This window comes from Drosophila montana, unplaced genomic scaffold (genome assembly GCF_035044405.1).
Source record: "Drosophila montana isolate Dmon_TW-CO22-7 unplaced genomic scaffold, ASM3504440v1 contig_1624_1, whole genome shotgun sequence".
NCBI classification, from domain to species: domain Eukaryota; kingdom Metazoa; phylum Arthropoda; class Insecta; order Diptera; family Drosophilidae; genus Drosophila; species Drosophila montana.
Window position 1 is genome coordinate 2,441,367 of NW_026996559.1, and position 281,480 is coordinate 2,722,846.

At 40.6% G+C, this 281,480-nt stretch overlaps 34 protein-coding genes, 1 long non-coding RNA gene and 2 other non-coding genes across 61 annotated transcripts; 18 read left to right on the forward strand and 19 right to left on the reverse strand.

Moving 5' to 3' along the window:
- Positions 1–2,237: 2,237 nt before the first annotated feature.
- On the forward strand, positions 2,238–3,236 carry LOC135440473 (uncharacterized). The gene has a single exon (XM_064699663.1). It carries the CDS (start codon positions 2,354–2,356, stop codon positions 3,092–3,094), a length of 741 nt encoding a protein of 246 aa, XP_064555733.1. The 5' UTR covers positions 2,238–2,353; the 3' UTR covers positions 3,095–3,236.
- Positions 3,237–23,667: 20,431 nt separating this feature from the next.
- Positions 23,668–60,489, reverse strand: LOC135440646 (uncharacterized). 2 transcript variants are annotated; one of them, XR_010438328.1, is made up of 4 exons: positions 60,239–60,489; positions 57,183–57,678; positions 54,437–54,487; positions 23,668–23,782 (listed from the first exon to the last, which is right to left on the reverse strand). It is a non-coding gene; the product is annotated as an uncharacterized LOC135440646 (long non-coding RNA). The 2 variants fall into 2 exon arrangements; XR_010438327.1 differs by lacking the exon at positions 60,239–60,489 and having other exon boundaries at positions 57,183–57,860.
- Positions 60,490–65,702: 5,213 nt separating this feature from the next.
- On the forward strand, positions 65,703–89,505 carry LOC135440442 (uncharacterized). Of its 3 annotated transcripts, XM_064699607.1 has the most exons (9): positions 65,703–65,891; positions 65,973–67,840; positions 77,870–79,599; positions 80,611–80,967; positions 82,659–82,860; positions 83,591–83,754; positions 83,824–85,700; positions 87,068–87,822; positions 87,895–89,491. In XM_064699607.1, the coding sequence occupies exons 1-9, from the start codon at positions 65,718–65,720 to the stop codon at positions 88,913–88,915; spliced, it is 8,148 nt and encodes a 2,715-aa protein (XP_064555677.1). In that variant the 5' UTR covers positions 65,703–65,717; the 3' UTR covers positions 88,916–89,491. The 3 variants fall into 3 exon arrangements, with proteins under 3 accessions (XP_064555677.1, XP_064555675.1, XP_064555674.1); XM_064699605.1 differs by having other exon boundaries at positions 82,713–82,860; positions 83,591–85,700; positions 87,895–89,505; XM_064699604.1 differs by having other exon boundaries at positions 83,591–85,700; positions 87,895–89,504.
- Positions 89,506–91,956: 2,451 nt separating this feature from the next.
- Positions 91,957–95,646, forward strand: LOC135440446 (mitochondrial ornithine transporter 1). The gene is made up of 4 exons (XM_064699611.1): positions 91,957–92,883; positions 92,989–93,435; positions 95,087–95,192; positions 95,254–95,646. Exons 1-4 carry the CDS (start codon positions 92,388–92,390, stop codon positions 95,543–95,545), a joined length of 1,341 nt encoding a protein of 446 aa, XP_064555681.1. The 5' UTR covers positions 91,957–92,387; the 3' UTR covers positions 95,546–95,646.
- On the reverse strand, positions 95,495–98,733 carry LOC135440445 (FAST kinase domain-containing protein 5, mitochondrial). Its single transcript, XM_064699610.1, has 2 exons — positions 96,807–98,733; positions 95,495–95,850 (listed from the first exon to the last, which is right to left on the reverse strand). Exons 1-2 carry the CDS (start codon positions 98,640–98,642, stop codon positions 95,761–95,763), a joined length of 1,926 nt encoding a protein of 641 aa, XP_064555680.1. The 5' UTR covers positions 98,643–98,733; the 3' UTR covers positions 95,495–95,760.
- A 2,292-nt stretch (positions 98,734–101,025) lies between these two features.
- On the forward strand, positions 101,026–102,500 carry LOC135440525 (uncharacterized). The gene has a single exon (XM_064699741.1). The coding sequence runs from the start codon at positions 101,175–101,177 to the stop codon at positions 102,195–102,197; it is 1,023 nt and encodes a 340-aa protein (XP_064555811.1). The 5' UTR covers positions 101,026–101,174; the 3' UTR covers positions 102,198–102,500.
- A 1,615-nt stretch (positions 102,501–104,115) lies between these two features.
- On the forward strand, positions 104,116–105,726 carry Gr8a (Gustatory receptor 8a). Its single transcript, XM_064699672.1, is given in 3 exon segments — positions 104,116–105,133; positions 105,210–105,493; positions 105,555–105,726. Coding segments are annotated over 3 exon segments (1,191 nt in total). The 5' UTR covers positions 104,116–104,301; the 3' UTR covers positions 105,630–105,726.
- LOC135440480 (protein GPR107) lies at positions 105,663–109,051 on the reverse strand. The gene is made up of 7 exons (XM_064699671.1): positions 108,612–109,051; positions 108,369–108,479; positions 108,154–108,299; positions 107,265–108,093; positions 107,073–107,206; positions 106,746–107,013; positions 105,663–106,679 (listed from the first exon to the last, which is right to left on the reverse strand). The coding sequence occupies exons 1-7, from the start codon at positions 108,729–108,731 to the stop codon at positions 106,101–106,103; spliced, it is 2,187 nt and encodes a 728-aa protein (XP_064555741.1). The 5' UTR covers positions 108,732–109,051; the 3' UTR covers positions 105,663–106,100.
- A 455-nt stretch (positions 109,052–109,506) lies between these two features.
- On the reverse strand, positions 109,507–113,449 carry Ir8a (Ionotropic receptor 8a). Its single transcript, XM_064699925.1, has 6 exons — positions 112,942–113,449; positions 112,724–112,873; positions 112,285–112,667; positions 112,036–112,215; positions 110,195–111,700; positions 109,507–110,127 (listed from the first exon to the last, which is right to left on the reverse strand). Exons 1-6 carry the CDS (start codon positions 113,048–113,050, stop codon positions 109,609–109,611), a joined length of 2,847 nt encoding a protein of 948 aa, XP_064555995.1. The 5' UTR covers positions 113,051–113,449; the 3' UTR covers positions 109,507–109,608.
- A 1,027-nt stretch (positions 113,450–114,476) lies between these two features.
- Positions 114,477–115,673, forward strand: LOC135440437 (proteasome subunit alpha type-7-1B). The gene is made up of 3 exons (XM_064699596.1): positions 114,477–114,647; positions 114,823–115,052; positions 115,111–115,673. The coding sequence occupies exons 1-3, from the start codon at positions 114,549–114,551 to the stop codon at positions 115,535–115,537; spliced, it is 756 nt and encodes a 251-aa protein (XP_064555666.1). The 5' UTR covers positions 114,477–114,548; the 3' UTR covers positions 115,538–115,673.
- Positions 115,674–115,926: 253 nt separating this feature from the next.
- mxc (multi sex combs) lies at positions 115,927–123,241 on the reverse strand. The gene is made up of 7 exons (XM_064699595.1): positions 122,811–123,241; positions 122,581–122,748; positions 122,350–122,524; positions 121,991–122,285; positions 117,561–121,563; positions 116,888–117,506; positions 115,927–116,303 (listed from the first exon to the last, which is right to left on the reverse strand). The coding sequence occupies exons 1-7, from the start codon at positions 122,854–122,856 to the stop codon at positions 116,192–116,194; spliced, it is 5,418 nt and encodes a 1,805-aa protein (XP_064555665.1). The 5' UTR covers positions 122,857–123,241; the 3' UTR covers positions 115,927–116,191.
- Positions 123,242–123,525: 284 nt separating this feature from the next.
- Positions 123,526–125,595, forward strand: Larp7 (La related protein 7). The gene is made up of 2 exons (XM_064699526.1): positions 123,526–123,830; positions 123,897–125,595. The coding sequence occupies exons 1-2, from the start codon at positions 123,560–123,562 to the stop codon at positions 125,486–125,488; spliced, it is 1,863 nt and encodes a 620-aa protein (XP_064555596.1). The 5' UTR covers positions 123,526–123,559; the 3' UTR covers positions 125,489–125,595.
- Positions 125,596–126,152: 557 nt separating this feature from the next.
- On the reverse strand, positions 126,153–127,567 carry amx (almondex). The gene is made up of 2 exons (XM_064699529.1): positions 126,415–127,567; positions 126,153–126,358 (listed from the first exon to the last, which is right to left on the reverse strand). Exon 1 carries the CDS (start codon positions 127,551–127,553, stop codon positions 126,615–126,617), a length of 939 nt encoding a protein of 312 aa, XP_064555599.1. The 5' UTR covers positions 127,554–127,567; the 3' UTR covers positions 126,153–126,358; positions 126,415–126,614.
- Positions 127,568–127,705: 138 nt separating this feature from the next.
- Positions 127,706–129,111, forward strand: Rai1 (Rat1 Interacting Protein 1). Its single transcript, XM_064699527.1, has 2 exons — positions 127,706–128,519; positions 128,578–129,111. The coding sequence occupies exons 1-2, from the start codon at positions 127,819–127,821 to the stop codon at positions 129,023–129,025; spliced, it is 1,149 nt and encodes a 382-aa protein (XP_064555597.1). The 5' UTR covers positions 127,706–127,818; the 3' UTR covers positions 129,026–129,111.
- LOC135440407 (rab-like protein 3) lies at positions 129,038–130,173 on the reverse strand. Its single transcript, XM_064699530.1, has 3 exons — positions 130,016–130,173; positions 129,465–129,959; positions 129,038–129,409 (listed from the first exon to the last, which is right to left on the reverse strand). Exons 1-3 carry the CDS (start codon positions 130,053–130,055, stop codon positions 129,123–129,125), a joined length of 822 nt encoding a protein of 273 aa, XP_064555600.1. The 5' UTR covers positions 130,056–130,173; the 3' UTR covers positions 129,038–129,122.
- Positions 130,174–130,257: 84 nt separating this feature from the next.
- Positions 130,258–135,360, forward strand: AnxB11 (Annexin B11). 2 transcript variants are annotated; one of them, XM_064699700.1, is made up of 8 exons: positions 130,263–130,336; positions 131,657–131,720; positions 132,391–132,933; positions 133,680–134,061; positions 134,145–134,374; positions 134,440–134,649; positions 134,721–134,789; positions 134,868–135,360. In XM_064699700.1, the coding sequence occupies exons 2-8, from the start codon at positions 131,709–131,711 to the stop codon at positions 134,931–134,933; spliced, it is 1,512 nt and encodes a 503-aa protein (XP_064555770.1). In that variant the 5' UTR covers positions 130,263–130,336; positions 131,657–131,708; the 3' UTR covers positions 134,934–135,360. The 2 variants fall into 2 exon arrangements, with proteins under 2 accessions (XP_064555771.1, XP_064555770.1); XM_064699701.1 differs by lacking the exon at positions 132,391–132,933 and having other exon boundaries at positions 130,258–130,336.
- Traf-like (TNF-receptor-associated factor-like) lies at positions 134,814–138,175 on the reverse strand. The gene is made up of 7 exons (XM_064699702.1): positions 138,058–138,175; positions 137,551–137,772; positions 137,059–137,478; positions 136,828–136,976; positions 136,488–136,768; positions 136,021–136,136; positions 134,814–135,961 (listed from the first exon to the last, which is right to left on the reverse strand). Exons 2-7 carry the CDS (start codon positions 137,677–137,679, stop codon positions 135,653–135,655), a joined length of 1,404 nt encoding a protein of 467 aa, XP_064555772.1. The 5' UTR covers positions 137,680–137,772; positions 138,058–138,175; the 3' UTR covers positions 134,814–135,652.
- Positions 138,176–139,260: 1,085 nt separating this feature from the next.
- On the reverse strand, positions 139,261–155,921 carry LOC135440471 (phospholipid-transporting ATPase IF). 3 transcript variants are annotated; one of them, XM_064699661.1, is made up of 10 exons: positions 155,767–155,921; positions 146,022–146,229; positions 145,813–145,938; positions 145,189–145,735; positions 144,445–144,859; positions 142,827–143,575; positions 142,248–142,750; positions 141,377–142,190; positions 139,611–139,937; positions 139,261–139,550 (listed from the first exon to the last, which is right to left on the reverse strand). In XM_064699661.1, the coding sequence occupies exons 1-10, from the start codon at positions 155,767–155,769 to the stop codon at positions 139,337–139,339; spliced, it is 3,906 nt and encodes a 1,301-aa protein (XP_064555731.1). In that variant the 5' UTR covers positions 155,770–155,921; the 3' UTR covers positions 139,261–139,336. The 3 variants fall into 3 exon arrangements, with proteins under 3 accessions (XP_064555731.1, XP_064555730.1, XP_064555729.1); XM_064699660.1 differs by lacking the exon at positions 155,767–155,921 and adding an exon at positions 153,714–154,252; XM_064699659.1 differs by lacking the exon at positions 155,767–155,921 and adding an exon at positions 148,449–148,691.
- A 3,423-nt stretch (positions 155,922–159,344) lies between these two features.
- Positions 159,345–163,987, forward strand: LOC135440610 (phospholipid-transporting ATPase IF). The gene is made up of 8 exons (XM_064699877.1): positions 159,345–159,417; positions 159,501–159,837; positions 159,903–160,028; positions 160,097–160,658; positions 161,005–161,419; positions 161,481–162,072; positions 162,514–163,324; positions 163,388–163,987. The coding sequence occupies exons 2-8, from the start codon at positions 159,636–159,638 to the stop codon at positions 163,881–163,883; spliced, it is 3,204 nt and encodes a 1,067-aa protein (XP_064555947.1). The 5' UTR covers positions 159,345–159,417; positions 159,501–159,635; the 3' UTR covers positions 163,884–163,987.
- Positions 163,988–164,419: 432 nt separating this feature from the next.
- TH1 (negative elongation factor complex member TH1) lies at positions 164,420–166,648 on the forward strand. Its single transcript, XM_064699753.1, has 5 exons — positions 164,420–164,579; positions 164,675–165,387; positions 165,471–165,917; positions 165,981–166,462; positions 166,529–166,648. The coding sequence occupies exons 1-5, from the start codon at positions 164,517–164,519 to the stop codon at positions 166,558–166,560; spliced, it is 1,737 nt and encodes a 578-aa protein (XP_064555823.1). The 5' UTR covers positions 164,420–164,516; the 3' UTR covers positions 166,561–166,648.
- A 127-nt stretch (positions 166,649–166,775) lies between these two features.
- Positions 166,776–169,742, reverse strand: LOC135440534 (trimeric intracellular cation channel type 1B.1). Of its 3 annotated transcripts, none has more exons than XM_064699762.1 (4): positions 169,491–169,742; positions 168,165–168,483; positions 167,826–168,098; positions 166,776–167,763 (listed from the first exon to the last, which is right to left on the reverse strand). In XM_064699762.1, exons 2-4 carry the CDS (start codon positions 168,440–168,442, stop codon positions 167,484–167,486), a joined length of 831 nt encoding a protein of 276 aa, XP_064555832.1. In that variant the 5' UTR covers positions 168,443–168,483; positions 169,491–169,742; the 3' UTR covers positions 166,776–167,483. The 3 variants fall into 3 exon arrangements, with proteins under 3 accessions (XP_064555832.1, XP_064555829.1, XP_064555831.1); XM_064699759.1 differs by having other exon boundaries at positions 169,487–169,741; XM_064699761.1 differs by lacking the exon at positions 169,491–169,742 and adding an exon at positions 168,914–169,057.
- A 304-nt stretch (positions 169,743–170,046) lies between these two features.
- On the forward strand, positions 170,047–172,480 carry LOC135440533 (integrator complex subunit 6 homolog). 5 transcript variants are annotated; one of them, XM_064699754.1, is made up of 6 exons: positions 170,047–170,325; positions 170,567–170,942; positions 170,997–171,184; positions 171,504–171,786; positions 171,842–172,057; positions 172,121–172,480. In XM_064699754.1, the coding sequence occupies exons 2-6, from the start codon at positions 170,913–170,915 to the stop codon at positions 172,403–172,405; spliced, it is 1,002 nt and encodes a 333-aa protein (XP_064555824.1). In that variant the 5' UTR covers positions 170,047–170,325; positions 170,567–170,912; the 3' UTR covers positions 172,406–172,480. The 5 variants fall into 5 exon arrangements, with proteins under 5 accessions (XP_064555824.1, XP_064555825.1, XP_064555826.1 ...); XM_064699755.1 differs by having other exon boundaries at positions 170,574–170,942; XM_064699756.1 differs by having other exon boundaries at positions 170,567–171,184.
- A 550-nt stretch (positions 172,481–173,030) lies between these two features.
- Fur2 (furin-like protease 2) lies at positions 173,031–184,061 on the reverse strand. Of its 5 annotated transcripts, none has more exons than XM_064699750.1 (17): positions 183,495–183,653; positions 180,876–181,877; positions 180,237–180,341; positions 180,066–180,141; positions 179,875–179,987; positions 178,523–178,657; positions 178,307–178,466; positions 177,418–177,721; positions 176,173–177,348; positions 175,597–175,784; positions 175,368–175,524; positions 175,023–175,297; positions 174,669–174,951; positions 174,403–174,602; positions 174,050–174,340; positions 173,768–173,985; positions 173,031–173,690 (listed from the first exon to the last, which is right to left on the reverse strand). In XM_064699750.1, exons 2-17 carry the CDS (start codon positions 181,719–181,721, stop codon positions 173,289–173,291), a joined length of 4,929 nt encoding a protein of 1,642 aa, XP_064555820.1. In that variant the 5' UTR covers positions 181,722–181,877; positions 183,495–183,653; the 3' UTR covers positions 173,031–173,288. The 5 variants fall into 5 exon arrangements, with proteins under 5 accessions (XP_064555820.1, XP_064555819.1, XP_064555817.1 ...); XM_064699749.1 differs by having other exon boundaries at positions 179,866–179,987; XM_064699747.1 differs by lacking the exon at positions 183,495–183,653 and adding an exon at positions 183,948–184,061 and having other exon boundaries at positions 179,866–180,141.
- Positions 184,062–185,007: 946 nt separating this feature from the next.
- Positions 185,008–196,859, reverse strand: nonA (no on or off transient A). Of its 2 annotated transcripts, XR_010438312.1 has the most exons (6): positions 196,423–196,859; positions 192,677–193,883; positions 190,356–190,709; positions 190,229–190,290; positions 186,960–189,461; positions 185,008–185,190 (listed from the first exon to the last, which is right to left on the reverse strand). XR_010438312.1 is itself a non-coding variant. In XM_064699752.1 (5 exons), the coding sequence occupies exons 1-5, from the start codon at positions 196,780–196,782 to the stop codon at positions 189,354–189,356; spliced, it is 2,091 nt and encodes a 696-aa protein (XP_064555822.1). In that variant the 5' UTR covers positions 196,783–196,859; the 3' UTR covers positions 185,008–189,353. The 2 variants fall into 2 exon arrangements, 1 of the variants encoding a protein (XP_064555822.1); XM_064699752.1 differs by having other exon boundaries at positions 185,008–189,461.
- A 366-nt stretch (positions 196,860–197,225) lies between these two features.
- PIG-Q (phosphatidylinositol glycan anchor biosynthesis class Q) lies at positions 197,226–199,168 on the reverse strand. 2 transcript variants are annotated; one of them, XM_064700088.1, is made up of 8 exons: positions 198,491–199,168; positions 198,315–198,423; positions 198,116–198,251; positions 197,906–198,050; positions 197,763–197,839; positions 197,583–197,698; positions 197,413–197,527; positions 197,226–197,350 (listed from the first exon to the last, which is right to left on the reverse strand). In XM_064700088.1, exons 1-8 carry the CDS (start codon positions 199,114–199,116, stop codon positions 197,253–197,255), a joined length of 1,422 nt encoding a protein of 473 aa, XP_064556158.1. In that variant the 5' UTR covers positions 199,117–199,168; the 3' UTR covers positions 197,226–197,252. The 2 variants fall into 2 exon arrangements, 1 of the variants encoding a protein (XP_064556158.1); XR_010438355.1 differs by lacking the exon at positions 197,226–197,350 and having other exon boundaries at positions 197,583–197,694.
- A 138-nt stretch (positions 199,169–199,306) lies between these two features.
- U2af50 (U2 small nuclear riboprotein auxiliary factor 50) lies at positions 199,307–205,129 on the forward strand. Its single transcript, XM_064700090.1, has 5 exons — positions 199,307–199,464; positions 200,935–201,498; positions 201,574–201,662; positions 204,375–204,497; positions 204,564–205,129. The coding sequence occupies exons 1-5, from the start codon at positions 199,452–199,454 to the stop codon at positions 205,023–205,025; spliced, it is 1,251 nt and encodes a 416-aa protein (XP_064556160.1). The 5' UTR covers positions 199,307–199,451; the 3' UTR covers positions 205,026–205,129.
- Positions 205,130–205,292: 163 nt separating this feature from the next.
- sl (small wing phospholipase C gamma 1) lies at positions 205,293–211,819 on the reverse strand. Of its 2 annotated transcripts, none has more exons than XM_064700086.1 (4): positions 210,262–211,819; positions 209,714–210,200; positions 208,386–209,242; positions 205,293–208,286 (listed from the first exon to the last, which is right to left on the reverse strand). In XM_064700086.1, exons 1-4 carry the CDS (start codon positions 211,540–211,542, stop codon positions 207,216–207,218), a joined length of 3,696 nt encoding a protein of 1,231 aa, XP_064556156.1. In that variant the 5' UTR covers positions 211,543–211,819; the 3' UTR covers positions 205,293–207,215. The 2 variants fall into 2 exon arrangements, with proteins under 2 accessions (XP_064556156.1, XP_064556157.1); XM_064700087.1 differs by lacking the exon at positions 210,262–211,819 and having other exon boundaries at positions 209,714–210,018; positions 210,078–210,200.
- Positions 211,820–212,446: 627 nt separating this feature from the next.
- On the forward strand, positions 212,447–218,514 carry LOC135440725 (post-GPI attachment to proteins factor 2-like). The gene is made up of 5 exons (XM_064700055.1): positions 212,447–212,787; positions 215,728–215,958; positions 216,029–216,293; positions 216,368–216,586; positions 216,897–218,514. The coding sequence occupies exons 1-5, from the start codon at positions 212,626–212,628 to the stop codon at positions 217,055–217,057; spliced, it is 1,038 nt and encodes a 345-aa protein (XP_064556125.1). The 5' UTR covers positions 212,447–212,625; the 3' UTR covers positions 217,058–218,514.
- Positions 218,515–219,788: 1,274 nt separating this feature from the next.
- LOC135440722 (transmembrane protein 185B) lies at positions 219,789–222,006 on the reverse strand. Of its 2 annotated transcripts, XR_010438351.1 has the most exons (5): positions 221,679–222,006; positions 221,539–221,609; positions 220,913–221,487; positions 220,319–220,854; positions 219,789–220,257 (listed from the first exon to the last, which is right to left on the reverse strand). XR_010438351.1 is itself a non-coding variant. In XM_064700053.1 (4 exons), the coding sequence occupies exons 1-4, from the start codon at positions 221,714–221,716 to the stop codon at positions 220,462–220,464; spliced, it is 1,077 nt and encodes a 358-aa protein (XP_064556123.1). In that variant the 5' UTR covers positions 221,717–222,006; the 3' UTR covers positions 219,789–220,461. The 2 variants fall into 2 exon arrangements, 1 of the variants encoding a protein (XP_064556123.1); XM_064700053.1 differs by having other exon boundaries at positions 219,789–220,854.
- Positions 222,007–222,189: 183 nt separating this feature from the next.
- LOC135440726 (NADH-cytochrome b5 reductase-like) lies at positions 222,190–223,465 on the forward strand. Its single transcript, XM_064700056.1, has 2 exons — positions 222,190–222,345; positions 222,411–223,465. The coding sequence occupies exon 2, from the start codon at positions 222,497–222,499 to the stop codon at positions 223,418–223,420; it is 924 nt and encodes a 307-aa protein (XP_064556126.1). The 5' UTR covers positions 222,190–222,345; positions 222,411–222,496; the 3' UTR covers positions 223,421–223,465.
- A 1,167-nt stretch (positions 223,466–224,632) lies between these two features.
- Mec2 lies at positions 224,633–226,998 on the forward strand. Its single transcript, XM_064700054.1, has 4 exons — positions 224,633–224,875; positions 225,963–226,476; positions 226,540–226,705; positions 226,770–226,998. Exons 1-4 carry the CDS (start codon positions 224,692–224,694, stop codon positions 226,959–226,961), a joined length of 1,056 nt encoding a protein of 351 aa, XP_064556124.1. The 5' UTR covers positions 224,633–224,691; the 3' UTR covers positions 226,962–226,998.
- A 3,133-nt stretch (positions 226,999–230,131) lies between these two features.
- Ir21a (Ionotropic receptor 21a) lies at positions 230,132–234,380 on the forward strand. The gene is given in 6 exon segments (XM_064699876.1): positions 230,132–230,589; positions 230,650–230,931; positions 231,556–231,751; positions 231,754–232,434; positions 232,500–232,692; positions 233,449–234,380. Coding segments are annotated over 6 exon segments (2,553 nt in total). The 5' UTR covers positions 230,132–230,208; the 3' UTR covers positions 234,269–234,380.
- Positions 234,381–235,127: 747 nt separating this feature from the next.
- Stt3A (catalytic subunit 3A of the oligosaccharyltransferase complex) lies at positions 235,128–238,848 on the reverse strand. Its single transcript, XM_064700057.1, has 6 exons — positions 238,479–238,848; positions 237,892–238,220; positions 237,431–237,820; positions 236,943–237,230; positions 236,286–236,762; positions 235,128–236,079 (listed from the first exon to the last, which is right to left on the reverse strand). Exons 1-6 carry the CDS (start codon positions 238,597–238,599, stop codon positions 235,525–235,527), a joined length of 2,160 nt encoding a protein of 719 aa, XP_064556127.1. The 5' UTR covers positions 238,600–238,848; the 3' UTR covers positions 235,128–235,524.
- LOC135440759 (small nucleolar RNA Me28S-U3344) lies at positions 236,148–236,234 on the reverse strand. The gene has a single exon (XR_010438358.1). It is a non-coding gene; the product is annotated as a small nucleolar RNA Me28S-U3344 (small nucleolar RNA).
- Positions 237,310–237,393, reverse strand: LOC135440758 (small nucleolar RNA Me28S-U3344). The gene has a single exon (XR_010438357.1). It is a non-coding gene; the product is annotated as a small nucleolar RNA Me28S-U3344 (small nucleolar RNA).
- Positions 238,849–240,809: 1,961 nt separating the features above from the next.
- Positions 240,810–277,975, forward strand: bves. 4 transcript variants are annotated; one of them, XM_064699559.1, is made up of 10 exons: positions 240,810–240,941; positions 241,366–241,424; positions 253,702–254,610; positions 269,718–269,875; positions 269,952–270,054; positions 270,131–270,280; positions 270,357–270,498; positions 275,501–275,533; positions 276,258–276,348; positions 276,398–277,975. In XM_064699559.1, the coding sequence occupies exons 3-9, from the start codon at positions 254,062–254,064 to the stop codon at positions 276,320–276,322; spliced, it is 1,200 nt and encodes a 399-aa protein (XP_064555629.1). In that variant the 5' UTR covers positions 240,810–240,941; positions 241,366–241,424; positions 253,702–254,061; the 3' UTR covers positions 276,323–276,348; positions 276,398–277,975. The 4 variants fall into 4 exon arrangements, with proteins under 4 accessions (XP_064555629.1, XP_064555630.1, XP_064555627.1 ...); XM_064699560.1 differs by lacking the exon at positions 275,501–275,533 and having other exon boundaries at positions 240,817–240,941; XM_064699557.1 differs by lacking the exons at positions 275,501–275,533; positions 276,258–276,348; positions 276,398–277,975 and adding an exon at positions 270,999–272,047 and having other exon boundaries at positions 240,819–240,941.
- LOC135440414 (uncharacterized) lies at positions 255,952–260,321 on the reverse strand. 2 transcript variants are annotated; one of them, XM_064699554.1, is made up of 3 exons: positions 259,273–260,316; positions 256,992–257,272; positions 255,952–256,748 (listed from the first exon to the last, which is right to left on the reverse strand). In XM_064699554.1, exons 1-3 carry the CDS (start codon positions 259,944–259,946, stop codon positions 256,300–256,302), a joined length of 1,404 nt encoding a protein of 467 aa, XP_064555624.1. In that variant the 5' UTR covers positions 259,947–260,316; the 3' UTR covers positions 255,952–256,299. The 2 variants fall into 2 exon arrangements, with proteins under 2 accessions (XP_064555624.1, XP_064555625.1); XM_064699555.1 differs by lacking the exon at positions 256,992–257,272 and having other exon boundaries at positions 256,352–256,748; positions 259,273–260,321.
- Positions 277,976–281,480: the final 3,505 nt, after the last annotated feature.

The window sequence follows — 281,480 nt, forward strand, 5'->3', positions numbered from 1 at the left end:
AATGTGAGGGATAAGCTCAGCGGACTTGGAACAGACCCATTCACACGACAGACAGCAAGTCCTTTGGCAGTGCAATCAGCGAATTGCCCAGTGGACCTGAATACTTGGAATTGAGTCCTGGCAGTCGGTTATGCGTCAACCAGCAGCTTAATATAAATGAACTTCAATCAAAGGAATTAAAAGAAAACTTTGAAGTTGTTGATCAAAAAATAAAAAAAATTACCATGAACAAATAAGAGTTCGTCTGTGAAAAGGATTAGATTTGCATTTGGACGGTATTCAGATTTTAAATCTAGCTTACAAAGAGTTTCTAAAATAAGCTTCATTTACACTATTGCGTTAAATGAAATTCGCATTTACTCTGGCTGAAATCAGAAATTATGGGCAACATGTACTGGATACAAGAAAAGCAATTGTATTGCAAATCCAACTGCTGGCAGTGCGAACCTGGTTTCTCCATTATTAAATCAATTGAATGTTAAGAAATATGTTTTACTGCAATTTCAATGCATGTCACATGATTGGAGCAAAAAGACAATGGAAAACAACAACAAGATGGGGGACAACTGGCGATTGGCGCCAACATATGCCCAGCTGCTGGAGGAACCAGAGTGAGACGCATGTGGCATATGAATGACGGGCAGACCGACTGGCAGCAGCCACGAGCTCAAGTCAACTGGAGTTGCACTAACCGATACAAGTAGTTGTTTTTGTTGTTCTTGTTGCTGGCGAGCAAGTGAGAATGCATCGTTAGTGCAGGAAGCTGTCAGCCAGCAACGCGACACTGGGATAACCAACTGCAAAATGGGAATGGCAGTCAGCCTGGGGATAGCCCAAGCAGCCGGTAGATGAAGCGGGAGTGATAGAGGAAGAGATGAGGGAGTCAACCACAAGAGCCAGACGCATACATGTATAGAGAATTACAGCAAGCAGCATGTTGCAAGCTGCAAGCGGCAGCTCAGCCGGCAGCTAAGCCGCAACGCAACGCAAGCGTAACCATGTGGCAAATGGGGCTAAAACAGAAGTGTCGCCATCATCGCCATCGTCGAGTGGCAGTGATGGATAAACCCAAGCCGACTGCCAGCCAGCCAGCCAGCCGGCAAGCCAGAGGAGTGCCCCATCATATAAATGTCCAATGCAATTGATATTAACGCTTTGAAAAGTCCTCGACTTAACCCACAATGCATTTCATTCAGGATCGATAGAGTTCATGCGGTTTTTGTCGAGTTGATTAAATATAGCGATGTTATATATATTTTATACATATTTATTTTACATAATTTTATACCCTGCACCCATTTGAAATGAGTAAAGAGAGTATACGATAAGAGACTGTAAGTATACTTATAAGAGTCTAAAAGTTTAATGGTTTTGCATTTATCAGACAGAAGGAAGCATCTCCGACTCAGTTGATCTAGCCATGTCCGTGGGTCAGTTTGTGCTTTCATCCGTATAAGAGCTAAAGACTTGAAATATCATAGTACCTGCGCAGTACAAGATTGTTTCAAATCATCGATAACTTGGCCCGATTCTATTTACTAATAAACACCTTTGCTTGTTTTACAATCCATAACGTTTCAGCTTCAGCGCTAAGGAATTTATACAATTTTGTAGAAGTTGTAACTTGTCGTATGCTCTGTCTCTCTAGAAATATTGTCGTATCATAGATTTGTCTTCAGTTATGCTGTCCTTAGTTAGGTTTTGTGTTTACACTTATTAAGTACATAGGTTTTTTGTTTTGTGTTTTTTTTTTTTCAGTTTTGTGTATTTATGTAAAAGACAACGTATACTCGATGACATATCTTTCTTATCGCAGGCTTGTTTAATGATATTATGCATATCTGTCTAGTTTGTCAAGCCCGAATACTGTTCTTAGTTGGCACCAAGAGCGGTGGATTTTGCGAAAAGTGTGTAATGACTTTTCACGAAGATCTTTGACAATAAGTTTGAAGCTGATCGAACGAAATTTAAAACTTAATCAAACCCTAAAAGCTGAGAAGTCCATATTCCGTCCAGGTGGGGTGTATTTGGTGGAAATGAGTTTTCATAAAGTTCCTTAAATATAGGTTTTATCCTTTAAATTCAATTAGTTCAGTTTTTTGTATATATATGCAAATTTTATAGATTTATTCCCTTTCTGGAGCATCTCTATTAAGAAATTTATGTGTAACTTCGAAATTGAAGATTTTTTTTATGGTTAGACCAAATAAGACCTAACTGTATATAATTTGCTTTAAACTTCATATATATTCGAAACATAAAACAATTTTCTGTTGTTGTCCCTAACACAAAACACAGCAAAATCTCAGTTGAAAGTCGAGAATACTTTTTTCCATCACATCTACAGTTAGCTATGGCTAGAGTACCATATACCTGGCGCCAGCCGCCGTATCCTGGCGATGAGAGCGACAAGCGCTGGATAGATCCCAGCATGATCATTTTGTGCCAGGATGGGGATATTGATACCGCAATTGGACCACTTTTGCGTACACTGTATGAGCCAATCGGCAAGGGACTAATTGGCGCCGTCTTTGTGCACGAGACAATGCGGGAGCAGTTGATAGACAAGGTGCGCGAGAGGATGACTGTGATGCATCGTCAGGTGAAGAGCCACGCTCTCTATGCCAGGGCGCTGCGACGCGCAAAATGCCTGGGTGCCGAGCTGGTGTCCATGATGCAGCCGGACGACATTGGCTTCCAATACAGTATGGTCGAGGGCTCACCGATACTCGTGTGCGACTTTAATCAAAGCTTCTTCAGCGTTAACCATCCCAGCACCGTGGTTACCCTGCATACATTTCGCCACAGCCAGGAGCTGGGCGAACTGGCTGCCAAGGAGCAGCTGCCATTTGTCAGCGCTGCCATCTGGTGCCCCAAAATGGCGGCCGCCTACGAGGTGGCCCTGTTTATGAACGTGCCCACCGTCTACATCAACTGCGAGGGCGTCAGTCTGATTCCCATAGCTGAAAAGCATCAGGCCCAGCAGCCATATGCGCTGCTCATTGCCAATCATCATTATGAGGTGGTGGTGCAACAAAGTCACGCCAAGACCATTGTGTTTCCGGCGCCGGTTGACCTGCACCCAAAATCGTAGCAGATCAGCCCAACGAAAGGCTCATCGGACCCATCAGCCAGGATGCTCTACATCAGTGACTTTCTTTTTGATCTGTCCCGTCTTATATATCTTAAGGGTTCTTTATAAGCATATGAATGCAATACACTCATTGACAAAACAACACGTTGAACTCTTTATTTTCCTTCTAGGTGCTCCTCAAGCTACATTATCTAAGCAGGCTAATGGAATTGGACGCCCTAAGTGACTTTTTATTTGAATTGTCTTCATATGATATGATAGAATTTTCACAGTTTCAAGCAATCGCAGAATTGTTCTCTTTTGAACCTCTCTCGGTGCTTCTCAAGAAGCTTTCTCTCTGAAGACTCATGAAACCAAACGACCAGGATTACCTATAGAAAGTGACTTTCTCTGTGTTATCGTTATATAATACGATTTTCAAAGCACATCTCAAGTTTTTCTCTTAAGAGCCTCTCTCGGTGCTTCTCAGGTGGCTTGTAAAGTACCAACGCAAGTGTATTCAGCAGCGCTTTGAATGGGTGCCCTCCGCCTGTACCTTATTCACCTCCGGCTGCATTTTCACCACTTTCTTCTCCTGGCTTAGCATTAGTCACGAATCGTAACTGCCAAGCTGTCATCCATGGCTGCGATTTTCACAATGAGTTTTACTTAACTTTCGCGTCACTTAAATGTAATTTGCAAACTTTTCGGGGTAGCCTGTGTGAGAGTGTGTGCGTGCGTGCGTGTGTGTGTGTGTGTGTGTGTGTAGGTGCTTGTTGTTGCTGCTTGTTCGATTGCATTTACTGTTGTGGCGTTCGCCAGCCGAGCTCCTCTTGTTTTGCCACTTTTGAAGTGCATTTTGCTGTAATCAAGCGCCTACTTGAATGCGCCCGTCTCCCTCCAACGCCACGCCCAGCTGCAGAAGCCTTTTGGCGCTTATTTGTTGTTGTAATGCTTATTGTGCTTTCATGCTTTTTAGCATTTCATCATTTGTTGCAACTTTAACCACGCCCCGGACCTCTGACCTGGCTCCCCGCCCTCTGTTTGAACGTCAAACTTTATGCATTTCGATTAGTGTGTGTGTGTGGGTGTGTGTGCACAGTTAGTATGCTGTTGTTTTGGCCTCTTGTTGCAATGGCATGTGGCAGCTTTTGTTTTTGGCTGGCAGCTACCTCTCAACCCGCTCGACCCGCTTAGCCAGCAGCACAGCAACCCAACCACCCAGGCGCCTTGTTTGCCATCCCGTTGTTGAGTGGCCTTTTAATGCAGCCGCTTAGCGCGTGTTGCACTTGCCTCGAGTTGAGTTCAGTTGTTGTTGCAACTGCTGCTGCTGCTGCTGCTGCTGCTGGCAACAGTATATATTATTTATTTAGGGTCTGTTGCGCCGATGTTGACCCAGTTGACGCTTCGCCCGTGTACTGACCCAATTTTTAGGCACTCCCCTTCTGACTTTGTTTTGGTATGTAAGGAAAAGTTATGCGAAAATGCCAGCTGAGTTGAGATTAGATTGTAACACCCAGCCAATTTCAAATGGATGCAGGCAAATATATGAAGAGTTTGGTATTTTGGCATTATCTAAGCACCTATAAATCTCCAGCTAACAAATATTTAAGGCAGTCAGAAAATTATATTTCCTGGCTAAAAAGATATCTGTACTCATGATCCATATCTTTCCAGTCACATACCTTTCCTGATACAACTGAAGACGGATTCAATGATTGACTGACTGATTGATTGACTGAGGGATTAAATGGGAGAATGGTTGACAGATTGGCGAACTCAATGTCTGAAGGAATAAAGCCTGACGACCTACCCAGGCTTGGCGAAATATCAGCTAAGCCAACTGTGTTGTAATAAAAATGTATGCTATTTTTGATTCAATACAATAAATATTTAAAAAAAAAACAAAAAATGTCTGAAGAACTATATAGCTGACTGAGTTACTGAATGACTGTCTAATTGATTGAGCGACTGGCTGACTGGTGAACTGCGCTCAGCCCGAACAACAAGAGATAGAAGGCTATATTTATTTATTTAGGAAAGTGCACGATAAGACAGGAATAATATTGGATACATTTTTTGGTATATATTCACCCGGAAGTGTAAAAAGTTGATGAAAAACTTTTGTTTGAAACAATTTCGCTTACTTTTTCAAAGATCATCGTAAAAATTCAATGGAGAGATTGCTTTTATGTGGAAAAAGGTTATGTGGACCAACATTTAAGTTTTTTGTGATAGGTTTCAAACTTTATTGCAATGCTCCACACTTAAAATTAAGGAACAGGTGCTTTACCGACTTCGTTAAATAAATCCGAAAGTCGTAAATTGCGAAGAGAACTTTCAAAGATATATATAAAAATACAATCACGATGTTTCACAATTTAGGGAAATCCAGTCCTTCTGTATAATTTATTTTCTAGATGATTTTCCTTAAAAAAAACTCGTTATACACTTTTTTTATTTTCCTATACATTTTTTTTCAGACTGTGTTTATTGTCTTTCACATCCGCTGTCGATTTAAAAACATTTTTTGCTGTTACATTCTATCAGATATTATTAGACTGTTTTTAAAAGATTTTTTCCACCCGTAATAAACAAATTGAACTCAGATAAATGTTAGTTCTAACATGTTTTTTTTTGCGAGGGTATGCATAATTAATAAAAATACCAATGTAATTTAAATATGCAATTATTGAGTGCTAAAAAAATTAGCTTTCATAAATTATGTAATATTTGAAAAAAAAAGTATATTTATATATTTGCTTTATAAAAAAGCAATAGGTGGCTTGATTAATTGTTTGCATTACCAACTAAATATCCGTTTCCAGTGGCCACAAAGTTTGCGTTGAATCAGGCGCTCAGCTCCCGAAAGCCCTTAGGCAAAGCTTCTATGGCAATTACAAAAACTCAGATAATGCTTTTTGTCAGTGCCATACAAAAGGCAAGCCAGGAGAGAGGCGTGGGCGCACGGGGCGGGCGGATCACTGATTGAGGGGGAAACAACACCAACAAGTTGTCCGCATCTGAAGGTGGCCAACTGGCAGCTGCTAGTCGAGCTGAGCTGAGCTTTGCTTCAATTATGCTTCATTGTGCTAGTTCTGACAAAAGACTGAAAAGGGACAGTAACGAAGCCAAAGAAGAATGCGGCCAGGAGATGGTCTCATCCTGCGCCTGAACCTATGCAACGAAATTTTTATTCGCGACCATGTTGAATTGTGTGGCGGTGTTTAAATTCTCCCCTCTGGCAGCTGCCTTCATTTCAAGCGGAAGTTTGCACAATTTTGCCTATGAAGCTGCGGCGAGTGAATGCACCGCACAACCAGCCCCCCCCCCCCACACATTGCCAATGGAGCTGAGCCGGGCTAAACTGAGCCAAGCTGAGATGGAGGCAGCTCCTGGGGAAAACACAAAAAAACAACGCTGGACAAACAGACCAGCAGCCCGTTAAGACTGCCGCGCTCCTCTTCCTCGACACTTGCATTTCAATAGCTTTTCACTTGGCTTGAAGGTGCCGCAGGCAGGCTGAGGGGCAGCGGGCAGGCTGCCAGCAGGTGTTGTTGTCGCTGTTGTAGGGAAACACTACAAATATAATGGCAACAACAATGAGTAGCTGTTGCTGCCACCGTTGACTTGGCTGCCATGTTGCAAAAGTAATTCAATTTGACTTTTTGTTTTGATGCTGCCGCAGCAATAGCAACAACTTGCAGCAACAGATCACGCAACAGCCGTTGCCAAGCCAACTTTTGGGTTAAATGTGGGCGTGGCTAAGGACGATACCACGAAATGCCAGCGGCCAGCAGAGCCCAGCGCGTCAATTGATTTAGTTCTTGACTTATTACCCAGCATCAAGCGAATTGACTAGTGAGGATTCATTTTGCCACATTTTCATTAACGTTCTGTTTCTTTTTTTTTTAACTGAGCTCCAGCAAGAACCCACCGAGAAGGACACCCAAATGACTTTGGCTATTTGTCGGGGGGAACGTAGGGCAATGACAAGAATTCTTTGACTGCTGTGCGATAGAGTTGCCAGGCTTGTTCAATAGATATATCATGCAATGCACAAGTGCCTATGAAACCATCGTTAAAACTGTTCTACTCCGCATATAAGCAGAATATAACAGTTGCCAAACGTGTTTAAGCTATTTACCTATAGATATGTGCGCGCGTATCTTGCAACTGTTATAATTTAAGATCAATACTCGTTTACAAGAACTTCTGGTATATCTGTTTAGTCAGCCTTAAATTATTGCAAGCCGCAAACGAACTCTTGTACTTATGTAGTTGAAATGAAAATAAAGAAGAATACATTTAATAAGTTTAAATAATATAGTTATATACAAGTGTTATACAACATTCATACATGTCAGCTGTTATACCAAGTAAATTGCAAATTTTACACATTTATTTTTCAGGGCTCCAGAACAAAACCATTTAAAATGCAAGTATTTATGATGGACAATTTTTATAATAATCTTTCTTACAAGTGTTATACTGCACCGAATACCGAATTGGATTGTTTTGTAATTACCTGAGGGTAATTTGGAAACCGCAGCCGCATAATGGTTTCATTAGATCCCAGCTCTGGGGACGTCGGCCCAGACGGGCCAGTGCCAATAATAATTGAATAATAATTTGAGCAATTTGATTTCATTACATTTACTGGCACCCACAAAAGGACTGCAGCAAACACGTTGCGGCAAAGGCCAATATGATTTGCGGTCAAGGGAGGCAACAGCAGCAGCAGCAACAGCAGCCGCAGCAAGAAGGAGGCGACAATGAAAAAGCCATAAGCCAAATTAACAATTAAAGCATGCCAGAGACGAGGCGTGAACGAGCAGAGGGCTGCCTTGCCAAGGCTTCTCCCGAGAAACCCAAAGTCAAATAAACAAACAAACTTGGCGCTGGCTGAACTTGGCCAAAAGACGCACCAACATTAACAACAGCAACAGCAACAACAATGCGTTACTTATAGTGGTTGGTAAACAAACAGAGCACAAAGGGAAGCCGTCAAAGATGTAGACTATATGACCAGAACAATAAGGCAGCGGCAGCGGCAGCTGTGACAACAGGCAACACTTCAGCCAAATCAACATATTGCTGACCACTTGTGCCACAACATTTTTAATACCCTTCTGCCCTAAGGAGTCCAACACATAGAAGAGGACGCCTTCGACCCAATAAAGTCCATATATTCTTGAGCAGTCTCAACAGACGAGTCGATGTAGCCAGGTCTGTCTGTCCGGCTGTGTGTTTTATGCAGATTAGTCTCTCAGTCTTAGGATCCGCCTTCTGTTGCAGGCAGAACGTAGTTATGTTTGAATCTGCCGAGTCGAACCACTATATTAAAATTCGTACGTGTCATTCCGATCTTTTTATATATGAACAGAATCTTATCAACAGCTGACTATTATATCATATAGTTCCATTCGAAGAACCGTTCAAAAGATGAGTTGGTTGTAGATAACTTTTGTGCTTTTCAGTTTATCTTGATGACATTCCGCAACTAAGATATTTACTACTCTCGTAACATATCTGTAAAAACGTATCAAATCGGATTTCTATACTATGGCTCCAACTGGAACAATCAATCATAAATTATGCTTTCTCATACGAGGATTTCTCGATGCATGTGTACCAGGGTATTTCATTTTCGGCTCGCCATAGTTGGCCGCTCTTCAAGTTTTTTGGCCATGGGAAATAGCGGAATAAAGAGTTTTTTTTGGTGTTTTGCTAGGACGTGGTCTATGCTCATCCTGCTCGCAACTGCCCTGGCGATGGCTGTAAATTGTTGTTAAAATGCCATAAATTATAAAACAACAACACACGATAGCGATGGCAAGTCTGGCTTTGCGTTCACAACTTTTGCTGGCTATTAAAATGCATTAAAAATTGTTTTAAATGCCAGTGACATCAACGAGTGGAACACACACACGCACACATTCCGCTGTAAGTGACACCGAGCAGAGGTCACACACGCATCCACACACACACACACAGAGAGTGTATTATAATCAAGCGCATTTAAGTGCACTGGTAAATTTATGCATTTATGTGTGTTAATACCTCACATAAAGAAATGAAAGCATCGCATAAAAGTCGCCCACTTACTTACTCTCACGATCCCTCTCGCTTTCTCTCTCTCTCTCGCCGTCTCTCTCCTCCGCACTCTATGTATGGCTTTGCGTGGCGCATTAATCCAATTTGTCATAATTAAATTATTTTAAGCCACTTGCTAAACTATTTGCGAGGACTTTTCCGCAAAAGCGAATCGTTCCGAGGCCACACTTAGCCTGTTCATAAACCGTAATTACAGGTACTCGTTACACGTGCAAAAAAATGAATGGAAAGCAGAAAATATTATAATGCTCGCTTTGACTGGGCTCCCATTGAAGCTGCCCTCCAGCCAGTTCTCCTGTTTTTTAAGGATTTTCCCTCTCTATGCATGAGATGTAAATAAGAATTCTTAAATATTTGCTAGCCATCAGAGTGAGACAGGGTATCTCCACGCAGGGAATGCGCGACACAAACGCTTTATTTTAGTATATTCTTTTTGTTTATTTTCAATTCAAAATGAATTAATTAATCAAAAAGCTTACTTTAAAACATTTTTTTTTGGCTTTTTTTTTTATATTTGATCTTTGAGAAAAAATACATTTTAATTAACAACTGAATAATATAGGTAAATATGTATACACTCACACATATACATAGAAACTTATTCAACAAAAATGTAAATCGCTTGACCAGCAATTTACGTTTTGCTTAACACAATTTTGATGACAGGCAGAATAATATATAAACTCTTACACTGAAACAAACAAACATTTAAAGGCAGCTCAGTCATTGCCAAATTTGTGTATCTCAGATACCTATAGAAACTTCCAGATACTATAAACTGTAAACTGAATAATACACACAGAAAATGGACTTTGGTGTTGCTTGCTGTAATTTTCCCGTTGCGTGACACTTGCAGTTCCCAACAAGTTAAAGCTGCGGCAAAGATGACAAGGTGTTTCCAATCCTTGGGGCGATTCTTGAAATAGCTATAAAAGCCACCTTGTTGCTTATTTATATTAAAATAATCAACATAGTCCTTGAGCCGGTCAACTAAATTTTAGTGTTGATATAACTATACAGTCGGAAAAATGTCTTTTTCTGTGATACTTAATGTAAGGTAAATTAAACCGTCGATAATGTAAATAAAATTGTCAGTTTGTAGATAATTAATTAGATTAATTTCCAATTAATTTCCTATTTTTTAATATTTCGGAGAGCGGGTTTTATGATCGAATGATAAATACTGACAAACGCATGCATTTATATTTTGCAGTGTACTGCAAAGGAAACCAATGGCCGAATTTGGCGCGCTTGAGTGGAACACGAAATAAACAACGTGTAAATTAATAAATATTTACATTTTGCAATATCTTTGGGGAAAAGCTTGGTTACAGTTGGCTGGCTTTTGAGTGCGTGAGAGTGAGAGAGAGAGAGAGAGAGAGAGAGAGAGAGAGAGAGAGAGAGAGAGAGAGAGAGAGGGAGTTGGACGACGATATAAAAGGCAAACAACTTCTGAGCCATTACACAACAAAATGGCATTAACAGCAGAAGAGCTGAATCTGAAAAAAATAACAACAGCAACTCATATGCAAATTGAAATAATATTTTTGCAATTCATGCAAAGGCAAATGGCAAAGGGGACAGCTTACAGAGCAAAAAAAAAAATTGTCGCCATAAGTGGAAAACAAAAATAGCAACCACAACAGTGACAACAACATGGAAGCACTTTGCCAGAGAGACAACAGCAGCAGTAGCAGTAGCAGTAACGACCAGTTGGTAGAAATATCCTGTGATAATCAGTTAAGCAAACAGTGAAAAAATGCTTCAAAGGATGCGAAGGGCAGGCAAATGTTGTCAGCGTTGCCTGGTAGGCGGCTCGTCTGTTTGACAGTCAATCAATGCCCAATCACATATATATATATATACATATATACAAGTTAACATAAGTAACTAAATTGGGCACTGACACTACAATGCAATGTAGTAGTGCCGACCAGGCTGCCTTTGGCTTTGGGCTAATTAGTAATATTCATATTCATATATTAGTCTTTAACATACCTCGAGAATGAATAAAGTTAACTCAATAAAATAACCAGCGCATTATTATTTTGGCGAGTCAAGCTGACTGCCATCAATCAATTACTTACATACAGAAGCCAACCAACCAGATACTTGCCAAGGGGTTTAATTTATATATTTCAACTTGAAAGCAGCCTGGCAGTTGGTACAAGGCTTTCGGCTTGTGAATTGTCATGAATTAATTGAAAAATTATTGTTTTTCGTTTTGTCTATCAGACCAACTGCCATATAAATAATATATGTATATATACAATTTATACCATCAGCAGTTTCCTTGCATACAATACACATTCACATTTCCCCCCTTTCTAAATTTAGAGTTTTTCTTGTGAAAATTGTGAATATCTGCAATTTATTCATGTCTCTGCCAGAAGCTTGTCTTTTACGCACGCACCGTAACAATGCTTACAGACTATTAAAATATTTATTATGCAACACGTATTTTTCAATTATTTAATGATAGCATCAATTCGAAATACATTTTCTTCTTTATTACATTTAATACGCGTTACAGGCATATTGAATAATCATTCGGTATTATCTTGGCATATTTTGATAATGAAAGTCAGCAACCTTATTTATGACATCGAATTAATAACCATTTGTTAATTTTCATTATGAAAACCAGATAAATAATTTTTTTCACAACTTTTTTACCATGGATCCCCTTGGCGTAATTTAACTGTGAAAATTGAGCTTCGAATTCATAAATAAAAATATTTTTGTTCAGCCTTACGAGCTGGTCGTGCCTGTTAGAGACACATCCATGTGATAATCCATGACTCGGATTATTTGTTATTTAAATTTTGTAGGCATTAAGTTTCTATTTAGACATATGCAGTCAATATCTGACTATAAAGAGCGGGGTTGTTAACGAACAATGCATTTTCGGCTCTTCAGATCAGAGAGAGAGAGAGAGAGTTATTTATCATTTAATATTTAACTTGTCGTTAGACTACAGCTTAAGTTGACAGCTCTTCTGCTTATAAATTTGACATATTTAAATCGAGGCGTTGCCACCTTGTACGCACATATGGCAGCGCTGCACAAAAAAAGCCATATTCATTTTGCAATGTGCAACACGCATTGCCAGCTCTTCAAAAAGTCGCTGCCCACAATTAAATTGACATTGTCACAATTGGCAACTCAGTCCTGGGGTCAATGAGTTGGCTTAGTGGGGCAGTCAGTTGGGCAATATTTACCTGCTCTTTTTGAATGTTTTTATATGTATATGGGTCTCAACACAAACTTAAGAATATGCGTGTGTCCACACTCTGTTCTACAAATGTACTTAATGTTTTAAAGTTTATTTCTTTGCTTTCCTTGAGTTTAAGCTTAACCTCTTGGCATTCTTGCATTTTAATTTACTTGAGTCACTTTATTCTGCACGACAAGTTGTTTATGCAGTTTTTGGTACAAGTTGCCAACATACATACATGTGTATTTTCAATTACAGAAACATTGCCAACAAATTCAGTGAATTAGAGGCAGACGGGAGAAACTCGAGTTGCAGTTGAGTGGAAGAGAGGTAGATGGCAGCGGGGGCTTTTTGTGTAATTAATACGTTGGTTAGATCCGTATTCAGGGTCTAGTCGGAGATTGGCTGGCTTCTGGGCAAGGCGCTGGATTAGGCGCCGAGCATTTGACATATCGAATATCCAGGCATAGGGAATAAGCCAAGCAAAGCCCATGACCAGGACGATTAAGAGGATGAGAACAAAAGAAGGAGGCAGCCAGGCAAATAGTTACTCATATGACAAATGCAAAGCCTAAAAAAGAGAGGCCACAAAGCAGGGATTGGAATGGAATGCGGCCAAATTGCATTTAAATAATGAAAATGCTTAACAAAAGCACAACAAACAAAGCCAAGCAGCGGAAGGGAGTGCAAGAGGGGGCGGCAAGGAGTGCGGCACTGGCCGGAAGGAAAATCCAACCAGCCAAGCAAGGAAGGAAGTCACTTAAACTCAACAACATGTAAATACCAAGGCTACGTTTGACGCTTCGATGCAGCTCATCCGCATTGCCATGGCCTAAGCCCTGAAGCCCCATCAGCTCCCGTCCTTCAATTTTTCCCCGTTTTCGCCATGAAGTAACTATGGCCCACGTATTGTTTGGCATTGCGGTCAGCATTGTTGTCATTGACTTTGGCTAAGATCTGTTGGCGACTTTGGCAACTTGGACAACAATGTCAAATGCCAAGTCGAGTTGAAGTCGAATGCATCCCTTGATTCATGAATAAGTAATTATAGTTGCCCAGCAAAAGAGCATTCCATATCAGGTTTGCATGAATAGGTCAATATTGAGGAAAATTAGATTTAGTTGACTTCTAAGAACGGGTATGGGCGTGGTAGGAATAAGCGCGATCCTTAAAAATCATCAGAAATCAACGGGATGGACACAAATTTATATTTAAATATTGGAGTTGTAAGCTTTAAAATTGGATAATTGGAGCGACAACAATACAGACATTGCTATTAACAAATATACTCTTAATCTTTCGTTTATAGAGTAAAAAAAATAATAGAACAATAGAATATAGAATATTTACCTAAATGTAAGTGTCGACTTAGGGTTCTAATCAGTCAATCAACTACTCAATAAAAAATTCAATAAAATCAATAAAAAAAATTTTTTTTTAACGAATCTGTCCCTTCTTGCTTCTTAAACAGAGTATACATATAAAGCAAGTATGTACTTATATGTAAATCTTGAGCCAAGATTGAAATCAGTCAATCATTCCATCAATCAGGTTACAAAAGTCAAGTTAGAAACAGTCAGTCAATCAGCTGCGCAGTCAATCATTCACTCAATCAGGAACAAAGGACAGATTTCTCAATGAATAAACTTTTCTTAATACGCAAACAGAGTATAAAATTATACAGGTATGTACATATGTGAAAGCCCCGAGTAAAGGTTGAAACCAGTCAATCAGCTGAGCAGTCAATCATTCAATCAATTAGGTTACAAAAGTTACAAATGCAGTCAATCATTTACTCAATCAGGAACAAAGGACAGATTTCTCAATGAATAAACTCTTCTTAATACGCAAACAGAGTATAAAATTATACAGGTATGTACATATGTGAAAGCCCCGAGTCAAGGTTGAAACCAGTCAATCAGCTGAGCAGTCAATCATTCAATCAATTAGGTTACAAAAGTTACAAATGCAGTCAATCATTCACTTAATCAGGAACAAAGGACAGATTTCTCAATGAATAAACTCTTCTTAATACGTAAACAGAGTATAAAATAATACAGGTATGTACATATGTGAAAGCCCCGAGTCAAGGTTGGAATCAGTCAATCAGCTGAGCAGTCAATCATTCAGTCAATCAAGCCATGGAAAACGTAACTCAAACAATGCCAGTCATTTGCATTGCTTGTTTTATTTGATCAAACAATAGGTACGCTGAAATTTACACACACACACGCACTCGCATTTTTCATGCTTATCCCTACCTTTTGCAGTGAAAGACTTTTAACGGTACGCGCAGCACACAGTTATGATAACCACGCCCACAGCGTCCGAATGTTACATGAACAACAATTGCAGTATATGCACACACATACACACAGGCAAACACAGACACAGGCACACACGCCAGGCGGAGGCAATTATGCAGTAGCAAATGTGATTGATGCTCAAAATCGCGCACAAATAGTACGCCCCTCCATTTCAAAGGGCAGATCCTGCCCTTTCTTCGCGCATGTTATGCAAGCAACGCATTATACATGCACACACCCACCCACCAACACACACACGCGCATCTATCGACACCCTAATGCATACTAACGAAATTGTGTTACATTTTAATAAGTTTGGCCCTCATGTTCGCAGTTGCAAATTTTCGGTTCTGCGTTGCAGCCCAATAAGCGCCTTAAATAACAGCTCTCTCAGCCTTAAGTCCAGAGCCCACAGTCCACAGTCGACAGTCGACAGTCCTCGACTCGTCGGCTGTCAAATGTCAATTGTCAGTTGTCACTTGGCTGCTTCGTGTGGCCTGCTAATGCGCATTTGCACTGATGCGCATTTGAATGATGCAACTGGCAGCTGACAACTGCCAGCAGCCAACTGCTTGATAGGCGCCCACTAATTGCTGCAAAACGCCAGGCGAGGTCACATTCAATGCTCAGCGCAGGGCTTCAACAATGGCCATAGCTGTATTTGGGCAAGTTAGTTCATTCAACGTGCTCGACTAGCACTTCTCTTCGGAATAATCATCTTTTTGAAACTAAACAATCTATTAATATCTAATCTAGTTAGAAAAAGAATGCTCTTCTATCTTAACTTTAAGTTAAATATGAGATCTACTCTAAGATCTATGCAAGATTTTACCAAATAGCCCTAAATTAAATAGACTAGAAACTAACTTGGTACTTCATTGTGATCTTATGTGCAGTATGTACTTTACTTTACAGTTCGTAGACAATGATAGTCCCTTTCGGGTTCCAATCTTATATTCAATAGAAGTTTGATAGATCGCAGACTAATTTTGTGCATGATAAAAAGGTATACTAATGTGAGAACCTGTGCCTAAGGCTAAGTGCATAATATAGAAAATGTGGGTCCCTGCTCGGGCGCCATATTGAATTGCATAGGGAGATGATGCTGCAGGTATTAATTATTATAATGGTTTAGTATTTGTATACTTTGAGTTTCCCCTATTATTTTAAGACTTCAGCAACTGTTTCACAAGAACATTTTAATTTATTTGAAAGCATTCATGCATCAGTTAATTATAACATGTAAATATATATAGTTATATAAATTATATTTAAATAAACCCTAAAGTAAACCAAAATCTTTAAAAGGAACCTCTTCTAAGATCATGTAATATATATTTATATAACATTTCCAACGAAACATAATGCAAATATGGTAAGTGAGCGGGGCGCCATACAGCTTAGATGGATAGCATGATAATGCATTTTTTTGTGTGTTTTTGGGGCAGCTGCTTAAAAATTGCCTTTGGTTTAATTTTAATTCAGATTATTCAGGCATGTAATCGCTTAATGAGCCCGCGGCAAACGTGGCGAACATGGGTTCGCCTGTTCGGGCGCTCGCAGCCAGTCATTGTTTAGGCTCATTAAAGCTCTTGCGGTGCACATTTCACAAATTTATTGAGACACTTAAAGCGACTATGATATCGGGCCGCACTATCGGGCCACAGAATTCAAAATATTCGTTTTAGCCGCGCAGCTGAGAAAACCGCAACGCAATGTCATTAGCGTAGACTCGTAATTGTCTCTCTTTCTCTCCCTCTCTGTCTCTATGTCGCTGTCTCTCTGTTGTTGACTCTTTCTCTGCCGCTCGCACAGCGCAGCAATAAATTACGAATTTTCGTGCAAATTTTCGCAGTCAAAGCACCAATTGCATTAGGTGAGGGGGTAGCTGGGCCGGAGGCGTGTGGGCGAGGACGAGGGCGAGTGTCAGCCTGCCACACTCATAAATACATTGACCAATAACATAATTTTGTTTGGCCGTATGTCATTTTCTGTGTATGCGTGTGTGTGTTGCCAAATGACCTCGTTACCAGACAGCACACACACTTTTACTCACGCAGACTTACACACGCCAACAAACATGGCAAAATCACAGCGCACAAAAAAACAGGCGACAAAGACGCCTGCAAAACGTGAGCATATGTTGCTGGCAGGGAATCGGGCAATGTGATGGGTGTAGTGAGTAGTTGGGGATTGGGGAGTGAGGAGTGGGGCGGAGGATTGGAACAAGTGCTGTGCACCATTGGCTGTTATTGTGGAGGGGCAGCGTAAGTTATGTGTGGACCTCACAGTGCGGCAGTATAATTAATGGGCGTATTGGGGCATGCGGCAGTCGCAGTGGCAGTGGCATCAGCGGGGGGCATCCGGGGCAACAACCAAACATTGGGCCATGCATTGCGATTTGGGATATTAAATATTACGCTGCAAGCCCGAGTCTGCTCGGCTAGCAAGGAGCTCCAATCCTGTTGCTTATGAATATGCCATGAGTCCAGTGACGAGCCAACCAAATGTTTGCTATAAGTGTGACTGCACACGTATATATGTATGTGTGTGTGTGTGTGTGTGTGGATGATGATCACATGCCATTAAACCGCAATACAATAGCAATTTTCATATAAATGATTTATGGCTCTGCACATGCAGAGCTGCCGGCTGGCATCGATTGCCGCAGACTGAATATAGCATAGAGTATACCCAGGCAGACAGAGAAGGAAGCAGACTGAGTGAGAGAGAGAGGGAGAACAGCCTGTTTGGTATCAATAAAATACGGAAAACAAAATGGAGAAAATGCCAGTGAGAAATATATGGGATAAAGTTCAAAATGTGGCCAACAAGTTTATTTCTTGCATGCATTCATTCATTGCCTCAATATTTTGTAATTTGAAGTTCAACTCCTTCATAGAATAATGTATGGGTATGTGTGTGTGAATGGCCAAATTTAGGGGAAATTTTTTAGTAAGTGCAAAAACTGATTTGATCCAAAACCAAATATAGGAAGGGCCCTGGGGACAGTTAGAAATTTAAATGGATGCTATAAGATACTCTGCACACGGCTACGCATCTATTTATACACACTCATACATACACACACAGATACGCACACTCACACGCAAGCCAGAGCCTCTTTGTCTTGGTTGTGACCACAATCAGCTCCGTTGATTTGTCCATTCGCCCGAGCATGGCTCACAGTTGGACGAGCTATGCGGTTTCGCTGCTGCCCGATTTGCCTCAGCGGGTACCCTTGGTACCGCGTTTGGCATTTAATTGGCCAGCATAAGCGCCAAAATGTATGGAAAAAAAATGGGTGCTCTGCCAATTGATAAAAGGTGCGGGAGGACACAGTGATGGAGGCGGGTTGAACTGTCATTGCCAATGCTCAGGGTTCTTTCACCTTTAGCCAGCACGCACAGCAACAGCGACACACACACTAACACACACACATACACCCAGGTCGATGTCTTCATTTTGTGTGCGTTTTCCTTTTTTATTGTTATTTTTCTCCTTTTTGTTGATTTTTTTTGTTGCTTTTTGTTTGTCGTTGTAAATTTTAATGCAACAACAACGGCGACACAGTCATTCGCAGCTCAGGCATTTGCGTGACAGCCAACATTCCCTGCCGCAAGCAGAACACCCCCCCCCCCCCCCCCATCCTCTGGAGGAGTTGGGACTCCCCCTTTGCAGATGAGGGCAACTAGCCCCGACATCGTCGCACTCATTGGCGGCTGCCATTTTGACAGATGCCAAACGCGAAACGAGTGGCAAAACGCAAAGTTTTTATTTGTCTTTCATGGCATGGCATGGCATAATGCTGTCAGAAACACGCTTCAAATCAAGTGGCATGTGACTTGAGAAATACCCTTTCCGGGGCATTGGACTTTTGAAATGTCTTGAATATTTTGCAGTATTTGTCAACTTAGAAAAAAGTTGAGATAAGAAGCTCTTACGAGATACGTATACTTGATATGATATACGTATACTTAATATGTATATTTTTTTATGAGTATTTTCTAAAATTTAGAAACCAATTTTGATTAGATCTCTCAATTCTTTTTAATATAAACGGAATATTTAGTAAGGTGCGCACAGAGATGCAACTGGCGCCACATTAAGGCCAATTCATAAGCACCCTAGTTGCGTAGGGCGTAGGGTATATAATGAGAGTAGGGAAGACTAGAGAGCATGGCCCAGGGAGCGCATCAAGTGAGTTTATGCGCCTGCCGGACCGTCGTTAGTTAGTTTTTACGATTTGCCTGTCATAAAAATTAATATTTTGCTGCCGCCGGGCGATACCGGGTACCAGTTGGGAATTCAAATAGTCTGTCTATCCCGCTCACTTCACTTGCCTTCCTCGTCTATCACGCTCAAGTCCTCGCACACAGTGCGCCTTGGACATTGTCTTTCAGTTCAGCATATTTCATGTATTTATTTTACCCTAGCAAAGGGTATTACCATTTTCACTATGAACTGGTTTGGTTATCATTTATACATACACATATAAAAGGGGCATAGAGACAATCGTTCAGTTAATTTACTACTCATTTAACATTCAATAGAAAAGGTACTCGGAAATCATGGTTTTACTTACAAACACATAAATATATCATATGCTTAGCTGCTGCTGGCGTAAGGGTATTTAATGTTTGCCCACGCCAATAAAGTTTTATTTTTCCTTTATATTTTTACGGATTGTTTCCTTTGTGGGTCGTTTAGGAATACGACTCGATTGCTGGCGCGTCCCGGGCTCGCGAATTCCATTAGGCTACCCAGAAATGTAGCTAATTAACGTCAACTAACAAATAATTGCTGCAATTGCGGTAAACGAGCCCGCGGTGAGGGGTAGAGCGGGCGGTGCACAGCGGTTTCCACGCATTTAATTGCAATTGTAATGATTTATAATTTATGAAATTAAGCAATGGCAGCAAATGAAACGAAATGCCTGCATGCAGCAATATGGCCATTTACCCCAGCTCCTCTCCTCTGATAACCGCCCTCCAGCCAACATTGTCCAGAAATTCCGAGCATTGTTCAGAAGGGAGGGCCTTCGAGAAAACTGGCGAAATTGACTTTAACATTTGTCATGCCACGCGGCCTGTGTTAAGCGGCTGTTCAATTAGCCACCCGCTGGCGCAACCGCTCAGCCACTCAACCGCTCAACCACTCATCGACTGTGTCACAAAACGTGCAACATTTATGAATGGAGCCCCCGTGACTTCAACTGTGGCAACGCGAAAAGTGCATCACAAGCGCTGATGTTGGATGCGGGCAAGTGCTTTGTAGTTTCCGTATATGGCATCGAGCTGGACCCGAAGCCGGGGCCATGCTGGGCCAGTTGCTGCCTCAAAGTCCCGAAAAACTCATAAAACTTTGCAATTGTTTAAACGTGCCGCATGGGCCGCATCATAAAGCAGCAAAAGTTTACAGCCCCAAAGGGTTCGGATGCGGTTGGGTGTTGGAGGAGGGTGGGCAGCAGAGTGAAAGGGGGGGGGGGGGGGGGGGTTGGATAGTGACTTCTGAGTATCCTCTGCTTGGTTAGGCCTTAAAATGCCAAACACTTTAACTGGCCGCACTTCAAGTTGCATTTGCGGCCAGAGTGGCAAACAACAACAATTTGTTGCCTACTTTTATGGGCGCACTCTACAGCGCATTCGGTAAGAATTGGATGGGGCGTACGGTGAAACATAGTGAGGGGTCGACGGAATGTCGGCCATTTTGCTCAGCTTAATAACTTGCCACAGCAACAGCGGCAGCAGCAGCAGCAGCAGCAGCAGCGGCAGAGGCAGCAACGTTGCTGCATTGCTTTAGAATTGTTGCCATTGCCCAAGTAGTGAAGGCGCTGAAATATGGCTGCAGCAACACGGCCAACCACATACGTGCACACACACACACACACACATGGCTACTGCTTAGTCTGCATGCAGTGCATGTGTGGCCCATCTAGCACCCTTTCCCCTTTGCTTATGCAAATAAGCAAAAAGAGCGACTGCTTGGCATAGAATTTCAAATGATCTAATAAAACAACAAGCCAACAACAACAGCAGCAACAATAAACAGCAGCAAACCTAAAACTGTCATACGCAAAGCAGTATGTGTGAGTGTATGTGTGTGTGTCTGTAGCAATCAGAAGGGAGTATCTTCGACCCCATACATACATTCTGGCTCAGGACGACGAGCTGAGTCGATGTAGCCATGTCCGTCTGTGTGAACGCTTCGATCTCAGAAGCTAAAAAAGCTTAGAACTTGAAATTTCATATATATTTATATATTTTCGTTTATCATAGGCAGAACGCATTTTTTTCTTTGATATCTCCTCCTATTTTCATATTTTCGCTCTTGAGATAAGTCATGATATGATCTAGATATGTAGGTTCTTGTGTAAAGTATACAGATTAAAACTAATTTACATTTTGGATATTTCTACCCATTCCCGATTGGAAGTCTTGTGCTTTGGTAAACTGAAAATATGTGTAAAGAACGGACTATTAGCACCGAATGGATTTCATTGAAGAAGAAGCAAAGTTATGTATAGAAGAAAGCAGGAATGTTTGGCAGGTTCAGGGTATCTCCCAGTCGCGCACTCCCGAGCGGAGCACTCTTACTTGTATTTCTTATTTTGTTTCTCTTCTGTTATTTTCCGTTTTCTTATGATCCTTTCAATGGGGCTAATTATAGTCCACACTGATAATCAGTGCGAGTCGGAAAATGTGTAGAAAATCAAGTTTCAATTGTTTTTCCGCCTTGATTTCCAATGCATAGTGCATAGTGCATTGATACCAACGTTCGATTTCAAGTCAATGCCAGAAAATGTATGCCAGGATATATCAATGTAGCTAGCCAACGCTACTGGTCGCTGCCACGCCCACCAGTACAGTTCAGGAACTGAAGTGGTTTCTGCTTGCCGTGCATGTTGCCTTGTGGTTGTTCCACCGCAACCGCAATGCCTGCAGCTGCCATACTGCTGCAGCCACACACGAATAGCCACTCATACAAGTTTATACAGAATATTTGGTGCAGCTTTTGCAATTTGTGTAAATACGCATTTGAAAATCACTTTTTATGGCTGCCTCATTGTCTCGAAAGTGGGCGCACGAAAAGGTGGGCGGGCTAGCCATAGCTGAAGGACTCCGCTTTACTCTCCTGGCCTCTAATTGACTCACTAATTTACACAATTTCCCGCGTCCGCAGCCCCGGCCCCCCCTTTTGGCCACTTAATTAACGCATTGAAAGCCCGTTGCCTAATTTTTCGTTTGTTTTTGAGCAGCGAATGTGGGTGGGGGACGGTGGGGTTTCAATGTCCTTTAAATTATGTTTAATAAGCTTTCAAGTCACGAACCACCTTCAGCATGCACGTAACTAGAGCAGAAATTGGCACACTAAACAACAACTACAACAACAACAACAACAAGACCAAGAACAACAACAGCAGCGAAAATGGGAACGCTGCAAAATTGACAAAAAATAAATACGACATTCATTTTTATGCCCCCTTAGCTGCCACAAAGGACGCGAAATTCACGAGTTTCCTGCAACGTGAAAACAGCCGGAAAATTTTATGGTATAAGTGTGTGCGAGTGTGTGTGCATAATGCAGCTGCAAGCGCTGCTCTTCCGGACGACGTCCACCGGTCGGGGCCAATTGCCACTGACCGAAAAAATCGAAAAAGCGGAGCGCAAACTGAAAATGGAGCCAAAAGACAAATTGCACTGTGGGGAGCCGAAGAGCACACGAGAGCGAAAGAGGTGCAAAAAAAAAGGAGGGAAAGAAGAAGAGAAATAATATTGGTTTAACTTCTGCAGTCACAGGTCGAGTAGCAAGGGGCGGGGAGGGAGAGAGAGTGGCGAGGGGGGCTGCCTGGGGCAAGTGGTGGCCCTGGTGTGGCACATAAATTTGGCCAGGCACGCGCTGGCAACAAAGCAACAGAGTCTATGGGCCAAGCCGAAGCTGACAGGCCCTGCCACAACGACTGCAGCTCTAGCTGCTGTTGCTACTGCTACTGCCACTGCTACTGCTACTGCTGCTACACTCATATGCAACACGGTAGTCGCCGCGTAGCACGAAAGTTTTAGTTACTTATAGCCGGATTGGAAATGGCACAGGCATCGCGACTGCCACTGCGACTGCGAATGAGACTGCGATTGCAGGCAACTCTGGCAGTAAATGAGGAACGAATCCTTGGGCAATACGGCCAATGTGACGATGCACATATGGCAGCAGCGTTGAAGGCGCATTGGGGTGCCACAAAGCGCCAAGAGTCATAAAGACATTGAACATGGAGATGGCCGCACGACGCACAGTGGAACGAAAGCACGATTTCAGGGATTAGACAAATTGATTGACCCTTTCACTTATTTTATCGCCAAGACAAGTATTAAAAGTTAACTTAAAATATGCGTCTGCAAACAATTAATTCTTTGTTAATTCAGAACCAATATATTTCTGGCAAAAATAATATTGAGTCTTGGCCGGAATGCTTGCAGAACCCTGCAGGTAACTCAAATGGAGTTAGGCTTCATTTTAAGGCATAAACAAGAGATAATCAATCATTAAAATTCAAAACTCTAACTAACTTCAAAACTCGATGTTATAATTTATTGGAGTCAGACTTAATTCCTTTCAATAAACTAAGTTCGCATGGGTGTCATGTATCCACATAAAGATTGAGACTCGTTTAGAAATCTGTTTTAACAATTAATGGGAACTTTTTAACTTTTGTGCAAACTCCAATATGCATAAGAGCAATAACCACCCCTTTAATTTGTATTTATATAAACTCAACTTATTTATGCAAGCAATATTTTTCCGTGCAGCAGCCTTAACAATCGAGGTACTTGATATCTTCTCCAGTTTTAATCAGTCTTTGTATATATATTATTATTATCTCCAGCAAAGTATCAAATGTTGACTTTTGCCTTACTAGGTAGAGCTCAACTTTCTGCATTTATTTTAATGAGCAACGAGCACTTTTATATTTTTACCTTCATTCATATAATCCAATCTTAAAATTACGCAATGCGCTTACCCCAAAGCAATTCAGGTCAAGAAAAAGCTGTCGCAGGTCGTTTGGAAACTTACCTGAAAAGAGAAATTGAGTAAAAATTGCATTTAATAAATTGAATACGAGAATAATGCATTTGTTATGGCAATGAACAAAAACGTGTAGCAATTAAAATGACATAAAAAATGACAGCATACTTACGGGCGTCATAAGAGCAAGGAAGATAAATAGACTGAGAGAAAGAGAGAGAGAGAGAGTGAGAGCGAGATATAACTGACAGTAACTGGAAAAACTAGAGACAACATTCACAAGATGCCATTCAAATGAATATGAACATGAAATGGAAATAAATAAATGGCCAGCAAGAGAAATGCTAAATAACTGCAAATTGCTACAAAAAGCATGGCCACGCACACATACACACACACACACAACAGGACACACAGATACAGACACAACTTTTAACTCTGTCTTTGCATTAGAAATATTTTTAATTATTTTGCATATTCAAGCAAAAGGATTACAAGCCGAGGAGAGAATAAAGCAAAAACTGAGGCTGTAAATGCAAACTGCAGGAAATTAAAAAGATAGAAAATACAATTTTCAAATAATAAAACAAATTCAGAGTGTTTTTACGCTCGACTAAAAGATACCCTTGGTTGAAATTGAGTGTAAGTAAAAAACTTTAAATACTGTTTTTTATTTTCAGCCTATTTTCATGTAACCAGCTCGACCGGCCCACTTTTAAATAGACTCTTAAAACATGCCCCACAACTTTATGTTTTTGATTTAATATAATGGCTGACAATTATTTTCTAAGAGCTTCACAAATTTTCCATGACCTGCTTTTAAATATTATTTATTTATTTATGATTTTTGCTGAATTTCAAATGCTAATTATTTATTTACCTATTTATATTTTATGCCTATGTTACACTTTGCACGTAACCGATAACCTGGGAAAACCGACAGAAAATTAAAATATTAAATCTGTAAATATGTCGCTTTTTTTTGTAATAAATAGAGTTTATCTAGCTAAGCCTATCTCTAACTTTATCTTCTCAAATCTTTTTGTTTAACAACAAATAATTTGCTATAATTCTGTAATTATATAATGAATTATTTTATGTCTATAGATATAGTATTTTCAAGGACTGATTCTGATTAGCACACAAATTTGTATTCATCTTTTTAGTTAAGTAAGTAGTTTCTGAATTCTCTGTGAAGTAAGTAAATAGTCTAGAGATTATAATTAAAAAAAAATGTACTATAGTACGGTCAGAAGCACATGTCGAAATTATCAAGTGGTACTTTTAACAAAAGTTTTCCCAACCCAATCATGCACCAAATCTACTTCAAAAGAAGTTATTTCTTATATTTAGATCAAGGCTACCCAAGTTGTTATAATAACAGGGTATTTATGTATGTAGAGAGATGCAAGTGAGTGGAAATGCTTTTGGTGGATCTATTAAATATATCTAAATGGAGGACGCAGAGTCCAAAAACGAGCAAGGACATTGTGAAATATGAGAGTGCGATACACACACATATGCATTCACTAAATGTCACTCGGTGTCTCTTTCTTCCGCACACACACACAAACGCTTAGAGCGAACGTGCCATTTGTGCGCTTTCTATGCGTTATGATTATATCTTAATGAATGTTATGAAACACATAAATCAAATTGCGAAAACGCCACAAGCAGTTGGACAAAGGCCCAGGACGTGGCCCCGCTGGCGTCCACAAATAAACAAGACAACAAAAACACTCCTAGCGCCAACAAGGGGGACGGTAGAAGATATACAGAAAGAGAGGTGTGTGTGTGGGGGGGGACCAAAGATTTTGGAGAATGTCCGCACTAATGTTCATGTTGACGAATGCAAATTCATAATAAAAAGGACAAAGTTGGAAAATGGTAATGCGAAGATGGGTCAACAGCAAGTCATGTGGGCTGTTATTTGGCCGCTCTCCAAGCTCCGCTGCCCGCCCTCCGGCCATTCGCCCACCACTCGACAATTTTAACGCACTAAGTAACACGACAGCTTGGCAAATGTTTGGCTTTGCTTTGATTTTAATGTTAATGCCCGCCACCCCGTCAGGGCGTGAGGATAATCTCATTTGGGCCTGGCCAAGAATCGTGCCCGGCCAAATGACAGGCAAACAAACAAAGTTGCCCTGAAAGCATAGCAAGAATTTCCGTAAAATGATTTACTTTCCACCGAAAGTGACAGATGGAGAGAGAGAGAGACAGAGAGAGGGAGAGAGCGAGTGGGAGTATTGTATTAGGTTGGCGGGCGCTGCTCGTGAATTGCAGTTTTTGTAAAAACAGTGCCTTGAAAATCCTTTTATTCCAGATGGCTCCAGAGCCCACCTTGTTAAACAAGCTGGAACATTCTGATGACCTCCTCCAAAGCTCGATCAATATTGCAGACTTGTCAACTTCGGCCTTTAGAAATGGCGAAAGCCAAAATCCCTAAGTCAAAGCGAAAAAGTCAATAGCAGAGCAAATATCAAAATAAATTTGAATAACCTGTAACCATTGCAAATGGGCGATGAAGGGTATTCTGATTATTTAAGTTTAAATAATTAACTACTTAGATATTAGACGGAAAGAAGCACGAAACGTGTCTAAATCAAGTGAAGATCCTCGAGTCAATGTCAAGCCTAAATATAGTTTAGTCGAAACAGATCACAAAATTGTCAAAAATAATTCTAATTAAATAGATAATAAGGTTAAGATACGACTTCATTGATAACTTAAAATAATTTCATATATACGACTCGTACTTTTCTAGATCATGAATCTTCAGTTCAATCTTGAAATCGCAATGAAATGGTTTGGGTTAAACCTACTTGGAGAAGGAAAAATGAGTCAAGACGGGATTCGAACCTGGTTTCCTGTCCCTAGTTTCACATATGTGAACACAGGTGTTGTTTCGAGCTTTGCTTCTCACATTTTTGATAAGTTTTCAATTTAATTTGTATTGTTGTAAATCTAGGGGTTTGAACCACTGACTTCGTGATCAGTCTGCCGATGCTTAGCCCACCCCACGCTAAAAGTAATAAAAAAAATCAATTTATTGATACCTAAATATTTTATTTTAATTTCAATTAACACAATAAAAACAAACTTGTTTGAAGCAAACTGTCTTCTGAAAAATATGGTTCGTTTAAGTGTTAGTTTCCGTTTTTCATTAATCCACTAATTCGTCCTCAGGTTCGGTTTATGTTAAATTAAAAGCAAGAGTTTTGAATGCGAAGCGATTCGGCTCAAAGCAAGCTTGCAGCCTTGTGAGGGACATCCACTAAAACTCTTTAGCGGAAACTCTCTAATTTACTTTGAATCTCGATAATCTGTTGCAAACGTTGAGAATCACGAGTGATTGCAACACTCTTGAGTGCCCAACCAAGCTTATATGTAAAAGCATTCGATGAGTGAAAGCTATTTACTTGTTATTTGAATCTTTATCTGTATATTACTTTGTATTCCGCATTTATTTCTCCATTGTATTGTCTTATTTAAGAACAGCTGCCTTGTCCCAACAGGCGAATTTCAAAGCAATTTTTTTTCATATATTTTTTTTCTTTATTTACTTTGTGCAGCCAAAATGGGAACACAGCCAGCTGCTGCGGGGAATGATATCAGGGGTGGAGGGGGGTTTGAGGGGGCGTTTTAAGTAGAGAGCATTGCAACTTCAACTGAGCTACACACAAATACACATGCATCTGAAAGTTATTTAAGGGCGAAAAACATACTCAGCCCGTGTCTAGTTGAGTTGAGTTGACTTGGCAGGCAGCGTTGCGTATACGCAATGTTGCCTCTAGTCATTCGCTGGGTTACAGCTCGAAATAGAAACAAATGTCGCGCAGTACATCTATACGCCTGTGTATGCGAGTGTGTGTGCGTGTGTGTGATAGATAAAACTCTGTCGTTGTTGTTGTGTGCAAATGACGACAGTCGCACCAACAGCAAGAGATTGCAACGCAGCAAAAGCTGGCGAAACTTGCTGAAAAAGTGTATAAATGAAATAAAATTAAATAAAAAGCGTCTGCCCCAGTTGGTGGCTTGAGGGGCATTAGGACTACGCCGAGAGCGGGGCTTGGGCATAGCAAAAAACGGCAACAACTTTTAAAACTCATTAAAATTAATGAAAGCCACGCACTTCAGCTCAACCGAGTCTCGGGAAGGGCGATCCCCTCCGCCAAGTGCGGGGCTAAAAGTGCAGAACATGGCCTGCAGGGCTGCCGGGCTGCCTCGGGGAGGGCCAGAGCCAGAGCCAATGCAATGGTGCCTGTAATTATACAAGGGAGCGAGCATATTGCAACAGAGGCAGCACCCGAATAAAATCACATGAAAGTTCATTAAAACAAATTAAAAGCAAAGAGCAACTGCCGGCAAATGGCCAAATGGCAAAATGGCCAGGCAAACGAGTCGAAAGCATGGCAACGGCTTTGTCGCCAGCGGACACAATCCTTTGTATATTAACACGGATCAGATCATGGCAACAACAGCGACAATGATACACAGCTTACGATAAAGAGATTTGCAAGTTAAGGTTTAGCTTGAAGTGTGAACAATAACCTTCGGCATGCCGACGATTAACTACCCTTGCAGACGTCTGACAGATGTGAGCTATGCTTTAATACAGACATATTATACCGATGGGGTCTGAATGTAGTTGAGTAGTCATTTTGATTTTGCTCAGGAGCGCTTGAGGCTTTCTGTCACTATTGCGACCGGAATGTCCAATAATATTTCTCATTAACTATGTGGACTAATTAGGCTTTCCTAAATAACCCTTTATATTTAAATATATACATTTGCATTAATGACATTTTTATAAATGCATTGCAAATGCCAAAGCAAAGTTAAAATACCCTAGGCAAGAGAGCGTAGAGAATAGAGAACTAAGCAGATATCTGTTGCCGCATAAGCTGATGAGAGCTATGTGAATAGATATATGCACATGCATATACTAAACGCGAATGCCACGTACTCTTCAGTGCGAATACTGAAGCACTTCACATTCAAGTGGCGCATACGCCACGTGGCACAACAAATACAAAATGTGGACGAGGAGCTCGCACATAATCGAAATACAATCCAAGGTCGGCCACACATAGACAAGAAAGTACACGGGCACAATGCGATATAGAAAATCAAGAGGCAGAAGCTGTTGAACAGGGCGACGCAGGCAGGGGCGAGGGCCATTAGTTGTTGGGCTTGTAAAAGCTGGTTGAGAACAGGATGAGTTGAACAACAACAATTAAACAGGCGAAGAAAGCTATGCAGGAATTGGCAGCAGTTCGTCCAACTGGCTGCCGTTTCGGGCACCACAATTACAAGCCAAGTGCAGTTGGAGCTTTTGACGGAACTCGAAGCCTCCCTTCTCCTTTCTCCTGCCCCTCTCACGGACACACACACAACTAACAGGCAAAGCCACCACCTTCAGCTCTTCCGCCGCATTTTCCAGCTGCGGGGCAAAGTCAACAAAGCGCGTAATTTACATTTAAGAACTGCTGCAACAAAGAACGGGAAACGGCAACAAAAACAACAACCACAATAACAACAACTGCAGCTGCAACAGCAACAGCAGCAGCAACTTGCAACTGGCAACGACAGCAACAATAAATGCATTTGGGTCGCCTGCTGCTGGCAAAGTGCAACAAATGGCAGACAACACTTGAAAGAAAATTGTTTAATTATGATAATCGAGAGACACGTCGGCAAAAAGCAACGAATACAAGTGCAAAGGGGAATAATAAAAGGAGCAACAAAAACAAAGAATTTATAATAATAGGCAGGATGACAGCGAAAAATCGGAAAAGTCAGAGATTAAAAACACATTTGCTAGGACTTGGGCCAAGGGTGGTTGGCATATATTAAAACTTCAAAAGCTGCGACACAATCTATTGATAGTTGAGAGTGCCCGACTAGAAGATACACTATACGCGCACTTCCAACCTATGTTAACAAATACACACAAGCAAGCTGGCCGCTCCTTGCATAACTTCGGATTATAGTGTCCGATCTTTACACTTATATGTACTTAAAAAGTGCGATTTTCTGTTTTCAATTTTGTGGAGAAGGAAGTATAAATATAAAAGTAAAATATTCTGAATTTGTGTATACGAGAACCCGTATGCCAAGTTTTGGCGACTCTTGCTTTTTAAATGACAGCTCTTAAACGAGATATGCTTATGAAATAGCGAATTGAATCTATTTTTGTCGATTCCTTTGGAAATCCTGATATTCTAATGCAAACTTCATCGTCCTAATCAAAAATATGTGTACTTTACAGTTCCGACCCAGCTTTTTCTGCCTGTTTTGCCCATAGCTTACATACCATTTTTAATTAATTAAATTATTTTTACCCAAAGGTTTCGCTGTTTCCCTGATATAATAAAGCTGGCATTAGACGAATACTTTTATCGATAGCTAACAAAAAGAAAAAGTTATCATAAGCCTATTTGTTTGTTCTCAAGAGGAGCTTCACAACATAGAATCTATATTTCATTAAATTAAATAAACCAACTTAATTCCTGAAATCATCTTTATAAGAAGCTAAAAAGACACAGATTGTTATTAGAGATAAGAGTAAATAAGCCAGGTCAAGTGTGGGAAATAAACGTAGTACCGAAATTATTAGTGTAATTTGGCAAAACTTCAGGATGACACAAGACCTCTTAAATAACAACAAATAATAAATAAGTTTCGCCCACACGGGGACTCGATCCATAAACTTCATGTTGAGTATGTCGCTCTGCTATAGCGACTTTTTTGGGCCTACCAGGGAATATGTCACGAAGAGGATGCCCATCGAAGAGTAGAAGAAACAAGGTTCGATCCCATGGAAATATAGAGCCAAAACATTAAGTGCGAACCATTTGAAAAGCATGTTCAAGTCCTATTTTAGGAGCTACCCGGTAATGAAGAAGGAGTCAAATCATCCGCATACACGAGAGTGCACACAGTGCTCAAACATGAGATCGAAAGAGCTCCAAACAAGTTGCTTTTTACTTAGTTGCACGTTAGGAGCGTACTTAATGATGGGATTAATTAGTGAGCAATAAGCAGGCTGTGCGTCCATGTGCTTGCCTTGATCTCATAAAAGGGCCGACAGTGTACATTGTGTTACGTTGCAACACACGGCAGTATATTGGCTCTGGGTGTTAATCAGGCTCGGCTCTATATAGGTATTATTTCTTTTGCCTTTTCGGCATTGCAGGCGACTCTTGCGGCAGTCACTTTGAATGCTCCGAATGCAGAAGGCAATTTTTAAAGCATGCTTTTGAGCGCAATAAGCATGGAGTCTCACACACACACACACTCGCAAATTCATGCGCGCACACTTTTATGTGTGTGCATGCGTCTGTGTGTGTGTGTGTGTGCGTATATAACGCTGCAGCAAGCGTGGATTTTAGCACAGTAATTAAAGCGTAATGGTTAACTGAAGCCGCAGCAGAACAAGCTGCAGCACCTGCCTCACAGACTTTAAAGATACCCTATACGCAGAGGTAGGAACTTGACCCATCGAAAAATATAATTAATATGCGACCTGTATTTAATTGATTTACTGTTTTTTACGATTTCTCTCACGCTAATTGAAAACCAAGCATATATGCGAGCAACAAAAATCTCTCGTGTGTCATTTGGCATCTGAATAACAGGGTATTAACCAGTGTGGGTAGCACGTCGCGTTGTCAGGCCGCACACGAGGCACCAACAGATGGCAGTTGCATGCAACGTTGCGCTTTAATTAATGTCAATGCTTGTTGACAACAACAATAATAACAACAGCAACAGCAGCAGCAACAACAACAACTGCAGCAAAGTTTCAGTTTTTGTTGCCATTAAAAAAAAAAAGAAAGAAAAGAAAAACCACAAAAAACATGCACACGCCTGCAAAAGTCTACAGGCAAGCGCTCTTTTCAATTTTAGGCTGCCTTTACTTTAAGAATCTTTTATTATTTATACGATCCTGGTCATGCTCCATATCTGAGTAGACAACCAATTGATGGCTAAATACATGAACAAACTAATCGTCTGGGGGTCTTAATATTTTCTTCATTCCCTTCCTTTTTAACCCATTTAACATTCCAATCTATATAATACATAGTACTAGAAGAAATTACTTCGGTTAATTAATAATAGTCCGATGGCAATTCCACTCATTCCCTCGTTTACTTTCACGAATCTATGAATTCACCCTACTCTCGTCCTCACGGAGTTTCTATCCCTAAACTTCCTACGCCGTATACCTACGCTGAGCCTGTTCTAATCACACGACTAACTGAGATCTGCCAAAGAGTACATTTGACAACATTATAGTTGACAAAACAAAAATAAAGTAATTATACTATGTCACAGAAAAAAAATGTTAAGCCCGCAACCTCACTTTTTTGGTAAACTGTGGACCCAGAGCGAAGCAAATATTTTTTTATTTCTATGGTACATTTTTTTGAATGATTTTCAAAGTTCTTCTTGTTTAAGCTTTTTCAGGGTATGTTCTCACATGTAAGCAGAATTTTTTTTATAAATCTTTACTGATTTTAATCATCGATATGAAAGCAAAGCTATTTATATAAAGAGATTTATTAAATTCGTTATTACAAATATGTTGGTTTTTGCTCGGTTTAATACTATAGCAGTATAAATAAAAAGTCAAATTTTAGTTGTAAGACTACACATGCTAAAAGAGCGTTTTATATATAAGTCTATCGATACGCAATAAAGGGAAACACGAGCTTGAAAGTAAGATCTTGAGGTATCGGCGAACAAGCTGAATTGAAAAAATAAAATGAATTCTCTGTGAAATAAAGAAACCAATTCAAAGATCTAAATACAGCCTACAATACAACATGTTTTACCTTAACAATTTTCGACTTTAAAGCCATCACCAAACACCGATTAATAGATGAATTTAAAATCTGTTCAATAGTTTTAACGGCAGCTATATGATATGGTGGTTTGATATTTTGTAAATATTCAGGTAGGGCATAATTAAAATAGTGCATGTCAAATTTGGTTAAAATATCTTGAAAACCAAACAGTTACTCAAGAACAAGAACTTAATTTGAGACGGAAAAGATATCCTGTGGCAACTATTTGATAAAGTGAGCTGATGCCGACAAGATTTGTATTATATAAAAGGACAATATTGAAACTAATAAATGCGAAATTTAATCAAGATATCTTGGCACCAAAAACGTATGTTATACCTCACTTTTTATTTTCGATGCGTGCGCTTTGCGACGGTATGGAAAAATCGAAAATAAGTCGATAGATTTCAGATTTGACGCGAAATAAATTTATTTTTATGATTACGGTGCTAAACTGTAAATCGCCATTTTTGGACTTTAGTTAAAATTAATATTTAAAAAAATGTATCTAAGAAATACATTTTTTTTTTTTGTACAAATTTCATAGCTTTTTATTCATACTTAGGTATATGATACGTCTGATACGTTCATGGGCATAGCCAATCTTTAAAATCGGCTTAGATTTGTGAAAGTTATAGTTAAATATGCAAGATCAGCATATGCAAGATCATGCAAAACACTAGACTCAAAAAATCTTTAAAAATAAGTTTGCTGAGCTTGCAAATCTACTAGAAAATCCAGGCTGCAGCCTTAACGCAGAAGAGAGCTTGATTGCATAGTTATATTAATATTAAAACCTAATAATAATTTTTTATTATTTTTTTATTTTGTAACTGCATTATTATTACTTGTGAATAATATAACGAATTTGACCTGACGTTTCTGAGTCGAGAGCTAGACACCTAAGCCCAGGCAGACTCATGACGTAAAGATTTCAAAGGACATTGTTATTGACGTTTTTCCTACAAACTTTGATTACCGTTTTGCCCAAATCGAGGTAAAGTTTTCCAAAAACGTTCGATCCAAAAGGAAGCTTCATTAAATATTTGAGCATCAAAGCTCTTAAGGTTTCGTGTCATTCAGTCAGGGCAAACTCTTTTATTCATATAGATTGTATGCTATACGATATTATGTGAAATATTCTTATAAAACCTGCGCTGGCAATAAGCATTTATCGACAATTTGAAGCAAACTCAACCTACGTGAAGTATATGAGAAATTAAATGCCAAAATGTGTGCCCTTTGCCTTCAATATTGGCTTGTTTATTCGGATGGACGCACGGACAGACCGACAGAGGGCGGACACCAACCCGCCCGCTGATGAAGAGAATTGAAAACAATTATCAGATAGCAGCTCTGGAGATAAATGTTTTGTCTGTCCAAATTTGATTAAAGTCCCTGTTTGACACACAACTTGCCGCTCCGCCCTTCGCGGATTCCAACATCAAGCTAAATTTGCGCTTAGTAGTTGCGAAAAGAAAAGTATGCAAGAGTTTGTAGTTTGTTTTGGTATGGGGTATGTGTTTGTGGCGTCGCATTGCCAACTATGCGCGTTGCACAGCGCTGCTATTCCGCGGTTAAGTAACTATTCCCACATTCCAACAGCTTAAACAGCGCCCAACTTTGGCAACAGCCACAGCAAACGCACTCAAAGAGCCAACTCGCATTCTTGTCAAAATTAATTGTCTCACAACTTTGCAATTACTCGAAAAACTGGGCTTTGTCGATAGATATCGATGAATATGCAACTTGGCGAATGACAAGCACGTCGAAGAGCCCAATTATGGCCGGGATCAGTCAACTAAAAAGAACCTGAGTTGTGTGGGAATTCGTTCTTCAACATTTAAAAGTCAACTAAGGATTAGGTACTACTTATATTTAGGTACCGACTATGTGAACAGCAAAAAATATCCCAAAATAATAAGCCAATTATGACTTGGCTCTCAGCTATAGCTTAGCCAATCAAAAAGCACTTGAATTCTGCTGGAATTCATTCAGTTTCAATTTCGCATCATTATGCTCGCTGCTCGCTGCAGTTGGAGCTGGGCCGGGCCGGGCCGAGCAGGGAATGCCGCCGCTCATTAACAATGTCAGTAGTTGCTTGTTTATGCAGGCAGCAACTGCGTCTGCTGGCTGGTGGCTGGCGGGTAAGTTACTGTGCCTTTAGTGTAGGTTACTGTGATTTATGCGCCAGCACGAAGCCAGGTGGGCGCGCAGCTTGGAGGCAGGAGACTGGAGACTGGAGGCTGGAGCCTGGAGGGTTAGCACTTGGAGTGTAGCTCGTGTAATCAGGCGTTCCACAACATGAATGACGGTGGGTGCTTGAGCCTGTTGTCGACTTGGCTAGGCGCGACATAGCTTCAAGCGAGTTAAGCAAAGAAGCTGCCATGGCAACAACAACAATAGCTCATTAATGAGCCGACAGCTGTGCCCAGATTTGGCCCAGAAACCTGACGAACGATGGATGCAAATGATGTAAGGCTGGAAAACAGTTGCAGTCTAATGAACACATTTTCAAAATCTAAAACGCAAACTAAATCCTCACTTACAGAAATAGAGACCACACAGCTAGGGAAAAACCAACACACACACGTATACACACACACACACACACACATAGACAGTAGCATCAATTAGCACCAATTAAGCATGTTTAGTAATTGTCATTTGCTTTCAAGCAACTGGGCCATGCAGCTGTAGATCAGTTTATTGGCATAAATAGGTGTGCTCTAATCGCAAATGGCCAGCCAGAATATACCCTGTGCCTAGCTGCGAGTTACCAAAACTCAAATTTTACGAGTTTATTCATTTTGGACACCTATTTACTTCTCAACTGTGCCTTTGCTTTGTTTAATTCAATGTTTTTTTTAAAACATAATAAGCAAACGTTGGGCTCAACTAAAATAAATCTTTAAACCTTACAAATAAGCAATTGGTCCGTTGACAGCTACTGGTATAATGGCTAATTGAGTAATTGTACTCTACAAAGATTTGTACATCCCAAATCAGAACTGCAATATCCAAGTTCAGCAAGAAAGAGAGAGAGAGAAGGGGATTTCAAAAAGTATAGATATTTGCTTTTTTGAATGGAATATAATCTTTGGTACGCCTAAAATTTATAGGAAATGCTTTTATACGAAAGCTGTATTTTTGATTGTTTTCATGGGAGGGTGCCATATAATATAGTATACCGATATGCTGAGTTTGTTCAAAATTGTACATACAATAGTCTATGATATATAGAAAACAGTGTAAAACTCACAAATGCTTGACGATCATTCCTATGGCAGCTATTTGATAGGTTAGTATAGCTTTCAAACTGAGAGAATAATACAAACGAACGAGAAACAGACATAACGACTCGGTTGCTGATACAGATCAAGAGCTATACTCTTTATGGGGTCTCCTACTATAATAACCTCTGCAAGTTAATAAAAGTAAATAATGATCAAGGACAATTTCTTGAGAAGCCGCAGCTTAAGCGACTCCGGAAATTTCCGCAAAGTACAAAAGACACCTAGTTGGGTTAGTTGAAAATCGTATTGTTTATGAACTAAGAAACAGCCATAATGTCACCTGAGTCTTCGTGTGACTATACAGGTCATCTAATTAACACGCTTGGCTTAGCGTATACACAAATAACATTACGTATACGCCTCGGTTTCGACTTCGACTTCGCCTTGGGCGTCGACTGGCCACGTCGTTGTCATATGGCCTAGAGGCAAGGTTTATGGTTACAGAGTAACACCTCCTACGATCTCCAGTTAGCCGCCCACTACGGCCCCTTTACTCTCCGCCTGCTGTACGCAAATTCAGATTCATGTCGACGGCCGCCAGGTGGCGCTGCATGTGTCAAACACTGTGCGGCTCATTTCAACGCCAGTTGTGTGTGTGTGTGTGGGGGGGGGGGGGCTGCTTTGGGCGTGGCACGGTTTCAAAACAACTTGCAACACAACTTGAGCAAAAGTTTCGTCCTTCGCTTTTAGCCGCTGTCGTTGTCGGCACAAGTTGCGATTCTTTTTTTTGCTGCATACTTTTGGTATTACTTTAGCAACCGACCACGCCCCCTGTTGGCCCCCCTAGGCAGGACCGCCCCCATCATCAAGTGCCACGCAAATAAATTCAAATATGCGCTGTGTGGCCGCAGGTTAAATAAATTTGTGTCGCCGTGTCCTTTGCCAGGCTAACTCCGCACAGCGCGCATTGGCATGGCATGTGGCTTAGGTCAGGTCCAAGTCCCTCACTTGGGGCCTTGAAATTAATATAAAATAAAATTTAATTTACACTCGCCGCGTCTCGACGGAGGCGCTACACAAATGAAGCTATTTAAACTGGCGCACTTTATGGCCAATGGCAAAGTCAGAGTTTTATTTTGGGTGTCAGGTGTCGCAAAGGAGCTGCTAAAAGCCCAGCTGCAACTGCCAGCAATTCAAGCCCTTCCAGCACACAGTTAAAGCAGCTGCAGCATTTGAGGAGGATGACTGAAGACAATAATTAGACTGGAACTCGACCACAAGAATGTTATCTCTAGCATTATGAGATCTAGTATGTTTTCGAAAGCCAGAAATATTCATTTTTGGCTCATGAGAATGAAATCAAAAATTAAATAAGAGCCGGCCAACAAATTTCTCATAAAGACGTTCGTAAAGTATACATTGATTAGAAATATTTCACTTTTTGAACACATCTGTCATCATCTCCAATCCTACCAAAATTGTACAATCCCATTGCCTTATCCTAACCCTGGAAGCCCTTTGAATTGTATACAGATCGGAGCATAAACACCGATTTAATTGCATTTCGTTGTGAGTCCTGCTTTTCTTCTTTTTTTTTATTATTTTTTTTTTTTTTTGCTCACACAGAAACGAATAATACCTAATTTTGTCGCAGGCATACGTGGGGTGAGTGCGGCGCACGACACGAGCCCATCTCTAATTCGATTGCCATTTTTAAATTGGGTTTCTTGAAAATTTGGTTTCAGTTGCGTTGCTTTGGGCAACAACTGACGCCGCTCTGGATGAAGGTAAATGTAATTTATGGCAGCAGTCGATGCTCGGCGCTGGGTGGTCGGCCCTAAGAGCAAACAGCTCACCTGTCAGCCAGATCTACGAAATTTGCATATAAACTGGCTAACAAGTGCGTGCACACTATGCCAAACAATGTACAATATACATAATAAACATCTCATCAACTTGACGATGTCATGGCAGCAACAACAACAGCAACAACAACAGCAACCCCCATGGCAACAACTTTACATCAAGCTTAACTTGGGCTGCTGCCACTCAAAAGCCTTTTGGGCCCGTTGGCAGAAGCAAATGAAGCGCCCGGAATTAGGCAAATATTATATTTGAGGAATGAACACTGATAAACATTGAACAGTACGCAATGCGGTACACATACGCGCGCAAGGACTTGCAGGGTGCTTGTACATGCGTACACTGAACAAAATTCAAGTTTGAATTCACAACCTATGTATCTCAAACTGTGCATCATGGCTGATTTGACTGAATGACTGTCTGACTTTTCTTTAAACTCATTTTTTTTAATCCCTGTAAATATTCACATATGACGTGTTGCACACGTTTCGGCAAATCCACTTAACTGGGTGGAAATGCTCAAAGGCTGTGTGAATGAAGCTTCAAGTTATGTCTGTTCGACTTCAGAGTTATTTTTAATGCTCTACATAAGATATAAGTAAATACATGTGTGGATAATCCATAGCTATCGATCTTATATGAAATTATTACGCCTTTTATCCAAATAACGTAACAACTAATTTTTCAAAGTTTAACGGACAAAGTCACTGAGGACGTGCAACAACCTCTGCGGAAAAGAAAAAATCTCTGATGTTAGCATTACAACAACAAAAATAAAAGGCTTGGCCTGAGGAAGGTCAAAAAATACCCGGAAGTACCTATTATAACTTTATTATAAATAAAACGATATAAGATTAATTCCAAAACAAAACTAATCTTACTTTTATTTACAATATATAGTTGTAGCTTAATCCCAAAATTCTGAGATAGTTATCTATATCAAATATGTATTTATCTTGATTTAAGCCGAGCCTTAAGTACGTATCGTATTTGAAATGTTAAATAAATGTTTGCCAAAAATTAAGTACAAAATGAACAAATCTCGTCTATAATTACATGTATTTCTGATATTATTTGATTGTAACCGACTTTAATATTAATATACACTTGAGATTTGGCATTTGCAGAGACCAGGCGAAGTTCAATAATAACTTTTGTAAAAGTATAAAGAATTCACATTTTGGCATCGTAATACTATCGTTGTATTTTTTTTTTTCGGTGTAACACTTGAATGTAATAAGCATTGCCTCTGCAGCAATTGCGCTTCATTCAATCAAATTCCAATTATTGAAGAGGGAGTGGAATTATGTTTATTTCATTTTATATTGCATTTTTCACTGTGGCATCAATAATGCCAAACATGATTTAATCATGCATTTGCAGCTTAAAAGCAAATTGCGAAGCCAAAAAGCTGTCAAAATGTCTATACGTATTTGTAGTCAAATAATTATTTATAATCGCATTAATTCAATTTGCGCTAAATCTCTAAAGCCAACAATTTTCAATAAATTAATCGATTGGAAAAGTCAGCCTACGAATTAAATAATCATCTTTTATCAATCTAACTTCAATGAAATCAAATAAAAGAGCTATTTTAAGATATAATATGGTCATTGTGAAATCAATTATAATAATACTAGAGGCTATTAGCCGCACTTTGCCCGGGCAAAGTTTTATACTTCAAATACAGAGTTTTCCATCCATTTTTTCGGCCGTGGCATAATTTATTTATCTCGTACAGATTTTTTGCACTGGCTTAATGACTTTTTCATAAATCCTGAAAAATGTGTTTAAAGCAAAACGGATGAAAAACACAAAAGATTCATTGATAAAGTTCTATGGAGCTGAGTAGACGATAAAGTCAAGCGTTTTCCACCAATTTTTCACATTTCAGTCAGTTAGTCAGTCAGACAGTTAGTCTCATTGACTGTCAGGATAAGCCGTCTTATTTTTATAGATTTATAAAATATCACTCAGCATTTCGACTATTTTTTGCTCACATTGTTCTTAGTAGCCGCACTTTAACCAAGTGTGTTGCAGTGTGCGAGGATAGAAATGAAATACACCTAATTGCGGTTCACACAGGCTCTGCATATTATTGACTGATGGGTGGGAAAAGCAACACATAATTAATTAAATGATTCTCTGCCCATTAATCAAAATAATTAGCGTGTTTAAGGAGCGTGTTTAAGGAGGCTCATATTACGGCTATTGAATACGTGCTAATCATAGAATGAGCAGCCAATCAAGGACACATATTTCATTTCTAGCCTACAATTCGTATGCACAAAACGTATTTCATTTACGTTTTCGATGGGAAGCTGCAAATTAACGAAAAGCTGCACAAACGCAAAATTTTAAACAACAAAAATGTTGGCTCGAGATGGACCGCTTGCCAGTGAGGGTCAACCAGAGTTTTGGCAGAAATGTTTGCATTTGATGGGCATGCCGCAGGGCAGGCTACGTCGCCATTCGATTATTTGAACATTTATTTGTCCGCTTCACTCTTTGGCCTTCTGCATTCCACTGTGCAGCTGATATTTTCCAATTTTGAAATTGAGTCTCTTATCATTATCCTTTTTCGCTGCGTGGCCCACTTGAACAATTAAACACATGGGAAAATGGGAAAAAGTGGACAAATTGAGTGAACGTAAACAAGTGCGTGTCGGGCAGGGGAGGGCGGGGGCGGGGAGAAAGAGGGGCCTGCAGCTCAAAATTGGAATTCGTTGTGGAATTTGCCACCCGTGCCGACTCACTTATCAATGTTTCAGACAGCACATTTCAAATATGCCAAAAATATGCCTGGGCAATGCAATTAAATTTGAGTTCCCTCGTCCTCAGAGCTGACCACCAGCCCAAGGTCCACTGACACAGATTCGCACGTTTAGCTGCAGCTCACAAACACACACAGAGTCTCCCTATAAGCTGCATCTGTAAATTTCCTTTGGCATATCAATCATATCCTGTCCACTGAAGTAGACACCGTATATGCTGGTCAGACTGATTATTGCCTAGGGTGTTGCGGTTATTAAGGACATGCTACGGCTATTTCCATCTGAGAGGTTGACCGGAAGGATCTGGACTAACCTAAAATGCATGTAAATTGCGTATAATACATTTAAGAGAGTATTTAATAGAAACAGGGTGAAGTAAAGCTTCTCAATATAGATGTAGTAAAAAATGGAACATAGTTTAAAGTTTATAGATCGACTGGACTGATTATGCCGATCAGGTGTATAAATATATACTCTATAAGATCGAAGGGGCCTCATACATTTGACGAAAACCATTTAACTTTCCAATGGGTTCAGGAACAAGGAAATTCGTAAGAGCTGACAAGAAGACAACATTTCAAGATGTTTGTTGAAGTTTAATGCTGAGTTCATTTATATACCCTGAACCCATTGAAAATGGGTAAAAGGGGTATTATGTATTTGTGCAAATGTATGTAACAGGCAGAAGGAAGCATCTCCGACCCTATAAGGTATATATATTCTTGATCAGCATCAATAGCCGAGTCGATCTAGCCATGTCCGTCTGTCTGTCCGTCCGTCCGTATGTATGAACGCAAGGCTCTCAGAACCTATAAGAGCTAGAGACTTGAAATTTAAGCTGTAGGTCCTCCTAGTCCCCGCGCAGATCGAGTTTCCGATATTCGATAACTTTCCCCGTTTCCAAGTTATCGATAAAAATCGATATCGAAATCCTGTTTTGCGCAATTTTGGTAAATAATAACGGCTAGAGTCACCAAACTTGACATGTAACTTCTAGAATAGTATATATATATGAAGTATCTTTCATTTTATAGCTATACCCACCACCCCGCTACCACCTAAAAGCTATAAATCATGTTAGTAAACCAACTTGTATTGTCTACCTAATTAAGCCACAATTTAAATGCAATTGTCATTTTGAGAATACACAAATATTTTATGGTATTATAAGATATACTACTGAAAATTGCATCAAGATCGGTTAAGAAACACGAAAGAAAATGTCTTTTGGCCTGCAATCTCTTACTTGTTTTGCTTTGCTTTTCATAAGTGTATTTTCGGGCGATATATATTATCAAGTATCTATATTAACCCCCTAATAATATGCATTTCTATCTTTCTTGATAAATAATGGTTTTGATTATTTACAAATAAATCTTAGTACATACATATATATAGATAATATAAACAAAAGAGTTTAAGTTTCTGAATTTTTGAATTCAGGTATTGAAATCCTTGTGCAAGCGCCATCTAGTGTTTGCAGCTTTCTAATGAGTTTTCGGGGAGAACACTTTGTGGTCTCAAGGCAGTTACAGGGAAAGGGCATATGCGGTTAGCTGGGCTGGTGCTGGACCATTTGATTTGTCAGTTGCAGCTCATCATTGCCGAACAAATGATAACAATGGACACGGAGAGGCACAGAAGGGACGGAAGGAACGGGGCAAACAGCTTGGGGAATGTCTGCTTAGCATTTGCCGTCCTTGTCTTGGTTATTAAGCTTGACGCTGTGGTTACGGTTTTGTCAATAAGGCGCACTGGCGATGATGATGACAGAGACAGCACATAAGCAATTTAAAAACCACAATGTCAGAGCCAAACTGCCAACTGCCAACTGCCAGGCAAATGCCACAAGAAGCTGGCAAATTTCAAGCTAAACTCAGCCATTCGGCGGTTTCCTTATTGACTAAACTCAACAAACTAAATGAAAGCGAGTGAAAGCGACTGTAGCACAAGAAAACTTGCTCTAACTCATTTGTATTCTCTATCTAAGTATTCTAGCTTTGTATCATAACATTTCAAACGAAATATTAAATCGAATTCAGACCAGAGAGCATTTACACCAAATCAGCATTCACAAGGAGAGCATATACCAGGCAAAGTTACCCTGTAATGAACTTGCAAAATGAGTATATAAAAGAGTTTTTCTCAACTAATTGTCTGACTGACTGATTGAGTGTTTGCTGATTAACGCACAATCTAAACAATAAGACTTCCCTTTCGATCGAAAGAGTCCTCAAAGACGGGGTTTTAATAAATTCGACCTGCAAGTGGAAGAAAACAGAGGTCAGCATTAATGTGAATCACGTGACACATAACCCTGCGAGGCTTAGGTGACTAAGCGCCGCACTTACAAGCGAGAAGCTGCCGGCTCGAATTCAATTATAATATTAAATTCACCTTATTTAATTTGTTATTATTTACGAAGAAAAAAGAAATAGTAATAAATTACAGGTCAGAATGTTCTAGTCGGGAGTGCCCGAATAGGAAATACCCTAAACCATCTGCTACCGAGCATTAAAAATATTTTTAAAAAACCGGGGACTCGAACTGGCAACTCCATTCAACCTTGCCACCGCCTCATACTTTACAGCCATACCAAAAAAAAAACAAAATTAAAACAGCAGCACATACACTTAGCACGGTTTAGGATACAATCGCAATTACACTTCTATTTGTGTGTATGTATGTGCATGTGTGCACATGAATACAGAAATTCTTGCGCTTGCAGCCACGTGGCCTGCTAATATAACCACACGTTTTCTATCTATAATAACTTCTGTGCTTCTTATTCGATCTTGATGAAATTATCAGTAGTATATCTTATTGTGCTATAGAATATTCTAAAATTCTCAAAAACACATTAGAATTAAAATTGTAGCTTAAATTGGTGAGTAGTTCAAACTGGTTTATTTATTTGATCGGAGGCGGAGGTGGCGATAGCTACTATATTCTATAAGCTACATGTCAAATTAGGTGACGCTAGCTCGTAAAATCAAAGAGATTTTCTAAAAAAAAAAATAACAGGATTCTTATAATGATTTATTTTTGATTGCTTAAAAACGGGGTAAGTTATTGATTATCGTAAACAAACTCGTACTGCGCGGGCACTAGGAAGATCTAAGTTTAAATATTTTAAGTCTTTAGGTCTTAAAAGTTATAAGATCGACGCGTTCATACATACGGACAGTCGGACAGACAGACAGTCGAACATTTATTTACATGTGGAACCAATCGACTATTACTAAGCACAAGCGATTCGATTGGGGTTTACTAGACTATGTCAATGCTGATTTGTACAAATGTAAAGGAAATGGAAACGCATAAATATTAAAGGGAAATTGACAGGCGCAGCTCATTAAATGGCGGCAGCAGGACGTCCTTTTTTTTAAAATGGCGACAACAGCAGCGACTTTTCATAATTTAAATGACACAGTCGGAGGCGGAGACGGAGACGGAGACCTTGGCGTTTGCCTTGCGGGGTGTGGCTGGGTGAGCAACTTTGGCTTTTTGTTTTGAGCCGTTTCACGTAATTCGGCTTTTTTATGGCCAGCTTGCAGCTGGCATTGACGCTGGCTGCGACGCAGGCGCCAATGCTGCGCAAATGAAGATAGCTGACGGGAAATACAGAAACAGGAGGCGCACAGGACACAAAATCCTGGCCTAGGCCAGGCCAGGGCAGGCCAGACCCCATAAAGCGCTCAAAGTTTTCCTTTATTGTTTCTAAAATGTGCCAAAGAGAAATAAACAACAACAAACAGAGGCGCCAAGCGACAGCCGTGAGAAAGGGGCCCGCAGAGGATGGGCTGTTATCTCGGCTTACGAGGGAGTTGTGTAGGCGTGGCACTCCTGGGCATTTTCTATAGGCCCAGCTAAAGTTGGTCCGCAGCAGCCGGGCAAGAAATGAAAACATAAGCGACCGAAAGTCAAGCCCCGTACAAGCCAGCCCCTCCAGCTGCATCCCCCAATCCCCCAACCCCCCTGGCAAACACCATTACTCTTTTTTCACTAAGTAATTTCTGTGTGTGTGTGTGTGTGTGTATGTGTGTGTTTGGTGTGTGTTGTGTGTGTCTGCGTTGTGCGGCTGCTTTTTATTTCAGCGCTCTTGACTTTTTCTTTATTTCTGCCGTAGGATTCTGTTTACCTTTTGTTGTTGTTATCGTTTGTTGTTTTTTATTTGTGTTAGGGGTGGGGTGCGGTGGGTTATTCTAATGAAAACATTGCGTGAAAGTGAGAACTAAACATTAGGCAAACAAAAAACCAACACACACACACACACCCACATCCTCGTACTGCAAAAAAGGGTTAAACTTTCGTCGGCAGCGGCTCAAAGGCAAACAGAACAGAAGCCACAGAAGCCGCCAACTGGACAGGACAATGGCAGGACAACAACAGCAGCAGCAGCAACAAAAGCAACAACAAGAACAAGAAGAAGAACAACAACAGAATAAAAAGGGGATAGCGCACAAATATGTGTTGTTATATGCAATATTGGCATCTGCAAGGACTGGGAAAATGGGCCTAAACTCAAATTGCTGTACAAACGTTTGTTTAAAAAAACTGCAAATTTAAAATGCCCAGCATGCTCGACTACAAGATATCCTAGGAAATAATGCTTAATTAAAGTGCATATTTACTTTTTTTTTCTATTACGAAATATATTTTGCAAATCCTTGCCATAAATTGAGTTTTCTGATGAGTGAGTGCTGCAAAACTATCGAGACTATTGATAAATGATAGTTGAAATCTTCGATATCACAGCTTAAACAATCACAATATTAACAGAGACTGTGATGAACCGGAACTTGCCTGCACTATTCGGCAACATTCATCAATGGGTATAAGAAGTCAAAAATAAAAGGCCAAATAGGAAATCTGACATTTTCAAACAAGCTATAAACTAATTTAAGAGTCGCCCTGGATCAAATAAAAGTGAGTTTAGATGTTGGATATAGGAGAGGTTGTCGTATGGCACGCGCAGATCAAGTTTATTATCGATTATTATTATCGATAACTTGCCCCATTTCCAACCGTGCTTTAAGCTTATAAAGCTAGAGATTTTAAACTTAGTCTGTAGTATTAAACATACACAGATTCAGAATATTTCACTTTTAAATACCTTTCCTCGTTCGCCACAAAATCGTAAAAATTCAATTTGTGGAGTTATGGCCTTGGGCTTTGGTATTTACACACATCCGGGTGCCGCATTTATGCCTTGGAAATTTCATAAGCCTCGGACAATAAGCTCTAAAGTTAATCAAGAACGCAATTCAAATAGCGCGTGGCTGGGGAAGAAGAAGCACGGCCGCAGCGTAAACTACGCAGTAAGCAATGCTCGCCCGCGCGCGCGTGTGTGTGTGTGTGTGTGCGTGTGTTTATGTGAATGTGTGTATAGAAGGAAGGTAAAGTGCACGTAGCAGCAGCTTTGCATTGGGTTCAGGGTATCAATCAGTCGAGCACTTTCGATTCGGTCACCTTTAGATCTTGAGCTTCAGATACGAAGGACTAAGACAGAGTGTCCTTGCAAGGAGCTTTTTGTGTGTATTTCCGATATAAAGCATACTTTCTGGAGCATACTTCAATGACAGGTCTTTAGTTGGTTGTTGCGCTCAGCATTTCTTTAATTTGATTACAACGTGAAAATCAGATTGGTAATATCTTTAAGCTCTCACGTGTCCTTAGATAAGTTTCATAGTTTCATCAAAGAGTTGTTGCTTGAGCTGCTGCTTGTGACTTCGCAAGCAGCTGTGAGTTGTGGCAAGCAGCTTCATCAGCAGCCGCATCAAGATCATAAAGGTGGGCCACACGCTGCGCGAAAATCATATGTGGCTTTGTGCATTGAAGGCATGTCGCAGCCAACTTCCTGCTGCAAATACTAAAAATCCAGGAGACGACCAGTCTGGTGGCTGCTGCCACCTGACACATGCCACCTGCCACACTGCCACACTGCCACCTGCCACCTGCCTCCTGCCAAGACGACAGCAATCCGGTTTCGCTTTCAAGAGAGCCAAGTGAGTCAGCAGAAGGCAAAAGCAATAAAGCAAGTTCAAGCAATGCTCCGGACCAGTATCCACCTGACTATTTCAAATGCGGTGGCACGCCTTCAACCACCAATTGCACCACCAGCCCCTGCTGCTGCCGCAGTGCGCGCTCAATGTTCACTTTGTGCTGTCATGTGTGACGCGTGGTTAAAAATTTGATATCCTTGAGCGCATTGACGAAAACAAAGGACGAAAGTAACAGCAACAGCAGCAACAACAACAACAACAACAACAACAACAATGGCCTTAAATGAGAGTAATTTGTACGTGCGGCCAAGCCAGTCGCCCGGACAGGCAGGTCACCAAGGACCCTAAACAGGACAAAAGGAGGCCTCAAGTCGTTTCAGCTCCTTACTTGGTTGCCAGTCAATTGACGAGTCGAGGCCATTCCCAGAAATCAATGAGGTGTGCATGTGTGTGTGTGTGCGAGTGTGCATGTGTGCCTCTATATGTAGTATAGCCTTTGCCTAAAAGAGACCCATTTGAGTGGGCTTTTGGCATTTAGTATGTAAATTAATAGATTTTGTTATTAAATCTGAATCTGACTAAGATATAGCCATAATATATAATATGTATATCAACAGCCCCACGCTGATTCGGTCAAGCGTTTAACGTTTGGCAGCAATTTTTTATAATTTGTGAAGAATATCGCAATAAAAATGGAAAATCTCTTAAGGAAAATCTCTGAAAACAAAATAATGAAATAAATATTATAGTACAGCGCACGACGAGTGAGTTTATCGTTTTTTTGCTAAATCTCCCATTTCTTGATTTTGGATGGATTTTCGTTTATGTACCTTCCCGACCCGCCCAACTCAAACCTAATTTAAGCTCTGGAAATAAATCAAGAATCGATATTCTGCTCTCTAAATGTTGGCAACATTTCAACAAAAGCCCACGTTTATCCAATTGTTGCCTTGGAATTCTAATTGTTTTTAAAATGCGCTACGTCGAATATGTTTAATTCAACAATACACAGTTGGAGCTCAGGGCTTTTATTTACCTGCATGGCAATTCATTCGGCAAACCGTAGATAGCTGTGGTTTTATATAAGCTGACGGGTAGATTCGTTTACGTTCATGTGCTGACAGATGTGTTTAAATAATTCCAGCTTTTTTTTTTTTTTAACCAAAAAATTCCATTCAATGCAAGAGATAAAATTAAATATTGACATTATTGTATTGGTTGCCCCCTTCCTCTTAACTGTGTAAACATTTTTTGCATATCTCTCGTGCATTTATTAATTTTATGAAATAATGTTTCATTGGCATTTTTATGAGCTTGTTGCGGGAAATTCACTGATTTTCACGCGCATATTAATTTCAATTATCAGATATTGCCACTCACACTCTTGCCTCCACGCCTGCCTTGCCCCTGCATCTGCCACACGGTGGCGGTGGCAATCATGTGCAAATGATATGTGGGCTTTGCCAATTTCCGCAACTACCTCTCGCAATTTCTGTGTCTAATTTCGGAAGCTGTAAAGTAGCACAAAAGCATCTTCCAAAAACCTTTATTATACACTGAACCCATGGAAAACAAGTAAAGGGTATATCAATTTCATGCAAATGTATGTAACAGGCAGAGGGGAACATTCCCAGTCTCATGAAGTATATAGTATATATTCTTGCTCAGCCATGTCCGTCTCTAAAAACTCGTCGAGCTCTGGGATTATAAGAGCTAGAGTAGATCCTCCTAGTCACCGCGCAGATAAAATGTTCTTCAAATAATCGATTACTTGCTTCTTTACTATGCAATCGATAACAATCGATATCGAAATTCTGTTCTTAGAGCATATCTCGGAGCTTATAAGTATTGAATTCACCAAATTGGCTACATACTCATGCTCTCGTATATTATAATAATTTCCTGGATATTTCACTTCCTTGATAACCCCTCCCCGTCCCGCAGCGAAGTGGAGAAAAACGCTGCGGTCAGGATATCTCTAAATCGTGCACTCCAAACTAAATCACACTTACTTTTTTTTTGTCGGCTTGGACACAAATTTGCGGGACAGAGACAGACGGAGAAAGAGTGAGTGAGAATCAGAGAGAGACAGAGCGAGCTATTTGGGGCTGGGTCTGCGAATTTAAGCGTTTTATATGCGTTGCACGGCGAACGAGCGCCGCCAAACGAAATGGCCAAAAATGGGCAACCAAATGGCCAAAATTGCAACCAAAAACTGGCAACACTGTTGTGCGCCGTCGAGTGAGCGGGCATGGGCGAAAGAAAAGGTGGGCTTACATAAAGGCCAGCGTATACAGGTAGCAAGTCCCAGCCTCGGCTACGGCTACGGCTACGTAGCTAAGGCCACAGCAAATAAATAATATTCGTTGCGCTTGGCTGAGAAACTTTTGTGAGCAGCCAGGCGACATTGCTGCCAGAATGCTGAGGATGTTGCCAGCCTGAGCCTTGGGCGGCTGCTCCTCATTTGTAGTTGTTGTTCTTGTTTTTTTGTTGTATTCTTTTTTTGGATTGCTATTTGTTAAGCTTTGGCCGAGCGTGGGGCACACGTTTTTATGGCCAAATGCAGTGGCATGTTTCGCATAGCGTGTGCAACATAAATTCACCTGCCTGTCACACACACACACATACAACTGCAGGTGTGCGACACATGCGGCTTAAGCGGCCGCAGTTTTTTTTTTTTTTATTAAATTGGCAATTTCAGACGATTTTACTCGGCATTACGACAAGCTAACAATGCAAGCTACAAAACAAAGACCCAAAAGGTACAGATATTTCTATATTAAAGACCTTATCGGTATTATAAATATGCATTTGTTGGCTCAAAAAACTTTATCGATTGTAACGATAGCTCAATATCTACAATATTAATGCCAATATCGATACTATTGACAACAATATCAGTCACCTATCGATAGGTTCGGTAAGTTTTATCTCTCGATGTCATCAATAATAACTGTTCTTGTCAATACAACAAATAAATAGTTTGATGGGTCAGTAATCATTTTTGAATCATGTTAAAGAGTTCTAAAGTTCTTGATCTGCATTTTAGATTTTGTTTCTATTAGCCAAAGTCTAAGGAAAAACTCTCTTTCAAGCTTTGACAAAAATCGATATATTTTTAATTTCTCATCCAAGTTACAGAATTATCCTTTTATTTTCTTAATTAATATCGCAGATCAAGTTTGCTTAAAATGTTTGTTAAAATGTTGTTTCGATGCAATCGATAAGAATCGATATTTTGATAAGGTTAAAGCATATCTCAGAGCTTACAAGACCTCAAAGCTCAATGTTTAGTACTGTAGCTCTGGTATGGTATACTACTGTATAGTAGTAGATCAAGAATATTTTCCGTTTTGAATAACCTATTTGGACATATTAACGAAATATTGCATTGTGCTTTGATCGCCAGCTGCCGGCTTAGGTAATTTACTTGTTTTTTCACGACCCCAGCAGCAGAAACTGTAGGGAAAGTAAGAGGAAGGGCCGAACAGGTGGCACGGATGACAAGAGCCGGAGTATTACCATACATGGTGGCACATTAATTAATCAATAAATGACAAATAAATGAAAAAATCCATGAAGGTCTCAAATAATTGCCTATATTTGTATTAACAAGCCAATAACTGAGAACCTACTAGTTGGTCAATCGAACCAGAAGGAAATGTTGGTATGAGGTCTGTCATAATAGATTATAATTAATTTGTTTACCTAGTTGAACAGCTAACTACTGCAATTGAAATGTCAAAAAAATAAAATAAAATAAATATATAATTTTCGGTAGCAGAGAGGGCGATAAACTGGATAGTTTTGAAAAAAGTCGCTATAATTAAAATTGTCTAGTTTAAATAATCTGCTAGCAGTTATCCTAAGTAGCTAACATCAGCTCATGCCTAGCTTTAGCTCCATTTCCAGCTAAACACCTCCATTGACACATAAGCTTGGCATCTTAGGCTTAGAGAATGCGTCAATGAATGTTATTCCTGCTGTCACATCGATTCGCTGCTCATTCACGATTCAATTCACCTTCAATGTCACATGCATGTGCACACGCCCACTTTGTGTCAATTTATGTCGCGATTATTTTTATACAGCATTTGACTTAAATGCTAAAATGCAATAAAACCTTCCATGCGTATACAATAATTGTCTGTTGTGGCAGGGCATTAAGAGCGTCTGTCTGTCGTGGGGTTTTTTCTTTCTCGTTTATTTCCCCTTTGCCAACACTTTTCTATTTGCCCACAACAAACATTTATTGCAGCGGATGGTAAAAAAGGAAACACAATACGAAAGTTGTAGGAACAACCAGAAAAAGAAACAAAACAGGGAAAAAAAACATGCGCCAAACAACAATTGCAACGTGCCAAAGCGACGTACGTAGCATATTAGTTAAGTACATACACAAAAAGAAACTCACACACAGACATACTCACACACACACACACACACACACAGACACGCACATGCACTATGGTAACGTGTGTGTCCGCAACACGCGGCGTATGCGCAACGTTTGGCAGCACACAAATGCGTCGAGCAATATGACAATATCCGGTTTTCACACGCGCCGTCCAAACAAAACACATAAGCTCGTGCGCCGAGCCTACCTGGAGGAGGCGCACAGGATACATCAAATAGTGTGCTGTACAGGGTTGGGGCAGGGGGTGTTGGACGACGGGTTAAGTCTAAGGCAAACGATTCGGACTCGGTTAAATGGACACCAACAGTTCACGTCAGGCCTCAACTCACTTTGCATGGTGTCAGCCTATTGAAGTATCAGACATGAATCGCTTATATTTGTGTTATAAATCCCTCAAACACAGACACGTTCGCCCACTATGCATTAGTTGTTATTGTGAACAGTTAATGGAAATTAATTTTATCTAAAGTGATGTCTTAGCCTCCTAAGGGGACTGCCAACCATCAAAGAGCGAGACAGGTAACAGCAGACATTCGTATGCATATTAAACGCAGTCATTAATAAGCCATTCAGCCATTCAGTTACTCAGTCAGTCAGTCAATCATTGAGTCAGTCAGCCATTTAGTCAGTGAGTCAATCAATCAATCAGTCAGTCATTCATTCAGTCTATTTAGTTACTTAGTCACCAAATGAGTCAGTCAGTTAATAAATCAGTCAGTCAATCAGTCAGCCATTTAACCATTCAATCCCTCTTACAGCTAGTCAGCAATTGAGTCAGCCAGTCAGTCAATCAGGCAGTCAATCTGTCAGCGATTCACCCAATTAATCCTTCAGTCAGTCAATCAATCCGTCTGTGAGCCATTCATTCAGTCAATAATTCAGTCAGATTCAGTCAGTCAACCAGTATGTCATTTAATCAGTCAGTCATTCAGCCAATGAGTCAGTCATTCAATTAGTCAGTCAATCTGTCAGCTATTCACGTAATCAATTCCTGTGCCAGTCAACTAGTCACTCAATCTGTCAGTCATTCACCCATTCAATCCCTCAGTCAGTCAATCTGTTAGCAATTCACTCATTTAACCCCCATCCAGCCATTTACGCAGTCCATCAGTTAGTTATATTTTTAGATGCTTCCCCAATTTGTAGAATACGTCATTTTAACATGACCATATTTAAAGATCCATGACTTTGATTGCAAATACTTGGTCAAGTTAAATATTCGGTAATACAACTCTATGGTTGGCAACTAGGTGGAAAGCCCGTAATTAAGATTCAGAAAAAGGCTTTCGCTGTAATTTGTGTTAGATGGATTATCTTAAATGCTAGCGATTCCAAGCATTTTGAAGCTGAAATAGGTTTATACGAGCGGGTTTAAATAATATCAATGGCATGCAATTTTAATTTTGAAATATGATAGTTTGATAGGGGCTGAGCATAATATGTCATAATCAGCATGACAATTAATTTAAACAATTAATGAAAAAATGTGTCACTCTGACTATTTGGACAACGAATTTTGCCAAACGTATCCTGCTTAAGTGCGGACTCGCTCAATTTTTGTGGCTTCAAAAACTTATTAGGAACAAGTCGCGTGAGCAGCAGAGAATAGAGAAAATGAGAGAGAGAAAGAGAGAGAGAGAGAGAGAGAGCGAGAGAGACAGAGAAAGAGAGAGCATCTGTAAATACAGTTCGCTTAGCGGCAAATTAGGCGCAATCTGCAGGCACTGCAACAAAAGCCACAACTAAAGCAGCCACAGCCAGTGGCAAAGTCGATGATGACGAGGACGCCAACGCCAACGTTTGGTTTGAGGATTGCTCCATGTGGGCCATGATAGGGCATGCCCGGGGTGTGGAGGGAGGAGAGCATGGTCCTGTGGTGGCACTTATCTGGCTGATGCAGTTGCTGTTGCTGTGGCCAAAGCGGCCAATATGCATTTGGCGATGAATCACAACACAAAAGATGCAGCCCAGTCGGCGACGTCACAGACTGGGGCAGGGTGCGGGGTGCGGGGTCTGTGTGGTGCGATGAGTAACAAAAATTGTGGGTAGCCAGCGATAAATGGATGTATATGGCACTGTCTCTTTCGCACTCTCCAACTTAATTTCTCTCTCTTCCCCACTCGCTGGCTCTTTGCCTCTGTGTGCTCTCTGTGTCTAGCTAGCTGACAAAACAAGTCCCTGACCCCAAAAAGTAGGCAACAAAAGGCGATTGCTGCTTTGTCAGCAATTCAACATCCCTACCCCTAAACCCCCAACCCTTCCCGCTTTTAGCTAAACGCCTGCCCCCACCCTTCGCGTCCCATGCCAACCATCTGCTATGCTAATAACCAATATTTTAGAGCTAAATCGCCGTCTGCCTTCGAAATTGTGACCAACAAAGAGCAATAAAAAAAAACTTTACATTTGGCTGAATCATGACGCTGTAGAAGAGGAAAAGGCACAAATGGAATAATCTTAGTTTTGTGTAGTGATCAAATAGTGGTGACAGTGAAAAACATTCACTCATTCATTCACTCGGCAGTTGAACTAATTCGGAATGTCTGGGAATAACCAGAATTCCCCTACGAAAGGGGAAACCTTATCTAAACATCTAAGGATATCTATATTTATCCATATTTATTCCATATTAAGCTGAGCCCATGCTCTGTTCTCTTACGAAATATTTTACTTTTTCAAGAACTTTACTTGGCACTTAAGAGCTTCATTATGCTTTATATATATGAGTAAAATCCTTTCTACATCAGACAATTATTTCAGATAGCTCAATAGAAAGAATCGGCCGAAAAATGCATTTTGATTTCGGAAACTTTTCTGTTTCTTAAGATTTTTCGATCAAACTCAGGAATCACGAACCATACATTTACTCTTAATACATCTGAATTCCTTTCAATTCGGTTTACGATTTCACATAGATCTAATAGGAACAATCTGTTGGAAATTAAGCTCTGATCTAAGCCCACTCTTATGTCACATAATTGTCGAGTTGATTGCCAAAACTTTTGAATGCCTTTTCAATTTTATTTAAGTCTTTAACATTGTAACAAAATGTCAGCTAATGAAAAAAAATGATATTCACATTTTAGAAATATGTGTGTTTTGAGTATTCAAGGAAATCTGACGTAACATGTACAGCATATGACGCATATCATATCGCAATCGATAAATATCGATTTCCAGCACCGATAATTATTTGTATCTCAAAGATTATAGTAGATATATACAACATTAAGAAAGACCTCTTTGAAAATGATTTGGAAAACGATTGATTGATAAAGAAGATTTCGCCTACGCATCATCAAGTGAAATACAACTTAAGATATGGAGATCAAGATAGTTCGGATGGATTTAAATGTACCACGTGGGTCACAATAATTTGTACTGGGCGAGGCCTGGAAGTGCCAGCTGGTATATGCATATATGGTATGGTTTACTGACACTTGTTACGGCTCGACTAGATGGCTATTAATTGATAAATTATAGTTTCATCCATCAGGATGAGTACGCATTATATAAGAGAATAGATAGTATAGATATTAGTGGCTTATTACTTACCTTCTGCTAAAAGCTCGTACGCTTTGGTCTTAATCAAATGCGCACTTTGGGCTGCGTTTATTGAATGGATGATTGTTAAATTTGGTTTTTGTTTTTGTGTGCGTATTGTGTGTTATGTTTATTTAAGAGAGAATTTGAAGAACTTGTGATTAGAAACACTTTAGGAATTTATATGTTTGTTGTTGTTTGTTTTTTTCATAATTGGTTTCCCAGTTTCTTATTTTATATTCGTCTTTGCTTGGCGCCTTAGTGAAGTTCTCTTCTGGCTATTTAAGCTCTTTATACAATAAAATTGAACTGGTTAAAATAACGAACGAACGAACGAGCGAACGCATTGAACGTAGAAACTATGGAAACAAATGCGAATGTGTTTTAGAATAGCTAGTATAGAAATGTTGACTAAATTGCAAAGTGTACTTGTTAACATTCAATTTGGAATTTGAATTTTGTGCAAATGTTTAAAGAACTTTTCACTATGATTCGGATTAAGATGTTCAACACGCAAGCATTCGCAATTATTTAATAAAGAATATAATAGATTAATATCTTATACTCTGTTCAAAAAGTTTGTTTGCTTGCCCTTCATTAATGCAAACAATTTGCATTGCTTGACACGTTAAAATTCGCAACAAGTTATAACATCGAACTACTGAAGTCGACACGGAGCTTTTTGAAATAGCTATACAAGTATATTAGTTGGACACTATATAAGAATCTGGAGCCATTAAAATAAGTTAGTTTTATACTAAAAAAGGTCACCACTTGTTACACTTGTTAGGACAATATTTTCAGTACTGTGAAAATGTATTTTTATCTGAATTTCGATAAATAGATTCACGCATAAAACTCTACTTTTACATTTAAAGTTAAATGAAGGTTAAATTCCAACCATTTGCAGCTGTTTTAACATCTTGAACCGAGTATTAGGCAGTCGGAATATTCCGACCTCAAAGTAATTTTGAATGTGATTTGGTGTTAAGCCTGTACCAGGGAAGGTGGGAGCATGCTTTTAGTGTTGTCTTTGCTGTAGGAGTTTCTATGGAACGGCCGGTAGTTGGGTGCAAGCAGGGCTGAGAGTTATTTACAAGTTGCCGCCCAAAACAGGCCAATATTAAGCCAATTCGAGACTTTTGAAAGTAACTTTTTGACTACAGATTATGGTACGGGTGGTATATGGTAATAGGTGGTTAAATTTCTGTACAGATACCATCGCATAACTGTGCCCAACTTATAGCAATTTTTTAAGGCTTCGACTTTGCATAATTGCCAAAGCATTTTCAATTTTCCAACAGTTGACCAAAGTTTTGTAATGGAAGAAGTGAATAAACAAGTTGAAGAAGTGTTCGTAATGCATACAAGGAAGACAATTTGAGCGCGGGCGGAACAACAAAAAAAAAAAAAAACAGAAAAAAAACAAGTGAACATGAAAAGTGGTTAGCTCAATTGTTGCTGTTGTTGTTGCAGGAAAGGTATGCAAAACAAAATGTTGTTCAACAAAATTTGAAAAAACGAGAATTTTGTTTGTCAGTCAACTAACTAAAGTGGCAAACATGTAACTTGGAATATGACACAAAATAATGCCACTAGTTGGCCAACAACTTTGGGAGCAAAATTCGTTATCGGGGTGAATGTTTCGGGGGTAGCTACGTGGAGTAGGGTGTGTGCGAATGGGTCACTACGCTAGTAGTTAACAGCATTTATTGATAGTGAGAACGAGAACAAGAACGAGAACGAGAACTAGGATTACGCAGATGGGCATTTCCACAGACAAGTCCAACATGAATGGAATAAAAAAAAATAAAAAAAATATACTCAAACGTATTTTCACAAATTGATTGATTTTCAATTATAAACTAAAATGAAACTAGAAAATTCTTTACGAATCACAGTACTCTAAGTGAAACGACTTGAATGAAAGGAGGAATTTAGGCTGCACAATTTTTAAAATAAGTTAAATTATTGCAATCAATTTATTACTTATTAAGTTCTTCACACCTTGTTGCCCTGCATTTTATAAAGTAAAAGAAGGAAACCATAAAAATAAAATCCAATTTTGCTTTTTCATAAATACGAGCTAAGAACTCCTCTTTAGCTTGATTTTAGAGTTACCTACATAATTAGAACCAGCGACCTCTCGCTTGTTAGTTCGACTTTCCTTAATTTATTACTTATTAAGTTCTTAACTCCTTGTTGCCCTGCTCATTTTATAAAGTAAAAGAAATAATTGTCTGTTTGGCTGGCTCGAGGTCCGGGGTTTTTTATTCACAACATTAAGTAAAAGAAAGAATCAATGAAAATAAATTTCAATTTTGCTCTTTTATAACAAAGAACTGAAAACACCTCCTTAGCTTGATTTTAGAGCTACCTACATAATTAGAACCAGCAACCTTTCGCTTTCTAGTTAGACGCACCTAAATTCATTACTAATTAAGTTCTTAAAACTTTCTTGTAAGCACTGCTCATTTTATAAAGTAAAATAAAGAAACCATAAAAAAATAAAGTTCAATTTAGCGTTTCTATAAATACGAACTGAAAACTCCTCCTTGGCTTGATTTTAGAGCAGCCAACAGTTTATATACAAGACAATTTAACCAATGTATAAAATATGTAGAACATGACGCTGTGTTTTTTTTTCGCAATAAACTCGTGTGAGTGCCACGTGCGTGACATCCAGGAAATGCCCATATGCATGTATGTATCTATGTATCTAGATATGTACTAGGTATAACTGTAAAGAGTCGCTCACATTTTGCAAATGAAAACGTTGAAGACATTTTGAGAAGCGTCATCAAATAACGCGCTGTCTCCGTTGCAACTGCTTCAAGTTGAGTTGAGGCGAGGCGAGGCTCAAGCCAGAGTTGAGTGCCGTGCTTGCTTGCTTGCTTGGTGGTTCTTATTGCTAGCTAGCTAGTTGTTGGTTGGTATTGGTGATGGTGGTGATGGTGGTGGTGGTTGTGGTGGTGGTAACAGTGGTGTTGGTGTTGGTGATGAGCGGTAAGCGGTTGCGTTAGCGGTGTGCGGTGAACGGTGGTGGGTGCAACATTAGCGACTCATATACATTTGCAACTATATATGGTTTATTGTTTATTATGACGCGTTATCATTAGTAGTAGTTCAGTAGTTCATTTGTGCATTTGATGTTTTCTTGATTATTCGCTTGCTTTCGTTGCGACAGCTATTGCAAAGCCCACGCCAAAGAGCACCAATTTCAGTCATGTGCATGTCATGCAAATCGTTGCGTACTAGAAGCCTAGCAATTATCAAATTCGTTTGCATTGCAGATTGATGCCAATTGTGGGACTAGCACTAAGTGTTCCGTTAGCGATTCCCTTTAATCAATTGATTTTCCATGCGTTTCCAAACTCTTTAGCTTAACTTTATGTTCGTCGAGCACGCGATGCCCAGGTCGAAGCAAAAGTTTAAATAAAAAAAAATAAATAAAGGAGAGAAGCAAAAAAAAACGAGAGAGTGCCAATGACACCAAGTTTTGGTTTGTTGTTGTATGGCTGCCCCTGCAGCCCCTGTAGCTGGGTCGGATTGGAGGGCGCGTGCGATGACGTCGACAGCGGCAAGTGGTTGAAGTTGAAGGCGCAACGTGGCGAAAAATATAAATAAATGAGAAAAACGAGAAACGAAAGCACAAAAAGAAAAAAAAAAAAAACAACCCTCCGCATGACACCGGACGATTTGGGGGCGGCAGGAACAAGCGCTGACTCAGAGACTGCGACTGCGACTTCGGCAGCGACTGAGGCTGAGACTGAGACTGAGACTGACTCTGAGACTGCGAATGAGACTTGGAACGCCGGGGCAATAAACGGTGCCTTGCCAACTGCACAAATAAATTAACCAATAGCAATAATGAACCATAAGCAGTTAGCGGTAAACGAAGCGACCAAAACGGATAACACAAAATCTGCGCCCCACAGTGGCTCAAGATTGACCATTTGCTGGCAAGGAAATGGAAGTGACTTTCTCATTGTCTTTGTTCAGTTTCTTTGTCTTTGGCCCAGTGTGCACGCCATGTCGGCCCATTCATGATATTATTTCGGCGCCTTGGGATGCTGTCACTCGATCGAATGGCGAAAATACAACAACAAAAACAACAAATACAACAACAACATCAGCAGCATGGCCATCGACATTACGCCTGCTTGTTGTGTCTTTGGCTTGAATCACAGCTTTTGTCCTTGTCTTTGCTTGGCTCAACTTTATCTTTACTTTTGCTTTTGAGGGCGGGAGTGTTTGTGTGTGTGTGCGTGTTCTTCTTTTTCTTCTTTTTTTTTTCTTTTTACCATGCGCTTTATTGTTCAGCTTGAGTTTGTAAATTTACACCGTGCTGGCTGTTATTGTTGTTGTTGTTGTTGCAGCGCGCGCTCCACACAACACACACACACACACATGCACTCGCAACACACATAGATACGCACATACACAGAGAGACAAAACACTGAAAAAAATAATTTTTATTTGCGCACTCTTAGAAGGCAATTTAAGGACTTTTCAGCTACGCGTACGAGTCAGGACTAAACCTGCAGGCGACATGCCAATTGGATTTCGATTTCTTCCGCTGCTGCCGATTACGACGCGAGAGTGCGAGAGAGCACTGCCACAATATTACGAGAGAGCGTGCGAGAGCGACGCTGCCAGCTGTGCATTTTCGCTCTTCTTGTGTTTCTTGTTGTTGCTGCGCAGAGCAAGGCGCTAAAATTGAAATGGGTTGCTGGAAAATTAAGCGCCAGCTGGGCGGCAGTGAAATTTCATGAAGGTGACTTGAAATTTGTATTTAATTGTTTTACTAATTGACTGAAGAACATTATGCTTAAACTTGCTAAACATATTATGGCATATTAAATGCTGAGTGGTTAGTAGCACGACAACTGCGCAGCTGCTTTCATTTGCATTGGAAAGCTTGAAAACATGTGACGAAAACAATTTGAGGCTGGCAACGTCGTTCAGCGAAACTGAGAGCGAGTCAACAAATTTTATTTTCGCAATATTTTGACATTTCGAAGGGCAAAAGAGCGAGAGCGTGAATGAGAGATAGAGAGAGAGAGAGAGCCGACGAGCAGAGCGCTAACGATTCAGTCAAAATAATAAATTTTTAAATGCGAATACGCGCTCGTATCTGTGTGTGTGTGCGTGTGTGAGTTGGCGTGCGTACGTGTTAATCTGTAAGTACTAGGCAGAAAGTACGAGTTCGAGTCCGAGTATCTCGTATCTGAGTCAAAGACATGTTGCTACGACGCGTCGCGACGTCGCCCCCACTGACAACGACTGTGTTTAGCGTGAAGCGTGCGAGCGTGCGTGCGTGCGTGTGCTTATGTGTGTGTGCGTAACATTGGCCCGTGTGGGTCCAAGATATTGAAGCATACTTATGGGCCTGCATTTGTTTAATTAAATTGACTCTGCCTTACTTAAGTGGCAACACCAAAGGGCCTGGCAAGCGGCATGGAAATCAAAGCTACAGTAAACTGTCAATTGACAATAAGCAAGCACTTTATATAATAAGTACGCTCCACACTGTCAATACATTAACACACACTCCCAACAACTCACACACACACAACCACACATTCACGCTGGTGAACACGCGCGCGTTTCTAAACAGAACATAGCGGGGAAATTTGATTTGATGTCAAGAATGTTAACACGATTTACACAAAAATGAACAAAAACAAAAAAAAAACAAAAAAAATAACAATAAATCAGATAAATACGCGATATTTAATCTGGCTAAGCAAACACGTTTTTATAGTTTCTGTTCAAATATTTTGAAAATACTTTGTCGTGTTTGAGAAATACCGTTTTAGGGGTTTGTGTACGCTGTGAAGTGCTCCAAATGCAGAGTACGCACTGAAACTGAAATTGAAACTGAAGTCATGCCTTTGACATTTGCAGCGCTTAACCTCAAAACGACGAACACACGATGACAATATCAGAGAGCTCCAGAGACCGAGAGAGAGCCGAAGAGAGCCTCAGCGCTAACGCATGCGCCAAAGATGACATTGCCAACCCTCATTGCAGGCTTCGCGCATTCAGAGTTATGTAGCGGAAATGCAAAATGCGCCCACCAGGGGGCGCAAGATTTTACTGAACTTCGCTGAACTTTTTAAGCTGCAAGAGCTTTCATCAAATAGTTCTTGTCCTAGTGCAGCTTTGGATGAGAATACAACTTGAAGGCGAAAAGCTCGTCGTGCGAAATAAACACAAAGCTTGCTGCTTTTCGATCGAGCCTGCCTATGCACCAATCCGCTGAACTGTTAACTTTTAAGCTTTCAGCAAAGAAATACTTGCCTGAATATAATAATATTAAGGACTAGAATAATTTTTTAAACTAAACAAGTAAGCATCGTACGTGACCGACTGTGCAATACTCTGTTCGAGGTGTAAAAGTAGTCGAAAAAAGTTTTCTGGACTATTAATATAAGGCTAAAACTTCAAGTCAGTGAGCAAACTTTATGAAATATTGGTTTTACGATATGTTTGGGAGAGAAAGGGCATAGATAAATGCAGGCATATATATATATATACATATATATATACCAAGTCTTAAGTCTCATGACGATCAAGTATCAAGGATCAACAACGCATAGTTTTCTAATAATAATAAAAACTTAATTTTCATAGAAATGTGAGAGAGGAAGATGACTTCAACAAATATTATTAGTATAACCATAAATCTACATTTATTTTATTTTCTGTGTATTTATAAAATGCATAATGTCTTATGTGAGATAATGCAGTACATTAAATTTACACATATAACTATTGAAGTTTACTGATTATATTTCGTAATAAACACTTTCCAATTTAAATATATATTTTATTTGAATATATATTTACACGTTCATTTACGTATTTGGGACATTTTTTCAGTATTTCCAAAAATACTGAAACATATCTTCTAAATATATATATATACTTTTTCATATGCTGACAAATTATCCCAAATATATAACTAGACGTGTTCGGTGACCTTTTCGAAACATTGCTTATAATAGGATATTGTCACAATTCAATAAATTAATCTATCGCACAAAAATTGTTCGATTTATCTGACTATGTTTTGTTTACCAATAATTGTACTATCAAAGGAATTCTCCATTTAAATATTAATTAGGTTAGTTATCGATTATCTAATATTCTCACATTCCGATATATATATTTATCGATTATAAATGATATTGTTTATCTGGCTTTGTTTTATACCTAATACTTGTACTATCAAAGAATTTCTCCTTGGAAATATGTATTAGGTAAGTCAATGTTAATTATAGTAATCTATATTATAATAATTTGATACTCTTTGACTTCGCCTTTTAAAGCTTAACCGTAAACTTGCAAATGCAACGAGTAGATTTCAACGAGTGTTATAGGCGAGTACCCAAACACGCACACGCACACGCATACACACACACAGACACACATACTGGCTCTCGCACATTTTGTTTTCACAACATTTTCCCACACTCACGCACGCACACACACACACGCACACACACACACCAACACTTTTAGGTACGCGTGGCACAAGGAATTTTAATTTTCCAACCCCCAGCGCATAGAGAAAAAAAATATTGCATACGTTCTGGGGCGCCAAAAGTAACGAGCGGCCGTAAGAGATGCGAATTGCGAGCAGGAGCAGGCGCAAAAGAGCGAAGTAGCCGCCCAACCACCCCACCGCCTACAGGCGAGGACAACGAAGACGACAGAGCGCTGCCTGCTGCCTGCTGCCCGCTGCCCACACAGACGCCGGCAGAACAACCACCCGCACACACACTTGCACGCACACGGCGTGTCCCAACGACGCTAGCGACAGCATCGACCCACCCAGCGACAGGGAAGGTATCGCAAAGCACAACAAACCGTAAAGCATTCGCGCCGCCTCGCAGTCGCAGTCGCTGCCGACGGCGTCGCTGACGCCGACGCCGACGCCAAAGCCAACGTCAGCAGTCCGTGTGCTTTGGTATGACAGGATGCGGACTGTGGGCCGTGGGCCGTGGGCTGTGCGCCGCGGCAGCGGAATGCCGACGCGCGGGGGGCCAGCGGGACGCAGCGCGGGCGCATCGGCAACTGCTTCGCTTCCCAGCAGCTTTACCACTACATAAACAAAAATTCGATTTATGACCAGTGTGGACGGGGTGGACACGACTGCGTCTCCGGCTGGCTCTGGCAACGGCTATGAGCCGTGTGCCTTGTTTTCGGCATAGACCTTTTGGGGGTGGCGCCATCGGGTTGTCCCTGCCTCACACACCACCCCCACCTCCTCCACACTCAGTGTGCCTGTGCCTTGCTGCTAACTGCGACAGCAACGGCGGCCGTCGTGGCAATAACGTCAACGATAACGTGGATACGGTGGCGGAGGCGCTGGTAGGGGCGGGGGCGGGGGCGGGGCGGGGACGGGGACGGGGATGAGCACGAAGGCGGCAACATAGTACATGGCGCAGATGACGATGTGTGGCGATGTCAGGCGGCAAAATGCATGCACTGAGCGAAATATCACAATGCAATTTCCTTCACAATAATCACAACTAGAACTTTTTTCGCCAACCCTCACCATATCACAACTGAGACTGCAAAACGTTTTTAGACCAATTTATAATTTCTTATTTACAGTGAAACGGACTTAAAAGCAGACCAGGAGCAGCTGAATCCAAGCCTGAACCGAATCATATTTTTATACAAATTAGACAGCTTTTATTTATTTTCTGTACTCAAAATGTAAAATATGAACTTATTTTAATACAAAAAATTACGTTAATGTAATTGATTTCATTTATATTTTTTCGAATTGCTCTATTGAAAATTGTACAAAATATGAAGAAAAATCGGATGGAAAACTTGATTCTCAAACCTCGAGCCACACCACTTTAAAAAAAAGGAAACATAGTTTCAGCAATTCCATTCCACACATTCAATTCTCTGGCAGTCCTTTGCCTAGACAACATTAAAAATCATTTTTATAGATTGATCGAATAAAATAACACAATTTTTATTTTTAAACTAGATAAAAATGAGAATAGAAAAAATGCTGAGGAATTATGATACAATATTTGATTGAGAAAGACTCTTTTGCTTAAATCCAATCCAATCTTTCTGTCAAGTTTGGCGAGTTTATCTTTAAAACTGTGAATGATATAGATATCCCTAAGTTTAAAAATCTAGCATACAAGTATTTAAAAAATGTGCACGGGGCATAAAAACTTTCAACCTGAGTGCTATCGATATCGTAGATTCGATAGTTTTTGCGTGTTGCCCAACTGCTTTTTGTTTTGATCTCGCAACCTTTTTGTCGCGGTGTAATCAACAATGTCCTCGTCCTCGCAGTCAGCGTTCATGTCGTTGTCGTCGTCATCTCAATTCGCGTGTATAAGCAACCCCCCCCCCTCCCTACTTGCTGCCCAACACACACACAGGCATACAGGCGTACAAGGGCTTTCGGTCGCACTGTGCACGGGCTCTCCACATAGACGACGGAATGGCGCGACTTGGCTGAGCTTTTGGTTTGCGAGAGTCTGCTTGCATGCGTGTGTGTGTATTTGTGTGTGTGTATGTATTTGTGTGTGTGTGTGTGTCTGTGTGTGTGTGTCTTTGTGGCGTTTTGGCGGCGTCGCTCGCAGAAACTTTTTCGCACTCCAACACAGGCTCACTCTCACACACGCAGGCACACACACACACACGCACACAGAGACACACAGACACAGCCAAGCGCGCGCAGGCACACACATAGATATGGTGAAATGGCTGGCGCTGCGACAGCGACGCGGCGGCGACGGCGACGACGACGATAGCTGCGACGAGGACATACACATAAATAAAAAGTCCTTCATTCCGACGCGACCAGCGAGTAACGGCATATGAACGCTGCGGAGAAAACGCTCGAAACAGGCAAAAACGGCGGATTACCAAACAACAGAAAGAGCCTAAAAATAAATAAAAATAATAACAACTACAACAACAGTTCAACAATTACAAGAACAGCTAAAATTTTTAACTATTATTTATTTTTTGATAAATTCTTTTGGAGTGCGTGCAAAATAAAGTGAACAGTGAGAAAAAAAATCAAAGCGAAGCGAAGAAAACGCAGTAAGCAAATGACAAAAAGTGCAGCGGCGGCGAAGGCGAAACGTCTAGCACCCGCCCCCCACGCAGCACAGGCCCGCAGCCCCTGCCCCGCTCAATGAGCGAACACACTGGCAAGCACTGGGTGGGTGTCACACTCCCACACACGCACATATGCACACATGCACAGAGCGTGGGACGGCAAATAAAAAAGATAAAATAATTCTTGAACAGCAGACAACAACAAATAACAAAGCCGCTGCACGCCCTCCTCAACAGCAAGGCGCAACAAATTCATGCAAATTTTTTTCTTTTCCCGTTTCTTGTTGTTCTTGTAAAGAGTGTTCCCTTTTTTATTTTTATTTTTTTTTTTCAACAATAGTTTTTTTGTGGCTGCTTTCCAATCGTCCTGTGTGAGTGGGGCGTAGGCATAACAGCTGCAATCGGAAAACGATTGCGCTGCCAGGAAAAATTACGATATTGGCCAGGAATTCGGCAATGCAGGCAAAAACCATACAAGAAAAATAATAATAATTGCAATAGGAAAAGGACGACTCCAAGAAAGAACAACAAAAACGAGTCTAAAATGAACGCAAAAAAAGTGGTCGAAAGGAACGTCGGCGCACAGCGTTGCCACTCGGCGCTGTGAAACGCACGCAGGCAACGCCAAAGCTACAGCGAGTAACGGGACCTAACGAGCTTTTCGTTTTTTTTTCCTTTCCTTTTTTTTGCACTTTCGCGCTCGCTAATTTTAGCTCCCGCTGCTTCTCGCTCGCTCACGTTGCGCTGCATGCGTCGGCGTCGACGTCACAGCTCGGTGTGTGAGTGTGCGTGTGTGTCTGTAGGTGTATAGGTGTGTAGTTGCTGTACGTGGGTGTAGATAAAACGACGCTTCGTATTCCATTTCAAAATTTTTTCTTTGCATCTCACCAAAAAGCTACAATTGCAAAAACAGGAAAACAACAACAATAACAAAAACAAACACACAACAATAATATCAAATTAAAAAAAAAACAACAACAACAACAGCAACAGCAACATTAGAAAGCAGAGCAACTAAAAACGCAAGCAATGCAACAGCAGCATAAGCAGCAGCAACAACAACGAGTGTAGTGTGTGAGACTGTGTACGTCTGTTTGCGTCTGTGTGTGTGTGTGTGTGTGTGTGTGTGTGCGTGTACGTGTGTGTGCAGCTCGCACGCGGCGTGTGTGCGTGAATAATGAAGAAGAAGCAGAAGCAAAAACAGCAGCAGAGGCTAAGAGAGGCGCCAAGAGAAGCATCGCCAGCGGCGGCGTCAGCGTCAGCGACAGCAACAGCGACGGTAGCAGAGGCCGAGAGAGGCGTCGTCAGCAGCAGCAGCAGCAGCAATTCGCGACGCAGCAGCAGCAGCAGCCACAACAACAAATAGCAAAAACTGAGCAGCGTTCGGCAAAGCGCAACCCAGACAACAATAACAACAACACAGGCTATAACAACAACAACAACAACAACTAAGCGCTGCCAAGCCGTTCATCAGCACCGTGCAACGACGCCAATAAGCGGCGGCAGCAGCAGTCGCAGCAGCAGCACCAGCAGCACCTGCAGCAGCAGCATCGCCAGCAGCAGCAACAACAACCACATACACAGCAGCAGCAACAACAACAACCGAAATAGCAGCAAGACAAGCGCAGATGCAAACATGTCAAAAGCAAGAACAGCAAGTGCGTCAGCAACATCAACGTCATCAGCAGCAGCAGCAGCGGCAGCAAGCAGTAACGCGGCCGACTTTAGCGCATTCGATTTTAATGACAGCTCCGATAATTCCGATACGCCATTAGTGCCACGCGCGCCATTCCTCAGTCGCGCCGCAGCTGCTGCAGCAGCGGCAGCAGCAGCCGCATTGAGCGCCAGCAGCGGCAGCAACAGCAGCAGCAGCGCCAATGTGGGCAACAACAATGCTAACAGCAACAACAACAATGGCAACTCGCTGAGCAACAACAGTTTGCACAGCAGCAGTCAGCACAACAACAACAACAACAACAACAACAGCAGCAGCAGAAGTAGCAGCAGCAGCTCGCATAGCAGCGACGACAGCAACAGCAGCGCAACAGCGGCTCAAGCAGCAGCAGCAGCTGCGGCCACGGCGGTTGTGGCTGCAGCGGTCAGCGCATTGCACAATGGCAAACAACAACAGCAGCAACAGCAGCATCAAGAGCAACATCATTACAATAACAACAACAACAACAACAACAACAATGGCAACAACAAAGGCGAAATTGATGAGGAGGACGAGGAGCAGCTGGATGAGGACGACGACGACTATGACGATGAAGACGACGAAGATGACGATGTCATGGATCAGCACATTGGTAGCAGCAGCAACAACAACATGAACAACAACAACAGCAACAACAACAACATAAATAACGTGCACGCCCTGGCGCCGCCCGCATTGCCCGCCGATTTGCGGCACGGAATTAGCTCGCACGATCACAGCCAGGAGCCGCCAGACTACGATGACGAGGATGACGACGAGGACGACGATGATGAGGATGAGGATGCGGATGCGGATGGGGACGCGGCCAGCAGTCATCTGGACAGCCGCACGGCGCTGACATCGACGCATCTGAGCAGCACCGCCGCCGCCGAGAGCAGCGGCTTGCACATGAGCGCAGTGGCCGCGGCGGCAGCAGCAGCAGCAGCAGCCGCAGCAGCAGCGGCTGCCAAGCTGAACGCAGCAAATGTGACGGCCGCACAACTGGAGCATCACAGCCAGAATGCCAGCTCGGTGCTGGATATGGTTAGCAATGTCGGCGGCAGCATTGGCCTCGGCATTGGCAGCGGCATTGGCGGCGGCATTGGCGGATGCAGCAACAGCATTGCTGCGCCGAGCAGCCTCATGGGCGGCAACAGCAACACCAGCTTTTCAACGAACAACAACAGCAACCATGCGCTCAGTTCGACCCTGGGTAGCGGCATCAACTGTGGCAGCGGCGAGCAGCAGCCCTCACGCCACGGCAGCAGCTCGCTCCAGCAGCACCACCAGCAGCAGCACCAGCAGCAGCAGCACCCACAGCAGCTCCAGCAGCAGCACCAACAGCAGCAGCAGCAACAGCTGCACCAGCAACAGCAGCAGCCGCAACAGTCTAGCAGCGCTGGTAGCGGCAGCGGCAGCGGCAGTGGCAGCGCAGCCAGCGAACGACGCAAATATCGCCATCAGAACTACAGCAAGAACATCTACATTGGCACCAAGAACGCCGAGAAATGGGAGCACATGCGCACCCGGCTGCAGTTCAAGAACGACGTCGAGTTCGTCGCCTACCTCCTGAACCTGGCCGACAACGACACGGATCGCCTTAACAAGTGAGTACATACGAAATCGTAATGTGAAAGTCGATTCCATTTAACACAGAATCGAATTCAACTAAAGATCCAGTTCCATCCTCGTGGATAGAAATAATGCTGGAAAGTGACTTATTGACTGACTGATTGAACGACTGTTTGACTGACTGATTGACGTACTGACCGGGTGGTAATCAACGCACAAAGCTGCATTTTACGCTGCAGTTCCTTTTAATTTCCCTTTCCCTTTCCTTTTAATTCCACTCGCAACTGTGGAAAATGAATGGAAAATCATTAAATGCATCTTATTTGCTTACAATCCGATTGACTTTGAATTCACTTTCAAAGTTCCTTGGGAAAATCTATAAAATAAGTTCTTCACACTCAACCTTGAGTTGCCTGAACGACCGTTGGATTTTTGACCCTAGACTCATTTTCAAAACTCCATATTAAGTGTGATTGAATACATTTTGTAAAAGGGGCTCACATAATTGCAAAGATTTGTTTGGCATACAAACGACTTCATAGATAAGACTTTCTCTTTAACGTTTTGTATAAAATATATTTTGAGACGTACAATGAAAAAAACAAAAAAACCGACGGGAAAATCATATTGGCCAATTAAAAAGTTCATATTTTCCACATGACCCCCCATAAATATGGTTAATGCTGCCAAAAATATCTAAATCTAAGACTATATTATTAAAGCCGCGACATCTTATACAAATAACAAGTAAAAGAGGGCTTAACTATGTCAATAAGGGTAAAAAGGCAAAATGGTTTGGTGCAAAGTACGTAACAGGCAGACGGAGACATCTCTGATCTAATGAAGTATATATATATTTTGGGCAGAGTCAGTAGCCGACTCGATCTCAAGACTATAAGAGAAACTTTAAACCTAGCTTCTTCTTTTGCCAAGTCGTTGCAATCTTTCCCGTTCCCCGTTTCCATGAAATCGAACAAAATCGATATCGGAATCTGGTTTTTGATCATATTTCAAAGCTTATAAGGGCTTAAGATGCCAAATTTGATCTGAAGACTCTCCGTTAACATACACAGATCAAGAATATCTCATATTTCCCGATGCCATCAAATTTATTCAGAAAAATTGTGGACGTATGGCCTTGGGGGCTCCATATTGATGCCTTAGAAATCTCATAAAAATCGGGCAATATACGACAAAGTAGATCAAGAATGATCTTCACTCAGTTTGGATCTAAGGGAAGAAGCAGGTAGACGCGAGGTTCATGAAATCTCCTAGTCGGGGTATTCCGACTAAAACCCTCTTACTTGTAAAAAATGCCGCCTTTTTCATATTGGTCGGAGCGGGAGAAGGTATTCAATAGGTGAAATAATCCTACTCCTTGTATACTATACGAGAGCCCATGTACCAATTTTTGTGTATCTAGCTCGTTCAATCCCTGGGCTATGCTTTAGGAACCTTGTTTCAAAATCGATATTTATCGACATCGTTGAAAAGGGGGAAAATATCGCAGTTAAAAACTAGCTCGTTCGAATTTATGTATTTCTTATTTCAAGTCTCGAACTTATAGTTTTCGAGATCGTCATGCCGGCAGAGAGACGGGCATAGCCAGATCAGACTCAGCTCGTCGTCCTGATCACGAAACTATACATAGCTATTGGTTATATATTATTTATATGGTTAAAAAGAAAAAAGAGATGAGCAGATCAACTTTATAGCTATTCCAAGAACATTCGATTTCTATCATTATAGACTTTGCTATTGACTGCAGGTTGGCACTCGCTTTGTCAGTCTCTGGAAGCTTAAACTCGTTGCGAATTTTATCGCGTCCTACGACAAGCGAGAACGGAAAAGCGAGCAACGCCGCTGGCTGAGGCTTTGGTTTACAGCTGTGTTGCTGTAGTAGACCTTATTAATTAAAACAGAAAAGCGCAGGAACCGATATATATATTTGAAAAATGGGCTCAGCAAGTTCCCTATCTGTGCTTTAAAGCCGCCTTTGAAATATTTAAATGAAAGTTTGTTATGCCATGTGCTACCCCAATTCATATATTAATATTGTGTCGTCTTTAGTTAAGTCTGTAGCCCTCATTGCCTATAGCACTGATGAAATGACAACCCTTACGTCAGTAATAATGGAAAATCCTAAATCACTAAAGGGTTGATCTTAAATATTGTTTAAGGTATCCCACAGAATTCGACTACAAACTGGTTAGCTTCAGATACCCCTTGCTAAACCAACTGCAAATGAGGTTGCCTTTAAAACTAGAAGAGTATTGATTTGTATTATTTTATTTAATTAGTAGAGCCAATGGTTTTAGCCATAATCAAAGCCACCCTTAATGGAACGATTATTGATCCAACGCATCCAGCTCCATTAGCTCCAATATAGGTTCGTCAATAGAAACTCACTTGTCGGTTTCTTTGGCTAGCATTTAAATATCACCCATGTAAAACATTTTAATCGAAAGCTCTAACAGAAAAATAACTAACATGCTCTTTAAGCTGACATCAATTGTCCTGGCTACATTCTTCGATACAGGATGTTCGCGAGCTCGTCTTATCAATCGTCCTCTCCGGACTAGTTGTAAAGGTTTCGGCCATTGAGCTCGATAACTTACTCCAATTGTCGGACGTGCGGACGAGCACGCGCACCCTGTCCATGATCCTCCTATAGAGCTCAACGGGTACCACGGTTTGTAATTTGCACAGCAGGATATGTGGATCCGCACAGATCATAATCGCATTGGCAAAGTAGTGGACGGCCCTCTCCCAGTCATTGCGCCGCACATATGTTTCACCCAGATACACGTGCCGCAAAAAGTATTCGACCACTTCGGCATTGAGCGGGGACTTACAGTAGGTGGCGGGTTGCGCTATTTCCAGTTGCCGTCGCTCGTGCACTTTCCGTCTGTATTGAGGATCTTTGCAGCGTTTGTGGTCAAAGTAAATGCAATAGCTAACGAATGCCAGTGCTGCCAGACCAAACAATATTACCTTGTGGCCACTAAATTCGGGCATTGTTTTCTGAATATGCTACCTCACACCTTAAATTTGGCCGGACGAAAATATTTGATATTCAGATATTCAGAAGTTAAAATACTAAGATACTGATTACATTTTGAATGACAGCTCTAGACGTAATTTACTCAAACCGTGCCGATTTAAAGCCGATTAAAATGTTATATGTATTTTCTCGTATCTCACAAGCAGAACCATATTTTTTGGTATATCCCTCCATTTCCAAAACATCGATAATGGGCGCAGTTTTGTCAGCATAACCACCCAAAACTTGATATGCGTATCTCTCATAGGCTACGATATACGCAAAGCCTTGACAGACAATCGATATCTACCGATTTAATAGAAACGGGCTCTCTTTGAAATATAGTTGATTTGCGTTTAGAACAAGATCACAAGAACATACACTCTACACTTGAGTCTCTAGTTCTCTCTGAACTCATTCACTTATACAGATTGCCGGACGGACAAGATCGACTTGATTATTGTATGCTGACCAATAGCAGGCATATGGGCACAGCGATACCTCCTCCAATTTCAATGGATTATACGAAAGACATATTGTCTTAAGATGAGTAACGCCCATACATTTGAATGCGACGCAAAATTTCTAGCCTGGCTTCTCATCTGGCTTTTCCCACTCTACGCGACATGGCAGCCGACTGGCTGTTCGCTCTCTAAAGGCAGACGAAGTCGCGGCTTGTTGATGCTGACACGAGCATCGAAGTTAGTCGCCAGCTTGTCTTCAGCAAGCTGGTGCTCAGCGTCGATTCTTTCGGCAATCATAGAGCCGAAGCTGAGAGTACATTCTATTTTTAGCTTTTTCGCTCCTTCAGTTGAGAGGGCGCAATGATACTGATTTCGTTTTCGTTTTCAGTTTTCAAAAAATCAAGCTGCATAGTAGCATTTTGTTGTATAGCGTTACTCATCTTAGTGTTTATATTGTCTTTGTTTATACCCACAGCTGAGTTAAGTCGCAGGGTTGCCATCCTATTTGGATGTAGAAGCACTCGCAATTGCATTTTATTTAACAGTTAGTTAAAGTGACAAGTAAAGTAACCAAGACTTTTAGCCGGCACCTTAGCGAGCCCTTAACTGGATGTGACATTTAATTAAACGCCATCTTAACTGGACATTGACCGCCATTTTGAATAAGCACCTGCCTGGCAGCTCCCTGCAGGCCGTCAAAAGCTTAACGTGTCTTGTTTGCGATCGCTTTCAAAAAGCTTTATCGCATTTTTGCTGCTGACCCTTGCACAGCTAATTATTTGCTTTGATTGCATTTCAAACGGAAGTCAGCAAAGCTTTGTGAGAGGAGAGCACATTACATTGTGACGCTCTCTCGCTCGCTGCTCAAAAGCGAATGCCCGCACAAAAGCACAAAGCATGAACTGTGGCGTGGCTAGGCGCAACGGCAAGACGAGGCAAGGCAAGACGAGGCGAGGCGAGGCGGGGCGAGCTGAGTTAAGTTGAGTTAAGGCGAATTAAGTTGAATGAAGAACAAGAACAAAAGCCGCAAAAGGCAGCCAAAGATATGGGAACGCTCCGTTGCCCAAGATTGTTGATAGTTGAAACGATGTCGACGCAAGCACACGCACACACAGAAGAAGCAGAGAGAGAGTGAGCGAGCGAGAGAGAGAGAGAGAGAGAGAGAGCGAGAGCGCAAGAGACAACTTTTGGGCAACACACGCCGTGGTGCCATGTCTGCCGCGAACTGCGAACTGTGTTGATGGGGGCAGCGCCAACCAAACGGGGTGGCTAAGTGGTGAGGAGGCGGCGGCGCGGCACAAAAGCGAGCCATGTTAAAGCGATTTATGCCCGAGTGCATCAGCGAGCCACCCAGCCCTCCCAGCCCCCGTTCCCGCTGAAATCTACAATCGACTGAACTGCACCGCACTGCACCCTGTGCCAGCTACAAAGGCACAAATGCGGCATTCGTGCGGTTGCATGCAACGGCGCTTTCATGTTGCCTGTGTCGCAGCCTGAGCCCGAGCCTCAGTCAGAGCTGGAGCTGGAGCTGGAGCTGGAGACGGCGCCCGCTGTGTGCAACGTCGTTGCAGCCGCCATGTCAGCGGAAGCGGAAAAAGCAACACACATGCATACAACAAACAGAGAAACACACACACACACACACATACACAGTTACACACGCTGGCACATACTTAAGCAACATTGAACAGCATGCGGCTGCGTCTGTTGTTGTTGCAACAGCATTTTGCATGCATTTGTATGCCATGCTGCCAATTCGCTTTATAGCGAATGTGTGTGTGTGTGTATGTATGTGTGTGTGTATGTATGTGTGTGTGTCTGTATTTCATGGCGTTGCCTGCGAGTCGCAACCAAATCAGAAACCCCCAACCCAAACATCCATCGAAAATGCGCGGCGTGTTTTCTGGAGTTACTGTTGCCCTGCCACGCCTTGTACGAAATGTTGTTGTGGTTGTTGTTGTGGCTGTTGTTGTTGTTGTTGTTGCAACGTGCCCACCATTTGGCGCTTTGTGCGTTTTTTCGTACACTGCATACCCCGGACCAAAACTGATTTTCAGCATTCGTTTTCCAGATGCAGATGCCAATGCAACTTAAGTTGATTTATTTTGCCTTTGACTGTGCTCCATGGACTTGTTCGAGCCATCGAAAAGCTATACCAAATTATCTGCTTTGAGATGTTAAGAAAGTACCTGATATTGTTGGGAGATGATAAGCGGGATAACTGAGCGTGTTGAGCTGTAGCGAGAGGATATTTTATACTGAAATAATAAATATCGCTTATTCCTTTTTCCTCTAAACTACTAAAAATGTACAAGCTTTTCCCCTGGCCTGAAAGCTTAAGCCCAAGAGATCAGCAAAGCTCTAAGAGGTTCAAGGCAATGAGTACTCGAGTACTAGTGAGGAATTCTTCCCCTTCTTCGAGCTTTAGCTACCTACCCAAAACAAAAACTTAAACTGAAAATGCTTTGATCGTAATTCTAATTTGTCCGAGATCTATACAGAATCTTAGCTTTCAGGCTGCCCCAGTTTTAGCATAGCTGTGACTATCCTTAATGTGAATGCGAAAAGCTTGTCAGCTGAGTTGCAATTTTTGTCCCGTGTCCCCGGGGCTCCATTGCACATTTCCCATAGCTAATATAAACGGCTGCAGCACACACACACACACACAGAGACACCCACGCAGCAGAGAATCGGAGAACAGAAACCACTGTGCACGAATGTCGCCTATCGCGTTGCCTTAGCTTTTCGTTCATTTCGTGTTTATTTCGTTTCTCGCATTTCGCCCATGTCGCCAATTTCTGCGCATTTACGACATCTCGCCCAAAAGCACAAACACCAGTCATGAGTGGGAATGCGGGTGCAGGGGGCCACTGCACGTGTATTGCGTATGTGTGTGTGCGTGTGTATGTGTGTGTGTATGTGCACAAGGATGAGTGTACTTAATGCGCCAACGAGTAACGCACACGAAACGAGCACCACAAACTGAATCAGATTCCGAATCAGCCCCCATTGAAACTCATCAGCCCAAAGCCCAGAGCAACCCCCGCGACGCCCTCAAGCAGCACATTAATGGCAAGGCAACAGCAACAGCAACACACACGCACACACACACACACACACATAGAGAAAGAGCCGAGCACAGCAGAAACAGAAACAGAAGCAGAAACACAAACAGCCAACTGTAAATTCAGAACAGAACAGAACACTGAAAGCCGAGGCCGAGGCAGAGGCAGAGGCAGCTGGCGGCGAATCGAAAGAGTGTGCGGTGTGTGTGTGTGTGGGGGGGGGGGGGGGGCTGTTTGGTGTGTGAGCCACAAAGTGGAGCAGGATAAGTGGTGCGAGTGAGGCGGGGGAGAATGGGAGTGGGAGTGGGACTGACTGACTGCCTGCCGGTTGTTTCTCTGGCGCTGGCGCTGTTTTCGATATTGTTGTTAAGGTCCTAAGGTGGAGGATTTAATGAAGGATAACACAAATACACACACATACTCACAGGCACGGAGACATATACACGCACACAAAGTGACGCACAACGTGCGCGTTGCTGCGGACCATGTGCAATTTTCAGCGATAGCGACAACAACAACAGCAATGGCAAAAACAACGACAACAGCGACAAGGACAACAACAACGTGGCCGTATTACACTTACGGTTCGGCGGTGCGCTGATGAATTTCCTGTGCACGAAACACAGCTGAGAATAGGTTAATGTATGTGTGGGGTAAGAGGGTAACGGACGGGCAGGGGGAGGCGGGCAGGCAGTGGGCGTAGCAGCAGTGCTTGCTTGGGAGATATTACATGCAAGTGCATATCATGCTGCCGCCTTGGAGCTGGCAATTAAAGGCGGCCCACCGACAACTAGCATCCATATGGCATATTATTATGCACGGGCGAACTCAACGCAGGATTCAAAGAATACAATAAACAAACAGCTTAGGGATGGAGACGAGTAGGAGTGGGAGTGGCAGGTAAGGCTGCTTGCGTGCAGCCCGCAACAGCAACCAGTTGCACCTAATTGAAGAACTGATCTGCAGTTGGATTATAAATGTCTGGCCAGCTGTAAGTTAAGTGCAATCGGGCCAATGATGGGCAGGGAAATGATGGCATGCATGGAGGCCTGGCAATGGAATGATTTTCCGCTTGGTTGTGGCCAACAAGGCCAAGAACTAGGCAGCTCAGCTGGGCAAATCCATCATAGTTCGATCAACAAAGGGAACTGCGGGAAAGCAAAGTGCCGAAAATTGGATACCCTTACAAACATTTTTATCCATACTTTTAAGTAAAATGAGCTATTTTTATTGCTTTTATTATTATTATTGTTAATTGTAAATAATATTTTTATAATTATTGTTATTTACTTTAACTATAATTATACGAAAGTTATTCAATAGAAAGGGATTTAAAGCCAGTTCCAATTTCTAGATTCCATTCTCGAAATTAGAGGTTAATTTTTCATTTTTAAACGATTCTTCTTGATTTGCTCTTTAAAATTAAGAATTGATATATTCTTGTCTTAGGCGGGCAAGCTCATTAGTGAAACATTTTAGCTTTAAGCCAAAAGTGTCTGTAGGATCATCATAAAACATATAACGTACGTGCTGAGTTTGGGGATGATTATTCATACATACTTTACTATGATAGCATATATGATATTATGATCCGATGCGGCCGACCTCCATATATGTGCATCTTAAATATGTGTTCAAGTTGGGAGCGTCAAAGTAAAATATACCCTGTACCCTGCTCCGAACTATTATAATGTAATAATGTAATATTAAAATAATTTTGTGACCATTTTTGTAGGGCATTAAGTGAATTTTATGCCTTTTAAATAACTAAGGTATTCTAAAAAATTGTATAATTTCTTTTAGCTGAATGTGAAAAAGTATATAAATATATTTTTTTTCAATGGATGCAAATTTATAAAAAAAAGTATGGTTCCCAAAAGTGCAGCTAAAGAGCTTAGATATTCGATTTTCGAATTATGATTACAATCAAAATAGTCTAAGACCGATAAAAGCAATCCTAATCCTCTATAGACCTATCTACTAGGCAGTAAATGTTGAGTTCTTCAAGGAGATGTACGATAATGAATTTAGCATAGCTGAAAAGAGATAATTCGCTCGAACATTATAACTTTTAGAAATAAGAATTATTCAGAAATTAAAGAAGTCTTTTTCATGTCAAGTCCTAGTCTAGAATTGGCATAAACAAAGTATTATTGTTTCAACTCTTCAAACAATGTTTTTAAGCACAAACAGATACATAGATAATTTAGAGAGTTTTAGAAATACTTCTATTTCGCTCGCCATTATTGCCCCAAGTCAAGTTCAAACTAACATTCATTATTTAAAAACTAAGAAATATTTTACAAGTAAGAAAAAAATTGAGGATTTACGAAAGTGAAAAATAGTAATTGAAGTCAACTCAACTCGGAATAGCCTTAATTGCCTCTTAAATACCTCCACGTATATAAATGTTATTCTGTACACATTTAGACACGTTATCATAAAGTCTGAATGGACTTTACGATATTCTTTTCTGCATTTACTGCATAAATACATTTAGGAAATGGACGCTATTCTTTTTAATCCGCATTGAACAAGTAAAACTAAAGTCCTACGTCCATCAATTGGATATTTACGATATTGAAAATAGTTTTCGATTCCTTTGGATAATTGAACTCAACTCAACTCGGAATAGCCTTAAATGCCCTTTGAGGGCTAATCATGTACATATAAGTTATTCTGTACCCATTTCAAAATATTATGATAGGTCCACGATATTCTATTCTGCATTCACTCTTCAAATCCCTTTTAAATTTGCATTGAACAAGTATGTCTGAAGTCCGGCAGATACAGGATTGACGATAATAAAAACGTGTTTTCGTTCATTTGGAAAATTGAAGTCAATTCAACTCAAATCGGAATAGCCTTAAATACCTCTTGAGGGTTTATCCACGTACATATATGTTATACTGCACCCTTTTGGACAAATTATGATAGCTCCGCGATGTTGTCTTCTGCATTCACTCTATAAATCCCAATTGGAAATGGACTCAATCCTTTTAAATCCGCATTGAACAAGTATTAGTGAAGTCCTACAGCTGCTGCTGCTGCCGCTGCTGCTGTTGCTGTCCTTGCTTAACCAGCGCCTGGCAGCGGTCCAGCTTATATTTGGGCGCAGAATAGCGAGAAGAGCGTTAGAGAAATTAATTAAACGCAGGATAGCGAGAAATGAGAAGGACAATGGGGACGATGGCAATGGGGACGATGGCAATGGGGACGAGGGCCGTGGGACAAGGGTGGGGACGATGTGCTGGGGTGTGGACTAAAGGACGACGTCTGCTGGCTTTGGCAGTGGGCGTCCCTGAGTGAGCGTGGGCGTGGGCGTCGGCGTGGGCATGGGCATGGAGTCAGCAGGCGTGAACGTGACGCCATGCATGGAAATAACGCATTTTGTCGACCCACTTTTGGTTGCGCACCATCATAATCAACATATTCCCCCTCTCTTTTGTCACTCTTTGTTTCTATTTTTGTCCGTCTCTTATTCTCTTGCAGCCTGCCGCCACCATCACCGGAACACACGCCCACCAAGGGATTCGATGGAAACTTCAAGCTGGAACCGAATCTGAGCGTGAAAGACTTTGCCCCACCGCCGGAGAATGGCAACGGCAATGGCAGCCTGGAGTCCGGCGGCCCGTCCGTTGCCATGGCCACGCCCACGCCGCCGCAGCGCAAGCGCTACAAGAAGCGCGTGCAGTTCACCACCGACGCCCTCAATGGCTATGCGGGCGCCAAGGCCAAGGGTGGCGCTGGCGCTGGCGTTGGCGTTGCAGCTGCTGGCGCTGCCACAGCCGGCGGCTACAACAATAACAACAACAACAGCTTTGGCACAACAGTCAAGTCGAAGAAGCAAGAGGCCAAAGCAGCCGCGGCTGCCCTGAAGGCAAGCGCTACGGCAGCGGCAGCAGCAGCAGCAGCGGCGGCAGCCTCGTCGGCACTGCCCGAGGTGCTCGACTGTCGCATCGCGGAAAAGATCAAGAGCGAACTGGAGGCATGCAGCAAGGAGTCCCTGCCAAGTGCACTGTGCCTCAAAAAGGCTGCTGCTGCTGCCGCAGCCGCTGCAGCGGCGGCGCGTCACAGTGACGAGGACGAGGACGAAGAGGACGACCATCATCAGCAACAGCAACAGCACCAGCACCAGCAGCTGGCGGCGCCGACATCAACGGGCGCGAGTCACGCCTCCACGGCACCGGCAACGCTGCTGGGCACTGGCTGCGGCGGTGCAGACATGGTGGATGCCAGCAGTGCCAGCAACGGGCAGCTGGGCAACTTCCATGTGCGATCCAAGAGCCAGGCGGGCAACAAGAAGTCGCAAGCCGCGAAAGCAGCTGCTGCCGCAGCGGCGGCGGCAGCAGCAGCTGCTGCAGCGGCGGCCATGATGCCGCCCAACAGCTATGATGAGCCGGAAGATGATTCGGCTGTTGGGCCGGGCGATGATGATGAAGAGGACGATGAGGAACTGGACGAGGAGGCACTGGCGCGTGAGATGAAAATGGAGCAGAACTTTGTAGAGGAGGAGGATGAGCACGATATCGCGTTCCGGTCGCAACAGTCCTGCCGCGAGTGCTCCATCTCGCACGACCACAAGCTGTGCCCGCTGCGCAATGCCTGCGGCAATGTAACGGACGCAGTGGATCTGGCTGAGTGGATCGAGCGCCGAAATCTGGAGGCGTTGGCCAAGCTAAAGGCGGACGCACAGCGCCAGGCCAAGGTGGGCAGGCCGCGACACGATGACGACGAGGACGACATGGAGGACATGGACATGGACGAGTCATCGCAATTGTCCGAGCTGGAGACAAAGCCGCTGATTACCTTCGCCGAGGCCTCGGTGCCCGCCGAATTCGAGCTGCACAACGTGGAGCCCAATGTCACCGGCGTCTTTGCCCGCACCGAGGTCCGTGCCTACACCAAACTGGGCCCACTCATCGGCCAGCCGGTGCAGAGCGGTGAGGTGCGCGAGGGCAGCGACATGAAGTGGATATTCGAGATGTGCGAGGCCGGCGCCGACAAATCCTATCTGCTCTGCTGCGATAATCCCAACGCCTCCAACTGGCTGCGCTTTATCCGGCCCGCGCCCAGCTACGAGGAGCGCAATGTCAATCTCGTTTCCATCGATCGCCAGGCCTACTTCGTCAGCTGTCGCGATCTCCGCAACGGCATGGAGCTGCTCTACTGGAGTGATGACTGCAACACCATGTGGCGCAAGAAGCACACTGAGAAAACAAGTAAGTCGCACAGTAGGCACCCACTAAACCGGCCAGCATATGGCCCGTTGTCATTAAGATTTATGTTTGCCCAACTAATTGGTTGACTGGATGTTAGTCATCAACTCATGCAATGATTACTTATCGGTCTGGAAATCTTAACAAGCTGACTAGTTTATGGTTCAATAACATTTGCTGAGACTATCGGACATCTTCCTAGCAAAGTTATCAGGCGCTTTAACTTGTTGTCGAATAGAGTCTCAATCAAACTGCTGAGCTGCCTAATCAGCAGTCTATTTATCTTCCTGCTAAGTTATAAACAATTCGTGGCGTTGCCACATTTTCATATCCTTTTCTGTAAAACTGACTCGTTTCCTAATTATCACCCTAGCAAAGTTATCAGGCGCTTTAACTTGTTGTCAAATAGAGTTTCAATCAAACTGCTGAGCTGCCTACTAAAATCAGCAGTCTATTTAAACAGTGTTGCCACTTAGTTATTATTAGCACATATGGCAGTATCAAACAAATACCTGCCAATCCAGCTGGTAAATACTTAACAAGAAGATATAAACTTAGTATAGCCCCTTTGCTTTGCATTGCATGGATATGAACAATTCGTGGTGCTGCCACATTTTCATATAATTTTCTGTAACACTAAACTTCAGACTCCTAAGTCCGATAATTTTGACAAGCTGATTCGATTCCTGAAACTATCACTCTAAACAAGTTGATATGGGCTTTAACTTGTTGTGTAATTAGTTTTCAGTGATATCTATCAACCTCGCTGGTAAATACTTAACGCGAAGTTATAATCCTTAATATAAGATTAGACATGTCATCAGATTTATCTTCTTGTCAAATTTGTCACTTAAAGCCCCTTCATTCTCCCATGCCACATGGCTGTCTTTTAAGCCAAAACTTAAGTGCATCTTCAGCAAATGTCATTTTGGATTGTTATTAATTGCATTGAGTCAACACTTACTCATCGTTTTCTCTGTTATTCTCCGAAAAAAAAATAATAAAAATAAACAGACTGCGGCGGCTGCAATTTAAAGTTCGAGCATCCGCTTTACTACCGCACGCACTGCTCAGTTTTTCACGATCCATCGATGAGCCTAACCATACGGAAGTACCACTGCAAGGTGTGCGGCGAGGCGGTGCTGGGGAAGGACAACATCATGAAGCATGCGGCCGAGAAGCACGACGGCAAGGGCGCCTATCAGTGCCAGTTCTGCAACAAGTTTTTCCTACGCCTCAACTATCTGGAGATGCATCGCACCTACGGCTGTGCCTCGAACCCGAACCGATCGCGGCCGGTCTGCGATTTCTGTGGTCGTAAATTCTGTCAGCCACAAAAGCTGAAGGCGCACATTAAGCGCGTCCACAGTGGTAAGTTGGGAATATGCCACGCCTTCCACATAGAACGTAAATACTTGCGTAAATACGTAGAAGTCTGTATATCGTAAGCGTATGCAACAATAGCGGAGAATATTGTAAGCTCGTTTATCGCATATCGTATATCGCATATCATAAATCGCATATCGTAAATCGCATATCGTAAATCGCATATCGTAAATCATATCGTATTATATATCGTAAATCGTGTATCGTTAATATAAACTCCACCGACGCTATACCGCTTCTCAATAGTAATGTACTAAACACTCTTCATCACACCCAAAAAAATCAAACACACATTAACCAATATCGTATGTACTAATATCGTAAAATAACGCAACCTGCTTAGCCGTAACTACTAACCAACCATTTAAGCACACAATCACCATCAGTCACCACAAGAACACACACACACACATACTCACACACACTTAAAACACCCATTTGTGATCGCTCATCCTCATGCCTCTTCAGTTGTATGCCTAATTGGTCGATACCATTTTTATATGCTTGGTTCATTTCTTAACGAGTTTAGTTGATACACATCACATAGATCAAATACACACAAACATCTTAGTCCGGCAGACACAACGGGAATTTGGAAAACTCATTCAGGCCTGAACAGAATTATTTGGTGCACAAATTAGCAAAGGAACTTTACTTAAATAAATAATAATGATTTTCCCTTGAATTAAAATATTTCTGAAAGATGAGGGATGAGCCACATGGGTACGATATATCTTTCAGAATTTTTTAAATATTTCATGGAGTTTTAAATAGCTTTCTAATAAGGAACTAAGGAACTGGCCAAACAATAAGCACATCCTTAGAATCTTTCAACTTGATATACGTAGAGTTATTTGTGTCATGATAGATTGGATAAGATTAGTTGTTGACAATGTTCATGTTCAGTTCAAGGGTGATTTCGTAGGATGGATTAGTTAACTACGCTGTCATATTCAATTATGATAAAAAACAAAATATTTTCGAAATATGAGTTTTGAAAACATATTTTTAAAAAATAGTTCGACTCAAGCTTTAGTTCATATTCAAAAATAAATGCAAATCCGCGTTCGAACTGATTCGAAAAAAATATTTTACTTTGGAGTTGAGAAACTTGGAAATTTGCTTTATCCCAAAGCAAAGGAATTAAGATTCAGGGTGTAGAAGTTCAATTTGGAAAACCCTTAACCTTACGATAGATCTATAATCGATTAATTTAAATACTTATTGAGATCGATCACTTTATAGCATTCGATTAAAGATTTTCACGCCGTTTATAGAATTAACTATTTATACGAACCACTACACCGAGCCACTGATCCACTGAGCCACTGAGCCACTAAATAAACCACAAACAAAGCAGCATACGTAAACAGCATCATTGTAAAATCGCTTTTAGTGAATGATTTGCTTTGTATTTGATTTGTGTTTGGTATTTGATCTTGAGTTTTTGGTGCTGAGCGGATCAGCATTATGTAAAAACTATATTGATATGGTTTATTTGTTCGATCTAGTGACTTATGCTTTCTGTGTGTTTTGGCTTACGTTCTTGTGATTTGTGTTCGTACGTTCGTTTGTTGTTGGGTTCGATTTACCTATGAATTTTCTGTATTCACTAATTTTCTTTCAAAATCACCACAATCCGAAAATTTCATTTTCTTCATACAATTTCATTTTAGATATGGCTGAAGTTTTACGAGATTTTCAGTGTAAATTATGTTCAAAACTTCTAGGATCGCGTGCGGCATTGCAGCGCCACTCGAAGGAGGTGCACAGCCGCAACTCAACAGTGGTGAGTTGTCCGCGCTGCCAGAAACTCTTCCAGAATCGCAGCAATCTGAAGATCCACATGCTCACGCATTCGGGCGTGCGTCCCTTCAAGTAAGTGCCCCCAACCCGTTCCGACAATCCCACTTGCAATCGGCCCTTGCCGCACTAACAACCACACGAGAGAAAAAATCAAATACGAAAGTACTTAAATTAAGTAAGACGAGTCTTAAAAGTACGCAAATATCGCTAATAGTTCCTTTTTCTTGTATGAACTAACTTAAATCAAGTTATGAAGTCTTCATTTCTTAATTCTGGTATGACTCTCAAGTATAAAACTCTTTTTTCAAGTATAACTTTTAAAATTCGAAAAAAAACTTAAATTATGTATTTTATATGCTTGACTCAAAGAAGAAATTCTTATTTCAAATGTTAATTTTAAGTACGAAAAAAAATTAAATCAACATATTTTTCAAGTATGAGTCAAGCTTAAAATTCGTATTTCAAGTATGAGCTCTTATGAATGTACTTAAATCAAGTTCAGCTGCTCTTAAAACAATCCCAGTTTGAACTTGAAACAAGTTTTGGTTAGTCTTTATCAGGCCCTTTGCTTTGCAACTTCAAGAAATTGTAAACTTGAACTTGAGCACAACTTTGATGCATCTTGATTTTTTAAAGCTTGATTTAAATACAAATATTAATTTAAATGACTTTTACTTGATTCAAGAAGTTCTAGTTAATGTTACTGCAATAACTTTTAGCTTCAGTTAGGATTTTCGTTTTTTCTCTCTGTGCATATTTGATTTACACACACGCACACACATACTCATGCGGTCATTCGCAGGTGCGCGGAACCAGAGTGCAATGCCGCCTTCACCACGAAGCAGTGCCTACAGTTCCATTACAAGAAGGTGCACAATTATACCCAGGAGCAAATGCCGAAGATAGAGCGCAGCGTGGCCTACACTTTCGATGCCTACTCGGGCGGCATGAAGGTGGACTTTTTGGGTAAGCCAGTAGGGCAGGCGCAGTTGGGTGTACTAGCGCCACGCCCTAACGCTGCCCTCTCCTTCACAGAGCAAGCACCGCGTCGGCGACGGAAGAGCCTCGAGGATCAGAACCAAAACTCGATGCTCAGCAGCTCGATGCAAAGCGACACCGAGTACAGCGACGACAATATATTCGAGGCCATTAAGAAGAGCGGCAAATCCATTAAGGATCTGTGCCGCAACGAGCCGAATCTCTCACTGCTCAGCTCCAAGATCTCCAGCATATTTGGCGAGAAGGTGCCACCTGTGCAACAGGTGTCGAGCCAGGTAAGCGCCGTTGTCTCCGCCACCGCAGCTGGCACCGGACGCAAGCGCAAGCGGAAGAAGGAACCGGCGCTCCCATCCCTCACCGCCCAGCAGCAGCAGCAGCAGCAGCAACAACAACAGCAACAACAACAGCAACAGCTACAGCAGCAGCAACATGCCCAGCAGTGCCACCAGCAGCAGCAGCAGCAGCAGCAACAGCAGCAACAGCAGCAACAGCAACAGCAGCAGCAGCTCCACGGCGGACATCTAGATCAGTCGCCCTCGCATCTGTCACATCAGCAGCTCCAGCAGCAGCCACAGTATCATGCGCACAGCCACGCCCACGCTCATGTGCATGCACACGCCCACCAGCAGCAACAGCAGCAGCAGCAGCAACAGCAACAGCAGGCGGCCGCGCACCACCAGCAGCAACTGCACGATGCCGACGAGGAGGAGGAGAGCGCACGCCTGGAGCAGGTGCGTCGCAAGCAGAACGCCCAGCTCAGCCTAGTCGAGTCCTTTCTGACCACCACGGCACAGCGGCTCAGCGCCCAACAACAGGTGCAGCAAGTGGTCGCTGCCGCGGCCGCTGTCTCCGCCATGGCCGGCGCTGGCGAGGATCCCGCCAAGCTGGGCCACATGATGGGCCACATGGGCGGCGTGGGCGTCGGCGTTGGCGTAGGCCTCGACGATGATGACGATGACGACGAGGACGATGAGGATGCCACAGCGCACCACCTGCATCACCAGCAGCAACAGCACCAGCAGCAACAGCATCAGCAGCACCACTCGCACCAAGCGCATCCACATCATGCCCACACGCATCCCCACCAGCACGGACAGCAGGCGGGGCAGCAGCCGCACGATGCTGGCTATCGGCATGCGGCCGCCATGAACGCGGCCCTCGGCCAGAACCTGGTCGTCAGCAAGGGCAGCAAGAAGTGGATCGGCGCCGACGATCGGCATTTGAGCGATGGCGGCGACGTGGCCAATGATGCAGCAGTCGGCGGTGCGGGCAGCGGCGGCGGCGGTGGTGTTGTTGTCGGATGCGGTCAGCTGTCAGGTGGTGCCAGTGCTGGCCAGGACCTCGGCTTCGCAGTGCCACCCAGCGCCGTGGACGAGCACAGCAAGCTGCTGGGCCAGAATCGGGACTTCCTGGCACGGCTCATGAGCAGCGCCAGCGCCAGCCATGCCAGCCATCAGCATCAGCATCAGCACAGCGCGCACAGCCGCGAGGAGGACGAGAACAGCTCCTTCCTGGATGTCGTCGAGTCCAACAACAATGCGGCCGCTGCTGCAGCCGCCGCCGCCGCGGCCATGTCCCAATACCATCACAGTGCGGCAGCCAATGGCGGTGCGGGCGCTGCTGGCGGCGCCGGCGGCGGCAACGGTGGCGGTGGCGGAGGCGGTGGTGCTGGCGGGCACACGCCCACCGGTCACACGCCCACAGCGCCCAGCAGCGTGGAGCCGCCCCAAATGCAAATGAACTCGCTCAGCCACTCGCAGTCGTTCATGAGCTCCTTCTACAACAACGCCAACGCAAGACTGAGCGGCGCAGGCGCTGGCGTTGGCGCCAACTCCTCCTCGGCCAGCATGCTGGTGGAGGCGGCCCTCAACTCCGTTGGCAATATGATTGACAGCGAGAGCAGCGATCTTAAGGTGCGTCCAAGTATTTCATGCCCCCCGCCCATTCGGCTAATATCATTTCAAAAATTGTAGCGACCATTGTAAAGAAATACAAATCTTTTTATTATGGAGGGGATTACGATAAATCTTATATATATATATATATATAAATATTTGTCCAGACTGACTGAAAGACTGATTGACTGATTGATGATCAATGCACAGCCAAATCGTCAGAGCTAGGAGGCAGAAACTAATGTTATGTCTGTAAATTCCACCCGAAACTGTGGGAAATTGGTGAAAAGCAAACTTTTAAAGATCTATGAGAAAATTCAGCTAAATATTGAGGTCAAAGGTTCTGTGGGCGATAGTTTACCTTGCGGCTTCAAGTTTATTTCAAAGATCTACATAACAAGCGAATGAATACGGATTTCAGCGCATTTCGTAGTCCATCCCAGGAAAGTAAAATTCGATTTGTTTTTTTGTTTTGTTTTTAATCAAAACAACTTCAAACTAATTTTATTACGGAATGATTTCAAACGTAGAAACGGCTGCAACTGCAAAGATCTTGAGCGAATCAACGGCAAATTCCACAATTTAACAATAAAAGTCCTGAAGATGCAAGTGTCCGATTACGAGATACCCTCTACACAGTACCCGTACTATTGGAAGTGCGTTCTTGAATAACTTCGGTTTATATAGTCCGATCTTTTTCAAAAATATTTAGAGTTTTAAAATGGCACCCAATTGTATGTATATGACAAAGTCCTAGTCTCTTGCGGACGAGCTATTCATAAAGTGAAATATTCTTAATCTGTGTATATTGTGTAGATTGATTGAGAACATATAGTAATGACCCCCTATATGAGAGTGTACAAGTACAAGTAGCTTAAGTGCAACAAACCATTATGTAGGGTATCTTCTAATCGAGAACACTTAATTATTCAATTCTAACTAGACATACTTTTTGTTCTTATTGCATTTCAAGAGCTTCCTAAATAAAACTTATTGGCAATTACCTATCAAGTTGGCTAAATGAAAAGTTAAGGTAGAGCAATGACAGGTCGAATAATCATGATGGCATAATCGGCTCGTTATCTTTTTTTTTGTTTTTTTATCAAAATATATATATATATATATATATAGGTTAGATTCCAGACGTTAATCTTTGCAAAAGGTCGAATTTCTGACATTTAAAATAATTGATATATAATTTTTTTAATTGAATGCGTTCTCAAAAACTTTTCTAAAGGAATATATTTTTTAAGTTAAAAAATTACTTTCTTTATATTTAAGTTTAAATTGAAAAAGGCATTGAAAATGATTTTGTTATATATTCTAAAATGAATAATTAAGTGAAATCTTAGTGAATTTATATATCTAATCCGATTCTGGTTTAGGTACCCACCGATAACCACATAAATAGCGATAGTCCGATGAGTGCGCACGTGGATGCGGAGTCGCAACGCTTTGGCAGCGCCGGCGGCGGTGGGGGCAGCGGGCCGAACGGCGCGGGCATTGGGGCCACCATGGACAACCTGGAGAATGAGCTGAAGATGATGAAGAACCTGGGCAGCTTTCCCATGCAGATACCGCCATTGCCTATGTTCCAGGGCGCTTGCAACATATCGCCGAGCGCCTCGACGCCCACCAATCCGCAGAGTAATCAGAACCAGAACGATGTGGATGTGGATGCCGGCAGCACGCCGCGGCCGCAACATCCGGATTCCGATGGTTTCTCTTCGTCGCACCACCGCACACCGCCCTCGCCGCCGCCCATTTCGCCGGGACGCGACTACGGCGGAATGTTTGGCGCCGGCAATGGTGCCGGCGGCCCCGGCTCCAACAGCACTCCAGCGGGCAGCTCCAGCGGCGGCGGTGGCCCAACGGTGGGCAACAATTTGTCCGCATCGTCGCCGCTGCCGGCGCTGCAGCCGCAGCGGCGCAATGCCTCCAGCGTGGGCAGCACATATCCCGAGCATGAGCTCATCTCGCCCGCCTCCTCGCCGAGCATACCACGCTACAACTTCAACGGCGACATGATGCGCCACAAGCGCGCCGTCCAGGAGCAGGAGCAGCAGGAGCGACGCCACAACATCTCGCGGCACAATCACATGTCCAGCGACGAGGAGAACAGCATCATGCCACAGAACAGGTGAGTCGCCAGCCCACAATGAGCTTGCACTGACTGCGCCAACTCTAATCCTTTTATTTTTTCTGTGAGCAGCGCCGGACAGGATATGCGCATGAAGTTCCCGCAATCGCAGATCGATCTCATGTACTCCAAGTACGAGAGCATGGCCAGCAATCTGAAGTACAACAGCCAGGAGCTGGACTCCCCGGTCGAGTACCGGCAGAGCAGCAACAGCAATGCAGCAAGCGCTGCAGCTGCTGCCGCCGCGGCAGCCAGCGCCGCCAATGACATGTCCGATCTGCAGGGACTGGACATGAGCTCGCGGTCGAATGCGTCGAGCAATTATCATCACAACTTCCAGCTGCCAAGCAGTCGTTACCATCACCACATCTACGATATATTGTCGGATCGAGAGCAGAACCAGCAGGCGCAGGCGCAGCAGCAGACCCCAGCTTCGGTGGTGCATCAGCAGGAGCATGGCAGCCATGGCGGTCACAGTAGCCAGCTGGCGATGCAGCAGCACCAGTCGGCGGCGATGCACAACATGCTGAGCGAGCAGCTGGGCGAGCAGGAGCACGATCAGACCACATCGGTGGATCTGAGCCGTACCGCCAACTATGTGGTGTCGTCTCCGCCGCAGCTGCCATACAACCATCCGCACCACGATATGCTGCGCATGGCCTCGCTGGATCTGACACCAAATACGGCCAATATGGCAGTGGGCAACAATCGATCGTTTCTGTCCTCGCAGATGCAGCACCAGAGCCGCGAGAGTCTCGAGCACCATCGGCTGCTCTCGACGGTGGAGCAGCATCGCATATTGGCCGCCTCGAATGCGGCGGCGGATCAGCATCGACTGCTGGTCGATCCCACCGCCCATTTGCTGATGGAGCAAAACAATCGGCTACTGGGCACCGCGGATCAGTCCCGTCTCCTGGGCGAATCGGCGGCGGCAGCTGCCCAGAATCGACACATGGCCAGAAGCTTTGGTGCCTACCATCAGGTGGCTTCGAGCAATTATCATCCGGGCGTACGGCCACCGCCGGTGCTGCCATCGGCCAACCATCATGCTTCCAATCCGTCGAATTATCATCCATTTCCCGCCTACTACTAGGTGGCGCCATCTGTCGGCCAGCACAGTTGATTTTCGCAAATCCCAAACTAAAAAGCGGCCACCCCCCAGTTTCTATCCCACTATTTCAAGCTATATATAGATCTGATAGATCTGACATATACATGATATATACATATATGTGTGTGTACTCTGAATATACGCTAGATATACGATCATTTAAATATTTATTACCAGCTGCCAGATGACATGCGTGAGGCTAAGTGGACATCTATATACTTAGCTGAAAGAGCTACACATCTAGCCATATAGCTAACCGGGACTGTGTGCAATTCAAATATCAGATATATGTATTTTATATAACCCTGTACATTCGCCTGGCAGCTATCTACATACATACATATGTACGATTACTATCCACGAATCCTCGATTCTATAGTTCAATTTCAAGCGCAAATATATGTTTCAAACGTAACAATTTTTGGTTCCTCGGTTTTATTCGCATGTAACTCTTAACTAACAAGCCACAAATAACTCATTATAAACTATTATTATTATAAAAGCCCCAATTAATGTGTGTCGCATTATGTTCAGTGTCTCAACTACTATTTGAATTATGTGTGAAAAATTATTTTTAAAAATTAACAACAAAAAAATGAATAAAAACTAAAAAAAAATATGGAAAATATGAAAATGAAAAACAACCATAAAGTGTGCCAATATGTGTAAGTGTACATTGAGTTTTTTTTTCGCTACAGCTGGCAAACTACATATAGAAATATATGATTTTGTAACAATAATAATAACAATATGTATAGTTGTATATGTAAAAAATAAAGATTAAAATAAACAGATAATATATACAAATAAAGTTTGAAGAAAACTAAAATTATAAATAAAATACAACACATAAAATTGTAATTTTAAACAATTCGCCGCTGAGTTTGTATAAAATAGAAATTGTATAAAAACAAAATGCGATATTGTATCTCGTATACAAAAAAAAAAAAAACAAAAACAAAACAAAAAAAAATGCATTGCTATTTTTACACCACGAACAAAACAAACAAACAAACAAGAAGTAAAAATTATAAACGAGTACAAACTGTTGAGCAAAGGTTGAGTGAAAGGGCAAGAAAATAATAATAATAATACAAATTGTAATAATAAAAGATTCATTTGGCTAAAAAACACAGCACCAGATCCGAACACGCCCCGGACAAACTCAGCGATAGCAAAGATCAGTAAATATATAATGAATACCAAGTTATAATATTACTAGCTAAAACACTTATTATAACAATTGACAGACACACACATACATACATGTAATAAAATATATATATCTACATATATATATATATATATATATATATATATATACATACATATATGGAACAGTTTGACAGATCAGGAACTTAGCTCAAGCGACTTTTATATTTAGTCCTTATCATTTTTTTTTTGTTTATGCCAAATTGAAAAATGCAAGTGAAACGCAAAGATTTGGCATAGCATATATATATATATATATATATATATATATATATATATATATATATATATATATATATATACATACACATATATACATATATATATATATATGTATATATATATATAGAAACATATACATGAATGTACTAAAAGATATATAAATATAGAAAGTAAATGAATTAATGCATATAATTTCATGTAAATTATTAAATTAACAAATAAAGGCAGGCAAAAGTAACAGGAACTCTATATATATATATATATATATATATATATATATATATATATATATATATATATATTAACATCCCAATGATAATAATAGTGTGCGGGATGCTATATAACATAAATAATGCTGATGTGCTAATTTGCCAATAAGAACATTGAAAATGCTGATAAAAATGATATTTACATGTGGAGTAATCAAATTATCGATTATAAATAAAATGGAAATTATTTGAATGAAAGCAGTTACAATTTGTTATCGATAACAGAGCAAAGGCAACGGGTAGGGACAGTGTTGCTAAATGTTGCGCCACAGTAAAAAATAGCTTAAAATAGCTGAATTTGGCTTTCTGCGCACAAATTGACAATAAACAGGATACCAAGAACTTGCCATTGAGATGTCAAAATACAGCTAAATCAGTTGAAAATTTCAACTGATTCCGGCTAATGACCATTGGATATAGCCGATTCTAGACAAATAAGCTAATAGTTATCAAAGGATCACTCACATAGTTCGTTAATTCTTGCAATGGCTGCATTTTGGGATATTTTAGTAACACAAATATCACCAAACGGATCAAATCTTTGAATGAATTTTCCTACTATATAATCTGAAAGAATGTTATTTTTAATAATCTGTCTCTTTTATCTTATTATTACCTGTATATTCAAACCTGTTTGTTATGACTAACTGACCGGATGACTGAGTGACTGACCTACTGATTGAGAGCATACTAAAGAGCTAGAATCAGCAACAGTGGAAAACGGATGGAAAACTCTATTATGAAACTCTTTTTTAAATATTCAATGAAAATGAGGGTCCAACTGCAACTGAAGGTTGTGTTCGGTCAGCTTTGTATCTGCTAGTAAGGAAGTAAATACTGAATAAATCGTTTTAAAATCATTATTTAAAACCGAGAAAATACGTCAAGGCACATTTAAGCCGACTCAATCAATTTTTTGAAAATGTTTAAAAAGATTTTTATTGTGGAGGTATATTTTGGATCGTTAAAAAATACCAAATTGCAATTGCATTTCCTGTTTATCTATCAAGCCGCATACTTTTCTGACATAACGTTGACATTTTATGACTGAAAATCAATCATTTTTGAATGGAAAAGTTTTAATTCGAATTTTTAAAGTTTTTGGTGTGTAATTTCAGGTTGTTCTGGATTTTTTAATTGTTGTGACATTTAATTTTATATTTGTTTTATTTTTAAGATCTACATTGTTGCCTTTTCATGAAAAGTGATTGAACCAGCCATGTTACTGAGATACGTTTCGAACGGACGTCCTTATCGAAATCTAGGTACGTGCTCATAGAGAAATATATACTTATAAAATATATATTTAGATACCTTCATACATAAATAGCACATAGAGTAAATAAAATGTATATAGTTTCATAACTTTGGCATTTCCTTCCAAATTCTTGTTGAACAAAATGCACAACGAGTTTTGTTTTCATATGCAATACAGAGTTAACGGCAAGGCAACAGGGCGGATAAGCAAAAGCATAAGCAGCAATATTAGCGGCCAGAGGAAGCAACAGTTACACGAGAAGAGCGATAAGAGTAGCAGTAAAACGCGATTGCGATAAGAAAGAGAGGTAGGCAGCAGAACGGACGGCATTATCGAGAGCAAGCGTAAGTCAGAGAGACGGAGCGATTATTTGGAGAATTCGAGGCGAGAAGTTGCGAGAGAGCGCGTGCGAGCGCTATCATGACGCAATAGCCAATCCAATGAATGAAATAGCAACAAACACAATAGTTGGGAGCACAGCAAGTACATACATATGTCGCCGACGCCTGCGGAGATTGTAGTAGCGACATCAGCGCCGCTAAGAGAGCACAATGGCAATGGCTACAAGACGGCCAGAGCGGCGACGGCGGCAGCGACGCCATCAACAGCGTCAGCACTAACCAAAGGCAGTGGCACTGGCGAGGTTTCGCTTTCTGCTGCTGAAGCAGCGCAGCCGTCGTCGCTGCCACCAGATATCGGCTCCACGAGAGTGGGCAGCGAAGTGCTGATAATGACGCCAGAGCAAATAGCCGAAGCTTACGAAAACGCAGTGCGAGAAGAAGAGCATAAGAGAGGCAAAACCGAAGAGAGTAAAGTGCGATCCACTCAGCCCGGAATACGAAATAAGGCCGTAGCCTTTCGTGACGGACTCTTGCTGATAGTCGGCAAATTTTTGAAATTCATTTTGCATTTAGACATGCATGGGGGCAACACCGGCAACAATATCAACTTCGTGGAGGGGCTGATAGACTTTATCGCCGGCTCGCTGGGTGAGTCCAGACTCAGCGACAATGCGTGTTTACGCTTTGTACATGTATGTGTATAGGTCTGTATGTATTTAATTCGCACGTGTTTCTCGCCCTTCACACACGCAGGCGGCGCCGCTCAAGTCTATGTTTCCCAGCCGTTGGACACCGTCAAAGTGAAGCTACAAACATTTCCCGAAACCTACAAGGGCATGTTTGATTGCTTTTTTAGCACCTACCGCAGGGATGGCGTCATGCGGGGCCTGTATGCAGGCTCCGTGCCGGCGGTCTTTGCGAATGTGGCCGAAAATTCAGTTCTCTTTGCCGCCTACGGTGGCTGCCAGAAGTTTGTCTCCTATGTGGTTGGCAAGGAGCTGGCTAGCGAGCTGACCACCACGCAGAACGCATGCGCCGGCTCTCTGGCCGCCTGCTTCTCCACATTGACCCTCTGTCCCACTGAGCTGATCAAGTGCAAGCTGCAGGCCCTGCGCGAGATGAAACACTTTGTGGAGCCTACCCAAACGGCCGACCTTCGCACGCCATGGACGCTAACACGTTACATCTGGCGCACCGAAGGTGAGTTCATTTTTTTTTTTTTTTATTATTTTGGAAGCTTCTTGATTAGATTATGTGCATATCTCGATGTTATTACTCTCCGTTTCTTCATAATTCATATTTAATCGCGAACGCTGTAGATACGCTGTAGATACGCTGTAGATACGCTGCACAAAAGCAATCAGCTGCGTGTTTACTTGATCGCTGTTGGCGTTGCCAGACCAATTCAAAAGTTGCAAATAGCTCGGATTCTTTTACTAGTTTGGCTTTCGATTGATTAAATTTGAAATAGCAAAAATTTGCCACAAAATATATGTCCAGGTTATTGTGTCTTTGATGTGCGCTCTTTTTTGTAGAAGCCAAATCCCAAAATTGTAATCTCCTCTGCCCATGCTCTCAGAAATTAGATCTGCTTGGTAAGGTGGTAAATTGCATTTAAATCCAGTTCATTTTGAATAGAAATAGCTCCTTGTAACTGAAGTTCATAATTTTATAATTATTCATAATATAGAATTTTAAAACTGCCATCAAATTTAAATAAAAATAATAACACTTGCAAAAATTAGAATATTCCCAATTTTAATCAGCTCCGAACTAGTGTATTTGGTACTGAGTACTTCGAATATGTTGTTAAAACTGATCTGTTTTTAAAGATCTGTCAATTTGTTGATACCCATGAATCATACATTCGTATAGAGCATATACATACATTTTCATTGAAGCAAATTTCCTATAAATTTATTCACTTGATTTGATTAATGAAATGATTCGACAGCATGCTGAATCGGCTCAAGTGAAGACCTTACTTATATGTATGCCACATCTGTTTGCCCATATATGTTATGAACTTTATTACGTAAAGAGTATAAAAATTCCCAGAATTTGTTGCGTTTTCTGTCTTCACATAATTATTGCTATATTTTACAAATCACATTTGTTCACATTTCTTTTTTCATAGTTTTTAGCTGTAGAGTTCTTGAGATTTAATCATAAATACGCACATAAATATGACGATCATGAATTAAAACGAAGCGTCGTAACAGGACTGATTATAATCTTAAACAAGTACAAATTTGTGCAACTGATAAAAACAATTTTTTTTTAACTTTAAATTAAAAACTTTAAATACACTCAATATATTATAATAGCATATTGATATATTGTGTTTAAGCATGGATAAATGGAGCTTTTGAAAATGTTTTGCATCTTTTATGGATAGTGATAGTTTCTATATACAAGTGATGTTTGGCCCTTATCAGTCAAGTGGAAATTTTACAGAATCTTTTTTGATTGATTGACAACAGAATGGAGCACAGTATACGCTGGCGGGTTAACAAAATCTTGTTGTGGTGCATTTGCGACGGCCTCGCACATTGCCAAGGGGATCGGTTTTCAAAATTGTTGTGATTGTTCGCTTTCATTCGCGCCTGGCACTCCAGCTACTGATAAGCAGCGTCACGACCAGGGTTACTCCACATAGGGGTTACTTGTAGTGTAGTGTAGTGTAGTCTATTAATAGAGCACTGGCCTCACGTGCGACTCGCTGTTATTTTCCATGCACCGTCACGTACTTGGGAATCACATCATATAAATCAGTATATGCCCACGTTCTCACTCTATCTCTTTCTAAGCATGGTTTTGATGTCCCTATCTCTCTCCCTCTTTCTTACAGGTATACGCGGGTTTTATCGTGGATTGGGCTCCACATTTATACGCGAGATGCCCGGCTATTTCTTCTTTTTTGGCAGCTACGAGGGTACACGCGAGATGTTGCGCGGGTGAGTACAAATTGTCGTATGCGTGAATGCGTAAATTAAAATTTACATTTATACATGACAGTAAGGATCAGACAAAGGACGAAATTGGACCGTTTAGAACGATGGTTGCCGGGGCCATTGGCGGTGTCTGTCTGTGGACATCAACATTCCCAGCAGATGTCATAAAGAGTCGCATTCAGGTGAAGAACCTCAATGAGGGCATGTTCAGTGTCGGTGCGGAAATTGTTCGACGAGAGGGCGTATTGGCCCTTTATCGTGGACTGTTGCCATCAGTTCTACGCACCATTCCGGCCACGGCCACCCTGTTCGTTGTCTACGAGTATACCAAGAAGGCTCTCCATGGGGCGATGTGACTGTGACCTGTGACAGTTGAGACAGGCGTGGGCGTGACCGCGGGCGGTTACAACAAATAAGCTCACGTTGCCAGTGCTCCATTATAAACGATTTCTGATTATGTTGCCTTTGTTATTATTATTATTATTATTATCGCTATAATTACTACTATGATTAGTATGGTATTGCTGAGCTCATCCACATCCTGCCCAGCTCCATTCGTCGCTGCTCTCATTCAGATACTGGCCGCCTGGCGGAGACGACGCTTTAAAAAGTCCTGCCGGTCCGCGGCCGTTTCCAGTTCGCGCCACTCATGCCAATAGATCTGCAGTTAGATGTACAAAATAGTTGAAAATAGTTTGGCATTCGATATGTTGATGGGAGGCAACTGCCCTGAAGCGTATATACGTAAACAATTTTTTTTGTATGACAATAAAAATGATTCAAGAAAAGTCGTACGCTTGAAAACTGATTAAAAATAATTTAATTTAATGTATTCTACTGCAACCAGAAAAACAAGGATTATTATTTGCCTAACCTATAGCATTTTATCTGATATCTGGCCTTTTTACCCATTTACCATTTACCTCCTTTCATAAACATTCGATCAGTGTAGTATCATTTTATTTGTTTGAATTTTCAAAACATTGTCCCCTAATACCCAACCAGGTAATAATTTTCTACACAGTTCTTCAACCAATTGTACGAGTTTATTTAAGGTGTTTAAAATAGAAAATCCCACATTGTTCATTCAATAATTTCACGAATCTTTCTTGAGACCGAAGGACTTGTTAGCATTGAATCAGTCATGGTCGGATATGGTTCGAAATCGGAATATTAATTTATCTTTTGCACTGCGCCGGACCTACAACTAGCCGCACTGAAACCTGAACCCAAGCAGTTTTAAATAAATATCAAATTTAGCCCGCACCCTCTATATGAAGTTGTGAAAGTTGGTCTGAATCATTAACTGGCCCAGCGACTTTTTTTTGTAGTTTGAATTTCAATATCGATTTTTCTCGATCATGGAAACAAGACCTGAGCGGGAACTAGAACGACCAACGTTTAAGTGTCTTGCTCTTATATAGTTTTGAGTTCGAAGCGTTCATACATATGGACAGGCAGGCGAGCATGGCTATATAAACTTGCCTGTTGATACTGATCAAAATTATATACATATACTCTATGATGTTCGAAATGTATCCTTGAATGTGTTACACACTTAACGAGTCGAGGATATAATTTAAACGAAAATTAAATACATTTCAACAAACCACTTACCACGACAGGCTTGTGTCCCAGCTGCTGCAGTTGTCGCAGCTTCATGGCAAACTGCCCCGTGTAGCGATCCTTCCCGCGTATGACATTATTCCAGCCGGCAACTGTAATGATCAGCGTGTCCATGTGTGCTGCTTCCCTGGGGCCGAGCAGGTGCTGCCGCGTAAGCAGGACGCCGCTGTAGTCCTCCGGACAGCTGGCATCTAGGGACACAGCGCGCTGCTGTTGACGATCGTAGCATACAACCAGATCGCAGCGATCGTAGTGGGGCAGTATATGCTTCAGGCCGACTGTGGTGCGCAGCAGACTGCCCACAGCATCGCGAATCTCCAGGAGAATGCGATCTGTGCTGTTGAGCTTGAATTGGATTTTCGCGCGATCCGGTATATACTGAGTGTACAGTTTGCCCATCTGCTGACGTTGCCGATCGGTGAGCCGTGGCCCTTCGTAGCCAGAGCCCAGCAGCTGAGCAAAGCTGTCCAGGTGGAAGTATTCGCGGCCGGGCAGGCCGCTTCGATAGGCATGGCGCAGGAAGCGCGGCTCCAGGGCAACGCTCAGCTGTTCGACATCGTAAATGTCGCGCATACTGAGAAACTGCAAGCAGTTGGAGTAGCAACGTGGATAGCGCACTATCTCGTCGATGCGGCTGCGCAGCATGTCCGGAAAACGCTTCACCAGGCGTTCCTCGACGCCGCTGGCGGTTCTCAGATTGAACAGTGCTATGACCAGACAAATGCGCTCCAAATCCTTGAGTCGTGTTGCATCAAGTTCGCGCTCAAAGCGCAGCAGAATGCGTTCCACAAGTTCATCATTGCAGGTCTGCAGCTCGCAGCCAAGCAGCGCCATGTGCAGGCAGGACATCAGCGAGACGCGCTCCACCTGCGGCTGGAGCGCCACCAGAAGCTTACTCAGTGCTTCCACCTGCGGCAACTTGCTGCTGTAGCGCAACACTTTGAGTAGCGCGACCAGTGTAATGTCCTCGACGCTGTCCAGCTGCGCTTCCAGGCGCGTGTAGAGCTGCTGCAGCAGCTCGGGATTGCGTATGGGCGTTTGTGTTTTGAAGAAGCCCATGGCCATGATACCTAGCTCCTGAAGCGTCATTTGGTGTACGCACTGCGCCAGATTTTGTTCAAAGTCGAACATCTCGAACACCGGCCGACGCAGCAGGTTGCACAGAAACATGGACTGCACCAGCTGAGCTGGAGGCATTTTTCGTATCTTGCGACCAAGCTTGCGCAGAGCTTGCCACACAAATTCACCAATCCGCGCCAGCCCTAGCTGGTACCAGGCATCGCTGACCAGCAGCAACTGTGCGCTGGACCAGCGCTCGATGCGGCGGCAGCACTCGATGTCCAAGGTATTCCACAGCTCCATGTAGTTGGCCACCTTCGTGGAGGCCGGCGTCGGCAACTGTTGCAGGCCGCGCAGCACACCCATCAGCTGCTCGTCGCTAAATTTATGTAGCTCGTCGCATAAAACGCCTATGAAATCTGTAAATCCTTTCTCACTGATCTGTGTGCCCGTGTGCGCGCAGTGCTGTATCAGCGCCAGCAAATTCGCGTACAATTCATCCGGTTGCGCATTCTTTTCAGGTTCCAGCACATGCTTGGGCGCGGCAAAATCAGCTGTGCTTGTTTTTGGACTATCACTGGAGCGCACAAGCTGATACGGTTTCAAGGATTCGGAGAGAATAGTGTGTGCGTACTGATTCTCAAAATCGACAAAAATTTTAGCAGGCAGCGCTGGCAAGGTGCGTATGTGACGATGCAACAACAGGCGGGGCGGACTCCGTGCCATGACCAAGCCACGCAGCATACATCTTGTTGTTGTCGATATCATTTCAGTTACAGTTTAATTCATAAATTCCGGATTTTTAAAAATTTCGGCGATATGTCAGGACAGTAACCAAAACCAACACGCAACAGAGACATCAGCTGTTATCAGAGTTGCCATACAATCATGTTGCTTGAGGTTGCAATACTATCGTCTTTTATATTTTCTCCTTATCGATACTTTTACGACGCTTACTATCGGTGGCGCATTTTCGATAATTTCAAAATGTACTCAATAATTATCCTATTAAACTTAAAAATCTAAAATAATATAATATAATAATAATAATAATAAAATATAATGAACATTAATAATAAATTCTCTCACATTTATATTTATTTATTTTAAACAAAAAGTATACCAATGGCGACCAACCTTAAATATGACGAAAGTAGACGGATATCTTATAAAGTTTTCCCCAATTCGAATTCTTGCAACTTACCAATCTACCGGAACCTTAAGAAAGATATCTTAATTTTTGGTAATAATATTTAACAAGTCAATTTCAGTATCGTAAACCGTAAAAAGTTTGACGCCGCAAATTTTAAAGATATTTTCTTTTGAAGCAATCTCGCTTTTGTTGCTTATAATCCATACAAATGTAAATGCTTATCAATATTATTTTTTAAAACTTTATATATAAGAAGGAATAATTATTTGTTGTTTTTGTTCTTTTCGTTATTGATGTATACGTAATACGCCGTTATACATAAATTTAATAGCTGACCATGAATAATATCTTTGTTATGTGTTGATGCTTTCCATGGAAACCAGTTTTTCGTTGATAATTTCTTTTTGAATTATTTATCTGGGCCGGGTTTCATGCATATGTATAAATGACGTATACGCCAGATAAGCCCAATTATCAAATACAGGCAATGATACAAATATGTTAAACATAAAGAAAATAACAAGAATTTATAATAATGCCCAAAGAGTAATTGGATCGTTCAGCAGATGAAATATAATAAAAGTTGCAAAACTGCAAATGTTTTTTTTTTTTGTAATTTCCGTTTACATATATATAAAACAAAAACTAATTGGTGCACTAATTTGAAATGTTTATGTATTGATGTATAAGATAAAATATTAATGGATATACCAAAAATATACTTGTAAATTACGTAAAATATATTATAATATACATTTTCATCTGACATAACCTTTAACGCCTTTTATTCATGATTGCGTGGAATTACTTAAAAAAATATTGTATGCCTACAATTGCATTGTGTTTCAAAAGAATGTTTTAAGAAATTGCACAAAATTTACATATGTATATACATGCCCATGTATACTACATACATATGTATATATGTATACATATGTATAGAGAGTGTTTAATAAGATGGCATAATGTTAATGATGATGATGATATCTTGGCAACTTTCTCAGTGCTCGTATTTTTCCATTTGCATAACAATTAAATGTTTTGTTTTAATAAAATATTGAATGAAGCTCAGCAAAATTGAAATACTCTAGAAATGATCCCAGCTTGGTTATACAAAGGAATGTGTCCAATTAGAATACATGTATTTCCCAACCAGAAATAACACTGCCTCAAACGAGACCCCATTGATGCTTCTAAGGTTTCGATATCGAATTCGTATCCAAAGACACTTTCATCTTGAACTTTCGTTTAACAAAATGCATGGCACCAAATGTTTTTGTTGCTGCTGCCGCTTTTTGCTGGCGGCTAGAAAAAATCGGTATGCGGCCGGCTGCGGCACATTTCATTTCAATAATAATGAAAACAAAAGTTTAAAAACAAACGAAGAAAAAATAAAAACAAAATAAAAAATCAACCGCTAGCTGCGCGCAAACGAGATCGTGGGGCAGAGGCAAAGGCAAAGGCAAAGGCAAAGACGCAGCGCACGCATCAAAAATGTGAGCGGGGGGGTCAGATGTTTGGGAGAGTGAGACGATGACGAAAATATGCTGCCCCAACTCCCCGCGCCGCTATGCTCGTAATGACATCGACAGTTTACAGTTGCTTGCCAATACCCTAACCTATTATGACATGCGGATCTTAAGGTTATGTTAGCACCTCACCTCAAACACATTCCTAACAAATATTATTATATTATAAATTTTTATATAAAAGAAAGTTCTTTTTAATATTTAGATTAACATAAATATGATATAAAATAAATAAAAAATATTTATCGTAATTAATTATGTAATAATGTCTAATTAAGTCCATTGTTTTAAAAATCTCTATTCGAACGTGCTTATTTGGTAAATGCATTTTTTTTTGACGAAAATTAATTCGACTTGATATTTTGATGTGTTTTAACACAAGTTAGGGTAGCACAAGGGCGACCCGCCGAAATTGTTATCAATTTTCCCGTTTGAGCTGCGCAGTCGATGATGGTATATAAATTATGACAAAAGAAAGACTTCGGTTTAAACCAATTTTGGCAATGCGCGCGGCCATCAGGTGACGGCGCGAGATCTGAGCAGAAGAACCAGAAACCAATATCGAGCCAAGCATACCACACCGAAAGCAGATACCCAAGCGCAGTCGTGTATTCCGTGATGGTACCGAAGGTGATTCCAGCTGTGCTGCTGGCGCTGCTGCTGCCGGCGATCGCGACGGCCTTTGGCAACGAATATGTGCACATTAAGGTGCATGTGCCCAAGGATCAGGCGCCGAGTATTGCCATTGATGCGGAGCAGGGACCGCAGCACAAGGTCATCCATCACTTTCACCACCATGCGGCGCCGCATCAAAGATTGCGCGCACGCCCACCGCCGAAGCCCAAGACAAGCCCGCTGCTGGAGAGCGTCATCTTGTCCGATCTGGACAAGCCGCTGCACATGAGCGAGCACGCGGACTATCTGAACCATGCGAAGGAGCTGGCCGAGCATCTCAGCGAAACATATGTGATTAAGAAGCCACCACTGCCGCCGAAGAAGAAGGTGAACACCTACACGATCATCGAGGAGAAGCACCGGCCGAACAGTTACGACTACGAGTCTCAACCAGAGCACGGCGTGGACACGTACCGGGTGCAGCATCATCATCACAAGCACCAGCACCAGCATCATCAGCTCGCCGACGACAATGACGACGATGTGGGCTATCACTATCCCGGCCCAGTGCACCACCATCGCCACAAAGGCTCCTCCTCATTGTACCATGGCGGCGGCTACGCGGAGCCAGCGCCGGTGGAAGAGCCCATGGATTTAGATCAGGGCTATAGCTATTCGCCGCCCCCCTATGTCCACGCCCGACCGCCTGCCCATACGCTGGAAGTGCCCGAAGAGTCATCTCTGGACAGCCCGTATCCATATGACTTTGGAAGCAGAAGCGCCACCAGCAGCAGCAGCAGCAGCTTCCGTCCATCACCGCAGCTGAGCACACAGCCAGATGCCTACGAAGACGAGATTGATTCTTATGCTGCACCGATCCAGTCACGTCGCCGTCGTCCCAGCCCCGTCGAGTGGCCCAGCCACGGCGGATTTAACAGCGCTGCCGCCGAAACATTTGGCGCCGCGGACAGCTACAATGCTGGACCCGGCAGCACCGGATATCAGTATACCGGGCCCTATCTGTAGTCGTGATTCTTTAATCTTGCTTTAAGGTTTATTTATTGGTTTTTTTTTCATAGTCTTAGTCTAAGATTAAAACTCAAAGTTCCACAAAATCAGAAAGTGTGCTTATACTCTCTTCACGAAGTGTAAGGTGTATATTGATTGGTGAAGTTCAATATGATCAATACAAAGTGCCACGCCCCATTGGGGGGAAGGTTACTACCCATGAGTTCCTCTAAAGATCAAACCAAAATATAATGCAGGCTCGCCCATTTGCAAAAATATTCTTTATAACTCATTTTACAGGTAATTAACATAAACCATAACCACAATGGTACCCACTAGCATGTACAACATTTTTCTATATATATATATATATATATATATATATATATATGTATATAGACTGTAATCGGGAAGCACGCCTGTGCTTCTTTACTTTGGCACACACTGTGTAAAAGTTATTCTTAAAAAGCATCGGTGATTATTGTCCGCTTTTTAAGCAATTTTCAGGGCTTGAAGTTTTTCCAATTTTGCTGGCGATGTATGAGGTATAAATATCTGTTTTCACCATAAGTAGACCTACAACCAAGATTGATATATCAGGCTCTTCTAATTTGTACCTTGTCCCAAATAAACTCGTTTGCGTATTGTATAGAAGAGCATAATATATTTTGTAGTTCTAAAATTGACGCATTCACATAGACAAGGCTAGGTCGACGCAGCTCGAATTGCCTTGGTCTGCAAGTATTTGAATTATTTGGAGCAGAGTATAGCTTATCTATCAGTCGGCCATACTCGAACCGAACTGTTCTTCTTAATTATGAATAATTTATTTATTATATATATTATATTATTATATTATATGTTATATTTGATATATTATATATGATGTAGAATCCAAATACATTTTTAATTGTTAGCCTTTGTCTTTCTATTGACTTTCTTATGAGCATGTTGGATATATGACTTTTTATATTCGCTAAGTTGATCAACTTTGTCGACAAATGAAATAGTAAGTTAACAATTTTTCCTCGAGTGCAGAATTCGATCTAGATTTTCATTTGAATTTAGTTGAGCGAGTCTCCAATTGTAGTCCGATCTTCGAATGCTTCTCAGTGAATATAGCATTAGGAATTGGAATAGCATTAATTTGGAACCCGTTCCCTTTCCACCTTAATATGCGACGTATACTTAGCAGGATTTATCTCGTCGAACTTGCTCTTTGATAGACGCAAAGCAATATGTTTTCACTTCAATTCTAAAAATAAGATTATGAGAGTAAAATAATAGGATAAAATATTTTGAGCCGCTTAAGCTAGGTTGATGGAAAAAGAAAAAAACACTAATGAAGCAAGATCGGGTAACACCATACCTCTGTGTACTTTCCTTTCAGATGTGTTTCACTCTTTCAGTCAAATCAACGCCTTCTGGGTGGAAAATTTGTTTGTTTCTATTTTTATTTACGATCTATCTCATCGATAATAAGTAATTTATGTGGTGTAGATATTTGCATGTGGTTTTTGTGTGTATTGGCACTGGTATTTTAAACGGTCTCACCACTCTTTGGGCGGTCTAAAAGGCAGGTCGAGTGGGTGGTGTCTTTTAAGGCGTCGGGGGTGCAGGTTGTTGTCGAGAAGGTCTTTTGCAAGGCGGTTGCAGTGGTTGTGCAGTCGGTCTGCGTGCTTCAGGCTTATTCGTTTCTCTTCTTCGGTGACGGATGGGACTTTGAGGTCATTGTGTATTACACTGTTCTGGGTGGAAAATGAGGGGAATTTGTTCAAGTTTCGAGCAATCGGCAAACGGTTCCGACTCTTGGTTCTTCATGCGATTAATTTCAAACTTTATTTATTCACTTGTACATTTTTGTTTGAGGCGAGAAATTCTGTGTGGAGTAACTAAAATTTAAAGCAAACAAAAACTTAACTATAAAATTAGCGATACCCATACCCATAAATAAGCAATGTTGCAATGGCATTAATTTTAGTGGAATCGACGCCCATCATCAAAGTGCAGTGAAGCATGGGGTCATTTTGTCCTTGTGCGCCACGTTCCGTTGCAGATGGGCAACTGCGATAGGATCGTCGATGGGGACTGAATTCTGATGGCGGATTGAGGTCAAACGACGATGGGCTACCATATTGACAGGGTGCTGCAGTTTCACCTGCGCTTTTATCAGCTGCTTGGACTGCACGGGCTGCCGCTGCCCGGCGACGTGCATCCGAGCCGGAAGGCGAAGCTATTGCAACTCTGGGCCGGCTGCCTGCTGACAGGATTTAGTACAATTGTATTCGTGTGCGTGACGAGCGACGATGCCTATCTTTACAATGGCGACGCCTTTAGCTGCTTCAACGACGGCATGAAGTACGGATTTGCCGAAATGGCCGTAATGAGTATCTACGGGGAGTCACTGCCCTGACATCGGGTCCATCTGGCGCGCTTCTGGCAACTGTATGGATCGCGAACGCCGCCAGCTGGCACGCTGCGGCAGCAGCTGGTGCAGCATCGGCGCTACCTCATCTTGTTGTACGGCCCACTATTGTTGGAGCTGGTGCTGCTGAGCCTGTTCGTTGCCGCACAGGATATCTCCCATCACATTCTGCTCTTTTGGAGCACCTTTCAGCCGTTTGTGTTTGTGGTGCATCTGCGCAACACGCAGTTTTTGCTGCACCTGGAGCTGATGCGCCAACAGCTGGTGCAATTGGAATGCGAGCTGGGGCTGCTAGTCGAGTACTCGACCTTTGCCAGCGGTGCAGCCAGCTTCACTGGATTCGAAGACTACCTAAGGCGGCGAATGCGCGAGAAGCAGCTAATGTACGAGCGCATCTACGAGCTGTGCGTCAGCTTTAGCAGGGCCTTCAGCTATTCCGTGCTCGCCGTGCTGCTCATGATCTATATACGCATCACAGTTGATTGTTATTTCTTGTACTACACCATCTACATGAACATCGACAATATTGGTAAGTTGTCCACCTCTCTCTGTCGCTCGTTCTATCTCTTTCTCTGTCTTATCCGCTCTTACTTGAGATTTCACAGACTATTATATGCTGGTGCCCGCTGTCATGCAGATACCCGCCTTCGTCTACGCCTCACAGAGCTGCATGCAAATGGTGCCCCGGATCGCCTACCAGCTCCACAATATTCTGACCACCTCCTCGGCACTTTCCCTTCAGGTGCGCAACTAGTGCAAGTATTGGAGATCGCATCTCAATTGTCATTTGCTCTTACAGATCCAAAACTTTTCGCTACAAATTCTACACGAACCTGTGCGCATTGATTGTCTGGGCATAATTGTTTTGGACTGTCATCTGCTAACACGGGTAAGTGGAACACCAGCAGAAGCTAGCGACTAGTACGACTAATCTCAATGTAACCCATTAGATTGCGTGCGCCGTTTGCACTTATATGATCTTTACCGTACAACTGATGCCCAAGTTGAGTGGATCCTATATATAGTCAGGCGATTAAAGAATAGGAGTAGAGCAAGAGTGGCATTGTCCAATGTATGTTATATTAAAGCTTTATGTATGTATAGTATATTCAATAAAATTATTTCATTAATGCCTTAAAACGAGTCGGTCAAGCATCGATCTGGTTGTTGGCTATGTGGGGGAGTGTGGGATTGCGCGAAGCAACGTTTTTTATTTACACGTGCGTTTAGGTTGGACGGGCACTTTTTTTTTATCGAGGAGCGGGGCGGACTACTAACTAAACATCATTCAACCCATCCCAACCAAATACCCGTCTTGCAACAGCTGGCGGGAGTTGGAATTCGTCTTGCTTAAAGTACGATTGCAGTTAAGTGCGTATCTTATACATATGTATATATAAATACCAATATACCATATATATATATATATAAATCCCAATCGTAGATATATATACATATATATGTATGTATGGGTCTGTGTAGCGCTACTAAGCGATCTAATCGTATTCATGGCTTGATTCCCGTTTTGCAATCAGATTCTCGCGCTCATCATCGTTGCCCTCGATAATGGTGATGGTGTTGGAATGGGCCGAGCGATTTAGCGGCTTAACGCGATGCACCGACGCGGTTAGGCCAGATTCGGTGACAACCTCCACCTCGTCGTCCTCATCGTCATCGGGCACTGTGAAGTATGGATGCGATGAGACTGGGCGGAACTTGTAGCCCGTGAGCACAAAGAAAACATATGTGGCCATTTCGCGGAACATCTCGTCCAGCCAGGCATATTGAAAGACGACCGTCATCTGTAGCAAGTCCACAATGATGCGCGTAAAGTAAATGTAGCAGACGATCATAATATAAAACTGGCGGAAAAGCTTCAGCTTGCGAAGATTAATTGCCGCCTTTCCGTCTGTCGCGGACGCCTCGTGCAGATGGCGAATGGACCACACAATTGGCAACAGTATGGCGCCGCAGCATAGCATGTCCACACAGAAGAAAATGTTGTGCCAGGTGCGGAACTCGGCGTCGCTTTGATCCGATTCGTCCGTTATAATTTGCGCCACATTGGCCAGAACCTAAGCACAGATTAGAAACAGTATATATTCATCGAATGTTTTAAGACAACACAATTGATCGCCAACCTGCAGCGGAATGACAATCATGAAGATCTTCTTGTCCTTGTCGGAGAGTATATGTTTGATAAATGTCCAGCCAGTGCCAATGAGCACAATAGTTATAAACAGCACGGCACCCTTCAGTAGATGCGCTATGTAGTAGAGTATCGCCCAGGTTTCCACATGCTCACCACGTTTCTCAATGAAATGATAATTGATTGAATGAAACATAAGAGACAGCGACTTAAGGAAAACGAGAACGGCCATAAGGTAATGTATCTTGTAGACAGTGTGCCTGTAAAATAATTTAACAGCATGAATACTATGAAGTCCGTTTGTCCAATGCGCACCCACTTGCTCTTCTTCAGGATGAACACCCAGAATAATCCGGACAAAAAGAATAACAGACTCATCATAAAGTACAAGGCGGGCAACGGCATTTCACCGGCCGACAAGTAATTGCCATTGTTGTTTTCCTCAATGTCCACCTGAAATTGCAAAAATTAGCTACTTATTTTGGACTGCCCTGTCACAAACTCAACTTACATTAAAAGACAGCATCTTGGGGTTAAAATAGTTGGGACAGGCGTGAAAGTATAAATTGTACAATCCCTCATCGTGCTGCGTGGCCACAAACATTGAAAACGTAAAGTTGTAGTAGTTGGTGCCCTCGACTGTATGCTTGATGAGCGGCAGCGTGAAATTCTTGCACAGCTCTTCCTGCGATTGCCTGTAGGAGTTGAATTCATAAAAGTTAGACCCAGAGCCCCGAGAACTGTCCACCGGAAGCGCTGGTTCCAGTTCGGCATCATCGAGCTTCTTGTTGTTGTTGCTGCTAGACGAGGTAGATGATGCGGCGACACCTGCACCATCGTCGCCAATAGCTTTGGCACCGGCCTCAACTTCTGCTTCATTGCTGACACTGAGCACACCACTCGCCTTGGCGGCATTGAGGGCAGCTGGTGGAGCTGCTACAACTGATGGAGCACTTGCTATGTCCACTTTTGGTTGCACAGGTACCTTTTTTGGTTCCTCAAGTACTGAAGACTCATTCGGCTCCTTTACGGCAGGTTCTACCTTTGGCGCTGCGTTAATTTTTCCAGCCACAATGGGCGACGATAGCTTCGGCTGTTCGGCATTCGGCTTCGCTTCAGCTGCATCCAACTCTGGTTGCATAGGTTCCTCAACCGAATGATCATCCATGTCATCGACTGCTTCGTCCGAATCAACGGGCATCACAGCGCGACGGCGACGCTGCTGCATGAACAGCGCAGTGTCGCTGACCTTTGCGACATGCGAGTTGCGCTTGCGACGGTACATCACATCCTTGTAGATATGCTTGTTTTCCCATTCCGGTGAGCACTGCACACGTACTCTGGGAAAAAAAAAAGCTAATTATAGGCGCCCACTCGACAGTCGATGAGAAGAACCTTACTTGAGCTCCTTCAGATCCAGCACAAAAAACAGAATTGGGCCACTTTTTTGGTTGGACGGCAGCTCCTCTAGTATGCACTTATTTTGATGCGAGTCCAAGTACGGATTAAGCTGATCAATGCTCGTCTTGTCCAACGACAGGCCAAACTGCAATGACCAATAACATATAAATACTTATTATAACTATGCGAAAGCAAGCAATTTCATTGTGCGCACCAAATCGGTCGACTGCTCATCGTCAACTGTTAGCTGACTCAGCTGCACGTCCAAATGTCCGTTTGTGTAGAAGCCAAAGGTGCTCAACGCAATATAGGGGCGCATATCATTCTGGAAGAACACAAAGACATCTATATATTTAACTACACTTACATGCATACATACTTATGTATGTGCACACGTAAATGGGAGCCCGGATCGGGATCGGAATCACCAAACGCGATGCCGGCTCCAATTACTTACGCGAACTTCCAAGTGATGTTTGCGCGAAAAAACGGCATTTGGTGCAATGAGCAGTGCTGCGATTATTGTGACAAATATTGATTTAATATTTAATATGTGCGCTGGCGTTAGCGCACGCATTTTTCCTGCTCTTGTTTATTTTGCCTGTCGCCTGTGTGGCACTTTTTGCATGTATCGAAATCGATATGGATATGCCAACGCAGTTGGAAACTAATGTGACTACGATTTTAATTAATTAAAGTTCGATTTGCTGCGCTTGCGTTGCTGTTGCAATTACAATTGTTCACACTTAAACGATATCTTTTGCTTTTTGTTTGTCGTCTTGTTGCACGCAATAAAATTCGTAGTTAGTACATCAGTGCTGCTAGCGATGGGTAAAAAATAGATATCGATTCATCGATTTTACTTTTGGAGGGCCATTTTTCCAAATTCAAATTTGAATTTATCCAATACGATGTATCGTTTATTAATTGTAGAAATTTTCTCAAAGAAAGTATAAATTTAACACAATTTGAAATAAACGTGATATTTCAAATTCAAACGAAATTTTTCAAATTTGAATGTCAAATCGATCAACTGACAATACGATTATAAATTGTAGGTCTAATTTTAAATTAAAACTGACTGCGTTTGTAAGAGTTTTTCATATTAGGAACCTTTCACTCATCAGTAATCAGAATCAAACCATTGGAAAAAATGGCAAATCCAATTAGATTAAATATTGGTAAGCGTCCGACAGATAGAAAACAAGCAAGATAAGGTGTAATTAGCCACAAACACTTTATATACTTTATCACTTATATCCAAACACTTTATATACTTTATCACTTATATCTTCCCCACAAATAAAAACTTTTTATATTGAGGTGCAATGCATATATGTATGTATTTCATTTTTGTTGAATTTAAAAAGGCTACGCGATAGAGACAAACACAGAAAAGCACGATTTTCGATTCAGCTAAAAATAATTGAGATAATTCAGTTAAATATGCAACTTTATTCCATATAACCAATGTGAGGCTCCGTTGAGGATGTGGCGAGCTCACGGCGCGAGTGCAGGCCATGTTCACGGAGTCGGGGCTTGAACTTGCCAACACCCAGCGTAATAGTTGCTGGAGTCTTTTTGCCTCGAAATGTGGCTGCCTCAAATGAGGGCGGTGGCGTCAGTTTAGACGGCTTTTTAGATTTCATTACCATATCCTCAGTATTACGCTGGGCATCGAGCCAGGCAATTTTAGTGGGCTCATTGACGTCCATCGGCTTGACCTGCGTAACCAATGCCAAGGAATTTTGCTTTTTTTGATAGTACATCACCTCAAAAGCCAGCGTAATCATAGCCATAATGAGGCCAAGCAAGGTGGCTATGAAAACGCCACCCAAACTCTCCAGGGTAATACCCTCCTGATCCTCGGAAAGGGGACAGTTGCGTACATTCGATATATTCCAGTACTTTGCCTTGAGCTGTTCAAAGAAGCGTTCCTTCTGTAGCTCCAAAATCGCATAGCTTAGCTCATCCTGCCACCAAATGTGGAAAAAAAAGGTATTATCAACAAACAAAAAAAGCAAGAACAATAATACTCACGCCCAAATGGCTACCCTGCTGGGTGGCGACGGCATAGGGTTGCTCGGCGAACACTTCGCCAACCTCCGTTAGATTGCAGTTCCTGGTGACCTCGTACTTGATCTCCGCGGAGTCGTGTATGAACGCATAGTCCGCATTGATGTGCGCGTCCACTATTTCAAAACCTTCGGTCGCATTCTGAACCGGCTTCGAGCTATTAATGGCCAGCAGTATGTGCCCATACTGTTCCTTAATGGGATAGTCCCAAATTCGAAACTTTCGAAAGTCGCGGGATGCATTCAGGGCCAGCTCTTTCCACAGACGATATAAGGTATCTTCGGCGAATTTCATGTTCATGAAAAAGTGATGCGTGTCCGAATCCTTGACAACGGTGTAATTAATGCGTGATTGTCGCGCCAGCTGCTCGAGCGACTGCACCGGCGTCTGCATGCGCTCGACAGTAAGAAACGCAGCCAAGTTTGCCGTAAACGTGGCCAGCATGAGCACCACAAATAGCCAATAGGCGGCAACCAGGAGGCGTCCGGAGATCGCCTTGGGCGCCTCGCCGCCACCTTGCGGCGTGAACGAGGTCAGGGCAAACCAAAAGCTCTCGCGAAGCGTAAACTCCCGACACTCGTACGGATAGGCATCGCGATTGTTGCGCGAACTGTACGGCGAGAACTTGTCCATGAACCAGATCATCAGTGCCGTGCCCACCAGGGCGGCAACAATGCTCAGCCAGACCTCCAGGCGCAGCACCGTCATGAACTTGAAGAGCGAGGTGCGTCGCATCGGCTTGCGCATTACAATGGAGATGCCAGTCTGCTCGTAGTAGGGCGGCAAAAAGTCAACCACTTCCTCGCGCTCCGAGTACATCTTGAGTGCAGCGATGGCAAAGTCTGTCTCGCCGCTGACCAAGTCGCCTATGACGCCATCCCACTCGCCCAGCTCATTGCGTTCGCCCATGTGTCCCTGCTTGGGTGCCACAATTTCGAAGCCAAAGTTCAGCTTATCTGCTAGCCGCTCCATAAAATCGATGCAATAGCCCTCCCAGATAGGATCACCGTTCCTGGTTCGCAGCAGCTCGCCGGTGTCCGGGTTGCGGCGATAATAACTCCAGGGCAGGCTCTCGGCGGTGCCAATTCGAAAGAAGCGCCGGCTTGGGCTAATTGTCTCGTTGAGCAGTCGCAGCTCGCCAGCTCCCCAAACGGCCAGGTCCGTCTTGGCCTCATGTTCGCTGGAATAGTAGCCAATCGAAATATTGGCCACAAAGCTCAAATTGGGCACTGGCTCCTCTTCGGCCACCTCTGCCAGGGTCTCGCTCTTATATGGCTCCTCGCTGCTCGGCATATAGCCCACAAAGTTGCTCCAGTGCACATTCTCCATCCAAAGGCTGTTGGCGGTCTCCGCACTGGTTACCTCGGCGCTGGCATTGCAATCCAGGTAAACAGGCTGTGGAAACGACTGGCTCACCTGCGCTGCATAGATAAGACTCCGCAGCACATCCAGCAACAGACCGCGGTGCAGCTGGAAAGATTTCTTAGATATATATCCAACATGTCTAAGCTTCGAAGCGCAAATGGATATAAAGGTAAATTGGTTATGTGCAAATGTGTTTAACAGACAGAAGGAAGCCTCTCTGATCCCTCGACAAACTAGATCTAGATCGGCTAGACATCTCAGTCGCGTCTCTGGAACATTAAGAGCTTCCATGCAAGTCAAAGGTTGTAGGAGCGAGCTTCGTCCGATCGGCTTCCGAGATCTACATTCAATTTGGAAACCGACTAGAGAAAAGGGACCTGAGCGCTCCAGGCAAAGCAAGGTAGGTCCTCTCAGATCATGCAGTCACATCTCGGGCTTACCGTAAATCCGCTTCCACAGTAAAGATCTCGCATCTGCATTGAACGGCAGATGGCGCGTGCGTTCAAAGTAAACCGTGTCGCAAACTCCACCTGTCGCTTGTACTTGAAAACGCGATCCCTGGTGTCCAGAAAAACCAAGTGCCACTCGGTGGGTCGTTGGAATAGCTTGCCCATATCCACCTGCAACGATATGCAGCACACTCTCAAACTGATTTCAACAGGATTACGGTCCGGGCCAACAATACTTACGCGCTCGAAGAGACCATTCATGGCGGCGCCACGGGCGAACATTGCATAGTAGGTGGGAGGAGGTCGCAGCGAATGGATACGCGTGACAAAATCCTCCGACTGCGTGTCGCTGGCATCCAGGATGAGAGTGCGAAAGGGATAGCCAGCCATTAGCTGTTTCATGGCCTCCATCGAGTCGCGAGCACTTTGAAAGATCATGGCCACATTATTCGCATGCTTCTGCCGCATAAAATCGCCAAACATGTCCAAAAAGGGACGCATTACCCGCTCCAGGCGCACATACGCAATGCCATTCAAGCGCGCCAGCTCGTAGCCCTCTGACCAGCGGCTGTAGCTAAGATCCACGATCACCGAGCTGCCCACACTGCTCAGAATCTCACAAACTGTGCGGGCCCAAGAAATTGAATTTAGCTTGTCTTGGCAAATGCCGGCTACTTACAGCTGTCCATGTCCTGCTGCTCGTCGGTGCGCGTGAGCTGCACCACCGAATCGGTAACGGTCACATCCAGCTGCAGTGCATCCAGTTCCTTCAGGACAATCGCAATATCTGCTTCAAACTCTGCTCGCTGCACTGGCTCGATCCAAAAGGCTGACAAGAGATGTAAACGCAGAGAATTGAAATTCCTACCGCATGACCTCCCATACAATCGCACATACTTATCTTAAGCTCCCCAGCGCTGGCCAGGCTTAGGCTTCGGCTTAGGCTCATGCCAATGCCCAGGCACAGCCAGAGCCTAAGTATGTCCAACCGATCCATTCTGACCATTAGCTGCGAGTGCTGCCCGTAAATTGGTCACAGACTGCGTCAGAGTCCACGCCAATTGACATGTAGCCCGTCCTGCCTCATTTAATTGCGCCTAATTTGTGGCCATCGATTGGACGTCCGTCAAGGCATTATGCATTTTAAAGCAGCTCCTACATACATAGCTGTTGTCCCAGTTGTCAATTCAAAAATCGCATTAAATTTGAATGCTGTCACCGACGGATGACCCCACAAGGACCTGCTCACTGGGCGTATTATGCAATATACAAGTCAGAAATTGCAATTCGCTAATCTATTCAAGGCAAGGATTGCCGACTTGGCGATACTCTGTATCTACCCACAACTTTTTTATTTTCGATCCTGAGTTTTTCTTATTTTTCAATTTTGAAGGAAGATGGAAAAGTAATAGGTATATAAGTTTTTTTTTTTATCAATGCTGTATTTCTTTTTAATGTATTTTTGGCAGCTTCAAAATACTGAGCACGAAGCTTCGAAGTTTTTAATGCATCAAAACGTAAGCATTTTATATTGTGCCCTTCGGCCGAAATAATTGATGTGTGGGAAAAGCAATATGTGCAATTAGAGCAGTTTTGAGTTTCCTAGCTAACGTTTAGTTCCTTAATTGGGCCTTAACAGGGACAACGGGGCCGTTGAATGCGTAAGGACCGCCCGATGCGAAGAACCGGCATTTAATTTCATTGCATCAAAATTGCAAATGCTAGTATTTAAATATACTATGAGATCATTAATATTGGTTTTTGTAAATGAAGCGTTGCTTTAAATATTGTCCATGCATTTGGCAATACTCTAAAATTGCTGGCGAACAAGGAAACATTTTTTTTATTATATGTAAATGTCTTAAGAACAAAACACGCTTGCTTGTTTTTATTTAAATCCTATACTTTATAGTACATTCATTACAAAACTTCTTTAAGCCCGTGATGTTGCAGCTGGAGTAAAGGATCTTTTAGGAGATAATGGGGGATGCAAGTTTTAGACGGGCTTACAGGCGCGGCTAGAAACAAATATATATCCGATATTTAAATTTCCGGAGTTTCAAACACAAAAACCAATACCTGGTTAGCCAGACGTAATATACATAGATATATTAACCAAATAGTACTATGCACAATGTTTCCGCCTCCTTCACAGTCTCCTGCTTAATGACCTCCACCATATAGCGATAAGCAAGCCTATAAAACGTTTGACCCCTATTTTGCACACACTGCACAACAAATTTCAGATTCCCAACAAATGGTTTGGGCTGTGCGTGGATCAGCTGCCTGATTGATCAGGGCAGTTTTAAATATATAACTATTTTAACTACACAGCATTCAGTTTTCTGCCTGGAATTAAGGACCTGAATCATAATAATAACATAGTAAACGGGGCTTGTTTTCCATTATAGAATTATTACTTGACCCCGCACTACATTGTAAGACTGACAAATCAACGAAAAGAACACAATCTCCACATATAATTTAAATGATTCATTTATACAATGTCTCGCTTTGATGAATCTGTAAATATATATTCGCCCGACGGGCATTTGTTGCAAGTCGAATACGCTCAAGAGGCGGTGCGCAAAGGCTCCACAGTGGTAGGTGCACCTTTCTGCGGCATATACATATATTCTAGATCAGTATCGGCCGAGTCGATATAGCCGTGTCCGTCTGCTCCAATTGAAATATACCTTAAGCCCGCATTATGTCTGCAAGGCCTCCTTGTTGCTTTTTATCGCTCATTCTATTGCTTTCTACCGCTGTGCCGCACAGGTGGGACTTCGGACCAAGGAATGCGTTGTGCTGGGCGTGGAGAAGAGAGCCATTGATTCCCTGCAGATCGAGCGTACGTCGCGTAAGATTAAAAAAATAGATCAACATATGGCAATGACCTTTGCGGGTCTCACGGCCGATGCTCGCGTATTGGTGAGTCGCGCCCAGGTCGAGGCCCAGAGCCACCGATTGAACTTCGATCGGCCAGCATCTGTGGAGTATATTACACGGTGGGTGGGTTTAACCAAGGTTAACCAAGGCTGATCCTCGAAACTAATGTACCCGCAGATATCTGGCCAGACTGAAACAGACGTATACGCAGAGCGTTGCACGACGTCCGTTTGGCGTCTCCTGTCTGATAGGTGGCTTCGATGAAGATGGCAGGCCGCGTCTATTCCAGACCGATCCCTCGGGCATCTACTACGAATGGTCGGCCAATACGACGGGCCGCCTGGGGCAAACGGTGAACGAGTACTTGGAGAAGAACACAGCTGTCATTTCCAGGGCCCCTGACGCAGCCTCAGCCATGAAGCACGTGGTGCGTGCCTTGTTCACGGCCACATCGCTGGATGCCAGCTTCTATGAACTGGCTGTGCTCAGATACCGGCAGCCAATGGAGATGGTCAAACCGGAAACGTTGGAATATCTGGTGGGGGTCATTAAACAGGAGACTGTGGAGGAGGCGGTTAAGCAAAGGCGCCGTAACGCGCTTTGACGTGCAACTACGTGCATAGTACTATTTGGTTATATATATTTCGTCTGGCTAACCAGGTACATTTGCACACTTATTGATTGTTTTTGCGTTTGAAACTTTATATACATATTAAAATTTCGGATATATTTGTGTATAACAGCGAGCTTATCATCTAAAACGTGGCAGGTAGATTTCTCATTATCTCCTAAAAGGTTCTATATTTATTACATAACTAACGGTGCATTAGTGTTTAATTCATCTCTTTCGTATAAATAAAAATACTCAATCATGTATTGTTTTTAGGAAATTTATAATACAAAAAACTGTTTCCTTATTCGCCACCAATTTCGAATATTGCCAAATGCATGGACAACATTTAAAGCGTGGCTTTATATACAAAAAAAAATATGTTAATGATTTCATAATATATTTATATATCAGAGCTGCTTAACAAGTATAGCTGATAATTTATTAACCTTAAACTTTAACCAACATACGTACCGCACAATACGTGTTAACTACATACATCTAAGTAATTATTAATCAAGATCGTTTACATTTTTCTGAGTTTTAACGTAAATGAATAAATGAAAACAAATAAAATTATATTTATATATGCAAGTGTATAAAGAAAACCAATGGGGGTCTGTAATTCCACGTAGAAACTTATGTTACTCAAGTGCCATGCAAATGCGAGAGTATCGATTCAATATCCTCGATCTGGACGCCGGCATCGTGCCCCTCCAATTGCTGCTCCTCGCTAGTGTTTCCCTTTAATGGTGTATTGCTGCGTTAAGAATTGGAAAGAACATAAGAAAAGTAAAGTAAAACAGTCCAGATATAGAAACCTTACGGCAAATCGTATTCGTTAGAACGAGAAAGTAAAGCGTGCGACTTCTGTGTGGCACACTTGCCATCTCGCTTTACTCAATGATACGAATTAACATTATGAGAAACTACTTCTAAGCGCAGTGAAATCTTACAAAAATGGTATTTTAGAGAAAAACTAGGAAAAATGGAGTATCATGGGATACAAATAATGTAAAATAAATACATCAATGCGAGCCTTTTGGCCTGAATAGCTGGTAGCGTTGTTTTAAGACGGGTTAAAATTGGTTGGGTTAAGGCTTTGTCCTACTCTTTTATAAATTGATATATGTATAATTTAGATTTTTGGGTGCAAACTATAAACTGCGTTTTTCTAGCAAGTAAAAATAATAGAGTGAATAATTTAAAACGTAGCTGTTATTTTTGACATGAACCAAAACAGAAGGTGGCATTGTACATGTATATAGTATACAAAATGGCAATGGATTTAAATCCGGTATCGATTATCGATTGGATATAAATTCAGGTTATCCTTTAACTTACATGGAGGCCACTTCGGAATCGTTATCATCGCGCTCTTCACTCTGTGCGTTTCTGGCCAGCGGCGTTGATGCCGCCATCGGCTTTTCTTGGGCCACGGCCTGGTCCTGGTTTGTGCCGCTCGTGAAGCGTATGATCCGTTTTTTAGGTATGTTGCGTATGCATGTGGCATTCGCATTGTCCTCTGTGCTGGGCTGTGCCTGGTGGAGCAGCTGTGGACTCGTAATGCGCACAGTATGCATTTCGCTGTCCACCATGATGCGCATTTGAAAATTTGTAAAGTAGGCGGGCGGCTGGCGGGGCACGGGCTGGGCCGGCTTGCTGCCGCTGTCGGCAAAAGCGAAACAGAATGTGTTGGCCACATGACTGGCGCTCGTGCACATGTCCAATTCGTACTCGCCACTGGCAACTGGGGCTGGCGACTGCGCCTGCGGCGGCAGCTGTTCCGGCGATAGCTGCGTTGTCTGCGCCTCGGCCAGCGTGGCCAATGTAAGCGCTACAGTCTCCATGCGCGCCTCTGCACGCTTCTTGGCCGGTTTCTTGGCTACCTTGGTACTGGTCGACGCCTTGGCTGGTTTGGTTGCCTCGCTGCTGCCAGGCTGTGGCTCTTCAGGCGCGGGCGCTGCAGGAAAGAGAATATTTAGTCGCCTTTGCCAAATGAGGATCAGCTACTTACTCTTATTGTCAATGAGACGCGAGGAGCGTCGCATGCTGCAGCGCGACGGCTCCGTATTGGGAGGCTTCTTGGGTCGGCCGCGTCGCTGGCCAGTGCTTGTGGAAGGCGCCGGCTTAGCCGCTATTTGAACTGTGGCACGTGCAGTCTTTGGCTGTTGCTGCTGTTTCTTGGCGCTTAGATTCAGTGCAATGAGCAGCGCCGGATCGAGATTGCTGCTGGACGGCTCTTGCGGCTCCGAGATGGCTTTAACTGGTTCACTGGAGGCTGCCTTGGCCTTGACTGGTTTACATGGTGCTGGTTCATTCTTAACTGATTCAGTTGCTGTCGCTGAAACTTTTGCTTTTTTCTCAGGCTTCGTTGTTTGTGATTCCTTTTTAGGCGATTTATTTGCATGAATGGGATTGGGATTCGTCAGCTTGGCTGTATCGCGCATGGTTGTTAGCTTCTTGTTCGGTTTCTTGGGACGCCCCTTTGGCGCCGTCTGCTGCTTAACCTTCGCCTTGACGCGTTCACGCACCTTGGCTAGATCCAACATACGCTGCTCGATGGATTCAACTTGCTGGCTGACCTCGTTAGCGATCTTGGGAGTCGGCGTGGCCTTCTTGACGGCTGGCACAGCTGCTGGCGGAGCTGGCGGAGCAGGCGGGGCCATTTCCCCACTAGTGTCCGCATCCGCAGCGGCAGCGGCAGTTGCAGCAGCATCTTTACTGGGCGTCAGCCAATTGCGCAACGGATAACGCACCTCACCATCCTGGCTAACTAGCTGCGCTGCCTCGCTGTCAATGGCCAAGGGTGGTGCATTAAGTGAGCCAGCGGCAGCAGCTGCTTTTACCCATTCCTCATCCTCGGTGCTGCTTATATCAGAGAGATTTTCCAATTCCAACAGCTTTATGGTGCACGCAGGCAGCACTGCGTTCGTCACCTGAGTGGTGTGTGCTGATCCGGCGGTTGTGTTGCTGCTGCTGTGGCTGCAGCTGCCGCTGCTGGATGAGCTGGAGCTGCTTGAGGAGGTTGAGCTGCCGCTGGAGCTGCTGCTGGAGTGATCCACGACCGCATCGGGCAGACCGCCCACCAACTTGTAGTGTGGCGTCTCCACCAACTGCAGTTCCGCATTGCCAGACAGGGCTGCAGCGTCGGCGCTATCCACTGCCTCGCTGCCAAAAGAGCGCACGCGACGCAACACCATGGGCTCGACGGGCACCCGCTCAGCGTATAGCTCAATGCACGTGGTGCTTTGCTTGGCAACCTGCTCTACGTGATCCCTTTTCGGCGTTGGCTGCAGTGCGCACTGCGCGTTTGTGTCGGTATGCTCGGCCTCATCTGGGCGGTAATAGGAACTCCCAGAGGAGTAGTCCGTTTTGGCCGCGCTGCTGTGTGGCGTGCTTAGCGCATGGCCAAAGGGAGTGGTCAGGCGCATGCCTGGCGTAATGGCCGTCAACATGGGCGTGTCTAGTATGCTCTTTGTATCGCTGCCAAACAGAAATGACGCAGATGGCAGCAATTTTGCGTAGGGCGTATTCAATGTCGACATTAGCGCTGGGCCGGGTGTTGGCGGCACGTCGTTCGCTTCCGACAACGTGACCTTGAACGGCGTCTCTAGAAGAACTTCTATATTGCCTATGCGCTCCGCTGGCTTATCTTTGGTCTCCGCCTTGACGGGCGCTGGATCAGGCTGTTGCATCTGCTGCCGGACCTGCTCCTCCCGCTGCTGCTGTTCCGGCTGCTGTTGCTGCACATGCTCAGGCTGCTCAGGCTTCATAATTTTCTTAGTTTCCTCAGCTTCCATGATCTTCTTTGACTCCTTGGCTACCTTGTGTTTCTTGGACTCTTTCAGCTTCTGGCTGACAGCCTTGGGCCTTTTTGGTGCTTTTTGCGGCGTTGTTATCTTTATAATAAAATCACCCTCGGCGCTGTTCATCTGCTGCTGCTTCAGCTTTTGTTTCTTCTTCTTCGTGCTGAGCGGCGGTGACTTCAGTTTCTTTTGTTTTGGCGCTAGGGGCGTCGCTGGCGCCAGTGTTTTCTTCTTTTTGGCCACGGGCCGATTGCGCCGCACTTTGTTCTGGAACACGTCCAGGCGCTTGGCATTGATTTCACGTAAACGTTGCTCCAAATCAGTGCTAGAGCTATTCATCTGGCGCTGCCAGGCGGCCAGCAAATCCTCTTTCTCGCTGCTCACCTTGGGCTTTTCTGCACCGGGAACAACTGCCTCCTCTGTTGGCGTCGTTTGATTCTCCTTGCTGTCATCCAATGAGACTGATGCACTCTTCTTCGCCTGCTGTTGCTTGTTGCCGCTTTCAGCGTTACCCTCGTCCTGTGACTGCGCCTCCGGAATGATGCGCTTACAGGCTGCTTTGGCCGCTGTTCGACGCTTTTGCTTGCGCTTGGGCGTCGCCACCGTAGACGGCGCCACGGCTGCCACTGGGGTAGCCGACTTGGCCGTCTGTTTTGGTTGCTTGGATGCAGTGACTGCCTTGATCACCGTCTGATTGCTGGTCTCCTCCATGGCAAAGAGTGGCGGCACGCAGCCGTTACTCTCATTGCCGCTGACATCGGCAGCTGTAGCTACTGCTGCCGCTGCTGCTGATGTTGTTACTGCAGCGGCAGCGGCTGCGGCTGCTGCTGCAGCTGAAGATGAAGAGGAAGCCGTGACTGCAGCTGCTGGGACGCAGGAACTGCTGCCGAAATTTGGCAGAATCTCGACATTCTTTATAATGACTGGCTTCTCCGGCTGTAAGTCTGTTTGTTTCTCTGGCTCTTTGGCCTGTTTTTCTTTGCGTGTCTTTAGCTCCGCCCGCCGCTGCGCCTGCTGTGACTGCGTCTGCTGCCTTTGTTGGAGACGGCGGGTGGATAGAGGCGTGCTCTGGCTATGTGTGACCCCCTTAGGCGAGAAATTGAGAGTGCGCACGTGTGAGGTGCGTTTGCGGGGCGTGGATAGACTACGAAAGGCCTTCACATTCACAATGCCCGACGTGGAAGGGGTAACGCGCTCCAGCACCAGACGCGATGAGTCCAGCGAAGCAGGCACAGCACTGGCGTTCAACACTTTGCTGGCAGAACGCTCGACCAGCACCGTACTCGCAGTCACTGGCTTTGGCTGCTCCGCAATAAGCTGAGCCGGTGGCTCCACCGAAGGCGACTCCACTGGCGTCGGCGGCTGCTTCACGGCGCTGTTTATGATTATCGAATTGGGCGGCAGCTGATTGGCGGTAACTGTAATGGGCTCTGGCAGCGGTATCTCAATGTGGGAGACATCCGTGTTGGCAAACGCATCGGAGCGCAGCTGCTGCGCCAGCCACTCGTTGTTCACCAGAAACGGCAAATGCGAGATCAGCCCTTCGTTGGACAGAAACATGGGAAATGTTAGCTGGCCATTAATGGCATCCACGCACACCTGACCGCCGGCAACAGCAGCGACACCGGCAACTGCATCAGCATCCGATAGAGCTGAACCGCCGTCGGCGTAATTAATGAGATTCTCACTGCAAAAGCTCAGGTTAGCCGATGGCTGTTGCTGCTTCTGCGCGCTCTCGTTCGAGTTAAGCACTATGAGCTTGGATATACTGAAATTGGGATCAATTAGGGTGCCAATTGAATTGTTCGCATTGAGCTGTATGATGGCATTGCCATTGTTGCCATTCACCACATTAACTTCTCCGTTGGCGTTAACAGCCGCCGCCGAATTCGCGGAGGAGACGGCTGCGCGAATTATAAGCGGCGTCTGTGGTGGCGCTGGCTCCGTTGCTGCTGCTGCCGTTGCAAGTGTTCCTGTCATGGGCTCCTCCGATTGCGCCTCCATGCTAACCACCTCCTGAATGATGCGATCAAATGATGGATCTTTCTCGGTTGCCTCCAGTATATTCCTGACCAGACCATCTAGCACCGCCTCCGAGTTCACCGACTCTGCCGAAGGGGCATGCACCGTCAGCGACTGCAGCGCCACGTTGATATTGGTCAGTAGCTTTGCCTGAAATTCGCTGTTGGTCATGATGGCGTTCGTTAATGCCTGTAAATATACAGATGCTTGTGTGATTACCAGCACAATTCATTTTAGCTCACTCAAAATAGTGATTATCAACACAAAATATTTCGAATAGAAATCATACCATTGTGCAATTTACTACATAGAAATCTATACGGGCTCTTGCCAGTTCCTTTACCTTTGTAGTTGTCAGCCAATTAGTCCAATTAGGAACGATCGGATAACTGTATCATATGGCTAACAGGAGAACGATTGGTCAATAATAACGTTCATACATGTATATTTGTTTTTTTTTTTTTTTAATATTTAGACAATTATGAGTGTTATCTTGCTCTCGATATCCAAGCCGAATTTTTTAAGCATGGAATAACATTATAGGAATTTTTGTAGGATTGTGAAACCAGTTATTTTCAATAATCACAAAACGCACTATATTCTATCACATGCTTACCGGCATAGTCTGCGGCGTTGGCATCACTCGTTCTGCCTCGACACTGGTGCTCGTACGAGGGGTAGAATTGTTTTTGGGCCCATGTCCATGAAAATGCAGCGCATCGTCCGAATGCTCGCTAGTGAAATCGGTGCCAGTGCTGCTGTCCAGCGAATCTTTTTCCTCTGTATGGTCGCTCACGTTACGAGAGCTCCGCCCGACACTGCAGTACAAGTGCGGATCCAGCAGACGCCGACGCTTGCGGGCGGCATGCTTCGATGGCGATGGTGAAGCCGAGTTCGCGTGTTCCTCATCCCTGTCGAAACAATCAATAAATACTTGTTGGAAAAACGTACCCTGGGCGGTGATAGATTACTTACATGCGTCGCCTCTTGCGTTGCTTATTTGAACTCGCATTTTGCATAGTGGCGCTGTCTTTACTGCAGGAGAAAGTTGACTTGTCCACCTTTAGTAGCTCACCTACGCGCTCGGACAGCTTGAGCTGCTGCAGGCGCTGGCGCGCGTCGTTTGGCAACTTCTGCACCGCAGTGGCCACTGAAAAAGGAACTCAGATTAGTGGCGTCTGGATTATTGTGTCTAAGGCTGCTTACCCATGCTCGTGATTTTGACGTGCTCGCGTATGATCTCTTCCAGACCGTCATTGAGAAAGTTGTGCGGCTGCAGGCCCTGTCGTAATGCAACAAACTCCTGATGTAGATGCGGCGATGTGCGGCACAGCGTTAACGCCGCCCGTTTTAGATTGTTATTTACGAAATAGCCTGCAAACGCAGAAATTGTAAAGCATTAAAGGGACCGAACGACATGGGACTACCAGACTCACCCAAAATTAAACGCGCGATGTCAGAATGCAGCACAATTGATTCCATTTTTCTTGATTAATGAATACTTTATTTAGTTGTTTGTCCAATTAAAGTTGCTGCTACTATTATCGCACATATTAACAAAACAAAATAAACAACAAGAAAAAATGCTTGTTTGCGTTGCTTTGCGTTTTGCTGCCGCTCTTGTTGTCTGTTGCCAGTTTTTTGTCTTCGCCGATCCCAATTTCGATGCCGATAATGTTGATAAACTATGTTGGGTATTGCTTCGTCGCCTTGAGTCCACTCTTTCACTCTCTACTAAATCGCATTGTTGTTTGCACGCTAACCAAGTTTAATCGGGTATTTATATATAAGGCGGTTTATTTTTATTTTTATTTTGCAATTATCGTCGCGCACTGTACAACATACCTAAACAATAGCATCTGTTTACCGCCAAAATGTTAAGCTGCAGAGCTGCAACATACAATATCGATTATTGCTTTGCAACTATCGATACGGGAACCAGTATTTTGATAGCATTATGGATCGAATATAACATAGCCATGATATTATTTTGCTTAAAAGTTACTTACATCTTGATTTACCCTCAAGAATAACCAATTTCTATGACAAGTTACATTGTACGATATAGGGGTTTACGGTCAATCAGCTTATCGATGTATGCACAGCTTACGAATTGAAGAATTAATTGATCTGGCAACGCTCTTATTATATTTAACTCTGCCTAAAAGGATTTTAATTAGTACAAATGGCAGCTAAAACAGTTGTCTCCGAAAAAAGTGATGGACAAGAACCTGACAAACCTAAATCTTCTGATGCGGAAATCAATCAGCCGGAAACGGCTGCCGCCAGCATAGAAGTCGGAACGGCTCCACCGCCGGCAAAAAGTGATAGAGGTGGAGGACGTAAGCGTAAGCGCCACCTTTTTAATGCCATTCGCACTCAAATGGAGTTTTACTTTGGTGATGCGAATCTCAGCAAGGATCGCTTTCTGCGTCGCTACGTGGAGCAGGATCCATGTAAGAGAATATATGTATATCCAAACCTCTTTTAACTATTACATCTATTGTTGTTACTGTTTTTAGACGTCCCGCTGGACATATTTCTAACATTCAACAAAATCAAGACGCTCACACAAGATGTGCAGCAAATATCCACGTCACTGTCCAATTCGCAGATGCTTGAATTGGACGAGACCGGTCTAAAAGTCCGTCGCAAGACTGCGCTGCCAGAGCATAGGGACGTCAACGATAAGACCCTATACGTGGAGGCGCTGCCGTCGACTGCAACACACGATTGGCTCAAAGAGGTCTTCAGTCGCTATGGTCCGGTCACGTACGTGTCGCTGCCACATTACCCGGGCACGCGAAAGATTAAGGAATTTGCATTCATCGAATTTGAAAAGAGCAGTTCCGTGGAAAAGGCTCTTAAAGCATTTGCTCAAGTCCAGGGCGTTCTGTCGGCAGAGCACACAGAACCTGGCGACTTGGCCAGCATACGATCGTTTCAGCAGCAACAACAGCAAAAGGCAAACAGTGGCGCGGACGGGCATGAGGGTACAACAGAAACAAATGCTGGAGCCAAGCAGACAAAAAAGCGCGAAGGCGATAAAGAGGGTGTGCAGGAGGCCGTGGTAGCCAAGCGGGCCAAACTTGAGTCGCTGCAGGAGCAAAGTGAAGCATCTGCCGCCGAGACCACCGACGCAGACGAAGACAACACGCAGCCAAGTGACAGTGACAATAACAATGAGGACAAGGAGGTTTCCAGAAAACAAAAGCGTCGCCGAAAGCAAAAAAAGAAGATGGTCGCGGACAAGCTCAAGCCGAACATTGAACCCAGCGCCTTGGAGCTGAAGATACTGCCCAAGAGCAGCTGGTGCAGCCTGCGCAACAAGTACCTTAATCTGCAGCGTCGCCTAATCAGCGAGGCCAAGAGCAAGCTCTGGCGCAGCTCTCAGGCTCAGCATCCGTCCGACAAGTGCACATCCATGCAATTGCAGTTGCAGGCGCAGCAACAGCAACTGGTCGAGTCAAAGGGCAGCTGTAACAGCGGCGCTAGTAGCGGCCACGAGGAAACTGAGCCCCTCGGTGATGCCGGGGACGTGGCGGAAGTGCCAGTGCCACCCAAGCGTCGGAAGCGCAACAAAAACGCTGGCGTACATAAAATGAATATGAATTTCTACGGTGCTGGCGGCAACGAGGCGGACGATACCAAACCGGCAGTGAAGGCGGAAGATGCGGCACAGGAGCGCTCACCGCTCTTCAAATACGAGCCAGGTCTGATTGTAGAGTGCGCGCTCCACGAGCCCTGCGTCAACGTGAAAGACTTTAAGGCGGACATGCGCCAGTACACGGACATTAAGTACGTGGACATCAAAGAGGGCGATCAGGTGGCGCATCTGCGCATGGTCACGCCTAGTGCCGCCGAGGAGCTGGCTCGTAAACTCACCTGCGCCGAAATGCAGTTCAAAGTACTGCGTGGCCAGCCAGAGACTCAATACTGGCGCAAAATCGAACAGGATCGCGAGGCCAAACTGTCCAAAAAGGTACGTGTGCAACAGAAACGCGGGCGCGAAAAGGTTGCCAAGCTCTTGGCCAAGCACATTAAGTTTGACGATGCAGATGATGAAGTGATCAACGACCCGGCCTCCAGCATCAGCATCCCATCCGATATCTAATTTTGATTTTAACACAAACAATGTACAAAGAACTGAAATAACCTATCTACATATGTCTGTATGCATATTAAAATTAAAAGAAATATATGTACTTTATTAAATTACAACTGAATGCTTGTCGATTAAAAGTTTTTCCAAATATGTACAAGACGGATGCTTAAAACATCCAATTTTCCAAAGGCCATACTATACAGAAATTTGTTATTGAGTGCGTTTTTCGATGTCGCAGTATCCTAATCCAACTCCCGTTAGTTCACTTAGCTCCAAGCCGAGGCCCTGATGGTTGTAATGTGTCATTGTACAAGTACACGGAATCTATCTTTGCATAAAGTTAGACAGGCGCAGAACAGAAGCGAAATTTCCCGCGTCTTCCGCAGAAGTCGTTATAATGGGCTAAGCAAAAGTCCAGTAACGGCTCGGACTACTGATGCACAGCTGGGACTATCTAGCCATCATAGCTTTGTGGAGCATTTCCTACAGCGAAGCGGACAAGCGCGTCGGGCGACCCTGCATGCAGTATCTGTGAGTACCCGCAGCTCTTATTGTCTTCGGATTTAGAGATTGCAACTGGATCATTGCAGAGGAGGGAATCGGTAGTTCCCTCTCTTGCCAGTTCATCTGCTCTCGCTACCACCGATGTCCCTGTGGTCTGAGATGTAGAATGTAGGTTATATGTAGATATATTTATTTACATTTACTCATAGACAGTCTCCTCTTATATATAACATGCTTTTGAACAATGCTTTGTACTTATCCTAATTGGCTATTTAAAATGTTGAGCACATTTAATCTTACCTAGATGCGTTGTTCACATATATACATAAATAGCTTAACTAGACCGTATTTCGTAAATTAGCATAAAATATTTATCTAAATAACAACTCAAAGTTAGTTTAAAGCTTAAAATTATTTTTTATAAAGTTTACCTTTACTTTTTATCTTATTTAGCTAGGTTTTTCGTCAGTTGTCTTCTTCTCTGTATTAAGAATATACAATCTTTTCTTCATTCCTTGCAAAAATGACAAAAGTTGTACTTATATGATACGCATCATAGGTAATCAAATGCAGAACCCATTCCGACTGTCCACTGCATATAAGCAATGACAAAACGGGCTCTCTAGCCGGATTAAATGTAGAGCGAACCGTCGGCGGGGCCTAAATAGTGCATGGATATGAGCAGAACATCTATAATTGTCCAGACGCCGAGGCCACCAAAACTGAACAGTTTGCCAATGCCTTCCTGCCAGTGGCCCAGATAGAAGCGGTCGGCACCAAAGCCACCCAGTGTAAGGCTGATAATCAGCGCGGTGCTCCAGCGATAACCCTGTGTCCAGTTGCAGCGTAAATTGCGGGTAAACGAACGACTGCCCAGGCAGAGTACATCCTGGTGCACAGTGCAGTTGGTGCGATAGTATCTATCTGCTGCAGAATTGCAATTGGCGTGCTGCTCGCAGTTCTGCTGCCACATCTCCGTTTGGTAGCAATAGCGACAGTTCATTGTACGCTGAAACGAACGCTCCCCCTGGCACTGCACATTGCTGGCCGCCTCGCAGGTGATGTTAATATCACGGCCGTACAGGCAGTTGAAATTATAGCTGCAGCGTATGCATGGGAATTGCAGCCGTTCGCAAGGCATCTCCTTGTCCAGCGGGCACAGCATATTCGTGGTGCTATTGCCGTTAGTGTTGTCCCCAGCCGATGATGATTTGCTACCCATGTTGCCCAGTGCAGGCACAAATACCTCATTGTCGTTGTTATTATTGATGCCCGCATTGCTGTTGTCCTTGCGCTGATCACTCTTAACATCCGTTAGATCCATTTGGTTGCCTCCGCTGGCGGTTTCGCTATTTTTTATGCCGGTCAGCACAAATATGATGATCAGTACTATTGCCGAACGCATATTGACAACGATGCATTCTCGCTGTTGTCTCATTGTTGCGAAATGGATACTACAATGGAATATCTCTAGGGCGAAGTTTCTCGGCGGATGCAGTTGTTTTGTTTGTGATAGCGATAGCAGCCATCCACCGATAGGCAGCATAATCGATGGCACATGAAAATGCATCGATACATTGTGGGCGACATACGATAAATAAAGCATATTTGTTTATTTTGCAATACAATTTTTTTATATTTGTAGATCAGTATAGTTTGAAAATATCGGCACTTTTTCAAAGGAACACATATATCATTTGTCACGTTGCCGCACTACTATCGCTATTCAAAACTATATATATCGATATATCGATAAGACATAAACAGCCCAAATTTCTTTTAAAAAACGGGTAATTGTCCCATGTTTTGGTTGTATATTTACAATTACTTTCAAAATGTCTTATCCCGGCAAGAAAGACAAGCACTCTTTTCATGTGGACGTGCGTCTGCATAGGTTCGGTGGAACCTTCTCCGGTGCTTTTCCAGAGTTTAGCCGCCCTGAGCCTATTGGATTCTACAGCGTCAACGAGGCACGGGAGTTCCAGGACAACGCCAACAATTCGTGCTTCTTGCGCCTGCCGCACCCCGGTGATATGCCGCTGGATCTCAATGCTGGCATTGAGAATGTGCAACGCAAGGGCGTTGACCCCGATTACCATGATATTTACCAGATCTGCCAGTACATCTATAACCATCAGGAGCTCTTGCGTACGTCGTCTACTGGGCGTCTTGAGCTGCCTGCTGATTTCGTTACGTTACGCGGCATTCTGCGCCAGATAATGAGCACGCCATACGAAAGAAATCGCGACTATCGCCTTGTGGCAACGCGTTTTAACGGCACCATTTACATATCCAAAGTCGAGACCGAGGAGCAGCGCATCGAACGCGAACAAATGACACGAAATCAACTGGACTTGTGCTCGTGGGGCTTCAAGTTCGAGCAGTACTGCACAACACAGATACCAAACACTGCCCCTATTACAAACGAGCCAGTAAATGAGTCCAAAGAGTTTGCCTGCATCTATCGCAGCAAACTAAATGGACTTCGCCTCATCTACGGCGCCGAGATGGACTGCATTAAGAGCAACGTTTCTATGTATGTTTAAACAGTAGTAATATTTCAAATCCGAAAATTATTTGCTTATCTCTTATAGAGATTTGAACGACCCAGCTCAGCTGCGTTTAGCTGAGTTTGTGGAGCTTAAGACTACCGCCCACAACATGACAAAGAAACAGCAGCGCAGCTTTGACAATTACAAGAGCCTCAACTGGTGGAGCCAGTCGTTTTTGGTTGGCATTGGCACTATTGTAGCGGGCTTGCGCGACAATAATGGGCTGGTTCATGAAATTAAAGAATATAGCGTGCGCGAACTACACCGCCACAAGCCTTGGAGCCCAGCTGCCATGGCCACATTCCTGTCAGACTTTCTGCACGAGCTCAGATCAATAATGCAGCGAATTAACGACTCGCACGCAATTGTGATGATTGACTATAGCGCGGATCGAAATAAGATTTTGTACTCTGTGCTGCGGGACGCGGATGTAAAGCCAGTATTACCCGAGTGGTATCGGCGAATGATGCGCGGCAGCGCCCAATCCTAAACGGCAGCCAGATTAGTGTTTAGTTTTTAGTGTAAAAGTATATAAGTTGTTATATATTTACTTAAATTTTAACTTTTAAACCTTAATTATTGATGGTTTATTTTAGGTCGCTAGTTTCCAGCAGCGGTACAAAACTGTTGACGTCTGCTGACGTTTTGCCTGCATGCATCGGAAACTCTGGGCTGGTGGGCTGTGAGTTAGCGGCTCGGCGTCTGTCGGTGGCATTGGGGCCGACCATATGCGCGCCAGAACAACCGTTGCTTTCGCGCTTCTCGATGACACAGTCGAAGAAGCGCGACAGCTTTACCGCATCGGTAGTGCCGGCAGCTAAACTGCGTGTGTCCCGACAGTTAAGCCAAATTTCTTCGGCTCCGCATTTGTCCGCTGCAAGGCGAAACACAGTTACACAGATTAAAAGTGGCCAACTGTCAATACTGACCTATACCGCCGGCTTTCTTTACAGCTGTTTTAGGTTGACGCTTCTCATCGATCAGATCCAGCTTGGTGCCCATTACCAGTATTGGTATTTGTGTGGAGCCTAAGAACTCCTCCAAATCAAAACGCATATGGGCATCGGTGCCATAGACGGGCGATGGCGATGGCGGCAACGAGGCACTGCGACATTTGTACGTATCCTTTCCCTCTTTGTTGACAATCTCGTAGAGCCAGTCGAGCAGCTGCTCCTGCGATTTGCCATTCGTCAGATCGTGTACCAATATAACGCCGTGTATGCCACTGTAGAAGACGCTGCGCGTATTTTTGTGACTGAGTGAGCCACCAATGTCAAACAACTCAATAAAATAGGGGCACTGACGTGCAGTTCCCTCCTTGAACTCGTGAATTTTGACCTGTATGTTGCAGCCGACCGTCCAGCCTGGTCGTATCAACGACTCATTGTGTGCAATTAAATGCGTTAAGCAGGTTTTGCCTACACCTAAAAGAAATTTAATCATGAAATATTCAAAAAGCTGCGTCATATTCAACAGTTACCCGAATCACCAACTACGACAATGCGCACGCGATTATTCATTATCAAGTTGTCGTGGCATCAGCTTAACACAGTCAAATTATTGTTGCTTTGCGGTTTGTTTTGGCTGTGCCTAGAGACGTACGTGCAATCGACTAAATCGATATAAATGTCATATGAAATGTCGACAATCTCGACAATTATCGATAATTTATATATATTTCGATATATTATAGCAACAGGTTGTTGTGCCGCCCTGTCAAATGCTCGCTCAGTTCATAATATCATTTTGACGCTGTATATACTACGCGGTAGACGTACATACGTACGAGTTGATACTTAAAGTAATTATAAATACATACGCCTATTTAAGTCCGACAATAGACACTTGTTTCGGTTTTCTTTTTACGTTGCCAGCTAATTTAAAAGTGCCTGCTAATGAACGATGTGCTGTTATTTGAAAAGACGAGCTATAAAACTCGTAGATTTTTTATCTCGAGCATAAAGATACACATAGATACATATGTATCTGTATTTACACATGTATATACATAATACATTCTTATGTATACTGAAAATAAGACATACATATGTGTAAGACGTTTTGCGACAATTGAAACTTTCATTTATTTAGTGTACTTTTAATTATATGCGGGCATCCATAGATGATGATGCACGTGTGTGTGTGTGAATGAATGCGATAATGTGCAACATGCACCCATCTGTTGATTTCGTGCCCTTGCATTAAGGAAATAAATTCTCCAAAGTGAATATTAGAGAAGGAACTGCAGTTGCATTGGCCACTTGACAAACTTCGGCTTTGCATGTACTCGTTACTCAGATATCCGAATGTGATGCGTATGTATCTTTGAAACATGTAGGTGGGCTGTAAGATGAATCATCAGAGGGGAGTACACAATATATGTACATATATAAGTAAACTATAACTTGACATTACCATCACATTACCATCACAAATTCCAAGTATTCAAGTCTTGGATTCTTTGCTCATATCCGTTCTGGCTGTTTTTTTGCAATGCGCAATTAAGCGAATTGATAACCTGATAACCTGACACGACCTTATATGCTTCCTACGCATGTCAGCGTATGACGCAAATGCAGAAGTGAACCAGCAAAAAGGGACCCTCTTAGTTTCAGACAACGTGGCTACGCAACGTGACTCATTATAAGCTAGACTCGTAGGGTTCCGGTTCTTGGGAAATAGCAGTCGTTGTGAAATTAAGATAGATACGCATGCAGATACATATGTATGTATGTAACTTCGCGTATGTACATATGTACATATATGGCATGGTAGTTGCTATGCTGTCCGAATCGGAGCTAATTACATTAATATGTATAGTTAATAGTAATGGTTGCCTTACACGAATGACTGCGAATATTATGGACTATTTATTAACTGTGACCTTAAATTTATATTTGCTTGTATGCATAGGTGTCACACCTAAATAATAATAATAAAATAAACAAATTCAGATAAACAAAAACAATCAATGTGCTCAACTATGGCATACCCTACAACTACTAAGATATCTTTCACCTTACCTGCATATACAGTGACGTAGCTTAGAATGTTAAATTTATTATTAATTAAAATTAATTATTTACTTTAAAATATTTCCTTCGCTTCTTCCTTTTTACAGTATTGAATCTCACAGGAATATCCTAACCCAGTAATCTCATTAAAAAACGAATATGTATCCATACGTAAGTAGAATTTTCTTAAACTTTATTTTACACCAGCATTATGGGCTATTCCAGCAACGACGCACATTCTTTTTTAGTATCACAATTTTTATTTAAATAGTTGTCGAACGTACGCTTCTTAGATACATACATACATACATATGTACATATTAACAAACAAACATTGTTTTTGACGTCGCTCTTTTTTTTTTTCTTTTCTTAAAATCCAATCTATTTTTTTTGTAGCCGAGCATAAATTTATTTCATTTTGTTACCACTTCCTTATATGTTATTACAAGAATTATTTACTATTCACTTTTATGTGTAAATAATCTGATTAGCTTTCAATGCGTTAAAATAAAATCAGTGAGTTTACGGTAAATATATATCAGATTAAGGTCACGGTGGACCTATTCTGGGAAATGTTCATATACAGATACATAAAAGACCCTTCCATTTCGCTGTAAATATATTACACGTTTTCCATGTAAAAAAAAACTATGATTCATAAGAAATTTTCGCATGATTTATGATTTTCAATTATAAATTATTATGTCCAAATTGTGATAGCTTGGACACATGACTATTGTGGCCATGTTTTTGTTAGGAGGACACTTTGATTACTTCGCTGAATGTTGACGCATGTTCAGTCTAACCGACGCACAATGAATGTGTATTTTGACTTTTATAGGGTTCCGGAATGCCACAATCATCACATCCTTCTACTAATGAGCAACCTAATGTGCCGTTTGGAGTTGGTTGGGTCACTGCACCAGTGCAGCAGAACGTCACGCATTCCTCACCATACCCACCGCCCACCGCACAACCTTATCAGCAGCAAGAGTTCCAACAATATCCAAATCAGCATGGCGGTGGCGCAACCTATCCAATGCATGCGTCTTATCCATCCACATCAACATCATACCCTCTTAATGTAAATGTATCTTCGCCACCATATCCAACCAATAGAGTTGACAATGTGGCGCCCCATCAGGGCCTACAATATCAGCAGTATAGCCAAAGCCATTTTAATCAGCATCCAAATGCATCCTATCCAGTTGACCGTGGATACACACCAGCCATGACAGCATCCTATGGATATGAGTCTCCTAGCCACCATGTTCAGGGGCATGGTTATGGCTATGGTCATGACCAAATTTATGGGTATGGGCATGGGTATGGTCATGAGCACGTGCAGAACTCTCTCAATCAACACTGTACGGCCTACGAAGAGGTTTGTCTATAACTCTATGTTCCTTCATGTCCCAATTCTCAGAAAATATCATTAAAAGTTTCGGATTAATTAAATATGGATTATTGTTCTGATATCCTTCTAAAAAAAAAGTGCACTAAATCTACTCAAATGATATTAATTAACTGATTTGTAGTTTTGGGCAAAATTTATAACCTGTTGTTACCAAGGCTGCAAACTCAACAAAAATGTTCGGTGGTTCCGTTCACGGCTCGAACCAATGCTTCGCCTTGTGGTTCGGATCGTGAAACAGATTCAGATTATGAATCCAGATATTAGGGGCTCTAACTCGGCTCTCATTTTTCTTTTTTACAATTTACAAAAGAGTAATTCAATTTATTATAAATTAAATTTGTATATCTACATTACATTCACAGAACTGATAACCGAACAAAATTATCAAAAACATTTTCGAGCATACAAAAAAAAAAGTTTTGAACCAAAACATCTTTATAATCAGGTTCAACGTTCCGTTCATGATAAATATGGATCTAGCAATCCGAGTCCGATCCGGTTTGGCGCAAAACCGGTTTGCAGTCTTTGTTGTTACACAGTGCTTCCGATTGCAAAGCTTTTACTTGCTTCGTTCATGTCACGTGCCGTCATGTGCGTAGCCCAGGAAATGCCCACATCTAGAATGATGAATTATACATATTTATATAGCAACGCACTTGTACATAAACACGTAAGGTATAAGAATGACTTTTGTCTTTGTGCTTTTTTTTCAGGGTACTCCCACATTGTTCCCGGCTCAAGGGTTTGACCCGGTTAAGGATGCTCACGATTTGCGCAAAGCGATGAAAGGCTTCGGCACAGATGAAGATAAACTTATTGAGATCATTTGCCGTCGCAGCAACGAGCAGCGCCAGGAAATCCAACGTCAGTACAAAACTCACTTCGGCAAGGATCTAATTGAAGATATCAAGTCGGAGACAAGTGCCAACTTTCAAAAGCTGTTGGTTGGTCTCTTGCGTCCAATTGTCGATTACTACTGTGCCGAGCTTAATGATGCCATGGCCGGGTTGGGCACCGACGAAGAGGTGCTCATTGAAATTCTATGCACGCTATCCAATTTAGAAATTCATACCATCAAAAATCAGTACTTGCGCTGTAAGTCTCACATGATTCAACAGATATACTTATCTACATGCATGCTTATATAAACTTACACTTGTACTCTATTTATATTTTAGTATACGGCGCACATTTGGAGTCGGAGCTAAAGTCGGAGACCTCCGGCAATTTTAAGCGTCTGCTTATTTCACTATGCACCGCGGCGCGGGATGAAAGTGGTCGTGTCGATCCCAACAAGGCCAAAGAGGATGCCAGGGAGCTGCTTAAGGCTGGTGAGCTGCGCGTCGGCACCGATGAGAGCATGTTTAATATGATACTGTGCCAAAGAAACTATCAGCAACTTAAACTTGTGGGTTATGACAACAACATCCCGGCTTAATCAATATTATTTACAAATGCATTTGAACTTTTCAGATATTCCAAGAGTACGAGAACATGACTGGTCACTCGTTCGAGAAGGCGCTCAAAAAGGAGTTCTCTGGCGATATTATGGAGGGTCTAATTGCCATCTACAAGTGTGTCACTAACAAGGCCGACTACTTTGCCTCGCGCTTGCATAAATCCATGGCTGGCATTGGCACCAACGACAAACAATTGATTCGCGTCATCATAACACGCTGTGAGGTAAATAGGGAGTACAATATATAGATATTTTTGCATATTGTAAAGCAAATTTATTTAAATTCATCTTGCAGATTGATTTGGCGGACATTAAGGTGGCTTTCGAGCGTTTGTATGGCAAATCGTTAAAGAGCTGGATAAAGGTTAGCATATACGCATAATATATATTCAGCTTGTGTATCAAAACATTATACCTTTTTTTATTTATTTATCATTTTTAGGGCGACACTTCTGGGCATTACAAACACGCTCTGTATGCTTTGGTCGGGGAACAGCGCTCATCTTAAACTTATGCATAATTCAAAATAACTGTTTAACATGTTGTGTATTCTACTTTTTATGTATTATGTATGTACGTTGACTATGAAGTAACTATTTTTATTTAAATAAGTAAAAATTCAATTCTACAACGCTTGGAATTGTGTATTCAAACATCCCAACGCTAAAATTTCTGTCTAAAGTGTGCCTCGACAAAAAAACAAAACCCTAGAGCTTATGCATTTACATTTACATTGAAGGCGCAATTATTTATTTCAAAGATGTTGTCTATGATTATATATTGAAACTTGTTCAATTTTTGCTCTTTATATATTATCAATGTAATGGATTTGAATATGGTCTCGACTCCCTACGTCTGACCTAGTTGACACTGTTCGAATTTTAAATATACCTATATGTATTGATGTATTTTATTAAAGGTTCAATGCCTTTAAATGACTGCTGCTTTCAATTTTTGGGATGGGGGCAGGTGTTTTGCCTGAACTTTGGCTTTAATTCGACAACAGGTTAATAATTGAAAAAATGAAAACAGACGCATATTGGATTTTATCTATACGCTAAGTAATTAGAATGCTTCATTAAGCAAACTGGAATAACGTATGCACGATCTGCAAACATTTATCAATAGTTCTTAGCATCCGGCCGAGGCTTTTTAAAACAAGCTATTGCTTAGCTGCTCATGAGTTGTTTGGCTTGAGTCTTGGTATATACACAACAGCCAAGGACATCATTTCAGGACTCGCACCTCGACAAAGAGTGAGTCGTTGCGTAGATAGTTGCGACTGGTTATAACCTTGTGCGGAATATGGAAGTACTGGTTGCTCTGTATATAATCATCGCTCTTCTTTCGCACATTGATGGTCTTTACATAGTCCTGTGCCTCCAGCGTAATTCCACTTTGGTCCCGTATGATAATCTCGGCCTGCAAACGACATGGCCAGGTGAGAAGTGGATCATATTCGCCAGATAGCACATTCAGACAGGCGATCAAGTTGCGCCCCTTCCAAGTGCCTTTGCCATTTAAATATATGTCCAGCTGCAAGCATTATATTAATGTGAATTACCTTTGTTAATCTGTTTGTTTTTAATACTTACACGCAAGGCGTATCCAAATGCCTTGTTGGAGAACATGGCGCTGTGCAAGATTGTATCATACTGCTTGGCCTCCTCCAATTTCTTGGAATAGTCCTTGATGCGCCAAATCAAATGGCCTGTAATCGAACAATATTGTTATATCTATACATTTTGTTATTTAAAATTTATATTCGCATCTTTATCTATATTGAGTTTTTCGGCGTATTTATCTATAGGTTGAGTAAAAGGATAAGGCTTTAGAAAACTCCATCCAGTGCAAAAAAGTCCTATAAAACTGTTGCCATTATTTAATTTAGAAGAGTGTCCACGGATGTAAGAGCGAAGGTCAATTTCTTGTCGGTCCCAAAAAATCTTTTTTAATGCAGGGGGCCGACTAGGATTAACTCTATACTGCCGAGTTTTTCTCACCCATTTTCCACCCCCTTGATCGAATATGCAGGAATGTCTGAAAGTTGTATGTAGCTTACCTCTTATATTCTGAACACTGGCGATGCGTTGCTGCATTGCCAGCTGGTTCTCGATATCCGCGATGCTCTGCATTGTTTGGTGGAGCGCCTTGTCCAGATCTTGGACCAGGTTCTGCAGCCTATCGCAGCGCTCTTCAGTTTCACACACGATGCTCTTCACATTTTTGACTTCGCAGTCCAAAGTGGCTTGCTTCGAAGTGGAAAAATCACTGGTTCCCAATTTCGTTTTGATGTCCTCATTGATCTCCTGCAGAAACTGCTCAATCTGCACAAACTTATCTCTAACGTGTGCACAATTAAAAAAATACTTTTTATGCTTATTCAAAAGTTCATTGCTTACCGATTTAATCTTTCATTTTCGAAAACAATTTCCTCCAGTTTCATAATATTATCATTCAGCTGATTCTGATGGAAACTCACCTCCGAAGACAGTTGATTAATATGCTGTTGCAAATCGTTCATTTTCATTTCCACCTGCTCCTTTAGGGACTATATAAGAAATATACATACATATGTATGTTATATGCGATATGCTCCAAGAACGTAAATTTGATTTGAATTCTGGCTATACCTGCGTTATGTTGCAGCAATATTGAAAGTCCGCTTGATTTTGTTCGGCGGTAAAGGCACGCTGCGCCCTCTCCTCCTCGAGCTGTTGGCGCAGCTCGGTGAGGCTGTCGTCCGTATCTTTGGTCCAATCCTCGACCACTTGATTGTGTTTGCGTATGTTGCCAACGTCCGTGATGAGATGCAAACGCTGTCGTATTTCCTCATTCAGCACGGAACGTATTGTGGTAATGTCCTGCTCCAGTACCTGAACACGATGATCGGCATGCTGATCCAAACGCTCCATGCTGGCGCTCATGCGCTGCAGCTGCTGCTTGCTGCGCGGACACTCCTTCAGATGCGAGCGCATGCGGATTCGTGGTATGAAGACATTGCAGCTGTTCGGGCACTCCTCGAGCACCTGTCCACAGTGTATGAGGTGTTCCTGCATAGTCATGAGTTAAGAGCTATTGAAAACCCGCTTTTAACAATTTGATCAGCACAAAAAACCACACACCGTAAAAGTTTGGGCGTCGAACCACTCATTGCAAAACAGGCATGATGATTTCTCATACTTGATTATAGTTGTCGATTTGGGGTTCTGCTGGATCGATGGGTCGCCAGCAGGCTTATTAAGTGACATCATCTAAAAGATTTGCCCACAACCAATTTGTCAACTATCCGCGCTCTTTACACAAAAAACCCAAATTTGCCGTTACGTGAACCGTCTCTAAACATACTAAATTCAGCAAAAAAGAAAAACATGATATATATGTATATGTATATAAATAGGAGATTAAGAATTGCCGTCGACACAGTCATACACACACACACACACAGCACAATATCTAACCGAGCGTTCCAATACGCAGATAAAGATACGAGTTTACACATGTGTTGCATGCATGCATGACTGTGCTGTGGAAGGCTCCCTGATAAAGCCCAACTGGCTGGAGCTTAAACACACTCAAAATAACTTAATTCAATGAAAGCCACTAAACCGATGTGCCTTTGCACCGCTCACCATTTACTGTGCTCCAGTTGGATCCAAAGCCGAACGATTTGTCTCCGACTCGAATGAACTAGGAACAGGTCCCACACTGTAATACTCACACACACACACACTTGTACACCGGGAGTACGAGATATCATTATCAATGGAAATAGCTGTACAATCAAATATTTTGGCATTGCAACAGTTAGCAGTATCACAACAAAGGCAGCACCATAAAGATAACATTAAAACCGGCTGGGTCAATGCGAAACACAATCACCCTGCATAAGTTGGGGTACCTAAATTGTAATGCAACCAAAACATGTATGTTCCAATTGACTTAAATCTTAGTCCAGAAACCAATTGTCATTTTGTACAGTTTCAATTTGATTGCTGACGTTATTGTTACGTTTACCAGGCGGCTTATCCTGCAGTTAATTTTTAGAAATGTATGTACGCGTATGGCAGCACACCATCGGGTTTTGTTATCAGACCCCTTACCACCTTATTTCCCTTGCGGTGTTATCAATTGTGTTTTGTGGTGATGTTGTCACAGTTGCAGGCACAGTTGACAAGAGGCAAAACAGAAAGTTTTTGTAAACTGACATGAGCTTTGACAGCAACTTGGAAAACAAAGTTCACTCCCACAACACTTTTGAACCATCCAACGAAAGCAATTAGAGATTTTGATGCACAAACACTTTTTTGACAAACGCTTTTTTACATTAATGTTAAATTCAACACTTTGTCAACTAAAAAATCGTTGTCTCAATGAATCATCATCAAATTGAAATAAGCTAAAAAGCTACCTGTTCAGAATTGTAAGCCTCCCAGTACTTTTTTCAAAAATGATTTGACTAAACTCTCTACACTCTATACTCTATATAGTATGTATAAGTTATTTCTGATCGACAAAGATATGCCGTATAAGGGTGCCTGTTCATATGCTTCTGAGTTGAAACCACAATTACTAGTGCCAGCGTATTACAGGGCGTTCTTATCGTGACTATGAACCGCATAAGTAAATATGTGCATAAAAATATAGACTATTCATGTATCTAAATTAATTTCTAGTACCGCCCCTGATTGGCTTAAAGAGATTCTCATTATCTTTTTTATATATGTGTTGGCTAGCTGGTCGAATTTTTCTGTGTGAAAAATAGTTCTAGATGAATAATAAAACAGCATAGCGCCTATTTTAACAAACAATCGATTTTACTTAAATGCAAAAAAAAAAAAATATATGTACATAGGTATAAGACAAAATAAATAAATAAACCGTATAAAAATTATGGTCTAATACTAAGTATTATAAATAGGTCGACTCGAACTTCTTGCGCATTTCACGTTTTCGCTGTTTACCGGGAAAAATGCTGAAGCCCTTGATTTTCAAAGCTCTCTTCAGCATTCGCAATGTGAAATCAGGCAATAGACAGGCCACAATCGTCAATAGGATGTACAGCCAGACTGGCAGGGAGGCCAAGAGATTGTTGTATGCCCAGTAAATATCCGTATCGTAGTCCCTGTGTATTAAGATCTAGATATAGATTTCAGCACCAGAATAAATGAGCATGAAAACTTACAAATTGATGACGTTGTAGATGACGGTCGTAACCATAAATGCAAGTATCGATATTACTATCGTCGCAATATACCAATAGGAAAGATACATGGACTCCAGCCAGAGCTTAAGGTTCACTATGATCACCACGCCCCAGATGAGCAGCGTGCCAAAGCAGGAAAAGGCCGCCGTCTGGCCCCCATTCAGTATGACATTGTTGAAGGAGAAGACGCAGTACGCGAAATAGAAGATTATCAACGCATGGTAAACCGCAAATAGTGTCCACAATAGGAAGTAGGGCCAGTGGAGTTGCTTATTATCCGTGTTTTTCCTATACAGTTTCGGAGTTCTGAGTGAGCGAAAAGAGATTAATTGGTTTGATGAAAAGAAAAAGAAACAACCTGGAATTTTGTAGTCTTTAGCCCTGCAACCCACCGCCCAGCTGCGTTTGATATATCCAGCACCATTCTATCCCTACTTCCCTTATTCTTCTTGTTCCCTAAGTCCTACTCAATTTATGGGTAAGCCATTTGAGGGCTCGAAAATGGCATACGAGATCGAAGGGTTCTAAATTTAGAAGTTTTTAAGGGGAATGGAACGCATTCAAAAAGTTAAATATATTTAATCTAAAAGTTAAATATATTTTTAATCTGTATATGCTATACGAGAAACTTCATACATAGTTTGGTGTATGTAGCTCTTTTTTAAATTTTTGAGGTTTCCTTAAGTTTATTATGTTTACGAACTACTAACCGGTATTACCCGGCCATGCTTGGGCAAAGTGTTTATCTTAAAGCTTGTGCATTGCTTTTTCAGCCATTTTCCGACCGTGGAAATATTAAGATATTGCTATAACACCCTTCACCCTCAGTTTTCACCTAGCAGGGTGGATTTTCCGAAATGGACTATCACGATGCCTTTTATAACTTACATAAATATTTTAAAATGAGTTTTATGTGAATTGGTCGCAGTTTCCCGATTTAAATTAGTTAGTTTTTTGAAAATCGCTTTAGCACATATTGTCAGTATTTTCCACGTAGAGCTTCAAAAACCTTCATATTTCTTCAAGCTAATCGACCGGGAATTAAACGGACTGGATTTTTAAAAGTTTAAACTTTTAAAAACACGTTAAATTAAGTTTTTAATCGAGTCAGGCCAACTTAACTTTCCAACGATAGTTTTAAGGAAAAGCTATTATATAGCCCTTACCAATTGGCGGAAAGGAAACTATGATTTTTGAGGCTCGTGATAAATATGCTAAATAAGTAAGAGGCTCTAGTGGGAGCTCCCGACTAAGGATCTCCTGAACCCTCTTCTACCAACACAAAATGAACCTCGTGTAACAATTCGTTTGCTTAAGCAGCAGTTATAAAAGAAGGGATATTTATATATATATACTACTCAAGAAGCTACTTTCCGATTTTGGTGTCTCCAGCTCGTATAATTTACGAGATTTGCTCAATCAATCACAATCTCGTACTGCGCGGACACGAGGAGGACCTACGTTCCAAATATCATGTCTATAGCTCTTATCGGTTCTAAGATCCTTGCGTTCATACATACGGACAGACGGGCAGACGGACGGACAGACAGACGGTATGGCTAGATCGACTCGGCTATTGATGCTGATCAAGAATATATACACTTTATGGGGTCGGAGATGCTTCCTTCTGCCTGTTACATATATTTGCACAAATTAATTGTACCCCTTTTACACATTTTTAATGGGTTCAGGGTATAAAAAGGTTTTAGTGCGAGAAAAGTTCCAGGATAACTATATCAACTTACTGCATTAGGGTCTCTTCGGTGTAGGGTTTCTCGGTTAGAGATATGAAGAGAATGGGCAGCGACGTGTAGATCACATTGTAGAGGGTCAGGAACAGAGAATCGTAGACAGAGGATGAGGAGAAGAGCGTGTGGAATTGGAATAGAAACATGATGCCCATGAACACGATGTTTTTGTAGAAGAAGTAGAGCACCAGGAACGATAGACGCACGCTGTGGTAATGGCCATGGACCAGGAGCAAACGCTTCAGCATGCAAAATTTGGCAAAGGCAAAGTCGGCACAGCGCGCCGCCTGACGGCCCTCGCGTCCCATAATACCGATGCCGACATGTGCCTCCTGGATCATGGACACATCGTTGGCACCATCACCAATGGAGGCTGTGTTATAGTTCTCATTGGACGACTTGATGAGCGCCACCACCTCGCTCTTCTGCAGCGGACTGAGCCGACAGCAGAGCACGGCCGTGCACTTAACGGCAACATCGCGAAATTCCTTGGGTGCTTCGGCGAGGGCGACGGCCAGGCTCTTGCCATCGATGAGCAGCGCGCATTCCTGACCGATCCCAAACACAATTTCGCGCTCGAGCACATTCAAGTGGATGAGCAGATCGTCGCGGCTCTTGCACTCGAGTATAATATACTTCTTGGCATCGGGTGGTATGTGGCCACAGGACAGAGCAATGTTCAGTGCCGTTTCCACCTTGTCACCAGTGAGCACCCAAATCTTGATGCCAGCTGCTTGCAGGGATACGAGTGTGTCGGCCACATCATCCTGTAGCGCATCCTCCACAGCTGTGGCGCCCAGCAAATCCAGATCTGGAAAGGAATGGCGAATAGAGTGATTGGCATTGCAAAAGGATATCGTCCACTCACCGCTTTCAATCTTTGAATAGCATTCCTCGCAAAGTTGCTTTCGATTTTCCAGTGAGCTGTTCGCCTGGGCCAAGGAACTGATGAATTCCTGATACTCCGTTTCAGAGATCTCCCGCCTGGCTATGGCCAGGGTGCGGAGACCCAAGCGAGCAAAGTCGCTGATGTGGTTATCCGTTTTGGAGACCATCATCGCCGAGCTGTTTGCGCATAGTGGAAATACATAACTCTCGGCGCCTTTGGTGTAGATCCACTTCCTGCCAGCCTCATCGCGAACAATCACGCTCATACGCTTGCGATCGGAGGTAAACTCCAGGACGTGCAGGCGATAGAAGCAATCCTCCTTGGGCTTGTTGCTGTTGATGGGTCGTTTGTAGTCCAGATGCGGCGGCACAATGCGCACTCGCAGCACTTCACCATCATCGCCAATATAGACAAAGCCCAAATTGGCGCACGCCTCCACAAGCGCATTCTCGTCCGGGCTGGAGGCCTGGTAGTCCAGTGAACTGAGGGATAAGCAAATGGACATCATGTCATGTCATGCACACGCAACTGGGGCCAGCGGGAGCAGCTAATAGTTACCACAATGTTTGCTGGATTTCATTCTTTCGACGCTGTGATTCGGCACGTATGAGTATCGTTGGCTGGCGTGTGAATGTGGGCGCTGCATAGGACTCACGCGATGTGGTGCTGGCGGTGCGAAAGAGTCCACCCACTGGTGGCGTCATATTCCCAACGGGATTGGACAGATACGCATTGGGCGCGCCATATGAGTGGGCACGTCTGTGGCCCAAGGCGGCCGCACTGTTCGCCTCACCAAACTGGGGCAGATCCCGCTCCGAGGTAGAACGTTGGAATTGCAGCGATATGGGCCGCACCATGTGTGGACTTTGCATCGGACTGCCGACCATCGAGTGGCCATTCTGCTCAGTCGTGTTGCCCGCCGTCGCCTCACCGACGCCCGCACTGTGCACCTTATTGGATCTGGCAAAGTTGGGGCTACGCTTGACCACCTGCGGCCGCTTGCGTCGCTCCACCTGGTAGCTGTCATCGCCAATCAGCAGGGGATTCACATCAGAAGAGCTCACCGGGGCGTTAACACCATTCGGATGCACCGAAATGGACGTGTCAATCGTGTGGCTCACATTGAGCTCGCTGTGCTGACTAGAATTGTGACTCTCCTCGGTGATGTCCGTAATGGAGTACATTTCAGGTGGTCCCGACTTGTTGCTTTCATTCTTATTGGTCACCTGCTCATCTGCAGGCGTGCTCGATGCCACCTGCACCGTATGGCAAATGGCCAGCGCTTGGAAGAACACCTTCTGGTCAATCTGTTGGCGAAATTCGAGTTAAATAACATATCAAACATTCTCGATTCTAAAGAAACACCCAAATTGAGCAGAATTTTCCGATATTCGATCATTTTCAATTTTCTGCATTTGATTTATTTCCTAAATTTTGGGAAATTTTCAGATTCAAATTGTAGAAAATACTCTTTGCATAATTAATTAATTGGTAATTTAAAGAATGCGCGTATTAAGGTAAGGTAAGCCATATATCAAATATTGTATCGATTATTTATGTATATGTTTAAAACAAAATTTAGATTCGCATTTCTTTTCAGATGGATCGATTCCAATCATATAACCCCGAAGCAAACATCTTCGACACCTTAATATACTTTATATACTTAATCAGTATGAATAGTCGAGTCGATACAGCTTTGTCCGTCTATCCGTCTGTCTGTTTCTATGCAAATCAATTCCTCAGTTTTAGGGATATCAGGTTGTCAAGAACCGACCTGGTGATATCCCTATATCCTATAGCTGCCATAGTGGTCGGTCAAAAATGAAGCATTCGTAAGAACAACATTTGTGGTTCTTGGTCTATATGAATCAAATTTGGCCTTTACTATATTCACTATATGATCAGCATTTGAGTACTACATTATATAGTTCTAGAGACACAATCGGTTGAAAATTGAGATTTGTAAACGAAAACTTTTCCGATTCACGAGATATCTTAACGAAAATTGGCAAGTGGAAGCTTGACAATTCTTTTCACTCAACTGCAAGGTCATAGGTCACACGTGTACAAGGGTATTTAATTTTTGGCATGCCGCAGATGTTCGTCATTCTTGTTAAAGGGTAATTTGTAATTTCTCCACAATTTTAATAAAACAATATGAATGTTGGCTTACGCTGAATTTGTTGATGTCAATCAGTGCTTTGGTCTCCTCATCTTCCAGCCGAGTCTTCTTATAGGTATACTTGTGGCCAGCAATCGAGCACTGCTGGAAGTTCATTTCGTTCTTGGTGAGTGTGCCCGTCTTGTCTGAGAAGAGTATGTTGATCTGTCCGAGCTCCTCGTTCAAGTTCGATGTGTTCACAATGCACTGTTGATCGGTCTCCTTCTCATAGAGCTCCGTATCCCATTCCATGAAGAAGCCGCCAATGACGCGCTGCAGCTCAATGGTCACATACAGCGAGATGGGTATCAAGTAGTTGAACAGTATTAGAAAGGACAGATAGTCCTGCAGAAACTGTTTCACACTATAGCCATCCGCTGCGGGTCCCAGATAGGTCAGCTTTGGTATCACAAACAGCTCATTGTAACTGCACGAGAAGTCATTATAAGGCAGCGATTAGGTTTGCAATCAGATTAACATTTACATATAAGGTTTCAAGTTTCTTTTATTTCCTAAATAATCGTGGTATTGTGGCTTTATCAAAAGAAAGTCTACTGAATCCAAGATTTCTCTTATAAGCTCGATATTCTACTATAATTATTTTAACTTCTCTTAACTCTGTATCACAATTTTAGATTCGAGATACTATATACTTTTATGCCCACTGAGAATCGTTAAAATACTATTATATTATTCCTAAATTGCATTAAAGTAAATACGTTTATGACTTTTAGTTTGGGCTGGATGCGTACTCACCGTTTTAGGAAATAGAGCAAGGTAACTATGGCTATTAAAGCTATAAGTATAAATATTAAAAATCTGTTCACATAGGTTTCACTAGAGGCGCTCTTGTTGCGGGTCAGTCGACTGTTCAGCTGCAGCTTAGTGGTCATTCCGGTGTAGATGGCACATCCGATGACACACTCCGTGTTCTTGACACGCGATCCACGAAGAAGCACATTCTCGGCAGAGAGGGGCAGGACGCGTCCCTCGCCGCCCGACAGCTCGATTTTGCCATTAAAACTATATAGATCGGTGCCGGCACTTTCGCACTCGATAACGCCCAGCTTATGCATCTCCTCGATCGGCACAGTCGGCAGCTCTCTGGGCACCATCAAGGTCTTCAGATTCGACTCGCCATCCAAATTGGCCGTTGTGATAAAGCATTTGCCATGCGGATCGGTTGAGCGCAGCAATAGCAAATCGCAGGGCACATCGCAGTCGCGCTCCACAACGATCAGATCACCCGGTGCCACATTCTGTGACTGTATTATAGCCTCAGCGCCATCCTTTATGATGGTAACTGCAGGGCATGTGGTAAGAAGGTCAGTCTCGGGTCTCGAATATGGACACACACCTGCCCCAATTTTGAATACCTACCCGGTGAGCGGTTAACCACATTATCAGTTCTAAAGCGCAGGATGTCTTCATAGCCTTGTTTCGCGGCTGTAACAGCGATTACGAATACTAGAGGCAACAGTGACGTCATCGGCGAAACAGGACTGTCTGTAGGTAATGTGCATAATGAGTACAATATTACATACAATATATATTACGCATATGTTGCCAATTCTGCGATTCGGTCTTACCAATTAATAGCGATATTATAGTCATAACTAGGAAATAAAAATTAGCTATGCGGCGAAACTGTTCCAATAGATTCTGCGGCAGAAATGTGAGCAATGTGTATTTCGTGGACTTAATGCGATTTTGATTCGATGGCTTTTTCTTTTTAACATCCTCAGAGCCGCCAATTTGTATTTGTAGCCAGTCATTTATTGTACTAACTCTGGAACCCTAAAACAACAAGAAATAGTATCAAATATGGAAAATATTTATAGATACATATGCAATTTATTATTATTAACTGTAGAGCACAATAAGGAAATAAGTATATACATTTAAATTGTTTTTTTATAGCTTGAGTAGTTACATATATTAAGTATATCGTGTTATTAGCATTCAATTAATCGTATTGTTCCCTTCAAGGCTGCAAGTCGCGCTTAAACCGAACCGGCTCGATGGTTCAATGACATTTGTATGCATGTTGACATGCTGCTATCCAATTAAATGTATAGTTGATGTACACGCTGTCACATCTACTACTACATACATAAGTATAGTACATACATAGGAACATTCTCCATTTCTCCCGCAGTATTGTTCTGCGAATTTTACTCCTAGATGAAAGCCAAAAAGGTTTTGAGGCGAATTCATGTTGTTATATGTACATTATTGTATGTATTTAGAAAGTGAAGAGTCAATTTGTTTTCAGTTTTAGGGCTAGAGTCACAAAAAATATTTGGGAAAATCGAAACTACATATGGAATATATGTATATATCTCAAAATATATTATACTTGGACTGTAAACGAACTTTGGCAATCTTTAGTTTTCATTCATTCCAAAACCTTTGATGAGATTTGTACATCTAAGGAGGGTTTCTCAAGCTGGATAGAGGATAGCCTACAGCGAAAAAATTATCAACATAAATATTATAAATTTCACTGGTTAATATGGACATAGACAAGACTGCATCCATCTACTAATATCCTGGCCTTTAATCCAAATCCTCGTTGTTCAACTGCCAATTGTCTGGGTCACTCGGACAACTCATCTACCTTGGACTGCACTAAATAAAATTATTTACTATAATTTAAATGTAAAACAAAAAAAACAAAACAAAAACAATATTGATTTCACAGGCTCTGGCCGAGAGATTTCGACAATAAAAGAAATAGATATTTTACAAAAAATTATTTTCTATAAACTGAAGTTTATATTTCATGCTTTATAGATTCTCTCGACTTGAATAGCAAAATGTATTTTATATCAGAGTTAATTAACATTCGTATTGTTATTGCAAGAAATGTATCTGATTTGTTGTGGATATCAGCCGGAACCGTTGGTCGTTCGAAAATGTATTTCTTTTATTGAAAGTTTTGTTTTTCGGCAAAATCGGACAACTATATTATATAGCTTTTCAGAAAGAGTCCGTCAAAAGCGTAGAAACTTTTGTTGCTTTTAAGCCGTATTCCGTAATATGTACTGCCTGCAACAGACAGCCGGACCCATGCAAACTTTCATGACGATAGTTTGAAAACTGAGAAAAAGTAATTATACAGCTTTGTCTCGAGTATGTTTTTCAACAAACTGTGCCTTGCTTGAACTATTCCGGTTTCTCCGGACTCAACTCCGGACCCAACTCTGTTGGGAGTCTTTCTCATATTGAGTCTTCCATCGTAAGCTATTCCGCAAGTAGAGAGTCTTAGCCCGTAGTCTAAGTTTATATTTGCTTTTGTATTTTGCGAGTTCGTGCCGTACGTTATACGACTGCGCCCCTCGTCCGGTTGGGCGGGAACTCGAGTGCAATGCGATGCATTGGGATTCGCGCGAAAAAACTATTTAGCATAGAAACAAACAGACGTACTTGGCTCTATCTTTATAGATATATATATATGTATATATATATATACTTTATTCAGTCGAAGATGCCTTCGTCTATTCCGATCACAAAACTATGATATATGTATATATGTATAAAAAATAATTTAACAAGTTGCATTTGTGACTTCTTCTCCTGTTAAATAATTGCTTAAGGCTAAGTTTGATGAAATATACTATCCAAATTTGCGCAAATAATCAGTTTCTGTCTATAATATAGGATTGGCTTGCCATAACTTTTGCCAATGTATTTCTATACTGATATACTAAGTATATAGCTCGAAATTCTATAGGAATTGTTATAAGTTACAAGTTTGGACGATTATATTAGTTCTACAGACATTCTTTGGGTATTTGTTTAAAGTAAAGCACTGCCTGACAACCTTTTAATTTCAACAGCATTGCGCTTGCTTGAAGGTTAATAGGGTTAATCAATACACATAAATATGTACATATACATGTGTGTACAAGTTTCCATGGTCTTTTACTCGATTTTAATTTGTAAACGTGTTGTGTGGTGAACTGTGTTAGTTTTGGGATAGATATGTAAATATGTATGTATATGTGACGCACCTTGCGCTGCTTCCAAACAAATGTTTCCTTCAGATAATTCTGCGGCTCCTGGTCAGCCCAATTTGGTGTATGATACGTAACCGTATGATTAATGCGTCGAAATCCGCTTAGATAGTCATGGCCAAAGAAATTCATTGTCTAACACCTGGCTGACATTCATTAACAGATCAACCGTCTTTATCATATACAAGTTGTGCATGTGCATCTTCTCTATAGGGGCTCTGTACTCAGTGGCGAGAGAGAGAGAGAGTGATAGAGAGAGAGAGAGAGAGAGAGAGAGAGAGAGAGAGAACCGATTGCTAAATAAGATCAGATTTGATCAAAATCTGTACGATCTTAACATTTTTCTTTTTATCCGAGCGATTCATATTTTTGGACGAACACCTGCTGATTTTTCCTTAACTTAATTGTTTATTTTCTTTTTAGTTATTATTACACTTGTTGTTGTTGTTTTTAATGGGCTTTGTTATAGATTTCTTACATCTGCATACAAGGCACGTGTGACCGTAGGCTTGTATGACTGTATCTGTTTTTTTCTGTTTTTTTTCTGTTTTTTCTCCACACATTAAAAGCTATAACCTTAAAACGATGTTAAGTGGGTAATTTTAACACTTCAATTGAACAGTTCAGTACGTATGCACATGTGTTTATCTTTATCTATAGCTATATAGATATATATATATATATATATATATGTATGTATATATATATTGTTGTTATTATGTGTGTATGTGAGTGCGTGGTATTTGTTTTTCACATTTACATGACTTTTAGCTAGATATCCAAGATTTCAATATGTATTTTTACACGGGCATGACGTCGGCATCACGTTATGACACGGAAGAACTCAAGAAACTCATATGTTGTTTGTGTCCAATGTATTTTGAATGCTTCTCCACTTGATATATATGTATATACACCGAAATACACATCATAGATTTCATTGTACATCTCGTTTGCCCTCAACTGACTCTGTCACGATAAATCAGTCAAAATTGTTGCAGCACATCGATCGGCAATCATCAGGCTGTTGTAGTCGCAGCGCGCTTCTGAGGTTCCCATGTTTCGGAAAAGAATACACAAGTGCATATACTATATACATATAGATTTGGTACATGTACATAAGTATATTAAATGGAAACGAAATATAATTGATAGCTGCCCTGCCCGCCGCGATGTGCGCAACTTAAAAGCCGTTCTCACACTGACAATTAGATCTGCATTGGCACTGGCATTCGCATACCCCGGCCGATACCCATACCCGATACCCATACCCATACCCACACACTCATATCACATCCATACCCGTGCCCGTGCCCATAGCCATAGCCATTGCCATTCCCAGCTTCCAGCTCGCACAGCTCGTACAGCTCACGAGCCAATATTCGTAAAAAGCTCAAACTTATTGGCGAGCTACCGAGTATTCGGGACGCCAAAGACCTAGTGCTTGTGTTCTCTAGTTATGAGTTCAAAGTGCATGCTTAATTTACTAGTTCGTCAAATTCGTCGATATTTGATTGAATTTGAATTGAAATATTTAAATATATGCGCGACTACGGGCAAGTGTACAATTTTGTGCGTGCGTTTTGGAGAAACTATGTCCAAAGAACACGTTAAAGAAATGATTATGACAAATGTTTAATTGCAATTTAACAATTATTGCAAGTTTTAAGCAAACCTAACAGATAAGAATTATTCAATAAGATAGAATTATACTAAGAGGCTGAAGTTCTTACTTTAGTTACCTTATATGACAGGCTCTTGGAAAATTCCACCCACAAGTGTGAAAAATCGCGGAAACGTTTCTATGCAACTTTATTGCTTACGCATTGTTCGGCCTAGAATTCATTTTAAAAGATCTTTGTTCAAATTCATTTGAGACGTGTTTCACTCTTATCACAAATTTCATCCCTTCTTGGTGGAAAGTGACGAATAGGTGGACCAAGTTTTTGGTTCAAGCTCATTTTCAAGAAGCTTTATAAAAAAGTACTCTAAGCCGCCCTTCCTGGATAAAATGTGGGGGTTCAAGATTTTCAGAGCGAACTTTTCATCTTTGCCGTGTCGTCTTCGAGCATATTTTTTTATTTAAAAAATATATTTATTTATTTAAAGAAGAAAACAGTAATTAATTTTTTATTAGGTTTCAAGAACATATGGAATATGGGCTGATTAATGCACAGAGCGAAGCTTCCTTTATTCACTAAAGCTTCATTTTGGGACGAAAGTGAGCACTAAGTCGGGGTTTGGGCAAATTCGGTCCCCATATCGACGTAACCTGTGGTCAACATTTTTACTAAAAGCATAAAAAATATATTAAACAAGGCAGCAATACAATTGTGTATTGTTAACGCGACGTCCTGAGACTGACAGTACATAGAAATGTATGTCGAAACCGGCCGGATCGGACCATTATATCAAAGAAACGATCAATCGAAGAATTTTTCGAAAAAATGAGTGTTTGTATGTCAAAATATTGTTTTTTGAAGATATTTTTAAAAACTCAGTATATATCGACAAGGCCAAGGCAGAAAATATATATCTGCCTTTACTAGATACCAGCTGAAATTATTTCTTAAAATTCAAACTATTAGTTTTTACACATTTTTCAGTTACTTAGATACAATTTTCACAAGTAAGTGAAATACGTTCATAGTTAAAAAAAAAAGTCAGACTTAAATGAAGTACAAATGAGCTAAATTTAAGTGTTCACGATTCCTAGAAACCTTAACTGATATATATATCGAATTTCAGAAAATAAGCATAAGAAACCTTTAACCAAGTACAAAAAACCATCTAAATTAACTATTAAATAGGAATGAGTACGTAAAATCTTTATATAAGTTTGTAACATGGGTTCGAACCCCATTGAACAATGGAATGAAAACATTTTGTTTGCGTATAACTTTTTATTTTCATGTTTTGCGATGATATTTCTATATGTTATTCCAATCATCGAAAATGTTTATAAAAACTTTAATCAAGATAAAAACTTTTAAGCTGTACCACCCACTTATTTTGCATATACATATGTACATATCGCTTATTTACATAAGTTTAGAAATATCATTTGAGTCAATTATTCAGTTACATTCGTTATGACATGCTATATTTTGTGAAAAAATGCATTCTTTTATACTCTTCAAATTAAATTTCACTTCCATTATGGCAGTCTTCAAGTAAATTAACGATATATATGTGTATATAATATATACATATATATATTAGGAATATTTATTAATTGGTTTGATTTGTTTTATGTTTGACCAACTAAAATAAACTGTAAAACTAGTAAAAGTGTACTGTTGTATTGTATAGTATACTAGTGCTATATCGGATAGTATAGTTCAGTATAGAATAATATAGTTAGATGTACAGATTTATATATGTATATATAAATATATATCTCTATATATAAAACTGTTTGTCCTGACTGACTGACTGACTGATTGGTGATCAACGCACAGCCCAAACCGTAAGAGCTAGGAAGCTGAAATTTTCACTGTAGCTACCTTATGTGATGTAGGTGCACGTTAAGACGGGGTTTCGGGAAATTCCACCCGCAAGTGTGGAAAAATCGCGAAAAACGTTTGTATGTAACTTTTTTGTTTACCATCCGATCGGCCTCAAACTTATTTTCAAAGATCTTTCGCACTTTTCGGAAAATCCATTCCTCCTTGGTGGAAATGGAGGTCAAAGATTTGGTGGGTGACGTTTCGCGCTCAAATTCATTTCCAGAGATCTATAAGCAAAATCATTTGAGACGTGTTTCACACTTTTCGCAGAATTCAAACTTGTTCGGGAGGAATGCGACTCAAAGATTTTTTGTGCGAAGTTTTAAGTTGTGCCCGATTTGCTTCAAACTTATTTTCAAAGCTCTACATAAGAATATAATGAATACGTGTTTCAGCGATTTCGCAACATTGGTAAATTGGCGGAAAACGTTTCTATGAAAATTATTTGTTTACCGTCCGATAAGTTTCAAAATCATTTTCAAAGCTTTTTGAGAACGTTGATTTTTAACATACGTTCCACGGGCAAGGCCGGGCTATAACCGCTAGTATATATATATATATATATAACTATACAGACTTTTATTGCTATCATTGCCCACACTAAAAGCCCAATAAATCATATTTTTTGTTTTATTTATCTTCAATTGTTACTTATTTTAAATCTGGCAACCTGTAGTTTGATTATGACGTTCTTTTAAAAAATATATATGTATGTTGTAATAGTTTTAATTGAATCTCATGCTGAAGTCGTCCAGCATAGTTAAGCCCAAGAACTTAGAGTGCTCTAATCGCGAATGCTCGACTAGCAAGCATTTTAGCTTCCTTCTATACACACACACACGCACACACACGCACACACGCACACACACACACACACATATACACACACACACAAACACACACACACACACACACACACACTCACACACACACACACGTGTAAATACCAATGCTCACATTTAAAAAAAAGCTTTTCCCTATTTTTGGGGGAATAAGGGAAGGTATCTGAAAAGCATCTAGTTCTATAATGTTTGAGCTATGCTTAAAAACCACGTCTCAAAATCGATTTGAATCGATATTATGCAAATGATAAACTCATTTTGCATGTGCTTTCAAGTCTGAATCTTTCGTTCCGATCAAGAATCTATATAATTTGTAGGATCGGAGGTGTTTCCTTCGGCTTGTCACATATTATGCACATTAACATTATACACTTTTAACCATATTTAATGGGTATAAAATTAATAAGCAAACACTTTATAATAGAAATAATGTAAGTATAACCAATTTCAAATTTTGTTGGCGGGCTAGGTCAAACCCTAACGGGCCATAGTGATAACAAGTACATAAGATATGTCAAATCCATTAGTAAGAGCTTATGTTAAGCACGTTCCAAAAAAGTACACAAATTTAAGAGGGCGAATGTATTTAAGTACATACATAGGTATTTGGATGTGTCATAGTCATATCAACGCGCACTTTTAGTGGGAGATAATACGCAGATAATAACTATGGAGCTAGATAGAGATTTCACACCTCCTGATATCGCAACTTTTCACCTACTTTTGACGTCAGCACGGAAATCAAATACAAATCAAATATAAACAGGATAATAAGGAGCAGAGCTCATGAAGTAGGCACAAGAATTAGTTTACTTTAAATTAAGTTTAAATTAGAAAGAAAAAGAACACTTAATTCTTTGATTGTTATCGTTGTCATGATAAAAAAAAATACATATGTATATAGAACTCACCCGCTTGGCAAGAATTTTGGAAAACATCTTATCCATATTTTCCAAGTCCAGTCAAAGTCTAATATAATTGGTGGTATTTGCTCTTATTGTTTAAGTACAATGTGGCTCGGAGTCGCAACAATCGCATACTACCGAACCAGCTTGTATATAAGTATCTCCAAAAAGCTGCGTCTACCTCGAATTGGTCCGAGTGCTTATCGGTAGTGCCTTTAGAAACCAATACCCGAATACAGCCGGTCACCGTTAATATCAACTGCCAATCGATCTAGTGGGTACGAGGCAGGTGCCTATATGCGATTATAGGAGTATGTATTCTATAAAGAGCACATACATTCCGGTTAAGAGCGCCGCCGACTTGATTCCGGTACGATTGAGCGAAACACACGAAGGGGAAGCGATTGATACCAATGATAACAGGGTGTGCGTTTTTCATCAGTCTAAACTAAAAGTGACAGTTATTTGTTTTATTTTCTTTTATTTGTGGCGTTTCCCGAGCTCACTCTGGAAGCACTTCAAGATAAAATTGAAACTGTGCAACTTTTGGCGACTTGTAACAGGTAATAGACCAGTACGCACCCTACTACGAATCCGCACTAATCTAGCATAGTCGATTGTGGCCTGCTCCACAACTGTTTGCGCTCTGCGCAACAGTTGTTCTCTTTTGGGTCAGTCGGGGCGCTCTTGACAAGAGGCTTTCCCATATCAGCAGCACACACACAAACGCCGTCAAGCCTGATAAGATTATAACAGTATTTTACTGCCTCAGCTGACTAATACAGTTGAAGGCACTTGCACAAGAACGTTAGTTCCACGAATTGATCAACAAATATGCCCAATCATATGCCGCATTCCGATATATGCTCTAGACCCTCCCTCCTCCAATAATCATTAATGATGTAGCTTGAAATGCCCGGGATAGGTTAGTGCACGCCATGGTGTCAATATGTAAATGGGTACAGCAGCACCTTCTATTGTACCTTTAAATAGGTGCATTAGAACCGAAATGTTCTCTTAAGTTCGTATAGTCTGAATTTCACAACTGGAAGAGCTCATGACGAGAGTTTAACGGGAATATCTGTTTGCAAAAAAGTCTTTTATGATGCTCATTAACGTTCAAGGCGTTAACCTTAAGTTAAGCATAGCATACTTTATGGAGAAAAAAAAAACACATCTTGAGGGCCAGGGAAATAGTACAATAAGTGTTATAGATTTAATCGGGGAACAAGCAAAATGTAATCTAATCAGGAACCATACAACTTTGTTAATTCTGCTACTGGATATCGGGTTAATTCATTTATCAATTGATCATAATTGCATTTATCAATTTTTATTCTATATTTATTTTTCGAAAAGTTAATGATTCATTTGCACAAACTGGGAAAATGCACAGGTATAGCTATTTACGTGTAAAGCCGTGTATGATTGATTAGTATGGACAAAAAGGCGGTGACATGGGCCATGCATATGATAGTTATCCGATTCTCTAAAAAATATATGGTACATACATATATACATATGTCATATTGTTGAAATGCCGATATCCCATCAAGACTAAATCTATATATTCTTGATACCACGAGTTGAGTTGTGTTTACGTTTTAATATATATATTAATGGAACTTTGCATAGACCTTGCATATCCACCAATGATTGAAGTAATTCCGAACAACACGTATTTTATAAATGTGTTTGCCAAAATAACAAAGCATTATGCAGTTTTTTTTTTTTATAAATTATCAATTAAAATGTATTATAAAATGAATTCAAGTAAACAAATAAAATTTTTCACATTCTATTTTTCACCGAACAAAAAAGAAAACGTTGTTTTCAATTTTTCACTTGTCAGTCTCCGTCGTAATCGCCATAAAATAAGCTTTATAAAGATTTCACAACAAATGCCTTTTAGTCCGCACTCACTCTGCATACTCGGATATATCACAATAAACGGCTGAATTGCGAATTTGCATGTATGTATATACGCATAAATACCCTTTACATACATACCCTTTACATATGTACTACACTCGTAATTGTTAGCAATATGTAAACATACCATTTTTGATGTTGACAATGCGGTTTATAGACCCGAATTGTATTGTCTAATTGGGAGTGAACTAAGTATGTCGCACTCCGTTCCTTAAAGTGTATGCAAATTAAAGACGAGTATTAAAAACAAACAAAATATATATTCAAATGCACGAGTATAGACAGGAAGGAGAAGCCTTCTACGCGCAAACTGATCTATCGGCAAACTGTCGAAGAATCGTTGATAGCGATAGTACTCACAATGATATGTGCCTTACACATATGCCTGAACGAACATACGAATGGGCTTTCCAAAACCCACACACACACACATATATATATATATTTATTCCTATAGTATATATATAATTATATATATGTATGTGTATATGCATTAACAAATGTTTGCAAATAAATTGCTGTACACAAATTTATTGTGTCGAGGCAACTTCATTCTCTGGATCATCAATCTAAGAGAGCGCAGACAAACTAACATACGCATTAACATATGCATGCATGTCGAAGAAACTTTTATAGATAACATTTGAGATTCAGGGAGTAACCTCACCCGCCCCCAACCCCCGCTCCCTCCTCCACGCCCTTCCAGGGAGGCACTCCCAAATAGCGTACACTTTTATTCCTAACGGTCTTCTCTTTTAACCAGCGACTGTCGCCAGCTTTTTTTTCGAACCAAACCGAAGAGATAAAGTCGATAACAGTATCTTATCTTAAAGCATTGAATCATACACAGGCATACACACACACACATACATACATGCGAACACACCAAAGCCCGTACACCCCATAGACTTGACTCACGGCCATGAGTACACTGGTCTGATACTTTTGTGAGCCCGGCCGACGGGTTAAAAAATTTCTGTTAGCTCACACGTAACCCGCGCATTGACTGACGCTCCAAGAATCGCAATATATAACAAAGTATTCATATATGTATATGTACATATATATACATACATATTACAGCAACACCCATTGCGTTAGTCCAGGGCCTTATCTGACCAATTAGTTTGCGTAAAATATCGGGCTATACTCTGTTTGAGATGCGACTAAATCAAAATAAATAAAGTTTGCAGTGCATTATATTCTTGTTAATATTGTTTCTTACAAAAAACCTAAATATACACATAACTAAGTGTTTTATTAGTGCAAACAATCCACATAATTGCCTAATTTTATCCACATATGTGACAAAAAAAAATCAAATACACATTACTTACAAAAAGATAGATCAAGTCAGACCTAAAATTGTTCTATACGTTTCCCTAACGCATTACAAGAAAAGATAATACATCCATTTTGTATTTTAAACCTTTAAAGAACTTTGATAAATGCAAATTTGATGTACTTCACATTTTATGCCCTGTTCCCTTTGAAAATGGGTAGAAAAGCGTCCAATAGTTTTATGAATAGCTTTGTAACAGGCAGAAGAAAACATCTCCGACCCCGTAAAATGTATATATATTCCTGATCAACACTAACAACGCGTCGATCCACGAGCTAGAGAAGGAAATTTGGAACGTAACTGTTCCTTTTCCACGCGTAGACCATATTTGTTTTGGGTTACACAAGATCGATAGAAATCGATCTCTTTATAAGGTTTTATGATCTACCCCTATTTAGATCATAACAGCTGAAAATACCAAATGTGTTATAATCACAGACAGATCTATAATATTTCACTCATATCTTCGATTTCACTTAATGAATAAATTATAAAAACCTTTGCCCACAGATTTGTAATAACATTGCTCGAAATCAACATTTTTAGAGCTTAATAAAAAAAAAAATAATGCAATACGTTTTTACCTGAACTGACAAATTGAAAGTATTTCTGAATGAAACTCGCAAAGAAATTCATCTTTGGATAGAACTACAGCATTTTATACCCTGAACCCATTGAAAATGGGTAAAAAGGGTATAATGTATTTGTGTAAATGTATGTTACAGGCAGAAGGAAGCGTCTCCGACCCCATAAAGTATATATATATTCTTGATCAGCATCACAAGCCAAGTCGATCTGGCCATGTCCGTTTGTATGAACGTAAGGATCTCAGAACCTATAGGACCTAGAGACTTGAAATTTCGAACATAGAGTTGGTTTCCGATATCCTGATTTTTGAGCAAATTGGGTAAATAATAAGAGCTAGAGTCATCAAACTTGACATGTAGCTTCTAGTTTAAACTCATTTCATATTCTTTCTAATTCGTCGAGCTAATGATCAGATTTTAACAATTAGTTTGAAGTTCTAAAGCTGCGCAAGACTCTGTTCCCAGCATGATTTAGAATCTGGCTACTTTTAAAACTATAGCATATAGATTTTAAAAGACGATCTATGAGAATACAACAAATAAAATTAGATGGGAGCTGTCTTTGGTACATAGGACAGACAGCCTTGCCTTAAGAAAAAAAGATCCATTTTAATTAGCAGACAGTTAAATATTATGTAAATTTACTTGCCATGAATTAATATACAATATTAAATATATGTTTAAGGTGAACGACCAGTTGAAAAATCCAGCCGGATGAGTCAGCGATATTATCAAATGTTGGGCACTTAGTCAGCGCCGCCGTCAAAGGTTGTGTATCTTACCAATGCATAAGTCAGCTCATTAGAGGCTTAATATATCAGTCGAGCATGGAACCCATTGACAAAGCTTGCAAACTAGCTTTTATAGATGATATGGGCTTTACCTATATCGCATTGACATGGCGCTGAAGATGGATTGCGGAGCGAACAAAAGCTCCGAAATAAAAGGATTGGCCGCAAATAAAAGAAACAATGTTAAAATTTAATCTTGAATTGCTCAAGTTTAAGTCAATGACCACTTGGGTGCTTAAGTTTATACACATGGATGTACTTATATGGGTAAGTACTTGCTATACCCTTCTACAGGGTATTATAATTTTCTAACAAAGTGTGTAACGCATATATTCTTGATCTGTTTCTATGCGAAATATTTTTTTGTTGGCCAGATCGAACGGATCGGCACACTATATCATAAAGCTGAAACAATCGGCCAATAATAAAGTTCTTCTAAGTATTAAAAACTTTTTTTGTCATGATATCTTAACCAAATTTGGAATAAGCATATTGCTTCTCAAATATGGGCAAAATCTTATTCGAACTCTACCTGTATAGAAAACTTTATAGAAAGGTAAAAAAATGCGACAGGTGTGTTTATTAAAATTTTTTGAGCAAGCTTGGAATTTCATATTATATCATATGGTTCGTATACGAATCGGTCGTAAGCAAAAACCTTTAAAGGGTATTTAATTATCGGCGCGCCGAAGATTGCCGCTCTCTCTCTAGTTCTAAGACAAATAGTATCACATTATACTACTAAACAAGTGTATAAATGTATTTACCTATAAATGGGAAACAGCCCAAACAGAGTTAATAAATTTACCTTGAGTATGCCTATTGACAAGCTTTAATCTAATCTATGGCTAATGTTAATCTACAAAAGCGACAACGGGTACGTTGTTATAATGCAAGTATTCGCATGTAAATGCTATAATTGTTGTATTATGAATCTATACTATAATATTTCTTGTGTCTCTTAAAAACTTAAAAGCAACGCATCTTTTTTGTCCAACAGGCTGTCCGACTGTCTGATTACACGATTGTCCGACGCGAACTAGCTGAATGGCTAGCAGGTAATTGTTCCAAGTGGGAGTTCGTATCACAAAGAAACGAAAATAAAAAAAAAAAGAAAACGTTATGGATTTCGTTTAAATAGGAAAATGTATGCCGAATTTCAGTCGGTATTTAGCATGGAAAGATAACGCTCGTGTTCTGCCTATAATCCATAAAAGTAAAAAGTCGAACGTATGGAATTCAGGAAAGTGCCAGCTAAACACTTTCACATCTCACAATGAAGAGCTTCAGTGCTAAAGAAAAAGAACCCCTACGCATATCGATTGGTAATGGCGATCTGCGAAAGAACCCGCCGCTCAACCGGGTCACAACGACCAAGTACACCTGGCTGACCTTTATCCCACTGAACTTTTACGAGCAGTTTCGACGGGCCGTATACTTTTACTTCCTGCTGATCACGATTGTATCATTTTTCGTTAGTATGTCAGACCAATCGTGCATCTGGGAAATGATCATAAAAATATATATTTTAATTAACACGCAGATGATACTATATCTCCCTTAACATCACTGCTGCCCCTGCTCTTCGTCATGATTGTGACCGCACTGAAGGAGGGTCTGGAGGATTATTCCCGGTCGAAAAATGATAAAATTGTGAACACAACTAAAGGTTTGCCAATTTAATCCCCCAATTTCTAAAGGATTTACATTTAACTACGATTTCTTCTCATTCATCAGTTTCCGTTATGCGCAATGGCAAGGAACATCGAATCGATTCGGAATTCATAGTGCCGGGAGATCTTGTGGTAGCAACTAGTGCCAGCTATGTGCCATGCGACATGATATTACTTCACTCGTCGGGATCAGAGAACATGTGCTTTGTGAACACGGCCAACTTGGACGGCGAGACCAATCTGAAACCGATATTCGGACCACCCAACTACACTTACGATCTGGCCGAGCACAGTAGGCGCTTCGGTTGCATCGTTTGCGAACCATCGACGCCCGACCTCTACAGCTTCAATGGACGCCTCGAAGTGGAAGTCACAGCCGAGGCAGAGGTCAGCCCGGAGCCAATACCACTGGGAATCGAGAACCTGTTATTGCGTGGTGTGCGCATCAGGGGCCAGGAGCGAGTGGTGGGCTGTGCCATTTACACGGGCATGACCACAAAACTCCAGCTAAACAGCCGGTATACGGGCAACAAATCGGCGTCCAGCGAAAAATACATAAACAAATTCATCATTGCGCTCATTGTGGGAATGGTAGTTGTTGTCTTTATACTCTACCTGATCGAACGGTAAGTATACACAGAGATTCAGAAACTAAACTAAGATCCGTTTTATCATGTTCTTTGCAAAGCTCATGTTAATTGATCCTCCTGTCAAAAAACTATAAACCTATAGGCGGACGGAATGTCAACTTTGTGGCAGCCCCGAGAGTAAATTTTGACAGAAATATGGTCCAACTATTATTTTAATTATCAGACCTAGATTTGACAACATGTGAAAGTAGATGATAACTTTGACAAGTTACATTTTAGCTAAAAACGTATTTTCAATGCTTTATATTATGTGAAGTTAGCCCGGGCATACCCGGGTAATATCAGCTATGTTTCATTTTTTCCGTCTTTGCATTACTTTCAGGCAAAAGGCGGCCAACGTTTATCCGGCTATACACTACTTGGGACCGCCCCCAGACTACAATGCGATTTTACAAATCTTTGAGGACTTTTTATCATTTCTGATTTTGTTTAACTACATGGTGCCGATTTCAATGTATATGAATATTGAATTGTATCGTGTTTTTGGTGCTCTATTTATGAGATCCGATCTGAGTTTGTACGATGAAGAGACCGATGAACCCTGTGGAGTAAATGCATCGAACTTGAATGAAGACTTAGGCCAAATCAACATTCTGTTTTCGGACAAAACTGGAACACTAACCAAAAATCAAATGATCTTCCTTAAATGCTACGTTGGGGGACGCAACTACCATTTACAAAACACCCAATTGTACAGCCCCGATACAGATGAAAGCCACGAGCTGGGCACAATGGATGTAAGTAGTCTTGAATCCTGATCCTATGTCCAATCTAATGCCGATCTGTTGCAATTCGCAGGCCGAGGTGATGAACTTTTTTGAGGCCTTGTCCTTGTGCCATACAGTGGAGGTTATGGCAAGCTGTGATGAAAAATCCGCCGAAGCTCAATCGGAGTACGATAATCTGATAGCGACTGACATTTGTGACAGATACCAGGCATCCAGTCCAGATGAAAAGGCCATACTTGAGGGCTGCGCCAAATTGGGTCTCATTTTTAAAGGTACTGACAATAATAGGATGCACCTCAGCCGTATCTTTGGAGGCCGAATTGCTGGCGACTTACAATACGAACGCCTGCATGTACTCGAGTTTAGCTCGGAGAGAAAACGCATGAGCGTTATCGTTCGGGATGAGAGCGGTCAGATCTGGCTTTATAGCAAGGGCGCTGAAGCTGCTATTCTGCCACGCTGCAAGCAAACATCTCCGACTGCTGAGACGGATGTGCAAATAACGGAATATGCCAAGGAGGGTCTACGTACCCTTGCTGTTGCAAGCCGAACCCTAACTGAAGAGGAATATGCCACATTTCTCGCATCATGCAAAAATGCCAATATTCAACTCAGCGATCGAAAGGAGCTCATCGAAGAGTGTTACGAGAGCATTGAAGTTGGTAAGATTCTAATAATCTACAAAATTTTTGAAATTTTGGTATAAATTCTGCTCAGTGAAATATATACAAAATATAATTATTTGCTATGAAATTCCGGTGCAGCATAAATTAAGTTCAGATTTAGATATATTTTCAAATGAAGTTCAATACATCGAATATTATTTTAAAGTATATTAAAGTACAGACAAATATAATAAATTCAGAGTTTTAATTTGATTTATAATAAACTCAATCAAAATATAATTACATATATTAATTCTTTGGAAAGATGTTGAATCGATTATTAAATATTTAGACAACATTTCTAAACAGTGATTCATAATTTCAATAAATCCTTAAGTTTATGAGAAATATCTTAAACAAATAATAATACATATTCAACTGATAGTTATTAAAACGTAGTGTGAGATTTCTAAGAATTCTAATGGATTGTCATTCCAGAGCTTGACCTGCTGGGTGCTACGGCTTTGGAGGACGCACTCCAGGACGATGTGGACAAAACGCTTATTGCATTACAGGAAGCTGGCCTAAAGATATGGATACTAACGGGCGACAAGGTGGAAACTGCATTATCCATTGGCATGGCCTGCAAGCACATACCGCAAGTAGCTGAGGTACATTTTCTTATCAACATTACCGAACCGGAAGAGCTTCGAAAGCGCTTGAATCAGCTCGAACTGGGCATCGCATCAAATACATCGACTCCCACTTGCCTGGTAATCGATGGTATTACTGTGTCCGCGCTTTTAAGCCATCTGCCCGACCAATTTGCTGAAGTGGCACTCAAATGCAAGGCTGTGCTCTGCTGTCGCCTGAGTCCACTTCAAAAGAGCGAAATAGTTATGCTTATCAAGAAGTCGGGCAAACATATCACAGCAGCCATCGGTGATGGTGCCAATGATGTGTCCATGATCCAGGAGGCGCACATTGGCATTGGCATTTCCGGTGTGGAGGGCAAACAGGCAGCCCGTAGCGCTGATTATTCCATTGCCAAATTTAATATGCTGCAACGCCTGTTGCTGGTCCATGGCCATTATAATACCGAGCGACTGGCATTTATGGTGCTCTTCTATTGCTATAAAAACATTATTATCACTGGATGCATGGCGCTCTTTCAAGTATATGACTTATATTCGGCTACATCCGTCTATAACGAGCTGTACCTATGGCTGTTCGATATTATTTACATATCTTTCAGTTTCACGTATCTGGCCATGTCCGACAAGCATTATAGTGAGAACACCTTGTTAAGGTGAGCTTAGACAACTTAATAAGGATAACATATATTTTTAAATCAATATAATTCTGATTTCAGATTCCCAACCCTATACAAAGCAATTTCGCACAATAAGCTAAGCTCATGGAAAACATTTACGATATGGATTTTAAATGGTATCGTTCAGACTTTCATTATATTTTATTTTGCGTACGCCGTGCTCAATGAAAATAATGTCGTCTTCAATGAGGGACAAACTGCAGATTTTTCAACATTTGGAACTATGCTCATAATGGTACTCGTGATTGTGGGAAACCTGAAGGTACTCTTAGTTTCACACTACATGAGTTATCTCAACTTTGCCTTTATTATTGCATCAATATTTGCATTTATGTTAAGCACTTACCTTTACAATTTGGACAGTAGCAGTACTCTCTATCACGTCTACAATATGTTCTTGAGCTCGCTTCCCATGTGGCTCTATATTATTATATGTACAGTGGCATGTTTGCTTCCCGACTTTGTAATGAAAGCTGTTAACGATATGTTTTTAGACCCACCAGAGCCGAAAGAAATCATTAATCCTAGATCGTAACTGTCTGAAAAGAAAACTCCCCTGATATTTTTATTATTCTTCATATATTATTGCACAATAAATATATTATTTTAGTCTTTAATAAAACAAATCGTTTATGCTAATATACCATGAGTAAAATTAATGGAAATAATTTGTATTTCACTTTTAAATCAAACCGACTGTTATCTGTTAACAAATATTTCGATCAATCGAAGCAACTGCTTTTCGATACTCCTCGATAGCCAAGTGCCAGGGCTGCACACATTTCAATAAGTACAGCTGTGCAATGAAAAATAAATGCCAATTATTAGCTTGCTTGGTTGGCAGTCCGCTAAGGGATGCAAACGCTTATCGATTATTCAGAATTGGCCACATCGTATCGAATGTTTTATTAAGATATTATTTGTTATATAAAAGCTCAAAATTCAGCTGATTGATTGTATGTATTTTTGTTCTTGCTTTTTTCTCTAAGTTTAGAAACAGAAAAACTCAGCGTATACCCTAAGAAAGCAGTTGCTTGGAAATTATCGAATATTTCCCCGTGGTTATCGATAATGACGATGCATCGATATTTTTGTTAACATGCCTAATGCAAATAAAATACAATAATAATAAGATAAAAAGTTTTTAATTAGTGAATATAGTGTAAAAATGGAAGTGGAATACGATGATTCCGGCTGGCAGGGCCGTACAAAACAACAGTCGACTACCGAGGTAAACATCAAATTTGACGTTTATGTCAACGCCAAGCCAACCACGAATCAAAACAAAAAACTTGTTTATTCTTATACACTTGTTTCTAAATAAAGGAACTTCACGAAGATAATCCACAAAAAACGATACAAGAATGTTTAGAAAAATTTCTAACGCCCGACTACATAATGGAGCCTGGGATTTTTACACAGCTCAAACGCTACTTCCAATCCGGCGGGTCTCCAGAAGAAGTGATTTCAATGTTATCTGAAAACTATAAAGCGGTGGCCCAGATGGCAAATCTGCTGGCCGAGTGGTTAATTCTAGCTGGTGTGAAGGTAACAGAGGTCCAGGCGATGGTAGAGAACCATTTAAAGGAAATGATTCTAAAGTCGTTTGATCCGAAAAAAGCGGATACAATATTCACCGAGGAGGGTGAGACACCGGACTGGCTAACAGAAATGATCGATCATTATACGTGGCGATCTTTAATATATCGACTAGCTGAAGAATATCCGGATTGTCTGATGCTCAACTTTACAATTAAGTTGATATCAGATGCCGGATTCCAAAGTGAAATCACGTCTATCTCTACGGCCGCCCAACAAATTGAAGTGTTTTCCCGCGTTCTCAAAACATCAATTGTTAAATTTCTGAATAATCCCGATGATGTGCACGGCGCCATTCAGGAGTGTGCCCGGATGGTGTGCCACGGCCAGCACACGTACGTCTACTCGCAGGTGTTGATACAAGTGCTCAGTCAGGAACAGAAAGGTGGCTTCAATATGAAGCGGTTATCCCAGGAAATCATTAAATACGCCTTACAAAAGTACATTTGATTCACTTATACTTGCCACCTTCCTGGTTACTACTACTAATTTTGTTCTCTTTGTTTCCTTTAATTTGATTCAGCAATCAGAATGTGACGCCTATAACAATGGCTCTGAATGGCTCGGCGGTATATCCGCAGGCGTGTCAGGCGCTTACCTCGATGTTAACCCGCAATACCCTAAATCCAGCGGATATAACCGTTCTGTTTCGTAACTATTCGGGCTCTGATCCGCCACCGATAGACCTTATACGGAATCCACAGTTTTTGGAGCTATTGGTTGATGCGCTTTTTCGTTCTGGTGTCAAAATCAATCCGGAACATAAGCCCAAATACGTTTTCCTGCTGGCCTATGCGTCGTCTGTTATTGACCACCCCGCAAAGAAGAGGCCCTTGACAGAAAGAACACTAAATAAAGACGAACTGAAGAGCACCATCCAGGCTATTGAAAAGGCGCACGCTATTTGCAATGTAGACCAGGGCTCCACTGAGCTTATAGCCGAGCTGCAGACTCTCTACAATTGCATAAAGTAAGTATTTTAATCGTAATACTGACCATATGTAGCTTATTCTCGCGCTTTTTGTCCGTATAGGTATCCAGTTGTCGGTGTTGGGGTAATCCGATGGATAGAAAATGTTGTAATGGAACCATCCTACTTTAAACTATCTACGGACAGCTGTCCCACACATTTGGCAGTGCTCGATGAAGTAGCTGGGGTGCATCCAACATTGCAGCAGCAAATACTTTTTTTACTTATCCGTTTATTCGAATCCAAGCAGGATGAATTGGAGATACTTGTGCAACTTGAAATGAAAAAGATGATTCTAGATCGTATGGTTAATCTGCTGACACGCGGCTGCGTTGTTCCAGTGCTGCGATACATCAAGCAATGCTGTGCAATCGAGGACACGGACATTTCGTTGATTCGGTACTTTGTTACCGAAGTGCTTGAAACAATAACACATCCCTACTCGGCAGAATTTGTGCAACTCTTTCTGCCGATGGTTGAAAATGAGGAGATCACTGGCACAATGCGCGGCGAGGGCGACAATGATCCCGTCTCGGAATTCATTGGTATGCCTCCAAGATACAAAGTCGCATTTTTGATTAATCTTAACCACATTTTACCTCTTGTTTCAGTTCACTGTAAGGCGCATTATACCACTGTATAGAAGACAATTTTTTATCGATTTAAGTACAAAATTTTTTTACTATAAGCCCACATTCATGTATGTAAATCAGTAAAAGTCCAGTTTTCAATTTTCATATTTTTATTATACAGATGATATTTGTTGTTGTCTTACTCTTCGCACTTCCCTCGATTTCGTCCCCTCTCACTCGGATCGATATTTGTATATATGTAAAAGGGTAAAAAACGTTTGACAAATTCAAATCACATAGATTTATTTCAACCAATGATCATTAGTATCTCATACAAAGGCGTTCAATTGTATGAAAGCGTGTTTACATATAAATATACACTAAATAGTCCGATTATTGTATATATACTCGTCTGTGATGAACTCTTTAAAAGTATGACTTCCAGAGATATACTCCCAAACAAATGTAATATTTAACAAAATTTCATTTTTCAAAAAATGACTTAAATATTTACATCTAGCGGGTTTGAAAAAAAAATAGAACATGCCACGCCTATGACTTTTAGATACTTTGTTTACAAATATGAATTAGCTTCGACATGCCGAAGACTGTGCTACAAACCCTCAGCAATTGCCCAGATATCATTATACTGCAGACACAAATCGTACATTTATTAGTCGTCGTCCTACTCTGAGTTTTTCAGTCGTCATTAGAAACAAAAAAAAATTAGGTTTACGTAGTTTGATAGTCCCTAAATATACTACAAATTTAAAAACAGAACTAAAAATATAAATGGAAAATCAGAGTCAAAGATGAGCAGACACACCCACTTGTTGCTTATCATTGAATTTGATTTTGTACATCGAATCTTGTATAAATACAGATATCAGTACATATTTTACTTATGGGTCAATTTAATAATGTTCGTTCGATATTAATAAATTGTAGCTTTGGTTGGCAGCGTTTAAAAATTTTGAGCTAATTTACAAATGGTTCAATTGCTTTTCTTAACGTCTTTACTATCGCCATCCTTGGCCTGGCCACGTCCCAAAATCTTGGCCAAACTATCCCAAATACCACCAAAGAAGATTGCACAGCACAGATTTTCCAATGGAAGGAAGGGATCATGAATGCCCAACAAGATGGATGACAACTTAAAGTACACCAAGAATATAACAATGCCAAAGTAAACTAAGGCGTGTGGCGCTGAGATCCAATCGGTCTTTTTGTCCAGCACGAAGATAATGGAGGCTAGCAACGATGCTTTCGTATAGCTGAAACAAACCAAAGTATTCTATCATAAAAACGGGGAGAGAGAGATAAATTATTAGCTTACAATGATGGCTGCATGAATTCCATTGCCGTCGGTGTCCATGCGCCTCTAATGAGGCGCTCGATCAACTTAGTGAAACCAGCGCCATTGCCCTTTAGAGTGCCGATTATGATCATGATTATCCACGCGTTTGGATACAATTTGGCAGCATGTCCGACGCCATCATACACTTTCTTTGCACGGTATATTTCCTTCATGGCACTGGCGACAATTTTCACTGGCAGAAATTTAGCCACCTTGTATCCAATATCAAAGGGTGTATAAAATACTATATACCTGCAAAAGCAATTTTCCAATGCTAGTTTATGCATTCACACCATATATAATAGTGTTGAGACTAACCACACAGCTGTGCCCACAAGGAGCTGTCCGGTGTTCTTCAATGGAGCCAATATGGGCTCCCCCAGTAATCCATTGGCCACCATGCCACCCGCGAATATCACCAGCATTGTGGATAGCCAACAAGCCAGTGGATGCTTCCTGGAGAAGGCCTGAGCGTTGGCGCCTAAATCCTCGCGCACGGCCAGCGCGGCAAGTAAACTGTGCGCGATATCAAAGAACGGAAACATTTTTAGCTTGATGACCTGATTGGCCACATCCAAAAACGCTTCCGGGTCCATGATCACAGCTGATCTTGTATCCTGCCTTCACGGATGATATTCTGAAAGTGCAAATTGTGCAATAATATAATAGCAGTTGAGGTTTTGAGTGAAATCTTAATGCATATGGCCTAAGTGTACATAGCTCGTGGAGTACACAAATTCCTAAAATGGGGACATTCTCTAAAAAATGCAAATATAATTACATAGACACGAATAATAGTATTTATTATTTGTTGGCTTTCAAATGGTATTTTTTTTTTTTGACTCACAACTGCAATAATTATTCAACTTTTTGGTTTTACAAACGTTATATAATTATAGACAAATTTAAGCAATAACTTGCAAAATTTGTACAAAAATAATTTTTGAATTGGTATGAAACATTTGCGGTAAAAATGATGCCTATGTAAGCAGATATAGAACCATATGTATATTATCTAAATATGTGTACATACACATATCTCAAATGCACTTGTTCTGATTTCTTACACTTTTTTATTGCAGATTCAATTGAAGCTCTTTGAACCCGCAGTCGTACCGAGATGTAGAAGTTGTCGAATTGTATGTTAATGTCGAAAAACATAAAAACAAATTCTAAGTCTAAATAAAAATGTCGCTGCTTTGCCAGAGCTCCAAAAATAAATTTCGCTGATGAATCGGCGAGGGCTGTAAGAGGCGCGCGCACCGGGTCCGTGCCTGCCCGTGCGTCCGTCCACCCATCCTCCCGCTCATCCGTTTCAACGTATTTTCTTGTTTGTGTGCACATGTACACACCGCTAGCTGGCGCCGACTATTTTTGAGCGGCGAAAGTTTGGAGCGATGTGTATATACATATACATATAATTATCTTCGTAACTACAGGAAGCATAAAATATTTCCTTCTACTGTCCACTCGCTTTTCCGGTTGTATCTCCTTTGGCAGATAATTGTATAAACAATTTGGTATTTACCAAAACTTGCAGGCAATATTCGCACTATGTATATATATATATGTGTATATATATATATATATGCAAAAGATACATATACAGCAAGAATAATATAAATAATCTAACAAATTACCTACGTCTACACGCGAACAACGGATTGCTGAGTGCAGCACGAGCACGGGGAGACTGGGCTCGAAGCTGGCCCGTATATTACATGCTCATGTCGTTTCGATAATTCTACGTTGCTCTCAGGAATATGTTATATATTTAGAATCCGTGAGTTTTTGTTCAGAGAAACAAACCACATATTCACATGCATGTGTGCGTAAGTGGCTGATTAGACGGCTAAGAGGACTGCGTCTCATAATTGGAAGTTTTGGTCTACAACTCTTAATGAATGCGTATGTACGTGTATGTATGTAAGCAAAAAGGTGCATGCAAAAATATATATTGATACATATGAATGCATTTCTTTTTTGCATACATATACTTCTTGTGACACGCTAAGGAGATGCTTTCGCCCGGCTCACTCAATAATTACTTATGTATATTATTTTTTAAATCGCAGACAGTGGTCACATTGTTTCTTAGCTACTTTTTATGCTTATCATAAGGCCGATAAGAATTCGAGAAATCGATAGGTTTGCGCTGGACTTAATCGATACATCGATGTCTTAAATATCAAAATTGTTAATGTTTTTTGACATCACTAACTTACTGTATTTTTTGTGTTTTTACAAATTCTAATTAAAACTTTCAATACTTCAGCGAACTCCTTTTTACCAAATCCGTCCAAACAAGACAGAATCTCGGCTTAATTTGTAAACAAATCCACAAACGCTTCACAGAACAATTTTAAATAACCAATATATTTACATATATATATGCATACATATGCATATTGTTTGCACAAAAACTGGTGCACATATAACATTGCCTTTAACAATAATATAAAGGCCCCACGACGAAGAGGTAAGTGCAATATACAGTTCATTTGCCATCGCTACTCGTGTTTACAAAAAAGTATCAAAAGCAAGTTTTGCTTCATTATATTGTTAATTTGCACCAAACAAACATATGTATGTGCGTATGTTTGCATAAAAAGCCATTGACCATGCACGCTCACACACCCCACACGCACGCACGCACAGACACATACGCACTTTTTGTGAATCTTGGCTTATTTGGTAAAACTGATTTGCACAATTTAAAGGTCGCAGCATTTACAAGGGAATTTAGGTGAAGGATAACGTAACGTAATACGGTTCTAATCTGGGATAAAACCCGCAAATTCTGGTATTAAGTAATTTATGCACATAAAGCACATTCAAGCTATCGTATTTGTCAATAACTAAACGTCAACAGTGGCAGATATCGTATCACGCACATGCATGTATGTATGTGTGTGCTTGCACCAACAATATCAACAATTGCAAAAATAGAGAGTTGTAATCACATTACAAAAGCTAAGTGGGAACTGTATCGTACAAAAATATCTAATTGCTTGGATCGTCGGCTTTCAAGTTGCCAAAGGAGCAAGGAGCACGGGCCTAATTTGAATGTACACGCGTGCATGTGAATATTCATTTGTCTGTGTGCTGTTTCTATGTGTGTAATGTTTGAAACGGGGCGTTGATTTTCAGATGGCTTCCAATTCATCTAAGAAAAACAAAACGTCTGGTTTGCGCATATTGTGGATACCAGGACGAAAAAGCCATCCGAAAGGTCGATTGAGTTCTACAAACAAACACATCTCGTATTCGCCCACCCAAAAGAAAAGCGAGGTGTGGAGCTTGGGCGGCAGCAGGGCCCAAAGTGAACTAATTGACTTGTGAGTATATTGCAAATACATATTAAAAACAGCTAACATACCAGATACTTACTATGTAAATAAAAAATATGAGCGACCGCAACATTAAGCACATTCTGTTGACAATCATATATGTAAGCTAACATATAAAAAACATCAGCAGGCCAAGCCAAACTTCAATATTTTAACTGTGTTTTTGTTGTTGTTCTTTTTTTTTTTTGTAGTATATACCAAAAGAAAAGATATATAATATTTAAAAACATTCAAAGCTTCGATGCTGGGGTGAATTGATCATTTATATATAGATATTTGTTATGATTATCACATTGTATTCTTTTAGGCCCTCACCGGAAATCAACGGTGCTTCGACATCATCATTGGCTCTATTGGGCGCCATGTCCTCAACGCTTGTGAAGAGTGTAAAAGGCGATTCCCTGAATCGTAATAACATAACACCAGATGATGCTACGGCTGTCTCAGAATGCGCCACACTGCCAACAACTCCAGTTGCCGCAATATCTCCAAATTTAAATAGTCCACTCTCGGAGCTGGCTCCGTCGACACCCTCAACAACAGCAATGGCATCCCCAATTGTTGTGACAACAGTTGAAATTCTTGATTTAGTAAGTCTGAGAGACATACATATTAGCTAATTCTGAACTCTGATCCTAACAACAGCACAATATTTTAAACCCTGATGATTTGCCGAAGGTGCCATCAATCGGCGAAACAGATTTGTCCACATCGGCTGTCGTATTAAATAGCTCAGCAGGAACAACAGCTTCGATAACCACTAACTCATCTCCATTAGCAAACCGCAAAGCCCACAACCAGGCAGCGGCCAACAACAGTTCGCCACATAAGAGCAGATACAGGAACCACAACAACAATCAGGTCCATGGAATTAAGATCGCGGTGTAACAATAAGACTATAACTTTTGTTCTTTCTTTAAGCAGGATGACATAAACTCCATCGAAAGTATTTCCAGTTTCAATAGAAACCAGGTAAACACAAATTTCGAATGGATAGATGAAATGGTGCAGCAGCGCAACTGTAGTGAACTGATGCACAAAAACAAACGTAAAAAATCAAAAAAAATGATAGATGCCAAGGAATCGGATCAATTGGATGGCCGCAAAATCAAGGAAAAGCAAGGAATGGCACCTTACGAGGACAATGACGAAAAGGTGGTTAAATGTCTCTATTATTCTCTCATGTGCTGCGACTGTACAATATCATAGATATAGATATAGTAATAAAGATTAAAACAAAAAGCGCATATGCACGTACATATGCCAGTGTATGTAGCTTATAAATGTATGCATTTAAAAACAACCTGCTCAAATATTTTGTATGTATGTATGAACTTGTACATTTATACAGAACAGATGATAATTTGCTTAAAAGTCTGTGCATACGTACAAATGCATTGTTCGAAATAACCGTGACCAAGTATTCCATTTAATATTAATATTCAACATTTGAAAATGCAACGAATTTATGCAGCGCACACATTTTGAACATAGCCAATATCGAAATATACTTATAAAATTGAAGTTTTTGAATAGATTTACCCAGACATGCAACAGATATGTATTATATGGCTATTTGATATTTTTATATACACATGTATATTTTCCTGTAAATAAAGTGAAAGAATGTTTTTTCTATTGATACTTTAAATTAATATTCAAAATAAAGTGAATATCATAAGGAATTGTCGCTCATTTGCATTTGCATTTACATACTCTAACATCATACTCTACATACTTATACATATGTACATGCATATACACATACCAAGTTCCTTTCAAAACGGCTCCTGTTGCACAGGATAAGTACAAAAAAAAGAGAAAAAAAAACATATTTTTGTTCAACTTGACATAACATTTTTCATAAAAATTTAATACAAACATTAAATTTACAAATATATATATATAAAAACAATTCACAATCACATATAAATTTTTATCATTTCGGATGTTAAATATTTCGATTGGCTATATTCCTCAAGTAAGGTTAAAATTTACTAGTCCAGAGCAAGAAATTCAGGATCAAAGTTGTTGGTGTTGCTGTTGTTGAAATTGTTGCTATTGGTGCATTCACATTCAATTTATCAATGAATCAGCTTTGAACAATCTTACTATTCATTCGGCTAGTGTTTGCCTGATTCATATACGTGGGACTTCTACATTCGGTGTTTGTGTTTGCATTGCGTTGGGTATCGAATTTTGATTTATTCACACCAGCACCTTTACAATGAAACTCGACCGCATCAATATCATTTGTACTTTTAATAAAAAATTCGTTTCCATTCATTGGACCATTGGGTTCGTAGACGACCTTCTTAATAGCCCTAGCGTGGACATCCAAATCATCATCCGTATTATCTTCCGTATCGTCACCGTCGTCACCCACATTGAATATAAATCTAGCTTCATTGCTCGGATCGCTCTTCCGACCACCTGATCTGCTTATTATTTTCCTGTAGCGAACCGAATTCCTCGATACATGATTACTATTGCGCTGCAAGTGAGTAAAGAACATGGTAAGAGTCAGGTTTGGTTGTACAGAGAGAGGTAGAGGAAATGAAAATTGTTTACCTGTAGAACGGCAAATATTATGGAGAATATCGTTATGATTAACAAACAGATGGCAACCGCAATTGCTGTGATTGCAGTCAGTGGTGAGTCGAGACGCAAGGCAAATGAGCCACTGTTGCCCTCGTCGGTAATTGCTGCTCGATCCATGTTTCTAAAAATACTGTCGGATCCCACCACGGTGCGGCGCTTGCCAGCTGTTGAGACAGTCTTACATTCACCTGAAATGCAAATGTAAGTCCATCTGTTAAAGCAACTGAAACACATTTTATTAATAATGTTTACCTGTGTCCTTGTCGCAATGACAACAGTTCTCAGATCCAGTTTCATTGTCGCCAGAGCTTTTATTCTGACAGCAGGGCACGCATTGGCTATTCAATTGATCCAAATGAAGCGGAGGAGCGCATGCCTTACACGAGTACTGACCGGGGCCAAAGCACGACCGGCACGAATCGTGGCAGCTCTTGCACGTCTGTGTTGTTGTATCATAGTACTGAGAGCTCAGGCATTCCATGCAAAGGCCGCCATCGAGCATAAAGTGTGTGGGGCACGATGAGCATGCCAGTGGGCCAGCACCTAAAATATACATGCATTTTCAATTATAATTCGTTCTTATACATGAACATGGCACAACCAACCGTTGCAGGTCTTGCAATAGTGATGACATTTCTGACAGCCGAAATCCGATTTGTAAAATCCCTCGGGGCATTCCGGATGGCATTCGCCTGCTGCCAACTGCCAGCCAGCCGGACAATGCACGCACTGATTACGACGCGGTCCGCTGCACGTGTGGCAACTGAGATAACACTTGGCACAGATACCGCGATCGCTGTAGTAGCTGCATTTAAGATGGATTACATTTGGTAAATGTTTCACTCATTCTGTTGTAAATTATGCCAGTTACCCATCGGCACACGTTGTGCGACACTCGCCGTTCTGTAGTTCGAGACCCTTGGAACAGTTGCTGCAATTGGTGCGGGATACGCACTGAGTACAAGTATGTAAACATGGCGTACATACGCCTGTTTCCATGTAGAAACCATCTTGGCAGCCACTCACGCAGCTGCTCTGCTCTAGCAAGCGATTCTGATGACAAGACAGACAATTGGAAGACATTGGTCCGTTGCAGGTCTCGCAGGAGTCATGACATGGCTTGCATTTGACCTCACTTTGGCTATAGTACTCCGCTGCATTTAAGAAGGAATAAAAACGGGGTAAGTAACAACTTTACATACTAGTCGAAAAACATTAAACCTACATTCAAAGCAGCTTTCACTGCCGGTTACAATGCATTTGTCCTTCTTGTTGAGCGTCCAGTTGGGTAGACATTCCGTGCAAATGCCATTGCTACTGCACGACTTGCAGCCCTCATGGCAAGGCAGGCACTCCAAGCGCTTTTTATCGGCATAGAAACCATCGGGGCAGTTGTTTAGGCATTTGTTCTGCCAGGCATAGCGGCTGGGGCGGCAAGTAATGCAATTATTTTCGGTAGCTCCGTTGCATGTGGCGCACGAGGAGTGACAGTAGGTGCATCTGCAAGTGATGCAAGAACAAAACAAAATATATATCATAATGCCCAACAGTCGAGACGTGTAGATCTTACTTGTTCTCCTCCGTTTCGTATGTGTCCAAGGGACAAGCTGAATAGCATTTGTTCTCATGCATAACGAGATGATGATCACAGCTAGTGCAGTACTCGGGACGGTCCTGACACGATGCACAGTTCGGCTCACATGGCACACAAGTCCTATTCTTCACATCTATAAAGGAAGCAACAATATTAGCAACTGTCAGCCGTATTCAATGCAGCAGTTGCTGCCGCTCACACCCACCTTCAAAGTAACCGTCGGGACAAACTTGCAGACAAACGGCGAGATCAGTAACATGCAAGTGTGCTGGCGCGCATGTGAGGCAGCTGTCTGGTCCAGCTCCTGCGCACGTTTCGCAGGAATCATGGCATGGCCAGCATATGCCCACTTGATTTGGAAAAGATCGCGGCGGACAACGACTAACGCAGGTGCTGCACATGCAAATTTTAAACGATATCAAGCAATAAGTGGGGGATAAGAAAAAGCTAAATTTTGTAAGCCGAAAATGCAATACCCTATCAGACTTTTTGTGCTGGTGGATAGCCTGGTTAAGAGCTAGGATGCTAAGCATTTGCAAATATCCAAAAATATATAACATTGATGGAAAAGTAAGTATAAATCTTTTTTGAATTTCACAAGTTTAAATCTACACTGACGAGCACCCTCTGCGACCTTCATACAGTCAGACGGAGATGATTAGATCAACTTTGGGCTGATCAAGAATATATATGTATATAGGTCTATAACTTTAAATGTTAATCAATACAATTAAAAAGAGATCTGCAATGGCATTAAGGCTAGGCTGAAAATTTTACTTACTTATCCAAACGATAATGGCTGCATGCCACACACTGTGTGGGCCCACGGCCGTAGCAGCCAAGCGAATCGCACTCGGCATCACAAGAATATAGTATGAGCTTGTTATCTCCATTGGGCAGTGCGTTCGATAGCTGAGCAGCTGTTGCGGTCGACACATTGTGTCCGTCTAACGTTGCCGTTGCCACCTCTGGACTGGAACCGGCGCTACTGAATATGTTTTGGTAGTTGAGATAGCTGGCAAAATTGTCCGTGTTGAAGTTGCCACCTTCGTTGGCCGGCTGGCCGATATTGGAGGCCGATGAGAATATAAATGGATTGTTCGCAATTGGACTGTTGCGTAGTTGCGTATTCAGCAGCTCTGATTTGAGTCGCATAGGTTGCGTCGAGGTGCCATAGAATATCAGCTGCCATTTGGATAGAATGCCTGGCTGATTGACGCGACGACGACCGCCGTTGATCACCTGCAGTGTCCAACGACCCTCGGCCTTTTCGCCCCAGTAGTGTACACTGAGGAACGGCCAGTCATCAAAGTTGGATTTAACAATGTCACGCGGCCGCTCGAAAAGCAACGTACTCGTTGTGCCCATGGGCGAGGTGAGCAAAATACGCAGATTGCCGCGCGGAAAGAAACGTAATGTGATACGGCACTGGACATGTTCCAAATAGCGCACCTCATTAATGGTGCCAGCGCAGCCATTTACGTCCATATGCGTCGCTAGAGTGTAGCCGTAGGCACCCTCGATTTTACGATCCTCGTTGTTCTCCCGTGATTTGCATATGTGCTGCGGCGGCACCGAATTCCACTGTTCCGCAAGGGCAACCATAGCACCCGCATCCATCAAACCGTAACCAAACTTGTGGCTATATTTGCGCTTTACACCGTTTAGCGTCCAGCCGCTCTCCTTTTCGAGTGGCCCCGGTCGCGATGTGTACACCACCAGATATTGCATATCGCGCCATGTTATACCCGGATTGGCCTCAAGCGCCAGGGCGCATATACCGGCCGCTAGCGGCGCTGATGCCGATGTGCCAGTGTGCTCCACCGTGCAAATGTGGTCGGGTCGCAGGCGTCCGTCCATGTCTACCGTGGCCACGCTCTTGTCATGTCCCGGCGTTCCCGAGCTGTACGTTGTGGCCAGCGTAGAGGAACATTCTTCCAAATACCAGGGCTTGAAGCTGAAATATGAAATGTGAATAAGTCAATTATATGCATAGCCATTCCAGCTCGTATGATGAACCCCTTACCCAGCTTGCGTGGCGCTCGATATGGAAAGCGTGAATATGGAATTGGTGTAGCCATCGCAGTTGCACGAGTCGGTATAACGGCCACCGTTGCCCGAGGCCCACACAAAAATTGAGCCCTTGCCTTGACGGCCACTGGTTACGCCATAGATAAAGGCACGACGTGCTAATGGACCGGGCCCATCGACCGTGGAGCCGTCATCCTCTGGGCCCCAAGATGCACTATATATGTCGATATGCGATGGATTCAAACTCAAAGCCTGTGCCTCCACCACATCATTGACTTTACCATCCAACATGCGAACACCTGCAAACCAAGATATTACTGTATCCATATACATACTTATTACATCGACGATGTGCGATTCAGAATGTAAAATTACTTATGTACAAGAACTCTGCCAGTTCTCTTACGACAAAGAACATAGAAGTACACAACTATAACTTAACTATACCCATTATAATATGGTACGAAATATGTTCCCGGTCAGCCGAGTCGATAAAGCGATGTCCGCCTGTTGGTTTCTATGCGAACTAGTCTTTCAGCTTTAAAGACATCTTCACGAAACTTTGCTTTCGACCGTATTTTCTAGCAGGCATCATATGTGTATGTCAGAGCTGGCCTCATCGGACCACTCTTTATCGATTGGTACAAATAAGGCTCATGTTAAGGAACCTTTTTTGCTTTTAAAGATATTTTAGCCATTTAACATTTAGGTGTTCACCATGCTTCCTACATGTGAGCACAAGCTAATTCACAATTCACAATTTGATCACATTTGAGGTTCTACATAAGCCAATCCCAGCCACCTATACATAGACTATATTCCCCATATTCCTGACTGTACTCGTGCTGTCTGTGGTAATGCCAATTGTTGCTAACTATGCTTACCACCAATGCTGGCATTATATGCCACACCCACTCCGCAGTAGTTGTTAAAGGCAACCGCAGCCACTTCTCCAGCGCATCTTGTGCCGTGCTTATTGTCACCGTTGTCCTGCGGCGTTGGATCTGAATCGTTGCCATTAATATCAAAGGAAGCATCTGGATCCTAAGAGATTGATTTAAATTATAAAATAAATTATAATTGTTTAAGTTGGCACATACATAATTTTGAGCTAGGTCAGGATGGTTGGTTTGAATTCCGTCATCTAGAATGGACACGACGACACCTTTGCCAGTATAGCCCTTCTGCCAGGCAGGACCAATATTCATGTCAAGGCCATCCTTAGCTCCGCCATTCTATAAAAGAATTCATCATTAATACATATATAGTTACTTTTAGCTTATTGTTTTCAAAGTGGTTTTCAAGTGGTCAAGTGAAGGACTCAATGATCAATGGATGCGTTTCCTGATTGATCTCGCTTTGGAAAAGACAATGTGTGTATGTGTGTGTAATGCATATGTTCACATCGACTCCCATGCGCTAAATATATTGCATTTGATCAACATTTTAGTTGGACGAAGATTTTCTTTATAAAGTAGTGAAAGTGTCATTAAGTTTCAAGCAAATGACATTGCATTTTTGCATTGGCACATTGACTACTATTCCAAAATGATTCACTTGCAGTCGAGGTTGCCACACCTGGTACAAATGTACCAAACTGGTTCTTCATTTATTTTACAGTACACTGGACCTTTTTCCTCACAAAATGGTACATTTTATGCCCTGAATCCATTGGGATTAAAAGGGTTATAATGATTTTGCGATGTAGGCAGAACGGGACATTTCTGACTCTTCTTCTTGCTCAACACCAAAAGCCGTCCATCTATCCGTAAATATGAACTTTTCGTTCTCGGAGACCATAACAACTGGAGATAAATATTTTCAATGCAAGTCCTCCTTCTGCCCGCGCAGATCTAGTTTGCTTTTACTCATCGATAAATTTCCGCGTTTTCATGAAATCGGTATCAAACTTTGTTTTTTGAGCAAATCTCGGATCTTATAAGAGTTAACGACACAAATTTGGTGCGTAGTCTCTCGTATATACATTTCTGGAATATTTTACTATTTGGATGCTTTATTGCACACATTGGGAACTTGTTTTGTAGTTTTGAACACTTTATAAAGATCGGACAACGTTTGTAGAGAAACAAGCTAGAAATAAGTTCGTAAATGTAACTTGGCGCGGGTTTATTTTTCTCTGGTTTTCAGGAAAGTTTAATGCAAGCATTTTATAGAATTTACTTAGATTTTAAATAAATTGTTATGCAAATATGTATAGTATGGTATACATATAGCAGGGCGTTTTAAGTTTTTGCCAAATGCTTTTTCTAAAATAAGAATTATTTTGCTTTTTGTTTCTTTGATCGAATTTGTTACATTTTCTGGAAATCTTTTGTACAAGACATGTTTGAATTTTTATCAAGTGCAAACAGTACTGGGTAGCCTCACATAGGATATCGATGATGCACATACAGATAAGATGAAAGACGGCATGATTACATACTTTACTCACCAAATACCACTGTTCCTTAAACAACGGATCGGAGAATATGAGGTGCGAGGTGACGTCGCGGTACTCGAGGCGCGGCGAATGGGTTCCCACCAGCGATGATGTTAGCACAGGGTCTGGGGAATATGAAAAATGCGTATTCGTATGCGGATCGATAAGGTAGTCATTAGTCTGGCGCAAAATATTGTACGGACTGTAGGTGGGTATGTCTTGATAGGGGCCATCCCGTTTTCGGCGGATCTTCTCGTGTTGCTGCTGCAGCCATTTAACCTGAAAAGCAAAGCAAACGTCAATCAAGAGGGTCATTAACCAAACATTGAAGGTCAGACACCATAAATCAAGGTGGCCGCTGGCTATCCACTCACCTCGAACTCCGACTTTAAGGCACTGTGATGTTTGCGACTCGAACGAAGCGAACGCTTTGACACACGATGATGCTGAAACAGATAATAGTCGTCAAGGGCGCCAATCTGTGAAAGATAATGTTAACAATGATGAGTGCAAATGCATGTACAACAACTTCATACCAATTAATTATATTGATGTGAATGTTCAAATATTCTTTTTTTTTTTCTTTTAACCCTTGCAGAGGATATTATAATATTGCCACGAAACAACTAAAATGAACTGTCTGCAAAGTAGTCTCCCACTATTAGGACTATCTAGACGACTAAGTATAAACGTACTTGAGTCTGAGTCGGACAGATATATCAAACAGTTGGTTGGGATTTTGTTGGATTTTCAAAATAAGTGGGCCAAACTCACATATAACTCCCCATATGATTAACAACGGACTTCTAAAACATATAGCTTCGATAGGAACTGTCCCCAAATGGTAAAGTCTTCGCATGTTAACTAAAATACACTGTTGTGGGTCTTTGTCAAGAAATATTTCGCACATTGCATGTGTCTGCAAGGGTATTTAATCTTCGGCTTACCGAATTGAACGGTTTCATTCTTTTTTATTTATTATTATTTTGTTGTTTTTGTTATTGTTCATGTACCTGTCCCTTATTGGTGAAGCCGTACTTGCCAGCTATGCTATCTGCCACATATTTGCCAGCAGGTATATGCACGGCAAACTCATTTGTATAGATGGGATCGTCGGGTATGCTATACGCACCAAATATTTCAATATCGTCTAAATGATGCTTCTCAGTCTGTTCAACGTTCTTCTCCGTTTGCTTCTTCGCACTGGCTTTAGTGTTGTTTTTGTTGTTGTTCGAGTTGTTGTTGGTGTTGTTGTTGTGAGTATTACTAGCCTCGGAGTCAGTCTCAGCGATGATCAGGGCTGGGTGTTTACTTTTACGATTCCCAGTTAGTTCTGTTTTACTGTATTGTTGATATTTCGAGTAGTTGTTGATTGGGGAGAATTCACTGGCGCTCTCGTTAATACGGAGTATTCCAGCAGAATGTTGAGTTTTGCTTACGCTTTCGATATTGTTATTATTATAATAATTATTATTAGAATTATTTGTAATATTATTATGAAAAGCAGCACTAGTATTTCTTAGACTTAAAATCGCTAAAACTAATACAAAATATATACAGCTTGTTGCCATTCGATTACATTTGCATAAGTAGATTCTTCTATTGAGTTTTGCATATGGATGGCATCTGCTGGCCGTCCCTTTGCCCGGCTTAACTGTTGGCGTTGACAATTTGCAGCAGGTGATGATAGACGATAGATTTGGGAATGTTGATCTCGATGTTACTGATGATGTATCTGCTTCTGTTTCTGTTTCTGTTTCTGGCAGCAGGTTGTTGTTGTCGTTGGCGCAATCAGTACACGTACGTTCCACAATAAATGGTAATTCGACGGTTCCTTTGCCAATGCCTATATCAAGCATATTTAACTCTGTTCGGCTCTGCTTTTATTTGTATTTGTATGGAGACAGCTCCTCGAATCTCCTGCAGGGCCTTCTTATTCTGTGTGTAGGTGTGTGTGTGTGTCTGTCCTCCAGATATCATGTATCTTCATAGGTATAACTGCGTTTTTGGATTATCTGCATTAATCAATAGAAATATTATTAGTCATCATGTGGTCTGCTTGTTGCATTTTCCATTTAAAGTTAAACGAGCGCACCTTCAACTGACCCCCACCCCCTGATTGAAGATCTTTTTACCGCTTTTAGTTGTTAAAAAAAAATTAAATAAACAACAAAACCAATATCAGTCGCCGGAAACGTGATTCACGCTCCAACACACACAAGCAAACAGTTTTACATAGAGTATCATGGCTTTTGGCCTCTTAGATTTGATTTGTCGAGAACACTTTTTATTTATGTATTTAATTCATCTTAAAGCAGCATTCGTAAACGATTTTGTGTCAATCAATTTAGAATATAATTACAACCAACAATGTATATTAAGAACATATTCAATTCCATTAAGTGATTCCCCAGCTCGTGATCTGTAAATGCATACAGATAAATAACACATACATATGTACGTATACACATATACATGATATGCACATATGATACATACGTACATACATATAAGTGGTGCTTCCCAATTGAAAGCCGTATGTAAACAAGATAAAAAATATTCGAATACGACTTTAACTATTTCGACGAATAATTATATTTATATTATTCATTGTTTGTTTTTCCACCATTTTACAGATAAATTCCCACTTAATGCAATGATGATAATTATATATATATGTATGAATGTAGGTACATTTGTAAATTTTGTATTATTCTTCTTTTATGAAGAAAAAGAGTCTAGTTAAATTCAGGTGCATTACGTACATATAAATGTATATACGATTATACACGTCGAGGCGTGTAATACGTGCTTGATTTATTTCAATTTTAATAAAATACGTTTTTTTATTATTGATTATTTGATTTTGTGGGGTGTCAACATTATGCTTTATACATAAAAAACGCATGCATATATACATGCAGGCACGTCTTAGTGTACATATATATGTACATATTTTATACATGCATTTTGATGTATGGCACTTGAAACAAGTACTTTGTACATACATACATACAAACAATTATGGGAATAAACCATATTACATATTGATTCCGATTCCGGTTTCTATTTCACTGTGCCATTCGTTTATACAACAACAAATCATGAATATATATGTACATGAGTATGTATGCATGTGCTAATAGTTCACATAGTTCACACACGTTCATTTTTGCCAGCACTTAATCACTGATTTTTTTTACTGACATACATACATATATACAGTAAAATATATCGCACTAAAAAATAAAAAAAAAATTAAATGAAGTTGCAATAGCATTATGGATAGATATGTAAGTGTGGGTGAGTAGTCGTGCACAGTGTGTACATACAAACATAGATGAACAACTCCTAATTATATGTATGTATGTAAGCGCGTAATAGTTGGCACTGCATTTGGCTGTATGTATGTATGCAAATGTATTTGCACCATTAAGTATATACACATTTATGTATGTATGTATAGCATACATCGCTTTTTCACAGACATCCGCTTGTGCATACAAACAATGTAGCATAATTGCATTTATACATATCATATATGTATGTTTTATGTTGCAGTCACTTTGTTAAATGTCTTTTTATTTAACCAAATGTAGTTTATCGACACCACTGAAGGAGAACGTGCTTACCATGAGGAACTAACCGAACGGAACGGAACGGAGCGGACCGACCGAACGAACAAACGACGCAACCTCGACTGCGCTCCAGCTTAAACTGAACTTTATTTTGAAGTTAATACATATGTACATCGATACGTTCATGAGTATGAAACGTACCTACATTCGTATAGCGTTGACTATCTCTGCTCACTCGACTTGAGCTAGTGGTAGTACGTTAATATGTATGTATGTATGTACGGCTGTTCGTGCGTTAATACTCATGAAAGCACAGCTTTGAGCTTTCAAAACAAAATAAAATGCAAAACATAACACGCAACCGTGCTGTAACAAAATCCAAACTAATTAGTATTACGTATGTACATATTTTTCAATACATGTACACTTATAGGTATATATGAATGTATGAAGGTATATACTAACAAATTTAAGACATGTTTCGTATGCAGCTCAAAGCCAACTTACCTATACACATGCATATGAAGATGTGCACACATACGTATGCGTATGCCTCTATCTCTCTCAGAGCTGACATTCAAAGAGTTAGCGTCTGCAAAGCAAGGTTTTTTTTTACTGCCCAAACAAGATACACGTTAGCGAATTGTGTTTTTTGTTTGCCAAATGTACACAAATAAATATTAATAACTTTAAACACTTAATTATTTATGGATGTACATTGTACAATCTTAAATAAATTAACATTTAACATTTGTGGGTGTATGAATGCAGTTTTGAGGTGGCGGTGCACAGGGTGACAGGGTGACACAAAATTCATAGCTTGTCCTTGTTCCAAAGTGGTTCATCCTGTGCACAGCTGATTTTATGTTACGCATCCGATTGTTATCGAATGCATGTTATGAGTTGACCCATCGGGGGTGCTACTGATAAGACACCCATGTTATGCATATTTGGCACATTATTTATATAATATATGTATGGAAACCATCTTTATTTGTTATTTCATTTTGTTACCTGCTGCCGTTAATATCAGTCACGGCCAAAGCGCGCACGCCCGCAAAACCAGGCGTAAATAGATACATATGTATGTATGTATGTATGCGCCGCTCAGAGAGCATCTCGTTTCACACTCATTCTCCCCTACGAGCATCGAACGATGAAACTAAAAAAAAAAAACAATTAAAGCGGTAGTGCGGTTTAAACTAAGCACAGCACAGCACAGCATCGCAATCGCAAAAAAGTATATGTATATATATATATGCATATGTATGTGTATGTACGTATTACATGTGTAGGGGAGAGTAGTGCAGATAGTTCAGCGTGATCGAATTGCGTCACATTTGCGTTCAGTTTGAGTTTCCTTTTGTGGCCAGCATCCATTGACGGCGCCGGTAGCAATTGAAATACGGCTTTGTTTATGGGGTCTGTGTGCCAGTTTCATCAATCCGCTTCCGTCGTCTTGAAATTCGCAACTTGGCGTGGGGAATCTTATGGGTTTGGGTTCCTGAAAAGCGTGGCACGAGTTGAAAACCATTTATTGCAACACAAGAAAATAAACGGCTTTCAGTTTCATTTTGTATATCAGAGTTTTATTTTCAATGTTTGAAGGATTCAATAATTTTCTGTTTGCATCAGCAAACATGAAACTTAAAATTTCCACTAAGGCACGGCGGTTCCGGTTTGTACGACCATCCTGGCTCGTCTTGGCTATCCTCGCCAACCCAAGCGACCTGCCATCGTTTTTCAGTTCCTGTAAACATAGAAATCAATTAATCGAAAGTGCTCACCCAACTAGAATAATCAGCTTAATACGACTGCGGCAGAATCAGCAGTCTGTTGAACGGTTTTCAGCTAAAACTAAACAATGTATGTCAGTAGAATCAGCCAATTCCAAGAATCTTAGTATAATACAAATAGAAAATCGAGCACAAACAATTGGCGGCGATGTTCTGGATAAGCAGAACTGCATGTTTTTCGAAATCCTTGGATACTTTTCATAGAGGACAGATCGTGTGTTCCTAACCAGTGGTGGTTGAAGAGGATAGGGAGGGGGAGATAGTATCAATTAGAAAGCCACTTAAGACAAAGATAAAAATAAAACGGAAGAAAAAACGTCTACGGAAAACGTTTACGGAAACCGCTTTTTATCATTGGCCATTCTTTTCATATAGCAATGTCTAGATCGGTGTTTCCATTTCAAGCCATTCTTTATGGTTTCCAAAGTATGGTATAAATTATAATTAAAGTTGAATGCGTGTGGACTGTTATACCATAACGATTTAAAAAGGAAGCGCATGGAGAATATATTGAGAACAATATTTTTCCATTTTCCAACGACAATTAAAACAATTAAAAAACCATGGAGCATCTGCTAGTAATAACAATCGAGTTTCAAAAATATATAGAGCATATTCCAAAAGACAATTTTTTAAAAACCCAATTGCTTGCGTTTAGCTCAGATGTTTGGAGGTGCATACTTAATATTCACATAAGTATATTTGTGCGGTAAATAGCGATTAGTTTTGGAATTATACAAATCTGGGATAGACGGATCAGTCGCCATGATGGGTTATAATACTTGCTTTGGATATATCGTAATAGTTTGTGTTGATGAAGAAGATAAGGATGCCAAATTCCGAATCCGCTCGAAATTCACTTGTGTTTAATTGTTTGTAGTTCCGAAATCCAGGATTTACAAATAGATGATCACACTTTGAAGTTCTCAATGTACATCAATAGTAATTGATACTTTTAGTATATAATGCACGAATTCTTATTTCAAAATTGATTATATTTAAACGTTTTCCCCATCGTAATCCATTATTGAGAAATTGTATAGGAGTCAGCTTAAAAACCAAGATATTTTTACCATATCTCTTCGATAAAGTGACAAAATGTCTATTTTGTTTTCAATATGCTGCATAATTCACAAGTAGAGACGAAATCAAGTACGCAACTGTAATTCAAATTAGGTAGGTTATAAATATATACATATATGGAGGTTACCAAAAATAGATGCCTGCATACATTTTATACGCATGCAAATATATGGAAAGTCACTTGAGAAGCTGGAGAAATTTATGCGTGATAGCTTTTATAAACACATCAATGTTATTCACTAGGTAATAGTATTCACTACCCCAAGCAAATGTTTGGTTTTTTTTTACATTGAATTAAGTAGAAATTCTACTGCGAACTCACATTGTTCGTGTTTGCAATAACAAATACTTGGGACTAGAACTGCAATATTTTTATTATCGTATTATTCCGCTGAAAGCGTTGTGTGCGAGTTACGCGACAAACATCTGCAAAAAGAAAACTACGTTTTGAACTAGAAAGAAATTCAGATGTTCGGCCTGCCGAAAATGAAATACCCTTGCAGACTCCAGACAAATTTTCGGAATTGATGTGGAAAGACGAGGATATGAAACGAACAAGATTTTGGAGGATTTAAGCCGATTTTCCAATCTTAAAGATATAAAGATATATAGTGTAGTTTTTAATAAAGGTGCAACAAACCTATTTTCAAAGGTTCGGTCCATAGCTCGAACCAATTCCTCGGTTGGGTTCCACATCTATGAGGCAAATTGTGAATCGAACCTTTCCATGTTTTCCAATTACTATTTAATTTACTTATCAAAACCTAGTTGATTCTTCATATTCGGAACACTATAACTATTGCGAGCGCAATGTCAAAAACTAACCAGCTTTGGAATTAACCATTATTTTCAAAAATATTGTTCGCTTCAGGCTTGGATTCGGCTCTGCTTTATTCAACTAATGCGGCTTGAAGTTCGTTTCATGTAAAACAAAAAAAATTGGCATTCCGTATTTAAACCGAATCAATTTTAAATACTCATCAGAATTCACCCATACTCGTCTGTTCTGTACTTTGTGGAGTACTACTCACACTCCTTGTGGCACTCGGACTTGATCGTATGCGCGTTTCTTTTTTTTTTGAGTGTTTATAATGTTAAGTACAGTATTCAAATACTGAGATTAAACAGACAACAGAAATATATGCATATAAAGACTTGGATGCTTGTGCATAAATACATATTCTTAAGGGGTTCCAAATACTTTGAGGACCCTCTGCAAGGGTAAAAACAAATGAATTCATTCAAACGTTTCTAGACACACATGAACACGCACACACACACGGTTCACATAATATCTCAGCACTCCCGGCTAAGCCCCGTGTTTATTTGTGGCACATAAGAATTGCGAACCGTACATACCTTTTTCTAGTCGGCTATATTGACTCCAAGTAATAATTTTTTCTTTTTGGTGGAATGTGTACACCCCTTCTCTGTTGTAGCGAACGCTTTGTACAGTTTCACATCATATTTATAGAGAGCGTTAATGCCCAGTTCTCTGTTGGAATACTTGCTCCGAACTTTATCGTAAAAAAGAAACTTACATTGTTGCATATTCGTAATTTCCCACCAAAAGTTATTTGCCCGATAAGCCATAGATAATATATTCCCATCATTTTCATTTTCATACCCGTTCAATGCTCAAGTCCTTATTTTCATAGCTCTTATATATAGAATATCATGAACATGAAAACCTTTGAGCTTTATAATCAAAAAATCACGCCGATATTCCCAACAATAAATCGTTCCAAAAAGACGATGGCTTTGCTACTTGCTGCTGCCACAGAAAATTTATAAAAATCTTATTATATTTAAATTGACGACGAAATTTTAAAGAACGAACAATGTTCGTGCCAACAATTTTCAAATTTGATCTGTTAAAAATTAGCTGCAATTATGAATATTTCAGGTAATATACAATTATTGAAATATTCAAAGTCCGCTTCGATTTTGCTGCTAATTTGTATTCTATATGAGATTCTTCCAACCGTTTTCATATTGCTTGGTATATAGAGTGTTTTTTAAGATTTTTTAAAGTACCATTAGGGTGACTTTTCGTGTCGATTTGGTAAATTTCCCAATTGAATTTACAGTCTTTTCGAAACACCCCCAAGAAAATATACATAAAGCATTTATCAACATAATTCTGATTATGTTATCATTTACTTATTGTCTTTAAGTAATTGGATCGCAAATTGCTGCGATTTAATAATATAGAAATATATATAAGTAATAAAGTGAAACAGGACTTTGGCAAAAAAAAAATAGACGAAACATAATTGTAATAAAGATCAAATCCATACTGAAATAAGCCAGAAAAAAAAATAAAAAATATGGAGCCCCAGCCAACACAAGTTTAAATATCTTCAGATCGTACAGATATATATTTATAAATATGTGTCTATAAAGATTCCCCTCTCCGCTCAAGCCCTAGCTTTGCGAGTCCCGTACCATACTCACCATAATTGATTGATGTACATAACATTGGAGAAGATTAGATTATCTTTGTATATATACATCGCATATACTTATATTTTAGATAAATATGATCAAGACATGGATGCATTTTAAGAATAATACAAAGAGAAAAAATATACTAAAGAAATTATGTTTTACATATAGAAGCTACTAAAAATGATTCATATTTAAATGTTAGATTCTATGTACTGGTTAAATTTCACTTGTCGCCCGGATAAAATAAGTATTTTATTCTTGCTTTCCATTCATGGCGGCGTTTTGTCTTGCACTCGGTTTTACTTTTATGTATGATTCTTTATTAAAAGGACTTGACGATGACATATTTGACAAATAATTAAATCAAATCATAAAAGTTTTGGGTGCAGCAGTTGATTATAGATTGTATTAGATTATGTATGTTCCATAAGTTTTCTTGTTTTGTTTTCTCTCTTTTTGTTTTGTAATGTTTTGCAATGAATTTTCACTAAAATAAGTGAAATGTGTCGAGTGTACTACGTAAATCAATGCAATCTGTCGATTTACGTATTATCCATACTGGTCCATGCATTATATCGGCTGTCTAAAAACGACGTCGTCCCCATGGAACATTATTTCCGCCATTATTTCCACGTTGATTGCCGCCTTGGTTCATATTGTTAACCCCAAATTCAAAAGCAGCGAAGGAGTCCTATTCGAGCAAGGAAAGTACAATTGTTCAATTGAGTTGTTACTGTTTTTGACTGAGTAGAGGAACCCAACTTCAAACCAAAAATTAATAATAATGCATAATTAAAAAGTATAACACCCCCTTGTTAGCCCCGCCCGCATATGCCATATGGCACGCTCTCCTAATGCAACCACAAATTTGCGTGCCACACGCAAATATCGGGCTGCTAAGAAGGATAACCATGTTGCGCGACATGTTAAAGCCATTTAAAAAGCCTCCCCCTTACATATATAAAGATAATGCTAAATATGTGATTTCCATGCTTCAAAGCTGGGCATCATTATCAGAAAAAATTAAAACAATTTGACTTTAGCGAGTCACGCATAGAACAAAAAAATATATATATATATCTATATGCGTGTGTTGTATATATACACATATCACATTTACACATTTAGTTACTGAATGGGATAATGCTAAATACTAAGTTCTACATGTGCTATTGTTGCCAAAGATTACGCTGAAGACCATTGCTAGTCTGCCATATATATGAGGTATATAAGTCAAGCCCCCATATTCCAATTCCCGCCCTGACCAAAAAAATTACCCTTTCAATTTTCTATCTACATGAGTGAGAACAGTCATTGAAATTATATAACCATTAATGAGAGTCGGCGCAATGTAACGATTATGGTATGTTAATAGGCGCACATCTTGTTCATATTGAAGTCGACTATATGCCATATGCTATATAGCAGCTCAATACTACGTCCTGTACGTGTACATACCTGCTGCTGGTTGTTTGCACCGGGTCCGGCATTGTTGCCAGCCATGGACGAGTTGTTATTACCTGGATGCAAATACGACAAATGATTACAACAATTTTAAATGCGTCAAGTCAAGTCAAGGATTTACCTCTGAACACTTCGAACGGGGAGTTGCTATTGCCTCCGAAGTTATCAAAGTTTGAATTGCCGCCGCCGCCGACACCACCGCCACCACCACCGCCGCCGCCGCCACCGCTGTTGCCACCGCCGAAGCCTTCCTGTTGATCAAGCAGCGAGTTTAGCTGCTGGGCCTGCATAAATAATGTGTTCTCCTGCTGACGACGACGCATATCCTCCTCCTGGCGCACCATACGGCTCTGCATTTCGGTCTGGTGACGACGCATGGTTTCCTCCTCGCGTTTGCGCATCTCCTCGGCCTGTTTCTCGCGCATTTCCCATTCCAGTTTCTTGCGCTCATTATCAGATTCGCGTTTTCTTAATTCTAGAAGAATATTCGAGTATTAGCTGCCGAGTTAAGTGCTGGCTAAAGATTAAGGATATGATGAAACCAGTAACCAGGAACCATCCCGAACGCCTTGCCGCGACCCATAAAACATTCTATTTTAAATTTCATGTATACAGAATTATATACATGGGTAAATTTACAATTTGTTAAGATAATGAAGGATTCATGTGGGAATGTTGTATCTAGCATACAGTCATCTTCGTCATTTGATATACATATACCCACAAATGCTTTCTACAATAACAAAACGCTTCAGATATATTAAATTTTTTTAATATTTTAGAATCCACCCACCCAGACATACAAGGCTAGAATAGCCATGTTATATATATCCCTAGTTAATGGTACAAACATATTTTCTATTGTTTACCAAAAAAAATTCCATGGCTTCCCAAAATTATACATAGAATCGGGCTGGTACATTGAACCATATAGATAAATTATTATACTGCACTAATTCTGTACCGAACAGATAAATCTTTTAAGCACAGGCCATAAGCACTGGCCATTTCAGCAAAACCACAAGAAAACACGAGAAGCTACTTTTAAGTCCACCAGCAACAACTTGCACATATGAACGATTCTTCATCTAATATATTGGCAGTTCCAGAAAGTCTATTATGACCAAAATTCAACACGTTTTTTTTTTTCGTTTATAACCAAAGAAAATATACTCAAATTACTTTAACTTAGCTGTCAATGCTCAGCCGAATTTGCAACTCTTTTAAGGGTTTTCAATCTTTTTAATTGCTGGTTAACAGACATCTAATGTGGGTTTCGCATACCAATGCAAGAAGGTAGAAAATATATAGCTCAACTGACGGTAATTATGATGCTCAATATATTCTGAGATAAAAAATGTATTAAACAAAATTTGAAATAAATTATTAACGCAAAAAAAAAACCATAAAGTTACGTGTGTCCCGTAACGTTCATAATAGCTAGCATAAAAAAAACACTAATGATATTCCGCTAATGGTATTCTATTAAATTGCATTAAGAATCTTGGCGTCAAGTTAGAGACTTGCGTTTTTATAAATTTAGACGCAAACCACTCCGATGTATAATCCGTAACGGGTTACTATTAATGTGCTAATAGATTTTTTTACATTAAACAAGGAAATATTTTGGTAATATGCTTTTTAAAAATCATCGCTTGATTTTGTTTTCTATTGTTCATATTAAAAACGCACAACTAAATGCGTGGCCCTGGAATTGCCCTTATATAAACTTATAAAATATTTAAAAATATATGTATTATGCTTAAATGTGGTTGCTGCATCACATTCGACATTGCAAGAACGCAAGAAATGTAAACACAAATTGAAGTAAGCATAGTGATTGTAATTACAAAAGATAACAATAATAGTTCAAATGATTTACATATCGACAGACTCAAATGACCCCCATTCATTAATTGTCCGAATCGATATAGCGAATCGATATAGAAATGTATTAAAAATCGAAATATTGCTGTCTAGCAAAGCAATTGAAACGGTAAAAGCTGAGAAACTATCGGTAAGAATTCGCTCGATAGTTCATTGTTGCACTACACAGCTTGGGTATATTCACAGAATGTAAACATAAAAATGTCAAAAGGTAGCGATCAATAAAAATCGATTTATCGATATTCGATATATTTAGATAGTTTTTGTCTAAGCAATTGTTTTTATAGTTTGTTTTACAACTTTATCACATCAATTATAAAAAGCTTTAACCAATTAAGAATTTGGTTGCGCTTTGTGAGTGGAGTTTAAAGTAGAGATTAATTGAGGAAGAGGAACGAAACGGACTTATTCCGTTATTTTCGTTTCTCGTTGATTTGAAGGTTGATCCATTTGGGAAGGGTATCACTCTTTAATAGAGATTGTGTTAAAACTTCGGCTAGCCAGAAGTTGAATATGTATTTGATTTAGATACTCGTATTACCCTGTTATACTAACCTTGACGCAAAAGCTCTGTTTCTTGCTCATAGCGAGCATACTCCATCTGAGCATCAAGTTTTTCTTCTTCCATTTTGAGCTCACGCTTGAGAGCATCTTGCTTGCTTTTGAATAGATCATGCAACTGTTTCCATCTGGAGCCGTACTCGTGCTCAAATGAATTTAGATCGGCGAAACGGGGCCCAACGCTGCGCTCCTGATTGAACTCTTGCAGCTTCTTATTGAGGGCCTTCTCGGGCAATCCGTCGTTGTCATCGTTAACATCCATCGGCTCCACCAAGCACGGACGCAACGAGGCCGTTAAAAAGAAGCATTTCTCATTGCACAAGCGCAGACAGGCGCTGGCCGATGACTTTTTGGCAAACTCAACGGTCCCCTCGCCCAAATGCTTGCCACGATCGTCGACTGTAATACTGGCCCGCTCAATGGGCCCAAATATTTCAAAGGACTTGTAGAGTAGCTCGTTTGACACGAACGGTGTCAGATTGCTAACACGCAAGATGGTTGCGTTGGGGGCAAAACGGACGCGAAGCTGGCGACCCTTGCGCATTGAACCGTCTAAGGCGCGCTTGGCCTTTTCGGCATTAATATGATAGTCAACCTTAAGGAATGTAAAGTTCTTTTCAAGATTGGAAAATATCTCGCCTATTTCGCCGTACGGCTTAAACATTTCGCGCAACTCCTCATCGGTAATGTCATTGGTCAAATTGCCAACATAGAGACGATTGCGTCCAGAGAACTTGGTCTCCTGGGCGACTTCGATCGGTGGTAGCTCATGTGTGGGACCACTAATGCTGCGTAACCGTTGGGCTATAAAGAAGTCATCGCCGCGCTGCGAATTATTACCGCCGCCAGAGTTTTGTCCTCCGCCGCCACCACCACGCGATCCGCGATTCCTATCGCGTCCTCCTCCACCTCCGCCGCCGCCACCACCACCACCTCCACCACCACCGCCGCCGCCGCGAGCCCTAAATGCCTGATTTTGAGCATGCGCATGAGCTTGAGCTTGAGCCTGGGCCTGGGCCTGAGCTTGGGCCTGAGCATGAGCTTGAGCTTGAGCCTGGGCATGAGCTTGGGCCTGCGCTTGAAGTTGTGCCTGGGCTTGGGCAGCTGAATTTGAATTGGATTGATTTGCATTGTTAGCTTCGTTAGATTTGTCATTGAGATTTCCTCCGTCCGCTTTTGGTGCATCTGTTGTGGACTTTTGCTATATATGTGTGTATTATATATATTCATGTGAGTATATAAAGAAAGAAATAAATGTGATTTACACTACGCAATTGTTTAACTACAGTTCTCTTTAACAACAAACAAGCCAAGTTATTGGCAAACAAGTTCGCTAAAGTTTTAACAAGCACTTGGCTGCTGCAGTTTATCTATTATAATTTATTTATGTCTAAGTGCGTAAAACAGCATATATATAAAAACGCTTACATATCTAGAGATATTTATGGTTTAAATAGTTTCCTCTTAACCCAACCAACAGAATTATGCCTTACAGTTTAGAGAAATACCATACATGTAGTATGTTTATGCTTAGCACTGTTGCCAGCTTTTGATGTTCAAACAAAATATAAAAAAAGGGATATCTAGCAAAAAATAAAAACCAATTTCTACAGGACAAATTAATTTGGTGACTAACACCTACTAATCTGGTTAAAAATTTTTATTTCAAAATCTTTCAACTCAATAAGCTGAAATTCTAATAGATTAATATACACGTGTCGAATTTGCAAAATTAGCCCATGATTCCGACTTATTTTGATCATAAATTTTGAGCTCATTCACAAACGCCGCGGCGTTGTTATCAACTGCCGCTTTAAAAAGTATCTGAATCAAATGTAAAAAATGGCTGAAAATAGCTAATTAGCTTTTTCGCGCACAAATTAAATGAGGTTCCTCGCACTTGCCATTGACGTGCCAAGAAAATAGGTTACAATTTCAACTGTTTCCGGCTAATCTCCGTAAATAGCCTAATTTAGCTAGAAAAATGCTGAATTGGCAACACTGGAGCAGCCGTACTTTGAAATTTCTGGAAACATTACAATTATAAAACAACTGTTTAAAGTTACTTGTACGCAACGATATAATAGAATATTAAAAACCTTTTATTTCCATCGCATTTAAAATATTTATCTTAAGCGGCTGTCGCAAGACTTGCCACATTTTCTAGATTGGAGTACACTGAATAAACAAGAATATTTCGAATATGCAAATATCATCAGAAAATATTCGCAAACATCAGCATTTCGCTTTGCAGATAAGCGGAAAAAGGGCAAACACACTTATGTATGTTTGCACACACACGTATAAGTTGGTTGCAACATGAGGCACAAATGTACCAAAGCTGGTATTGAATTAATGAAACTTTTTTTTCACAAATCGTAATTTCTTTTTTTTTTGTGTTCAATAAAAAGTTGAGCAAGTATTTTTACATTTGCTTGTATTTTTAAGAACATTAAGTGCATGTGTAAGAAAGATTTAACAAACCAGAAATTAAATATGTTGAAATAATTTACATTTAAATACGTTTTTCGTATATGTACATGTTTACAATTTGTACTTTTATCGAATACGATACAATTTCTTGCAATTTTTGGTGCAAGATTCCTAATCAGATGGCAATCGTGTGCATACAAACACTTTGCTTACCATACCGTTATATTTGAAGTTTTTCCCCGTTTTACGGAACCCCCAAGCACAAAAAGCGCATGAGCATACTTGCAGAACATAGCGCTTTTTAAAGAACAGTTAGATCAAACACGAGGATGGACCAAGTCATTGAAACGGTTTCAGTTTGCTTAACAAACTGTGACAAAAGATAATAATAAAAAGGTTAATGACATATGTACATACAAACATATAAATGTGTATGTGCGAACCACATATGCATTTATTAATATATTAAAACGCCCACCCTTAATTCACACAACGGTTGTTAACAAAATTCTCAATATGGTTACCATCCATTTGCCGGTTGTATAAAAAACACACACAAGCTAATAATGCGGCAAGCTAGCGAGACAACACAAGCTGCTTTAACTCGAAAGCCATGGGTGCGAACGAGATGAATGATATATCACGAACATACTGTACGACGCAAACATATACACGCGTACTAGTGTACATAGGTTGGTGTATGCATGTGTATGTTATACGTATGCCATGTGAATTGTGCAGAATACTCTTGTAGAACGCCAAACACAAAGAAATACACAACTATCTATTGCTTTGTAAATTAAATTTGAATGCAAGATCTCATCTCATCCACCCAAAAATATACAAGTAAATACATCTGTATGCGTGTATGCATACCTTAATATTGTGAAAAAAAAAAGAAGAGAATCCCAAATTGAAGGAAAAATTCTAATGTTAATATGTATCCATATAGCTTTCAGCGAATATAAGTAATACAGTAACATTTCGTTCCCAATGACTTTTGCCACGTTTTTGCATTTAAATTTCACACAGCATCTTAGCATAGCCTTAGGCCGCCATTGTAATTGTATATGCTAGTACTTTTCGAGTGTACACACCACGCGCACAAACATATGTACATACATACAGACACTAGTCTGGAGTTATTTGTTTTTGTACAACATGCAAAAACACGATCATCTAGGCCGTTTAATAAACTGGTATTAGAAATTTGCCGCCGGCAGTAATCAATCGAATTTAATGCAATTTCATTATTCTTTTATTACACATTGTGTATGTATGAATAACTTGTGTTCATATGTACTTACGTTTTGATTCTGATTTTGAAAATTCGACCTATTTTGATTGCCGCCACGATTGCGGCTGCGATTTCCACCTCCGCCAAATCCACCCTTGTTTGCGAAATTTTTATTTTGATTTTGGCCACCTCCGCCGCCGCCACCAACACCTCCACCTCCACCTCCGCCGACGCTACCACCGCCACCATTCTGATTGCTCGGGCCAAAACGTTGCCGTTTTTCTGCTGGGCCACCGTCTGAGGCACTTTCATTTTGCTTCTGTGGGCCGTGTTTGCCGATATTTTTATTCGGTTGATTATTAGCTCTGGCTTGGCGCTGTGGCAGCGGTGTTGAATTGCCAGAATTGTCCATTTTTGCAGAATTTTCCATTACGAGATTGAGGAAAAATTATTTTAAAAAAAATCAATTACACAACCGTCCAGCTCCGTACAGAAACTGAAGCGTAATGAAATGACAATGATTGTGGGAACGAAACAGTTCTATATCTGTCAGGGTTGCTTTTGTCGCTTCGATCTATCGATATATAACAGTGATGTGAGAACACTCGAGATATTATTCCCTTAGCGAGTTGAAACCGATAGTAAAATAAAACAATTAAAAAAAAAACGTTAAATATATTTTGATTGACCATGATAACTTAATCCAGTTATATATAAATATATTTAAATAACTTGCCCTCCAAACCGCTTTTGTCTCGAGACTAAAAGTTGAATAGCATATATTTACATTTTTCTTAAAATAGGTCTTTAGGCCTAAGGACTAAAAGCAACCCACATAGGAATGGAACTAATTTAAAGAAACTACAGATAAAATTGGTGAGCAAGGTATATTTATTTAGTTTATACTCTGAGTTTATATACAAAAATGATTATTTTTGAATTTCGATGAATAAAATATAATGGTTTTTGAAGTGGGATGTCCAGCACTCTTAGGCAATCTATTATAAACAAAAAACTAGTAAATTAATAGGTGTTTACTTTTAATAATAGTTTTACTTACCAATTTCATAGAATCCCTTTTTAATGTATTTAAGAAACATTTCTATTGGAAAATTTAGAAGCTTGCGACGAAAACATTCCAGAATTGCCAATGTAGCGCAAGTGAGCGCCTTCAACTGTAATCATACAAATATATTAGCTTGCCATTTAAAAAATAAATAATTAACTTACCGTTGCAAACACAACATAGTAGACAAGAGTGGTCGGAAACAAGAACAATATTGCAGAAAAAAATATTGTTGCAAGGTATAGCTGGCGATTCATATAGTTATGAGCTTCAATTCTATCTAAAAACAAAAAACGTATAATAAATATTTATCAAAATAAGAATGTCTATTTTAATGGCCTTACTTCTTAAGATATTATAGCGATTGCCTCGTACCACTTGCCATAACACCGTCAGCCCTTTTACTTCCACGTTATTCAATCTGAAAAAAGTAATTTGGTAAAATGATATTTAAATAGCGTATTCTTAAACTTTGATTAACTCTTACACTTTGGTGTAAACGTAAAAACAATGAGCATGTAAGCCAACAATTGATATTAAATCGGCAAGCAATGCTATTTGATATGTAAATCCTAAACACCCAAATGCCCCGATGGCAAGGAAAACCTGCCGAACAATTGGTTCGATCAAATCTGAAACAATTGAAAAATAATAAGGTTTGTGGAATAATGAATTATAATTGTTAATTATTGCATACCCAAGAAGGTGGACCACAGTTCAATGTGATATTTAAAGCAATCAAGAAAAAAATTATTCAAATGTATGTTAAGCTTGAGGCCGATTGGACTACCTTCCAAAACCTTCAATAGACTATATAACTGGTGTATAATAATCTGAAAATAAGAGATTATATTACAGTTACAGCAGTGTGTCGTCAATAAAAACGTAGAGCTTACGTGGGAGATCTGAATTAGGAAATCACCTGGATGAGAAACAAGCGTAAACAATACCAACATCAAAATAATGCCCAATGCTCGATCTATCATAATATTCGACAATCTGGAACTGAAAACAAAATATATCAATAAATAAATTAATTAATATAAATAAAAAAATGTTAAACAAATCTTACCCCGTTGTATAGATCGATTGCCATTCCTTATAGTGTCTATAAATTACTGTGTGGGTTATTATACTATTTATAAATTTGTTTCCAACAACATATTGAAACATTTGCATTGGAATATTTGCAAGCAAACATAATGACTGACTCCCATAGAACCACAAATCATTCGATTTGCGGAACGTGTCTGGATTTGGTTGGACCAACTGGGCCAGCATATAGAAATCACACTCATCATTAATTTGATTCTCCCTTGTCCAGTGGGCGAGGGTGTTGTTTTTTTTGACAACTAAACTACGTACTGTTTGTTTATCGTAAAGTATTATTTTTATTTGGTTAAGATTTTCGGGCGTAATTCCAGTAAACATAAGCGAGACGTTCGGCGTATCATTGCTGTAAGTGAAGCATAAGACCACATCATGTGAACGGCAATAGTTACTGTCCGCATAGGAGTCACTGCACAGGATTGATCCCAAGAAACGCATTTTATTTGTGTCCAAGTCCAGTTTATTGTTGTCAGCATCTACCACATAATAAACTACGACATTGTCCTCGCTAATATGTAGCTGCCCATATAAATTGCAGGCCCGCTTTAGATAGAAGTATTCAGTTGGTAAAAATATCTTTATGCTCATAGTTTTTAATAAAACCGGCAATAATTGACCTCATAATACAAAACAAAACAAAATATATATATAAACATATGTAAGTTTATATATATATAATATATATATATCGATAACAACTTACCATCATGCCATCGATATCTCTTGATATGCCTTGCAACCCTGATGCATGTTTGTGTTTCAATTCACAATTTCATAGTTTTTCACGTGTTCTGTTTTATATCGTTTCGCAGATATTTATTGACATACACATTCGCATTTTAAAGGGATACATATTTCATCGGCTTTTGTTTTATAGTTAAAATTTTTTTTTCGTGTCAAAATATATTTGTGCAAATATTATAATGGGATATGATGGTAAGTTGCAATATTTAAGCGCCTTACCAATGCCTTATATGTGTTTAAGTGTGCTTAAGTTCGGGCATCGGCTAATTTACACATGCATGTACGTACATAAGTTTACATAAATAGAATAGGCGAATGTACTAATGATTGCAAATTTAGACTGCACATGTGTACTTGGTAAAACATGATAAATGCTGTTTATTTGAAAGTTTTCAAATCATTTAACTATTTATCGTTATTTTGCATACTCACCGGCAGACATATTGGGCGCTACATACATACGTACGCATGGATGTACATACATATGTGTATTTGTTGAATTTTCATTTATGTTATCCCTTCAATATGCCCTGCGAGTAACTATCAGGTATGCGCATGTATGTGTGCGTAATTAATGCGACATTGCATACTTTTTTCCCACCAAAATAAACGCATTGCGTATGACGATGAGGCAGTTTTCACTATGGATAAATATGTATGCATGTGTGCGTGTGCGTCTGTGTGAATATGTATTTATGTATGCGTGTACGTGTGCAAGCCCCGTGAGTATCCAGCACACAATTTAAATTTGCTTATGTTTTCATATGTATATTGAGCTAAAGTACATGGAATTAAAGCCGGTGATAGGAACATCAATATGCTTATGAGTGTATGTAAATAGTTATAGGAGCGTGTACAGTAGCTACAAGAATTAGGCTCCCACTACGAACAAAAAAAAATGCAAATAATGAGAGCCGACAAGTGCTAATAATTGTGAATATTACTTTTATTTGCTAATGTGATTTATAACAAAGCTTGCTAAGTTAAAATTGAAATTAAACTTTTCATGTTTGAACCATAAACTGTAGAAGCGAAACCCAAGCGTGTATTATTTCAAATATATTTTAAGTACTGCAATTTGACATTTTATAACTTTACTACTTTAAACTTTATAATGGTCAGAACCTAAACATCCATTAAAAATTAAACAATAAAGCAGAAAAGATCAAGGGGAAAAGATAAATAAGTTTCAGAGTCTACATATCTTACGTACAACTGTACAACTTTAAAGCTATGTATATATTACAAATCTATATATGGATAAAACGGTTTGTCCTGGCTGACTGAATCGGAACAGTTTAATCTAAAACTTTGTATTAAATAACCGCAACTCCTGTCTGCTGGTTGCGAATGGGGATTCATGGTACAATCGGAAAATTATAATTTATTATAAATTTTATAATAACAAAAGAAAACTTGTATGTCTAAAATTTAAAGATAAGAACTTGGCCCGGGTAACGCCGGTCAGCTAGTTTAATATATATAGTTTATATACACGTTAATTAACACTTCAAACTTGAAGGCATTTGCTCAGACTTTAAGCATGTATACAAACATATTTGGTATTTAAGATACATACATAATATGATTGCGATACATTATCGCAAATAGATGTAGAAATTGTTGGTATATAATGTATACATTTATGTTTTACATTAACAGATCGTGACCGTGACCGCGACAGGCGCCGCCATCGATCCCGATCTCGTGATCGGCATCGTGACCGCTCTAGGGATCGTCGCCATCACCGGAACTCGCGCCGCAAGCCGTCATTGTATTGGGATGTGCCGCCGCCTGGATTTGAGCACATAACACCAATGCAGTACAAAGCGATGCAAGCGTCGGGGCAAATCCCGGCCAGCGTAGTGCCAGATACGCCGCAAACAGCTGTGCCCGTGGTGGGGTCAACTATAACGCGTCAGGCGCGTCGCTTGTATGTGGGCAACATTCCGTTCGGTGTCACTGAGGAGGAAATGATGGAGTTTTTCAATCAACAAATGCATTTAGTTGGTTTAGCACAAGCCGCCGGCAGTCCAGTGCTGGCATGTCAAATTAATTTGGACAAGAACTTTGCTTTCCTCGAGTTCAGATCTATAGATGAGACCACTCAGGCCATGGCGTTTGATGGGATCAATTTAAAAGGACAAGACCTCAAAATAAGGCGCCCACATGATTACCAGCCAATGCCCGGCATCACGGATACGCCGGCAGTCAAGCCCGCTGTTGGTAAGTTGTCCAGCAAAATCAATTGGTGACCATTGGTCTCAGAACACAGAAATAACACAATCCTCTATTCAATAGTGTCAAGTGGAGTTATCTCAACAGTGGTGCCCGATTCACCACACAAAATATTTATTGGAGGTCTCCCCAATTATTTAAACGACGAACAGGTAAGCGAAGAAAGCTTAAAAGCGGATTATAAAGAAATTGGAGCAAGAAATATAAGAGAACTCAATGAAGTATCTATAACATTTATAAATGCATTCGAATATATGTATATATACTTACATGATGTAATATATAAATGGAAATATCTAAAATGTAAAACAAATTTGATTTGCATATGATATACTAAAAAATACTACCTTGGGTTTGCCGATGAAATTTCAGCTCATATTAGCCGACTTTACCGGTCCAAATAATTGCGTTAAACTTGATTTGAAGCCGATCGGACAATAGTTGAAACCATATAACCGTGGATCGCCCTATCCAGCGGGTATTGAGTTTTAACCCGATCGGATTATCGAACAGAAAAATAGTTTACTAGCAATATTTAATTAATAATTCATTTAATCAATTAATAACAAAAAGTTTCAACTCTTAAGAATTCAGCTCCTAGGTCTTACAGTTTGCCGTATGCGTTTATTTGCACTGTATTTAGATATACACAGTAGACGGATACTTAAATATTTATAAATAGTATCGAAATACCAAATTTACTACCTAAAATGTTTTAAATTTCCGAAAGCACAGTCCTCGGTTGATATGTTGTTTAGGTGAAGAAAATTCGCAGCTGTCGATACAATATTTCCCTAGGCTAAAAAAACTAATACAGTACAATGATTATTTCAAATTAAATTTATAGAAAATGTTTATATATATTTTAAATTGTAAATATTTTATTGCGTTCATCGTATAATATAAAGCAAATATGCCATACAATGGTAGCGCGTTCTCTTCTAAATTAAATTAAAGTGTTGTTAAATATAAAATCAGTAACAATCAGTAAAACAAAACACGTTGTCATGTGACATAGCTCCCAGGCAAACATACCATCCCTGAAGACCCAATGGACAAGAAAGTCCAATTGATAAGGAGTTCCGCAACAAGCGACACTGCAAAGATCAAAAGCGGTTACCAATCGTGAGGCAGCCTGGCAGCTTTTAAGACAGTACTTCGGCTCTAGCATTGAAAGAATCAACGACTTCCTATCCTTGGACACGAAAGAACAACCCGAAACTCATGGACACAATGCAACGAACAAAAAAAAAACTCTTGGGTTGCTTATAAGCACTCACTTTAAATGACTTTCAGGTGACCATACACCCTATACAGTTACAGTGCCTTTTATCGACCTGTTTGAAAGCAACATCAGATGGGCAATAAACAGCTTCAAGCCCTAAAAACCGGGTGCAGACAAAATAATCCCAGCCAAATACTGCTGCCAAATACAATCAGATAGCTGAAAGATATCATCCATAGTCTTTTCCACTGGAGCAATCCCAGAAACGTGGCTTGTGGCTAATGTGGTTTTTAAGCAGGTAAATCCTTTCACAATACCCTCAAAGATTGTTGATTGATTAGTCTGTCGTCTTTCATTATGAAGATGATGGGCTCCATTGGAAAAGTACCATTCTGCCTTCTTACTTCTCAAACTCACAGCACGCCTATAGGAAAGCAAGGCCCACCGAATCAGCTTTACATGCTGTCATTTCAATAATAGATAAATCTTTTCTGCAGAAGGAATTCACCCTAAACGCCCTTCTTGACATAGAAGGAGCCTTCAAGAAGGTCACCCCCATACAATCACCAGCGCAATTGCGAGCCTGGAGGTCGACCCCCGGATCGTGAACCTTATCGATGAGTTGCTGATACGCAGGACCGTCAAGGCTTCACTGGGATCGTCGACTACTTCCAGGTTTGTGAGTCGAGGCACTCCACCAAGTGGTATCCTCTCTCCTCTCTTAGGATCGTAGCGGTCAACTTACTGCTGCGCTCAATGGAATGCGGACGATGTTGCTGTCGCACTCTCGGAAAAAAATCCACCTACTCTGTGTACAAACATAACAGATGGCCTCCTTCATTCACTATCAACAGTCGTTTCGCATGCACCTCTGCCAAATGGACTCGCATATTTCTTGTCACTCACTCCGCTACAGACTACGGTCGCATTCAATGGCAACTCGCACCCCTTTTCCTACTCTCCATAGAATGGAGTGCAATTTTGGAATGAATTAAGCAGAAGAAAATTATTTAGATTTCCGGATGACTGAAGTGTCTTCCAAGCGCAGGTGAATGCTATCTGCATATATTCTTCCGCAGAAGCTCGATGAGAAAATGGAAGGACACATGTTGAGCACAATGGAAAACTATATTTCGTTATTTTGGAATCTATTTCTTCTTAAAACTGTCAGTAAAGACCCGAATGCATTTAAAATGGCATCAACGTTTCGGGTTGGAAGTGCCATATCATAAAATCATTTGGGCCCAAGGGAGAATAAAATGTGGGCCACTACCGCATCACAAGGGACCAATATGGTCTATGTGAGACGAGGGGGAACTGCTCTCGGCTGCCGCGTTAATCTAACTAAACCGAGAGGGTGTCAGAAGTTGTCTATCTATTTTGTACCTCTAAAACTGTGGCGGGTTAGCTTTCCCCTAGTTGGAAAAAGTATTAACATTGAACAGATATAATCGAATAAATATATTTTTGCGATAAAAAATAAAAATGTACACGGACAGCAAAACAAATATACAGTTTTGCAGTTTGTGCACAGCGTATAAAGTCTCCTTTTGGTAAAAGCTCTTCTTAATTAGTCTTTTCAAATAATATGTGACTAAACTCTTAAACAATAATTACATATCAATTTATTGCATTGCAGGTGAAAGAATTGTTGCTATCATTTGGTAAGCTAAGAGCGTTCAATCTTGTTAAGGACGCAGCAACCGGCTTGAGTAAAGGATATGCCTTTTGTGAATACGTTGATCTAAGCATTACAGATCAGGTAAGTTATATATCTTTGTCAATAATCAGATGTAAATATGATATCTCTTCTTTTCTATTCTAAAAGTCAATTGCTGGATTGAATGGCATGCAGTTGGGAGACAAGAAACTGATCGTTCAGCGTGCCAGTGTGGGCGCCAAGAATGCCCAGAATGCCGCTAATACCAGCCAGTCGGTTATGTTGCAAGTGCCAGGCTTATCGACAGTGGTGACATCTGGTCCGCCCACTGAGGTGCTTTGCTTATTGAACATGGTCACTCCCGATGAGCTGCGCGATGAGGAGGAATATGAGGATATATTGGAGGATATTAAGGAGGAGTGCACGAAATATGGCGTCGTTCGCAGCGTTGAGATACCGCGTCCGATTGAGGGCGTGGAAGTTCCTGGTTGCGGCAAAGTGTTTGTCGAATTTAACTCGGTTCTCGATTGTCAAAAGGCTCAACAGGCATTGACTGGCCGAAAGTTCAGCGATCGCGTTGTTGTTACATCATACTTTGATCCTGACAAATATCATAGACGCGAATTTTAGATAAAGTTTCTACGTATTTCACACATTCACCAATTTGTCCAATAAAAAGAAAAATCAAACAAAAAAATCACATAATAAAATAATAATTCATGACTTTTATCCAACATACAATTATTTTCTTCCTGCACAAACCCATCGATCTACGATCTATTAAAACCTTCAACAAATTTAAGCTACGTGAAGCCCACTATTTATGAAGTTGCAAGCCAATTTTCGAGTGTCTCGTATAACAGTGTACAAATTGAAGATTAACAACAATATTGAATATCACTTACGCCGTAAAAACTTTATTTGGCATTGACGAATAAAACAGTATAGTTTATGTATATATACACATGTGGATAAAACATTCATAACAGTATTAACATACAATTTCTAATTTGTATATAAATATATATATATGCGAAAAAATAACTTAAAATATCAAAAAATGAAGCAAAATTAGTTTAGTAATGTGCAAATCGCGTTATGATGACTACATTAATAAATGCTGTGTGCTTAAATCTCATTATGGAATTCGCTCGATAGTGCTGCTACGTTTGTACTATGAAATTGACGATTTCATTACCACGACGCCACTATTTTTTTTTTTTGGTGGCGTCACAATATTTAAATGTCATTAAGTTGGCTGCGGCTCATGTAACATGCGATAACTGCGTTGATAATATGGATCTTATGATAAGCCCAATTATGTTAACACTAAATCTTTTGAATTTCATGAATCCAATCTAAAATTGCTTTTCATCAATTTGATTTGCACGCGAAAGTGGGCAATGGGATTGTGAAATGGTAAATTGGCTTTGATTGCTTGACATTCATTTTGGGAATTTACAAGCAAACTTTTATGGTTTTAAATTAAGCGTTTGTGAAAACTGTGGCATAAACATATCAAGTGCATTGCTTTTGAACTCACAGAATGAATTGTTAGAATTGTTTTAATAGAAATTAACTAGGTTGCGTTTCACCAATTCATGAAATGACTTATTCTTTAATTACTGCGTACTGCGAAAATTCTGCTGCGTAAACGTAACTGACCTAAGTCAAGAAAAAGCATAATACTGATTAGTAAAACAATTTTTAAAATGAACACATCTCACTTATAAATTATATATATGTAATTAAATGGGTAATGCCCGGAAAATGTACATATTTATTTTATTTTAACACATTTACAAATATTCTAAATTGTCGACTTGGAAAAAAACGGCTGGAATACTGATATGCTTTTCCCCTTTTATCACTTAGTTATGGAGAGATATCCTTCAGATAATTGACAGGCGTATCTATTTCAAGCTAGGCTGCAAATCATTTTTAAACCGAAAAGTTTGGAAACTCGAATTTCAATTTCGCATGTATTATGAGCCGAGCCTTAGATCGGATTATCTTTGACCCAGAAAACTATTTATTTGAATTATTGAACATGATATTGGATAATTTGTTATTGCCCTAAGACTTGTTTAAGTACTTTGAATATGAAAAATTAACTAATATCGGATAAAAAGAATTGTGTAGAACTGAATTGTTCTATTTAAAATTGTTAAAAATGTAGCGAACCAATGTTCGAACCAAAACCTGGGCGAGGCATTGATTCGAACCGGTTTGCAGCGTATCAGTCACAATTTGCTAGCTAATCCCTTTGGCCCTATTTTCTCGACCGCTTACATCTTTTGCACTTAGAAAGTAATACATTTTTAGCAATTGTTCCTGGCAAAGCATGTATATATGTATATATAATATAAATATATATTAAGAATATTAAGCAGCACTTTCTAGTATTTTGGCGTATAAACGTAACCATAGTCAACTTTTGTGTGCAAATCGAATTCATGAATTTGCGTTAGCTACGTTTTCATGAAATTGTCTAGCATAAATATAATTTAAACGCAGCATATCGCGTGTGCACGCAAATTCATGAAATGCACACTCTTAAAAAACAGATTTCGCGAAGTGTTCATGGCATAAACACACACACGCTTCGTAAAGGAATGCGAAAATCATTTGTCACAAATGCAAATTGTAAAAATCTTTCACGAGCAGAATGTGGTTTTGTTAAGTAATGCTAGCTGCGATATATGTATGTATATGTAGTTAATATGTGGTTAGTTAAGATATGTATGTATGTGTTGTTTTGTGATATGTATGTGTATGCATTGTGTTTAAAAATACTTGAATTCGGGCTGTGTTATTGCACTAAGTAGATTCCCGATTTGAAATCTCTATATTGACTAAAAGCGAGGACAACTCCAGCTCCTCGCTGAACTTATTGCGCAGGATCACGCTGCGATAGCCTTGGCGCACACAGGTCAATGGATAGCAGGCCTGGGCTATGAAATGCGTTTCGGCAAACATATCCTCGTCCTGGACCTCGAAGCGCAGCAGCGCAAACTGCGGATTGTGCACTGTGAACTCGAAGGATTCGTTCCAAATGGGATTGAATCCGTTCTCATTGACTTTGCTGCGGTATTTGACGCCGCTGTCAAAGCTGGCGCCAACGATTTCCACAACAATTTGCGGATTATTCGATTTGCCACCACGGAATAGATGACGAGCTGCAATGATGCGTACGCTAACCTTCGTTTCGATGAGACCGTCAGACAAGGGATTGTTGGGATTGAAATTCTCGGACTTCATAAACGCTGGCTTCAGTATGTAGCCACATTGGCCATTATTTCGAAATTTGGCCTGATTGAGCTGCATGGCCTTGTCGCCAGTTTGATAATTCAGTGCAATCATTTGGGAGCCAATGTTCCAAAAGGGCACCGGATTAAAGTTGGATGAGTCCAAGCGTTGCCCTTTTGGGTATACACGACTAATTTGATTGCGATGATACGACAGGAAAAGCGGCATATTTTGTTGTATAAACTGCTTTTCGGCCTTTGTTTCGGGAAAGCTGGACATTTCTTGGAATATCCAAGAGTGATCCCGGAACGGTACACTGCGAAAATAGATAATCAAATCGGACATCTCCTTGGCTACGCGTGCAGTGCGCTCCTTTTTACGTCGTTCTGTGGCCAATTGACTAGCAATTAGTGCTGCGTCCTGTATGGATTTGATCCACTCGTAAGCCGTCTCCTGGTTGTCAAATCCAATTATAAATGGATTTTGCATCGTTGGCGTTTGGATCTGCAGCTTTATTATGATTCCAGGCTCGTTTGACTCGAAAAGAGACGCCACTGCGCCATAGATCTCAATTGAATCGGTGCGCCCATCGTTGCCCTCCTCATTGACCGAATTGTAATCCTCAGTTGCGGAATCAATGACCTTTAAAAAATAGAAAAGAGAAGGTTTGTTTATTGTATCAAGAGTTCAGAATATGGACTCTGTATTGAAAATATATTATAAAAAAAAATAATTGGTTACCTTGACATAGTTAGCCGGCAGATGTTGTTGTATCATGCCACCGTAATCACCTTTCCACCACATGGAGTTGTTCCTCTGCACATTCGTTATGATCGCGTGCTTTGGAAAAGAGAGCTCGTCTGGCTTGTCGGCCTTATAACTATATAGGGCCTTGCATGTGACATAGTCCTCCAGATTGGAGCCCATATAATTGGAGGCACCAGAACTATCGTTATTGCTATGCTCACCGTGCAATTGGGCATTCTCTATAAGGCTCTGTCGCAGGAGCTCCTGGGACACCGGATGGACGAGTTTTACGTTCCGATATAACGGATTCCTCATATAATAGTGTATTAGCGACACTAAGGACTCAAACTGCATCGTGTCAATGGCATACAGGCGACCCTCCTGCATTATCCGACAGTGTTTGATTTTGCGATTAATCGTGAAGGATATGACAAACGCATTGACGCTTTGCACCGATGGCCGCACCAGAAACGATCCAATGTCCAGCTTTAACAGACCCTGCTCGGCCTGCTCCTTTGTGGTATTTGGATGAAACCAATCCTGACTCTCGTGCTTCTTTGGTTGTGGTACTGGCTCCTTGAGGATAATGGAAAACTCTGAGCTACGCAGCATATTCTTGCGGTAGTACACAATTAACGAGTACAACGAATCAAATACAAAGTTCTCAACCAGATAATACTTAATCGAGCCATTCTCGTGTTTCAGCTTAATACGACAATGATTGGGCCGATTGCGCCGCCAGAAGGACAAGCTATAATCCCCCACAAACGTGGCCGACTCGCGCACCAAGAATGTGCCATCGCCAAGATGCTTGTAGGTTTCCAACAATTGATCCGCCTCTTGTCTTCCACCTAATATAAATTCCGCATCAGACACATAAAGAAGCAAAAAGAGATAATAATGTAGGAAGAAAACCTTTTGGAATCATGTAATGTTATAATAATATCAAATTTGAATGTAGTTCGATGCGGATAAGCTTTTAACTTGGGAGCATATTTATACCCGGAACATATGTGTAAAAGGGACAAATTGTTTTCGTGGAAATGAATAAGCACACGGAAGGTCACATTCTCGGCCCCCCGAATTGTTTATGTGTAAGTATATTTAGAAAGAAGCTAGATTATTTAATGTAAAGCTGGTTAGCGGTTGATTTGGTTGAGATCATATTCAACTAAAAAGAAGTTCACGGAAGAAATGAAAACGATGTCATCAAATGCTGCTCTGATACGGCATGGCCTAACAAGTTTAAAAGCGCTAGCTACAAAACTGTTCGGAGTCCGGAGATTTGATAGATTAAATAATTGAAACATCGAAACACTTACCCTCTAACTTGCCGTGAAACCAATTTTCACCAAAATGCAGCTCATCATTGGCCGATGTATCCTTCTGCTTTTGCTGCATATTGCTATTTAGCGTACAGGACGACAGTCCGAAATCATCATCTTCTGAATTGCCGTTGCGGCTTTCGCTGATTTCTGATGTGTAGATAAGCTCCTGTTGGGTGAGCACAAACTGATAGAGGTTCCACGACTTATCGACTGGGTCCTTAAAGTACAGCAAGCCTTTCTTTAAGATTTTCTGCAAATTGTCGCTATCATCCGTCGCACTACCCAGGGAAGACCGGTGACTAAATGAAGCGATCGTTCCATTATTAACACCAACCGCAGGTAAATTAATTGCACTAACATTTTCATCAAATTGCGGCAACTTTTTGTGCTTTAGAATTATCTTGCGACGCAGCTGATTGGGCGACGGCAAATGCAGTTCATTTCGATCGCAGGGTTGTGTGAGCAGCATATCTCCAAAGACCTGGAACAGAAGATATAAATATATCATTTACGATTCGAATATGAATATCTGATAAGCCCACCTCAATCAGCGCATGTGCCATATTTCGCTGTTGCTCCAAGGAGCAGTTCTGTTCGATGGATAGAATTACTGGATACTCGGACGTAGTGAACGCATGATCTTTAATGGTCTTGATGACGTCCATAAACTTAATCTTTGAGGTCATGGTGTGACCATGGAATATGTACGGCAAATTGTCAGGGCCATTCCAGCAGTCTAGCTCGATGCAGCGACACCCCATGCGCAGGGCACGTGCATAGGCCTCGCAAGAGGATTCGCTTGAGAACTGGTCACCCGTTAGATATGTGTTGTGGGATGAGGCTATCCAGTAGGAGGACAACGGCTGGTTCATGTCCATGAAGACGGCATCGAATCTTGTGTCCCACAGATCATTTTGCTTGGAAAAGAGATAATCGACAAACTCGGAGATGGTTAAATATGGCTCCTGCACATCGCGTTCAACGTCCTGCACAAAGTCGCGCATAAAACTAGATATGCTATTCAGTTCCAAGGCATTCAAATCGTGCTGTTCAGTTTCCAGGAAACGTTTAAAGTCAATGGGCCTCACTATTTTTTTGTCCTCCGAGTAAGCGAACTCTGTACTACCAAGGACATTCACGAAATTAACGGGCAACAAGAGTTTCTGATACAGACGCGAGAAATCGTCGAATTTCAGATCATGCTTGCGTTTTATATCGTCTGTAAAGCACTCCATAAATTTACTGGTGCTCATTTTGCAGCTAACGTTGCCCAAGAATGTTTTGAAATCCTTGATGGTCACTTGGGAGCTCTGGTCGGATTTGGTCAGGTGCGAGTTAACATTCTCGAATGAATAATATTCACGCCGCAGCCAGCGATCGATTTGCAGTGGATACGGTGAGTGAATGGTGTCCTTAACCATATACCTTAATCCCCGTACCCAGTTATCGGCTTCGATCTCCGAGAGCGCGACCACAGAGAAGCTCTTCAGCTTGAAACTGTTGCCGTACATAATGACAAAACATTTGCTGCTCTCAAAACGCTGGCAGTCATCGGCATGGAGTCGGAACTCCTTTGAGTTCTTGCCCACGCGAATCTCGCGTATCTCCCGCAACTGGATTGTTCCCTCGTATTCGGTGCGTGTGTGTGCAGCGACAGTGGACCATAACAGCTGACGGGTTTCTCTGATAAGCATGAGGTGTCGCCGATCGGGGCGTCGTTGTTTTCCATATAGTTTCGTTACAATTGTTCCGCGTTCTAGCATGCAAATTGTCTGCTCCATTTCCCCCAGTAGGGGTGTATTCATTGCACTAAAGCAACTCATCGTTTTTTAATTATTTATTTATATTTTTAATTATTACAAAATTATGAAAACATGCATAAGTCGGAATCTCTTGTACAATATGTTGTATGTATGTATGTTAATGTATTTTTGCGTTGGCTCTATAAGGTTTGAAGAGCATTGAACGTATTGTGCTATGATTCATTGACGTTTTATTAATTCGATTTGGCAGGTAATTAGTTAATGGAAATTTATTTTGTTATTGATTACAATTGCACTTGTTGAATGTTGGACTCTTTAAAAGAATTATTGCTTGTGCAGGAAAACTATCGATAATACCGTTATCGACGTTAGTAACGTAAGCAACTTAGCATGCAGGTGCATTACGTTTACATTGCGTGCAGATAACAGTAACATATTTTGCCTTTTAGCCTTTTTTTCAAAAGTGTTGGCCGGAATATACTTTGGTGATATTTTGTATATTTATTTTTGTATTCCATATTACTGATTTCTTTTTTATTCCTGAAAAATTATTATTATGTTTTGTTTTGGCTTGAAGTGGTTCGCAATTTTTAAATTAAGTTGCAAATATCTGTGCAGACTGAACGTTACATTGGATGCCAATGTGTCCATTTGGTAACGTTTTAATGAAAGTGTGTATTAATTCATAGATACAGAAAATTATGAAGAATTTTTAAATTCCAACGAAAAATAGAAAAAATATTATCATAATAAAATGTATGTTCCGTTTGCAATTCATTAAATCTAGTTTGGCTTTTTCGTGTTGATCAGTCGTCTTTAGAAATCGATAGTTGACAGCACTGATGAGTGAGAAAAAAAAGAGCAGAGAGTTAACAGAACTGTTAAAGCAACGTTTTCTATATTTAACATAGCTGTGTAATGCTGGTACACAGTGCTCTCTCAATGTTACTCATTAATAGTACATTCAAGCATAACAGGGGGCTGACATAAAAACTACTTTACGCTCCAAAAGATGAAAAAGTGAAAATCCATAGGCATTTTTAAATAAAAAATAAGTGACACGAGCGCGCGCGGGGCCATACACTCGTCGCTAGCAGCGTGGCGTACAAATTATGCTAAAAAGCATCAACGCTGCCTTCAAATATGCAGAAAATAAATCCAACAACGCCAGCGCCAGCAGGAACATCGCTAGCGACAACAGCACTAGATAGCGTCGCGACAATTTCAAGTGCGACGCCACCTTCAGCATCCGGATCCAATGCAAGGAGCAAGAGCAGCGAACGTGGCAACTCCAGTGGTCCAGCGGTGAGTTTAAGTGTGTGTTGTGTGTAGAGAAGGTCCACCTGCTAGCGCGCGCGCGTGTGTGTGTGTGTGTGCGCGAATGTGTGCCATGCTATTAGTTTTTTCCAATTGCAGGTCGCAGGCTTGGCTTTAATTTTTCTTTCGACAATCAATTTCGGCCTTAGCCATTATATAACTCAATGACAGCGCACGCTTATTGACCTTACCCTGCACCCCGCTTACACCCACGCACTACGCTACCCCCACCGCAGACGTCACGAGCTGGGCAATTGTTATTGCTAGCCCAGTTCTGTTTTGTTCATTTTGTTTTCGCTATTGTAATTTTCCGCCGTCAGGTTGTTCAGTAAACGTGCTAACACCCCCGCCGCCAGACCCTACGCGCCCGCCCGTTCGCGTTAAACGCAGCTGCGCATGCCACCCACTTGGGCACACATTGACCTCCTTCCGCCCCGCTTCACGTGCGTGTTGCGTCTTCCTGCTTTTCTTTGTTTTGTACATAAAAACCTTATGACTCTGTGCGGCATTTGTCAATATCCATGTTGTTTACCATTTGCTTTTAACTATTTTGCATTAACCTGCTGCTTCTTCATCTGCTGCATCATGTTTTTCGCTAACCATCTGTGTAGCAAAATGTCCTTGTGTGCGTTTTGCGCCCATTGCATGCTGCTCGCCGTGTGTGCGTCACCTCGCCCTCAGCCGCTCATGCAGCCCCCTTTGCCCTCTCACTAGGACTTAGCGCTTGTCTGTTTGCTATCGGTTGTTAATGGCTCCTTATTTTATTTTTATTATTATTATTATTATTACAATAAGTTACAATTAAGTTTTTGTTGCTGTTCTGATTCAATCGAAAATCGAAAACATTCAATTTCATTTCTCACGCCTCGAATACTTTTGCTTCGTGCTAAATAATTTGGTCAGAGCCTGAGGCAATGCCAGTTCCGTGCTGATTACGTCAGGGCTATCTTACGTTTCACACACACACACACTGACACAGGCACACACAGGTCTTGGCTCATGGTTGACTATTTTTGGCATTAATCCTTTTTGGAGGAGCGCGTGCTGCGGCTCTCAAGGCTGATAAAATGCCATTAGACAGTTTTTGTCCTTTTGCTGTCGTTCTAATTATAGTTATCCACTTGCATTTTATTCAATTAAGTCGATTAAAAGCTTAATTGAATAATTGAATTCCCAAAATATACGACTTATAAAACACAATGCAAACTTGAAAGTTGTATATTGTTTTCTTAAAGCTTTAATTAATTACATACATTAGTTAGCACTTTTTTATTGGATTCAAGAGTTCTTACACTTAATATAAGACCAAATAGGGCTGATCTGAAATTAAGTATAAATAATACTTATTTCACGTATAAGAGTGCTCTGGGATCAAAACATCATGATGATGGGATCATATATGAAGAATGTTGTATTTAGCATTTTTGCCTTCTGTGTTTTATTACTAAAACAGTTTCATTCCATTTCACTTGAATTAAATTTAATCATTTTTCAAGATTATAATAAATGATTTGTCCTCAAGTTTGTCGTTAGTTTGTTTTTTTTTTTGCTTTCGATCTTTATCTAAGTTTTTATCAAAAGCCTTTTCCTCATCTGTAATTAAAATTGAGTTCAGTTTTTAATTAAGTTCTTAATTTTGTTTAATAACCTATAAAAAAAAACTAAGCGACAACATTCGCTATGTGTCTGTTTTTCGTTTGCCTGTTTGAATATGATATTTTTTGCGAAACCTGCAAAATATATATGATAATTTTTGCATATTTAGACTATACTTGTATAAAGATTTTTCCAAACTCTCATGGCATTACATTCTCCAAAAATACATTTTTGTTTAAACAATTGCAACTATTTTGCTGTAATGTATACATACACGTATGTATATGTAAATATTTATATTATCCACAATGTACGCGTACAGATACTACGAGCTATTTAAAAATATATTGTTTTTAGCTTGTATCGTTCTCCTTACTTTTGTAAATAAATTTCCCTTCGTTGGGCGGACGCTTTTCAGCCCGGAAGCGGGCACTTAATTAGAGCTCATAAACATCTTTTCCATAGGAAAAAAAGAAACGAAAATTTGGTTTCAAAATAAAATGGCAAGATACATTAAAACAATCGACTATTCACTTTTTTTTCAGGCAAATAAGAATAGTATTCAGGGATTTAATTTTACTTATCATTAAATTAAGAAAAAGCGGTTATATTCGGAAGAAGCCGAAGATTTAATACTCTTGTAAACATATGGCTTACGTCTTTGCATACATGTGAGAAGGAAAGTGAAGTTCGTAACGCAGAATGCATTTTTGGACAAATTTTTCCTAATTTTTTTTTCTCAAATGTTAGGAGCATAGTAAAACTACTAAAGTTATATTTAAAAACAAAATTAAAAAACAAATTGCTAGGACAGATATATGATATAGAGGTACAGATCGGCCGATTCCGACTGGCCTATGATATATAAACGGACGTATGCAAAGTTTCATGTATATACTGATCGAGAATATATACTTTACGAAGTTGAGAATGTCTTCTTCTATACGTTATATTGCTATTGCTGTTTGTGGAACTTACTGACTTAATCATGAGCAGACATTTTCAAAGCTTTATAATTTCTAAAAACACTTATTAAAGCACTTAAATTTATATTTCAATTTTCATTTAATTATATTTAAACGTGCATCAAAAAAGAAAATCGTTTAATATTTATTTATGATTTTCATATAAACATATATTTATTTTTCTTTTATTATTTTATTATAGAGCTTTTTGTTGTTGTGCACCTAACCACAAACTCATCATGAAAATGTTTTCCAGGGTTTTAGCTAGGTAAGCGCCAATTCGTCAAAGAGTGTTTACCTCATATTTCAAATCCCTGAATATCTTATGTATCTCTTCTAAAACTTCGCTTGATTCTCGCTTTCACAGTACGCCGCCTCAAAGCAACAACAACAGCAACCACAACAGCAACAGGAAGAAACAACATCGAGCTGCAAGCAGCAGGAACTGCAGCATGAGCAACCGATTGCCATACATTATCTGGCCAGCTTTCATGAGATCTGCGTGGTTACGGCCCTGCTGCCATTAGTAACGCTCTTCACATGCTTTGTGACCGCCTACATATTCCAGTACGACGATGTACACGAAACACATTGCCGGGTATGTGCATCTGTAGCGTAACATATTTAAGCAATCAATTTGCTAATATTCCAAATTTGTATTTGTGCAGGTTTACAACATAATACCCTCGATAAGTGCAATTACTGGCGTTAGTCCGCAGCGTTATTTCTGGCGCGCCAGCATTGCGCTGCACATCGGGCCGCGCATACCCATTGCCTTTGTCTACAAGAACTATTATCGCGCCCAATTGGCGCGGCTTGCCCCGTCTCTGGTGCCAAAGACAAGCTGGCTTATCTCATTAATTTTGGTGCTAAACTGCATTGAGATTGCGGCGTTGGGTGGAGTGACCTATATATCGAATCGCGAGAATTATCGTAAGCTAAACAAAATTTTTTTCAGCCAGTTTAACTCACTGTTAACCTATTAATGACCACTATTGAATTTACAGCCGTTCATGAGAGGATCTTTATTACATTTATGGTTTGCTCGCTGTGCTACATGCTGGCTACCATTCATCTAAATGATATATTGAATGCACGCAAAACTCTAAGCGCACAACAAATTCAGTCCATCAAATGGAAGAAAATACTCTTTGTTGTCTCCATACTGAGCACCATTGGTCTCTTGGTCTTCTTTGCCAAACACCGTTTCTATTGCCATGATTTGGGTAAGCCAATTACAAAGTTATAGCTACAAGTTGGGCACGTGAATGAGTCGCTATTAATCAGCCAATGAAATGGAACTTACACGAAACGAATATCAATTTTCCATTACCTGATTAATTTTATCGGCAATTATTAACTGTATCCCTCTCTCGCTCTGTCGCGTGAGTTCTATTCAGATTGAATTCGATTCGATATTAGTTTTGCCTTATGTTGCATCCGTAATTCTAGGTTTATTTTTTAATGTCACGCGCCCAACTCTGAGTTTTAGCTACTCTAAAAACAGTCATAATAATGTATCTTTATCTTTTACAGCATTCAGTTGGTTTGCATTCTTTGAATATTTGATTGCCATTGCCAATATGCTGTTCCATTTTACCATTATCTGGGACTTTCCATCTCAGTTCATGCTTATTGTGCAGGGACCGCGTGAGAATCTGACGCAGTATTTGGCCGCTAAGCCGAAATCCAACTAAGCCCATACTTTTTAATTTTTGTTATTTATAAATAGTACACACACATTAACACAGACACATAATCGTATTAGCATACATATATAGAATGTATTGCACCTATATAGAATGAACCCTGACGAAACGTGCAACTCAATTAAACTTCTTTTCTTGTGTCATTAATTCAAAACCAGCGCTTCCATAGCCAAATGAAATGAATATGAAAATGTAATATTATATATTGTTTCTTAAAGTTCCAATTTGTCAGTTAATTAAACCAGATTAACGATTAATACGGCATTATGTTAACTATACGTACAAAATCCAAAAGTTCCACATTTTCACCATAAGTAAATTAAACATATTGTATTAAACAGTATTGTGCGACCTAAATCAACCAAGTTATTTAAGAAATACTTTATCGAATTCCACAAAAACGTCATCCAAATAAAGCATGTGAACCTGTAGGCTGCTCATCTGTTTAACGATCTTTCATAAAAAAGTCTAAATCTGTTATTGAATAATTTTGGCATAAGTCTAATACATGCATAGGTGTGCAGCTAAGGGAGATATGTATCAACTAATTATAGATCAATTTCGTAAACACGTTATGCTGTTCATCTTTTGAACGAGTTTCATTTTATATAAATATATATTGCGTATTATATTTGTTTCAATACGTAAATTCTAAGATAGTATACGATAACGAAATATATATATAATTCTTAGTCGAAACAAGTTTGATCTATTAACATACCAAATTTGGTGTCTTTAGCTTTAATATTAAGGGGTTAACGAGCAAACGGATATGGCTTAATCGAGATGTGTATCTAAATGCTGAATAGAGTTCTTTTGCAACCCTTTGAACACAGGTATTCAACCGTTTTGCCCTAATAGATAAACTTATATTGGTCTAGATGAAATTTTTAAGTCAAAATATTCTTAATTTTTTTTTATTGTGCTCAATATTCAAGATAATGTGTACCTATGTGGTGTATATACCTGTATAACATGCCTACGTATATATGTATGTACTTGAACCTACCCAATAGTCAGTTAACTTAGGTATTTTATTCTAAATTAACTAGTAGTTTCCATATAACGCATTAATTTTGGCCGTTGCTGTTCTTTGATGATCTCATGTCAATTGTCATAGAAGGCGTAACTCATTTGTTAAGCATAGGGTTAAAAACAATATTTGGAACTACAGTCTATATATACATATACACATCTATATATATACACATGTACATCAATACATAACACGTTAGCGGTACATATCGTTTATACATTCGAAATATAAAAAGAAAAAACAAAGAGAAAACTACAAAAAAAAATTGTATTGGCGGGCCTATGGTTTATGTAGCGCTCTCCGACTCACCAGTTATAACAGGAGTATTACACACTTATTCTAAAACCAGAAAAAAATTCAGACAATAGCCATTTAAGCTGAGACCAGCAACGAACATCATTAAAGAAATTACGAAAACAAATAAAATAATATTAATAGTATAAGCCACAATTAGCTGCTACCGGATATAAATCTTGTAAACAACTAAAAAAATGTAGTAAACAAATAGAAAAAATTGAACAATTGTACTTAGGAAATTACACCAAACAAAAACAATAGCAACAACAATAACAATAAAAACAATAGCAACAACAATAACAACAAAAACAAGAGCGTACATATGTAGCTTGAACGATGAAATGAGAGATACAAAGAACTATCAAATATGATACGTCAGCTGGCAAAAAAATCTGATTTGAGAATTTTTCAAATGTTTGTGTTGTTAGCGATTGATTTGATTTTGAATTCTGTATTTGAAATAACAATATCTATATATGTAGCTAACCAAATTATTAACAATTAGGGTTATACAATGTATATTTTATAGGTGCATTTTTTTTCTTCAAATATTTAGCTGAATATTGAATCGAAAGTTCAAATTGAAAATTACGTAATAACTTTGTACTATACACAGCAAGGAATATTTTTATTGAAATTAATGTATAAATGTGAATTTTCGCCTGGAGAGGTAAAAGTGTAAGTAAGGCATTCAGAAAATAAAAAACTTGTTTATGTATTTCCTATTGATAAAGTAAGAATACAATTGTTATTATGCAACACAACAGAAACAAATAAACAAAGAAAATTTAAAAACCAACACACACAGTGTAAAGCGAATTCCATATACCTGTATCCTGTAATGTACTCTTAATTTAAAGCATGTATATTGGTAGTATTGTTGCCAACTTGCACTAACGAACATTTATATTTCTCCATGCAGCATTATTAATGTTGAAAACTTGACATAAATTGATATGTTTTCCATATTATTGTACCTTATCAACTTCTCATTCGAGTGCCTCTTATCTGTTCCAACTGCTATATAGATATGTTTTATGATATTACGAAACAAACGATAATATGTACTTGATACTTTTTAGAGTGCAACTTTTTACCTTTGCATAGCTTTTTAGACACACAACGTAAGTAATTTAAGAAACAATATATGTCAACAAAACTTGTAAAACTTTGTAGCTTCCTAATTTGAATAAAGATTAATACATATAAATATCAATTTGATTTACCTGTCTTCTGATCTATACCAGGATACAAAAGCCTCTCACTGGGCTTTTTTTTTGGTATGTCGATTGTCACAAACTATAAACTATTTAAGATTAAAAAAAATCAATTAACTTTTCTTGATTATAATCTCTTTTATAATCAACTCCCAAATAAAGACATAAATTGGAAGCACTTAAGAGATTTTTAATTTTGTATTGTTAATTATTTACAATTTCTTTTAAAATGTACAAACCCTTAAAAACATAAAAATATGCATACACCAATATAATACTTGCACATATATAAGGTAAAAGAATCTGAACAGCAACAAATGATGCATTATAAAATATTGCTAAAAGAATTCACAATTCACTCGGTATGAGTTACAATTTGTTCGAAAAGCTAAAAATATATATAGGTATTTACATATATATAAATATGTATATATATTCAAGTTTTTGTGATTTTAAGTTAAGAGTAAACTGCTTAAATAATACAGGCCGAATATATGTACAGATATTATATGCATGCTTGTATATTAAAGAGCACTACCTGGGTTTGGTTGCGCGGGTGTTTGTGTGTGTGTGTGTGTGTAGCGCGTACGATCTGGTGAGAGCGAGGAGGCTTACAAATTAAATTCAGTACGAATCAGCTACGGCCAAAGTTTGTGTATGTTAATATATGCATGTATGCTAGTGCCTAAAGCTACTCACCTAAGAATAGGTGGACATATATAAATATATATATATACGTGTGTGTTTTGTGTGATAACATTGCAAGCAATGCTTATTATTGTTTTTAGTTATTGTATATGTGCGGCGTTGCATCGCATATCTCCCTTTCTCTCTCTCTCTTTCTAATCAGGCAAATCAATGCTAATAAATGGCACCACCGGCTTCATTATATCATTCTTGGCGGATTTCTTGCTCTTCTTGTCGTGCTTGCTAAACTCGTGCAGCGGCTCTGTGACAGCCATGTTGCTTGTTGATGAGGATGCATCCAGCGGCACTGATTGACCCGCATTGCTTTGCGTTTCCGCGTGATAGCTAATGTTCCCGTACTCTTGTAGAAACGGCATGGCCGAGAGCAGAAACTGGCTAAACGATTTACGTATGCCAAACCACCACATGTTGCCGCCCTTCGCGGTAAAGCTTAAAATAATTAGAGCAAGTATAGAGACCAGCAGCGGGGCGAAGACCACAATGTACGGAAACTTAATCTCCCCATCCAGTTTGTCGCAGATAACCACCTGCATAAGATAGTAATTGAGAATAACGACAATGCAAGTTGATAAGATTGCAATTTACCTGAAAACAGAGCAGCGGCAGGACAGTGCAAATGTTACCAACCGCTGCATTTAGTGCCGCCTTCTTCTGTTGCAACGACACTTCAGGCGTGCGCATCATAATGCCACAGAATATTATATTGTAGAGGACACTGACCAAGCTCAGGCATATGACAATCCACATGGGCACAAACACCACATCCCAGTTCCAGTAAACAAACTTGTCCAATTTAAGCGGTAGCGATACAAACTGCAATGCATTAACAGCCAAAAACAGCTCTAACTCAAAAGAGCGATCATGTTTAACGGCCCACACACAGGCGCCGACACTAACAACAGAGCCGAAGATGAGCGGTATAAAGACCAGCACCCACAGATGACGCTCCGAGGTGAGCTTGTCGCAGGCCAACAACTCAAACATTAACAATATAAGATGCAGCGACAAGGAGATGAGCATCGCCTTGAACTGCGTGTAGGAGTCACCTTCAAGCCGATAGTGGGGATAACGGCACCAGACAATGGCGCCCACTATAGCGCCTAGTATAGCAGTGCATTTCCAAATCCACAACGGCGTAAAAATAGCCCAATACGGCCAATCTGTAATTCGTAATATTTAATTCCATTTTGGTTTCAAAGTGATTTACTCACCTATGTATCCATCAAGGCGCAGCGCAAATAGCGTAACAAACGTAAATAGGCTGCAGTGTACTATGAATTTACTGAAGATGACCAATGAAGATGTTTGGGATTGAGTACAAAGTGGGCAGCTACTAGTTTGGATTGCTTACCAGGGGTTAAAATCACGAAACAATGATTCCAGATTCATGTTCCCTCAGCGAGAATACAACGCTGGCAACTGCTAATCTGTGCTTGATTTCTCCTGAGATCCAAATCCTGATGCAGACGTCCGCCACTAGTTGCACATTATTGTTGCCGTTGCCCTTTGCAGCTGTCTGATGCTTTCTATCTTGCTGGCGCTCGGAGGGGAGAGTTACGAAGAATTCTTTATTGAATTTTGTTAGATGTCTTTAAATGTTTTATTTACACACTGCGATACTGTTAGAAAAAGGCATACTAAGTATTTTTGTTGTTTATCTGCCTATCAGAAAGGTATCGAACAGCGACGATTAACCCCGATGACGAGCTATCGATATGATAGAGATGAGTGATAATTTGTCAAATTGAATAGTCAAGTGTTGATAGGCGCCTGTGAAAACTGTGACAATACATACGATATTTTCATACAGTTCGTACATATGACATTTGTGCGACGTATTCGTTAAAATATCGCTTATTCCGGTTAATAATCATGAAAAAGCTTAAACGCTTTTTTAAATAAAGCAAATATCAACCAATTAATAACAAGCAAATATATTTTCAGTAATGGTTACAAGCTAGACAACTCTAAAGTGCTATATTCCTGTGTTAAGATCGAATTAAAAGCTTTCAATATAGGTAAATCTGGCTATATTATATGGAAGTTGACAATTACAAATAATATTAGTTATTGTAAAATTCAGTGTGCATTTTCAGGCAAACTTATTATGTGACTCCAACCGAATTGTGATAAGTCGCAGGGTACTGAAATATCGCTCACCTCTAGTTGATGCTCATGCCTGAGAACGAAGTGGACGAAAGCGACTGCTGCGGCAATGGATGCACCAATTGCATTCTTGACAATAAGCCCAAGCCCAGTAGACGTGCCCTGCTGGCGGGCAAGCGAAATGTCATCCTTAGCTATGCCAGATTCAAGCTGCTTAGTAATGAGGTGCACAACGGAGATGCACAAGTTCGAATGCTGCACTTTGGTTACGCAGTGGATGAGGAAGAGAATGATGATAGTATACTGGACATTCCACCGGGGCATCATGTTATGCTACGCGCTGAGCTTACTGGGCATGCTGCGCCGCTGCTGCGTCCCTACTCGCCCTACTGGACAAACTTTGTAACCAAAGAGTTCAAAATTCTGGTCAAGCTGCAACCCGGTGGACCCATGTCCGAATATTTGGCAGCACTGGTGCCGTTGCAAGTGTTAGACTTTCGCGGCCCTATTGGCAACTATGTGCATGATATGAGCGGTGCCAAATGCATATACATTATAGCGCAGGGCGTGGCCATTGCGCCCACTTTGCCGCTGGTCGCGCAGGTGCTGGACAACGAGGATGACATGAGTCGCATACGGCATCTGATATGTGCACAGAATCTGCAGCATGTTTACTTTCGCGATCGCCTGCTCGAGTTTGCCCAATACTGGAATTACCGCAGCTGCCTTTATCTAGCGCACCAACAGTGCAGCTGCGGCTCCGCTGACTGCAGCGAGCTATGTGAGCATCTACAAAAGAAACTGCGCTACAAAGAGACAGCGCGCACGATGCGCCTGGATGCTGAGCAACTGGCGTCACATGTAGTGCCCGGCAACGAGGGCGTTTCCATTGCCATTATAGCTGGCTATCCAACTTTCCAGCGGGCTATGCGCGAGCAAGCAGTGAGCGCCTTCGGCTTGTCAGATGAACATGTGTTTTTATTGTAAATTATATGTTTGATTATCCTTATAAGATGCATTTTGTAGCACCCAGCTTGGCTAGTAGCATCCAATTTTTATCTTTCCAATGTTGACGTAGTTTATTCAATTATATTCTGTTTAAAACGTATGAGATATGTCCGTCTGCTTGTCCATATGAATCAAATTTTTCGATTTCTAGAGACATATAACATGCCATATGTACCCGTGTAAAGAGTCGCCAAATTTGCACATTAGACAGATTACTACAAAGAGCTGCTGATTTGTCACCAAGAGTGGGTAGAGTCACGAACCAAATAATCAGGAAGACTCTTCAACTCATTTAATCGGCTTTTACACTGCGAACCGAGTATTGCGCAGTTTCTTGTTTTCCTATATGAATGAACAAAACGGCAAAGCTCCGAGCTTTGAAATATTGTTATCAAAACATCAAAAGTTAAATAAAAATGCTGTATTGAGAGGGATTAGAGGGATTACTTAAAGTAAACTTTTTAATATAACTATATGGCTTATTGGATTATTAAACGGGATCACAAGTTTCCCATTTTACATCCTATTCAGGCTACTATTCCGTTCTAGTTCTGGCAATGGCTACTTCAAAAACTTAAAATTCTTTGTATACAACAAATTTAAGAGACAGAAAAGAAGTTTGTAAAATTAAATGTATTTTGATATGTCTGAACTTGATTCTAACGATCTTTCAAGGTTAGATACCGTTCACATAAAAATTGTCCTAAAATTTTCCATCCTATTGAAAGGAACTAGTCACCTCTCTTGCCTGCCTGTTGCAACGAAAGTTTTTGAAAATCAGCCGGAAAGCTTCTACGCGCTTTGTATTAAATTGGGTTAGGTTATGCAGACCTCTAGACCCGCGGGGGTTCGAGCTCGCCCTCCCATTAGCCCGTTGCGGTGCCTGATGGTGTAGAAGGTGAAATGGCGTAGGGGGGACTCCACGCGCTTTGAATTTGTTGACAGGTCAACTTGCAGTCGAGAGTGCTCGACTTGAGCTTTTTATACTGACTTCTGATTGAAGGCGTTAGCTCATCGATGAAAGATAAGCCTCCATAATGAGAGTCAGCTGAGCAATGAGTGGCGGGCAGTGCGATTGATGAGCAATGGGCAGCGGTGGGGGAAGTTTCGAGCAGTTCGCGCTTATCGGTTTTGTGAGCGAGAGCTTTTGCTGAAAACCCCGCAGACTGCCATAGCAGTTGGTATCACAGCCGTCAGTAACGAGCGGTTGGCCGACGCATTGGGTGCATTGTGGAGCGAACATCAACGTCATGGAGCAGCAGCGCAATTCACCCCTGTATTCGAATTACGAGGATTTGCGTGCTTCGGAGCTACCCACTGGCTCCAACGCCCATATGGTTAACATAATGCCAGGTCAACAGCCACCGGAGCCGGAAGCCCCTCACACAAATCTCAAACGTAATCCCGTACCGGAGTATCGCGGATTCAAGACATGTGAGCACCACCAAGTAGTTTGGCAATTGGCAAATTATTTGTCAAAAGTAAACAAGATTAGATAAGCGAAATGATTTTGATGCAATTCACATAATATTTCATGTTGTAAATTCCTCGATTAGGTCCAATATCCATATTAGGCAGACTGGGAATGTATAAGATTCGATGTGCTGATAAAGATGAAGATAATGCTAGTTATCAACTCTTTCTACATGTTTTTAGAGCTACTTTTAGCTAACAATCAAACACTTAAGTACGGAAAGCTTATCTGAATAAGCTTGGGTATGGAATATCTTTAGCTTGGAACTTCATTCGATTGAAGTTAATCTTATTTGAAGTGAAGTGCAAACAAGATAATCATTTTTGTTGACTTAGTGTACGGTTCCCACGAAAGCCTCCTGAACGTGCGGTTCACTTCGGTTTTCGGTTTTAAAACTTTTTTCCTTTGAATTTTCAAAACAACAATGAATTTTATTATATTCACCAACCCAAAAGAAATTGTTTACGGTTCGGGTCAACCATGTGCCTTTGGGTTATGTTCGTGAACCTGGCTTCAGACAATTTAAGTTCAGACCTTGTCTTCTCATATATTTTCTAAGTATTAGTTTAATTGATAAAATGAATTTGAATTAATTAATTGAATTTTCTAACAACTCATCTAGTAAATATGTGTGGAATAATGCATTCTTTGGGGCCGGGCTTCCCTCAAAGATTTGTTTTATTTTGAACCAAACTCTTATTGAATAAACAATTTGTTTAGGGAACTGATTTGGTTTAGGTAAAGCTTATAGTAAAAATTCAATTGAAATTCTTGATCTTCACATATCTTTCTTCATCGCAATTTTTTACATTTTGTTAAAAGATAATAAACAAAATCGCGTTTAGGGTTCAGTTTAAGGAAAATAGAACAGTTCAGGCCTGGTTTGCAGAGTATCATCTAGCAAATATTTTCAGTTATGAGTCAGCTTCTTAATGGATTCATTGTGTGTACCAACATCATAAACAAAAAAAACAACTGAAATTTCCTTATCAAGAACTTAGTCATGAAGGGGTTTGCATGGCGGATGCTTTTGATTTGTGATTGCAGCGGAAAACGAGCCGCTTGGCTGCATGGAATGGATTGTCACTCTGCTCTCATTGCTGGTCTTTATTATCACGTGCCCCATTTCCGTATTCATATGCATTAAGGTCGTGGCCGAGTACGAGCGTGCCATTATCTTTCGGTTGGGCCGCCTGAGTGGCGGTCCTCGTGGTCCGGGCATGTTCTTCATATTGCCGTGCATCGATCAGTATCAGAAGGTGGATCTGCGCACGGTGACATTCAATGTGCCGCAGCAGGAGATGCTAACGAAGGACTCGGTGACGGTGACTGTCGACGCGGTTGTCTACTATCGCATTTGTGATCCATTGTATGCGATCGTGCGCGTCGAGGACTACAGCACATCGACGCGCCTCCTGGCTGCCACCACGCTGCGCAATATTGTGGGCACCCGTAATCTCACCGAGCTGCTGACCGAGCGCGAGACTCTGGCACACAATATGCAGTTGACCCTGGACGATGCCACCGAACCCTGGGGCGTAATGGTTGAGCGGGTCGAAATGTAAGATATGTATGGATTAATGCAACAGACATTGAGCTGATCGATCTTGCTGATTCCTTGCAGCAAGGATGTGTCGCTGCCCACGTCCATGCAGCGTGCAATGGCCGCCGAAGCGGAAGCCTCACGCGATGCCCGCGCCAAGGTGATTGCAGCCGAAGGCGAAAAGAAGTCAGCAACTGCCCTCAAGGAAGCCTCCGATATCATATCCTCCAGTCCATCTGCCTTACAGGTGAGTCGCTCCTTCATTGATTACCATCTGATTATCATAGCTTTCGTTTGTGTATTAACCACAGCTTCGGTATCTGCAAACGCTGAGCAGCATTTCGGCGGAGAAGAACTCGACGATTGTATTCCCCTTGCCCATGGAGCTCCTGACTCCGTATCTGGCCAAGTATATGCCAACGATGCAACTGCCACCAAAGCCGCAGCTGCCGTCAGATCTGCTGAAGGAACAACAAGCCTCGTATCCTCAGACAATCCTCTAAGCTACACAATCTACGCAATTGTATATAGCTATATTATCTGTATTCATCTATCTGCATGCAGCTCAAATGTGTGCATACACGAATATATAATTATACAGTAACACAATTTGTGATAGATTATCTACATATTTGCCCAGCTGTGGCTTTCGCTGGTTTTTTCCATGAGCTTTAAGTAAAAGCCAGCATTCGGGAATTTCTAAAATTACTCGAATGTATATAATTATATTTAACAAGAGTTCTCCAGATGAGAGTGTCCGACTAGCAGATACCCTGATACCTGATACCCTGGGAGATGCTCTCGTGATTTTCTGGGCATAAATATAGCATCCAAGTGTGTGTGTATGCGAAAGCCTAAGCCTACCTTCAAAACTGTTTTTTTTTTCTCTCAATTGGCGTTTTTTTTTTTCAATTCTATTAATGGAATTTCATTTTATTTATTTATTTGTCTGATATTTTTATACCCTTGCAGAGGGTATTATAATTTTGTGGTGAAATGTGTAACGCATAGAAGGAGACATCTCCGACCCCATAAAGTATATATATTCCTGATCAGTATCAACAGCCGAGTCGATATAGCCATGTCCGTCTGTCCGTATGTCTGTTTCTATGCGAACAAGTCTCTCAGTTTTAAAGCTATCTTTATGAAACTTTGCAGAAGTGCCTCTTTCTGTTGCATGCAGAACATATGTCGGATCGGACCACTATATCATGTAGCTGCCGTAGAAAAGATCGGTCGAAAAGTAGGTTCTTGTAGGAAAAACTTATTTTTTATTCAGATATCTTGAACAAACTAGCCATTTATTAGGTTTACTATGCTCCTCGCATATATGCAAGATCCTATTAGGATCGGACTACTATATCAAATAGCTGCCATAGGAACGATCGATCGAAAATTAAGTTGTGGTATGGAAAACTTCATTATTTTTCAAAATATCTAAAACATACTCGGCATTTACTTCTTAGATACGGGCAAAGCACTATGAGCATTATGAAAAGGTTGGGTTTGCAAGTGTATTAAATCTTCGGCGTGCCGAAGATAGCCCTTCTTTCTCGTTTATTTTAGTTTTTCCCCTACAAATCAAAGTATAATATTAAGCTCTGACGCGATAGCAAGTAGTTTGTTTAGTTGATTTTGCCAGGTTAAAACATTGATGGGGAGTTCAGTTTTCAAAAATTATTTTATTTAAGCTGGTTGTATCCCTTTACTCATTTAATTTGTAAGTTTAGTTAGACAAAAACATTTTCATCGAACCGATTCAACATGTAGACTTACCGAAGCGTGAAGTAATAAGTGAAATAAGCGACGATGACTACGAATTAATTTTATATACCCTGAACCCATTTAAATGGGTAAAAGGGTTATAATGTATTTGTGTAAATGTATGTAACAGGCAGAAGGAAGCAGCTCCGACCCCATAAAGTATTTATATGCTTGATCAGCATCAATAGCCGAGTCGATTTAGCCATGCCCGTCTGTCTGTCCGCCCGTCCGTCCGTCCGTATCTATGAACGCAAGGATCTCAGAACCTACACGAGCTACAGACTTGAACCTAGGTCCTCTTAATGCCCGCACAGTACGAGTATGTTTCCGATAGTCCCCGTTTCCAAGTGATCGATAAAAATCGATATCGAAATCGTGTTTTTTGAGAAAAACTCGTAAATTTTAAGAGCTAGAGTCACCAAACTTGACATTTAGCTTCTAGAATAGTATATATCATATATTCATTTTCAAAGACTTTTGTGGGAAGTTGATAAGTCTTTCATATTCTTCGCAAAATCCAATCCCCTTGAATGGAGCATGCAAAGGTCAAAGGTTGTATGAACAAAAGAGACTTAAATGTGTGTAAATTGCGGATTTCACGTCTTGATTCTCAATTCGATGGACTTGAAACCCGCTTACAAATATCTAGACGGGGAGTTGTAGATAGAAATTGTGGCAATCGGCGTTAAAAATAGCTTATTAAATCCGAGTAACCTAATTTCCGATCGGCTTTATCTCTATGTTATGCATGATATAAAATAATTCATATAACATGTGTATTGTGTATTGAGCCCACTAACAAAAACTATATATCGACCAACTGGTTTGGAGCATGGCTTAAACCTCGACAACAAGCCAAACTGTCCATTTTTCGAACTATAGTTCATCATAATATACCCAGCAATAGAGAGATATGAGTATGTCGAGTATGAGATATAAAGTATGAGTAGGATGAGTATATGTATATACATAGGTAGATTGGGTTTTTTTTTTGGCCAAGTGGGAATTCGTTTACTTTGAAAAATCTAATAGATTCTACTAATTTATTGTTCGAATTATAGATATTTCTAGTTCAAGTGAGCTCTTTTTGACATTCTCAAATAAAATAGAAATTGCTGATAAAAACACAATTTAGCAAATAGCATTAATCAGTCCTTGATTATCTGCAAATAGTTCGGGCACATACAGAACAAAATGGGAAAATGCTTGAATAATAAAACGTTGAAAGTGAAAACAACAAACGGAGCAAGCAATCGTATTTCATATTAATAATAACTACCTTGTTTATGGGGATAGCACATCTAATTCTTATACCCTGTACCCAATGAAAATGGGTGAAAAGGGTATTATGTTTTTGTGCCAACGAATGTAACTGACAAATGGAAGCATCTCCCATAAAGTATATATATGTATTCTTGATCAGGAAGAACAGACGATTCGATGTAGTCATGTCTGCCTTTTGTCTCTCTGTGTGAAAACGACCTTCACGGGAACTACAAGCTTTAGAAATTTTAAATATATATTCTACAAATATAAGAGCTAGATAGGAAAACTTGGTGTGTAAGTTCTCGAATAGCTATCTATATATAGATTACGCTTGTTCTACTTATAGGGTACCTCCTCCCATTCCCACGAAGATTATAAAAATATGCCATATTCAATATTTGAATAACACATAAACACCGAACTTAATTAAGGATGCATTTCCCATGCAGAGTGTGGGGCAAAGGGAAGAAGAAGCACAGCTTAACGCTCGGTTGAGGGTATCTTCCAGCCGGTCACACCCCACTAGAGCCCTCCTGCTTGTTATCAAGGCTCCTGCAGCCAGGTGTTAGAACGGTTTTCTAACAACTTTGGAAACAATAATCAAATCACAAATGCATATAATTCGATTAGGCGGCAACCTCTCGCGTGCGGGTCAGCACATGCACACGGTTTTCCGTATATAAATGTGGCGCCACATGGGGCAGCTCGAACATTTGCAGCATGTTGCCGTGGTGGACGTGTCTGGTTCTAGTTGCCAGCTACGGGTTTGTTTTGGGAGTGAACAACGCTGGGGATTGGCCTGGCAACTGTGTGAGTGCTCGTTTGATTGAGCGACATCGCTTGAACGAACCGCTTTATGGGAACTGCACTGAGAGACGCTTCAAGCGGCGTGTGGATGCCACGTTCCGTGGCAAACCGAAGCCACGCGCCGAACTTTTGGCCAGCAAATTTCTAACGTCACACAATTTCGATCAAACAAACTCACTGGTAACGCTGGTCAACAAAATAGCCAAGGAGTATTTGGCCAAGTGCCCACCGGTCATCTACTACGACAGGATGGTGGCCAAATCCAAGGGCCAACTATTGGAGACTCTCCTCAAGGTGTGTCTGTACTGACATTGAATGTGGATACACTAGAGTGTTATTTATTCCATTTCATAGACTATACCAGTTACATTTTATCATGGCGAGATCAATGAGCGCTACGAGCCACGGAATCCCAACTTCACCAGACATATTGATAACAACTGCAAGAGCTATATCCTATTCCTATCCGAACCATTGATGGCACGCAAAATTTTGGGTCCCCAAACAGAGAGCCGCGTCGTCCTGGTCTCCAGCTCATCACAGTGGAAGTTGCGCGATTTCTTGAGCTCCGACCTGTCGTCGAATCTTGTCAATCTCTTGGTCATTGGTGAATCTTTGATGGAAATTTCAGAGGGCGTGAGTACTAACTTTGAAAACTACTTAGCATAAATACAGGGTGCCCTTTAGTTGTTCACAGTTCATAATAGAAATTATTCAGTAGCATGAACTATAAAACCATCCGAGCAAAAGCTGGCATATGAATTTAGAGACAATCCTTTTATAATTCGGAGTTGATTTCCAAAGATTAAATATTAGATACATTTCTGTAAGTATTGTAGTTGACTTAAACACTGAATGGGAATTCTCAGAAAACCAAATAAAAATTGCTTGCTGAAGTGGGAATCCCTATGAAAATAATTTCTTATTTTCTTTAAGTTAGTTAAATATGATTTTTGTTTGTTTTATTATATCACGTTTAGACAGGGCATTGGGAGATTCCGTGCCTTTTAACTATGCGCTCGGGTTTCACACTTTTCGCAAAATTCACCCTTACTTGGTGAAAAGCGACGATTAGGTTGGGCAAGTTTCTGGCTCAACTTCCACACTTTTCGGAAAATCCGACCGCCTGTGTCAAATGTGAAAGGGGGTAAAGATTGCGTGAGCGAAGTTTTTAGCTTCGCCCGATAAAAACATATTGTTACTTTAGATATATAATTTGTTATCATAAGAATTTGATTAATTTAAGAAATTCTATTACAGGAGCGGCCCTTTGTGCTATACACGCATAAACTGTATGCGGATGGCTTGGGCTCGAATACTGGAATAGTGTTGACCAGCTGGATCAGAGGCGCCCTGTCGCGACCGCACATCAATCTGTTTCCGGCTAAATTTCAAAATGGTTTTGCCGGACACCGTTTTCAGGTATCGGCCGCAGATCAGCCGCCGTACATCTTTCGGATCAGTCTCTGGACTCCTCGGGCATGGGTACATTGCGTTGGGATGGCATTGAGATACGTCTGTTGAATATAATAGCCAAGCGTTTGAATTTCACCGTGGAAGTTACAGAGACGCCCAATCTCCTGAATTCGCGCAGCATCGTGGAGAACATTCAATTCCAGATCGCCGAGGGCGGAGTTGACATTGGCATGTCCGGCATTTACATAACGGAGGAGCGAATGCGTGCCACGGACATGTCGGTGGGGCATTCGCGGGACTGTGCGGCATTCATAACACTGGCATCCAAGGCCTTGCCCAAGTATCGTGCCATAATGGGGCCCTTTCAGTGGCCCGTGTGGGTGGCACTGATCTGCGTTTATTTGGGTGGCATATTTCCCATTGTGTTTACAGATCGCCTGACATTGAGGCATCTGATGGGTAACTGGGGCGAAATTGAGAATATGTTCTGGTACGTTTTCGGCATGTTCACGAACGCCTTCACATTTACCGGCAAATATTCGTGGGGCAATACGGAGAAGACCTCCACGCGTCTTTTGATCGGCTCCTATTGGCTCTTCACCATCATTATAACATCCTGTTACACCGGCTCCATTATAGCATTTGTCACATTGCCAGCCTTCCCGGACACCGTTGACTCCGTCTTGGACTTGCTTGGCCTCTTCTTTCGTGTATGCACGCTGGGTACGTATCCATCTGGCTGGCGTCCTTTGGTTTCTCAACTGTAATGCCGTCAAACCAACTCTCAGATAATGGTGGCTGGGAGAATTGGTTTCAGAACTCCACACATGAGCCCACGGCGAAGCTATACAAGAAAATGGAGTTTGTTGGCTCCCTGGAGGAAGGTATTGGCAATGTCACGCAGAGTTTTTTCTGGAATTATGCTTTTCTCGGGTCAAGGTCGCGTCTGGAATACCTCGTCCAATCCAACTATTCTACTGAGTAAGCGGAGGCTTTTCATACAATGAACCCGTTGAGATTGGGTAAAAATAGGACAAAATGGTTACGTTAACATGTATTTAAATGCAGAAGGAGTCTTCTCCGACCCTATTAAGTATATATATATATATATACTTGATCAGCATCAGGCTAATTGATCTAGCCATGCCTGTCCGTCTGTCCGTCTGTCCCTTTGTCAATATGTATGAAAGCGCCGATCTCAAGGGAAATGAGAGTTAGAGTTGAACAAATTGGGATATAGCACTTTTCTTTGCTTTTTAGAGAGTTCTTCCTATTGCGATCTAGTCTTGGGCTTTGGTATTTATACACATTTAGCTGGCATATTTATGACCAGACCATTTCATGAAGATCGGGCTAAACGCAACGAAGATATTTAGGCACGTATCTCCCATAGTATGAGGCTCAGAGAAGAACCAAGTGACACCCTATAGCTATCTTACTTTTTATAGTTACCTTTTGAGACAGTTTCGAAGTTGAGTGCGATGTAGTTATTTATTTTAAAAAGTTTATTAAAGTTTATTAAAGTCGGCGCTGGCGAAATTTAGAAAAAGATTTTGAAAAACCTTTTTATGGACCCAACATCAGCACATATTTATTAAACTTTCATGGTTGCATTCTTTCACAAGTTTACTAATGATTAACAAATTTGGAACTTGTCAAATATATTTCGCTAATAAGCGCTGGACTAGAGAGGAACATAAACTATGCATAAATTATAACTTCCCCACTTTTCGCCAGGAATCTCTCCCGACGTTCGGCACTGCATCTGAGCGAGGAATGCTTTGCACTCTTTCAAATTGGCTTCCTTTTTCCACTGAATGCTGTGTACAAACGCAAGATTGACTCGATGATTATGACCGCCCAGGAGAGCGGACTGATGATCAAGCTGGGCCACGAGGTCAGCTGGGACATGCAACGTTCATCGACGGGCCGCTTGCTGCAGGCCAGCGCCAGCTCGGCGCTGCGTGAAATCATACAGGAGGAGCGCCAGTTGACCACCGCCGACACGGAGGGCATGTTCCTGCTGATGGGCATTGGCTATTTTATGGGCGCCGTTGCGCTTGTCTCTGAGATTGTTGGCGGCATCACAAACAAGTGCCGCCAGATTATAAATCGTACGCGCAAGTCAGCCTCCAGCACCTGGTCGTCCAGGCACAATTCGGCCGTGGTGCGCACCTCAGCCGAGCAGCAGGTGCACGATGCCCGCAAGGCGGCGCGTCGCCATGCTGCTGAGGATGCGAATCAGCGCATGGGATTCGGCTTGCGGGAGTTAAATCTGACACGTACCACGCTGCGCGAGCTATACAGCTCGAATCGACCGGACGCCCAGACGCAGCTGGAGTCCGACTCGCGCCCATCGGAATTACATGCTGTTGCTTGGAATACACTGGATGAAGTGCCCCAAGAAGTCTATGAATCTTTGGACGGCCTGGATGAGTTCATAGCCCGGCTGGAGTTGGCCGATGAGCACAGCAACGAATCTAACGAGGATGACGTCGCCGATGTCGTCTTTGGCATCGAAATCGATGAACAACAAGATGATATTCACATCAATTAAACAAGTTCTCTAAATTATCAACTTACATTTTCTCATTTGTAGTTCTTAAATGCATAATAATTGAATATGCCCAGGAAAAGTTATAGTCCACAAAAAATAAATAAATAATCTCAACTGTCAATAATAGAAAAATAGCTGCATTTCTTGTTTTAATCGTTGTTTATTACTTTCGTAAGGTTCCTCCATAAATCTTTTGATTGACAGACAAGTAAAATGTTAACTTAAGTTATAGTTTTTTGCAATAACAATTTAATACAAAAAAGTATTAATAAAAACATACCTCTGCAATAGAATAGTTTGTATAAGATTCTAAAAAAGACTTTGCACTAATTTGTTCTTCATCGTTGCAGTTGAGACAATCATATCCATAAGGCAGTAATTCTCATATGGAGATATCGTTTTTGACAAAATCCGTGTTAAAACCTTGGTTAAAAAAAACTGGTTTTTATTTAAATTGTTATTTCGGCAATAGCCCCTCTTCTAAAGATAGACTAGCTTGCCCACAGTCTTGGATCAATATCTAATATTTTTTTACCCATGGAAACTAAATTGAATATCATAAACTAAAGTTGGGTACTAGATCGGAAAGCTAGAACAAATGTTCGTGTAGTTCTGGTCTACCGTCGACTTAGATGTATGGTTAGTAGTACTATAAAGAGTATTTGAGATCAGCAACACTCTAGTCTAACCACTACAATAGAAGAAATCGAGGCGTTTAAAGTATAAACTACATATACACAGACGATCAATTACACATAATAGGCTCGAAAAGGACTCGAGCCACTTATATTCACTTTCCTACTTTTGTAGTTTCCATAAATACTATTCTCGATTTATTAACAACAAATAAAAATGCACGTTTTATAATTTTCATGAGATTTCTTTTCACATATGTATATTTTCGATCAGTTTGCTGGCTTACACCCTAAGAATATGCTCTTGCTTCGTATTTGATTCATCAAACGAAACTTTATAAAGTATAATTAAAAGTCTCTCTCAACTATGAGGGGGAGAGAGCGAGAGAGAGACAGACACAGGGAATAACAATAATACTCATGTAAGATTTAATATTAAAAAAAAAAAGAGCAGTGAGCCTAAAATTAAAGCTAAGCTTAATGAATGTACAAATTACAGAATGTTTTTAAATAGAGCTCTATCAAAGAATACATGCATGCGAATATGTTAGAGACATAGAAACAGAGATAGAAAGATAAAGAAAGAGAGAGAGAGAGAGAGAGAGAGGGAACTCGGTTCATTTAGACGCCTCTATTTGGCAAGTCCTTCACTTTGTAGATGCGCACCAGCCAGTGCTCGGTTGTATATGCCTCCTCAAGCACATCGAGCTCAAAGTCCTTGTTGCCAATTTCGGCGGCACGCACGCGATCATAGCCCTGCGCTTTGCCGCCCTCCGTATACATTTGCCCAAATCGATAATAGCACATCTTGTACATGAGACAATTGAGCAGCGTGGGGGAACCCTCTTTATCTACACGAAACTCTCCATTTGCCGCATAGTAGTCCTTCTCTTTGATGTGCGCACCGCGATCTGTGCTGCCGCCAATGCGCACCATCCACAGGAACTTGTTAATATCGTCTGACGAGTAACCCGTCAAACCACCAAAAATAACTAGTACATAGTCAACGTCCAGTTCACGCATTATTTCATATGCCTTCTCCTCAGACGAGGCCATTGCCTGGCCCACACGAGAAATATGCGTATTGTTCCAGGTATTGTTGTCGACAAGTATCGTGCGATTGGCCATGGCTGTTATTTGATAGCCGTAATCCCACCAGGACATGATGCGCGCATTCTGTAAACAGAAAGCAATTTGAATTAATTTGAACATAGTTTGAATATCCAGTAATTGATTTGCAGATGCGCATTTTCAGCAAAATTTTGTTAGTACTCATTATGTTTCATACTCTTCCTATCAAGAATATACAAATTGTATTCATCACCAGTGCGAAATAAAGACACAACGATATATCCATCTCTCTTCCTCTTTTGTCAACTCACCTCAGGCGTATTCATTTGTAGCCAGTAATAGGCTTCGCGAAAGTCATCAAAGATGATGCGCCCACCATCGTGGGAGCGCGCGCTAAGCACAATGCTCGGCGAGGAGTAGGCCTCAGAAGTGACCCAGGTACAGTGAAGCGTATAAACGATAAGCATCAGTGTTATAATGGATACAAAACCAATGGCCACCTCGCTCTTGACCCCACCACTTTGCTGTTCCAGTTTCTTGTGCTGCCGTTTGCTCTCCGTTGCGGGCTTGGAGCTGCCCGTGTCCACACACTTGATATACTTGGCCAACAGATGCGAAATGGCTATGCCAGAAAGAACACACATCACAGGCGCCAAGACAAGCATTAGACGCACCATGACGCCGGCAAAGTAAATGCTAGTCACGCCATACAATATGATGAATATGTTGGCATCTGTCAGGCGCGAGAAACAGAAGTAGAGGCCAGCGGGAAACAGAAAAACGAGAATCTGAAATTGCAAACATACAAAAATCAAGGGATGCTTTGAAATTCAAAATATTGTAAATTAACTTGTTTCAGCGATCAAAGTGCTTGTAATCAATGGTTGCTTTAAGGCGCAAGTCATTCACATCGTATTTGGCGTCATCATCAAATCAGATGCCTTGCAATTTTTGATAAAACGGCTTACCTGTAGATCAAAGTAGAATGATGACCAAGATGTGGGCTGATGCTCCGACACAGAGGCAATGATTGGAATGTGATTCTTTGCATAAGATGGATCCAGCAGCGAGTAGAAGCGGCCCGTCCAAGGTGATACCTTGCCAGTTAGTGTTAGCAGCGTTCCCACAATCAACACCAGGCTAATTATACTCGACACCAGCGTCTTGAAGAGCAGGTCGAAGTGGTCCTTTGGCATACGCGAGCGCAGATAGTCTACAAAGGCGTGTATCTGGCAGAGACCAAAAACTCCCAGTGCCTGTAAAAGAACAAAAAAAGGGAGAGATGAGGAATTAATATTGACATTTTCAATAATTAATTAATAATTTACAAAATATGCTACATCAGTTTTTTTTAATAGTACTCATTATGTTTCATACTCTTCCTATCAAGAATTACAAAAGTAATCATCATTTTGCAACACAAATTATAATAAACAACAAATGTTATGTGACATACCAGCATGTGCTCGGAGCTCTGGATGGGCTGGAAGCCGACAAACGATATCTGCATGGAGAGAATGGTGCCAACGCAATATAGAGTGCTATATGCTATATAAATACGGTGCGAGAAGCGGCCAGTAAACATTAGTGCCAGCACGTGCAGCGGTATCAAATTGATGAGAAAGACATAACCTCCCCACGAGGACACCATGTAGAAATAGGCAAGCGCCGACATTGCCGACCAGAATATGGTGCCCGTTTTGACTGCCTTAATCCATAGATAGTAGGTAAAGAGCATGCAAAATATGGCGATGCCTTCATTGTCATAGGAACCAGCCACCGAGCGTGATATATATCCCGGCACGATGGATATGAGCGCTGCAGCTACCAAGCCGGCGCCAGTGCTCTGCAAATAACAACAATATTTTATGTCAGACCCACGTGCACGTGTTCGTTTTTAACCTAAATGTCACTCACGTGTATTTCCTTGGTCAAAGCATAAGTGACGAGCGTGGTAAGCGAGGAGAAGAATGGTGCTAGAAATACGCACACATTACGTATATCGATGGTTATGTTCAGCATCCACATTAGCCTGTACAAGGCCGCCGATGTAACCATCAATCCTGGGTAGATGGTTCCGCCGATGATGCGACCAAGTGGATACCAGGCTCGATCATCAAACCAATTGTGGAATTTGTAAAAGCCCTGTTCGGCCAGGAACCGCGTGGTGCGGTAGTTAAAATATGGATCGAACTCATGGATCACACTTTCAAAACGCAGCACAGAAAACAAACGTGTAGCGAACGCTGCAAGACGCAGAAAAGTGAAGGCATTAAGTTGGTTGCACCCAATTATTATCGTACCTACAAAACTTCGCTCCGATATTTCGATTACAAATTTCTTCTTCTAGGGAGTGTTGACCAGCTCGAAATGAGTTTCTATCGATATTTGTGAATTCACGCCCACACACACATACATATACATCTACTACATATTTACTTGTGTCCCCGCCCCCGCAAATTGAATTTGTACATATTGCTGTGCAACCCACGCAAAATACTCACATAAAACGGCGGCTAAAATAAGTATCGCTAGCTTAACGAGATGCTCTTGTTTTTCCCAGGTTAGGAGACCCCGTGCTTTCGTCGCTCCTCCGCTGCTTCCATTGCTAGTATCCACGGTCATGGCCGGTGTATTGGTTTCTGTCTCGGCTTTCTGCTGCTACCAAGAAATGCCGGTGCGGCTTTTGCTCGATGCTGATTACTGGGTTGTCTGGGTAAAACTACATGCAATTCCACACACGGGTTTGCACAATAACCACACACCAATTCTGCACATTACCTGCGCTATATTTGCTGCGCAGAACGAGTTTAAAAACAAACAAAATGTATGAACCTAAACGCGGTGAAGCTTCGTGGCAGCCTAATGAAAATTCGCTAGACGCCCGAGATTTGTGCAATGTTATCGATGAGTCCGTTTTTGTGTCGAGTTATCGATAAGTAATTTGTTACTCGAAGCGACACGACTGACACGAAATTTGAATTCGCCAATCAAGCGCGAATCAGCTTTTAATTCCTGGTTTCACTTTTAAAATAACAATATAAATACATATATAATATTCTGCATATTTATGTTTCACCAATTTTTCGTTACGGATGCATCAGTAGAAAGCTTGCTAGCCCAAAAGTTGACCGGCTTACGTTTATTTGTAAACAGTTGGATAGGATTGACGCATATATTCAGCAAAAATGAGAAAAACGGGAAAAATATGTACATATACTTTTTATAAGTAAGCATTTGTAATTATTTTTATAATAAGCAACTGTTGTATAAAATTTGCATATAAAATCCTGAAGGAACGCACGGATATGCACATGATTATTGATTCCTCTCAAGATCTAGATGAACCTGCTGAAATCTCAAATCTATCAACAAACACCCTGCTACTGGTCTTTGGCCACATCCAGGTCAACAACAAGGGCGCAGTATTATCCGATGGTACCTGCCATTTTAGGCGTTGAGCAGGAGTTTGCCGGTTCTAGCATGACGGCATTGCAAGATCTGGTGATATGGAACAAAAATTGGAATATTTAAAAAAACGCGACTAAGTCAAGAAGAGTGTTACACCCTCTATGAAGAGGGAGTCACCAGTTTGGCCAGAATGTCCTCATCACTGACAATTTTCACGCCCTTCCGTGTCAAGGCCAAGCACTCGAAATACTTGATCGCCTATGGCTCTTTGGCCAGCTTCTTGCCCCGCGCCGTTTTCATGGACTTCTGCTAGTTCTTGGCTTATAGATTTAATGTGCCTGGCTCGTCGCGCAAATCGATTTGTGTGCCCACCAGCAGGGACGGTGTATTCTGACAACGCTGCATTACGTCGGGCACCCACTTTTGTTTGACATTCTTAAAGGAACTAGGACTGACAACCGAGAGATAGACAAGGAACACATCCGTTAGCGGAAAGGACAATGGAGCAGTTTTTCGTAATCCTCCTGTCCGGCTAAATGAAAGATACCAAGCCAATAGGGCTCGCCAACCATTATGACCGTCATCGTATAATTGTCGAATACAATTGTATCCCAATGAAATTGCGATATCAGCATGCAATTTTTTTATTCGTTCTCTCCAATTATGTACTTGCTGTAATCCAATGACTCGGTTTCGAACATGCAGGGCCCTTTGTTCATGCAGTGCTGATTGCTAGTGCTGTGTTGCTGGCACATTAATATCGCCCTACCAGCATCGACTACCGTTTGAAATGATTCTCGCTTCTGATTCATGCAGGAGCGTTTGTTTACATACATATAACATAAGTGCATACATATTAACAATTTAAAAAGTGCGCTGCTCCATTGTGTTATCATACAGTTTTGGCTGCATTGAAAACGATCAGCTGTTGTGATGTGCGCTGTTCAGTTTCGATAGCATTTTGCTGCTGCGATAACAAAGTCGTCGCTCACGATTGAGTTAAGATGGTCGCTTTCATTCTGCCTGCACATGTCGTCACAATTTTAAGACTTAACAATTAATATTAAAAGCACAAATCCAATTGATTTTTCAATCATTTAATTTAAAATTTTGTTTGTTGAAATCGATCATTTGTGTTTGTCTTTAATTGATCTAAAAATGAACTCTATGTATGCAAAGTTCTACACGATTTGAGTAGTTTGTCTTTTATATTTTAATCAATGTGCACATTCTTATGCTGGTGGAAAATAATTCTTAAGATTTGTATTCTTTCTTTCCAAATAAAACCACCTAGTTTTCCTCCCGCTTCGCGTGCACTCGAAACTATAAAGCTGTGACGTCACAGGAGCTCAATTTTACTCTCTTGCTTCAACGCCGACAAGGGGCCTGCGCAATGCATACCTCCTATTCATTAAACCGCGGTCGTCTGGTCGTCGCTGTCGTTGCTCTCGCGCGGACGTCGTCGCTGCTCTGCCGACTTATTGTTATTGTTTTTACTTTAAAGTGCTAGTGTTTTTTTTTATTTGGCAGCTGAAGACACGCATTTGCTCCAACTGGTAAATTTAATTATAATTTGCAATTGACAACAAAGCGCGCTCACGTGTGTATGTGCGAGTGCGTTTTATGTTATAAACCGCAGAAATAGCTTTTTGCTATTGCCCAGCCACATACTAACTAGAAAATTCACGCAGCACACACATATAAACTAGTTAAAATGTCAAACTGTGTGTACATAACCTAAGCGAAGGGCAGCCGCCGCAGCAGCAGCATCATCAGCAGTTAACAGCAATGTTGTGCTTCTGATATGTGTAATCTTTTGTTGTTATTTTTTTAATTGTTTTTTTTTTTTTTTTGATTAACGCATATGCGTGTGAATCAGTGTATGAGTGTGCGTGTGCTTGTAGTCAATTGAAACTTGGTCGTGCTAAAAGTAAATTATAAATTAATAAATATCGCTCAAATATGTCAACTGTTATGCAGCGCAGGGACACCGCCTACAATTGAAGCAGCAACACGAAGTGCAACAACGACTCAATGTGGTAAGTAGCTAGAGGTATATATATATATATATGAGATGGGTGTGGGTACGGGGGTAGTCCCCACAGCAGCAGTGCATGGCCAAAATCAAACTGATTACGATATACACAAAAACATACACACACATACAGACAGAGGCATGCACATGCAGCTCATACAATTTTCAAGAATGGTGAAAAATCGAACATCAACGCGTGGCCAAGCGGGTGGTGCTGCGGTGGCGGCGGTGGTGGTGGCAGTTGCATGCACACGCACACGCGAATAGAAAAAAACACAGAGTGCTATAATATGTGCCATAGAAGAAGCAGCACCAACTTCACCGCTCAACGCACTCCCCGCTAGCCGTCACTCGCACCTCATTCCACACTGCACCACTCCTCGCATGTGCCCCACGCGAGCCAATTGCATTTGTTGTGCAGCCAATTGATGTGAAGTTGTTGTTGTTCTTCTTCTCGGTACGCGTGTGTGCTTTTGTGTGTATGTGTGCATAGTAACACACCAGGGCTGCAAGAAGCACACATAGACGCGACTGTTGTGTGAATGTAGCTGCATGTTGTGTCCCATCCCTAGCGGTTTGTTTTCGCAACGGCCATAAGTCACAAGGATTCAAAAGGATTAGGAGCTTACTTGTCTGAAATTCCGCTTGGTAAATATTATCGAAAAAATATGCCATATTTGCTTACTTTTCCCTTGGATAAAGCTACTATATATGTTTATGGACATACAAGGATACAAACAATTGATTTCCTCTTTATTTTTTCTCAAAAATGAGCTATTAAATTTGATTTGTTTTAACCAGTTTTATCAGTTTTAAGTGCGTTTTTTTTAATATTTTTGCCCGACACATAAGATTCTTAAGATCAGATAGAGAATTCTGTGATACAAATTTCAAGTAGGGAAACATATGTCAAGTAAGATATTACAAAGATCGAGGTATTAAAAAACGAAAAATATAAAAAGGTTTTATTCAAACATCGAATATTTTTATTGAACGCATTGTATTTTAACAATTTCCGTGGTCTGATACTAAAAGTTGCGCTATTCAAATGGAATTCATAATTCCTATTACACTCTCTCTCTCTCATTACATACATATTCAATTAATGAATAGAGTTACAGATAATTATTTAAACATAGCGCCATAGATCCATAAAATGTGTTTTTTTATTATCAGCATTTGTGAATACACATATATTAGTATATCATGAAGCCCTCGAGCATAAGCTGAGCTACTGTGTGGGTGTTCGCATTTACAAGCCGTTGCTGGCTTGTAGTAACTGCAAAAGTATGCATATATGTATATATATGTATATATATTTGTATATGTATCTGTATACGTTGTATGTATGTGTGGCTGGGAATGTCTACTAAAGCAAAGACCGGCTTTGTTGGTGCCTTGTGTGCAACTTGCTGATTGGAAAATTTGCATGGAATATTAAGCGAGATTTTTAATCTGAACTGAGCTCTCGATGCAAGGCAACAGCTACAACAAGTTTCATTGTGTAAACGCCTTAAGGCGTAGTCTCGAATATGCGTATAAAGCATATTTCATCAGATATGTTTAACTTCTGAATCGGTTAACCGACTAATTAATGGACCAGCAGCACTTGGAACATTTACAAGATCGCTTCTAGCTCCATATTTGTCGCTATAATTGTAATATGTAAAATGTACAAAATCGCTAATTATGTTTACATAAATAGCTTTAACAAGAGTACTATAGTCGGGAGTGCCCGACTCGAAGACAAGATTTCAGATTCTTTCCATACATATTTAAATAAAATTACACATATATCCCACACTATGGAAAATGCATTCCTAAGTAGCTTCGGAGCTTATTGTCCGATCTTTATGATCTTCTACTGCACGGCTTTTCTTCTGAAAACGATTTTTCTCAATTTCCAATCTTTAAAGACATTTTTACTACGTGTTCGTATTCGTTCTGCGTATGGTATACAAAAATACATATCTCAAATTTGGGCTTATAATTTTGTAGATTTCGAAATTGACGTGTTCACACAGACGATAATGGGTAAATCGACTCAGCTTGTCTTTCTGATCAAAAATATATATGTGTATATTTTTTAGTGTCGGAGTTGCTTCCATTTGCCTGTTACATACATTTGCACAAAACGAAATCTAAACAAATTTGTAAAAAATCATTTACTGACCTACTCTGTGCTTCTTTTCTTTAAAAAAATAATAAATAAATAACAAATAATTTATTTTCAGAATGCGTCCATCAATTGGACTTTTTGTTGAGAACCATAATAAAATGCGAACGTAATTTTGATAAAAACTTAATTATTATTTATATATAGTTGAAATATATAATTTGTACTGATTGCAGACAATTAAATAAAATCGCGTATCATTGCTATAATGATAAGATATAGCTAATGTGCATACACATGATTCTTACATCCTTCTTATTTTAATCACGGTAAACATCTGGAGATCCTAGAAATTCTTGATAAATCTTTCATGGCATTATTTTCTTATCCTTCCGCTATTTTCGATAGATGCATTATACTCTGTTTTGTTCTTTACTCATTAATACAAGAAAATGACTATCGGATTAAGTTTAAACACGCGTCCAGTTCTGAAGTTAGATCTTCACAGAGCATGGTCCTGTTGCTGCAGGCATATATATGTAGGGCTGGCAACTCTGCCAGATAGAGATATCGATGAGAGCCTGTACCGGCCGATAAAATGTTAAACGTCTGTTGTGTAACAGAAGGGATGGTAACAGGAGCAAATAGGCAGCAGAGTTGGGTTCGAACTCCCGAAGTGGACGGACGTGCGTTAACTATAAGAACGGAATTATAACATTGTACCAAGGTAACCAACTTTATCAAGAGAATAAAACCGAATGTATCCAGATATTAAACCAACAGAATATAGCGCGAATCCAGAAAACCTATCCCCATATATATATACATATATATATTGGAGTCGGTATATCAGACACGTGCCATGATCATGATCGGTAGAAAATTGAACTTACTCACAAATTATTAATTTTCGGATTACCCAATTGCTCCTATTGGAGCACTCGATCGAAATTGAGTGCCTAGGATCAGAACATTATATATATTGCACATAAGTTCTTCAAATGTCTGTAATCGTATTCAATTTTCGGCACCCTGTAGATGTTGTTCTATAAGTGTTGCATGTTGTTTTTGTCTCGTCCGTTATCACCAACACAGCTGACAACTGAAATAATCGTGTGATGGGTATTTACATACATATACTCGGCCTCTGTTGTTTTTATACCTATTGAAAATGGGTAAAAAGGGTATATTGGCTTTGTGCGAATGTATGTAACAGGTAGAAACATGGATTCTCCGATCCTATAAAGTATAAATTTTCTTGCCGGGTCGATCTAACCTTGTCCGTGTGTCGTCTTAGAGCCCATCAACACTAGAGACTTGATACTTTAATCGTAGTTCCTCCAATAGCTCGTACAGTATACGTTTTTTTTATTCATCAATAACTTACGCCATTTCCATAGCTCGTATGTTTGTGTATGGCAGAAAACTAGAATGTTAGTGAAGGCAGCTCGTCGATGGGCTCTAGTATCTTCTAGTCGGGCACTTCCGAGTAGATAACGCTTACATGTAATTACTAATAATGATGGAAAATATTTGCCTCTCACTGTTTGCTAATGATATTGCCAGCGCTGACTGATTTTAGCCGCAAAATGAGATAGCGAACGTTGTCAAAAATTTCAAGTTGTAGTTTTTGTTTATTGGCAGCGTCAACTTTCGCGGATTTTTATAGGGATTCGCCCATTAACGCTAGATCTCAACATTATTTTAACTATACTACATTAACAGTGTGCTTTTTACAGTTACTGTTAAAAGCAATCAGGGTTGCCACTTATTAGAAATGTTTTAAAAATTCGTCGAAAAAGTATGATATTTTACTAGTACTTGAAATAGTAAGGAAGAAAATGTAGAAAAGGCATGTCGCATCTAAATTCCATGTATAATTGGGCGAATTTAAGCCAGAATTGCTGGTGGATTTGAACCAGCGATCTTCCGCTTGTAAGTCTGACGCTCATACTTCTTATCCCCGCAGGTTCATGATGTCTCAGTTGCGAAGCATTGGCTGCGATCTTGTTAAAGTTTTTTCAACTTTGACCACCGTTTCCCCACATTGAAGGTTGCATTTTCTAAACCCTGTCTTCGTGCTGATATTCGATCCAAATGAATGCTTGAGTTCTTATTTCAGCTTCTGTGTTCTGTTGATCCCCAATCAGTCAGTCTGGCCATACCCTTTCATATGTAGCTAGGAATATCGTTTTAAAATTTTAATTTTCAGCCGCATTTTATTTCTAGTTTGTCATTTTTGTTTCTTGCTTCGGAAAGTACGCATATGGCATTTAAATATTTACCTATCTGCACAAAATATTATTCAAAATCACTGCAAATTTATAAAAGTTTATTGAAATCCCTTGCAATAGAATATTTCAAGTAATCATTTCTATGCAACTAATATTCAACAGTTCTGTTAAGACAAAATGTATATACTGTGTCCAGCAGCATGTGTTGGAACTCAACTGTATTAGCTTAATAGCTATTGCTCAGTAAAGGAACAGTTTATCAATATTTAAAATCAAAATGTCTGTGTAAAATTCAACAGTTCTGTTAAGCAAAAATGTTAATACTATAGCCACATGTTTGTTTTGGAACTTAACAGTATAAGTTTAATGACAATAAAATATTTCGAGTAATATTTCTATGTAACTAACCTTTCACATTTATGTTATGAATTCAAATGTTAAAACTGTTTACATCTGTATGTTTTAGAACTTAACAGTACCAGCTTTATAGTTATTGCCCAGTAAAATGCCAGCAATACAATCTTTCAAGTCAACATTTCTATGTAATTAACATTTAACAGTTCTGTTATGCATGCAAATGTTAAAGCAGTATACATCTGTATGTTTTGGAACTTAACAGTGTTAGTTTAATAGTTTTTGCTCAGTTCCACCTAAAACTCTTGATAGCCGCAAATTTGACCATAAACCACAAATTTCTTTGATCAGACTTTGAGTGCGAAGAATTCTGGTTGTATACCGAGCATTTTCTGCACCTTGCTTCCATAAAAATAAATAGACATATGGAAGTTGGCCTGCCCTGCGGGGCCTTTGAGTACGCTAAGAGCATTTTTATTGGTCTGCTGCATTTTGCTTTCGCTCCAATAACAACCAAAAAAAAAAAAAATTGCATTTCGCAGCTGTAAAACATTGTGTTCGTCTGTAGCAGTTGCTGCTGAAAATATTATTATTATTATTACTACAACAGCAGTATCGGTGCTGTCTCTTTTGTTTACTCGTGGGAAACGGAAATTGTAAGAAATCTGTCGTCGTGTCGTTTCACTTTCTGCTTGCTGCCTTGCTAGCCACATCTTCGCCAGTTCCAATGTTTCATGTCAACACAGCGCACCGCGCTTTGCCCAATGCTGTTAACAATAAAGCCACAAGAAACACATGAGTCTCCATCAAAAATTTCAGCAGCGGCATTCAAAAGTCCATATAATTAAACGTTTATGGAATATAAATGACCTCCTTGCTAAATGTTTTTTCGCTTTCGATTTGTGGACATCAAAATTGGAAAACTTTAATGTGCGCTTAATATCTTGAACTACACGTCCCAAAGTATATTTTACATATATATTTGAAAATTAGTCCCTTGAATGAAGAATCAAATATTGGAATTATTGTGTTCTACACATTAGTGTGAAGCTTCAAGTCGAAAAATAAACTTTAGTTCATACAACCTTAGACCAGCATTTGTCATCCAAAGAGGCGTCCTACCGTTTCCCGCCAATTTTCCACAGTTGCGGGTGGAATTTCTAAAACTGCGATTGAATTAATCGTAAAATCCACCCCTTGGATCCTTGGAGATGAATTTGAATCAGAAATTTCACCTTTTACTTACCTTTGAACCGCAATTTTCATCTCAGAATGGCAACCAAAAAAAAATCACAATGGCTATTGGATATTTTTTCAAACTTTCGGATGGAATTACCCAAAACCACTTATTATGCACCTTTTTCCCATAAGGTAACTACAGTAAGAATCGCAGCTTCCTAGTTTCAGATTTTCATCAATCATTCATTAAGTTAGGATAGACAGACATGTATATATATATATATATACAGACATACATATATTCCTAACCAGTGAAAAGAACCGCATCCGTCTCTCTTCGGAACTGTTCTCTCAGTTGTGCGAGGCTAAAACTTAATCTAGATCTATTCATTGGGGCTTAGAAAGTTCGTATGATTCGAAACCGGTTTAGATCATGATAATATACAAAAATGAAAATTGGAACTAGTTCCGCATCAGACCGTAGACATACACAGCTTGGATCGGAACAACCGAAAATTGGTTGTCTTTAAAGTAATTTTAATTGACAAGTTTTTAATTAAACCGCGCACAATTTATCGGAAAATTTATGAACCCTAAACCCATTAAAAATCCGTCAATTTCTTCTTCTAGCTTCTTCTAGTGCCCGCACAGTCCGAGTTTATTTCAGATCATCGATAAAAAAATCGATTCAAATTGATATCGAAATACGTTTTTGTTCAACTCCAAATTTGATCAGCCCCTAAATTTCACTTAACTAAAATTAAATTAATAAATTCTTGCTTTAAATACCAATGATACCTTTGACTGATAAAATACTGAATATATCGGTTTGTCTTTTCCCTTTTCCGTAGCGTGTTTGCCATTTTATTTGGTTTGATTTGTTAACCTGACAATTTGTAATTTCTAACGACGCGTCGCCACATAATTTGCCTTAACTAAAAGTATGAAATATTTCATGGGGCAACGAATTGTCGATACGCTTTTATACTCAAACATTGCCAACTGGGTATGCAGGTTCTCGTATGGTTTATGTAGATTATAAATATTTCATTTTTGGATACCTCCCCTGATTACACCAATAATTTGCAAAAAACTCTTCAGTAGAGGTAGAACCTTGGACTTAAAATTTCATAAGGATCGGACTATAAACGACGCAGGGCAAAAGGAAGAAGAGGCTCAGCCGTTTTTTGTGTATGTATGTGTAGAGGGAAAGTAAAGTACCATCTATCGACAGCTTGGCATTGGGTACAGGGTATCTCCTGGTCTGTTACTTTCAACTAGAGCATTCTTACTTGCTTGAGAGTAAAGTTATGATGGGGAAGTGCATTGCGATGGACTTTGACATCGACTATGAAACGCGTCTTGGTTCGAATTTTGTTCAGTATGAGCAAACTTTTAAGTTTGATTGTTGGCATCCATTTAACCTGCTTTGTATAACACAAATGAACATTTATGTACATACTTATCAGTGTGTATGTGTGTGTGTGTGTGTGTGTGTATATGTTGACCACACATCAACGCAACCAACCCACGAAGTGGGAACTGAGCCATCGCAAAATGATTGTTGGTTGCTTTTCAAGGCAACAAAATGCGATGACTTCATCTGCTTTGACCATTTTCTTGTTTTCAGTCCACACAAACACATACATATGCATGTGATGTGTATGTATATATATATATATATACAATCTATATATATATATATATATATATATATGTGTGTGTGTGTGCTGCACACCCCCATGCCGCAGGAGGCGTTGGTGTTGGCTTTGGCTTTTGTCATGTGTGTGTGTCACTTGGTGCTAGGTTCAATCAACCAGGCCAACCGCAACAACCGCAACAACTACAACCACAATATGCAAAGTGTTGAGTAATCAACAATTGTTGTTGTTGTTGTTGTTGTTGTTCTTTGCGGTGCGCCTTCGGTCTGACCGCTTTTAATAAAGGCCGGAATATGGCCACGAACTTTGTCATAAATTGATTATTCGAAGCTTCCTCAAACACGCCCGCCCGCTCTCCCGCTCTCTCTCTCTCCTTTTCTCTCATTCTATCTCGCTCTCTGTCTATTGCCTTTCACTGGTGTCTTTTATGGCCATTGCGTTTCAGCCAGTGGGATATATGTACATATGTTAATGCCGGAAATGTTTATTTGGCTATTTGGCCAACTCTTATGGGCGCCCCTCCGACTGCTCTCTTCCTCAGCATTTATGGATTGACCCTATTTTTTTGGGTCAAACGCACAACCTGTTTGTTTTTAGTCTGTCTCTAAGGGTGCTGCCTTTATGGCTTTCAACTAGCTTATTAGCGGGCCATATGAGCGACTTTCCACAATTCATTTGACTATGTTTCCGATCACGTTCAATTGGGCCAATCACTTGGCGGAGAAGACGGTCGTCCAGAGCTGGGTCTTGATACACTCCAGACATCACATCATAAATGATTTATGGCCGTTAAGATGCTGAGCCATCAAAGCAGCTTTTCGACCTTTCTAAAAAGCTGTTCGTTAGCTTTTCAAATGCGAGGGCTAAAGAACCATCTGTGCAAAATTTCTGCTCTGCAGAAACAAATCAATTACAAGCAAGTGTAACAAATCATAAAGTTAAAAAAAAATAAAAATATTTTTTCTGTTGTACACTGAGAAAAACGACTAGATACATCATAATTTGTTGTATTATAGAATATACTACATGAATACGGTTTCAAGTTTTTAAATATATCTTTAGTTTAGAGCTTTGATAGTTGTAGAAAATAAAGATATTCCGACATTAGCACTCTAAGATTAACGGCTAAGAATACTCTAGTCGGGAGTGCTCAACTAGGAGATATCCTGAAACTTCTACCAACGCAAAATACTCAATGTGTTCAGGATATGCAAATTTGAAGCTTTATCAAAAAATGACATGCGCAGATAAAGAAGCAGCACAGCCGCAGCAACTGTATGTGCCAGTATATGTGTCCTTTGTCCTTATATGGGTATGCAGGGTATCCCTAGACTCCCAACTAGAGTATTGTATCGTTTGGATTTGAAACAGCAATTGACACCACGCTCACAAAGGGCAAGATTAAAAAACTATTGGTTAAAAAAGTACATACATTTTTAAAATTTGTGGTGCCCGATTCTTAAAGGAAGTCATGAGTAGTCTATTGAACTACTCATTGAATTGAAGATTCTAGCGCTTAGAATGTGCGATATCTGGCCAAGAGAATCAACGAATCAGAATCAGCAATCGACGCATTTATATATACGGACGGACAGACAGACGGACATGGCTAGATCAGCTCGGCAATTGATGCTGGACAAGATTATATATACATAATGGGGTCAGAGATGCCTCCTTCTGCCTGTTACATACGTTTGCACAGCAACAATTTACCCCTTTTAACCCACTTTCAAAAATATTAGAAAAATAAGTAAATTATAGAAATTTAATACTTTGTTTGAAAGAATTCGTAGATAGGTAACATATTTCAGACGATTTCCCGCAGGAAAAAGGGAAAACTCTGAGGAAAGTTGGGTTACAGTCAAGAGTTTTTTGTTTTTTATTTCGAGCTACGCTCAGAAACTAGTTGCGAGTCAAATGAAAAGTAAATTTATTGACTAGTCATTGACTTAGGTAGAAAATCATTTTCTCAATTTCTCTGCGAATGATTGATTTCCATAAAGCTTAGTAAAATGACAACAACATAAATTGTGCTCATTATATGAACACATCTAAAAAAAAACATTTAGTTTGCCTTTTATGCTGTTTATATTGGTTTTTATTTTCCCCATTTTCCGACAATAAACATGCCTGAGGTATCTAAATGCTGTTTCAAATCTCTCAATTCCGATTTCAATTAGTTTCTTTTTTGTTGATATGACGCTCGATAAAGTAAACAAAATTCTTTCCACAACTAGACACATGATACTGAACTGTCTGTCGCGACAAACTTGTCTTTTTCAAACAAAGTCCAACAACATAAATGCATTAATAACAAAATGCAACTGTTTTGTTCTACGTTGAAACTTTTGGGTCATTCCGTCATTAACTGCCTCTACGAGTTTATGTTCTTTAAATATATGACAACAAGTTTTGACGGAAGGCAGGAAAAACTTTAGTTTTTAAGAAACTACAAATATGTATAAAAATTAGAAGAACGAACGAACAGATCCACACGAATATGGTAATAAATAATTATACTTAACACCCGGTTTCGTTTAATTAGAACACTATCTGTATTCAAAACGAACAAGTTGGAATATCTCCGGCAGAGTTAATACCCTTGTAGACATTTGCCTTTCGGCAGACATGCAGACATGAGAGTGATAGACAGATAGTAAAGCTCGTAAATGCTGAGTTTGATGAAAATATTTTGGAAAACAGAATTATTTCCTAATGCAGCTGTATGATATAGGACTCCGATGTTGATAAGATTTTGCACAAATGTAGGGAGCATAGTGAAACTTAGACATGCCGAATTGGTTCAAGATACCTTGATAAAAAACCAGTAAGTATGCTCTAGTCGGGAGTGCCTAACTAGGGGATACCCTAAAACAACTTCCAGCAAAACCGAATGTGGCTCGCGCTCGTTTGCTTTCGGATTAAAAAACTCTTCGACCGATCGTTCCTATGGCAGCTATATGATATAGTGATCCGATCCGACCGGTTCCGACATATGTCGTAAAGTTTCAAGACGGTAGTTTTAAAACTGAGAGACTAGTTTGCAAAGAAACAGACAGACGGACGTACATTAGGACATGGCTATATCAACTCGGCTGTTGTTACTTATATATAATATACTTATATACTTTATAAAGTCGGGGACATCTCCTTCTAAGCATTGCGCATTTCATCACGAAATTATGATACCCATTGTTTCGTTAATAGAAAATGGACTTCTTTTGCATGGGGTATGCCCCAGGGTACACGTACAAGACATACCTTGGCTTTATAGTCTTATAGTCGCTTTTAATTCTCAAGTGGTTAAAGCGAAAATCAAGAGTCGGTAGCTAAGTCTGCTGATGATAGAACCGGAAGGTTCTGGATCTGCTTACATGGACGTTTATGCCTTGTTGTTGTTGGTCTTTATGATCAACACTTATCTCGAGGCCTTCAGCTTAAAATTGATATAATGACTTTAAGATCATGTTTTTAAATACTCTACTTTAATTAATCAATAAATGATAGCTTTGGGATGTGCATATCTCTATGCTATTAGCAGTTAATTACATTATTATATTAAATATATATAGACAGATTTTGTCCGCTCGAAGTCGAGTCATATTTGAGAAATCGACTAACTGTTATTATAGGCCATAGGAAATTATTCTGTTTTTCACGATATTTTAAAATGCTCACATAGCTGCAGAACTGTAAGGCAAATGTGAACAAGGGTATTTAATATTCGGTGTGCCGAAGATATCTTTACATTCGGCATAAGCACACATCAGCACATAAACGGAAATGAAGGAATTTGACCGATAAGTTTCTATGTTGACTATAAAATGTTATGACTTTTATCAAAGATTATACTTTAATATTAATAAAGTATATAAATAAATGTCTATTTTCAGTTTCACCGATAAACTTATCTTAAAAAGTGTTACCGGCTCAGTTCTTATCAAATAAATTATTGGGTCAATTTATTGAATATTTAGTATGGACAGTTAAAAAAGCGACTTAGGCTTAAGAACGTTATAACCTTTAAGCTTCTGAAATAAAATGAATTATATTATAATTTACAATTCTCTCCAACAATTGAATATTCTACAAATGTTCCCATAGCAGCTGCTTGTTATAGTAGTAATAGATATTGATAGATTTGCGTTAAAACTGTTGGAATAACAATAAAGCCAAGAAAACCAAGAGTCCAGCTGGTTAATGGAATGGATCCGAAAAGCGAAATACAGAAATCAAATACCAAGTTTGGTGTCTGTAGCTCTGTAGCTCTCTGGCTAGTAAAGAGAGTGCAAACTCTGCTCAAACGAAATGTCCGTCTAAAGAAGAGGGAATGAAGGTGCCCAAATTTGTAAATGTTTTGTTATTAATACGAGGTGAACGAATTGTCATGCAGGGCAGAATCATTTTGTAAATGAATAAAAAGTTAACGTATGTATTAAGTTTTTAATTAACACCCTTAAATATTGTTTCAAGATATGATATATAAGAGATGGTGTTATATAAAAAGTTAAGTAAATATATTCAAGCTTTAAGCTGTTGTGAAATTTGAGCATTTCGTTAGTGAAATTCGATTATTTAGAAGACTTGAAAGCAGCTGTTTGCTTTAATGGGCGATGTTCAGTTGCTGTCAGCTGAGTTTTCTCCCAACATTTAGGATTAACGTTTAACGAGCTTAATTGATTTCAATCGATTTTTAATTATGGCCTTTCTATTGCCTTTTGTGCACTTTAATTGCAGCTAAAGTGCCTTGGGTGAAATATGCAACGATGTGACCCAAACCGGAAGAAGCCGACAGCAGCAGCAGCAGTAGTAGTAGCGGACAGCAGTAGCAGTATCAGTAGCAGAAGCAGAAAGCAGCGAGAGCTCAACGTGAAGGCAACATACGCATTAGCGGAGACAACAACCAACTGTACAACCAATTGCTGAACCAAACAAACAATACAAAACGCCGAGAGCGAGTAGACTGAGCAACGAGTGGGCAAAGAGAAGAACGAGTACGAATACGAGTACAACAACGAGAACGAGTTCAAGAGCGAGAACGATAACGAGAACAAAAGCGAAAGCGAAAGCGAGAGCGAGAGAACAAAGATCAACGGCATGCCCAGCACGGGAGGCAGTGCGGCCGGCGTCGGAGTTGGCGCACTGATCAACAGTGCCGGGAGCAGCGCCAGCATGGGCATTGGTGTGGGCGGCGGTGGTGGCGGCGGCAGCGGCGCAGCGAGTGCTGGCAGCAGCGCTGTGGCTGCAGCCTCCGCTGGCACATTGATAGCCCAGAGTACGGCGGGCACCAGTGCCGCCAGTGGCACCATCACCTGGGATAACAATGGCACCCTGCGCTCGATTAATCCCGGAGACTGGTCGATCGAACAGTGCCTCATTTGGCAGCAGCCGCATCATCTATACTTTCAGCTGGGCTGGGCCTTTCTCTTTCTGGCCTTTTTGGCGCCGCACGGTCCGTTTGGTTCGCTTTGGATGCGCGCCACCCTGCTCATTGGGTGCATCATGATGGGCATGTACGGCTACCTGATTGAGTGCACTCCGGATGTGGTGCTCTGGTCCGGGCTTGGCATTGGCATCAACTTTATCTATCTCATTGTGGTGCTCTGCCGGCTGCGTCCAGTGCGTTTCGATCAGGAAATTGAAGCGGTAAGTGAACACTCAATCGGCTTACACACTACTTACCAACACTGGAAAATGATTAATGGAGTTATCGATACCATATACAGTTGATCCTCGATTATCTGTGATACTCGAAAGCGATATCATTGCTGATAATCGAAAAATCCGATAAATATTCCAAATATTAATTTTAATAATATTCAAAAAAATAATTAAACAAGTTCCGGATAATCGAGAATTAAACTATATGTACACCCCGCATATATTCGGTGATTTTTTCTGTGATTCATTTCTGATTCGATTGATTCAAAGAAAGCCTAAGTTAGCTATAAACCAAAACTTTGTTTTGATACATTGTCAGAACGTATCAGTTGGACGCAACCGACTGTGCAATACTCTCTGGTTGCACACTTGGTTGTTACTCTAAGACTGTAATTACAGAGCAGCGACTTTCAAACTGGCGAATGTGGTCGTGGTCGTTGTCTTTTTGTCAAGGATGTTAAATTTGGGGATTTCAGCTCTCAAGTTGTGGAATATGTATATTATCTCGGTTTGCTCGCTTCCAGTGGGGGTGGAACACAGGTTCTTGCCCCAATATTGAGTCGGAGTATAATGTAGTTCGTATTTGCATTGCTTGGTCCAGATATTTAAAAATAGGCTCGATTCCAGATAGATTTTCGAAGACATTCCTGCTCTAGTCAAGCCCGTTAGAATAAGATAGTTAGAAAAACAAAGTTTGTTCATAGTGAGCTATATTTGCAGGGTATCGCATTGACACTAAGGTAAACGGTAAATTTTGCATTGCTTTTCCAGCTGCTTAAAGTCTGTGTTCTAATTCGCAACCGATTTAAGCAAATGTTGAATATACCCTAAAATTATAATCAGTTTTATTTTTATCTTTTGCTTTGCTCAAATTAAAAGACTTTTTTTTTTTTTTTTTGTAATAATACATTGTATTTATTATTGTTTTTTTTTTTTTGTTTTTTTATTTCATATTTTTGTTTGCTTTGAATTTTTTTATTTTCTCAGTTTCAGTTGCGAAAACAAATGCACATAACCTTAACAAATAAATAATTTCGATAATTTATGATTAGAAAAAAAAATTGGGTTGAAAAAAAAAATGTTTCATTACTAAATGCTATTAATTAACAATTGTGTGTAAATTATTGGCTACGCGGCTAAACTACAAAATGTGTATGTGTGTTTAAGTGTGTTTGTGCGTGAGTGTGTGATTGTTTATTTGTGTGTATGTGTTGTGATTGGGAAATGGGCTGGGGTCTTGAGTTATAGGCGGGGTGAGTCTTATCACAGGTTTTTCAAAACAATTTGAAAATGTTGCACAAATGATTTTATGCTATTTCTGAGCTCGATATTTCGTTTAGCTAGTTTATTGTGGTATATGCATGGGATAATTGTTATTGATGTGGTTATTATAAATATATTGTCTAATAAACTACGCGAATATAGTTAATAATTTAATTTGAGACAATCATTGACAGTAAAATACAATATCAACTTTTATATGCGTGTATGTGTGTGCGTGCGTGTGTGTGATGTCATGGTGACTTAATTGCGCTACAAATTAAATTTATAAATTCTTTTTGCATGAGGGAGAAAACAAAAACCCGTGGCAGCCTTTCAGGCGCTGCCCGAAAATGTGAGCGCTGCTGCTGCTGCGGCTGCGGCCTTTGCCTGGGCCTCCCAGTGGTTCGCGTCTTAGCTAATTCTTATTTTCAATGCCAGAAAATACAACTGCAGACATGTGGCCATGAGTACAATCATATTGCCAATGGCAATGGTCATGTGTATGCGCCGGAATGCCTTATGTATGCGCTGATAATGCGGACACTCGACCAGATCACCCTGGACCAGACTGCCCACCTCCTGGCCACTGCCGATGGCGCCCTCGATCCTATACTTCTCGTGCATCAGTCGAAGCATGGGCGGTGCCAGATATAAACGCACCACCACCTCGATGGCAGCGGTCAGTGCCAGTGTGCCCATCTGCACACCCGCCGCCGTTGTCCACCCGCTCAGAAAGTATTTGACATAAATGATCAGCATGCTGATGCTCAGCATTGCATTCAGCGCAAAATACTTGGGGAACAGAATCTGCTGGCATTGGCCGAAGGTGTGACGCGGCAGCGAGAAATACAGCGAAAGGCCTGTAATAGACAAGAAGAAAAGAAGAAGAAAGATAAGTAACGAATGGTGCGTGTGTGGGCGGGCTTTATGGATAATGCCTACGATTTGGTTGACATTCAGTTAGACATTGACATGGACACATTTGATGATTGATGAAGATGGCGAACGATAGTTGCAGCAATAGCAGCAGCAGCAGCAGCAGCAGCAGTAGCAGTAGCAGCAGCAGCAGCGGCAGCGACGCTGATTATGCATTGGAAACTTACCCGAGACAAAGGTCATCCAGATTTGTGAGCCAAAGTGTGTGGCGAATGCGCCCAGATATGCCAGCGTTGCCAGTGTGCTGCCAACCATTGGAGTGGCAGCTGCGGCGGCAGCGGCGGCGGCCTGCGTCGTTGTTGTTGTTGTGTGTATCGCTGCTGTTGCCAACTGGCTGCTGTGCATCGTCGTTGTTGTCGTTCTGAGATCGGGTCCAACGGTCAGTAGCACAAAGGATAATATTAAAATGGCCATCAAATGCGCTGGCTGCGTGGTACGCGTCAGGATACTAAAAAATAGACATAGAGAGAGCGAGAGAGATTTAGAGTTAGAAAGCTGTTAACTAAGCTGTTGCTGTAATGTTAAACTGAGTGTTAGGGCATGCATCTTACAATGTAAAACTAATACATCGTTACCCTTTTTATGGGCTTTTAAATGTGTGATACAAATGCATATATTAACTCGTACACGTGCCGCCCCACCTCCCTTTTTTAGCCGCGATTAGATTTGCTTCGAACTTTTGCACTTGCCAATATTTATAGCACGGCCCTCCCGCTGCCCCCTTAGATAGGCAGCGTCGACGACAGCAATAGCAACAGCAACAGCAGCACCAGCAGAAGCAGCAGTAGCAGCAATAATGAGCGCTTATCTAACATCGAGTGGTTTGCACTGAGAGCGCGACGGTCGACGCGTTGCTCGAACATTGTACTTGCGGTTGCTGCTTACGCATTTGCTGCGTTGCGTTGCGTCTGCTGCGCTGCGCTGCTGTTGCGTTTCGTCTGTTTTACGATTTTTTTTGCATACGCTTTGTGATTTGGTTTGTCGTATTGGCATAGATCATATGTAGAGTATGTATGTGACGTTTAACGACGTCGCTGCTGCTGGTGCTGCTTTGTCGATCGGTAGACATTGCGGCGAATAGAGTCGAAAGTGGCGTACGTGCTAAAAAGCATGCAACCAAATATTGTACATATACATATATGTATTTTCGTATTTTGCCATTTGCACAACAATAATTGGAGCGACAATGGTCACTAAATTTAATACAACAAATTTGCAAACTACAGACACACGCGCATACGTAGATACGTGCATGTGTGTGCTAGCACTTGCATATGTTAAACGACTGTGGGAGAAGCTCAGCCAGATAATTTAACACTTGTCGCTGCTTGGCACATTGCTGCTGCGCACAGGTTCAATCGAAGCTGAGAGCGAAATCGTAAATCAGCTGTTCAATTGAACAGCTGCTCTCCAAGCTGACAATGCGATGCCGTCGATTACGATAAGCCGTCAAACCCAGAGAGCTGACTCAGTAAATTAACAGTGTCGCCAACGTTGCCAACCGCCAGGCACTGACTGCAGCGCCGACGTCGACGTCGCCTGTGACGTCGACATAGCGGCTCGCACTTTGCACCCCGTGGGCAGGAATTCTGTTGATATGGTAGAGATACGACGTCATTAGGCTTTTTTTTTTTTTAACTGGAAAGCGCCCGATAACGGCATAATAGTCCCCTGCGAATGGGTCACCCACAGAATTTTTCGTTGAGTCACAGTTATGGTCAAGGCCTTAATTATTATTTATAAATAAAGTGTGATAAGAAAATATCGTCAGTTTTTTTGGCTACCTGTATCTGAATTTGCAAATATATATGTGTATCAGGGGGCGTTACACGCAGGATGAATCATTTTGCAAAGCTGCGTAGCATTCTGAGACTGTGCTAACGTTTCATTTAAAAAACAAGAAATAAATAAACAAAAAGCTGTTAATTTCAAAGCAGTTTTCATGCGCCGTGATAAAGATTTCATCAGAAATTCTGATAACACATGACGAGCCCAAGAGCCACTCCCCCCACCGTTAACCTCAAGAGATATACCACTTGAGAGAAGCTTTCTGGCCAACGATGCAAGCACGTGCAGCGCGAAGTGCGAGCTTTTAAAAAGCTACAAGTTCATTTCTAGTGGCTTTTATATACTGCCCTTCGCTCCTGTTGTCACACCCATTGGCTGTTTTCATAATATACGACAGCAGACAGTAGAAAAAATGTAAACGCGAAATTAAACTGAAAACACCCGAGAACGACGACAAGGTGCAGAAAGAGAGGCGTGTGTGTGTGTGAAATAATCGAATGGGCGTAATCTTCATTCGCGTGATTGACATGATCGAGCGCCGTGATAATGCCACTGATAAGCGGCCCATTTGTCGTCTGTATCTCTTCGGTATACATATGTATGTACATATATTATGTCACATGATGAAATGAGCATAAAGAAGATTTAAATGAGACTCACGTGTACAGGCGGGTGCCATGCAGCTGTGCGATCAGGCAATGGCAACGTTCAGCGAATTTGCGTGTCATTTGAGTGCCAATTGCCAGAGCATCATCCATCGATGGCTCCATGGAGCTGAGTTTGCGCTGTTGTTGGGCTGTTAATGCAGCTGGTGTTGTTGCTGTTGTTGTTGTTGTTGCTGGTACTGTTGTCATGGGGCTGCTGTGCGGAGAGTTTACAGCATCCGGCTGCTGCTGCTGCTCCTCTTGCTGCTGTTCTTGCATTTTACGAAAACGTCCACAGAATTTTGGAATACTAAACATGTCGCTTTTACTGTTTTTTAAGACTGTTACAGAAGCTCCTTCTTCAGTTTTAGCTGCGGTCACTTCTGCTACTGCAATTGTCTCAGTATCCATTTCCGTTTCTATCAGCTTTTGCTGCACAGAACGTTTAGGCTTGATATCAACGTCAGTGCCGCTGTCGCTGTTACTGCTGCTGCTGCTGCTGCCGCTGTTGCTGAAGTCCTCGACATCGCTGTTATTTTGTGATTGGTCCTGCTGTTGTTGCCTCTCCTTGCGCTGCTGTTTTTCGCGCTTGCGCATCGTGTATTTTACGCTCCTGACGGCTTTCTGGGGCAGACCGAAGGCCATGTACCTTTCGATCTGTTCACTTTCAATGCCCGAATTGTGGCACATGTTTGCATTTGTATGTTCTGCTTAACGGTTCTTTACACTTCTTTTCACTGTTACTGTTACTGTTACTGTTTCTGTTACTGTTTCTGTTACAATTTCGATTGCTTTTGCTATTTACTCGATTTTGCTTGCACTTGAAAAAAAATTACAATTTTTTATCTGCAAATTTTGATGACTTTTGGGGGATTTTTCTTTTGGTTTCGTTGTAGTTGTTGTTGTTGGGTTAGTTAATTAGTAAATTTCTGCTTGTTGTTTTGTGTATTTCAAATTATTTGATTAAGTGCGCGCGCGCTGCTTGCAATGGGGCGGGTAGGGTGTGGGGCTGGTGCTGTTAGCTGCTGCTGCGAAGTCTACGCGACGAGTTAATATGTGCGATTGAATGGCCAGCCAGCAACGGAATCCGCTTTTATATAGCGTCTGTACATGTGAGTGTGAGCTTCAGTTCTTGGACGTCGCGACAAGCAGCGCGCTCTCTTCAGCTTCAGCTTCGGTGAATACCAACGACGGCGGCAGCGACGTCGACGCTCCCACGCACGCATCGTGCACTTGATCCACATTGCTGTAATGCTCAGCTGGTGGGCGGGGCAGGGACAGGGGCAGTGCCTGGCAGACAGCTGTTGATCGTGCCAGTCCGTGATGCAAAAATTTGTACCCAAACGGAATAAGCCCTGGCACTCAACAGGCTAGACAGAGAGAGTGAGCGAGAGAGCGACAGCGAGAGCAAGCTTAAGAGAGCGAGCACCTGTTGCACATGCGCTCTTAAATGTCAGCTAAAGAGCAGGCAATTAAATGCTCCTTGTCACGCTGCGCTGTGTTATGTGCGCTTTTATGGCCAACCTGCCCCTGGGCCTGAGCCCAAGATCCGCTGTGGGGATGCGTACGTGCCATACACCTAACCATACTTATGTGACTGCCAAATGGGCGTCGTTCTCGGTTTTCTATTGCTAATGCGTGCCACATGTGCATAGTTTCAGCCAGCGGGTAGAATGGGGGTGGGCGGCTGTTTCTGTGTGTATGTGCGTGTGTGCGTGTGTGCGTGTGTGGAGGTGGGCGCCTGACATAGCTTAAGCCACACATGTCTAGAAAATGTCGTTCCCACTGTTTACATTGTTGCCAGCTGCGACAGCCCTTGTCGCCCTTTCTTCCCATCGAACACAACAAAAAAAAAAAAGAGCAATCAAAATTCTTTTGACGCTCTTCCTTTGACGTCATTCGGCTAAAAGCCAAATATCCGCGGGATTTGGAAGTCACCGGTCTCTGGCTAAGCAGCGGTGACAATGTCGATGAGTAAGTGATCTGTTTTGGATAAATGTCAACGTACATTCGAAGCACCGATAACCGATTTGATTTGTTTTATATGATCAAAGGTCGATCACTGCCATCTTCTATCTAAAGCAGGTGATCACTGGGAACAACGATCACAAGTATTATTATAATAAAAATTGAACTTGAGCATACATTTTTTGCTGAATATTAACCGTTCCGATTACCGATCGACTAGTGGAATAATTTTAATCATCCTGTTACACCAATCACTAGACGCGGGTCGAGGTCAGTTGCAGCTTACTGATCGTGCTAGGATAATTGTTATTTACTAAAGTGATCTTGCCTTTTGCTAAGTGATTTTCCGTTTTCGACTTCATTCATTATTTTGCTGGCACACAGCAACCACGTGATAGTCTGTGAACGTGTGCCTCATGCCAAGGAGATGCCGAGCCGACATATTAATTATCATGGATCGCTTTCTATATATGTATGTGATAGAATACATACACACACACACACCGCAGTCAACTGTCGCCAGCGAAAACAAATTTGCTCATCTTGATGCGCGGTCGATAGCCGCATTTGGTGGTAAGGATTGTCGTCGGTAGGGGTAAGGGATAAGGGGAGGGGGGGGGTAATGGGAAGGGAGGCGGCATTAATGGAGGATCCACGTTGATCGACGCATTCATGAATGGCTACCAAACTGCTCATTATCTATTTGCGGCAAGTTCCGTTCCAGCCGATTCTCCAACCGATCAACCTGATCCGTTCGATCCACAACAACAACGAACAACAACGAGCAACAACAACAACGACAACAACGACACCCAGTCGGACATCCAAAATGTAAGCAGTCCATTAGGCTAGCGTTTATAGCCCTCCAGAAGCGTCATTTCGCATACAAACTTGTCATTAGTGGACTGTTATGGATTCTATGTACATATATGTACATATATGAACATATATCTATGACATATTGACTTGCCGATTCTTGTACATTTTGGGGATTCGGTTGTTTTTTTTTTTTATTCGTTTTCTTTTTCTTTTTCGGCGCCTCATCATTAATGGCGTTTGGCATTGCATGTTTAAAATTTCGCTTGATTTTTTTGCCTACTCATCGTTAGCCTGGAGATTTTGAGGCCTCGGAAATTTTTGGGAAACTTTGTGTTCTTGGGTGGTGTTGGGCGCCCATGGGGCAAAAGTCTTTGAGCATGCAAGCCAAAGCGCAGAACCACCTGAATCAGAGCTAACAATAGCAACAATTGACCATGATTATTAAATTTAATCAAATGTTTGTCAAGTTTTTTCTTTTTTTATAGTCTGACCTTTAATCAACAAAATATTTTGCGTTTTTTTTTGCGATCTCTCTGTTTTTGCATGCTTGCCTCGCTGCTAGGTTTTACTGTGGCGAGGTGTGATGGGCGAGGGGGAGCGGCTTATGCATAATATTACGCATTTGCCGAGTGCCGAATGTCACGTAAGGCTGAAGAAATGGACCAAATGTGTTTTGATGGCCGCATAGTTGATCAGTTGATCAGTTGTCAAAAGAACCATGAACAATAATATAAGGTAAACAAATGAAATGAATTGAAAGCCAAATTAACTGACTCAAATGAACTATTTAATAATAATTTATCTGGCAACGCCAATTAAAAACTTGAATTATATCCTTGGATCACATTGATTGTTAATAAATGAAGAATTGCGTTTATATTAAAATCAAACGAAAACGGGAATGAAAAACATTATTATGTATATTGACTAATATATAAATAAGATTCAGCTTTGTCAGCTTGACCGACCATAAATGGTCAGTTTCGACCGACTTACCCAGATATGTATATGAAAAAGTCATTTTTTTATCGCTAGCTTTCGTTTTCGTTCCCTAATCCTTCTATTGCCGAATGATTCAGTTGGTTCAAGGTCTCTGACTTATCCACACCTACGTTAAATGTATAAATACGGTAGGTCTTTTGGGAGTTTCGTACAATCCAAAGGAAATTTCTAATCATTTATATTGATATCGATCATAGCGAAAAATTCAATTTCAATTTAATTACCTGCTAATTGTGTTATTGTTACCAACTGAATTATTGTCACTGAACTGCATGTTATTATTTTAACATTATGTTCGGCGTACATGCGTTTATCGATATTCGATAATAAAATCGATCTTACTAGTTCTCTTATTCTAGCTCACTAAACGTGAGCTTGCCTTTAAAGGGAAAAGCGAAAGAAAAGTCAATTTTAATCGGAACGTCCGTCATTCAATACTTTGACTTACGAAACAAGCTAGAAAACAAGACGACATTATTTTGATTAGTTAATTCCGTATTTTGGGGTCATTCGTGTGATTTTTTACAGTCAAAATTGGCCTACGTGAAGCTCAGGTCTGGTTCTGTGAATTTGAATGATGTTGCCTCGAAAATGCGGACGTGCAGCGTTTGCTTTTGCTTTCGCATCACATTTCCCGTTTGGACGTTTTGTTCTTGCAGGGATTTTTCTTTAATTTGTCCCCAAATAAAAAAAATACCTGACGCACACAGACCCCGCCTAGCCAGTCATAAGGTGTTTGCTGTTTGCGTCAGCAGCAGCATCTTCGTCAGGCACATCAGCTGTCTCTCTGCTCATGGCATTCTTCCAAATTGTTTCACATGCTTCTTCTGGTTTTGATCAGCTTTTTGGGGCTCGTTTGTTGTCCGATAGCGGCTGTCGCGCGCTTTCGCTCAATCATCATTGGTTGCTGAGGAGAGGGGGGTGTGTGTGTGTGTGTGGCTAACACAGCCCACGTGAGCTGTGGACGTGCCGCGCGACGTGAATCACATGGAAAAATTTGCCACAATTGTTAGCCAAATTGATTAGCGGTTAAAAAAAAAATAAAGAAATGTGCGACCCGCATTATGGTCAATGTTCTCTTCCTTTGTTTCTTGCCGTCTCTCACTCTCCTTCTTACGCTCTCTCTCACTTGCGCTACCCGCCTTCACTCTCTTCCTTTTGCCGTCAGTCGGCTTGTGCGTGTTTATCTGCATTTTGCGCGTCTCAGCATTATAATGCAACTGTTCTTCTTCTTCTTCTTGCTGTTGTTGTTATTATTGCTGCTGCTTCACAGATAAGCCGCCTTCGAGGGCTCAACAATGCACGTCTGCTGCCATCTCCGCTGCCGCTCATCTCCCCCTTCGCTTGCTCTTATCAGCGTTTGATTTAGCCTGTAAACAGCTGATTGTATGGCCACCTTGTTTACGAAATTGATCGACATTTTTGTTTACAGCTAGCAACATGCAAAAAAAAAAACAACAATAAAATTAAAGTAAAGACAAGTTAGAACGAGGCAGTCGTCTACAACCGACTGCGCAATACTCTCTACATAGTGTGTTTACCAATTAAATCAGTTGCAGAGTCTTATTGATGACTGCAGTGACTTTAAAACTGTGACCTTTGGAAGTATCGATGTTTGGAATTTTGTCAGGGCCGGGTGGGCGTGGCCGCGACACGGTTGACTCTATTCTTAGAGAAAGGCCAACAGTGATAAAATTGCAAATTGCAAAATTGATGAAACTGTGGGATATGGGCGTGGCCAAACAATTTGCTGCGGCTATGTACGAATATAGAGTGCAAGTATCAAAATCTGTGATTAAACCAATATACTTTTGCTTACTGTTTGCAATGAGTATATAAATAATTTAAGGTTTCTATGTGAGAGTACTTTATGCTTTTGCTCTTATTAAGGTCATAATTGTACTCAAATATACTACAAATAAGAGCAATAGATCTTTTGATTTTGGATGGAGCAAAGGGAGCTGTCAAAAAATCAATTAAGCAGGGCCGAAAACCAAAATACCAAACATGGTTCTCCTATTACGGTTAGTCTTTAAGTTCTACTCTGAAATGTGAGCTTGAATATCGATAATTATCGATTCTAATCGAATCTTCTGTATGAAAGTACCCAGTTTGGTGTTTCTAGCTTTCGGTTTTTTCGATTTCAAAAGTTTGATATTTCGATATTTATCGATATGTAGGTATGTAAACTCTCTAAAATCGAGAGACAGAGACAAAAAGACTGACTTGACTAAATCGATCGAGGTAGTCAAGAATATCTAATGTACTACATGGAGTCGGAAATGGCTTACGTGTATAATGTTCTTGTGTATCATTATTTGTTGGCAAGTTAAATGATTACAGGGTATACAAAGCAGTTAACAGGCCAAGAGACCAACAGGAAGTGCTGCCATTCGGTTGCTGGGCAATGGCGTCTTTCAGTGGTGTTCGGTGTACGGCGTGCAAAGCTCGTGGCAATATTTAATTACGACTGCTCTGCCAGCGCAGCTGCTGCTGCTGCTGCGCCGGCTGTTGCTGGTAATGCTATCGACAGTCGCTCTTAATGCAAAGAGAGTAAAGCACGATTCTCTTTGCTCGCTAACAGCTTATCAATACAGTAGCAACAGGTTCGGTTCAATGGCTCTTGGCTGGGCTGCTGCTGTAGTTGCTTCCATGGCACGATCACCAATATGGGCATATCTATGCATTGTGCAAGTGTGCTAGTGTGTGTGTGTATGTGTGCCTGTGTGTCTGTGTGCGAGTGTGGGTGTGGGTATACAATTCAGGCAGGTCAGTTCTAAAGCGCTCTCGAGTGTTGTAAAGAAAAAGAAAAAACTGTGCCACGATCACTATAGATCGGCGTATATGAAATATGTGACCTAGACAATATAGAAATGCTAAATGCGACATTTTGTCTGCAACTACAACTGTGGAGAGAGCGTCGAGTCGGCCAATAAAATATGAAAGTTATGGTAAACTGAAATAAGCCTGTTTATAATTTTTTGGGCCTTACACTAGATTCTTTTGGGAAATCAATTATTAAAACTAAAAAACTTTCCGCAGTCAGGCGGTCGCAATTGATCAATCCACATCAGCTGATATAAATATTTAAATATGTTATGCATGTGCTTCCAGGTCTTTAAATAGAACGATTATAATCGTAGACAAGCGTGCTAAAGTGATGATCAGCATGTAATAAGCAAAATCAATAAACTGTTGACACTATTTGGACCCTGCACTGATCTGACTTTGTGCTCATGCTTTAGCTTTATCTCTGTCATTGCTATACCCCTACATTGTGTAATGCATTGTTTTATACTCTGCTTGCAAAGCCTGTAATGGAGATTTTTAAGCTTGTGTCAACTTGCAAAAAAATAATAATAATAATAATTAATATAAACCTCAATTATAAAGCTTCGGCAATTCCTCATATACATATATTATATGTACTTGTGTTCAAAAAGCTGTTTGGGCAGCATTTCAAATGTATTATTACAACATGTATAGAGTATCTGTCAGTCGGGTGCGTTGTTCAACTGCAATGTTTGGACTGGTTCATTTTTCAACAATTGCCAAATGGCCGCTTTTTGTTTTGTGTCAAGCTGTGGGCAGCGCGTTTTTATTCTTTTGCTTTTTGTTTCAATTTGTTGCTTTCATTGAATTAAATTGCAAATTGACCGGCGCAACGGATTTGTTTTTGCTTATCTGCCAATTGCGTAGATAATCCCACGCAGCAACAGCCGCGTCGCCCCGCGCCGCGTCGCTCAGCAGTTCATCTTCATCAGCATCAGCCACAAAACTAATCTCATTGGACACACACACGTACGCATGGGCAGACGTAAGAGAGTGAGTGGAAGGGAGAGGGAAACAGATGCGCTTTGGTTTAACTGTTCCGTTCCGTTCCGGTTCGGTTCATTTTAGCTTGATCTCTTTTGCTAGTTACCTTTTGCTGCGCGCGAGCGCTTTACTCTTTACACTTGGAGAGCGTCGACGTCGACGTCGCCGTCGCGGCTTGAGTCGTGGCAGCCCCTCGTGGCCCCCACTGTCTGCTGCCTGAAGGCAGCGGGCGCTGGCGTACGTGACTTTAGCATCAGCGGCGATGTCCGCCGACGCCGTTGCTGCAGGCGCTGCTGTTGCAAATCTCGCGCCACATGCGGCAGCCAAGCCGGTCAGACACAGCAACAGCGGCAACAACAACAACAACAACGGCAGCATATAAACCTGCCCGGATTACAATTTGTCCGCCGTTGAGCTTAACTCTTGATTATTTTATTTATTTATTTATATGTGTTTGTATGCTGCTTTGCTTTGAAAAAAGAAGAAAAAAAGGGGAAAAGCAACAAGAGAAGCAACAGACGAAACGAAAGCTGAATTTTGTAACGTTGACTTGTGAATACACTAATCCAGCTAAATTCACTCAAGAGTTTTTTATATTTGTTGTGCTTTGAACTGTCAGATTAATTTAGATTATCTTTTATTATTAAACAGATAGGGATTCAAGAGGTTGTAATCTTTTCCATTATACTCCTGTTCATGTAAGAAATTTTAAAATGTTTTTCATCTTCTTCTGTTTTTTATTATAAGTTTTGCTCACTTATCTACATATAGTAAGAACTGTGTGAAATTGCTTCCATTTCAATTCGGTTGGCAGTTAACAAGCGGAAACAATTGATAAAAAGTTAAATTTTTTCACTTTGCTAACTTATTGTCAACTGTTATTGTATCTATTCTGAATTAAGCCTTGAAATTAAATTGTTTCAAAAGTGTCAAAAAACAAACGATTACTTTGAGTGAAGAGCCCTTTAAAGCAGGGAATAGTGTACAATATTTTCGACAGATATTGTACGGAGTTGCCATACGCGCATTGTATGATAAGGTGGCAACAATTCAATTCTATATTCTTGTCAAAACGATGATGCCCAATTTTGGACAGAGCATTGACAAAACTGCTGGAGTTTCATGTCGCGGCGTGTTGCCTGCCTCGCGCCCCCCTCCCACCCCCCCTCAACGCCGTTGGCCAATGCTGGCGCTGGAGGTGGTGCTAGTGCTGGCTGACTCGTATTGGATATCTAGTGTCTGCGTCAGCAAAATCGTTTAATAAACTTTTTGCATGGCAACGAACAACCGAAAATCCGCTAACCGAATGCCGTCTTACAATTGGCCATGTGGCTGGCCAGGCGACCATGCTTTTGGCCCATTTAAGACCGCCCGCCGTCTTGTGACCAACAGCGATGACAGCGCCAACGGACTTGCGATCGTTGGACACATGATTTTACGGATCCGAGCGAAGCTGATCCGTGGCTCAGCTTGTCGAGTCGACTGATTAACAGGGCAAATGCTTCGAGAGTTCACACCCGCACACTCTCACTTGGCTAAATATTTGCCCAGTCGCAATGTGCGACAGCCTGCAACCAAAACAAAAAACAAAAAAACAACAACAATACAAACAAGTTCAGCAGCCTTGTGATCAGCGATCAGTTAACCTGTCAACATATTTAACTTCTTTACTTTATCCACCTCCATTCATGTCGCATGCAAATGCAGATTAATGCTGACCTCTTATCAATGCTGGCATGAGAAAAGGCTTGTGGGAGTTCCATTAAGAACTAGTTCAAAGATGTACGATCCTATTTTGAGCGCTCTTTTGTTGCAATTATTTATGGTATTATTTATAATATGTTTGTATTATATTTAATCTTAATAATACAAGAATAAAATATTTGTATACCCATGGAAATCGGAGAAACTGAATGAAGCATCTTGGATCTCATTCATAGTGAATAGTTGAGTTGATCTAGACTTGTCTGTCCATCAGTTCGTCCGTCTGCGAGGTCGTCAATCTTGGCAACTACTTTTGAAATTATTTTCATAATATCAATAAAATTCATTCATAACTCAAAAATTATCAAAACTAGATAAATACGTTAAACTTGTTATGTTGGGTTTCTTTTTATATTTTATAGACAGGCATCGAATAATTATGCTAGAAACTTGCTTTTTGCTATACTTAACTTCATACTTACTTCATAAAGATAATTATTTTGTTAAAAAGAATTCCTTTGGTAATTTGGAAGACTCCTGCATTTCCAATAGAATCATATTTGATATCACAAAGCCGTATTTTCCAGTTTCCGAATCAAAAAACCAATCAACAAAAGGTTTTAGTTTTGCCTTAGTTTCGTTCACATTGAAGACGTTCGATTATCAATGGACTTGCCCGTAAATATGTTCGTGATAAGCAAATGATTTATACAGTTTCTTAATATTTTTATTATACTTTAATTTAATTGCTGGAGCAATTTGGACTCGACTTTCAATGTGCGCGAATGGGCGCCTTGTGATAACTAACTACGGGTAACTACTATCTCGGGGGTAAATAACGTGCCGGTCAATGGGGAGACGATCCCAACAAATGATAAGCATGGACTTGGCTTGGAAGTGGAAATGCACTTCAAACGGGTCCAACAGATCGCGTGATCAAATTCATGAGCTGCGCGAGTAATTAAGAACCTTATGGATAAGATAGCCAGCAGAACTGCATGTTAATGGCCAGCATAGCAAATGTTTATCCATGTGGATAAATAGCAGTTGGCGTTTTATTGCCACAATTACAACATGGTATTTATTTGTTGCTCACTCTCTCTCTCTCCCTCTCTCTTTCTCTCTCTCTCTCTCTCTCTCTCTGCTTGGCAGGTGTACGTAGCGCTATTTCAGCCGCTGTGCGTGACACGGCATCAGTTCAGAAAGGTGCTCAATTGCATGAAGGTCATCAGGGCGCTGAAATACCAGGAGGTCTATGCACAGGAGAAGGTCACCAAGGTAGACAGCCTGTCGCTGGTGCTAAGCGGCAAGTGAGTGACGATCACCAAGAATTGATCCATGCCAATCGATTGCAATATTCGATATTGATATTCGATCTCCTTCCAGATTGGTCGTCTCGCAGCATCAGCGGGCGCTGCACATTGTGTTTCCCCATCAGTTCCTAGACTCGCCAGAGTGGTTTGGCGTCTCGACCGATGACTATTTTCAGGTAAGCATTCGATTTCCCAGAGCGAGCTTTAACTTAACTTCAATCTTAATAAATGTGTGTGTGTGTGTGTGTGCAGGTGTCCATTATGGCCATGGAGGAGTCGCGTGTGCTCATCTGGCATCGGGACAAGCTCAAGCTATCGATAATGGCCGAGCCATTCCTGCAAACTGTATTCGATCACATACTGGGCCGCGATGTGGTTAAAAAGCTGATGCAGGTGACACAGGTGACAATCGAAGCATTTATCAGCATATTTTCCATTGGAGCTCGCTTGACTTAATATTAAAAAAATATCTTAATAGGTGAGCGAATCGATAGCCAGCAACGGTTTCCTGCCCTCGGGCGGCTATGCGGAGGATGCTGAGGACAAGCCCATGCTCATACTGAAGAAGAGCGTCGATGTGGGCCATGGACTGACGGCGCTCATCAATCGCCAGCTGCAGGGTGAGTCCACAACTGAACTCTAGAACTAGAATACTCCTCTTGCTCCCTCCCACTCTTTATCTCTATCTATCTCTCTGACTCGCTAACTGGCCCGCGTGCGCCCTCCCGCTCCCACCCACTCTCTCTCTCTCTCTCTCTCTCTCTCTCTCTCTCTCTCTCTCGCTCGCTTTCTCTCGTGCCGAATATTGGTTTTTGTGTAACAGCAGCGACTCTTTGATACCCTAACCATTATCCAATCGCGCCTTGTGCCTATCAATGCTTTGTTGCACGCTTGCGCTGGGCGCCGCTGGGTTTGGGGCGCGCGCTTGTTGCATGCCACGTGGAATAATAACTAACATAAACAAGTTTTTGCTTTAATTAAGTTTAATTTTATTTAATTGATTTTTCATGTAGTACTTATTTTGCATTCGTTATTTGTTTCGTTTTGTTTTCATTTTCATTAACTGTACAAATGTTGTTGATGTTTATGTTCGTTTTTACGATTCGCTATCTAATTTTAGAAGAGCATGTTCCTTTACTTGGTCGCACGTACAAACACACTAAGCAGCAGCTGCCCCTGCCGCTGCCGCAGCCGCTGCCACTGTCGCCGCCGCCAGGTGCTGCCCCTTTGGCGGACACCAACGTTGATAACTACTCCAATGCCGCTGCCGCTGCCGCTGCCGCCGCCACTGGCAGCAGTCAAAGAATATGTAACTGAATCCTGATAAAAGCAACCGCACACAATTACACACACTCACACTTACACACCACTTATGTATGTATATGCATGCCCTTTGTGGCAGCTTCAGTCAGCGACACCAGCAGCAACAATAGCAACAACAACACGATCAACACGTTCAACAACTACAACTACAACAACAGCGATAACGATAACTGCCAGCACAGCTCGAGAAGCATCATTTGAAATAAAGCGCAGCGACCTTAGCAGCATCTGCATCTACAGTCAAGTCATCGTTGACATGTTTATCTACCAGCTATCATCTATCCATCTATCCATCTATCCATCTATCATCTTCATCGTCATCGTCATCGTCGATCCTCAACTCATCGCACGCACTCGCACTTGAATGTTCGTCTAACTCTAAGCAAGAAATAACACAAAGTAAATTTAATTGATATTCGATTTAACCTGTTGCCAGGCACTTTTGTAAAATTCCTAAATTTGTTTAACGCTCAGCTAAACAAACGAAAATTCCATTTACACTCGTTGCAAAATGTTTGGCTATGAGAGCCAACAGTTGCGGCAGGCGCTAAATAGGTTTCCATTCGAGATCCATTCAGATCTTCAAGTCAATTCCACTCACATTACGTAGTCACTGATCGTGCGTCACAATTGGCACATTTTAAGCGATCGTTCGGCTGAATTATAATTCAAAATTGTTAGCTCTAAAAAACTCTCCATGCAATTCGCTGTGTTCCTCGCGGCATGTGATCGTGATTTACAGCCGAAAACTAAGTCATGATCGTCAAGTGATCGACACTGTATTCAAAGATCAAATGTTTAGCATTACGCAACTGATTTACAAGGCACTCAGTTTGTTTTTTTTTTTTTTTTTTGGATATGGATATAGTTAAAGATCAAAGTTCGGCGCCATCTGCTTGGCCATATTCTAGTGATCACTGATCACCAATTGATTCCTTTAGCAAAGCTGAGTATGTTAATAGACCATAAAATATATAATAATAATAATAATAATATTACAAAATAATCGATACAATCAATCAATAAGCAATTTCTAAAAAGTTTCGACTTCCGTTCCACATAAAATGGAAAATTTTTACTGTGCGGACACATAAGCAATTTTAGTTATAAATATATACGTTTGCCTATCATTATCACATTTGTTTTATTATTATTAATTTCTATTTGGATTTTGCACACTGTGTTCTTTTATTTTATATTTTTTATTTCACTTTATTTTTTTGTTTGTTGTTAATGAGTTTGTTTTTGAATCGCTGATTGATTTGCATATTAATACGATTTGAATTGATCAAGAAAAAAACGAAAGAGAAGATATGAAGAGTAAATAAAAGCGTAAATTAATTGTAATTAATATCTATATCTACACGCATACATATACACACATAATATACTAAGCGATGTGCATATAGTACATACATATATAGCCTAAGCTGGCATATTAGTCGTTGTACATACATGTACGTATATTTATATTCATATACATATACATATATTTATATATATATATTAAACTGTATCATACACCTAACATACTTATATAGAACATTAAATGCGGAATCAATGTGAATGTTGTAAACAAGCCAAAAAACAAAACAAAAAAATATTAATAATAACTAAAGCCAGATATAAAAAAAAAAAAACCAAAACGAAAAAATGATCGTATTAACAGCAGCTGAATTAACTTGTTTAATTGATGAAGTTTTACATTTGGCCACATTTTGGCAACATTTCCCCTGGGTTCGCGTCTCGGCTAATTGAGCGGCGCGCGCATGCAAAGCACGTGCACGAACCCAAACGAAAAGGCAATCCAAAAACGAACCAACCGATCGAACTGAACCTTTTGGGCCCGGGCCCGGGCCCGGGCCCCGGCGGCTGTTGCGTATCATTAACATTAATTTTGCGCAAATGGTATTGACTTGTTTTTGTTTTTATTTTTGTGTTTATTTTCTTTTTATTTTAATTCACAATTAAATGAATAATAATAATAAAAATAATCATATCGTAGCAAAATATTTTTTATTTAATTTAAAAATTATATACCACACCGCCTGTTCCCATCCCCGCACCCCCCGCATCAGCCAAACGACAATTGCTGATAACCAGGCTGAGGCTATCTGTAAATACTTTGGGCATGCCCATAAACTTACACACAAAGTGCAGCCGACGGGCGGCCGCTAGCCGCTTGCCGCTAGCCGCTAGCTGCTTCACGCGAGCACCCGCCTGCTCGTCCTCATCCCCTCCTCTAGCATCTGGGCCGCAATGCGCACTGCGGCGACAGTGTACACTTGGGCCACGTGCCATTGTTAGAGGAATAAAGTATGCAAACAACTGTGCCAATTTATCATTTTTGTTTTTGTTGACGAGCTTCCGTTTTGAATTGTTTTGTATTTTGTTTTGTTTTTTTGTTTTGATTTTTTTTTTTTCGCATGGCCATCGATTTGCCGCTTCTGACGCAGTGCATCGTGTTCACCCTAACTCACTCGCACTCACTCTCTGCGCCGGACTATCAATTTTCATCATACGCGCACGTATCTTCCCAGTTCCAGGTGTTACCAGCAGAACCATTAGAAATACACTTGAAGGCCGTAAAGAGCGGAAAATGCTAGAATGTGATGAATATCTAGGAATAGTTGATTAGAGCCTAATCCAGATTTGAGAATAAAAACGCAATGAGATCTAGTTAAGTTGTACTTTCATCCCAAATTCAGGTTCTTGGAATCTTCGGTTCATAACTTTCTCACAATTCGCAATAAGAACAATTCAAGTTTGTTTTTAATCGATTAAATTTGTTACATCTACATCTTTTTATTTATCGAAATAATTTTATTATCTGAACATATTAACTAGAAATTAATCAATCAATTCCAAATATTCTTTTAAATCAAAGCATTTGTGTGAGAAATATGGTTCAGCTTTAGGCTCGGGTCTCCTTCATCCAGCTAATTCGGCATAAGGTTTGGTTCATGTTAAAGAATAGATTTTAGTTTCGGGCTCAAACTTGTTTAGTACAAAAACAGTTTGCAGCCTTAATTTGAATTAAAATATTATATTTTCTCACCTCCAAAGAAAAATTTTGTCGTGAGTTTTGAACTCAAGAGATCGAATGGAACCTTGAATAGATAAATAACTATAAGCCGAGTGAATATAGATTTTCAATTGGCAAAATATATTGGAATAAAATTGAAATTCTTATTGATTTACAGTCCGAATAAGCGCCATACGAGCGTAATTGTGTACAATTTGGACAATAATAAAGTATTCGCCAACAAAATGCTGTGATTTACGAAATTAAACTTTGGAGACAGTTGTTTTTCTCTTAGTGCTAATAGTGAATTTTAATAAACAGCTTCGATTAGTTTGAGCAATGTTTTTTTGGAATTTTTTGACAAAGTAATTCCATGATGTTCAGTCTAAAATGATACCTCAACAATTTATTAGAACATTGGAAATGAAGGCGTTGACCGTTTTCTGTCAGTGTGTCGAACTATAATAAATCGATGCATTTCTTAAGTAAAATTATATATAATTATACATAGTATACAGGCATTTGGTAGCTGTAAAAAGACCTACAAATGATTTCCGCATATTGACTAATTGTCATAAACAAAATTAGCACGTTTATTAATAACGTTCAATTGCATCACATAGCCAGGCGATCTATTTATGTGCACCTCTATGTAAGTATGTGTGTATGTATGTATGCATGCACATATATTAAGTATTGCTCCCATGACACACTTATTAAACGAGCTGCCAACACGAGTATTTACGCAAATGATTTGCAAGTGGCAATTTTGTTTAGACACAATCTTGAAATTGTTTACGCCCACCGCCCACCGCCCACTTCTCGTGCTTATACTAGTTTGTATTGATCGTAAAAGCTCTGTCAATATCCTGATATTCTACTTGGAATACTATCTAGGTTTTGCTGCTGATCTCTATGCGTGTGTGTGCTTGCGTGGGTGTGTGTGTGCGGGTGTATGTATGACTCGCACTATCCTTAACATTTTGAACATAATTGTATTTTATTTAGATTTTGGTTTAAAATATTATCCAACGAATTTATGAATTTTTCCAATGATTTTCTATATTTTTCGGGTGCCTATAATTTTGTCGTATGTACTCGAAAAACGTCGTATACCATATATGTATATTTATATATATATGCTTGTATATATATAACTGTATATATATATATATAAATCGTTCATAAACGTTAATCAACTACTACAACAACAACAACACCACTACAACCACAACAACCACCCAACCACGAACAACAACAACCAATGGTAACAGCTCTGCCCAGGATATCGAAGTATTATGATTGTGGTAAGTTGCATTTCCAGTATTCCCCCCCCCCCCCCAAGAACACCAACAAAACACCTCGTCCCCAACCCCAGAGAGAGTAACCCAGCCGGCGATCGAATGCAACAGTAGTTGTAGTCTAATTAACTAACTAACTAACTAATAAATTATATATATATTATCTACATATATAATATCTAGCTGTTTAACCAACTATCTAACCGAATCTGTTTGTCTGTTTGTCTGGCCGTCTGTTTGTCTGTCTGTCTGTGTGCGTGCCTCTCTGCTGAGCCGTGTGCTCCTTGTGCTTGTCGCTAATGTACGTGTGCCCTGTCTGTGTGAGCGAAACGTTTGGCTGTGTGCGTGCGTGCGTGCGTAGTTATTGAACATACTTTCTCGTAGCTTGCATGCTCGGTTTGATTTTGAAAGATAGATTTAATCTTCATCGTTTACCCTTTAACATTGTCAATAATATCAACCCGCACCTCCCCCCATCCCCCACCCACTCCACCATAATACGGTGCCACACCCACAATTCATACACCCACTGCCTGAGTCTATAGCGTGGGTGTGTGTTGCGTTGTGTTGTGTTGTGTTGTGTTGTGGCGTGGAGTGCGGCCGGTTCAATGTTTTATTTATAACCGCCCTTTGTGTCTCATGTAAACGCTCTTATTAAACTTGAAACTCGATCTTGATCAAAAACGAAAACAAAAACAAAAACGAAAATCTTGTGTACTTCTCATTGCAGCCGGCGATCCCAATTCCTGGCGTCTGGGGCGGATCGACGAGACTGATCATGAGACGGCCGTGTGAAAGCGCATCAGCATATAGATATTAACACATATATATATATATATATATATATATATTATATATATATATATATGTATATATATACATAGAGATATTCATTGTACGTATACCTAATGTGTGTATATATCGGAAGCGAAAACAGTTCGCATCAATGTGGGACATTACAATGTTTAGACTTGCGTTTTTGAGTATTATTAGAGGTATATCATAGGCAACATATGGAACACGCATTCGAATACCGCAGACAGAGAGCGCAGCATACTGTAGTATAATATATATACATACATATACATATATATGTATATATATATACATGTATAGAAGGTATTCATGCTATATTCGCATTGACAGCTATTTCACAGATGCGCTTAGAACAGGTTATGAAGTGCATGATGATTGAGGAAATGTATTTTTTTAAAATAGACACCTAAGAGTACACTACACACAATTAAATATAGTATTAGTTTGTATGTGTATGGTATAGATAAGTGTGTAACTTTGTATACATATGTATGTATGAGTGGCCATTGGATGCCTAAACTATTCAGAACTTGAATTCACCAATCGTTAATATGTTTGGCAGCCCTATTTAGTGACTTATTCGATACGATTTCCCACATTCGCAATTGAGTTACAAATATATATATATATCTATTTTTTTTTATTTATATAGGATAAATCGCATTAAGTTAACGTTCTTTAGAATTGTAATTTGATCAGAGGTGGACAAAAAGGATTTCATTGTACTTTCTAGCGATCGTGTTTATAGATTTTCGAACATAATAATACTTTAAATCCCTTAATAATTTGTTTTCCTTTAAGGTCAGCTGGTTTTCTATAAAAATCTAAGATCAGCCAAGTGCCGAATCCGGAATTAGTTTTGATAGCACAAGGTTATTCATATTCATACTAATAGGTTTGACGATTAACATTATCACATACATTTCGAAGGCAGAAAGGTGCTTAATTTTTTAATTTCGATAACATTAAAAAAAAAAAAGAGTTATTCTGATAAATTTCTTAAATTTGAAGGCAATCTGAATGCGAGTTTTAGGGTATTATTCCATGTCATTATTATTCAAAATTATTTTAAGCTTTAAACGCATTGCCAATTATTGAGTTTACACGGAAACAAGTTTGCTTATTTTAATATTTAACCTTAAAGTATGCTACAAATATTGTTGATACAAATTTAGATGAATAACGATATAATCAAGCCTCAATATGCTAGGCCACAAACAATAAGATATATACAAAAACAGTTGAGGCGGTCATAACTTTTCGGACGCCACTGTAACAAAAACGCCATAATAAGAGTCCATTGCATACTTCTTGGTGCTGCATGTAAATGCTCAGAGTAGTAGAGAGGATGTTGAAGAATATGATGCATGATGACAATGTGTTTTTGATCAACACGCCCCCAACTTTCGCCCAAAACCAAACAAAAAGCCATCCCCAGCCCACCCAAACGAGTAAAACGCACCCCATACAAAGATTGTCTGAAATTTAAGTATTATATATTGTTATAATTGATTTAAAGTATTATAATAAATATTTAACTATATTTATTGTTGTTGGCGTGAATGAATTTTTGTCAATCAAAATTTAACTTTAGACGTGTAAGCCTAGCAAATTCTAAAAAAAAAAAACAAAGACAATTGAGAAAAGCAAAATTATATAAATAATACAAATAATACTGAAACAATGTTGTTTAATTGAGTATTTAGCTAGACATATGAAATACAAAGGATAACAACTAAATGTTTATTTAATGAAGGAAAAAAAAACTATAAAATATTTAAAGGATTAAGCAAAAATATAATTTACATAAGTGTGTTTATGCATTCAAATTGAAATTGAAATTGAAATTAACACAATAATCGAACTGCTGCCGGAGACGCGAAAGGCGAGAGCTCTATTAAAGATACAATATTATGTAAGTTAACAAATGAAGAACAAAAATAAATATATAGATATGAGCAAACTAAAATTTTCAGCTAAATCCCTGTATTCAGTTTATAGAAGAAGCGAAATATACATATTTGGTTTTTAATGTACATAAATACGAGTGTGTCCATTTATTTCAGCATCCATCAGCAAAAGCTTCTCCTAAATTCAAGACACTCTTGGATATTCTTTCTATAGACACGTTCTCAGCTGGCCAGGTTTCGTATCATATGCATATATTATATAGAAAACACCTTCATCTATTGCAAAAACACATTTGTTGATTAATAGTTTTTTGTTTTTCTTCGAATATATTTCAAAATGCGAACCCAACGATTAAAATCAAGCGAAACACAATCAAAGAAATAATCTATTTCGATCCAGTAGTAAACAAAGAGTTCGCATGACATAAAGATATAGAAAAATAAATTTTTTTTATATAATTCATTTAAATTATTTTCAATGTTCGCACTACTGTTGCATGTTAAAGCTGCATACATATTTCTCTTGTATTTCCCTTTTAATTTTTCCATCTTTTTTCGGCAATCTTTAGGAACAGAAACAACGAAAAGGCAAACATTCAGTTCATGCCGAAATTATGATTAGAAACAATTATATATTGTGCAAATAGCGTAAAGCGCGTCCTTAATAATCTTTCACAAGTAACTTTGCGACTGAACGATCCAGAGTTGCGTGGGGAATTTTCCGAAACACGGAGGTGAGTAATGGGTAATTTTCCAAAAGAGTTTCGAAAAGGAGTCGGAGGCTAATCGCATAAAAGCTTGAAACACGTTTGCAATGCATATTTAAATAGATCGATTATAGCGAAAAGCTTTTCGTACGACAGATATTCGTGATATTCCGATCACTTTTAAAAATTGCATCAATAAAATACTCTTGCATAAAGGATCAGATATACGATATATTTTCAATTGTCCCTGCAGGAGCAGTATGACAGTATTGTCCAAGCTATAGTCCGATTTTGATGAAATTTTGCTGAAAATTTAATTAATAACTATTAATGGAACTTAGCCCTGTTGTGTTTAGTCAAGATATGTTCAAAAGAATCTTATGTACATGTACGCATGATAAGATTTATGGTAGAGTGATCTGCTCCGGTTGATTTCGACATATGAAACACGACGAACACGAACGAAGGCAGACCGCCAACTCCTTTATCTTTGCTGTTGAAACTGACTAGTTAAATACTTTTTAGGGCTCGGAATGAAATGATAATACCCTCGAAAAGGTTATACAAACAAGCAAGAATCTTCTTCGCGGTTAAACTTAAGACACAGCAGGGATAGATCAAGCTATCAATATTATTATAATTATCATTATTATTATTATCATTATTATGACTATCATTGTTTTTACTGGATATACCTATTAAATAAAGGTTGCAAAACTTTACCTGCCCCCATAGCAAGAGTATGTTTTTGCGAAAATGTATGTCACAGTCTGCAGGAAGCATTTTCAATTCCATAAAGAATGTATAGAAAGACGATAAGCTCAGTCCACTTCGACAAGTTCGTCTGTCAGTCTGTGTGAATGCATCGATCTCGGAAACTACAAAGGCTAAAGATTCAAATTGGAAATATATAGAAGTACCTTAAGCACAGCGCGTATATATATTTCCTTCGATACCCCATCCCTTTTGCATAATTTCGATAAATATCGATCAACCATGCTGCTATTCCCTACAACATTGGTAAAAAGAAAGAGCCTTACCCTTAGGTATGTACTCAAGCCCTGGAAATTGAATAAAGATCGGACTGCAAGCACCGAAGTTACGTAAGAATATAAAGAGAAGTAAAAGGAAGAAGCGTGCATGGGTTCTTTTGTGTATGCATGCATAGCAGGAAAATATAATCTTCTGGGATACTCGTTGCTGAGTTGTCTCAGTGGCAAGATCATTTAGACAGGACATCTACTGAGGATTAAGAAATTAGTTGCTTTATGTTTTGCTTGAAGATATCTCCATTTGAATAACATTATTATTCCTTTATATGCATGCCTAATGAGTACAGGCTTTAATATTGTGTCAGCTTATCGGCAATGAGTGCTCGCTTCACAATTTCATTTGCGCATCAGCCAAATTAGGTCACATTTCCAGCTGCAGTGCTTTGTAGTGAGGTTGTCGGAGGGTAGAGTTTCAAATTTAGTTGCCCCATGCACAATTTACACCTGTTTTTAATCCTTCAGGATGAGGACACGCGACCCCAGGACAGCTAAAAATAGAATACAACAAAAAAAATACAAAAATAAACGGCTCAGCGTGTATGTGTAAGTGTGCGGGTGTGTGTGTGTGTGTGTGTGTGATGTGTTTGGGCTTTAAGCAGATAGACAGACCATTGAACACAGGCCCAACAACAGGACTATGGAAAATTCAACCGGTTTTTCTGGAAAAAATAACTCAAAGAAAGGGGCATCTTTTTGGGTCTGTTTTTAAAAAATTAGCTCAAGGCAGAGTAACAGAGTGTTTTATTTTATCTTATTACAAATAATATTGTTTTTTTTGTGGACACAAATTGTTGGCATGCGAACATTTATATACAAGTAAAAATAAATTCCGATTTGGGAGAATGTTAAAGATGTGAAGAAGATGGAAGCAATTAATATATGGTTGCATGAGTTGTACTTACCCTTTGTTATCAAATGCCCATTCAGGTTTTTAGTTTTTCAATTGTAAAAGATCTCTCCACTGCCGAATGCTCTCATGCCAAAGCGTTAGTTTCTTATACACTTGAAATATATGTGAAAAAGAATATTTTGCCTCATAAGATCCTACTTTCCATTGTATTTTCGCATAGCAGCTATATGATATAGTGGTGCGATGTTAATAAAATTTTGCATATAAATAAGGATCATAATGGAACTAATAAACCCCAAGTTTACTCAAGTTATCTTAATATAACAGAAGGTTTCTATTTCAGAACCAACTTTTCGACGGATTGTCACAATGGCAGCTATATGATATAATGGTCCGATCCGCCCAGTTTCGACATATGTACTACCTGCCACAGAAAGAAACAGACAGACGGACAGGACCATATCAACTCGGTTGTTGATGCTGATCTAGAATATATATACTTTATGGAGTCGGAGATGTCTCCTGCCATGCGCTACACATTTCATTACAAAATTATAATACCCTCAAGAAGGGTATAAAAAGCATTCAAATCAAACACGAGCGTTTGTGTGATGCTGT

Coding starts and splice junctions, on each gene's coding strand:
- LOC135440437 (XM_064699596.1), top strand. CDS start 114,549: ATGTCTCGCTTTGATGAATCTGTAAATATATATTCGCCCGACGGGCAT. Junction 114,648..114,822: donor TGCGCAAAGGCTCCACAGTG/GTAGGTGCACCT, acceptor TGTGCCGCACAG/GTGGGACTTCGGACCAAGGA. Junction 115,053..115,110: donor TCTGTGGAGTATATTACACG/GTGGGTGGGTTT, acceptor ATGTACCCGCAG/ATATCTGGCCAGACTGAAAC.
- LOC135440407 (XM_064699530.1), bottom strand. CDS start 130,055: ATGAATAATCGCGTGCGCATTGTCGTAGTTGGTGATTCGG. Junction 129,960..130,015: donor TGTCGTAGTTGGTGATTCGG/GTAACTGTTGAA, acceptor AATTTCTTTTAG/GTGTAGGCAAAACCTGCTTA. Junction 129,410..129,464: donor AAAGAAAGCCGGCGGTATAG/GTCAGTATTGAC, acceptor TTCGCCTTGCAG/CGGACAAATGCGGAGCCGAA.
- LOC135440533 (XM_064699754.1), top strand. CDS start 170,913: ATGTACACGCGTGCATGTGAATATTCATTT. Junction 171,787..171,841: donor CAGTTGAAATTCTTGATTTA/GTAAGTCTGAGA, acceptor TCCTAACAACAG/CACAATATTTTAAACCCTGA. Junction 172,058..172,120: donor GGAACCACAACAACAATCAG/GTCCATGGAATT, acceptor TTCTTTAAGCAG/GATGACATAAACTCCATCGA.
- LOC135440725 (XM_064700055.1), top strand. CDS start 212,626: ATGCAGAAAATAAATCCAACAACGCCAGCGCCAGCAGGAACATCGCTA. Junction 216,294..216,367: donor ATCGAATCGCGAGAATTATC/GTAAGCTAAACA, acceptor TTGAATTTACAG/CCGTTCATGAGAGGATCTTT. Junction 216,587..216,896: donor TTTCTATTGCCATGATTTGG/GTAAGCCAATTA, acceptor TATCTTTTACAG/CATTCAGTTGGTTTGCATTC.
- LOC135440471 (XM_064699659.1), bottom strand. CDS start 148,583: ATGAATTTCTTTGGCCATGACTATCTAAGCGGATTTCGACGCATTAAT. Junction 145,939..146,021: donor TATAATATCGCTATTAATTG/GTAAGACCGAAT, acceptor CATTACCTACAG/ACAGTCCTGTTTCGCCGATG. Junction 142,751..142,826: donor GAAATCCAGCAAACATTGTG/GTAACTATTAGC, acceptor CTTATCCCTCAG/TTCACTGGACTACCAGGCCT.
- nonA (XM_064699752.1), bottom strand. CDS start 196,782: ATGGAAAATTCTGCAAAAATGGACAATTCTGGCAATTCAACACCGCTG. Junction 193,884..196,422: donor TTCAAAATCAGAATCAAAAC/GTAAGTACATAT, acceptor ACACATATATAG/CAAAAGTCCACAACAGATGC. Junction 190,710..192,676: donor AACAGAGCTTTTGCGTCAAG/GTTAGTATAACA, acceptor ATATTCTTCTAG/AATTAAGAAAACGCGAATCT.
- Rai1 (XM_064699527.1), top strand. CDS start 127,819: ATGTCTTATCCCGGCAAGAAAGACAAGCACTCTTTTCATGTGGACGTG. Junction 128,520..128,577: donor ATTAAGAGCAACGTTTCTAT/GTATGTTTAAAC, acceptor TATCTCTTATAG/AGATTTGAACGACCCAGCTC.
- Ir8a (XM_064699925.1), bottom strand. CDS start 113,050: ATGGTCAGAATGGATCGGTTGGACATACTTAGGCTCTGGCTGTGCCTG. Junction 112,874..112,941: donor CGCTGGGGAGCTTAAGATAA/GTATGTGCGATT, acceptor ATCTCTTGTCAG/CCTTTTGGATCGAGCCAGTG. Junction 111,701..112,035: donor ACTGTGGAAGCGGATTTACG/GTAAGCCCGAGA, acceptor AAATCTTTCCAG/CTGCACCGCGGTCTGTTGCT.
- LOC135440525 (XM_064699741.1), top strand. CDS start 101,175: ATGGTACCGAAGGTGATTCCAGCTGTGCTGCTGGCGCTGCTGCTGCCG.
- LOC135440445 (XM_064699610.1), bottom strand. CDS start 98,642: ATGATATCGACAACAACAAGATGTATGCTGCGTGGCTTGGTCATGGCA. Junction 95,851..96,806: donor TGGGACACAAGCCTGTCGTG/GTAAGTGGTTTG, acceptor ATCTAACTGCAG/ATCTATTGGCATGAGTGGCG.
- PIG-Q (XM_064700088.1), bottom strand. CDS start 199,116: ATGAGCATAAAGATATTTTTACCAACTGAATACTTCTATCTAAAGCGG. Junction 198,424..198,490: donor CAATCGATCTATACAACGGG/GTAAGATTTGTT, acceptor TTTTGTTTTCAG/TTCCAGATTGTCGAATATTA. Junction 198,051..198,115: donor ACTGTGGTCCACCTTCTTGG/GTATGCAATAAT, acceptor CAATTGTTTCAG/ATTTGATCGAACCAATTGTT.
- TH1 (XM_064699753.1), top strand. CDS start 164,517: ATGGAAGTGGAATACGATGATTCCGGCTGGCAGGGCCGTACAAAACAA. Junction 164,580..164,674: donor AACAACAGTCGACTACCGAG/GTAAACATCAAA, acceptor TTCTAAATAAAG/GAACTTCACGAAGATAATCC. Junction 166,463..166,528: donor TCCCGTCTCGGAATTCATTG/GTATGCCTCCAA, acceptor CTCTTGTTTCAG/TTCACTGTAAGGCGCATTAT.
- LOC135440473 (XM_064699663.1), top strand. CDS start 2,354: ATGGCTAGAGTACCATATACCTGGCGCCAGCCGCCGTATCCTGGCGAT.
- Traf-like (XM_064699702.1), bottom strand. CDS start 137,679: ATGATGTCACTTAATAAGCCTGCTGGCGACCCATCGATCCAGCAGAAC. Junction 137,479..137,550: donor TCGACGCCCAAACTTTTACG/GTGTGTGGTTTT, acceptor ATGACTATGCAG/GAACACCTCATACACTGTGG. Junction 136,137..136,487: donor CAGTGTTCAGAATATAAGAG/GTAAGCTACATA, acceptor GTTCGATTACAG/GCCATTTGATTTGGCGCATC.
- LOC135440722 (XM_064700053.1), bottom strand. CDS start 221,716: ATGAATCTGGAATCATTGTTTCGTGATTTTAACCCCTG. Junction 221,488..221,538: donor GCGCCTTGATGGATACATAG/GTGAGTAAATCA, acceptor TACGAATTACAG/ATTGGCCGTATTGGGCTATT. Junction 220,855..220,912: donor TGCCGCTGCTCTGTTTTCAG/GTAAATTGCAAT, acceptor TATCTTATGCAG/GTGGTTATCTGCGACAAACT.
- LOC135440480 (XM_064699671.1), bottom strand. CDS start 108,731: ATGCGTGCGCTAACGCCAGCGCACATATTAAATATTAAATCAATATTT. Junction 108,480..108,611: donor AACATCACTTGGAAGTTCGC/GTAAGTAATTGG, acceptor GTGTTCTTCCAG/AATGATATGCGCCCCTATAT. Junction 107,014..107,072: donor TTCATCCTGAAGAAGAGCAA/GTGGGTGCGCAT, acceptor ATTATTTTACAG/GCACACTGTCTACAAGATAC.
- LOC135440446 (XM_064699611.1), top strand. CDS start 92,388: ATGTCGCCGACGCCTGCGGAGATTGTAGTAGCGACATCAGCGCCGCTA. Junction 92,884..92,988: donor CTTTATCGCCGGCTCGCTGG/GTGAGTCCAGAC, acceptor TCACACACGCAG/GCGGCGCCGCTCAAGTCTAT. Junction 95,193..95,253: donor ACACGCGAGATGTTGCGCGG/GTGAGTACAAAT, acceptor TATACATGACAG/TAAGGATCAGACAAAGGACG.
- AnxB11 (XM_064699700.1), top strand. Junction 134,062..134,144: donor CAAAAATCAGTACTTGCGCT/GTAAGTCTCACA, acceptor TTTATATTTTAG/TATACGGCGCACATTTGGAG. Junction 134,790..134,867: donor CGTTAAAGAGCTGGATAAAG/GTTAGCATATAC, acceptor TATCATTTTTAG/GGCGACACTTCTGGGCATTA.
- sl (XM_064700086.1), bottom strand. CDS start 211,542: ATGAGTTGCTTTAGTGCAATGAATACACCCCTACTGGGGGAAATGGAG. Junction 210,201..210,261: donor TGGCACATGCGCTGATTGAG/GTGGGCTTATCA, acceptor CTTCTGTTCCAG/GTCTTTGGAGATATGCTGCT. Junction 209,243..209,713: donor GTTTCACGGCAAGTTAGAGG/GTAAGTGTTTCG, acceptor AATTTATATTAG/GTGGAAGACAAGAGGCGGAT.
- bves (XM_064699557.1), top strand. CDS start 254,062: ATGCCCAGCACGGGAGGCAGTGCGGCCGGCGTCGGAGTTGGCGCACTG. Junction 270,055..270,130: donor CGACCGATGACTATTTTCAG/GTAAGCATTCGA, acceptor GTGTGTGTGCAG/GTGTCCATTATGGCCATGGA. Junction 270,281..270,356: donor AGCTGATGCAGGTGACACAG/GTGACAATCGAA, acceptor ATATCTTAATAG/GTGAGCGAATCGATAGCCAG.
- mxc (XM_064699595.1), bottom strand. CDS start 122,856: ATGGAATCAATTGTGCTGCATTCTGACATCGCGCGTTTAATTTTGG. Junction 117,507..117,560: donor GCGTCTCATTGACAATAAGA/GTAAGTAGCTGA, acceptor TCTTTCCTGCAG/CGCCCGCGCCTGAAGAGCCA. Junction 116,304..116,887: donor GATTCCGAAGTGGCCTCCAT/GTAAGTTAAAGG, acceptor TTCTTAACGCAG/CAATACACCATTAAAGGGAA.
- LOC135440610 (XM_064699877.1), top strand. CDS start 159,636: ATGAAGAGCTTCAGTGCTAAAGAAAAAGAACCCCTACGCATATCGATT. Junction 160,659..161,004: donor ATACTCTACCTGATCGAACG/GTAAGTATACAC, acceptor CATTACTTTCAG/GCAAAAGGCGGCCAACGTTT. Junction 162,073..162,513: donor TTACGAGAGCATTGAAGTTG/GTAAGATTCTAA, acceptor TTGTCATTCCAG/AGCTTGACCTGCTGGGTGCT.
- LOC135440414 (XM_064699554.1), bottom strand. CDS start 259,946: ATGTGCCACAATTCGGGCATTGAAAGTGAACAGATCGAAAGGTACATG. Junction 257,273..259,272: donor CATGGCACCCGCCTGTACAC/GTGAGTCTCATT, acceptor TCTATTTTTTAG/TATCCTGACGCGTACCACGC. Junction 256,749..256,991: donor CTGGATGACCTTTGTCTCGG/GTAAGTTTCCAA, acceptor TGTCTATTACAG/GCCTTTCGCTGTATTTCTCG.
- LOC135440534 (XM_064699762.1), bottom strand. CDS start 168,442: ATGGACCCGGAAGCGTTTTTGGATGTGGCCAATCAGGTCATCAAGCTA. Junction 168,099..168,164: donor CTTGTGGGCACAGCTGTGTG/GTTAGTCTCAAC, acceptor TTGCTTTTGCAG/GTATATAGTATTTTATACAC. Junction 167,764..167,825: donor GAATTCATGCAGCCATCATT/GTAAGCTAATAA, acceptor GGTTTGTTTCAG/CTATACGAAAGCATCGTTGC.
- LOC135440726 (XM_064700056.1), top strand. CDS start 222,497: ATGCTCATGCCTGAGAACGAAGTGGACGAAAGCGACTGCTGCGGCAAT.
- amx (XM_064699529.1), bottom strand. CDS start 127,553: ATGCATTTTCATGTGCCATCGATTATGCTGCCTATCGGTGGATGGCTG.
- Stt3A (XM_064700057.1), bottom strand. CDS start 238,599: ATGACCGTGGATACTAGCAATGGAAGCAGCGGAGGAGCGACGAAAGCA. Junction 238,221..238,478: donor TATTTTAGCCGCCGTTTTAT/GTGAGTATTTTG, acceptor TGCGTCTTGCAG/CGTTCGCTACACGTTTGTTT. Junction 236,763..236,942: donor CATTCTACTTTGATCTACAG/GTAAGCCGTTTT, acceptor TTGCAATTTCAG/ATTCTCGTTTTTCTGTTTCC.
- Fur2 (XM_064699747.1), bottom strand. CDS start 181,721: ATGCTTGATATAGGCATTGGCAAAGGAACCGTCGAATTACCATTTATT. Junction 174,952..175,022: donor CAGTGAAAGCTGCTTTGAAT/GTAGGTTTAATG, acceptor TCTTAAATGCAG/CGGAGTACTATAGCCAAAGT. Junction 174,603..174,668: donor CGCACAACGTGTGCCGATGG/GTAACTGGCATA, acceptor TCTTAAATGCAG/CTACTACAGCGATCGCGGTA.
- U2af50 (XM_064700090.1), top strand. Junction 201,499..201,573: donor GGCAGTCAAGCCCGCTGTTG/GTAAGTTGTCCA, acceptor TCTATTCAATAG/TGTCAAGTGGAGTTATCTCA. Junction 204,498..204,563: donor ATCTAAGCATTACAGATCAG/GTAAGTTATATA, acceptor CTATTCTAAAAG/TCAATTGCTGGATTGAATGG.
- LOC135440442 (XM_064699604.1), top strand. CDS start 65,718: ATGAAGAAGAAGCAGAAGCAAAAACAGCAGCAGAGGCTAAGAGAGGCG. Junction 79,600..80,610: donor GAAGCACACTGAGAAAACAA/GTAAGTCGCACA, acceptor AAAAATAAACAG/ACTGCGGCGGCTGCAATTTA. Junction 87,823..87,894: donor AGCATCATGCCACAGAACAG/GTGAGTCGCCAG, acceptor TTCTGTGAGCAG/CGCCGGACAGGATATGCGCA.
- Larp7 (XM_064699526.1), top strand. CDS start 123,560: ATGGCAGCTAAAACAGTTGTCTCCGAAAAAAGTGATGGACAAGAACCT. Junction 123,831..123,896: donor CTACGTGGAGCAGGATCCAT/GTAAGAGAATAT, acceptor TACTGTTTTTAG/ACGTCCCGCTGGACATATTT.
- Mec2 (XM_064700054.1), top strand. CDS start 224,692: ATGGAGCAGCAGCGCAATTCACCCCTGTATTCGAATTACGAGGATTTG. Junction 224,876..225,962: donor GTATCGCGGATTCAAGACAT/GTGAGCACCACC, acceptor TTGTGATTGCAG/CGGAAAACGAGCCGCTTGGC. Junction 226,706..226,769: donor CCAGTCCATCTGCCTTACAG/GTGAGTCGCTCC, acceptor TATTAACCACAG/CTTCGGTATCTGCAAACGCT.